Source organism: Haliotis asinina, chromosome 14 (assembly GCF_037392515.1).
Source record: "Haliotis asinina isolate JCU_RB_2024 chromosome 14, JCU_Hal_asi_v2, whole genome shotgun sequence".
In the NCBI taxonomy this organism is placed as follows: Eukaryota; Metazoa; Mollusca; class Gastropoda; order Lepetellida; family Haliotidae; genus Haliotis; species Haliotis asinina.
This window is the reverse complement of record NC_090293.1, coordinates 12,025,296-12,258,678: the sequence shown is the minus strand read 5'-3', so window position 1 is coordinate 12,258,678 and position 233,383 is coordinate 12,025,296. Positions and strand designations below refer to the sequence as shown.

Here is a 233,383-nt window from a genome sequence, read left to right as displayed (position 1 = left end):
TGGATTTCTTAAAGATAGGGATTTTACTGCATGTAATGTTTGCGTCACATTTCAAGACTTTATTAGAAACAACAAATGCGATAATTGTAATTCTGATGTTCTGTTTATAACGTGAAACATATTTCTATACGGATACAACACGGGCTACATATATGCCGCGTTCGGTCGTCAAATATACAGTACAGTATAGATGTAAGAAAAAACACGCAAACGTGATTTTAAATAGATACTTTTTTTATCATGAAGATACATGTTATATCCGATGTGTAGATATATGTGTGCACGTATCACATGCCAAGTGAGTATCACATGTTAACACCACGAGATTTAACTCCGCCTCCTCTTACGAAGTGAATCTTCTTGTTTCAAGCTGCAGTCATCGTTTTCAGGGGTAGATCATATTTTAGAGCTAGGGGGTGATGATATAGACAATCACGTACAATGTAAATAACCAGACACCCCCAACCCACCCCACCCGTAAAATTTATGCACAAAATTGTAACAGTAAATATACATTCCAATTTCTTTGTCACACTAACCGGCAAGGTTTCCAGATTATTTATGGATTTTTTTATTGTTTATTTTCGTTTTTTATTTCATTTTTTATTACTCTTTTTCTGTTTTTAGTTTCTAAAGTCGGTATAGCCGGTTCTATTTCAAATACGGACAGTTACGTGCAATATGAACGAATCCAGTATTGAGTATATTAAATGAGGATGACGCAATGGTCAACTTTGAGATTAGGCATAATCCCGTTATTAGTAATGCCTCTATTTGCCGTACCCTTTAAAACACCGAGCGTTGATTCAATCTCGTCATAACAATTGACTTAATGTGTGCTAATCTATTTATTTTTCAAAGGTGCGATAAAGTGTCAATATTCTTATGACTGGGCAGTCCACAATTCGCGGCATGATGTCGGTATATTACTGTAGTAAAGGCCTACCAAGTCGACCGCATCATTTGTTGTTGGGAGTCAGGGAATTTCGAAAAATAATTTAAATAATGGGGCGATCGAAGTAGCGATATTTCATATTCATATTTGAATCAAATATCTGCTGAGGCCGTTGTGTCGGCAACCTAACGGAAATCGGAGATCTAGCTATAACTAAGACGGGGCCAGACCATCCAGCTATTGACATGAACAACTCATTCTTAGACTGTTGCGGAGGGAAAGGGAGAGCTGCAGGGGTGCGCACCACTCCTTTTGTTTAGAAAGTTTGTTTAATGACCATGACCACTGAAAATGAAATGTGCACCCCCCACCACCTCCGATCTTTCTCAGAAAGCTGTATCCGCCCCTGAAATCGATCTGCGATATACGATATGACATGCTTCTACAAAGCCAGTGGGTCTGGCCATCTGTCCCTTTACACGCATGCCATTAGACAACCTGTGCACATTTAGTGATACAGATCAGGGATATTCCACAACATATAGCCTCCCTGTACAGATACACGTTGTGTTGAATTTCTCTTCCGTTGTAAATAGTGTCTGAAGACCCGCCATGATTAATAAACTTTGATACGATTGGCTTGACATCTCTCTGTTTGCAAAACTTTTGGCCGCAAAACGTGATTACTCTTATGACAATGTTTACATTTGGGGTTACACTTTCTCCCACCTGGCCCTTGGAAGCCAAGGTGGCTGAATGGGTTGGATGGCCTACTTTGTGTGGTGGCGTTAGGTGCCTGCCAATGAGAGCGTGGGTTCAAATCCCGGACGAGACCCACCCCTCAAAAGTGCTAGAATCTCAGGGATTGCTAAAGAGAACTTTGCCAATGGGCCATTTTCAAGATTATTAGCCATTTTCTGAATTTAGAATGGATCACTGCCCTTGTATCAATAGTAAACTTCAAAATTTTAATGTCCCACATTTCATTCTATTGTGCAAAATGGCCCATGGCTCCTGCCCTTCCCAATCCCTGAATCTGTAGTTTTGCTGAGAAGGTATCCCAAAGCGAGCTGAATTCGACGTTCTGGTGATTTCGACGATTGCATTGCCAGCGCTATATCGAGGAAGTACGTGCGCGATCGGTGCGCACAAACAGTTTCATCGGTAGGGCGGATGCCCAGTTCTTGTCGTGAGACGTACGTTTTATTGACAATTGAAATCAAGAAATTAAGTTATGTAAAGAGCAAATAAACAACAATATTATTTACCCTCGATCGTTAATACCACTTAAGATGCAAAATCAATTGCCTGTATAACAGAAAAATAGCGAGCAAAAATGCTACAAGATCAGTCGTCTGCTGGTGACAGGTTACGTATGAAACAGGAAGCCATGTGATCAAAACACTCTCTCGGAGTGCGGAGGGAAAAGTATGGCACACCGTCGAAAACACACCAAAAAATACCCGGATGTGACAAGCGCCTGCAGTTTCGCCGATACGATGTTATAAACGCTATATTTGTTGGAAACACATGATACTTTATTGTGAAATAAATGAATTTACCTTTAAATGAATTCACTCATGGTTAGCAAAATCAAAACTTCAAATGATATTAAAGATAAAAATTACGTTTTTGTCTTATACAGTCGAAAACTCCTAACACTGGGATATATACCCCGATATAACGTGCTGCGTGTAACCACTTTCTAAATGACACCTTCTACTCTGCGTATTTTCTCTCATCAAGAAATTATCGAAGTTGCTCATATTCCTAATTAATCGTTTGATTTGTAAGACAGATTCCTTGTACTTGTGGACATGTCTTACTAATGTACCATATGTTTCCAAGATAGCTGCTAATTAACTGTTCCTGTGACACCGCAGTCGTCCGCTTGAGTGAATTTACATCGTTGACAAGCTGGCTGGAGGCGATGATGGACCAATCCTGAGACGGTCAAGGCGACCCCTGTGCTCATTTACCCTTACAGCTAATCGTTTTATTGTTAGATAAACAAACCAGTAAGTATGTTTTTATACGTGATTACGTTTGAATTCTCTATTTAGGAACCTGTGAAGATCCGGGTTAGAATTGGTCTTAAGTAACAAATGCTTGCCGTTCGAGGCGACGGGATCGGGTGGTCAGGGCCGACTTGTTTGACACAATATCATCGTATCCAATTGCGGAGACTGATGCTCATACTGTTGATCAGTGGATGGGCTGGTCCAGACTCGATCATTTACAGATCGCCGCCATACAGCTGGAACATTTAGTCCAGCGTTAAACAAACAAACAAACAACTGTTTAGTGATAGATAGGGGTGTGATTATAAGACGTATCTTGTGATGACTAAATGGTATCGGGGACAGTACTAGCTAAGATACATATCCTTATCTTAGCTAGGACAGTACCACATAGGCCCCAAGACTCTAAAATGTTACTGGCCACTATCCACACATAATTTTATGTATGACTTTATGCGCAGCCTCTCACAATAGGTGATCATTTCCCAAGTTCAGTTGTCGAGATAGCTAATTGTTAAACTTACATAGGTTTAAATTAGTGCCCTCATAACTGTGAACGTAGTTTCAATTTTCAATAAACAAATATTTTACGACAGCCAGAGCGGTCAAGGTGCAAAGGGCGCCAGACTGCTTAATATGTAGCCATTTCTAGTCATAAACTGTATCACTCGGCCAAACAGCATCGATAACAAGGTTGCATTTTTCAAAATAACCAAATTTACCCAGGGAAGTCTTTTAAATATAAATAGGTAATTCGAATTTTCGCGCCTTTAATTACTATCGATTTTGAAATGCCCTTTGCGTCGCTCTCCTGCGTTTGAAGATCACTTTAATGCAAACATGGCGTCAGACAGCAGCGAGTTATTGGTAAGTCAGTCAGTTTTGGAATATTATTTTTCAACGCAGATGAAATGCATTCTCGCAGATAGATCCTGCATTTGCACTGAATCTGAAAATTGTAGAAGCTGTTGTCACATTTTATTCCCAGTGTTAAACGCTTTTTGCGGCACAGATCAGGTGGTAGATGAACTCTGTACTCCGTTGAAATGTCAGTCAGGAGAGCTATCAAACCAATGGGGAAGTCGTGCGATATATATGAAACATGTGCTACAGTGTCATGTTTCAGTTATGCTACAGGTGGAATAACACGGTTTTATTCAACATTTATTTAAAAACAGTTCTCATCGATCACATCAATGACAATGGATATCATAGTTAATATCTTGCAATTTTTGGAAATAAACTGAACAACAGTTGACCCATTTGATAAGAGGGTGGATACGTGGGAGAAGACATCTTCTGTCACTAGTGTAGACCGGAGGACAGTGCGTAATGAAATTGGATAACCTAGACATAAGTAATGATCAGTTTGCACTGGACACCAATTGGGTATTTCTATGTAATGTTTTGCATAAAGGTGAGTAGTATATACAATGACAGTTCTAAAACACTTTCAAGAAAAGTCTCTACAAAGCCTTATTTACTAAATAAGGCTTTGGTTGGGCCCTTAGCTCTTGCTACTATTACCCCTACTACTTAACGTGTGTTGGAGGTAACACTGTGCCGTACGGTACGATCAATAATTCTTCTCTTACAAATCCCCTACCCGGCCCATCCCTCAAGTAGTATAAGTTAGGTTCGTCGGCTTTCATATCCACTTTATCTATGTTGTAAGTTTTGACTGACCATATAGGATCGGTGGCCCGCTTACGGCTATCACCCTCGTGTTCCCCCGGCTGGTATAGATACCTCACTAGGGCCCTATCTGGTATCTGTTTCTCCTTCCCACGCAATGGAGCGGCCGACTCTGCAACTATTGATTTTAGTTTGATAGCGTCTGCCGGTTTCTTACCGGTGAGACGGGTGACTTCATGGTTGATTGCCGACACCACCTTGGGTAACCTCGTGACCCATTCAGTCGATCGTTTTCCAGGGGTGGCCATCTCCCTAGCATACTGATGACCGAACAAGCGCTCAGCCAAAGTCCTATTAAATCTCTTAACTATGGCTTGGCTGCGATGGGCTCCGGCCGTGCCACGCCTGACCTTTGTATCGTGTTTGGCTAGCAGTTGTGACACGGCACCCATGAACTCCCGTCCGGGGTCAACTTGCAGCTCTGTTGGCCACGTCAGCGGACTGCGTTTGTATATGCGTTCGAATCCTCTGGCTACCTGGGCCGAATCTTTCGTGGTCAAGGGTTCGGCTTCCTTGTAACGACTGGCTACGTCCACTACGGTTAAGGCATACTTGTACCTCTTGTCGTGGGGTAGGAACAGTAGGTCTGCCTGGTGAACGCTATTAGGTATGTTAATACCGAACCTCCTTCTAGGCACGTAGCGTGGTGCCGGCAAATAGATCTGCCACAGGGCTTGTTTTTCAAGCCATGCTTTGGCTTCCTCCGGGGGTACTCGCGCTATTTTAGCTAGCTTATCTACTGCGCTAGCTCCTTTCCAGTACCCACGCGGGCTGTAGTAAATAGCCTCAAATTTTTTCATGTCCATACGCGTATGTGTTTATCCCATCAATAGCTATCCAACGTTTCGTGTCCATAGGCGACAGGGACGTCTTGTTTATAGTCAGTCCGTATATCTTATGTCCATCACTTCTAAGTGTGTTCATTTTATGCCTAAAGGTACGAGTCTTGAACAGGGCTTCCTTGAATCTGGCGTGTTTGATGTGTTGTTTCACCACATACTTCTTAACCCCCTTAGCCTTCTGGATCTCACTATTGTCGGCTTTCAGTATGGAGTACATCTTAGGTCTCAAACCTATGTACTCGGCTATGGGCGTGCCAGCACACTCGTCCTTCATCTTACCTAGGACCTTTTTATTTACCGTACTGTGTATGGCATGGGTCTTAGGGTAGTCGCTGGTGTCGTATAAATCGAGGTGTTTTTTCATGTCCTCGTACACGTCCTCGGTTCGAATCTCCATCAGCAGGGAATCCGTGTCAGTGTACAGCACTTCACACCTGTCGCCGTACTGTTTCTTGAGCTCGTTGTAGTAAAAGTCGTACATCAGGTGTTTGGATAAATCGAGGATGCTCATCCCCACGTAAACAGGCCGGTTGAATTTTATGTGGCTTTTCTTCATGTGTAGTGCAACCAGGTTGTCTGTGAATATCTTACTACGGTTGAATGCCGGACTGGCTATCAATCTCCTGAGCTTGTCTTCCTCACTCGATCGAACCAGCTTCACTGTCACGCGTTTCCTCAGGTTCTCCATAGTCTTACCAAACACCGAGTTGTTCATGAGCTTGTAGAGATTTTTCTCAAAATCACTGGTGGCTTTTTTTCGTAGGTCTGTGTTCATTCTGATGTAGGGCTCCATCCATGGGCTCTGGTCGAACATGAGCACCCAGTGTATTTTGGTCAGCCTCATACCCAACGACAGGTACAGCTGTAGGTTGCGATAGTGAACGATGTACTTGGTCTTATTCATTAAGTTAGGCACGAGTTTTTCAACGTCTGTCACACGCCCACCTAACAAGTTATGTTGGTACTCAGACATCCAGTCTGGGTTAACCCTCATACGTTCGGGGGCCAGGGGGTAGCTGTTGTGCGATGTGTGTAATTCCTTGGTATACTCTAAGTCAACCTCGAGGATATAACCTTTGTTCGAATCTGGTGCAACCCCCATAACATCAACGTGGGGTACCCATTCGAATCCCCCTGTAGGTAGATACTGGCTCATGGCCCAGCCGTACAGATTGTTTGCGTCGAGGTAGAGAATGTGATTGGTTGGCTTGTTAGGATCGTAACCTTTCACGTATTGATTATTTGCTTTCGCATATCGTTTGGATGCCATGGAAATCCCACCTCGCAAGCCTTTCTCAATGAATAGGTGCATGTCGTAATCTGTGAGCAATTCCAAATTAACTCCGGTCTTTTTAAGCAAGGCATCCCACGACAGACCTGGGCTGGTGTAATACCATGCGGGGTCGAGTTTATACTGCTTGAAACACGTCCGCCTAAACGTCTCAAACACGTCGGCTAACAGCAGTACATCTGTCCTCAAGTACAGGTCGTGATAATCACCCAGGTTCTTACAACCCAGTTTATTCCATACGTTAGTCGCGTGCGAGTAATCATCTCGTGAGACGGACGCCTCATTCAGCTTGCTATAAAAGCAGTCAATAGGGGGTAGTCTGGTCTCGGTGAACTTGACCCAACTATCCATGTACTCATAGGGGTACACACCCTTCCTCATAAGCAGGGGTCTAGTCTCGGCGTCTGTGTATCGATCGGTGATAGGGAAGGTATTGTTGGCCTTGACCAGACTGTCGAGTGACGACAGGAGGAACTGAAACGAGTCAATGAACCTAAGTCCGTTTAAGCTGAAGGAGATGTATCTCTCCATGTTGTTGGGGATGCACGTTATATTACCATCGATTTTCGCGATGGCCTGCATGATCAAGTGTGAGTCGTACCCTCTCAAGTGAAAGACAACGGGGATGTTTATTGTCTTAGGGTTGATTTTAAGCTTGAGGTTGCACGCGCTGTGAGCGGCGCCTCTATACTTACCAGTTATGTGGCAGTGATCTCTCACCGAATCACCGTTAAGTGGTGAGTCACACACGTGACAGTTAGTGCTACTAGCGTGAGCTAGCCTGTCGACTCGGGTCATACGCATGGGAGCGATTCTATACAATGTATTCCTAATAATTTTTTCATCCTCCTGCAAACACTTTAGAAACCTTTCAGCCGCGTCAGGGCCCCTATACACTACCGGAGCTTTCGTTTCCCCGTCACAACGGACGACAATGTATCCAAACCCACAGGCTTTATGCTCTTGTGTCTTGTGGGTGAAGCTACCACTGGGGGGTGTGGGGGAATCCCCACCCACAACCAAGGCTTCGAAGTCGGCGTATATGATATAAGGCACAGACATTTGGTTCTTGTGGTTACTGAATTTTAGGATATTATCACCTTCCTTAGGCATGTCGACTCGTATAGCCGTCTGCCCCACACCTTGGCAATCCTCCCGGTGGGATTCTAATAAATCAGCTCGACTGAAACCGTGTAGGCATCGTACACAAAAGTGTTTTTCCCCATCGTGTTTCGACTGGTCGTGCAACAACCGGCTGAGATGTTTTATCCACGTGTGGTGATACTTGTCACCTCGTTGGATCATGAATATATTGATAACTTGGCGATCCTTCACCGGGCTGACCCTGTGTACTATTGTTTTGTTACCTTCGTGCCCAAAGACATTTATAGCCATATTATTCTGTTTTTCTACTTTAGTGATCTGGGATATGGGGGTGGGTTCATCTATACCATCCCAGTTGAGCCCATCATCCTGAGGATAATTAGAAGGCCTGTTCGGATTAGTGTCAGCTGGAAATAAGGCTGACCTGATAGCTAACCTCAGGCAATCGTTTCCTCTATTCTTAACGTTTACTATGGCATGTTTGTTCCTATAGTAGGGAGGCAAGGCTAGGTATAACCCGCCTCTGAACGGCACGTAGTTAGCTATGTCTAGATAGACATTATCGATTTTATCTACAGCCCACCCGGACCCCAAGTGTGTGTAGCGTTCTAGGTATTCTCGTATCTGCTGAAAACTGGTATCGATTGATGCGTCAATGGTCTCTGTATGTGTGGCGACCTCTTGTTGACCTCGGAAGTAAGGCTGAACATACTCAGTGGCCCCTGTGGGGCCCCCAACCTGCTTATCGAGCGACATTTTCACTGTGATCTGAAACTTGATACTTCCTAGGTTATTTAGTTCCTGGTTGACCTTATCAGCTATCAGAGGTTTGATATCTGTAATGTCTATGTTTCTATCAACGTGCATGCGCCAACCTCTCAAATAGTTGCCTACAGCGCGCTCAGTGCGCACGAACTGTAGGTCAATAGCTCTATTCTGTCGTAATAATTCTACAAGCTGTGGTTTTCTCATACGGGAATACCCGCCTAAACCCAAATCGTGTGCCTCGGCTTTCAGTTGTTTTACAGTGGGACGTGCTACGGGGGGATGTGATAACAATTCGACTAACCCGGCTCTCCCCAGGTTTGAATAACCCGTGTATCCAAGCTGTTTTGCTTGAGCTTTTAATTGTTTTACCGTAGGAGGGGCTTCTAAACCTAGTAATCTCAACAATGCTGACTTCCGCATTCTAGAATACCCGATCACACCTCTCTGTTTTGCGACCCGCTTGAGCTCGCGCGCAGTAGTCATAGTGTTTACACCTAACATAACCAATGTCTAATTGGGTCACAGTGAAGGGAGGTAACCCCATTTATTTGGAGTCTATCTTGAGCAGTCGCCTACGTTCTTTTATGTAGCCTTTTTTATTCTCGTAGATGAGTTGATGTCTGACTATGTTCGCTCCGTGAGCTTTACATAGACAGTAGTGTCCTTTAACCCCGATACCACACACAGAACACGTGTAGTTAGGACTTCCCATATGGAAACAACAGAACCCCTGATTCCTGCATTTCCTACCACAGGCCTCGGTCTTCCCCATAAGTATGTATTCGCATCGGTATGGAGCGGGTCTCATGTTTACTTATATGGGTATTTTAATTTAATTGCTTCGCAACCAACGCAGTAGCTGCTATACCCAACACTATGAAGCCCAGTTCACGATTCATTTGTCCCTTGGATGGTGTGTAGTACTGAGCGAGTGTGGGTTTATTGAGCGGTTCCAATCGTTTACCAGTTAGTAGGTAGTATTCTTTCATTGCTTCATCGACATCGTTGAATGTTTGAACGGCATGGTTTTCACGCTGGAGTTGTTCGTTAATAAAATCGATCCTCTGGAGACGTTTTTTAGCGTACTCGGCCTGTGCTTTTTGTAAGTTCTCAGTAGCGAGATTGTGCCGCTTCCTTTCTTCCTGTATTTCAGCCGTGTGATCATCTCGTAGTTTTGAGAAGAGGAAATTACTCCCGGAAAATGCCAGGGCATTCACTAACGCCCCACCGATCATCATAGCTATCGTGGCCATCCTATATTTATTTCATTATATTATCAGGTATTATCCCTTGTTTTACTAGGATGTCTTTTGTGGCCATCGCCATACCAAGGTTCATTATGAGCATACCCATATCCTGCAGGTTGAAATCTAGCTTGATAGTTGGTTGTTTAAGCACCATTTTAGTCAACCGAGCGTACCCTACTGCTAGACTGGCGACCACTGTGGCGTGGTATGCGTCGTTGACGAACGTTTTCCCCTCAGACATTATGTATATATAAAAATATTTTAAATTATAACATGATATGCGGGTCGACAGTGGGGGTTACCACCTCACTGTTGGGGGGTACCCCCACGTTTACCTCACGTCCCTCACGTGTATATAACCACGAGATAGCCAAGGCAGCAGTTACGCCTACAGCCAACAACAGTCGGGGGTTGGTCACTTTATGTTGGTTACACCACCGTTTTTTACCAGCAGCTACTCTCTTAGGATTCTTCTGTCTGGTTACTGTTGGGGTCACTTCCCCCACTGGTTCCCTGGTCTCCTGTGAAGGAGTCACTTCCCTCACTGTTGGGGGTGTGGGGGGTACCACCACTGGGGTTTCCTCCTCCTCCCTGGCATCCATCTATACTATTATTATTATTTTTTCTCTCAAATTGACAATGCTTTGCTGTGATAATCGCCGCCGTCACTGGAGCCAACAACATACCATATTTGTGGTACAGCCCGCAGCTGATAGAGCTCACGGCGTGTTCGATAAAAGGGTCTTTCTCGAGGTCTTCCCACAGGTAAAGTCGGCGCTCTGGTGGAATGGGAAGGAAGTATGACACAATACCGGTGTATATCTGGGTCATAGCCGATCCTATTGTCTTTGTCATTTCTGCTCCGAGCCGGGACTCGTATCTAGCGTACAGCTTATCGATTTCTTCGGCTGACATTTTGTGAATTTTATCAGGAGTGTAGTCTCCAAAGTAATGTTTGGCTTTGCCGCCAACAGCCAACGCCACCAGTTTCTCTCGCTTATCATCAGTGGGGCCTGCCGGCGGCGTGGGGGATACCCCCAACTGTTCGAGCAATTCCTCACACTCCATCTTATAATATAACAAGTAAGATTTAGTTTTAACTATATAATACCCGATGCAGACAAAACACAGAGAAATGAAAGTTAAGTTGCACACGACAAACACTTCAAATATCATAGCTATAGCTTAGCATTTGCTTAGCTTTGCTTAGCTTTGCTTAGCTTTGCTTAGCATACTATATATGCTACTGGTTGGTCGGTCTTGAGCACGAGCTTAGCGTGTTTAGTTTCAGCGAGCTGTTTCTTCACCCGTTCCTGTTCTAATTTGCTCATCACATTGTTCTCTCTCAAACACTCCTCGAACGAATCCCTGTCCTTGCAGTGAAATAAGGCCACCCATCGCGTCTGCTCCCTGAGGTCTTTCAACACCGAGTTGAACTTCTGCGTTAGCACCCAGACGCTGTGATTTGCATGCCGGCCGGAGAAGGCCAGGTACGATAGCATGTCTCTCTTTTTTGTTATCTCGCGATTAGCGCTGCAGTCGTCCAGTATGAACAGCGTCGGTTCCCCTTTAAATTTCTCGTGAAGAGCTTTCAACCAGGCGTGTTCCAGGGTCGATTTTGTGTACGTCCGGGTCCGTCATCACCCAAGGTCGCGCGTACGTTTTATTCATGCTCAGAGTAGGGCACATGATAACGATGTTATCGAACACATCCTTGTAGTAACCCTCCAACATATCCAACACGAAAACGGTCTTCCCACAGCCAGTCTGCCCGCACACTATGGCGCAGTGTGGGTCAGTGGGCAGTTGTGGGTACCCCTGGGGGGTGTGGGGGTCTCCCCCACTAGTAGATGGCTTGCACGAATCTCCCATTGTCTATATTAAGTTGCGCGTCCATAATAACGTACAGATATAATTTCAACTTACCAGCGGGTTGAGCCTTCTTAGTAATCTGGATGGTTATCCCTTCGCTGCCGTTATCTATACGGCGCCCGCTACCGTGCAGTTTATCATCATCCGTGGATCGCATGTCCAACCATAGGGCGTACTTGGTGGTCAGGTATTCACCGATCTGCACGGAGCCGAGGTCCAGGTCCTTTGTTATATAATGTGAGGTCCCCACTGGTAGCTTTTTTATCTCATCCCACTGCTGGTGTGGTCTCATACCATGACTGAACAGCTGGTTGGGCACGCCCTCGATGGTCACTTCCACCTTTTCAATCTCGGGGTTGAAAAACTTCTCGCTGTCCCTCCGGAATGGCTCGTAATCCTCCACGGGGACGACCAGGATACCTTTCATCGATCGCGCCGGCACGTTCAGGTTGATATTCCACACAGTGTCGCTCTTATCTCGCACGACTGATCTATGCCTCAGTACGCGATCGTACAGGATAGCCATCTTCCCAGAGTACTGGCTTCGAACCTGCCTGGCCAGCTCCGGGCTAGTGACCATGTCGAACTCCAGAGAGATGTTGTCTATGGTATAACTGGCCTCATCACCGTTCGGCGTACGCACTACTTTGCTATAGTCGTTAAACGTGAGCTCGTATTCGAGCCTATCACCCAGCGCGGCCTGGTAAAACGGCGCGTGTCCCGTGAGCAACTCTAAGTCGAGCGGCACGCAGAATCGATTCCCGTATGCTCGAGCGATGGCCTTTTCACCGTCCGATAGCTTGTCTAGCTGGTCTGGCGTGAAGGCATACCCTATACGCGACCGGGTTGATTTGCTGATACCCTGGTACACATCATTGACTCGTTCTCCCTCGCTTTTCCAGAGATCCCCGTAGCAGTGAAACACGTCGCTGTCGTCGATACTCAGCACCTCGTTACCGCTGATCTTGACGGTCGTTTTCTTGATGATGGCTCGACCCACGTTCCGCACTAGCTCGCGTTTGTCGTTGTCGGAGGTCAACGTGATATTGAACGCCAGTCGAACAGTGCCTGGTACAATGAGGTCATTCTCACCAAGGTTTGGAAATCTAACCAGCAGAGTTTGATTCTGGTCTATCTTGCTGGGATTGTTGGTGATGGTCACCGACTGTCGGGAAGGTACTATTCCGATTTTACCATCATCGATGGCGCGCTGCGTTTGAAGTCTCACCCGGATGCTGATCTCATGACAAAAAGCCAGAGAGAACCGCTTGCCTTATCAACACTGAAAAAGCGATATGGGCCTGACTTTATCCGCGATAAACTAGGCTTCATAGATTACGGTGGCGCGCGACCTAAGATTCCTCCGGAGTTAGTTCAAAGTCTGGAAGGCATCAGGGACGCCCCATCGGATCAAAACATGACTTATGATATTAAAAAGGTGTTGGCCGACTACGAGAACGAGCCCTTCCCGGGGCTCAAAAGTACCTTTCGGGAACTGCGGGGGTTGGACCTGTTAATGCAAACCATTCGTGGTCATCTCTGGAAAAGCACGGCCAAAATGAGTGAGATAGACGACCACATCGCTTATGAAAGGAAAAAACTCGGTGAAACTGAGGACGAGGCTCGGAAAGCCCCCATCGAGAAACGAATACGTGATTTGGAAGAGGAAAAGAAGGTCTGGCTGGAGACAGCATCCTCCTTCAAAGAAAAGCTTCGATCCCAGGTCAGCCGTATACGGGAAACCATCAATCAAGTCCTCCACCGAGACACCACGTTAGCAGACAGGATTCGGATATTGTTCCGGGAGCAAGGGATCACCATCGCCAGCATTCTGACTGCATTGGGTTTCATCATATCAACCCTGGTGGTGTCACTGACAGGGGGTACCCCTGTTGGGCCTGCAGGCAGCGGCGGAACTCCAAGTGGCGGTGGGGGTGTTAAAGACTGGATAAAAAAACTCGGGGAACGCCTAGCTAAACTGGCTGGTAAAGCCGCCGAAGCCCTTCCCGGCATCCTGGGTAGCATCGTCTCGTGGTTGTTGAGCGCTCTGGCTAAAACTGCCACGTGGTTCAGTCAAAACCTGTGGGCAGCCATCGTCGCCGTGGCTGGTCTGGTGTACGTAGCGGCTAAGAAATTTTTAACCAAATAAGTCCCAAAGCTACCCCACCAACCGCCAGGGCCGTTTTATTATCAATATGCTGCTGATAGGGGGGTACCCCCACATGCATATGGGGGTGTGTGGGGGGCACATGAACTTTAGACTCCGGGGGTGGCGCCACTATACCCGTTTCACGTGGTGGAATGTGGGGGATATAGGGGGGGTTAATATCGGGGTTGATACCCAACTTTTGATCCGCCGTGGCTATGACTATTTTGTTGTTATAACCCACCACTTTTTTTACTCTCAGTTGCATATCACTCGGAGCCATGTACAGCCCCACGCCGAACACGTAATTGACTTTCGATCTGGCGTATTCTAACACGTTTTGGTAACGGTCGATGGCCCGCGGGAGATCAACTGGAGAATTGATAGCATCCTCAACGTTGGAAACGAACTGTGTCTGAGCGTCGTAAGCAGTTCCCTTACCGATGATGTTGGAACGCGTCATCGACTGCGCACCCAACAGCGCCGACACGTACGTTCGAATCGAGTCGTTCAACCTGACTACCCCGGCACGAGTGAATCCTTTCGACGTGTCCAGCATGAACATTTTCCACCCGTCTGAGGTTGACTGCTCCACTTTCTGGACTATGAAAGCAACCCCACTTTTAAAGTTCATACGATCATCCCTCCATTCATTACTCGACAAAGCAAAGTCCTGGCGTAGTATATCTCGTTTCAGTAAATCATCACTGACTTCTTTCACTGGTCGCCCCCCATCATAAGGAATACCCAACCCGTGGTTCGGGCCCGGCAAACGCCAATCCGTCTTCGGGTTTATTTCGAATTCATTGCAAATACGTTCATAGGCCCGTCTTTTGTACCCGTTGTTTATTGCTTTCCACCCACTGTCTTGTGGGAGGGGGACGCTGATCTCTTTAAGGATACGTCTGACCTGGTAGTACACGTGGAATTTGAACACAGACTGACTCAGCGGTCCACGCCGAGTGTCGGTCAATGTCACACCACACCCTGTTGTAGCGCACCACACGGCAAAGTTTAATTGATTCTGCCAGAACTGCATAGGGTTGTTGAACCAAGCGTGGACTGTCAATGTCACCGAAAGCTTATACTGATCGAACACATCTAAAAACTGGACATTGAAATACAACCCAGGAGCAACCACGATCTTCATGGGGGAGAAATCTACATCCAGTTTAGGGTAAAACACACCAGGGGAATACATTTTAAAAACTATTATATAATGAGCATATATACTCTAACATGTACATAACACTTCCAGGAATAACGAGCGGTGAGGCCGTTCAGCTGACGCAAGCGATCGATAACACGTCAGGCCAACTCGAAGTCGCACTCTGCGATATCACCTACCTACCGCAATGGACTAACATCAACGCCAGCAACAATAAGCTGTTCGTCAGTGGGGCTCGCAGTCAGATAACTGACGGCTACTACAGCGTGTGCTCTCTAAACGACGAGGTCTTCAAACCCCTGGGAGCCGAACTCAAGATGAACGACTCAAACGGCACAGTGGTGTTAATCAACAACGGAAGAACCTCCTTGAGGCTCGGCCGACCATTAGCGAGGATGCTCGGTATGTCTCCTGACGAGATAAAACCAACAACAACCGTCACAGGCACGAAGTTACCCGACCTAGTACCGTACCGAGAGCTGTACATTCATCTCGGTCAGGTGAGCACAACGTACAACATTCAAGGAGGTCACCCTTCCACTATACTGAGAGCAGTGCCGGTGAAAACTGAGAAATACAACGACAGTAGAACCGAGTCGTTTTCACCACGGCAGTATAAGAGATTAACCCAGGGCAACATATCTGAGCTGATAATATCGGTGTTAGATATAAATCATAATCCTGTAAATATAGGATACCTCAGCTTAACGCTTCATGTAAAATTACCAGCGCACAAGGGCCCGGAGTGAAAAAATGCGTCAATATCGGGCTCTCCGACCTCGGAGACACGCGCGGTTTCGACGCTCTCGGAGTAGATGGTAAATCATACGCCTTGCAACTGAAAAACAACATTTACAAACGCGTTGAAATCCCCTCCGGTGGAACCCTAAGTGATATAGTAGATACCACAAGAGCAACAGTCAACACTAAGTACGCCCTTGTCAACACCGGTAATAATAATTGGATAATATACCCATCGTTCGGGGGTAAACTGTTCGACTTAGACGATGTTGAAAGCACTACCGTCGCCCGAAACAAACCATATATGCTCGTCTTCACCGAAGATGACAAGTGGGTGTTGTTACCCGATAACGACGACTGGTTTCTCAATATTAGACTCGTCTCTCCCTATGTGTTCACGGATAACAAAGACAACCACCTAAACAAAGTCGTGAACAATGGAACCCTGCTCGTGGCTTACGTCCCAACTCAGAGACGTAGCGTAGTCGTCAGCCCAGTCAACACTATAGCAGCCCACATGCTATCGAGTAAACCGACCATACAAAACGTGAAATTGCAGTTGGTGTCTGAATTCGAAGGTGTGGTCACTATACTAGAGGATCTACCGGCAAACTCAACACTGATCATCAAAGTCTACCTAGGGGAACCATCGGGGAATGATGTCGAGATCGTGAAGGGGATCAAACTCGGGTGGGGTAAACAACATCAGTATCAAGTTTGCAATGTTTACGTGCGGGTGGGTGTCGGCTCCAAGACCAGTCTGCAGGGGGTCAACGTGATCGTGGAAAACAAGATATCACTAATCAATATCTTCCTGCCTAACAACATACACTTCATGGGTATGAAGTTCACCCCTGAATTATTATCAGAAAACCAGTTGGAAATTATATCGTAATAGTATAATAATGACCAGTCATCATCCCAACACTACGCTTAACGACCTAGGAGATACGGAGGGATTCGATCAGCCTGGTGAGGAAGATGAATTATATATCCTGCACTTCAAAGACAACGTGTACAGACGGGTGTCGTTATCAGATTTTAAAGAGCCTAAATGGAGGATCAACTTAACACTCGCCTCACCTTATATCACAATAGACGAAAATGAGTGGATCTCTAAGATTAGTAACAACGGTAGCTGGATCGGGGATTTCATCATTCCGGAGAGGGGATTCATGATATCTATTAATTCCGTAAATAGTTTAAGGTCTGTAGGGGGAAAAAATAAATTAACATTTAGCAATCGTTTGAGTAATATAGTAAATATTGTTGAGATATATTCCCGTTCCACACTCATCATAGAAGTCTTCTTTTATATAAGCACTGAAAACAACTCAAGAGTACACCAAATTGTACCCGGGGTGTCAATACACTGGTATGACGAACACCTAGGTCAACATTGCCGTATTATTATACAACGGGATACCCCGGGTCATATAAACCAATTAATAAGCCTCAGTGGGGTTTTGATTACAACAGGAAAGTCTATTAACCTCTCACCTATTACCCTGACTAGTGGTCTAGACCTTATAGAATTCAAATTCACTTATGGACTATTAACTGAAACCCAATTAAAATATCTTTCATAATATATATTATAGGATGGGTCTTTACCCAGTCGTAGAGGAAGTAGCGAAGACGCTGGAAACCGTAGATGGGTTCCGCTTGAGGCAGTTATGTGATGTGAAACGTCAACTAGAACAAGACCGTGACACGCGGAAAGCACTATGTAAAAAGTATAATAGAGCTTTCAATATTGTGGACGGGGCTGACACTACCCTTATGGCAACCAGCATGGGACTATGGGCGGCAGGCGTTGGGTTGTTAGCTACCATCGTGGCTGCACCTATAGTGCTAGGTATTGAAATAACGGCAGGGGTGGCAGGGTTGGCAGGGTTGGCGCTTAAGTTAGTATCACGCAGACTGCATCGTAAGGCATTGAAACACGACGAGATCAGGGTTCTGGCCGAAGCAAAGCTCAACACAGTGAGTGAGCGTATTTCCACGGCACTCTCTGATAGTAAGATCTCAGAAGAGGAGTTTCGTTCAATCCTCTCTGAACTCACAAAATATAACGGAATGAAACAAGATATTCGGTCCAAGTCACGTAAGTCTGCTATCAGTGAGGACGAGAAAAAAAAGTACATAGAACAGGGGATACAAAAAGCCCAGCAAGCCTTTATTACGAACACCAAAGTGATCGTAGGCGGTTCACATTAAACTGTTTCATCGATATAAACGTGACATAGGCACAGTGTTACCTCCAACACACGTTAAGTAGTAGGGGTAATGTATCTATACCAGCCGGGGGAACACGAGGGTGATAGCCGTAAGCGGGCCACCGATCCTATATGGTCAGTCAAAACTTACAACATAGATAAAGTGGATATGAAAGCCGACGAACCTAACTTATACTACTTGAGGGATGGGCCAGGTAGGGGATTTGTAAGAGAAGAATTATTGATCGTACCGTACGGCACAGTGTTACCTCCAACACACGTTAAGTAGTAGGGGTAATAGTAGCAAGAGCTAAGGGCCCAACCAAAGCCTTATTTAGTAAATAAGGCTTTGTAGAGACTTTTCTTGAAAGTGTTTTAGAACTGTCATTGTATATACTACTAGGTGACTGTAAAAATGAGTTAATTTTGGTGTGGCCTTGAGCCGATGTACTAAGGGACCGTTCATAATTTAGGCTAGGGGTTGTGAATGACCTCCACTAAAATTTATGTACAAAGTACCATCTAAAAGGTCAGTGATACCCTCCGCACCAAAAAAAAAGAAAAAAAAAAAAAGAAAAAAAACCCCCAAATTTTCATAAATTTTAATATTGGCATAAACATAATTGCTGATGACCCCCCACCTTCTACTACTTGTGTGCAAAACTGATCACATCCCTTGACCAAAATAGCAAACTGGGTGATGAAACAAATTCTTCAGAATTATCAATCAGCATAACTTTAAGCACCATACAACACAACATACATGTATATGCGTGCTGTTGTCAGATATGATTGAGTGAATGTTATTTTGTTGAATGTCTCACCCAGCTGTTGATACATGTGCTGTACTTATAATGAATTTGCTTTTAGCAGGAACAGCAGCATCCATTGATTATTTCTGTCTTATTTCCACCAGGATTGACCAAGTTAGTAACTGATATTATTGCTGTCACTGGTTTTAGTTGTGAAAACATGACTAAAAGTAAGAGGCTTATTCTCAGAGCATTGTACAAACAGATGTAGTATTTTGTTTCAGGAGGTCAGTAAGGTGACACCAGGCTACCTTCATGCTCAATTATAGCAGAAGTTTATACACAATACAGCCAATCAATACATCATTGAAATATGAATTCATTCATGATGAGGCATATTGTGTGTCATATCAGTGAATGTAAATTTGCAATGTCGGAAATACATTGTTGCTACAATACTGAAATTATTATCTCAATAGTTTCGGCTGCAAAAGGTTGACAGCAGTCACAAAAGGCATCATTTTGGTGAAGTTGTCTGATTGAGATATGGTCCACTTATCTGAACAGTTTGCATCTTTGTGACAGACATTTCTTCTCTAATTTTGTATTTTTGCATTGAATGTAAAACAAATCATGGTCTTTATCTCAGCCTCCTGTGAGACCAATATCCTGAATGGATTATACAGAAATGTCTAGACATTTTTCATTTTGAATTTCAAAATTAATGGATGTAATTGTACATACTAATGATGTCAGTTTGGTAGAGAAATTATATTTCCCTGTCATCAAGACGAAAGAAGTAGATTTAACAGGTTTTTGTTGCTGCATTGAATGCTTGTGAAGATGAATTTCGGAAATGTTCGATAATTTGTCTGCCAAGGGACTTTAGTGAAGAGCCATGATTAAATTCCATTATTGATAATTTTTACTAAGAACTGAAAGTCTTTGGGCCCTTGCAATAACAACCCAAATGTTGACTATTTATCAATCTTGAGAGTGTCGCCTTGCCATCTTGTCTCTGCCCTACATTATCCAATCTTTGCTTCCTGAAATTTGAAAGCAATTGATTGAGGATTGTCACATGCCAAAGGGAATGAATATGTACTTGCGATATACATGCATGATCAACATCTTATGTGACATGCAAGTGTGTGTCCATTGCACACAAATGTAGAAAAGGTACACAGGACAAAGTCACTGCATTCAAAGAGATGCTCTATGTTACATATTATACCCACAACACATATGACTTTGCTAAGGGTTTTGTTGTTTCTTTCTGAGCAGTTATGTGCATCATTTTATCCACCAGTCCATGTGATCAGTGATTCATTCCAGGCTTTGAATAATTAGCAAAATGTGCACTTCTGTACACTGTTAAGTAACAGGACCGTCACATTTCTTGTAAGGAAAACTAATTTTCACCCCCATGTTTGTGAGTCGAGGTAAAACCCTGGTATGATATTGAGATACAGATTGTACTGCATCTATATTGTCCGGATATGTATCATATTGTGACCTCACTGCATCATTACACCTCTACCCAGGACCGCCATGAGTATTGCACACAGCTGACACTGATGGGCGCTGTGACTGCTTAGTCCCCTAGAAATTAATGTGTACCTCACATAGCATATGAATGTCAACTGTTATTGTGAATATTGTTTATACAGGCCATTGACACAGGTGAATTTATTGATTTTGTAATTGGAATATCACTACACTGCAGTAAGTCAGCAGGGTTTGTACTGAAATGCACAGCTGTTTGCTGTGGTGTACAAAGTAGGCTTTTGTTATACAAGGCCATGGTGTTGGACTACATGTTGTCGGTAAAGTAGGTTTGATCAGTATGAGATGGATCATTATAACCCCTGATCCCCCGTCCTAGAAAAATGTTAATATAACTTCTTCAGTCAAGATTTTAGTTGGTTCTTTAGACAAGCATGAGGTACCACTTGTCTTTTGGCAATTTCAAGAATGTAGAACTCTGATTAAGATAATTTATTCATGTGCTTTACAGTCAAATACCACTCTTTCCCTCTATAGATAGAAAAGAAATAATAGATATTTTGTATATATGGATAGGGCTTTTCTTACTGGATTTTTCATTTGTATTTTGAATGAGAACTTCAAGTGCATGTGGTGACTTGAAATATATGGAAGCCGTGTTGTTGTTGTTGTTGATGATGATGATGATGATGATGATGATGATTGACTGAGTTTACTTAACATTGCTTTTAGCAGTATTCTGGCAATATCACAATGGGGACACCAGAAATGGGCTTTCATGATGATGATGATGATGATGATATTTGCTCATAATCATAATCAGAGACCACATATCATATAGATCATAATTACCAATTATTTAAAACATGGTACACAGCTTCCTATATAAAGTCTGTGTACTGATATGGAAATACCCAACTAAAGACACTATTTATGGGAGACAAATACATGCTACTTGAAAATATTTAACTTGTGTGTGCATGTTTGAAACTATGCAAGGCAGTAATGCAGTGTAGTTCACACCACTGAAGAGATGCTCCATCCAAACAATTCACAACCCTAAATGGGCCTCGGGAGTTTCCTAATCTTAAAATAGCTTTGATTAGACTGGTCACATGACCGGCAGTGTGCTTGCAATGGCTGCTGAATGAGAGCAGACCATAGGAATAACCTTCAAAGGAATTCGTCGTCATTGGCCCCCATAGCAACAGTTGCACACAATTATGACAGGGTTTAACAGATCCATGCTCTATGTAAGTTCACTCACATAATGCAAGATAGGGCTGCTTTTGTAAAGTGTTGAATATATCTGGCGAAGATGCACATGTCCTTGCCGTCCACCAAGCTTGATGAAGCATGGTGATCTTGATACTGCCACCAGAGATGATTGATTGGGTGGAGTACTGACCTTGTCAGCCTTACCTTTCTGTGAACATTGAACCTGTTTTGTATGTTTTGTTTCCACAGACCTTGACTTTAGGAATATATACATATGTTTGATGTTTCATTGCTTTGATGCCACAGCTCAGAATAATGCTAATGCATTATTGTGTTATGTCAATGAACTGACTAAATGCTATGATATTATTTCACAAAGGCACATTGTATGGCAAATTTTATGGCATGATTTTTAGGTTTGCAGCTTTGCACAGGCCTTGTTAGTTTTAAATAATAAAGGAATATGTTGGGCAAGCAGAATTTCTTCTGGTAGTGCTATCAAATACAAAGGTAGAAGTGTCTCTTGCTTTGTTGACAGGTCATCATTGAGACTGTGATGGGGACAGACACCATTTTTCATATCAACAGCTTGCTAAAATTGTGTATGTCAAGCTGAAACATTTTAGGATGAAAGCAACTACATTTACATAACTTGATGTAACTATCTCTAAATTTTAAGACTCTTACTGGTGGCCATGTCTGTGGATATGTAAATTTTTCAGGTTGCGTTGCATTGATCTCAAAGATTGTTAAATATGGAATGAAGTCACCGAAAACTGTTCTGATCATGCTGACACGAATATGCTGACTCTCTGAATATGGATAAAATCTGAATATTACCAGGTCCTTTAATAATCTCTACAAGTCAGTTTCTGTGCATGGACCATTTAATTGTAAAAACTGATGAATGACCGATATGAAACTACAAGATGTTTTGCTGCTGTGGTTATTTTTTTTTATGTGTAATATAATCAGTCTCTCAATTATCTGGTCCAGGCTTGATTATTTACAGGCCACTGCCATGTTTATTGACATTGCGGTGTGTTGGATTGTACAACAAATAGATAAATTGATCTTGTCAAAGAAATATTATTGTCCCTTTATTGAATTTAAAAAGGGATTTTCTTAAACACCCACCTTTGTCTAGGTGAAGATGTAACCTAGCCCCAGTACTGAGTGTGGTGGGTTGCCCAGTAGAGTACTCACTACATGCTCATCCCCGTGTTTGGAGTTAATGTAGTACCACTACTCCATTTACAGCTACACAACTTAAACAATTAGAAGACTTAAGGGTAAAGCACCTCTTCCATCTATACTGCCATTTTTAATTGTAAGCTCCCATAATTCCACAGTTTGATTTTCTTTGACTTTAATGGTTTCAGTGTTTACGATGATGTTTCAGAATAACAGGACATTGGGTCCTGTAAGTTTCAGATGTCTGTCTGACCCATTGAAAATTCACAGGACTCACTGAATAACGTTAAACAAACATTTCAGATTTAACATTTCTTATAACTGGCTTTGAAATTATAAATATAATATGATAACAAACATAAGATTTGTAAACAGCAAACAAGTGTCACATGCTGCAAATAACAACTTCACACAAGACATTGTGAAATATTCAGTCAGACACTGGGGCTGGTGGGTTGGTGATTTCTATCTGACCACTGGCGATTCTACCAGATTTGTCAGAGGGCCAGACGCTATTCGTGAACACTGTGGTTTCATGATAAACTGTTTTAGAAACAACTCATTCACTTCCATTTCATCGAAGTCATATCTCAGACAAATACAGTCACAGTGACATTTTGAGATTGAGTCAGATAAGTATCCACAGGGATATATATCGGTTCAGCAGTTATTGTTCAGGGAGAACAATATTAGATCCATTTACAGAAGAACATATTCAGAGACAGTGTCGACTCAACCTCATCGGTAACAGCTTGACTCATGTTTATTGTGTCTGAAATGATTCCCACAATTGATTTCTTGCTATGCATATCAAGCTGTGATACCACAACCTTCATGTACCAGGGTGCATATCACAGTCTACACGACTCAGAGTGTATACCCTTGTCTAATTGTCCCAGGGTGTGTACCACAGTCTACTTGTCCAATAATGGGTACCACAGTCTACATGTCCAAGAGTGCATACCCTCGTCTATGTGTCCCATAATGCATGCCACAGTCTACATGTCCCAGACTGCATACCATGGTCCCAGAGTGTATACCCTCGTCTACATGTCCCATAATGCCTACCTTGGTCTATATGTCTTATAGTGCATACCATAGTCTACAAAACCCAGAGTGCATACCACAGTCTACACTCTCAGAGTGTATACCCTTGTCTGATTGTCCCAGGGTGCCACAGTCAACATGTCCCATAGTGCATACCATAGTCTACAAGTCCCTGAGTGCATACCAGTGTACATGTCCTAAAGTAGATACCAGTCTAGGTATCCATAGTGCATATTATAGTCTACATGTCCCATAGTGCATACCACAGTCCATATGTCCCATAGTGCATACATACCATAGTGTATATGTTCAGTGATGCATACTAGTCAGCATGTCCCATAATGCATACAAGTATCATGTCCCAAAGTGCATTCCACAGTCTACACATTCCATAGTGCATACCACAGTGTATATGTCCTGTGATGCATACCAAAGTCTACATGTCCTGTAGTGCCTGCCAGTATTATGTCCCAAAGTGCATACCACAGTCTACATGTCCCAAAGAACACACCACAGCTGAGATACCCTGTAGTTATTCAGAGCGTTATGGATTAATCTGCACCATGGAAAGTCTTGGCAAATCCGTAACAGTGCTGGTAACACCAACAGTTCTCAATCTTGTTTTCGAAAACATATATATTGAATAGTGGATAGGTCATTTAGAAGGCAGATGGGCAGATATTCTTTGAGGGTCACGAGACCCTCCCACTGAAGCTATGTAAGTGAATTCTAGTGTACACTTCATGCATCCTCTCTATGGGGATGTAACACCTCAGTGACAGAACCAAGGTGCTGGGTTGATTGCTATTGTGGAGACAGTCTCTGAAGTGTCCATAACATATACTGAACAAAAATAGTTAGGGATATATGTTAATTTGAAATTTTGAATAATGATGTATTTATTCATTGGCTCACTGATAAAATATCAGTCATAAAATACCAATATCCCTAACTTTGTTTTGTAAAGTCTGGAAATTAACCAGTCTCAGTCTCTAAACCACATTATTTTCCCTACTGCCCAACCCTCCCAGCAGTGCTAAAGCCTTGAATGAAGCAAGTCTAGATTTCCTCAGGTTCAGGTTTCCACAACTCACTGGTGCTCCATTTCAATTTAAGTGGGTTTACTATCAAAATGATATATATTCAGGGACAAATTGTTTGTCTTCATAGAGACCTGTGTTTTTTCAAAAGACGTTAAAGCTGAAATGATCATAAAGTTTGCTTGTGATGACACAACAAAACAATTGTTTGCGAAGTTTCTATGTGTCAGTACACAGCAAACAGTCTTGCAGTTTCCAGGGGTCAAATACCATTTGATCATGTTTTTCAGCCAATCAGATTACAGAGCACAGTGACTTTTGTTTTGCAAGTAATGTTTAACTACCTCTTCAACATGTCAGAACTGCTGTGCTTTTATCTGTTTTTGGCTCAGAAAAAAACATTCACTGCATCCAAAGGGAAGCACAATGTTATACACTCAACACACAACACATCTGTGACTGGTTGAAGTGTCAGGTTGTTTCTTACAGAGCAGTTACGTGTATCATTTCACCCATCAGTCCACATGATCTGATTGATTGCAGGTGCTAAAGAAATTATTAAAACAGTTCTCTAAACTGTTACTTTAGAACCCTCGTACTGCGAGCATGGATCCTCAAATCTAATAATTAAGGTTCCCTAGCAGTCAAGGTAAAACCCTTGGTGAAGTTTAAACATACCGTATATCTTGTGCCTGGGAGAGAGTACATGTTATTTAAGTTGTAGTGTGTGAATGTTCTTACAGCCTGCATTAGGCAGTGCATTCAGGTGTACAATTTTTAATCAGCATTTATGCCCAGAAGGATGGTCAGGCCACCTAGACATTCACAACTGCTCATACGATTGCCTGTCTGGAAGAATTTGTTTTCAAGATTGATGCTTAATAACTGACATATACATTCAAAGCTCAATTTTTTTTTCTGCTTGAGTTGTGGTGGAAAAGCTAAGTGGTTAAAGCATTCGCTTGTCACACCTAGGACACGGGATCTTTTCTCACTGAGTACAAACCCATAATGGTCCAAGGTAGAATAGGCCTTCAGCAACCCATGTTTACCACAAAAGGCAACTATGCTTGTCGTAAGAGGCGATTAACAGGATCGGGTGATCAGGATCGCTGACTTAGTTGACACATGTCGTCAGTTCGCAATTGTGCAGATTGATGCTCATGGTGTTGATCACTGGATTGTCTATTTTAGACTTGATTATTTACAGACCACCACCATGCGGCATACAACTAAGCTCACTCCCATACGAGTACAATGTGTGTTGCTCATTTCTGGTGTGTCTCACTGTGATTTTCCTCAAAGTGGGGTAAAACTAAATTCGCTCACACACTTACTTTCCCACTAGAATGATGTAAGCAAAAAGTATTTTTCTACCATTTGCAACTTACATGCTATGAGTCTTGGTATTGTATTTTCTTCAAGATTATTTGACCGTGAAGGGCAGAGGTAGAATAGGCCCTCAGCCGCCCATGCTTGCCATAAAAGGAAACTATGCTTGTCATAGGAGGCGACTAACGGGATCGGATGTTCAGGCTCGCTGACATTGTTGACCCATGTCATCGGTTCCCAGTTGCGCAGATCGGCATTCATGCTGTTGACCACTGGACTGCCCGATTCAGAATTGTTGGTTATTTACAGACCACCGTCATATAGCTGGAATATTGCTGAGTGTGGTGTAAAACTCACTCACTCACTGTTAGTTTGGTCTAAGGCTTATGAAACTCTTTCAGTTCAAGGCTTTGCTCCCAGTTTACAAGTTAATCCAACTTTATCCTTCACTCCCATTTGGTGTAGTTCAGAAAATATTTGATTCCAAAATAATGCCAGTATTACTATATGGTTCTGAAATATGGGCTTTCACGTATAGAGGGGACATTGAGAAGGTTCAGTTTATTGTTTAAAAGGTGTTTGAATATTTCTAAATTTATTCCTTTTTGTGTGGTAAGTTTTTTAACTGTGCCCACTTGATAATTGATTCACATGTGAAAAGGAAGAATATTAACTAGGGAAATACAAGTCCTCTTGAATCTAATGTAGGAATCACAACAGACAGACAGCATTGTAATACGTATCATATCGCCACACTGATGTATAATTACCCTTTAACTAACTTGCCTCAAGGTGTGACATTTGGTATACCTGGTTTGTCTGTCTTCGCTGTTGGATGACTCATGTGTCTTTGATGAAACCAGATGTGACATGCTGCCCTCAGTTTGATTGAAGTCTTTTCATTCTTCACCCTTTCATCTAACCATCATGAGTGAACCAGATTTAATTTTCAGTCTGATAACAGATGCTGACCAGCTGCTTGCATGATACATATCTGAAGTTGTCCGATGTTGGACGGTTTTAGGCCAAGATATTGTACAGACTCAAGATAATCTTTTAGGCCATTGAGTAATTACGCAGTATTGGATTTTTAAATTGTTTTTGCCTATTAAGTATTGTATGTAAGCAGTTCAAAATTAAATCATTGACAGTTATTTATATTTTATATTCAAAGCGAAAATGCTGCTTTCCTGGAGCTGTTTGTAGCTAGAGCTTTGTGTAAGGCTGAGACATTGCAATCTATGCCATTATAGTCCCATTTGGATCAAAAGCGGACTGATAAATTGCAGTGTAGCTCAAAAACTAATAAGCATAACATACTCAATGAAACGCTGATCATAATCAGAACATCATACCAACTCTATGATACTAACTCAGTGAGGGTTTTGTAGACTTTTTGTCCTACTAGTAGAAAAAGTTGTTTAATAAACTACAATGTATCATTAAAATATTGACACAATTCACTGATCATATTCTGAGGGTTTTATGTTTATTAGTTTTCAAGCTAGACTGCAATTCATTGCTCTGCTTTTGAGCCAGACAGACTATAGATATTGACTCATGTACTAAATATCACTGTCAGTACATTACTTCAATCAAATATGCCAGGCCTGCCAGTTCCCAAAGCCAAGTCCCCCTTTAAGGATATGTTTATTTAGTACAAAGCAACTATGACGAGAGCAGTACAGCCATTTTGTGAAGACCTTTAGGTACAGGTCAGCTACATTCCAGTAGCCAGTCAAGTGAGCCACACTCCCACAGCTTGTACTGCAACATTCTCTGTAGTCAGCAGTACTAGTCACACCCAGTCATCTGCCTCTCTCCAACGGTCATGTTGTTTCTGGTATGTTCACCTTTTGCTTTTCCTCTTTGTATACGTGTTTTATGGAAGGGAATTTTTTACCTTGTCCATGCATTGTGTTATTTGTGGGTAGCCATCACAGATCTGTTGTTTTGTAGGCTTGTATCGTTTGATGCTTCTCAATCAATGTCGAACAAAAAATTGTTTTCTATTTTTATGATTTTTAATGTAAAACCTCAATTCTTACCACCGCATTTAGATGTCACGAATATATTTCAGTACAGCAATACCTGGAGTATTTTATTTAGAACTGGATGGAAAAATGTTATCTTGAGGCAAGCACAGCATGCTAAATACATTTAGAACATATGTATGTGTCTTAAGATAGGAAGCAGTTGCACAAACTCCTGTCGAAAGCAAGAAGTCACTCCCATTTGATTCGAGTCAGCACCATTCATGCCCCATTTCACACAGTTCTGCTCCATTCAGAGTTTTAAGTGGAGCCTCAAAGCCTCCAGATTTCAGGACTCTGACATCCTGTCTCTGATAATGAGTGAGTTTTGTCTTGTGCTGATTTTTATCAGTATTCCAGCAATATCATGGCACAGGCACCAGAAGTAAGCTTCACGCATTTCACCCATGTTGGGAATCTAACACATTTGCTGTGTGGCAAGCTAAAGTTGTAACCAGTAGGCTACGCCCTATGTCCCTAATACAAGGCTATCACAGTGGATCAGATGGTCAGATTGGACACATGTAGTCTCTTGTGTGACTCATTGACTCCAGCATGGGTTCCCTACTAAATGTTGATCACTGGATTATCTGATCAAGACTGGATTATTTAAAGGTCTGTGTCTTCTCACTTGTATACTATCCCGATTACTGCTACAATAAACAAAGAAATATAATTGTTGAGACTCCCATTAATCCAAGTCTATCAGCTGCAGAAGTTAGTCGTTTCCATGATCCTCTGGTCCAGTCAGTGCACAGCTGAATGTGTTTACACTTCTTGTATACAAGTTGACTAACAATGGATGGATGGTCTTCTACAGGTGTTGGGCAGGTATCTGCACACATAAATTTATCACTCACTGTGACACTGAGTTCGGGTGGAAAATGGACCAGGCTGGATAATAGCAAGTATATGTACTGACTGGACAATAACAAATTTATGTCATGCTTGAGAATATAAACAAATACAGTTGACATTGTGAGTGGAAGACTATCCTGGCCACAATGTTTATATTTGTACTCACCCTGGGACAAAGCATTTACCTGATAAGGACAGACCAATCAATTGTCTTAAAGATTTTTGTCCTCTGAAAACCTGAAGGCAGGTGGGGAAAAGAAAGAAAAATAAAATGTCAAATCAAAGTAATATTCTTATATTCTTTCTAAATACTCAAAGTATTTTATTTTTGACAATTTATGAGGTGAATATGGGTAAAAAAAACACCCAACAAGTATTTTCTTGTGAGTTTACATTTTTAGCGTGGGGAAAATTAATTTTTATTTTTTTTCCTACTCTTGCAAAAAAAATGCAGGTGGATCCGTAAAACAAGAAATAAAATTGGTCTGGCCTTAGTAACCGTTTATAATATACTGATTAAGCTGAAACTATAAACTGGCAAGGAATTACATTTGCCAACTAGGCAGTCCTGGCCCATTCCCACAGTAAGCTGTGATCATGAGGTTGTTCTGTGAAAATGCCTAAAATGATATTACACTTTCAACAATGCTGTTGGTGCATTCTCCACTTCATATCCTGTTTTGCATCTTTAACTCTGTACTCATCATTCAAACTTGAAGAGTAGATTCTTGGCTTTGTGTCCGTTGTCAAGAATTTCATGCCATGCATACATGATAGTACATTGTATCTTTAAATGATTGGATCTTTGAGGAAGAGGATCTTACAAATAAATCAGTAGAATAACGCAGCTGAAATCCTTCTCCATGTAGTAAGTCAACAGTTGATGAATACAACAGTATTCATGGTGGATCAGACATTTTGGAAACGTTGACTGACGTTAACCTGGACAGTGCACAATAGTTCAGTGTTTGAGTTAATCCAGAAACATGCATTTTTCATGCCAAAAAGTAATAAAACCACACACACACAAAAATTGTGCAGGTGTTTTGGATGCATAGATTCTGATCTACATAATTTCAAAAAGTACCTTAAAACCACAACATATAGACAAACAATAAATTTTAACATGATTCAGGATTGTACTGAAAATTTCGCACTCAAAAAATTTGTACTACATATTCATAATTATATTTCTGCTTGCACTCGTACAAAACCTACCGCAATCACTGATAGTTGTAACACACCCTTAAAGAAAGCTGATACTATCCCTGGCTTGCGGTGAACTTAAAACTAAGTAAATCAGTTTGGGCTGTGATAGATTCTATTCCAGATCAGTTGATCACAAGCTAGTTAACATCCATTTTCTGCCAAGCATACACCATTGAAGGGTTGACTTGGGTGTGGAATTCATTTGATGTTTATACAGACAAACATAAGCACATGTAAATGAGAACACTCAATTCTGTGGCTAAACTAGGTAGCGTGTATTTACAGCTCCAACACAAGCTTGGGAGGGGGGTTTGGGGGCTGGAGAACGGTGTAGGTGTACAGATCTGTTGAGAAGCTTAATTAGTAGGAATGTGCTACATTTTGAGATTTGTGTCCTTGGTTGTTTTTTTTAAAATCTGATCAAGGTTTCTATATTTAGTGTCAGCATGAGAGGGATGGTTAGACAATTTCCTCCTCCAAAAGAAAGAATGTTTGAGAATGTTAGTTTGTTGTGATTAGCTGATGAGGGGAAATATGTGTTGTTTGTAGTGCATCATTGTGAAGTCTGATTGGATGTTTGTTCCTGTTGGTTTGCAGTGTCTGAGGTCGATCAGTTGGTAGGGGACTGTATACAGTATCGTATCACATGCAGCCTGTTTCAGTTCATATGTTTTTCATATATTTGAGTCATCATTGAAGAATTTGGCTACAGGCTGCAGTGCTTGAAATATTGTTTCATTTCTCTCGGTCACTTTACCCTCAGGAAAAGGTTGTGAATTGCCTGAACATTTAAGCTACTTCCTAGAGCTTAGTATATTTTACTGTTATTTTGTCTGAATCTGAGCTAACTGGCCCTAAACAGACTTTAATAGACATAGTTCGGCTTCAGTGAAGTAGAGAAGTTTGAGACTGCCTGTGTGTAAATTTTTCATACCAAGTTTGCTTCAAGGCAGAGGAAGTGGATTTAAATAGCAAACATCATTGCATACAGCAAGCGGCGAAGCTGTTGTGTTCATATCTGGGTTGAACCTGTAGCTGCAGGTGTTGGAACCAGTCAAGGGACAGCGAAAGTGATTCTCTGTTGATTCAGGAAACAGTGACTGTTAAACTACAGACAGTGATTATTGTGTGTAATTACCAATCAGTATGTTTGACTGGATGGATTATCTTTGCCAGGGCGTTCCGGTGCTGATTGGTATTGGGGTTGTTGCCGTCACCGCCATTCTTGCAAAGATATTCCTGTTTGGAGACAAGAAAAAGAAGTCACCTGTAACTCTACAGGATCCCTCTTTGAAATACCCCTTAAAACTTGTGGACAAGGAGGTAAGTGTGAATAGACGTCTTCATACATAAGCAAGAACTGTTCTGTTATATGGCAGGGCTCGATTTAGTGCTTTGTTACTTGCACTAATGCAACCCAATATTACAAAGTGCAGCCTAGTTATTAGACTATTTAGCACCAGGTACAAGTAAAGTTTTGAGTGGGTAAACTTGTGAATAAAACATCTAAATAATTCAATAGCTTATTTCTTTCATTACATATTGCAATAAAATCTGTGTAACTAGAATTTGGCTGGTGTAACTATGTTTATATCTTAGGTTGCACCTGGTGCAAGTAGGTGAACATCTCTTATATCGCCCCAGTATGTATTATCTGTTGGACTGTTTTGTCATTATTCAGCCAATGAAAATTTTCACTGTTGTATACAGTGCTTTGCATATACTTTATATATGTTTTCTGAATTATATGTATATTCTAGAATCGCTGGAGTAGCATGTTGTCGTTTGGACAGTGTGTGGCATTGTTGTTATCTGTAATGCACCTTTGGTCTGCCATTAGAGCTTGTAGACATGTGAAGATCCGCTTTAGAATTGATCTTCAGTAACACCATTCTTGTCTTAGAGGCAGCTAATATGATCAGGTGGACAGATTCGCTGGCTTGGTTGATAGTGCCTTTGTCTCCCAATTGCATAGATCAGTTCTCATATGGTTGGTCAATGTAATTGATTATTTATAGACTGCCACAATCTTGCTGACTCTGGCATAAAAATAAACTCACCCACTGTGGACATGATAAAAAAACAATTTTACAACCAAAGACACGAAAGAAGTTTTTGGAATGGAAAAATATTTCTATGCTGACTTTCTGTAACCATTTACTTAATCAGTGTCTTTCACCAACTTGTGAACACTTGTGACAACCAGAGAAACAATAATTCTGTACCAGACAATTTATTTTAGACACATCGTAAATAGAGGAAGTAACATTTGGAGGGAGGAATTGTTTACTCCCAAAATCTAGTAGTCTGAAATGTCCCTCGGACTATAAGGATGTGATCATTTGCTACAACTCCAGTCGGACAGGCAGAGTTACAAAAGTGGCTCACTTTTGCACTTCAGATTTGCAAAAATCACATCCACCCTTCAAGCTTTGTGTCTATTATTCATTGTAAATATCAATAAAATGTGTTTGTGTCCTGAATCATTTAAGTATCAATGCATATTTATCAGCTAAATACATGAATTTAGAAAGAAGATTTTGATAATGGGCCATTTTCAGAATTTTTTGCCTTTTTCTGAATTTAAATTGGGCCACTGCCTTTGCAACAATTGTAAACTTCCCAAAATTTTAATGGGCCATTTTCTATTCCAATATGCAAAATGGCACATGGTCCCTACCTTTACTAATCCCTGAAAATAGACAACTAGTTGTCCTGTCTGCAGTAAAGTGAACATGATGGATAAATCAATTGATGTATTGTTGGTTATTCCATTCTTATATTGTTACATGGTTGTTTAACTCGCCCAGTATGAATTCAGACTGCAGTAGCATGTATTGAATTTATCTGTCCTATATACACTACTCTGCTTATGGATATGCATGTACGTGTATCTGTCTTTCTACAATAGATAAACCCGATTGTCATTGTGTCAGTTACATCTAAATAGAATGGCATTGTCTTATTATCTGTATAAAAAATTGAGTAATATGTTGTTGCATTTTTGGTTTGTCCAGACCTTTATGGCTTTGATCAAGGCAGTCAAATGCCATTACACATAAAGTTGGACATTCTAGTGGTTGAAGACCTGGGTTTGATTATGAAGTCCGTTTCTGGTGTTCCTGGTGTGATGTTGTTGGAATATTGCTGAAAGTGGCGTAAAATCATCTTCACTCAATCACTTTGTTATACATTGTCAGGGAATTTTAACAAAATTTTGTTTTTTGGTTTCCCAGCTGACACATGTCTGCAAACATTTGTTGTTGTTTTTCTTGAGTGTCGGCATTCTTTCATTCACATTCCAATATTGTTTGTATTTATTCCACAGATCATCAGCCATGACACCAGAAGGTTCCGTTTTGCCCTGCCTTCACCTGAACACATCCTGGGACTGCCAATAGGTACGAAAACACCGTCCACTCATTGGCCAGTTAGTACTGCAGATTGTATTACCAGGCCTTCTATATACATTTATCACCCACTTGCGTCTGTTGTATCAAAATGGACAAGTTTCAAGATTTAATTCACTGGAGTTTCAGACTAAAGAATGAAACATGAAATCTGTATCCATTATTGTCCATATCTATATGTTCATTTACATGAATTAATGTATTATGTATATTATTTTACAGTATATAATACTTTTGTGTTTTTATGCATTTATAATTTACATGGTTTTGATGCAATGCCAATATAGGCGAGTTTGATGTTAAAGGATTAATGTCTTAATGACAGGGTCTGATTCTGGTCTGTCACTGTTCACAGCTGTGTCGGTAAATGAGTTAGAGTTTCTGAATTATCAAATACACAAAATTAAGAAAAGGAACAAAGCATGCTTATGTCATGTATAATTTTTCATCTAAATGATGAATTATTAATTATGAATTAAATTTAGAAAATATTGTTCATGCAGCTTTGAAGTTTTAATAAGTTTGAGTTGTTTTCTAGTCATGGTTTTGATGAGATAGCTAAAATGACAACATTTCCATTCTCATTTGTGGGGCCGTTGAGTAGCCTAGTGGTTAAAGGGTTGGCTCGCCACTCTGCAAATCTGGAATTTCCCACATGGGTGCAATGTGTGAAGCCTGTTCCTGGTGTGCCCCACCAGGATTTTGCCAAAATACTGCTGAAAGCAGCATAAAATCCCTCCTACCCACTCACTCACTTACTGTTTGTTTTCCGTGTCACAGGCCAGCACATCTACTTGACAGCCAGGATCGACGGACAGCTGGTCATCCGTCCGTACACCCCTGTTTCCAGTGATGACGACAAGGGATACATGGACCTTGTCATCAAGGTAGGACAGATTCATACACTAACCTTCGTCAGTACTGTACAAACATTGTGTACTTTATGTTCCTCCATCAACTGTAGGCTTTGTGGTGCAGTATGGGCATAACTCATTTACATCAGCCGTATATATTTGCAAATGATTGAGAACTGTTGAGTTAACCCTGGATGCTTTCACAGTGCACAGTAACACATTGCACCGATGATTCCAGTTGGAATTGGCCTTAGCAACCCTTACTTGTCGTAAGAGACGACCAGCATAATCAGATGGTCAGACTTTGCTGACGCTGTTGCCACGTGTTATCACACCCCAACTGCGTAGATCGATGCTCATGCTGTTAATCACTGGATTGCCTGGTAATTCTAATCTGAATATGTATCAAGTGACTTTTTTGTCAAGGAAACCAGCTAAACTAGGGCTCGGGGGCAGTTGTTATTGTAAATGTAGCATCAATAACTGCTTCTTTGAATCACCATTGTATGGCTTTGCTGACAATTGGAGCTACTTGAATTGCTAAGGGGTATTGCAGTAGTAATAAATATACTTCATAGTTACATTAATTTGTGTATAAGAAGGGTGCAATTGGGTAACCCAGTGATTATATCCCCAGGTTCGATTCCCCCCATTGGTACAATGCGTGTATCCCACTTCTGGTGTCACTTTGCATGATATTGCTGGAAACAGCATAAAACCCAACTCACTCACAAAATCTGATGGAAATGAAAAGGGTATAGACATTTTCTTCCCTGTTGTTGGACACAAGGACAGTAACTCTGGCCTGAAATGCCTGGAATTCTTGCTAACCAGCTACACGAGAGGCTTTGAATTTTGAATGGAATTGCTCTTATTTATCCATAACTGTAACTTATGAAATTTTCAGTCTTTATACCTACTGTCAACAATACTACCAGCATTTTATTAAGTACAGTCTTGCTATATGGTATGCTAAAGCTGGTTGTCATTACACTGAAGTAACATACAGTCAAGTCATGTTTATCCAACATAATCTGTTCCACACCAACTTATCGGATTATCAAGTTCTTAGGACACATCACGTCCATGGTTCATAGTCACTTATGTGGCATTACTGGTAGACAAGAAACTGTGAGAGACACAGACAGGTCTTGCTGTGTTTTGACTGTGGTTAGTGTAGAAGTCACCTCTATAAAAGGCATCATCAACAGGCCATCAATGTTAGAAGTTGTTTGTAAAAAAGCACTTGCAACAAGATAGTTGTTTTGCCAATATGACTGCCCAGCAGCAAGGAAGCTCAGTTTGAAATTGCGGTAAATCCCAGGTGTCTCCTACAGGTGTATTTCAAGAATGTCCACCCCAAGTTCCCAGAGGGAGGCAAGATGTCTCAGTACCTGGAGAAAATGGAAATTGGAGATTTCATTGATGTTCGGGGACCCAATGGTTTGCTAGTCTACGATGGCAGAGGTAGGTAGAATGAAGAGAGATTACATACATCATTTGTTTGCGTGTTTACTTTGCTTATAATGAAATTTTGTTTTCACAAATTTTGGAATTCATCAGCTACTTTTCCCAAAACAGGATGCTAAACACACCCCGAGCTATGATCATTTAGCATCAGTCATCATCATTACAAAACAGACAGTACTAAATATTGAAACACATGGCCATTTTCCTGATACATCCAGTGACTCTGAAAGCTCTCAACACAGCTGATTGTTGATTAACTGCTTCTGATTTGGTGTAGAACCCCAACTATAACCTGTGTCAGTGGTAAATGAAGGGAGATAACCCTGCTTAATGAAGTTAACCATTCATGAGAAAGAAAAGTGATGGGAATAATTGTTGTAGCAGCATGCCAGTTGTATCAACAGGGATGGCAGAATCCACAGAAATCTGCGGAATTAAATGCAGATAAATCGATCCTGGACCCATTTGGGGACTGCTGCCCCTAGACCCCTAGACCCCTAGCTGAATATCAGCTGAAATCATTTTCACCTGTTGCAATCCCTGATGAAGTTCTTGTGGTATGTTTAGGCTGCTACAAGATCCGTCCAGACAAGAAGTCCGAGCCTGAGACCAAGTTGGCCAAGAAGGTTGGGATGATCGCTGGGGGAACTGGTGAGTGACTAAAGTGCATTTCTGGCCTAAGTCATGATGTTGAAAGTTGTCAGGTCCCCAGTCTTATAAGTATAAGTAAACTAGTGTGTCCTAGATTAAGCCATCCTGAATATGCAGTCTAGAACTGCTATTCATCACCTTATGCTTGCTGGGCGATGAGGTAGCCTGGTGGTTAAGGTGTCCACTCGTACCAAAGATGCAGGTTTGAGTCCCCACATGGATGTGAAGCCCATTCATGGTGTTCCCTGTCATATTGCCGGAATATTGGTAAAAGTGGCATCAAACCATACTTACATGAAAATGGAAGGCACTTGGGCAAGCTATCAGCTTTACTCATTTGATTGATATATGTCATTGTATCCTAAACGATGTCATAATGTTATTTCTGGACTGCTGTCATATGACTGGAATATTTCTGACTGCTGTTATAAACAAAAAATATGCTAAACACACAAAAAAAGAAGAGCGGAACTGTATTCCCCCCATCTTGCCATTATATAGAAATAACGACCATTCGTATTGCCACTGACTTGTAATCTGTAATACAGTTGTTAAAACCGGTTACATGGTACTCAATTCATGTTTTCCAAAGTGACTTTCATTTCATATATCCTAGGTATAGGATAATACGGTAATGTTTTTGAAAACCCTATTCTGGGGAATGTTGGACTGTGTCAATTGTCCCTGAATCTGCCGTTATTCATCCTCATGACCCCTTTCTGCAGAATGCTTTTTGGGTCTTCAAAATTTGCATATGCACCGTAGACCAGTGAATGCCTGTAGTATTACTGACCACGTTATCCTGTGTTATGCTGGACTAAGTAGAGTGTATGAATCTGCTCTGACTCTGTGTCTCCCCGCGCAGGTATTACCCCGATGTTACAGCTGGTACGCCAGGCCCTGAAGGACCCCGAGGACACCACGGAGATGTGGCTGCTGTTTGCCAACCAGGTCAGATTCTCTGCCTTGTTATGTTGTAGAAACTAATGAAGAATGATTTGGTTCGGTCTCAGATGGGACGGCTTGTTTCTAAAATATCGCTCTGTTTGGATCTTTGGATAGTTGCAATAATTACCCAGACCTTGATTAGATTTTCGATATTAGACCTAAGATTTCATGAGTTTCGATTTGATTCTTCATACAAGTAAATACATCAGGTTTCATTTAAATTTCAGAGTCAGTTTTTTAGCATGAAATCCATCGTCAACTTGGCGATGACATCAACCAATTATGTTTCACCTTATTTGAGCACTCGAAACTGCTTGAGTTGGAGTCAAAATAACGTTCTGACTGAATGCAAATACTTTAAAGAAGTATTCAAATATTGAATCGAAATATTGTTATCAAAAATCGAAACTAAAGTGTCAGATTCGATTTTCAGTGAGTCAAACTGAATCTTTACAGCCCTAGTTATGGCATCAGTGTGTTGTAACTCCCACATAAGGATAGACTTGTAATAATTTTAGAGCTTGGATAGCTTTGTGGAGAATGATCTAGATCAGATGAATGCATGTTTTTCTTCAGATACTTCATAAGAAGCAGTTATTTTGTTACATCCCTTTGTTACCAGGATCCTGTAATTGTCAACATAACACTAGATTTTACCTAGATTTTATTCTTGGACTGTATTCATGAGTTTCACAGGATCTGACAAAATGGAAATTCTGTTTCGAGGAGATTCAAAGTTTTCCTGCTTGATAATTGGTAATTTTTCTGACGTGTACCTGAAACTCCCGTTTCCACAGACTGAAGAAGATATACTGCTGCGTCCTGAGCTGGAGGAGATCCAGAACAAGTATCCTAGGAGATTCCATCTGTGGTACACACTTGACAGGCCTAAGGAAGGTGAGAGATAACTTGGCTCTAGCACTGGTGATTGGAATAGTGAGTGAGTTTACTTTTATGCCGCACTTAGCAATTAGGTGACTAATGGGATCGGGTGGTCAGACTCACTGACTTGGTTGACACGTGTCATCGGTTCCCAGTTGCACAGATCAGTGCTTATGCTGTTAATCACTGGATTGTCTGGTCCAGACTCGATTATTTACAGACCGCCACCATATAAGTGGAATATTGTTGTGTGCGGCATAAAACTAAACTAAACTCACTCACTCACTCACTTCTTAAGCTTATTCTTAACACTTTTGCTAAGATCAAAATTAAGAATTCTTAGGGCTATGACTGTTTCGAGAAAAGAGCCCTGGTTACTGTGGTTAAGACGTAAACACAGTATTCACTCCTCCAAAATGAAATCTTAAAAATATTGTGTCATTTGCTTTCTTGTAATTATATCATCAGACTCTTATATTTTCATAAAATCTGTAGGCCCAGAAAAAGAAATATTCTGAACCGCTAACTTGTTTAAGGGCGGTGTGACCTGTTAAGGTCCAGGGTAGAATAGGCATTCAAACCCATGCTTACCATAAAAGGAGACTATGCTTGTAGTGAGAAGGGTCTAACAGAATCGGGTGGTCAGACTCGCTGACTTTGTTGACATATGTCATTGGTTCCCAGATCGATACTTATGCTGCTGATCACTGGATTGTCAGGTCGAGACTCGATTATTTACAGACTGTCGACGTATAGCTGGAATATTGCTGAGTGTGGTGTAAAACTAAACTCACTAACTCACAAATAGAAACATTCTAAACTTCACTAACTTGTTTTTGGGCAGTGTGGTGGCCTTGTGATTAAGGCATTCGCTCATCACACAAAAGATGCAGGTTTTTAATTTCCTACATGGGTACAGTGTGTGAAGGACATTTGCTAAATGGACACAACCAATACTCACTCACTCTTCCATGTTTCAGGATGGAGCTACAGCAAGGGCTTTGTGAGTGATGAGATGATCAAGAAGCACCTGCCCCCACCCAGTGAGGAAACCCTTGTTCTCATGTGTGGCCCCCCACCCATGATCAACTTTGCCTGCCTTCCTAACCTGGACAAGCTCAGCTATGCTCCCAACATGAGATTCGCCTACTGAGCAGCAGTAACCACCCAAGTCTTTCATATGCCCAGTCTGACGTCCATGGGGAAGGAGAGGTCATGGTGGAATTAGATACATCGCCAGTGTTGACTGCCGATTCAAACTTATCAATTTTGCAGATTAAATAGTTTGATTTATTTTTTTAGAATTCAGCCACTAGCAGTTTAAACAAAAGATACACATGCTTTTTATATTATTTTTTCTTGAAAAATACTCATGCTGCAGTATTAGTGTTGCAACATCTGGTGCAGATGAGTTTGTCTCAGATTGATGTATGTTAGGCTTTCCACTGTCTTCAAGATCGGAGGTGGACACAGGAGTCATATCTTCATGGAGAAAATCGATATTTTGTCTTCCCATCATGATCAGAGGTAGACACAGGACTCTATCAAACTGGTGGCTGTGTCAACCCCTGAGGATGATGCACACGTCTTCTGGCTCACATCCTGATGGACATCCTGAAAGAGATCCAGATAAACATTCTGATAGACATCCAGGAGATCCTGATGTACATGCTGAAAGATGTACCAATGGACACCCTGAAACTGATCTGGATGGAAATCCTGATAGACATCCATGAGATCCTGAAGAACATACTGATATACATCCTGAAGGAGATCCAGATGTAAATCACGATAGGCATCCAGAAAGACATCCTGAAGGAGATCCAGATGTAAATCACGATAGGCATCCAGAAAGACATCCTGAAAGGGATGCAGATGGAAATCCTCATAGACATCAAGGAGACCCTGAAGGACATCTGATGGACAACTAGAAGATCCTGATGTGCATCCTGAAGGAGATCCAAGTGAAAATCCTCATATACATCCTGAAGGACATACAAATGGACATCCCGAAGGAGATCTGGATAGACATCCAGGAGATCCTGAAGGACATACTGACGGACATCCCGAAGGGGATCCAGATGAAAATCCTTTTGCTGACCTCTCTCCTTGATCTGTCTTCCCTATATGTGACTGTACAGATCTGTAATCTAGAATAATCAATTTGTGTATAGTAGGCAACTCTCTTATATTTGAAATATTTGAAATTTGTAGAATCTAATGGATTTTCTGTTAACTACAGATCATTTGTTTATATAATGGCAATGACTCAGCACTATTTTCAATATCTGTCAGATGTTTCTTTTAGTTTCAAAGTGAGTTGGTGACTACAGAGAACAGACATGCTGTGTGTCCAACACTGAAACCTTGGAAGCATTTCTGTGAACACTTGTAGAAAGTGTTATGTCCTTTACATTTTGATGTGTGCTTGTCACCTTGATGAATGTTTCTTTGAACCGTTCCAAACATCATCTGTCATCAAGTCAACCACAGTCAGTGGCAGGGATGTAGCATACTCACCACAAATACGTGACCTTTGCTTGAGTCTGTTCCAGCATCAGAGTTATCTCTCTAGAGAGCATGAAAGTGGCAAGGTAACGGTGTTCCTGTAGAAGTGGTTTGCAGCAGTAGTGCTGAGATTGTTACCACGGATTTGTGAGAATCTTGGCTCTACAACTGTCACTGAGATATGAGGCCTTGTGATGTAGTAGGGGCTGGTGGGGTAGCCTAGTCTGTTGTCACACGAAAGATCCAGGTACCCACATGGGTATAATATGTGAAGCCCATTTCTGGTGTTGACCATGCAGTGATATAATTGGAAAAGTGCTTAAAGCGGCGTCCAGCCATACTCACTGTAATGTCATGCCTGAAAATTTGATGTTCGGGAAACTTTGGGGATTTTTTATATTTTGAAAAAAAGCATAATTTTGTCTCAGGTTTTACACACAAAAGATAACTGTTTGATTGATATATCTTAACCATGTTCTGTTAAATAGACAAAATTGCCTCCCCCTTTATACAGGAAAAAATGATAGCTTAACCAAAAATGTTTTTGAAACATTCCCGTCCCCTTTTGTCTCTCTTCCCTTCTCCAGTCAAAAGGTCAGCCCACAGACAGATGATGTTTGGACGTAGACGTGGCAGTGCTGCGTGTGCGTGTGTGATCATAACTGCCATTAGTTTTCTTGTATATGCGGAGGGTATTTGTGTTTATATTCTATCAATGAGTAAAGTGATATTCCCGAAAGTGCTATAAACATGTTATCATGCATTGTGATGATTTTGCATGAATGTGTAATACCTGGGACTCAGGATATACTGAAACAGCCTAATGGAAAGACGATTGGCATCTGGTTTAATTCAGTTGTTACAGAATGCTAACTGAATTATGTTATTAATTCACTGTTTAGCTGTTTTTGAGGGAATGGTATCAATTTCAATTTTTAAGAGTTTGGCATTATAATATATATATTATTTCTCTATTAGAATTTTCTATTAGCTAATATAATCTTTTGCATATTTCATAACCAGCTACTCTTTGATATATTCTGCATAATAAAACTTAGATTTCATTTTAAAAAACAAATTAGCATAAACATGTATAACATTTTATCCGCCTTTCATTTTGATTGTAGAAACAAGGATGCTCTGTGTCCTTGTACACAAGGGAATAATTCAGATACATTCATTTATGGAATACATTTGAATAATTTCCTGTTAATTGATACAGAATAAATGAAACGTTACTTGTCTGAAGTGTCATCGATCAGAGCAGATGTTGTCAAAGGGTATCTGTGCACATGTCTATATAAAGCCTGCATTGGCACAATTCAGAGCTTAAAGGAGAAGACTGCAGAATAAATATTACGTCTACATGTAACAGTAATATTTATGGTGAAGCCATGCAATAATGCATGAAATATGTAACACTTCAAAGATGGCTGAAATTGCTCGAGAGCTGTGTTGGTGAGCCTGAAATCTTGTGGAAAAGAAATAAATTCTGTTATCTTTTCAGTTTTGATTGTTATTTTTATGGAAGGCTTAGGTGGTCCAAGCCTCTAAAAGACGATAAAATATGGTGCTCATTGTTTGCACACACATAATTCATGTCATCAATCAAAAAGTGATGTTTAAATGTAAATGTATGGTATATAACAACTGCATTAGTCTGGACTGTAGCAGGTGACAAGAAGCCACGAAGGTCCACATTCATCACTATGGTAGCATTATCAGTTAGAGCATATACAGTGCAACCTGCCAACACCGGCATAAATTTTTGGTCCCACCATATTACAAAGATAATTTGATCATTAAAACATTGTCTTATCCATATTCTGGCACAAGTTTCTGGTCCAAACAAGCAATTTTAATGATAATTAACACTGTCTAAACTGGCATGGGGATGAGCAGACCAGTCAAGGACCCATAATCCAATAATCGATGCTCTTGGCACGCTAGATAATAAGGAAGTACTGATTGTGTGGAGAGTCATAGACTCTGAGCTGGTATGGGACAATGCCCCTTCCATGGCCATGGCGCTGAAACTGCAATGTAACTGGCAGCCATGTTCCAACAGGCTTGTTTTATAGTGCTAGCCCATTGAAACACTATTAAACACCAATATATGTACACACTTGAAGCTAACAAGTTGGGGTAGTCTAATGGTAAAAGCGTTCGCTTGTCAAGCTGACAACCCAGGCGTGAATCCCATTTCTAGTTCCTTTGTTGTGATATTGCTGTGGCATAAAACTAAACCTGGTTACTCAAGCCGCCAAATCCTTGTTTTTTTCGTCCCTTAAATGCCAAATATCAATGAGGGTAAAAAGTGAGTGAGTGAGTTTAGTTTTACGCCACTTTTAGCATTATTCCAGCAATATCATGGCGGGGGGCACCAGAAAATGGGCTTCACACATTGTACCCATGTGGGGAATCGAACCCGGGTCCTCAGTGTGACGAGCGAACGCTTTAACCACTAGGCTACCCCACTGCCCCCAGGGTAAAAAGAAGAAACCAACATAGGGTGTGAGGTGAGTGGTGGTCAAACTCTCTACCTGCTTCTATGGCAGACACACTATCCTCAACACCACAAGGATGGATAGTATAGAGAACTATACTCATTCATTCAACAATAACAAGACATGTTCTACACAAATATCACTGCTCATTTAATATCACTCCATATGTACACATTTGAATAAATATATTTACATTTTTTGCCATACACAGTCATGCATATATGTATATTTATATGACCCTTTACAAAGATATATGATATGAAGGAATCCAGTCTTCCTTGAGCTTCACCTCTGTGATACAACTTAGATCTGATGAGTTGAGACAAGTCATACCATTTTGATACTATGCTGGAATGAAAATATTTAGAATTCTCTTCCTAACAAGGGCTATGGAGTGCTTAGTAAAAGACAGGGGTCACCATGTTTGTTCGAGAGCAAATTATTTCATTATTTTACAGATTATTTAAAAACTTGCATTTTGGAATTTTCTGATCCCTTATTTCACCACCCCTTGAAGAATTCTAAACATTTAAGCTTGATAAGTGACCAGGACAATAGTAAGCAAATGCAAACCTATGCTTTGGCAAACTATGGAGCAAATATATTTGGGATGGCCTTTTCTCAATAAAGTACCAATTCCACTACTCAGGTTGAACCCCATATGGTATTTTCAGAGTAAGGCAATCACCTAATCACTGCATACAAACTCTTCAATCTTGACATATTCAGCAAATGGGACTTCCATAAAAATTAAAGTCTATGTCAAATAATTAGATAATAATTAGACCCTCCAGACAGCAGTTGAAGCATATAAGATATCCTTACTTATTAATTACGAGGGCATAAGTATCTGGATTCATATTTTTCATACTATGCGCTAGGACAAAATATCACTTTGTCATGGCAATGTGACATGATGAGAAATACTGTGACATTACCTTCTACATGCAGTGGGTAGCAAGTCTATGTTTGAAAGTAGATTTTATTTATTTTTCTCAATTTGATGACTTCAATAATAAACAGAATATCACATTCATGCCCATATCATACTTGTGTCTAAATATTGGTATATCCCTCTCTCTCGCTCGGGAAATACCAACACTTAGGTACTCGTGTAGTAAACATAGTATGAAATGGGCATTCATTTAATATCCTCTATATACCAAACAGAAATTTTTGAATGAAAGCGCTAGATAATTGTCTGGAGAGTGCATAACATAATATTTGTAAGAAGATGATTACGTGAGAATTAAAATTTAAATAAAATATATATTTTTCAGAATGATAGCCCTTATATTGTTTTCATTCTTCATATTCCAAGTTAAAATGAGATGGCAACCCGTTGATGATGATCAGTTTTCATACTTAAAAGAAGTAAATATACAAGGCACATCAAATAAAAAATTAAAAAAAAAAAAAAAAAAACCAAGACGCACTTGAGACAAAAACCAAATCCCACTCTCTGAAAGAGTGCACACAAATCAGCATCTTTCATGTTTCATGTAGCCTGCATCGTATCTTGCTTTTGATTCTACAAAGTTTGTGTTTCATAGCTGAGGTACTGAGAATGAATGTAATTGTTTTCACCACACTGGTGTGCTTAGGCTGGTAGTTTTAAGGTGAGGTAAGATGAGCTGACAGTCTTTTAATTTATCACGACCCAACATATATGGTGTATTTACAATTTGTAAAGGTAGTTTATCACATATGTCGCTTACTATATAAGGCCCAGTCTTAACCTGTGAGATCTCCTGACACCCTGTCTCTTCCACCTCTTTACACAACATCTGATTCACTATGTTCACACAGACAATTTCACTATCTTCAACTGGCCTGGAATCCTTGCCAAATGGGCACTGGAGGAGGTTAACTGACCTCATTTAGTCACCGGATGAGGTCAGTTGACCTTTATGTGGGCTCTGGATGAGGTCAAATGACCTCCATTCAGTCACTGGTTGAGGTCAGGTGACCTCCATGTGGGGACTAGAAGAATTCATTTGACTTCCATGTGGGCACTGGAGGTCACTTGACCTCCATTTAGTCACTAAGGTCAGATGATGTCCATGTCCTTAATGGACGTCATATGACCTCCCTGTACTAACTGGCGGAGGTCAATTGACTTCTGTGTGGGCACTGGATGATCTCCATTTAGTCACTTGAAGGACTTCCATTTAGTCACTGGAGATGACCTCCTTGTGAGTGCTGGAGATCAGACATTTGACCTCCATTTAATCACTCAAGGAGGTCGGTTGACCTCTATTTAGTCACTGGAGGAGATCAGTTTACCCCCAGTGTGTCTCTCCTGTCATTGTAGTCACTGGAAAGTTCAGCTGAGAATTTGTTCATCTCTGTTGATTTCCATTCTAACAATTAGCCAATGGCCACAGGATGTGGTCAGCTGACCTTTCATCTCTCATGAGGTCAGCTGACTTGTCTCCTCTGTCATTGTAGTCACCAAAAAGTTCATCCTTCTGTTAGTCTCCATTCTAACAACTAGCCGATGGCCACAGGATGTGGTCAGCTGACCTTTCATCTCTCATGAGGTCAGCTGAGGTGTCTCCTCTGATATTCTCGTTAGTCAGCGACCCGTCAAAGATCACACAATGAGGTCAGCTGACCTTTCATCTGTCTCTCATCTGTCATTTACAGATGACACTGGATGGGGTCAGACGACCCTCTGTTATTTTTTCCATTGATTCCCTCAACAATAGGGCACTGTATTGGTCAATGGGCACGATGACCTGACTTGATTAAATCAGTTGACCTTCCGTCTGTCTCTCCTCTCGCACCTTGGACACTGACCTCGTTTGTCAAAACAGTGTCTGAAACAAGAACTTCACTCAGTATCTATCTGTCAAACTGTCTCACGAAAACATCATCTCCTGTATTTTAATGAAATTCAAATAAGTACTGCTGTATCAGCAATGTCACCTCTAAACATGACACTTACGTGTAGTAGTCGGCCGTAAGTGAGTCATCATTAGTGACATTAACTGACTTGCACGCTAATTAACTGTTATAGAATGATTTTTATAATTTTAGTTTCATTTGAATTGCTGTCAATACTCACCTACTAACTGGGAGATCATACACATAACCATTAAATTTTCAGATGATTTATAAGAAAACTGGAACTATTTAAACAACATATATTAGACATACCAACCAGGAATAACATGGCAGTGTATTAGACTGTGCCTAATCAGGTGTCATTTGATAACTAATAAACCGAAAGATGAAAGAAAATTATGTACACATAGCTGTGAATGATTTCCAAGTTTGCATAATATTAAAATAGAATGACTTCTACTCAGTTTATGAAAATTATTCTTCCAACAGTTTATTAACAAGTATGGAAATGTAACTAATGACTAGTCACCTATGACCAACTACTGTATGTATGACCCGAAACTCACTGTTGTACATTTCTATCCCTGTGTGACCTTCACCCTCATATGACATGACATTCACCTGTGCCATACATGGCATTCACATGACATTCACCTGTACCATAAATGACATTCACCTGTACCATAAATGACATTCACCTGTGCTATACATGACATTCACCTGTGCCATACATCTGTGTACAATAAGACGTTAACCTGTTTAATATATGAAATTTGGCAGTTAATGTAATTTACTTCTGACTTTGTAATTACCAAAGTTTGACAAAAAATTTTACTGTGAGTTACGTGACTCCTATTTCATAATACACATACCTGTGTATGACATTGGAGCACTGTGAGCACACCACAGCGATGTTATCAAAGGGAAACAGAACCTCCTTTTCCTCACACATCTCACAGAAGAAGCCTCGTGCCTGGCACAGCTGGGGACATAACAACAACGCATTTGAACACTTCATATATGTTAAACTTTACATAAATACACTTATAAGTCATTAAAGTGAAATAATATTGTGAATTCCTTACAAATATTACTTTTCCTAAGCATTCTTACAATTCTTGAAAGTACACACATATCCAAGGAATGTGCTGAAATCACATACTATAAACTGTCTTATTTCCGTGCCTTTAAATTTTTGCGAGTAATGGTCACTAAACCTTTTCGCGCCTTCTTTTTTTCGCGAGGTGCTAGTTGACATATATCGGAAATTATCTCAGACGTTAGCAAAGTAACTGATAACAAGGTCATTTTACTTCAGTTGATAAGACTTTAACTATCCCCATGTGGCTCTCTACTGCCAGGTTTAAATTGTGGTATCCGCCAATTGCAAGACAAACATCAGTGAAACAATAGACTCAGTATTATGAAGCCTGTACATGCATGGTAGATTGTCAAATGTCTCGACAAGCTGTTCTGAGGGGGTGACGAAAGCTAATTTGTTGTAAAAACTATCAATAAGAGGTTGTGAAAACTATCAATAAAAGGATCAGTGAGTGGCACGTGATTGAGCCATGTTAATCCAGATTAGCCCAGCGGTGACAGCAATGACACCTGTACTCTTTTGATGTTGTTGACTTATCTGAATAAAATGAATGATACATCCATAGGATTGCATGTTTTTATTCTCGCGTCATGAAGTCTGATGCGAAGTTTGCAAAAATTACACAGTCGCAGCAAATATGGCGCTTTACGGTAACCGTTAATTTGATTCCACAACAAAACTGTCTTGGTTTGTGGCATACAAATACCAGCTCAGTGGTGAAGTGGTGTGTCACAAATGATTTCAATGGCTGTATACACTACATAACCTATCTTGAAATGTTGGGCAGTGTAATGGATATGTCAGTATGTGGTCATCAAGAAAAGACACATGAGTTGCATTTCTATAAATCCTGCTCTTATTGTTCTGCATACATTGTTGAGTGTGTTTTAGGGCCTTTCATCTCGACAACATGAATAATCAAAATAACAATTAATGTCTACAGTTTAGACAGACGGCAAATGCCAAGTGTATTTGCGCTAGTTTAGACAGCAGCGTGTCTGTCTTATTGTCTGTGTGTCCACAGATCTTACCTCACAGTCTGTCTTGATATGCTGTGCCCATGCCGAGTGGATCTGTGCCAGTTCCGACAGCAGTGTGTCTGTCTGTATGTCCATCAGATCCTTCATGCTGTAGATGTCGGAACTCTCCACAAAGTGCTGCCGAGTCTGCAGCAGCAGCAACAGCTTGTTCTTCATGGCACTTGGACACAGCAGGATGTACTTTTTCATCACCAGCATCTCCTCTCGCAGCTTCTGCAAAGCCACAACACAGAATCTTGATGAGAATCACAAGGCACTGTAGCTCACCTAACAACAATTCCAGCCATGGTTGCAGTTTTTCGAGACACCATTCCAGACATCATCATCATCCACTTTCAACAATGTAGACTTTTACGTTGATGAAAGGGAAAGTGTAGGAAAATGTCTTGTATAAACTATGCTTCCAACAAAGATAAACATGTAAATTTTTTAACTTAGTATGCGGTCATTATAGAATTACTTGGCATAAAACCTGATCAAAGGGCACGTTTGGAGTGGGGCGCTTAATTTGATGCATATGGTATTTAGATATTGCACAGAAAGAGTGAGCGAGAGAGGATTTATAAGGACGTCCATTATACAACACAACATCTAAATATGATATAAAGACCAAAGTCGTGTTAGAAATATATGGGGGTGACAAAACTTGATAAGAATGTCAAATCTGCGATTCAAACATCCAGTCGTTGTGTCCTGGCACATCAAAGGAATGTAATTCTCTACTGGAAACATTGTACCTTAGGTTCATGAGGGATCAAACTTAATGATTTTACTGGGCCAGAGAACACATGAATTATCCCTGACATCCATTCTAACCTTGATTTCACTGAGCTCCTCCACAAAGTTGAACAGCATGGGGTTGATGTCCTGGATTCGGATCACAGCCTTGCTTGTCATCAACTTCAGGTACTGTTTGGATGCCCGACTCACCTGCAGTACCCACATGTTTTCAGGTGAGAGCGCACTAACATACCCACACATCACACCTTGAGTGACCACACACATATTGTCAACAGTATATGCACAAATGATGTACTTTCAAGTTTGCAGTCAGCAGCCATTGAGGCTATCAGGGGGCGTAGCTACCATCATATAAAAGCCTGTCTTACACATGATTGTTGTTTAAAAGGATGGGAAAGCCCTCAGTACAATCAAAATCAAAAGTTTTGTAACCTGTCAGGCTTACATGAAAAACATTCCGATGCCCCTTGCTATTCTGTGAGCAAACATGGAGCACCCCTTGGAGCATACCCTTGATTTTTTAGTAGGCTATATATTTATCTAGGGCCCTTTCACAAAGCTCTCACTGTATAGGAGTTAAGAATGCTACAAGGAAAGTTGTGAGATCTTAGGCTTATGAGAGCTCTGTGAAACTGGCCCTGGTATAAGCAGATAAATTCTCTTTATCCGCTATTACTGAAGGGTAGCAGTTCTGACTGTCTGAGAAGAACAGGAGAACACCTAGCTTTGAATTCTCACCTGGCAAAACAACATTTGCAGAAACTTCCATTGATGAAGATGAAGATGGAAAACTGTGTAAATGTAAATGTGGTTGAACTGACCTTGCGAGGCATGAAGTCCCAGTTGTGTAGCACCCTGCCTGGTACAGGCATCTGGTCGTTCCAGTGACAGAACTCGCAATAGTAATTGCCGCTGTAGTCACACAACCGAGGCTCATTTCCCCCCGACCCTGAAAGATCAACATTGATTGATTTTAAACAGCTTTTAGCAATATCCCTTCCTTATCACAGCAGGGGACACCACCAATGGGCTTCACACATTGTACCCATGTGGGGAATCAAGTCACTACCCTGTTCACATGACTACAGTGTTCTTGAGTGAACAAATTTGATGTAGGAATGTTTCTTGAGTGCAAGAGATGTAATTTGTGATTATTCTTTATGATTAAAAAAAACAAAATAAATCTTGCACTGCACTTCTTCACATATGGAGGGTGATATCCCAAACTAAAAATTAAAAAAAAACAATCGCATTAAGTTAATGGCTGAGCAAAACTTTCCTTGGGTTTAAAATATGTAAACTGCTGCTCTTTCACACTCCTTCAAAACAAAATGGGATCAAACTTGCACTGCGCCTCTCCTTAAGACAAAGAAACTATTTTCCAAATGTGAAAACACTTTGATCAAATCTTTTCAAGTCATTGCTTGAACAAACTTCAAATCTTTAAATTACTATTATTCTTGAAAGCATAATAGTATCATAATTTAAATACACACTGGACTTCTCCTTTAGACAAAGAAGAAACAAATTTTTGAAACAATCCAACAAAAATGTCCACTGACAGACAGACAACTTGGTATTATGACATAGCCCCATCTTTTTAGGTGATGATAGAAAGAGTTGACTATACCCAGGAGAGTAAAATATATCAAATATTCCCCCTATCACTCCAACTAAAAACCAGTGAATCCTCAAAAGGAATGATAACTTGAGTAAATACTCAGTTTCTCTGAGCCTTGTATGGAGGCTTGCTGCACACACTTGTACAAGTTCTTGGAGTGAGGGAGTTTAGGTTTACACCATACTCGGCAATTATTAAATCTACAGGGTGCCAGTCTGTAAATAATCTAGTCTGAACCACACAATCCAGTGATCAACAACATGCGCATCAATCTATGCAGTTGGGATACGATGACATATGCCACCCAGGTCAGTAAGTCTGACCATGTGATCCTGTTAGTTTCATCTTAAGTCAAGCATGGGCTACTGATGATCAATTCTAACCCTAATATCTTACTGAAAGACAGTGGAGACTTGCACTCAGCACATCTGTAGTTCTGTGATGCCAGACCCTTCTGAGGACAAATGGACAGACAGTAGGAGGGGTTCTCCAGCACCTGCAACACCATACTCTGTCTTCAAAATTCATAGAAAAACTGGAAGGACCCTGAAATCCAATTCTTGTTTCTTTATTATCTTTGATAGGAAGAAAACTCAAACTTGTTCAAACAGAGCCATAATTAACACAAGGAAAGATAACTTTAACCAATGCATGTGAATCATTTTTTTTTTAACTTTTCATGAGCTATGTCACCAGTATATATATTACTAATCAGGTCATTGCCTTTGCACTAAGCAATCTTTGCTCTTTGGTGACCTTAAGTTCCATACCTTAACACAAACTTACGGTAATCTTGTTTTGTACAATGGCATCCAGATCAATAATTAACCAATCAATTCCTGTGCAGTTTCCATGAAATACATATACATCAACCCACAATAACCAAGAACAATAAACACTGTCAAGAGCAACAACATGCTATCGGCCAGGAAACATATCCTTACCACCTTATCTCCTACTCACTGGAGTGAGTGAGTGAGTTTAGTTTTACGCCACACCCAGCAATATTCCACCTATATGACGACGGTCTGTAAATAATCAAGACCAGACGATCCAGTGACTAACACCATGAGCATCATCTGCGCAATTGGGAACCGATGACATGTGTATGACACAGTTTTGGAACAAAGCTTCCCACTTTTCCCTGAGGTCCAAGGTAGAATAGGCCTTCAGTGACCCATGCTTGCCATAAAAGGTGACTATACTTGTTGCAAGATGTGGCTAACACAATCGGATGGTCAGACTCACTGACTTGGTTGACACATGTTATCAGTTCCCATTTGCGCAGATCGATGCTAATGTTGTTGATCACTGGATTGTCTAAACTCGAATATTTACAGACCACTCCCATATAGCTGGAATATTGATGAGACTGGCATAAAACTAAACTCACTCACTCACTCTCCCCCAAGATGCCTATTCAGTAGACCAAGGGGTCTTTCTAAAAGACAGAATCCCTTAGGGTGAGTGAGTGAGTTTACTTTTATGCCATACGCAGCAATATTCCAGCTATATGGCGACTATCTGAAAATAGTTAAGTGTGGACCAGAAAATCCAGTTGATCCAGCGATCAACAGCATGTACATTGTTCTACACAAATTCGATATGATGACGTGCAAACCAAGCTAGAGAGCCTGACCACCTGATCCTGTTAGTCCCTCTTAAACAAGCATGGGTTAATGAAGATCAATTCTATCACAGATCTTCATGGGTAGAATCCCCATAGGAAAGCAGACCTACAGACCCTGTAGTCTAACAGGGACTTACCCGTTGCTTGGCACATGTTCGGGTGATGAGGATGAGGCACTTGGCATGGCAACTGTAACCACAGTCTGGAAATAAAGGCACATGACTTATCTCAAACATCAAACTTTCTTTTATGGATTCCCATTCATCCTTCTTCACTCAGAGATATTTACTTCTCTAAAGTACAGATGTATTTGTTAATGTGAAACTCTAGGTTTATATTACCAGCAGCATTGCTAAAGCTGCATTTTAGTTGAAAGATCCATCATATCATAAAACCAAATCTTACACTCCTTTTCAGTTCTGTAATCTGTAAAATGGATGTACTCTCCATACAGCTGTTACTACCATAACAACTTAACTTAAAAATTATTAAATCCCCTATGGGAACTGTTGACATTTCTTTGGGACATGAGACTGAACACATATATAAACCCCCATATGCAACCATATCATATCACAGTAACTTTTAGTGATATGTACATCCCACAGCAGCTGATGCTAAATCATCCCTAAACAGCAGCCATTTTTGCCACTATATCAATGAATTTCAACAATATCAACACAGTAGGTCACTACCAACCAACCAGCCAATTGGCACTCAAATCCTGCTATCTTCTTTCAATCTATTCAGAAAATTTGTCCAAGAACCCTGAATTATCCTTGATTATCACCTGACGCGCACAAACTACCAGATCAAACCTTACCTGTACACTTGTACCATGCTTGTATCATGCCCCATATGACAGCATTACACTTTTCACAGTAATGTTTGGAGCTCCGACTCGTCTTCTCTCGGAACTTGTGTCCTACCACAACCTTCACATCTGATGACACGGGCTCTGAACTCTCCTAAGGAACAAATCAAGGTGAGAGTGAGTGAGTGAGTGAGTGAGTGAGTGAGTGAGTGAGTCAGTGAGTGAGTCAGTGAGTCAGTGAGTGAGTGAGTGAGTGAGTGAGTCAGTGAGTCAGTGAGTCAGTGAGTCAGTGAGTCAGTCAGCATGGTTAATTACTGCTTGAAGAATATTTCAGATATAACACATTATAGCAGGTTGAAGAAGAATGGAAATATGAAGAAAGACAGACCTTATACATGTATTACTCCTGAGCATCTCACAAATATTATGTGGTGCTAAGATACTAAGAAATACACAAAAAAACAAACGAAGATTCAAACCCAAGATTGGTTTGTGGGACACAACTTTGCACAGGAAACTGCACAGCCTTATACAACTAAGTACAATTTAGTACAACAATTGTACCTCTAACAGAGCCACACCATTTATATGTGAGGTTAATCATTCTGAGTATGTGTTTGCAGTGTTGCCACGTCATCTGTCACAATTTCTAGTTCTGTGACTACACATCTGTTGTGAGAGTGACTCACAACATACCGACACAAGATAATGCAGCACAGCAGAGCACGAGGACAATGTCAAACTCATGACCAACACATTAGCACCCTCTATCTCATGATCAGCACATGATTACACCAAGCATAACACTTCGACTTCAATGACTTTTTGAATAATAATGGCAGAGCTGGTCTACCCCTTGTAAAAGTCTTTTTTCAGACTAATGCATAACGACCCCAATCTCACGCCACACACACAACCACAGCCACTTCCTTCAACTAGCACTAAGAGTCCTACTTTCAGCTCCTGCTTCTTCATCCTCAGCTGCACCAGCTTCCTGACAAGGTTCTTCTGTTTGTCAGAGTTGTGAGGCGCCAACTTGATCAGCTCTACACAGTTCTCTATAGCTAGGTCCAGCTCCTCACTGCTACTCAAACCAAAGTGACCCTGAAACCAAGAGACAAAGTGTTTTATCTGTACACATCAGAGAGGAAACAGTTCTGGCACTAGATGGTTAGCTGTGTCATTACTATCTCATCTTACTGGGCACCCTATTAGTGCCAGGAGAACAGACATATTTGAAAAAAAGTCACACACACCACATGCTACTCATGCTGAGTTAGGAGGGACTAAAGCCCCCAAACTCCCATAGATCAAATATAGTGTACTGGTGACAAGAACTACAGGCTTGATATTATAGAATAATGTTTACTGTTCAGTTTGTTACTTCATCTGTAAAGACCATGGCTACATTTGGTCGACGACTAACAGGATTGGGTGGTCAGTCTCACAGACTTGACTGACACGTATTATCATATCCCCATTGCGTAGATTGATGCTCATGTTGTTGACCATGGGATTGAGTTTCCAGACTTTCTGGACTATTGTTGAGTGCTGTGTTTAATAACAAATAACAAGCAAGCAATTCCACAAAATATTTGAGTGACCTTTTCTGAAATACACACCTTTCATTATATTCATGAACAACAAAAATACTTCATCATCCTGAACAATTTAAAAAGTTTTTCAACTTCAATGATATATATACTCCTTAAAATAACTAGTGCAACCTGAACTTTCAACCTGGACTGCAAGTATAAGCGTTAACAAACTTTTCAAACATCCACCTTATGCACCCATCACTGTCCCTAAAGCAAATTTCAGAATTGTATGTCAAACATCAGTTTGCCTTCAAGAGCAATTACAGAACCAACAACTATGGTCATAAGGAAGTGCACTCTCAAAACATTCATTATCATTATAGCAACACTGACTGATGCTGATACAGCTCAAAATTATTTTGATCATAAATCAAAACGGAAGTTCCCCTACTTTTTTTCAGAGTATAGACAGACAGCTTGTGATAGGATAAAATCCCAAATACAGAGTTACAGATATAGAAATTTCAGGAAACAACCAGTCACATGTGTAGAAAGGAAACACTTCATGTTCGACTTGAGAGTGGAAGTGAGTTAACAGCCAGAGCCTCTCCAGTCTTTTGTGTTCGGCTATAACAGTGTGCTGTCTTTCAAATGTGTCAATGGGCACTATTATGAAGGTTCATATCTTTTATAACTGAAATGTGACAAGGAAGGGAGGAAACAATGAAAATTGTAAACCAAAAGTTACTGTGTTTTGTAATCTGACAGCTTGAAAAACATGATCAAATGGTATTAGATTCCACTAAACTGCAAGACTATTCACTGCGTATTGACACGTAAACAATCGTTTTGTTGTGTCATCAACAGTGGTGACGTCATTCCAATCATATTGTGACGTTAAGTTAGAATGACGTCACAAATGAGCAACTCCAGATGCTACCATGGGAACCAACTGAAACGGCCCGCTGATGACACTTTACTGCTGTACCCCTTACTGGATGTAAACGAGTGCAGACAGTAAAACCCCTTTGGTTTACTTTTTTGTTTACAGTGTCGATAAATGTCTTCTAAATGTTACCTAAAGTTTTGCTTATTAAGCCTGTTCATTTCTACTTCATTTTACATGTTAGTTTAGCTAAATGGTGTGAATGTATGTTTATCACATAACAAGTAATTATGAACAAATATATTTAAGTGATTCCAAGGCATCTGATTGGTTAAGCAAATTGAAGTATTTGTATTTAGCATATCAGCAGAACACATCTGGACGGATTCAACTTCTTACAGCCTTACTGGATTGTTAGTTTGTTGTTTAATGCAGCACTCAGCAATAATCCAGCCACACAGGTCTTAAAAATAATTAAGTCTGGATCGGAATAGCCAGTGATCAACAGCATGAGCATCGATCTACACAATTGTGGAATCATAATATTGTCAACCGAGTCATCTAGCCTGATCACCCATTCCGGTTACAACAAGTATAGGTTGCTGGAGATCAGTTTCTAACTGGGACCTTCAAAGTTCACCTTACTTGAGGAACCACACCACGACAATGACCACGCCCACCTCATCGTGACCTCCTTCAACAAACACTAGTGAACTACTTTTAATTCAGGTTTTTCAAGCTAGAAACAGCTGGCTGATTTATTAGACATAATTCTGTCATTGAGTCATACAATTATACTAAATAAAACCATGACTGTGCCAGATGTCCTACTGAACGTGAACATCATGCACAGATCAACAAGCTATTGCCAGAATCCTGCACGGTGGATGCCCTAAAGGTCACTGTATACTGATGACTGTTCTCTAGGTGACAGGGTATACTAATGAACATGGCAAACACTCAATGGGTGGCATCCAGCAACACATTACATACGTAACAAACAAAATTTGTCCTGAACAAATTCACAAAAGGTGAATTCCTTCACACATAAAACAAAAAACATCAGTAATGTGGGAACATTGCCCTTTTAACATCACCAGAGTCAGTATGCTGTATTACGAGGGGTAGGTGGGGTAGCCAAGTGGTTAAAGCACTCACTGATTATGCAAAACTCACAGTTTTGAATCCCAACATGGGTACATTTTGTGAAGCCAGTTCATCATGTAACAGGCATGATATTTATGGAATATTGCAACAAACAGTCCAAAAACATACTCACTTGCATATGCTTGGAAATTTATCAACACTGATACTTTCACAGTACATTTCTAAAAGAGCATGACAGTGCATAAGAAGTTATCTATGGCAAAATGCTGACAGTAAAGATATCCTCCTACCTTACCTCTCCAGCAAGTGATGCAGTGAATAGAGTCTGTAGTACACTATGCATATAATGGATGATTAGAGTAGTTCTTTCATGGTTGCCCTGCCAGTGTCTAATTTCCTCATTAGTTGATGCTAATCTCCTTTGTGTACTGTTAATTAGCCAACAGCATGTGTGACGAGAAAGCCTCAAGTCACATGACACCAAGCCAAGTCATCTTGCTGCCTAATGTCATGTGAAATAACACATGACACAGTGTGGCAACAGATTGTTAGGATCATCAATAACTAGTCTCACTATTGGCTGTCTGTCCCTCCATTAACTATCCATGTTGACTAAGTCTGTCGAACAATCCATGAACCACACTATCCTTCCTACTGTCTCCCCTCCCTGCCCTTAAATGAAGCAACATTTCCCCATTTTGTCGTATAACATTTCCCCAGGTCTTGAGTCACCCAGCTCACTGGGGCTCCTTTTCAATTAAAATGTGTGTTTTTTGGGTTTCTTTTTCTTTGTAAAAATATATATACATATTCAGAGACTAAGTATTAGTCTATGTGACTCAATCCCACTTGTCATACTGATTGGGAATCAGCAATAAGTATATCTAAAAAGCAGTGATGCCAAGCCCAAATTGTTGCAAAATAGTACTTTCAAGGATCAAAATTGTTAGCTCGACCATAAAATTAGTAGTCAAATAAATACTTAAAATCAGGATATATTCTGAGAAAAACAATGACAGTATTGACACTAATCTAAAGTGAAGCTTTAATAGACAATGTGTGGTCTAATTTCAAAGCGACAGACAGACAGACAGACAGACAGACAGACAGACAGACAGTCAGACAGACAGACAGACAGACAGACAGACAGACAGACAGACAGACAGATTCCTTACCGGACAGCTCACCTTACAGTTAGTATGTATGTTGTAGTTACATGATAAATTCATAGACACTCATTTGTAATTTATGTTACTTTCTTTTAACCTAGGTATGTGGTACAGCACAAGAGCTACCTTAAACAATATCTTCTGAGATACAGCATACAGAATTTTTGTCTGTGAAAGGAGAAGCATAACTGTCTTTAACAATTTAGAAGTTCCAAGTTACATCTTGCCGATAAGGGCTCATTTCAGGCTAAAGACATGGCTTACGAAAGAGCCGGTACCATTGGTGTCTATCATTTCATGCTAAAGGGAAGGGCTTGTACTATTGCTCGCTGTCTTTTCTGGCTAGAGGGAGGAGCTTATACTATTACCCTTTCCTTTCAGGCTAAAGGGACAGGATTGTACTATTACTCCTTGAAAGCTCCAGATCATTGAAATTAAAATATGTCACATCATGATCAATTTATACTCACAGTTTATATCTTTGTTGAGAGACAGGTGCTTGTATTCTAGCTTGTTAGATGAATACAATTTTAGTGACCCTGGCCTGTTGAGTTATTGATCACCTTACTACAAGTGTGTCACTACATTAGTCACAAAAATACAGTTTAACACTGAATACATGGTCCAGCCATGTGTATCTATTATTATTCATTCAATGAAAAAGTGGACACATTGACAGGAGAAGAAATCTGAAGGGTGGTGGTGAGGGTGTCAGATTATCAAACATCTGCCTGGAAAGATCATGTGAAAACTAACTTCTAATAAGAAAAATGTTTATACTTGTACTTGTACTTTGGACAAGCACTCGTCCCAATCTGTTTTGTTTGTTAAAGTCACACTCAGTAATATTCCAGCTGTATGGCGGTAGTCTGAAATAAATAAGGCTGGATAAGATATCCATTGATCAACATCATGAGCATCAACCCACGCAATCATGATTCGATGACAGGTGCTGACCATGTCAGCAAATCTGATCACGTGACTCTTTCGCCTCATATGTCAGGCATGGGTTGTGAAAGACCAATTCTAACCCAGATCTTCCCAGGCACACTGTCTGCTACCACGATAAGAGCAGGTGTAAACAGGGAAAAATGAAGGACTTCTACCAGGATTGATACCCGTGAAGATCCCAGGGTAGAATAGGCCTTCTGCAACTCATGCTTGCCATAAAAGGCGAATATGCTTGTCGTAAGGGGCTCGCTGACTGGGTTGACATATGTCATCGGCTGCCAATTGCACAGATGGATGTACATGTTGTTGATCACTGGATCGTCTAGTCCAGACTAGATTATTTACAGACCACTGCCATATAGCTGGAATATTGCCAAGTGTGGCATAAAACTAAACTCACTCACTCTATCAGAATTGAGAAGAAAAGATCAGATTGGAACAGGAACACCATGACCTTGGATAGTAGATAGGGACACATAGAATCTTCCACAAAAGCTACAGGTTACAGGGAGGACCAGCTTTGGCCAGATACTTTTTTCAGCAAAACACTTATCTTCAGAACAGAGTGTCCGAAGTGCACATTCCACTGCAGTATTACATAACAGACCAACAGCTGAGACGATAAAACTCTCAAGTCCCACAGAGGTGGCCTGAAACACGTACTTTCACTTCACTTTGGAAGTAAAATCAATACCTGATCGAAGTGACAACAATCATCAGAATCATTTAATAAGCAGGCTACATCAATGACGGTAGATCTCCCTGGCAGCATCACATTACTCAGGTCCTAAGCAGCTACAGTTTCCAGCTCCTAGTACACCCATTATCAAGATTCTCCCACTGACATGTCACTTTGGGTCCCAGTTTCAAGTGGATTTGAATTCAAGATCGTCTGATGTACCACTTCCTTAACTACTGAGATAGCTCCCAGTGTCAAGTAGATCTGACTTCAAGATCACCCTGATGTTGTACCACTACCTAAGCAGCTACAGTGCCTACCCATCTCAAGTAGATTTGACTTCAAGACCATCCTGCTGATTTACAACTTCCTCAGCAGTTGGAATGTATCCCTATCTCAAACAGATCTGCCTTCAAGATCATCCTGCTGATTAACACTGTCCAAAGACTGATCTTGTTATTTGAAGTCTGTGCTGCAACAGTACAGTTCAAGCAAAGCCCTGAGATCTGAGAAGAAAGCCAGGGAAGACCATCTGATAGACATGTGTTGTGAAAGGAGCAACAAATTCCAGCAGATATAATGGTGAGACATTTCAGAAGTTGGGAAGTACAATAGTGACAAATTCTAAGGCAAACATTTCCTTTTATATTTTTGAATACAGATTTTTCCATTGCCAAGCAGCTGCATCACTGTGGTACTATCACACAATCAGTCTCAAACTGAGTTCCTCCAATAATAAAAACACATCCATTCAGCGAACCAAAACCTGATATTATTTCCAAAATAACTGTACAGTGACGGCCTTATTGAAACAAAGCACCAGAAAATTATCAATAATTAAATGACATCAGACGCTTGTATGCAACAGGGTGCCATTATTACTCAAAGTGCTTAAAGCCCATCACTTCATGGCACTCACCACAATGCTGAAGGTAAGGTTTTCTTTGTCTATCACATTTGCTATCATTACAATTAAATCAACTGAAAACTGTTTACAGAGACATTGCTTATCACCTCTTACGACCAGTTGAGTGGTCAAAGAATAATTCTATCCCATATCTTCACCGATATCAGATTTTATTAACAAAATCTGGGGACTGCTCATTTCATAAACCTAGTCTATTTGTTACCTAAACAAGTAGTTAGAATTCTGGTCAGTGTTTTTTCTTTAGTTGAAACTGAGCTCATCCACAGGTAAAAACCAAACATCAACTGGGAATGAGTCTGTAAAAAGAACTAGGTAACTTGAAATGCAATGTGAGATGAGAGACAACTAACAGCACCCCTTAGATACCTGAGATAAAATCTGGAAAATTCTGAACTTTAAACAGATGATTCTGGAAAGCAATTTCCAGATTTTCCGTCTAATTCTAATAAGTCAAAAGACAGTACATCACTTCCCTCACTGAATCAACAGGTACATTGTATAATAGTTGAAACATTGTTACACCATGTATAACAGTTATATGACATGAATGCCACAGGAAATCATCACAAGGGCTGCAATATTATGGTCTGAATAATTGAATATTGAATCTAACACCTTAGTTTCTGTTTTCGATGTCAGTTATCACATTTCGATCCAATATTTGAACAACTATTTAGACTATTTCTACTCAACCAGAACATTATTTGACTCCAACTCAAGCAGTATGGAGAGCTGGAATAAGGCGAAACATCACTGGTTGACACCTGGATTATTATCCAGTGAGAACTGTTGTCAGAAGACACTGTCAAGTTGACAATGGATTTCATGCTAAAAAAGCTGACTCTAAGAGTTTATGAAATCCAATGTTTTTAATTTAAGAAAAATCAGATTGAAAATGATCAAATCAAGGGTAACAAGAGTCATCAGAAGATGACATATTCCCCCGGCCCCCACATATTTGGAAGGACAAATCACATGACAGCTATGTAATCTCTTTGTTTTGCAGAAAAGTATTGATTGTTTTTTGAGTTCTGCTCCAGAAATGAAGCCCATCCCTCCATTTTGAGACTTAGTCTGAAACGTTTCCATGGAAACCGAGAAAGTAATAAATCACAAAAACCGGTAAATACCAAAAGGCACCACTTTGGGGTCTGCCAAACATATCTACCAAATTTTACTGACAGTTATTAAGAAGTTTTTGAGTTCTGCCCGGAAGAGAAACACACCTCTCACTTTTGAGATTAAGTCCAAAACGTTTCCAATGGAAACCGAGAAAATATGAAATCCCAAAAACCTGTACAGAGCAAAAGGCACCACTCTAGGTTCTGATTGATATATCTACCAAGTTTTGTGGAAAAATATTAAACGGTTTTTGAGTTCTGCTCCAGAAATGAAGCCCATCCCTCCATTTTGAGACTTAGTCTGAAACGTTTCCATGGAAACCGAGAAAGTAATAAATCACAAAAACCGGTAAATACCAAAAGGCACCACTTTGGGGTCTGCCAAACATATCTACCAAATTTTACTGACAGTTATTAAGAAGTTTTTGAGTTCTGCCCGGAAGAGAAACACACCTCTCACTTTTGAGATTAAGTCCAAAACGTTTCCAATGGAAACCGAGAAAATATGAAATCCCAAAAACCTGTACAGAGCAAAAGGCACCACTCTAGGTTCTGATTGATATATCTACCAAGTTTTGCGGAAAAATATTAAACGGTTTTTGAGTTCTGCTCCAGAAATGAAGCCCATCCCTCCATTTTGAGACTTAGTCTGAAACGTTTCCATGGAAACCGAGAAAGTAATAAATCACAAAAACCGGTAAATACCAAAAGGCACCACTTTGGGGTCTGCCAAACATATCTATCAAATTTTACTGACAGTTATTAAGAAGTTTTTGAGTTCTGCCCGGAAGAGAAACACACCTCTCACTTTTGAGATTAAGTCCAAAACGTTTCCAATGGAAACCGAGAAAATATGAAATCCCAACAACCTGTACAGAGCAAAAGGCACCACTCTAGGTTCTGATTGATATATCTACCAAGTTTTGCGGAAAAATATTAAACGGTTTTTGAGTTCTGCTCCGGAAACGAAGCCCACCTCATCATTAGACTAACACCAAAATTTTCCTTGGAAAAACAAAGAAAATGAAAATGCCGAAAATCTGTAAATAGCGAAAGGCACAACCGTAGGTTGAGATTGTTATATCTATCAAGTTTGGTCTAAAAATATTGAACGGTTTCTGAGTTATGCTCCGGAAACAAAGTGATTACAAACGGACAGATAGGCAGACGGACAGACAGACAAGGCGTCAGCTATATCCCTCCGCATTACATGCCGGAGTGATAAAAAATGGAATCGAATAGTGGTCTGGGTCAATTGTTGCAGCTAGTAATTACCTCAGGTTGAGAGAAGTGGTCCTCAGCAAGGCCAAGGTCAGCGTATGTGACGTCATCAGTGTCGGACGTCCCTGACATCATCCCCCCTCCAATGTCTGTCCACGTGTCACTACCTCCCGAACCTGTCACAAACACATGACATTCAATAACACTGAACAGAGTCATGCTGAAAACAATCAAGAAAATATTACACAAACAATGTACGGTAGATGCTCCATGGGACAGAAGAATCTGTGTTCACTCCATGTGCATTCTTCCTTATCATTAGTCAATTTGTACCCAGTAATCAAAGTTCAGAACAACAGAATTCAGCAAAGCAGACGACGTTTCTGAGTACTCTTTTCTTTTCTGAGTACTTCTAAATTTCAATGAGAGATTAGTGTATGTTTGTTATTTTCAAAGATGTTGGTCATGTTGGCAGTGTTAATGCTTGCTGTTGTGCAAAATCTTGACTGAACAGTGTATTGTGACATTAGACATTTACTTCAGACTTCCCTCTTGAAAGTAACATATCATTATATAACCATTATGTGGTTAGGGGTAGGGCTGCACATTTTTACCGGTATACCGGTATATCGCAATGTGCTTTTCAAACGATACTCATTGCAATATTATTTCTGAGAACCGGTATACTGGGTAAAGAACATATATTTTTCTTTTGTGTGATTATCTTTATGTTTTGAATTACAATTTCATTCACAACAAATATTTCCTTCGTTATTCAATGACAAAAACGCATAGTGTAATACTATGAACTGTATAAAAGAAGAAAATAGAATCCCTGACTATGTAAGTCAGTCTTCAGAGTAGACTGCTGTTGTCAGAATTATAAGATATATGTTAAGGAACTTGCAATGTGAAAAATAGGATTATTTACTTTTGTTGGATATTTATATAGCGCACATCGATCATTGGATGTCCATCTCAGCGTCACATCGTATTATCAATCTCACTCCCTGAGGAGTATAAAACTCCTGCCACAAGGCGCACCGAGTTTATTATGGCCCTCTCATCCTAATGATGTACCCAACTCACAGTTGGGTGGACTGGGACACATAGTCACACGTCCGTTTATCCGGTTAACGTCCGGTTAACTGGATCAAATAAGCAAAACATAAAAATTAAATGAAAGCAAAAAACCTTCATGTACGTATATCGATAAATCAACAGTCAATAGTAATAAGAGCAAATCATCATAACATATATAACACATGGAAGGCGCAGGTTACCAATTGTCAGGTTGTCTCATACGTAATCATGTAGTGCGTGGAGCTTCAGATGGAAAGTTAGATGAAAAACGCAAATCGATTACAAAAGGTCTCTTTTTTGCCAACTGCATATGCTGTCTGCAGAAATCAAAGTTCACATGACTTAGATCATGTGGCAGGCTATTTTTTACTTGCATCGCAACAGATAGTAGGGGTCGATTTATAAGTGTTATATACAGTACAATTACAGTGTAGTTTACCTTAATCCTACTTAACAGGTGTTTCTATTACTGATGAGATCTTCCCACCGCTGCCAAATCCTAATGAACAACCAGAGTGACACGCTTCCCTAGTGTTTTGATGGCTAATTAATCAGTTCACATCAAATGCCTTCCGATAGATTAAGAGTGAAATCACCTAATCGTGCGGTAAACGGTAGTGACGTGACACATATACATGCACGCACATATCTAGTTACAGGTCTGCCAATAGTCATTGTTTTGGTGTTCTCTTTGTCAACCAGGCAAGGATAAGCTTCAAGTGACTGACTACAATTATAGACAGAAAATGGCTGTGTTTGGGAGAGCTGTTAAACACACTGAAAACTATATTTCAGGCTACCAGCTGAGAAAGAGAAAGTGCAGACCTTGAGACAGCATAAGTTAAATTTTCTTCTACATTTTGTGTTTAATTTCATTATCTAGTATCTTAGTAATCAATGTCAATGCACTGTATATTATATTTTAAAAATCACATTCACCCAAAGAGAAAACTTGAAAATATGTATTATACTGAGATTCTCTATTATCGGCACATGAAAACATCATGAAGGCAGAATCTGCATGCCCAGCATTGACTGTCTACATATGCGATATGCAACTTAATTAAAAAAAACCTTGCTCTTGATTTATTTTGTTGGAATGTCATGTCTAATCATAGAAATATTAAAGTATTCATTTTTTTTTCAGCAAGTTCTCAAGCATTTTGACCCCTACTGCCATTAAATTTAGCCATATTAACTTACTTCATCAAGAATAATCTTAAAACTACTAAAAGTTTATTGGCATATCTTCTGTCCAAAAATTTTAACAGGAAGTGATGTTTTATGCAACTGCACACTGCACACAACAGCGAATATTGTATGGTATGTTTTAAGGTGTCAATAAAATTGTTGTTATGGTGTTACCTTGTATCCAAATGAACAGAAGTTTCAGATGTTTAGTTTGAAAACGTGATGATATTACTAATTTGAATGAAATTCCTAAATAATTTTTAATATTATTATTAACACTATATAGATTCTTTACTTGCCTTAGTAAACATTTGACAGTCAGTTCCTTGTACCACATGCCAATGTTTAAGAAATAGCAGTACCATTTTAATAGAGTGTTGTTAGAGAATTGATTACACTTCTTGATCACACAACAAAATCGGGATTGATGTGATCATACTGAATGACCTGCGGTTATGTGCCACATTATGTGGAGGGGCTGTGCACCCCAGCAACATCCGCCTATGTACATGTCATAGAAATAAAACATTTACTATTTTGGGACCTTGTGCATCCACCTTTGTTTAAACAGTACATACCGGACTTGTTGCTGTCTGATGATTGTGTTCCTTGTCTACGAAAATAGTTTGGTGTTGAATCAGAAAAATGATCATCATCCATATGTATGTCTTTATTGAAAGGATTAAACCGCTCACGAGGAAAGGAGCTTTCTTTTTGAGGAGAGCTATTGGAACTAGATTCAGATGATTTTCTGTCCTGATTTTCATGAGGATGTCTTTTCACAGAATCACCTTCAGATGACCTTGTAATTGACCTTGACCCCAATCCTCCATTGACGGTAACAAAATCAGGTAAACTTTCACTGAAAGCGGCACTACGTCTTCGATAAACTGTGGAGCTTGGAATATCCAGTGATCGTATGTTATCATCATGATCATTTCTGCTGTCTTCTGGGGTCAAGATCACATTTCTTATTGGGCTATCTGCGTCAATATGGTTTATTTGTTCCTCTTCTTCAGAATCTGATTCAAATCCAGAAAATTTTGTTATTCTACCTCCACTTATTTTCACTGTGGCCGTGGACGATTCAGATGCATGTATAATTGCCCTCCTTTCACTGTCCTTTGATTCAGATGCCATTGTGACACTAGTACATGAGAATCAACTCATCATTTAATTCATGGTTGTTTCACAGCAGATTTTTTACTTCCACTGCACTTAACAGATGAGCAATGGACATATCCTGAAAACAAAAAGAAAAGAGGAATATTACTTGAGATGTTTATAAACCATGAGTTTACATAGTTATCATGTCACAAAAACAAAGTAAATTAATTTTTGACAAAACAAGTTAAAGTGAACATCAAAATTCACAATGATTAGAACGTTTGTGCTTTTGGAATTGCAATGCAGACTTAGAGCTTTTACCTCCCCAATAAATAAAACAAAAGTCAGTTATTAGTAAAATCATCTTATCACATATATCACGTATTTATGAATTCACCTATTCACCCATTCTCTTCCTACGTAGGAAGATATGACAGGAGTAACATCTGTGGGAAGAGAATGCTATTCACCACCCCTTTTGATTTTCTATGTACTTGTAGTTAACAAATAGTTATTGTAGCACACCAAATAGTTATTAGATACATGTTAGATAGTACCCTTTTTGAGTTTTTTTTAAGTAGAATATGTTCAAGACATCAGGTTTTTTTACTGCTTATGGGTGTAATTCAAACAAAGCATCAATTTCTCGCCTTTTTCTTCGCCAAGTGAGTGGTTTTACCTCACTTCTAGGAATATTTCAGCAATATCATGACTGTGGACACCAGGGATGGACCTCACACATTGTACCCATGTTGGGATTCAAATCTGCGTCTTCAGCAAGATAAGGGAACACTTCAAACACTTAGCTCACTTTCCCCAAGTACAGGAAGAAGCAGAGTTTTATCTTGATCCTCAAACCTAACATTTCCTCAAAGGAAGTCTTACGGTACTACGAAATAAGGAAACAGTGAAGAGTACAATCAGATATAATTACCATTAAGATCAAAGGACGTGCACACATGTTTTGCATTTTGTCAAAGATTTGTCATTGATTATATTTTGAGAGCAATAAATGGTTTCTCTGTCCATTCTATATGTATGTATGTATCATGTACAACACTGCCATTTGCAATAGTTAGAGATAGTCACTGATCATTCAGAAAAACCCTGACCAACCCCAAAACTGACTCACACATGCAAGTGCGTGATATTGTGGGAAACAGGCCACTTTCCTAGAGTACAATCACATGTTTGTGTCCCTTTGTCTCAACACTCAATACTCCATATTCAACAGCCATTTTCACTGCAAAGTCTGCACTCGTGGAGACTTTTCTACTACCTATATATATTGTTAGGTAGTGGTAGTACTGGTACATTCCCCGAGATATCTTATTTGAACCAAAGGGTGAACAGACTTACAACATTTAGTCCTATGACAACCTTATTCTACTCGCCTAGTTTGAAGCTAGTCCTACATGAACAAAGCAAAAGTGTCTACTGCTTGACAAGTATTAGATGAGCCACAACCTGACAAATGACCCCAATTTGTATAGACGGCAATGACCTCCATTTCCATTTCCTCATGCGAATGGTGTCGTGATGTTGTTTTACTGAACTAAATTGCTCTATGAGACACGTGTTAACACTAGTGGTACTGATTGCACACAACGGTCAGCATGTATTGCATGTGCTTAATCGCCAATCTGCCAGTAGCAACGAAGTATTTTCATCCAAATTACTTGCCCCATCTGCTTATCACAAGCGTGTTCACTGCACTGGCTCATCTAATACTTGTCAACCACTACTACTGCTATGCTTCTGTCAGTCTCTGTCATATGTGAGCATGATTTCTGTTTTAGAATTTTAGTGCTCAAATGATCCCAAAAATGCATACCAACCACTAACCCTTAACTCTTGAACTACAAAATAAAGCATAAACACAACAACAAACTGAAACAAAACACTGTAGAATTTCACACTGGGTGAACACAGGTGTGAGGTCCCTTCGAAAATCTCTTGCAACTTGGATCTTATCATCAACTGCAGGGTCAGTGGAATACAATTCTGAAACTTATGTCCTGCAGCAGTAGATGACTGACGATGTCTAAAATTCTGTTTCCTACGTGAAGAATAAAAAAGTTATGAATATAGACTCAACAATGTCTATGAACAGATATCATTAAGGTCACCTCTAATTTCTAAAAATTACAACACTGAGAATAGTGGGATAGTCTGAAGGTCCATGATCAATTCCCCATGCACATGGGTAGGATTGTGCAAAGCCCACTTATGGGTCCCCCGCTATGATATTGCTGGAATAGTACAATGTAAAACCCAACCCCCTCACAGCATAAATAATGTATATTTGGAATGGAAATAACTAACCCATTAATTACATGAGGTTTGTTTATTCACAGTGCAGCAAGTTGTGAAAACTTTCTTTTATCATTTCTGGTGTTATTATATGACAAGGGTATTGAAACTACCACAAACAACAGCAATCATGGTCACATCAAATAACATGTGTACATACAGACGACTGATATCAGTGACCCATTGTCAGAGAAATGCTATCACGATAACTACTGCAAAGTGACAACTCTGTGAATGACAACACGAATAAAATGCGTCAATGGAATTGCGTAATGAGCGATATTAACTGCAAAGCTTGGCGGATCAACTTTGACAAAGTCCGTAAGTAATAAAGAAACTGGCCATACAATCAGGTCGTTATATTCTTTAGGCAACAAAGCAACTGACTGGAGAGCAAATGGGAGGAGAGAACAACCCACTGACTCGTAATGTAAATCACTGACAAAAGCAAATGTTGTACAAACAGAAATTTTGCTCTGATGTCCGTCTGTTGTCCTTTCATCGAATACTCCTTTGGCTGTTTACCTAAAAAAAGCTTTCCAGTAATAGCTACCTGATATGTTGTCCTGAATATTACTGTTACGCCTGATTCAGCTTAGCCTAACCTTCTTCTGGACCAAAACAAACTCGTGACGAAAATACAATGACCTGAACCGGAAGTACTTGTTTCATCACATTCCGTTCATAAACACTAAACCGGTTTCAGAACGCAGACCAGATTGGCGTGGGACCCCGCAAAGGAGGAAACAAACGTGTTCATAGTCAAGGCAATACACCACGCCATACCACAAATTTTCGTCTCAGACGAAGATAAACAAGGATGTTACTTTAAAACTAATTCACATTAAAATGTACACATGAATATTACACGTGAGTTGGCAGCCGAATTAAGGGATAGGAAGATTTAGGAGAACCAGCTGTGACTTGCCTTCTCTAATCCCATTCTTAATGACACATACATCTACGTTTCACACCCACCCGTTAAAGTCACACATACCACATTCAGCAAGGAGCACATGTCTTGTGACAAGGTCATCACACCCTTTAATCAGAATAAGAGACCTAATATTGATCGCAGTATGGTCTCTGTCAGTACATGTATATACAATCAGATATCACGTGGTGTCATCCTACTAGATTTATTACAAATCCGAATATTTAAGTAAAAGGCAGCTCCAGTTTTGGGATTTTAAACAACACCTGTCCATGCCTGCATCATGATTCAATGTAAATGAGTGAGTGAGTTGAGTTTTACGCCGCAAAATCCCAGCTATATGGCGGCGGTCTGTAAATAATCGAGTCTGGAACAAACAATCCAGTGATCAACAACATGAGCATCAATCTGCGTAACTGGGAAACGAATCAGCGAGTGACCACCCAATCCCGTTACGACAAGCATTGTCGCCTTTGATGACAAGCATGGATTGCGGAAGACCTATGCTACCCAGGAATCTTCACGGGTTGATATATTTGAGGCTATTACATGACAGTGTTCCTTTCACCAGTCATATCAAAACACTTTTATCACATACTACATCTATAAATACGGAGACAGTTTTAAAAACACACGATAACAAGAAACACTCTTACTGACGCCATTTCTTGATAGACAGCCACTCGAGCAGACGACGCAATTATGGGACATAACTCTGAAATAAACTATGCTCCGTCTATTGAACGTTCGAGCGTTTGCGTGTAATAATGCAGTGTCAGGTTGGTATCCCTGAAATACAGCTGATATGTTTTTATCGGCCCTGGTGGTCAATATGGACATATACCGACGATCATTATAATATCTGCAAAATGGTCCATCATTGATAAGTAATAATAGGTTTATGATAATTGCACGTCTTCGCTGCGGCTATCACGTGTCATTTTTAAAATGATGGGAGTCGTACATATAAAAGATGTGTATGAATATGTGTGTATAAGAGAATCTCACCCAAGTGTCTACTGATATGAAATATATCAACACGAGTTGATAAAGTAACAAATACCCGAGGCTTTACCTTTATCAACGAGTGTTGATGTAATGAGTGTTGATGTAATTGATATCAGTAGACACGAAATCATTCTTCATTAGTTCTCAATGAAAAATGTACATCTCTGAACACAGCACTGACATTAGATTTGCAGTGCAACGGTGTCATAGCACTGTGACTTCATCAAGTTCATGACGTCATAGTATTGTCAGGGCATTGTGCAAAATCTACTGTCAAAGCGATACCTCCTAGGAGATATCGTCTGATCTCACAACAAGCGATATTTCCAGTGGAAACACAGTTTTGGATGATAAATATTCATTCATTCATCCATTACTAGATGTGTGTGTGTGTGTGTGTGTTTGAGTGTGTTTGAGGGAGAGAGAGTTCCTCCATCTTTTAACAAATGACCCTACTGTATAAGCAGAGGATTCGTATCATACTTATCATAACGTTTAGCTATAGATTATAGCTAAAATGGACAGAATTAACATTGAAACGCCCGCACGTTATCAGAAATGAGCGGCCACTGTAACTTGCTAATTAAATGACCGCAAAATGCTTGACGCCGGGCCATCAAGTCTGTTGTTAGGTGACGTCATAAGTAGCTCCTGTTGAAGATCTATCACCTACGGCTCGTTTGAACTTGGGATCGTTATTGACGATATATCTCGACATTCGTCACACGTACCTGTGCCATTATGCACTTTCTTGTCTGTGCCAAACATAACAATTGTACCATAAATTACAACATACAGCAATGAAAATATCGACTTGAAATCTAACGTTGTTGAGCACTGAAAACAATGACGGCTGGTAGTATAGGCAAAGGTCAAGGTCGAATGACGTCACTCTCAATAGTAATGTGATCTGTGTTGTTCTATGACGTGTCTATATCTGTAAAAAGTATGTCAGGAACCTCAGTCGTTTGTTGTTAGCAGTAAATGCTTCCATACAGATGCCGTTGTTTCTATTCTTATTTTGTTAAACATTCTATTCATTTTGGGAATAATAACGGTAACGCTATTTTTCGGTCTTGGCCGCTGGGTCTTTTCCAACTGCCCTCCTTTGTAGGGCAGTTAATGGAGGACCTCGGGCTTCTGCTAATGAACATGTCCTGAAAAATAGCGTTATCTTTATATGTATACGACTTTTCAAACAATCAGTTCTTATATCTTATGTCACCTAGACATGTCTCAGCGGAGACAGTTTGATAATAGGTTTCCGTTTCTGGTGATCAATGGATTCAATGGAAAGCATACCTTTTCAACCTGGAAAGCATCCCTCATTATTTAATGAGTCCCTAGGGCAGATAATCTTCATTCAAAATCGGACGTATGACTCCACGATATTGGTTTAAAAGTGATCAAATGTGTCATATTTTATGTTAGGACTATCGGCCGTCTGAATATCGTGTGAGAGAATTTAGCTTTACGCAGCACTTAGCAATATTCCAGCAGTATGTAAACAATTGCGTCTGGACCAGGCAATCCAGTGAATAACAGCATGAGCATCGATCTACGCAGTTGGGATACGATGACGAAGAATGACCGTTTTGCACGGTTTTTTTATTTTTGATGTTCGTCTTCAAGATGCAATCAATGTACTATTTTAATCATAATAGTTCCAAATCATTAGGAGTGTGGCTCTTTTTTATTTCAGCTTTTCACAGTAAAAGTAAACTTAGTATCAGTATTATTCGTTACACTCCTACACTGGCTCAGTGGCTGAGTGTAGGAGTGTATCGAATAATACTGAGGGATTAAGTTTACATAAAAACTGCAGCTTTTCCATAAGTATTCGAGTAGCTCCCTCCCTTGCACCATTATTGTGCCCATATAGTTGTTGTCTCCCTTGGCTAGAGTAACATGGCAAATACACGACACGGGGTTCGGCTATAAAATTAATGGCGTTAAAAGAAGGTAAACGGGCATCCGCGGGAAACAATATGTCCGATATTGTGGATGCAGCGCGTCGAGGGGAAAGATGGAAGTGATAGTAGAAGGGGAGCAAGACATGGGAAGAAGATATGTTAATGCTCCGATACCTTTTCCCGAAAATACGTATGCCACGAACGCAGTCGCAAATTTCTGCATATTTGACCCCTTGAAATAAACTTGAAATTCCTTCGCAAGGAATCTGAATCTACAAATGTCCCTCACTCAATTCCCATAATTCATCGCAGTTCGCAGGTTATATCATTCGTTAGACGTTCTTTGACGTCATCACTGTGAATTGTACGTGCTAAGACGTCATTCAAGATTCTTCATAGTATCATGTGACGTCATTTTATGACGTCATCATAAGAGGTCGCGCACGCACAGAACGACGCTGGTGCGTTTTGTGTGCGCTTTTTATGACCTATCAGAAGCAATGGTTCTCATTCAAAAAATATGTCTGCTCCAACAAGTCATCTTTGCCAAGGCGATCTATCCTGCTCTGTAGGAACATGCGCACAATGCAGCATCTCAACTCTCAAATACGGGTTCAAGAAAGATTCTGCGGAATACACGGATAAAAATAATTCTGGTAGGAATGCACAATTCCCAGTTTACCAAACGTCCATTATGTTTACAGGGGGTGGGGGTGGGTAGGTGGTATCAAAGTGAAGACACGTTTAAATATTACGGTAAGCCCACGTCACTATATAAACATTACGTCGTCTTTCTATTTTTCATTCTTTCCAAATTTTCATTATAATGACGTTTATTCCTTATTTGGAACAAACTCTTCCTGAAATTGCATGCAAGTCTACATGAATCCTTTTTAGACCCGTGAAGGTCAAGGGGTAGAATATGCCTTCAGCAACCCATGCTTGCCATGAAAGGTGACTATGCTTGTCGTAAGAGGTGACCAACGGGATCAGGTGGTCAGGCTCGCTGACTTGGTTAAACTCACTCACTCACCCTTTTACTCATAACGTCGAGTGAAAACAAATCGCTGAGGACCCAGCTGCACGTTTCAGTTATTGGTTTGATGGTCAAAGCCGCACTCAGCATTATTCCAGCTATATATTGGAACGGACTAAATCATACAAATTTCAGTAAAACGTCGATATCAGAGTATATAATTTGAAGGGAATGAAAGCACTTGAGCATAAACAGTAGTCACAGTGGTCGCCAGCCTGACGAAGAGCCCGGAATAGTCTAACACGCGAGTGTTCGGAAAAGCCCGACGTCATTGTCCTCCAGGGCCGACAAGAGCGCCGAATCTGCCAATTAGATCATGTCAAATATTTGCCCGAAACATATTTCACTTGGCGGAATTAACTCGTCTTCACGCGTGGATATGCTGCATACTGAGAGATTCGCTGTGTGTAATAATTATTGTTATATATGATGAAACACGATAGGAATTACCTGTTCAGTAATACCCGACACCGCTCTATCTGCCTCGTCATCATAATGGAGTGTACTTTCTTGCCACCCCACATTAATTAGTGTATCGGGACAAAGCGAGATAACCCATATCCCTTTCCAGTAGGATAATGGAACTTGACCAAATAATTAAAAACGAAACAAACAGGAGCGAGTGAAGACATCTGATTTCATCGGCAGTATTCCAACCACATTGTCACTGAAACAATTTATACATTCATGACACACAAAACGGAAATTATATAAAAACCTATTGACGAACTATATTATACGAGCAACCAGAAAATGACAGACAGCAGGTGAAAAACTAGAATGGAAATCTGAAGCTATAGACACTACAACATACAACGGGTTACAGGTCGTCAACAACTGACGGCAGATCACAATTCTACAAAACAATATGTCATGACGTACGTCGACAGTACTTTAACATACGATTGTAATCGTTTTGCATGGCGTCAGTATAGTATACCCCTTCATTATCAAACGTACCCTTCGTAACCGTATACGTACGTACAACCGTACGTACGCCTCGGTCGTAGAAGGTGTTTCTCTGAACGAAGAAACTTGCCTGGTGGTGGAATTTTATCCCCTCGGAAGAAATAACACCAGAAGAATTGTCATTGAAAATCTGTGAACTGCCCTGGTTGCTTGAAAAACTAAACACGAACTTGGCCTTAATGAACTTGGTATTGCTCAACGTCCCTGAGATGGAAACACGAGAACTAATACCTACCTGTGACAATGAGATCTCTCTCGCATCGCAAGTGCCAGCGAATTCTAACCAGGGATAATCTACAATCTTTTCTTGGTGACAACGTAGGGGCATGCGGGACTCATCCTGTTACCTTGTATGCTATAAGAAAGAGACCATATAACATGCATGTGACATATCCTTGCAACAACGTTTTACAAACGACAGGATAGGTGCTATGTACATCGAGAAAGTTACATATTGGGTTATTGAAGTTATTTCTTAAATAAAGTTATAAAAATGAAAGTTTTCTTAAGTTCTCATAGCTTCTTGATGTTAATTCCTATAGCTTATTCATTTTATACATATTTGGTTTAATAAATGAATAATACATCTCTGTCTAATTCTAATTTGGGACATACACATGTAAGTATATAACAATGAAGTTCATGGCCAATGTCATGTAGGTAACACATGGTATACAACACACATATTTGTCACATTGGTGTTTTAGTACGGCTGTGGAAATTTCCCGGTGAAGTTATGCAAGAGTTAGCTCCCCGGAAGTGATCGGCGCTCTGACAAACTCGAAGTGGAGTGTGTTCCCTCCGTAAATATATTTCAGTAAACCCAGTATCTATCGAAAAGATGAGTAGAGAACGGTTTCACCCACTAGCCAGATGTGAGTATGAAGTCCCAAAAAGGAAATACGAATCATTTTAATGCCTGTATTGTCTCTAGACCCTATCTTCAACTAAAAGTATCCTAATTTCGTGATGCAGAATGTCAGTTACAGAAAGGGTCTAGCCTCGAGGTATATAGCCTGTTATGCTCTAAGGGGTATATGGTAGCTGACATGAAGACCGAGAGGAGTTTCTGTAAAGTACTTTGTTAATCGGTCAGGAGGACGTTTGAAAGATATCTGGTTCATAAGCTGAATAATTCTGGTTAATTACCTAATAATCACGGGGAGGTTATATGGTATATAATTTGCACAAGCTCTGTGACCAATGTTTAGTAATTTGAAGACTAAAATACTTCCCAAGTATGTTTGATTTCATCACAGCAAGTGCCTGGACTGAAATACATTTGAGTATAACATCCAGAGTCCATAGCAATAATAAATGTATGTATTTTGACTTTGACCTCTATTAACTGTTTGAACTGTGGAAACTCGACAGTGTTGTTAGAACATCGAAAAGTTTAACTTATATAAATATCATTCGCTGGTTTCACAGTAATTTCAGACTCGCTGTGCGCATGCGCAGAACGTGTAAAAATATATACTGGTCAATTCCGCTTTGGACGTACGTTAACTGATAGTGTAAACACACGCTACAGAAAACGAAAAATGAAACCAAACGCATAGTTTTATGTCTCTTACAACTTATTTTTATACCTGTATGTACAAGAGACCAGGAGTAGAGAAATAAATAGCTTGATTTATGTCAATAAGTTCTTGTATAAACACATCTCGCTACCACCGTTCTTCCCACACATCCCCTTCACACACATTTCTGATTCAGCTGCAACCAAAATAGGACATCAATACCTGAAAAGCATATGTAAATTGATATATTTAGTCAGCTATGAACAGTTGTCACTCGTAAATAATTATTATTTAATCACTTTGTTTTGAGTGTATTTACACTATCGGTATGCATAAGTCCAAAGCGGAATTGACCAGTAGATATTTTCATGCACTCTGCGCATGCGCACAGCGAGTCTGAAATTAATGTGAAACCAACGAATATGTCAAATGTTGATATGATGAACACAAAACTGTGGTTTGAGAGTATGGTGTTATATTGTATGAGGAATATTCACTCAGACAGACATGCATGCATGCATGCGTGCATACATACATCCAACTCAACTGTTCAAAGGCACTTTGTTTTACTTGATCATTGATTGCCAATCTCATCATCGAATCATATTTTCAATCTCAACTCCCTGAGATCATACAGCTCTTGCTTGTCTTGCTGCACCAAGATAATTTGGTTTTAGTATTCTTACGAGGTAGCTCTACCCATTCTCATCTGGGTGGACTGGGACACATAGACACAGTATGTTGTTCCAGTTTACTGCACGTTGCAGTACCCACAACTAGGTGTTTGTACATATTCATGTGCCCACCATCTGATCACTTACCAGCGGGTTTGTGATTTTTATGATTTTTTAGTGATTTTTATTTGTAGGATATGTGTCAAAATTTTGCATAAATTCAACACCCTCTTTAATGAAAATAGTGATACGTGTCAGTTGACTACTTATCCTGGTGAGATGAAGAGCAATAGCAGTGATTTTGTACACTACTGACCATGTTTCAACACTATATCACTTGGGCTACCAGAAACCTCAGGTTGAAACTGCAGGTCACCCCAATAAAGTCTGTTGATTTACCATACCTATGATTGTGGATCTGAATAGGTCTGGTATAACCGGAATATTGTTGAAAGCAGCATAAATTCCAACTCTGATGGTGCCTATGGTAGACCACAACTACTGCTTGACAAGTATTAGATGAGCCACGACCTGACAAATGACCCCAATTTGCATATAAGGGAATGCCCTCCAGAACATTCCATTTGAAACAAATTGCTCTATGAGACACATGTTAAACAGTAACAGTATTCATTCCACAGTCAGCATGTATTGCCCATGCTTAATTGCCAGTCTACCTGTAGCAACCAAATGTATTCGTCCAGATTACTTGCCCCACCTGCTTGTCACAAACGAATTAACTGTGCTGGCTCTTCTAATTCTTGTCAAGCAGTAGAAGGGAATATAGGAGTGGGCACTATCGTTGAAGTCCTGGAGGTGTCAGTGATTCCTTGATGGTTCCCTGCTCCTGCTGATGTTAAAATATTAGTTATCTTCAGATTAAAAACTAGAGGAGAAGCATTAAGAATAACCCTTACTATTCTAATTATAAATAAGAAGCAGCAATACAGATACTGAATACAGACTAAAGAACTTGTATATATGTAACCCGAAACACATGTACATTTTCTACATATGAAAGCTTGTGACTGGAAACACATGTACATTTCCTACATATGAAAGCTTGTAACCTGAAATGTGTACATTTTCTACATATGAAAGCTTGTAACCCGAAACACATACATTTTCTACATATGAAAGCTTGTGACTGGAAACACATGTACATTTCCTACACATGAAAGCTTGTAACCTGAAATGTGTACATTTTCTACATGTGAAAGTTTGTAACCCGAAACACATGTACATTTTCTACATATGAAAGCTTGTAACCCGAAACACGTGTACATTTTCTACATATGAAAGTTTGTAACCCGAAACACGTGTACATTTTCTACATATGAAAGTTTGTAACCCGAAACATGTACATTTTCTACATATGAAAGTTTGTAACCGGAAACACATGTACATTTTCTACATATGAAAGCTTGTAACCCAAAACATGTGTACATTTTCTACATATGAAAGCTTGTAACCCAAAACACATGTACATTTTCTACATATTAAAGCTTGTAACCCGAAACACGTGTACATTTTCTACACATGAAAGCTTGTAACCCGAAACACGTGTACATTTTCTACATATGAAAGCTTGTAACCCGAAACGTGTACATTTTCTACATATGAAAGCTTGAAACCAGAAACACGTGTACATTTTCTACATATGAAAGCTTGAAACCCGAAACGTGTACATTTTCTACATATTAAAGCTTGTAACCTGAAACATGTGTACATTTTCTACATATGAAAGCTTGTAACCCGAAACACGTGTACATTTTCTACACATGAAAGCTTGTAACCCGAAACACGTGTACATTTTCTACATATGAAAGTTTGTAACCCGAAACACGTGTACATTTTCTACATATGAAAGTTTGTAACCCGAAACATGTACATTTTCTACATATGAAAGTTTGTAACCGGAAACACATGTACATTTTCTACATATGAAAGCTTGTAACCCAAAACATGTGTACATTTTCTACATATGAAAGCTTGTAACCCAAAACACATGTACATTTTCTACATATTAAAGCTTGTAACCCGAAACACGTGTACATTTTCTACATATGAAAGTTTGTAACCCAAAACATGTGTACATTTTCTACATATGAAAGTTTGTAACCCGAAACACGTGTACATTTTCTACATATGAAAGTTTGTAACCCGAAACACGTGTACAGTTTCTACACATGAAAGCTTCTGCCTTTGTACACTATAAATGAACGACAATTCCTATCTGTAACCTTCATTTCAATGGAGAAGTATATCCATAAAACAGTCCCCATTCTTCGTCTACCAAACTTCTGGAATGCCGTCAAAGAAGGAATACAAGTCCGGTTTTCAAAACAAAGCTCCCTTCAAAGCCCTTATTGTTTCAAGTAGTTTATCCAAAATAGTCTCATTCTTCATCTACCCAACATCTAGAATGCCTGTCTAAAAGGAATACAAATGCTGTTCACAATTCTCCCTTCAGGGCCTTTATTGTTTCTGTTAACAGCCAACCCACCAGTGGATCGACACTTGAGTCGCGATGATATCACAAATCAAGGGCGGTATCTGCTCAACACCTTCATCCATGATCGTATGAAGCAGGATGGAATACAGCATGCTCCTGCGCTGGAGGAACTGCAAGAACCAGGCACTCCTTGTGGTAAGCTGAAATGTCCACACAATATAGACTCTGAACACTGGGAGACATCGTTGGGAAGGTGACCAACTCAGGTGCCCAGATATGGATTGAGAATGTGGTTAGCTCTACGACATGAATTTCACATGAACATTTAGTCATAGCCCTTTTGTCCATGATTCTTTGTGCGTCATCATATCCCAATTGCTTTGGTCGATGCTCATGCTGTTGATCATTGGATTGTCTAATTCAGATTTGATTATTGACCACCATCATTTATTTGGAATATTGCAGAGTGCAGCATAAAACAACAACCAACCATTCTTAAAACGTGTATAACAGACATTGAGAGGGCAGAAATTATGTATTTATAAAAAAAATTATATGTTTCACAGCTCAGTCTGTCTGTCATTACATCATAGGTTTACATGGGGACTTCTTGTCATGTCACATACAGAAACAGAATAGTGACAGTTACTGGCAAATAAGGATAAGCTGGACTGATGTGTATGAGAATTAACTGGTGCATGGCAATGAGCAAGCTCATTTGGTTCGTGAAAGGTAGAGAAGATGTAGGTCAGTGCTTGTTGTCTTGTTACAGAATAGCGAGAGCAACACATTTGATATGTCGTGGTACTTCAGACTCAGAGTGGTTCAGTGTTCACAAATAGTGTTACAGCGTAACAGTACAATAGGTTCTGTAAGTTTCAAATTTTTTTCTGACCCACTGAAAATTTACAGAACCCAAAGAATAAAAATTAACCGCACTTTTCAGATATAACATTTCTTATACTTGGCATTGAAATTATTAACAAATGTAAAATATATTTACAGCAAACAAGTGTGACATGTCACATATGACAACTTCAGTGAAAGTATTGTGCCGGATTTATGTGAGGGTCAGTGAGTGAGTGAGTGAGTGAGTGAGTGAGTTCAGTTTTACGCCACACTCGGCAATATTCCAGCTATATGGCGGTAGTCTGTAAATAATCGAGTCTGGACCAGACAAACCAGTCACCAACAACATGAGCATCGATCTGCACGGTTGGGAAACAATGACATGTCAACCAAGTCAGCGAGGCTGACCACCTGATCCCATTAGTCGCCTCTTACGACAAGCATAATCGCCTTTTATGGCAAGCATGGGCTGCTGAAGGCCTATTCTACCCCAGGACCTTCACGGGTCGTGTGAGGGTCAGACACTATTTATGAACACTTGTGGATAATCTACATGTATTCATGAATTTATGGCTGGAATTAATCTTCAGCTTCCTCTGCTGGTCATACTAGGTGACCAGATGGATTCGTGGTCATATTCTGGCTTGGGTGATGACATGTCATAATGTCGCAATGACATGGATTAGTGTTCACAATATCAATCACTGGATTGACTGGCCTACCCTCAATTATTTACAGGCCACTGTCATTGTAAGTGAGTTTGGCTTTACGCTGTTTTTAGCAATGTTCCAGCAATATCACGGCAGAGAACACCAGAAATGGGCTTCACTCATTGTACCCACACCAGACAGAAATAGGGTCTGACCCTCTGACAAATCTGGCAGATTTGTCAGTGGTCAGACAGAAATCAATAAACCCGCCAGCCCCAGTGTCTGACTGAATATTTCACAGTGTCTTTGTGTGAAGTTGTTATTTGTGGCGTGTGACACTTGTTTGCTTTTTATAAATTTTATGTTTATTATCATATAATGTTAATAATTTCTATGCCAGTTACAAGAAATGTTAAATCTGAAATGTTTGTTTAACTTAATTCTGTGGTCCTGTGAATTTTCAGTGGGTCAGACAGACATCTGAAAGTTACAAGATCCAATGTCCTGTTATTTTGAAACACCATCGTGAACACTGCCTCACTGTCTCAAAGTTTGAATGTTGCTGAATGTCGGTAAAACACAACACAACATTTAAAAAGCCCTTTTATACTACAGTTTCCAATAAATGACAGCTCTTCCATCAGGAACCACCGGGTGTTTGTAACCATGGTAACTCTCTCATTATGATCATACCATGAGTTTCTAAGTCTGAGGTGAATTTCCTGGGAATGTGATTGTCATTGATATACTGTATAAACCTGCTGAAATGAAATGCTAATATTTCCTCAGGCCCCCCAATGCAGCACACAACAGAGATTGCACGAGCCTTGCGATGTATTGGAGACCAGTTGGACGGAGACGTTAGGCTACAGAAGTAAGATTTACACCATGTCTGAATCTTGTGTGGATTTACAGATGTTGGTTACTGTAAAGTGCATCTATAAGTGACATGCCTTTAGCAAACTGACAGATACTATGAACTGCTGTTTTTCTTGGCCAATTAATGATTATATGCATTTAAAAATGCATGACATGAACAGTCATGATAATAGTGGTGCCTTTTTGCACCTAACTTTCCATCGATAGATATAAGATAAAAGTCTTCTTGGAGATTACAAAGAGGGGTGAATTGTGAAGAATGCAGCGCTCCAGATAAGGGTCGTATCAGCGTATGTATGGATAAAAAATATGCACGGTAGGAATAAAATCAGAAAATGTAGCAGATACGCACCACAGTAATAGTGTACGGTCTTAGAATGATTTACCTGCGTATTTATCTGAAAATTATTGCTTTATTGTTTATTGACCTGTTTACAAAAGAGTAGCAATGTTGTGGTGCATATATGAAACGAAACATGAGATTACTTACATGCCATTAAATTTCACTCAGTACTCCCAGTACTCTTATATTGAAAAAATAAGGGGTAGGTACTCCTTATGTTGAAAAATTATCTGGAGCCCTGTGAATGGGTATGTTTTTTTGAGGTGGTTTTCTTTTGTGAATGAAGGTGATCAAGGAACAAAGAGGAGTCATTTTAGAAAGCTTAGGTCATTTTAACCACATTTCAATCACTGTTTGGTCATTGTTTTGCTAAAAAAAAGGTATGGCTTGACTGAACTGAATGTTAAGGCAGTCTAGGTGTCCGGTTTCCAACCAGGTTTTTAGGATTGCGAGTGTCACCCCTTGTGTATTTTATGTATGAATGTAGCTGTAGACTTTTCTGTACAATTTATTTCTTCATCGATCTCATTCAGATTTGAAATATAAGTTAATCATAACATATGAAAACAATATACAATTGCTAAAGTCTAGATTTTTAAAAATTATAGTCCAAACAGTGATTCAGACCCGTCTGATTTTACCGATGATAGGCTGAACAATTTTATAGATCCCACGCCTCCTGTTGCTTTTCAGTCTGATCAACCAAGTCCAGCCAGACGATCAGCGGAGCACGTTCCTCAATGTAGCCCAGTCCATATTCAGCGATGGAGTGTTCAACTGGGGCAGAGTGGTGGCGCTCTTCTACTTCGCTTACAAGATGTCGCTCAAGGTGGGATATATGTCATGTTCCACACTCAGTCTCTTGTTTTCCCTGATGTTGAGTTTAGCCTTTATGCAGTATATGTTATATTTGGGATCTGTACAAATTTTTCCTTATCCCCAGTCATGCTTAATTGCATAAAGGTAGTGGAACACCTGAAATCCCTTTAAGTTCTCTTCTAAAAGAAGCAGACGTAAAAATACACTTACTCACAAGTAGCCTCCCTTTACCCGCGCACAAGGTCAGCTCAGATGACTTATAAATCTAAATTCCTCGGGATTTGATTCATCACTACATTGAAATACATAGCTGCCCCAGTGGATCGGTGGGTCGAAGTTCAAGCCGATGTTAGAACAAGTTCTACACTCTCCGTTACCACTACGACAGTGACAAAGTCTACTCGGTCCACTCACGTCACCTCAGGTTATGACCAGACGAAGACGCCTACAACTACGTCTGTGACAGCAGTTTCTGAGTCACGGTTTCATGTGCTTATATGTTACAGCCGGCATTTAACAACCATCTCTGTGTAGACACATCTCTCCAAGGATGGGGTGCCCATCTTAACAACGAGGTTGCAGCAGGAATCTGGAAGAAGGAAGAGTGAACTCTTCACATCAACCAGTTGGAGATGAAAATAGTGATGCATGTTATCCATCACTAGTCGAAAACACTGAGAGACAAGCTACTGATGATCCACACAGAAAACTCAACAGTGTCTTTCTACATAAACAAGCAAGGGTCAGTGAGATTGCCATCTCTACTACACCTGACGTTTCAACTTTTTGACATGGTCGATAGTCTGAATCTCCAACTAAAAGCGTCTCACATTCCAGGAGTCTGCAACATCTTGGCAGACGCCTTATCTCATCCTCTTCGTCCATCACTAACAGAGTGGATGCTGCATCGAGAGGTGTTTCAACTAATCAGCCAGGCATTCGGATCGCCGTAAACAGACTTACTTGCAACAAGGTTCAACAAACAGACAACAACCCTTGTGTCACTGGTACCAGATCCCTTTAGTCTGGGCAACAGACACTCTCAGCATAATGTGGGAAGGTCTGAACGCGTTTGCGTTTCCCCCTCCAGTGCTGCTACCAAAAAGTCATTGAGTCATCAAACAGATGAGGGGTCTTCAACTGATCTTGGTCATGCCTATCTGCCCAACAAGATGTTGGTTTCCAAAACTAGATTGGAATAGACTGGAAGAATCTTCTCATCCATCCTCGCACAAAACAAGCGCATGACAAACCATCTGTGTTCCAACTTCACGTATGGACTGTATCAAGACCTGTTTAAAGAACAAAGGATACACAGCGAGAGCAGTGGAAGCAGTTGCTTTTGCCTTACAGAAATCCACTCGGACCCTGTATGATGACAAGTAGAACCGATTTAAGGCATACATCAGGAAGAAAGGATTTACGGCGATGAAGGCGACACATCCTCAGATAGCAGATTATCTATGCCATCTACGTCATTCCAGAGGTCTGAAAAGCTCCACATTATCTACATTCTTGGCAGCTCTCAGTTCAGTCGAGACCATGGAAACAGGGACCAAGCTCAGCTACTCGCCTTACTAAGCTTCTTCAAGTTGGACAACACAGATATATAGCTCCAGCGTGGGATCTAAATGTTGTATTCCATCATCTCACAAGTGATGCGTATGAGTCGCTCAACTGGACCTCAATTGAACTGCTGACTCAGAAGACACTGATTTTATTTGCCTTGGCTACAGCTGCATGAATGTCAGAAATTCATGCTCTAGACTTCAATCGAATGAGGTTTCATGCAAATCATCAGCAGACAGCTCATCTGGATCTGTGATGGGATTTTATTGCGAAAAATCAACTGCCTATTCAAGCAGACAGACAGTTCCGCATACTGGCCATCTCTTCAATCCTTGGAACTCATTAAATGCAAGACTTATCATTATGTCCAGTCAGAGCATTGAAGATCTACATTGCACGTACCAAGTCTAGAAGGCAACGTTTCAAGCGCCTGTTCATCCCGATATCTACTGATACACCTACGGAAGTATTCCGCAACACTATCTCAGTGTGGATCACAGCTGTTATACTGAGAGCCTAGAAAGCAGCAGGTTTGGAACCTCCGCAAGCCTCCAACCCACATGAAGTCAGAGGCTTGGCCTCTACACTAGCGCTACATGGGAATTGCTCGCTATCAACTATAATGGAGGGCTGCTTTTGGAAATCAAACATGGTGTTTGCCAACCAAACGTCCAATTATTGGACATAATTTTGACAGCCAGCAGAATCCAGAATTCTGTAAGCAAATCAGCATGAGTCAGGATAAGGAAAAATATGTAATTTTCTGAATAAAATTGATAGTTTATACTTACCCTGACTCATGATGGAAGCCCTCCCAGCCGCCCCTCACAGGCATGCTGAATTCCTATAATTCTCATTTCGGGCGATGAGAAAATGACCAGTCCTCTTACATGCGAGCGAAGCGAGCAAAGGTTGGCAACATACTTTCATCACTTCTGTTCGAAAGATATTTTTCATGTCAAAGAAAATATCGCCACCATCAAAAGTATACACCCATTTCATCACTTGGTTGTGCTCTCACATTTCTAACCCCATGTTGAACAATTACTCATGTGAAATATTTTTTATTCGACATTTTAAGCGCAACTCAGACCGTTCTTCGCCTCCATACCCCCTTCCAGCTTCCGGTTCAGTGGAGTGAAGGAACAGGAGGGTATTATTCTACATGGAATACTTACAGTTACCTCCCCTGCTTCATTCGCAGATTACAACAGAAGTGTTTTTATGTAGAATAAATGTTACAATAAATCTCCTAATAGTGACGACAGATAAGACAAATAAATTCCAACAGGTTCATGATAAGATTAAGCAATATGGTATGTCTTTCTAATTTCTGCTTATTCTTGTTTCTTCGCTCCGTTCAACAGAAGCTGGCAGGGGTAATGGAGGCGAGGAACGATTTGAATACTACGAGTGTCGCTTAAAATGTTGAATAAAACATATTTCACGTGATTAATTAATAAACATGAGGTAAGAAATGTGAGAGCAGAGCCAAGTGAGGAAATGGGAGTGTACCTTTGATGGTGGCAATATTTTATTTTGGCGTGGAAAAAATTTTTCGATCCAAAGCAAGGAAAGTAGGAAAGTATGGTGCCGATAAAGTGTACAGGTCAGACAGCCAGCTAATCGTCAATGTCTTTTCAAAGTTTGAGCTCAGTGAATAGTGATTGATTAGTGAATGTTTACATTTACTTCAAGTCATGTAATGTTTTGAAGTTCGTTTTATTAGACCATGAATTTACGACACACCCAAAGATTAAATGGCACACAAACATTAGCATGACAGTACCTGTGAGGCACAATGAAAAAAACTTTTGATTCCTGAATAATGTCGTAATAAGTCAACAGAAAGATCACCTAGGTTTTCCTTTTACATCATTGCATTGAGAACTAAGTGGTCAAGGGCACACAATGCCTACGACTCCCAAAACTTGGGGCATTTCTTCTCCATCTAGCAATACCTTGATGAAACTAAAGAGAGTGGATTGAAATCTTCGTCAAAGGAACTTACCACGAATGCTTCTTGTTTTCCTCCCACTCATGAAGGTCCCGGGTAGAATAGGCCTTCAGCAAGCCATGCTTGCCATAAGACTCAACTATGCTTGTCGTAAGAGGCGACTAACAGGATCGGGTGGTCAGGCATGATGACTTGGTTGACTTGTGACGCCGGTTCCCATTTGCACAGATCAATGCTCATGCTGTTGATCACTGGATTGTCTGGTCCAGACTTGATTATTTACAGACTACCACCATATAGCTGGAATATTTCTGAGTGCGGCGTAAAACTCACTCACTCACTCACTCTCTCTTGTTTTCCTCTAGGCCTTGGATAAAATACCTCTAGTCCGAGCAATCATCAACTTAGTGATAGACTTCCTGAGAGAAAGAGTAGCACAGTGGATTATTGACCGAGGTGGCTGGGTAGGTACACATAACTGATTGAGAGTTATCATTCATTCCAGATGTAAAATTCAAATTTTAACAAATCGAAACACTTTACATTGCCAGATCATTATTCAGTCATCCATGTCAACAATGAAAATCCATGTGTCCTGTGTGTAACCAATGACTACCAAACGTTTTGTGTGATACATATATATTTATCTTACCTCACACATGAATGTCGCTTTCTGATTGGCTAAGCGCTATTCTATTATTTTCTGTGTACCCCGCAAACATTGAATCACACATCAAGCATGGAAATTACCAATGTTTTGCGATTGAAAATCGATGGAAGGGAAATAACTCTAAATCTGTTTACCTTGTGTTGTCTGCAAAATGGCGATTCGCCTCACATTCAACAGAATTGCTTCAAACTGTTCAAAATTAAATTCAGGTGTTCGGTAAGATAAATACGTTGTTCACTGGTTGCAAGGAGGCCATGAGCTCATGTACCCTCGAGGTTTGTTACCCATGGCCCCTTAGCGACCAGTGAACAACTTATAATATTCCTCCCCGCATTAGGTGAACTATTGCCAGAAATACATTACATGTTGGTAAAAACACAGATGTCTGATAACTGGTGTTGCTCAGATTAATTGAAATAAGCAAAGATTGGTTGCAGTGACTGAGCAACCGACAATCGATCACATTTTAAAGCGATTTTGGAAGTACTGTTTTTGTTTTTGTAATACTTGACAATGAAACACATCTAGGAAACTGTTCGTGTGTTTAATTCTTAAAGAAATCACTTCTCTTACTGGCAAGTCATGATGAAATTTTTTTGGATGATATCTGGTTGGTATTTAATCAGTTATTAATTGTGAGATTTCAACCAATTCCCAATGCTACTGCTAACAAAGGGGACCAGGTTTATCATGAAGAATGACTGTTACATTTGAAACAACATGGCTGCTATGTCCGTGATATGTCCTTTCCTTCATTTGCAGGAAGCCATAGTGGAATACTTTGGTACACCTAGCAAACAAGTCCTGCTTGTCCTTGGCGCCGGCGTGGTTATTAGTGGAGCCATCTACCTCTGGAAAGGCTGGCATTGATAGTTTCAATGTTTTAGGTTTTTATTCAATTGCAGACTTAATTGTGTCCGACCGATTCCGTGTTAATGTTTCCGTGACAGGTAGATGTGGAATGTAGACAGCTGGTTGGAGTTTGTGTGTCTCCATGGTAACAGTAAAGAGAAATTAACATGTGATGTCATATTCATGAGAATTTATACAAATCTTGCATAATTGGATCTTTTTGTACTTTATTTGCAGTATTTATGTCATGTTCTGAGATTGTTATTGTTTTTACTGTTGACAGATGAACAGAGCTAGGGTCACACTATATTGGTGCTATTGAACATGGAGATGACAGTAGGTGAGGGAACACAGCTGGTCTAGTCACTAATAATGATGCCCTTCATGAGTATGACACAAACTTACTGTCTACGGCTGCAATGATTCAGTCCTTAGTTTCAATTTTTCATAACTTTTACCGCTATTTCGATGTGACATTTGAATACCTATATAAATAAATTATTTCCACACAAACAAAACTGAAGCAGTTTCAAGCACAGAAATATGGCGAAATGTGATGGGTTGATGCCAGGCTTATTATCCAGTGAGAATTGTTGTTAGTAGACATCACCAAGTTGACGATGGATTTCATGCTGAAATGCCGACTGTGGGAGTTTAAAAAAATCTGATATTTTCACTGCTATGAAGAATCGAATCAAGGTTTGGGTGAATTGTTGCAGCCCTACTTCAGTCATAGGTTGTAATTCCAGAGGCACCATGACTGAGAATCTTGGTTTGGGCAACATAACCATGCTTTGTAAAACCTATGTTTCAAAGCACAGACAGTGATAGTCAAGTTGAAAAATTTTGGTAATATTTAAAGCAAAAACAAATAAGCTATATATCCAGCCATACTCAATAGATGCCAGTCTCTATGATTATATTGTAGTCGCTACGAATTTTGGCCTCAGGCTACGTTAGTACAATTGGACTAGAAATTCTTCAAAATTCGATAAAAATTCACTACAGTATTGCTGAGTGTGGCAGCAACTCCCTCAATTACATGGAATATCTCAGTCAAGTTGAGTTTGTGTACGTAATCTTTTCTCCAAGAATCAGTTGAATGGTGTATTCCTGTGCATCCCTTGGGAAGCACAACTTATGTATAATCTCGGTCCGTTTTGTATGTTTGTGCATGCTGCATAAAAGCCTTGCCCATCAGGTTTTACTCTCACAACTTGATAGTATGTTGCTCAAAGTCTTTCATGGTTGAAAGCCTGTAGTACTAATTATTTGGATTATGGTAACAGTTGGTTGTTGTGACTACGGCTGTCGAATATGTAGCATCCTAGCTAACTGGACTTGAAGTTTGTAGTGTGATATTCTGTGACAATTGCTTTGTTCTCTCAATATTCTGTTATCTAAGAAATACTATTAGATACAGTTATAATGAACCCAAAGGTGCATTAATTTTAGTTAGTTGTAACAGCTGTTTATTTTACACATTTTGACTAAAATATGGAGTTATATGTTTTTGAACGGACAGTTTGTTTTATCCATCAATTCATCAAAATTGTGTTCATTTCTTCAATTCATTTCATCAGTTTCTATTGATAAAAAATGAAGGCATTTTGTTAATGACAATATGTAAAGATCTTACCTTGGTAATCTTTTTCACCCTTTCACTATCAAATTTGAAATACCAATTGTGCAGGATTTTGTAGACTGTCATGTAAGGTTTGATTCCCCCCATGCTGTGTGGAAGAGTGTTGACATTGTGTTCAGTGGTTTGTGTTGAGATCTGCATCATGGTCACAGCCTCAGGCAACACCACCATCATCAGCATCAACATCAACCTCAGCATCAACATCAACATCAACATCAACATCAACATCAGCATCAACACATCAACAGTCTGCAAGAAGTCTTTTACATCCTGGGTTCAACACTGTCACTCAAACAGATACCTTCTTTCAAATTTGCCAGAACAAAGATACATATGACCAGTTTATGCCAGTATAGAGTGAAATATGTTGCCCAATTTGTTAGAAATTGTCTGACTGCGGAGACAGGTTAGTTTTCTGACGGACAGTGTAAACTTACAGCTAGCCAAAGCAGTGGTCTGGTAAAAAGTTTAGAAAGTATGTTCCAGTTATAATTTGGGGATTGTCTGGTCTCATTAAATCCATTTTGGGCAGGTAACATTTTGAAGTTACAAGCCCTGATGTATGGCTAGGATTTTGGCTTATTTCATACATCGCCTTACCAGTGTTACACCTGAGATTGACCTGTTGACCTCATTGTTGACCTTCCTTGAACTTAGGATTGGCATCTCTACCTTAGTCCAAAACACATCTTCTGCTAATTACATTGTATACAGAGAACAAACTGTACAGACAACAACCATCTTAAACAACTAGATGACTGAACCCATGGTGTATTATGACCTTGACCTTCCAACCTCATCAACATCTTCAGACTTCAGCAGATCTGTTTATTTCTGACAATACTCATGTTTCCTCATGTACCCAGGCTGTTCAGTTTTGCTGGTCATTCATTATGCTACTGGGTTTGAGAAAGTCTGAATTTACCCACAGGAAATAATGAACAAGATTTTTCCAAAGATTTGTCTGTGAGTGTGTTGATCATACTGTGTAACTCCAGGCTTCGGTTTCAGTAAACTTACACTCTCTCAGCAGATCTTTTCCCCTGGTTGTGACCCATGAAGATGTGTGTTTGAATTGATCTTCAGTAACCCAATCTTGTTGTAAGAGGAGACTAAATTTTAAAAAAAATGATAAAAAGTTGCCGTTGTGTTTTTCTGTGGAGCTGTCCCCTGCTGTGATATTGCTTGAGTATTGCTGAAAAAGGTGTCAATCCCTCTTCAGCTGGTTGTAGGGATTGCTCTGTAAAATGGCAGTGAAAATCAAGGGGAGGTAATTGGAGGTTATACCTGCCAGGGAGAGTGTAGTTTATTGATTGCTGGGCATGGAGGTACTGAGGATGGTTGTGGTGGTGTGCTGATTGCTCCTTAATACAGGAGGATGGTTGTGGTGGTGTGCTGATTGCTCCTTAATACAGGAGGATGATTGTGGTGGTGTGCTGATTGCTCCTTAATACAGGAGGATGGTTGTGGTGGTGTGCTGATTGCTCCTTAATACAGAGTAGAAGACTGGATATATGAGGAGAAACTGACAGTCTGACTTCTTGCTCTTGTTAAATAGGATTACATCTTGAAAAGATTGCATCAATCCAACATTTTCCTCTGACATTTGATTATTATGTTTCCCTGCTGTTAGATTTGTGCTTACAAACTTGTGGCAGCTCTTTCCAGGTATGACAGTGTTTCATTTCTACAGAAGCAAGGCTCGGAATCCTGGGCTTGAATCAATATTCATGGATGTATTGAATGAACGTGATGAATGTATTTGAAGGTCAAGACATTGTATGAACATGGATGTTTTTCTTGAGCTTTGAAGTTTTTGATAAACATGGATGACATCGAGGAAAGAGAAAATTTAATGAACATGGACATATCCAAGGAAAGTGGACATTAAATAAAATCACTGTTTGTTGATGGGCAGTGCAGATGAAATTGTAATAGACATAAACGAATGTATTTTCAGTGAACATGGACGTGTTCTTGAAACATCAACATTATTTATGGATACAGCTTTATTAACTGAACATGAACGAAGGAGACAATTTTCAGCTTGGTAACCATGGTAATACATAAATGAGATAAGAGACATGTGTTGTATTGCTGTATACAGGAGCAACTCTGATTGTTTGCTGTTCCTTTTGCTCAGGACTTGTGTTTCTTGTTTTGACAAATAGTGTTTTTGCTGTTATGTTAGCCGATATTTTACTCAGACAACTCATGATTACTGTTTCAGGCCAACCTATATTTTACTCTTACTATTCTTCAGTGTCATGCATAATCTTTATGTAGATGGACTCCATGTGTTTGTGACAAAAGTATTCAGTTCACTTTAGTCGTGTAACGCATTGTGTTTATTTTTCATTTGTTTATACCCCCACTCCAAGGACTGTAATACACCAATAAGTACTTTTAAGTTCATTTCAGTCAGTTGTGAGAAATGTGTCAAATGATTGCTTATTATGTTGACATTTTCTGGAGGCTCAATATATGCAAGTGTTAATTTGTACTTAAGTGGCATAATGTTTAATTGTAGCACTTTTAAGACGTGTAACAGGGTTTCTTTAGCCTCGCTTGCAATCCAGCTGACATCCTGGGTCACATTAGAAAAGTGCCAGATGCTTTCCATGAATTACCAGTAAAGCTATCCGTCACTTGAAACACCAAAAGAAATATCCTTCATTCTGAACATCAGAAGCCATATCATTAATTTCTAACACTAACACATGTAGAAATATCTTTGATTCTAAATGCGAAAGTAAATATCCTCACTTCTAAACACAGTTGGAGACATACTTGTTTCTAAACATCAGAAGAGATATCCTTGATTCTAAAATCTCAGAAACCATATCCTTGATTCTAAACCTCTTTTTTAGGATACTTTTTTATTTTAAATTCTTGTAGAGATATCATGTAATCTAGACATCAGAAGGATATTTCTTGTATTCCCCACTTGCTAGAATCAGCGTCAAACCATATACACTCACTTACCATGTTGTCAGTAGAGACAGCCTTGATCCTTGAGGCAAGTAAGATTATGTCTGCTTTGCTATGTGGCACTGGAATGTGCACCAACAATTGATGGATGCAGTGATATTTAAAGGTAAACCGAGTTGCTGTTTTTCACAGTCCTATTTGTAAGTATTGCTGCTTCAATTTGCTTCATCTTGAAATGTAAACTGTTGATGTTAATAAGTGCAATATACCATTTGTAGTGTGACACATCAGTACCTTCCTCAGCAATGTTTATCAATATTAGTTTTGTTGTTATCCTTGAAAGTTTTTGCTTGTATGATGAAGCTCTTATCAAGATGACTGCCATTGGGTCACGGTATTAGATAATTAGGTGTAGTTCTCCCAAGAGAAAGGCAAAAATGTGATTTCATTCAAGGGACAGAACTCTTGTCCTGTGACAAAACTCTTTACACCAAACAATGACATTTGTTGTATGTAGTGTTGAAGTATTGACAGGAGTTTGTGCAGGATGTTTTTTTTATCAAGTGTGTGTTGTCAAAAGCGTCACTTTTCATATTGTTGGGATAGGTAGTCTCAGGAAGTTTTTGTTAATATATGACCCTTGAACAAGTGAAACACCTGTCTTTCTTTATGTCTGTGTTTTGCAAACCTCCATACGACTTGTACAAATATCTATGTGTGACATTGATGTCAGTTCGAATAGGTCTAAGATACTGCCAGTACCTGATGACGTGGAAACAACATGGTTCTCCAGATAGTTGGAAAGCCTGGGTCAAATTTCAAATTGACTCACTGAAAATGTTTTCTGAAAAAGAACTGGTCCAGACAATGCGTGGACAAGATATTCATGCTTCAGACAGTTGAGAAAAAACTAGCTTTCACAAATCCCAGCATGTCATAATGAACTCATTGCTTGAATGAACATCAGTCAACAAGGCAGCAGGGTCAGGAAGTGAAGGTTGGATTTTATATTTTATTACATTTCTTACTCCAGCTGGAATCCTATAGACATTCCAGGCTGGCACAGGCATTCTTAGCTGGTTGACTCTATAGATGAAGGCCCAGTTTCACACTACTCTCTAGCGTATGACTATGATTGTAAGTCAGTGTTACAGCATTGGAAGTGCAAGTGCTACAAGAAAAGTTATGAGAGCTACAGGCTTATGAGAGCTTTGTGAAAATGGGCCTTGGTAGCCAGGCTTTGTATTTTGACTTATTATGTGTCATCATACCTTGAAAGCTTGGATTTTTGCTCATAACATCAATCGCCAGAATGTGTGAATTTTGTTATTTGGAGACTGCCTTCATATTGTTGACATATTTCTGAGCTGTAAAAACACATAGAACTTATTTTGTAGCATGATGCACTGAACCAAAGTATGTATTGCCATTGAATAGTACCACTGGATTTGTACAGGGAATATTATCAGTACTTTCTCGTGTATCATTACCTAAGAGTTTGGTTGGCAGCAATATGTGTAGTTGTAACACGTGTACGTTGACTGTGGTTCTTTATTTGGACAGGAGGGTCAGGCCCAGCCATTTTAGGTTGTTGTAGTTCATTGCAGAGTTGTGTCCCTTGGACATGCCAGGATAGTGCATACACATCCCATTTCACCCCAGTTATATCAAGGATATCAGCACCATGCCCATGCTTATTGGCCTCACCAAACTTATAAACATCCAAGCCACGCATCACTTCAGGATTTTCTCCCACAATAATCTGACAACCTGTGATAGAATGTAAATACAATACAGAGCTTGGCCGATCCTAGATTTTTGAATGTTACATAGGTTGGTTTTACCAAAGTAGTGTAGGTCTGAGACCTGCATCAAGATAGTCTTTCTTCACAAACACATGACGCTCCTTCAGAAACTCCATATGACACTCCAAGATGTAACTGGAATACCGTCCAAAGCAGGATTGAAAAAAACAAACTTGTTTACTTTTTCACTGTGTCAGTATGAAAATAAAACATGATAGATCAGGAAGGAAAAGGGATATTTTCCTCCGCAAACAGATAGTGAAACAAGGAATGGAGCTTTTTATAACATATCAAATATCTCCTCAAAGCGTCAAAATGGTTTCAACATTCAGCCATGTGACTGCTAAATCATGACTGTCATTGACACTACAGTCATTCAGAAAACATTTTGTAAAGAAAAATAATAAAAACAATTTTATAAGATATGTGTTTGAAAACAAGAAAATATCCTTAAAAGCCATTGTCAAAGAAAACCAAAACTTGTTTTCATGGACACCACACAAAAGGATACTCTTCATAATTTCTTAGAAATCTTGGTTTATAATCATGTACACCTATTTAGTGGTGTTTGTTATTTAATGTTTAAGGAGGGAATGTTGCACCCTATTCTGATCAGCGTAGGTTCACTTCTGACTATGCCTTTGGAAATTTGGAGAAAATGAAAACCAGACTTGTTTCTCTGTATGTTGAGATGGTTTTTTTTGCAACCTCCATACTGTAGTACCCACCTTGCAAGACTGATACTGTTTGGGTCCATGTGCACAAAGGCGAACTGCTGGCACTATTGTAAGCCAGTGTGAGGTGTTGGACTTATGATAGTGGTATATTTCCTTCGTGCAGGTGGTCCTCTTTTCTTGAAGGGGTTTGTAAACTTGTACATAAGTCATGTCCTTCAACACTGTCAGATATTTGGAGTTCAAAGTAAATATCCTATCCAGTGATGGCCCTGGAGTTTGTTGTTGTTTTAATGTAATCTGTCACACATGATCCTCAGATCATGAACCTCATCAGGATGATGGTGGTGTTTGTATCCAGACAAGGTGGGAAGATGTTGCATAGAACTGTTTCACAAACACAGGTCTGGTACCTGCAACATACAGGACAGTTACCTGTAGACACACAGGACAGGTTCCTGCTGATACACAGGACAGGTACCTGCAGACACACAAGGCAAGTACCTGCAGATACATAGGACAGGTACATGCTGATACACAGGACAGGTATCTGCAGACACGGGACAGGTACCCGCAAACACACAGGACAAGTACCTGCAGATCCGCAGGACAGGTACATGCGACACACAGGACATGTACAGTACCTGCAGATACGCAGGACACGTATTTGGAAATACACTAAGCCTGGTCCAGAATTAATTACAGACTTTCGTCACGTAGCAGAAATACGTGGCCGAAACATCAAACGAAGTGTATAGGGATACAGGTTATCAGCCGTTTAGATATAATCTGCATAGGGGATATCTGCCCGACACGACCCGAGTTTGTTGGGCCCTCGGGGTTTTCCCTCCGCGGGTTTACGTTGTTACAAGAACGACTTATGAATCATTGATCAGTGACGGCAAGACAAGACCTAGGTTTAGAATATCAGTGCACGACAAACATACACGGCAATAGCCTGTATTATGACCTAGGTTTAGAATTTATCAGTGCACGACAAACATACACGGCAATAGCCTGTATTATGAATGGGACGGTTATCTTTCTGTTACTTCCTCATAATACTTCCTCATAATACTTCCACGTCAAACCACATATCAGCATTGGATGCAGAACACGTTGTAAGTATGCTCCTTGATTTAGCCAGCCCTAAACATATTCTGGTGCTATTTGGCCGAAGACAGACCATTCGAAGTAGGTAAAAAGAGCGTGAAAAAGATATTCAGTGATATGTACAATGTCTGACCAAATGGAGTATGAAACACAGAAGATAGGAAATTATCTACAACATACCGACACTGACAGGCGTCGTAGTGATGTACAGGACGACAGGTTGGTTAAATGCAGCTTACAAATCTGTTGCCCCATACAGAGAACGTAGTCTGGTGGCGCTTCCCAGCAACATTATTGCTTCATGATTTGCGGGATGACCTAATCCAGAAATCGATGGCCGAAAACCTGGGTTCGATTCCCCAAATGGATACCATGTGTGAAGTCCATTTTTGGTGTCCGCCGCCGTGATATTGCTGGAATATTGCTAAAACATACGTAAAATTAAACTCACTTGCTCATTCAATTTGATCAAAACCAATCGTGAAAAATAAATCAGGCCTTTGACAGGAATCAGGAGTGTAATGGACAACTTTCGTATTCTTGATATTCACAAGTAGGCATTATTGTGAACACCTGGATACAGCAATGCACGTTATCAGTTTCTTTTTCAATAAAGAAAAATATTTAGGCGACCGCAGGACACTCTTGGTTAGGCTTGGATTGTCAGGCTTGCTGACTTGACTGACATGTCATCGTAACCCAGCTGCATTGATCGATGCTCATGCTGTTGATCACCGGACTGTCTGGTCCAAACCAAATTATTTACAGACCGCCGCCACAGAGCTGGAATATTGCTGAAAGCGGTTTTTACCAACAACCAAAGCAAACCAAAGTGTCATTGAAGACTTGGTTCGGAAACGCCTACTCATCCTGTTCTGTGTAACACAAAGCAAACAACTAAGCAACATGGAACCGAAAGGTTAGCAGAGCCTAATATGATTTTCAAACACAATGCCGTTTTAGCAGGAATCAGATCGATTCTTTTTTTTTAAAAAAAAAAAAAAAAAAAAAATAGCTGCGTCAGTGTAGAAATTAAGATACCCAGAGGTTAAGTGTTAAATCACGCAACACAAAGAAGGTTGTGACACAGTTCACAGTTTACTGATGGCCTGATATATTCAAACAATAGAAACTACCATATATGGCGGTTATGTGTCATAATACAGTTGGAAAGGTGGACCTTTCCTTGTTGTTGATGGCAACGTGAATCATTCTTCCGTGTCGATGTTACAATCACGAAAACAATACACTGACATGCAATACTAAATGCGATACAATACTCTTTCACTAATGATATAATATGCAAATCTCTTGTTCGAGTACCACTTTGCGTATCGTCATCGTGTGTTTTGTGAAGTACTATGAACAAGCCAATTGTTTTCCAGTTACATATGACACAAGTCAATATCGCGGATTGCTTGTTCGGGAAATTATGCACTTCTGAAACGTAATACTAGTAATTATTCAATTTCTGGCAACTATAACAAAAAAGTAGTGATCGTCACTTGAAATATCATCATCAGCTATATGAGCGTCATTACATCCTATCAGCGTACGCTCGTCACGCCGAAGACCCGGGTTCGATTCCCCACATGGGCGCGCACAGTGTAAAGCCCATTTGTGGTGTCAGCCGCCGTGATATTGTCGGAAGGTTGCTAAAAGTGAAACTACACTCAGTCAATCAGTACTAATCAAATGATAAAAAAACCCATACCAGCTATAAAGAATACTAGCCCACACCCTCCCCCGCCCCGCAAAACACACAACAACAAAAGAGACATAAATAAAACAAACAAAAGAGAAATAAAAACAACACAGGTATGACACATAAAAAGCGACAGATAATGAACAATTTCCTTTTTGATTGAATTTTGACAGCGTGGTTACAACAGTACAACAGATAGTCGTCACCTGAGCCTATTTGGGGTCATCATTACCTTTAAACTGATAAGCACAATAAACATAAATTCGTAAACAGAGTTGAGTTTGAATGAGCGAATGGAACTTTCTGAGAATAACAAGTTACCAAGCTTTATTAGCTATAACATGTTTTACATATGAAACAATAATGTTTTACAGATACCTCGCCTAAAATGTTCCACCTGAATCGAGCGGATGTGGTCAAACAGACTCGCTACCAACTGGCCTCGTACATCCACAGCCGTATGGAAGAAGATGGGATTCATAATCCCCCGAGCGTGGACCAATTACTGGATTCCCAATACCCACGTACATACGTTGAATTAATGAAAATTATCACTTGATAGATTCATTTTTCAAAATTCAAATTTAACTCCGTCACCGAGACTGATAATAGGAGCCATTTAGTCGTCACTAATCACCTGTGTTGTTTACCTGGAAACTATTCTAATCCCGAACCCCATACGAGAATATTAATGTTCTATTAATGTGCTTTGTCTTCCCAGGTTACGTCGTTAGTCATCCGTTTACGGAGGTAGTTAAAACGGTTCATCGTAGTCTAGATGAAGTCAGAGAGCTTCACAGGTACGTTTTAGTCATTTAGCGAAGAAATTATACACCTATGTCAGACCGTAGCTGAAATAAGATACATAGAAAACGACAATTAGATACGTTATAAAATATATACGATGTCACTGGGATGTTTAGAGGGAGGTGGGAGGAGGATTGCAGTGTCATTTTTTTAAAGAAAATTGTGCGCACGTTTTCTGTTAAAATATGTTTTCCTTTGCTTGGCGATTGGTGTTGAGCTCTTGCTGTAGGTTTCTAGGTTAAAATCCCTCTTTCCATTAAGGTTCGAAAAAGTCCGTGCTTCGCCCAACCAGCGCCTTCATCATAAGGCAGGATGACAAAATAATTCTTTCCTTCAAGCCCGAATTCGGTTGATCGGCACTTCATCTTCTTCCAGGCTCATAGAAAGAATTCCCCATGACGTAGAAGAGGATACTATTTGCCAAGTTATACAAGGCATCTTGAAGGACAATGTCATCAACTGGGGTAGACTTGCATCCATCTTTTATTTTGCCTACAAGATGTCAGTCAAGGTAAGAACACCAGCATCCCAATTACTTGGGGTGGTTAATGCACAGGCCTTCGTGTAATTGCAACTTCGGAGAACCCCACCCACCTGCTTTGCCAATCGCTACGCTACCATCGCATGCAATCGATTCAAACTTTATCTAAACATAATCATGGGTGACTGGCCTATCGATCACCACTGATGACACCTACTAGTTTTTTATTGTTATTTCTACAAGTCGGTTGAAAGCCGATTTTGACCCTCAACTATACAATCTTAACACAAATAGCGGACGATGGCAAGCGTCGACCAATGAGAGGGCTTGCCTTGACAACACCCCCTTTACATTACAATACCTACTCCTAATATCATGAGCTCATATGGAACAATGATCCTTCTGGCTCGCCCCGTCCGGCTCCCTTGTGGGTGCCAACCAGGGTATGGCTGTCCCGGGTCCCGGAGAGGACGCAGGCCATCCAGAGGCAAAGTTTGCTGGTCGTATGTTGGATGGGATGGGATGAGATACAGCGGCTACGACGGTCCCGATAGGTTTTTCCCAAGGGAACGGGTATCGCCCCATGGAGGTAGATTCGGATCCGATGAGTCATCGTCTGTTGACTCACGCATCCTGTAGTGAGTCCCACCCTAGATCCAGGGCAGTCGGGAAGGACATACCGGGTCTAACCTGACTGTCCCTAGGGGGTCCATCCACATTTTTGGAGGTGGGAGATGGGATGGGGGATTATTCCTTCGCCCTTCGCTGAATCCGTCCTCTCCCTGTGCAAACGGATGGCAAATCCTTTGGGAACGTACTCTGTACTGACATCACTACGCTTGTCGCGTATATAAACAAGGAGGTTGGGACACACTCGATCGAACGCTGTCAGAGAACACTTATAGTTCTTAACAAAATGAGAGAGCTAGAGGGTCACTTGATAGCTCAGCACATTCAGGGGACGCTAAATGTACTGGCCGATGCCCCGAACAGAAGGAGCAGGGTGGTTCAGACAGAATGGACACCACACCATTTGCTGACGAAAGGGATATTCTCTGTTTGGGAGACTCCCCATGTGGATCTGTTTGCATCACGGTTTAATCACAGATTCACCCACTTTGTGTCCCCAATTCCGGACCCCTTAACGTGGGCACACGATGCTCTCACGTTAGACTGGACGGGTCTGGTCGCCTATGCCTTTCCTCCAGCCCCAATACTCGATCGGGTGATATGGAAAGCATGAAAAGAGAGCTCAGAACTCACTCTCATAGCTCCGGGATGGCCTGCTCAACCGTGGTTTCCCTTGTTCTGCGAGCTCCTAGTGACCGCACTGAAAGCACTTGGATAGTGGTTTGGACGAAGTCACAACAGGTGGATACCTTACGTCCAATGGCGAAAGACTTAGCCGAGCTCATGAATCACCTACAGCTGAATTCACACCTTAAAGCTGGCACTATTAAGCCTTACTGCTGTACCACAATACGCCAAAGCTGAGGCCCTGACTTCTCAGGGAACCTAGTGCAGAGAAATCTAATGATGTCACTGTTTGCGTCCATGGTGTCGAGACAGTTGAATCTAGAATGGGATGTATTCTTAGTCCTCGAAGCTTTGAAGAAAGCCCCATTCGACCCAATGGAGATTGCAGAATTAATTTCTCACGGCTTGGGCTACAGCATGTCACCGTAGTGAGTTGCAAGTTTACGTTGCTGGGATGACTTGGTAAGCTTACAAATTGCCAGAGTTCAGGTCTTAGACTCAGAGACCACATGAGTGTTTAGCTCCTATTACAATTCCTTCTCTCTCCAATACTCTGCAGAAAGAGGATTTGAACTGCTTACTTTGTCCTGTGCGCGCCCTTAAGTGTTATATCCACAGGATAAAACCCCAAGTACTACACAGAGAAGGTTGCTTATTTCCTACACAAGGAAAGGTAGAGAAATTGCGGCAGCCTCATTCTCAAAGAACATTGTCTATGATATATATATATATATCGCAATTTCACGAGGGCCTATGGGTTAATGAGGAGGGAAACAACGATATTACAATAGAGACAGTATATCGCAACATATTATCCGATAGATACAATCTTTTTCGACCAACTATTGCCAGTCTAAGTAAACTTAGTCTCAGTACTTTCCGGCACTCTCCTCCTTCTAGGTTTTGTTAGACTCAGTAGTGGAGTGTAACGAAGAGTATTGAGACTAGGTTTTCCAACTGAACTACTGCAATTCTACTTTTTAAAGGTCACATGCAACGTAAACACAATTTTGCAGATTCCGATACCTTTCGGTATGCACTTGCCGAAACAAATCATCAAGAATGCCAATTCAGCCTATAAAGTTAAAAAAAACGCGATGAAAAAAATCCTGCGAAATCGGAGTTCAAACGATTCACTTAATTTCCCGCAGTTGAAACCACAGTTGTGCTGCGCTGCGCCCCATAACGCATGCGCAGTGAGTAGGTTCGCGGAGCTTGAAACAGTATGCATGCCCGGAGTATGAGGTCGTGAGCAGTCTAATCTTGGTTGTGTACACAAACAAGTAAATAATCCACTCGTTACATCAAAAAAACCCTTGTTGATTGTGGTAAGCAGCCTCTGTCACAGAGAAAGCTCAATGTCTGGTTTATTGACACATACAGTATGGTTCAAAATTATTGAGAATAGCTAAAGCATTTCATATTATTAAACGAGAACAAATCAGGTAAAATTGAATGTATTGTGAAAGTGAACTGACCTTTTCATGTTGTGTAGGTAACAATTTAATATTTTATCAAGTCTCCTTGAGCTTCACGGCACAGTCTAAGACGGGTAGGCATACTTCCTATCAGAGAGGTTAGCGTCTCGTGAGTTATGCTGTCCCAGTATCGGACCACTTCTCTCTTCATGTCTTCAATTTTTGTCAACCCCTTTTGATTCACACATTCCTTCATCATCCCCCAAATGTTCTCAATGGGATTTAAGTCAGGACTATATGCAGGAAATGGTAATGCAGTCACATTTTTCTCCTGAAACCACTGCTTGGCATGTTTTGCGGTGTGTTTAGGATCATTATCTTGCTGCAAAATCCAGTCATTTCCATAAAACACATGTGCACCTGGAAGGAGAAAATTATCTAATATGTTAGTGTAGCGTTGACTTGTCAGATTTCCTTCAAACACACACAGCGGGGTCGTTCCTAATAAGGATATCCCTCCCCATACATGAAACTTTGGGCTGTATTTAGGTCGTCGATACAACGGTGCTGACGCAGACTTTGTCCATATTTTCACATTATTGGGATATACCCATATTGAGCTTTCATCAGTAAAAATCACATTTTCCCAGTCAAAGTTTTCATGTGCCAAACACCACTCAACACGCCTGTCTTTATGTTCTTGTTTCATGAGAGGAGAAGGAATTCCAGTCTTTTTCTCCCATCCAAGATCAATCAAATTTCTTCTAACTGTAGATTTTGATACAACTGTTGATCCCCTTTCTATCATTTCATACCTGATGTTGGAGATGCTTGCCCTTTGCTTTTTAGACGCTAAAATTCCCAGCCGGACGCGATCTGGGAAGTCCAATTTTCTGGGTCTCCCTGCTCCTTTCTGGTGCCCCAAATCCTTTCCCTCTTTAAAATTCTTCCTAATCCTATACACAGTAGAAAGAGGAGTTCCTGTTCTCTCTGCCAATGTATTTACATCATCAATTCCTTGATTACACAACTCAAAAATCAACCTTCTTTTATCTTCAGCAGACATTGTTGACAGTGCTGAGGAAAATGACGTCTGCGACAAATTCAGGGGAGGTAACTCTAATTGTACTATACCCAGTAGGCCAAGATGAGTTACCTTCCTTATACCATTACTTAGTTTTAAGTATCAGTGAATCAGTTGAGGTGTTAGGATAGCTCAAAGTAAGAAGAAAAATTCTCAATAATTATGAACCAGACTATATATGTCTGCCTGCCTGTCTGCTAAAGACAACATGCGGTACACAGTTTCAATCATTGACCACATGCAATTTCAACTTAACACCTATCAGGTTATACGCCATAAACAAAATAAATTGATTTATGACTCGTGCATCCGAGTCTTGTCTCTGCCACATTATGTAATTAGGGAGATGTGATACTTGTACACATGACATGTTTTTATGTCTGTTGGTTGCGAACAAACTACATCCATTTTTGCGGATGACTGGATCTGACGGAAAATGGTGCAAACTCTTGTCAGTTTCAAGTCCTGCTTTGTACTTGGACGAATGACAGATTCCAGCCACGTTCACCATCTCTATTGAGACTATTTTTAATTGAATCGAACGCAAATTCAGAGAACATGTTTTTACAAAACCCAACGTACATCTCTATATACATTCTTTGTGGATAACAACCCCTTCTATTGTATATGATTTTGCTTGACAGCGGTATATGAATCCATACGGAATCAACGCATCAAGTACAATAAAAGAAGTTGTTATCCATAAAGAATTTACTTTCTTGTGACTGGCCATACTTCTAAAATGCCCTTCAAACAGATAATCTTTCTCTACACAGAATGAGCCCTCAGCGAACCAGCCATTCGGAAGCCGTCGTTACACTTGAGTGCACACCCACCCGCTATGACTGGGTCTGTGACTTCGTTTCGAAGGAAGTGAGCCCAAGTCCAATATATTGCACTTTTGAATCGCGATTGTACGCTTATAATTTCGTTTATTTGTTTTTTCACTAGCAGCAATGCATATTATATATCACGAATAAGTGATAATTGTGTTTTAATTATTTTTGATTTTTTTTTTTTTGCATGTGACCTTTAATTTTTTTCTCTGTCTCTTTGAATTGTTTCAGTTGAAGTCAAGTCCCAAATATATATTATCTGATGTGGCATAAAACAACCCGAAGTAGTTTCAGTCTCTTTTAATAACTGACAAGAAACTCGAAACACAGAACAAGTAAACAGTCAACAGTTAACAGGGTCGGATAACTCTAAATCAAATCTGAACGAACCTGGTACATCTTGTATTTTGAGCTGCGCATGTATCAACGGAAGTCAAGTACTAAACTAATCCTCGTCAGCCATACTATCAATGCAGGGATAGTTTTTCGTTTCTACCATCGATTAATTGATTTGGAGCCTGAACAGTTGGAAGCCATCGATAGTTCGATGCATCGTCACTGTCCTTCCAGTTGCCTTCATAATACTACTGATCAGCATGTTGGGTTTATCTTACCCGTCTTCTGATATCAAATATATCATCACGAGCTGATTAAAGTTACAGTAATGTCACAGCATTGTGACGTCATTAACTGATGATGTAACAACATTATGACAGCTCCATTGTTGCGATATCTACAATGTACATATCGCTTGACCTCACACATGCGACATCTACCTTGAGACCCTGTTTTAGATGATAAATTCATAATACTTTCTTAATTATTTCATTTTTTTTGTTTTGTATCCTGCCTCGGTAAATTCATTATACGAAGGCTGCTTTCGGCTATGTACTCGCGTCCTGTAAACAATCACGTCCCGACCAAACCACAAGGGCTTGTAACGCTAAAAACTGCACTACATGTATATAAAAAGGAAATATGTCCAATTGATTGCTGACTCTCTTAAAGGTCGCGAAGGGGCATGACACAATCCTGTATGCGATGAATAAATGTTAAATAACCATTTTCATTCTCAACACTGTGCAAAAATCTTTATCCGCCCCCTGAACTGTATTGGTTTTCATACAGGAACGATATGACGTAGTCAAAACCCGTTGGATCATCGAGACTGTGGTGGAATCCATGCAAAATGAAGTCACTCAGTGGATTATTGACAACGGGGGCTGGGATCAATCTGCAGCGATGTTCGCTATAAAGCAATTTTATGTACGTATCTAATTTTCAAAATGTATATAGGCCTAGTTATGAACGCATAACGTCTTGACACCTCATTGGAAACTTAATTCTATGTTAAACTTGGAGATTAGACATTGCTGCAAGAAGGCGTCTCCATGGAACTAAAATTGTGTTCCCTTTCTTGTTGAAGTGGCCCTTTGGTGTAAACTAGTGGTTAAAGCGCTCTAGCTCTTGGCCGAAGAACAGGTTTTGTTGATCACATTGGTCAAATGTGTGAAGCCGATTTTTGGTGTCCCGTCGTCGTGCTGCTGGGATTTTGTCGCATAAATCATCTCCGATATCTCCAGGGTAAACGCTCCGATAATGCTCCGCTGTACCCAGGATGCTCAGCCCAATGGCTGACTTTTTATCCATTCGGGTGTCCACGCTGGGAACTTGAGCGAACCAATCACAACTCACTTTCGCTTTTTAATTATTTATAGCCGATTTAACTTGGCAACACAGACCATGCAAAGATTCTCTAAAAGAGGTAGAAGGAGTTTTTTTTCATATACGTTTTTTAAGTTTCTGATCTATCAATTTGTCTGTATGATTTCCTCAAGATCTGAGGGGCACTGCGAACAAACCTTCGCAGCTGCGACCACTATCTAAGTTGACACAGGCAAGCTTGGTTGCTACGGCGGCTCAGCTGATGAGAGTGCGGAGCAAGCAAGGGGAGGTAATAATATCGTCGGCTCATCGGAGAATTATCGGTACGCTTACCCAGGAGATGTGGGAGATGGGCATGATTATACTCACAAAGGCTTAACTGATTTTTATGCATATGAATCTGAATACAACAGTTACTAATAAGATGACAGTTAATAGCAAGCCAGTATAAATGGATTATGCACAAATACATGCATAATGTTTTTATGCTTTCGTATACTTCAGCCAATGGTAAAGGATCACTTGAAGCAGTGCAGCAAACAGATGTTGTTTGTACTCGGAGCCGGTGGTGTTGTGTGTGGAATCGTGTATCTCTGGAACAGAATGCAAGAATAATACGTTATTGCGATATGCATCCAGACACAAGTACGCCATAAGCGTTCCCTACTATCCCAGTGACAAATTACCACATTAGTGTAAAGTTACACTCGTTAAAAACCTTCATTGTCTCAGAGTCGATTCTAAGTATAACCTACTGTGAGAGAACGTCTTGCCTTGCATTAATTGTTTCAGTTATTTCTTGTCCTCTCATTGCCTTTTGCATATTGTTACTTTCATAAAAAAGCCAAACGGTGCGTGTTTTTATTAATTAAGTGTGAATTGCTCAAATACGAGGGGAAGTCAATAAGTTCATAGAAGTGGGTGCTGATATATCCTTGGTGATGTTGTCATTGGTGTCATTATTGAGTTGATTCATCTGTGACTCTGTATACTGATACCCAACCTTCCTCGAGCATTTACTTGAGAGTTAGAGCCTTTAAAAGACGATTACCCTGCACAAATCATGGAAACCTCCAAAACTGAGTTTCGTGCAGTTATCAAGTTTCTCACTAAAGAAGGTGTGAATGCAACCGAAATCCACAAACGCATGATCAATGTATATGGCGAGGAAGCCCCTCAATATTCCACTGTGGCAAAATGGTCAGCTGAGTTTAAGCGAGGTCGCAGCTCCTTGGAAGATGACCCACGGTCAGGAAGACCTTCTGAAGCCTTTACAGAAGATACAATTGCCCGGATCCAACGCTTAATTATGTCCGATCGGAGAATAAAGGTGGACGAGATAGCTTCAGAGTGTGGCATTTCACATGGAAGTGTTTGCACAGTGATCCATGAATACCTGCACATGTCCAAGGTATCCGCAAGATGGGTCCCTCGTAACCTAAATGCACATGATCGTCACCAGAGAGTTGAATCCAGTCGTGAGCTGTTGGACATCTACAACGCTGATCCTGATAACTTTCATGCTCGTCTGGTTACTGGGGATGAAACCTAGATTCATCACTGGGATCCCGAAACCAAACAAGAATCCATGCAGTGGAAGCACAAGCATTCTCCTGCACCCAAGAAGTTCAAAACACAACCTTCTGCTGGCAAGATCATGGCAACCGTTTTCTGGGATTCAAAGGGTGTGATTCTCATAGACTATAAACCACCTAAAACTACGATCACAGGGGCTTACTATGCTGACTTGTTGAAAAGATTGAGAGCGGCCATCAAAGAGAAGAGGCGTGGGAAGTTGACAGCTGGAGTCATGCTTCTCCACGACAATGCACCAGTCCACAAGAGCCGTGTTGCACAAGCTTCTCTTCAACAATGTGGCTTCGAACAACTAAACCATCCCCCATACAGTCCAGATCTGGCCCCCAGCGACTACTATCTGTTTCGCAATTTGAAATCTCACTTGCGTGGAACAAGATTTGCCAATGATGATGACCTCAAGGCAACAACAGAGGCGTGGCTGAGGGACCAATCTGAAGACTTCTACTTCAAGGGCATAGACAAATGGGCAAAATGCATCGAGGTTCAGGGAGACTATATTGAAAAATAAAACCAATATCACAACCATTGTGTTCTGTTTTATATCGAGTTCTATGAACATATTGACTTCCCCTCGTATGTTTTCTTCACCCACATAAAAATATTCCTTTTGCTTTTATTTATTTGACGTCCTTTCCACCTTTGTTACGTGCGACACAATTTCGGAATAACTAACACCTGGGACTCGTGCCGAGTGCTCAGCGAACATAATGGCTGTTCTGATCCCGAAACAATAATTCAGCGTGTCGGAAAATACCTTGCCGGAAGTTAGGAGTTTTTTTAAAGTTCTTTTATGCAACGTTTTCTTGAGACTTCTGTAGGAATGGCTTTATGAAAACATTTTTGTAATTTTTGTAAACCCTTTTTACCGTTTTCGTTACAATACTAAAATGTTTGGAAATCGTTACAGCGGCGTTGCCGTGTTAAATGGATAAACAGATCTGCTCAGATTCACAACATGCAGAACTGCTGTTAAATATCTCATTACGGTATTAGTAAGTTCAGTTTCAACTTGTTTCAGTGGCATTTTAGAAGTTGGGGTGTTCAAACAGGACAAATTGTTATGGATAACAACTTCTTTATTGTGCGATTGTGACGTTTCGATACAGATTCTTGTACCGTATTCAAGCAGGACAATTTGTCCTATAAGTTTAGTTTTACGCCGCTCTTAGCCATATTCCAGCAATATAAGGACTGCAGACACCATAAGTGGACTTCAGATAGAGTACCCATTTGGTGAATCGAACCCGTACCTACGGCGTGCCGAGTGAACGCTTTAACCACTAAACCACCCTTCGCCCCGACATATGTCGATGTCTGATTTTGAGATTGCTGTTATCAGAACCATAACATCTATGTTTAGGGACTTATAATGTAGAAAATAGGATTGACATACACAACTTGAGTCACACACTGTCAAACACTGAAGGTCTCAATATATCGCAAGACGGGTACCTGAATCGCAATATATTGCAGTACAATTTATTTGCCAATACACAGACCTAGTCTCGTATCATCTTACTCACACTCCCATGATTTCAGTTTATTACTCGGTTGCTTCTTTATAGAATGGCAGCAATGTAACCAACACATGTACCCTGTCGTGAACTGCCTTTACGTGGTGCATGGCCTACAGGAATGTGCAATGTGGAACCATACGGAAATTGATAAATGTGATGTTATTTCAATAGTGGTTGGAGAATTGAACATAAAATACATACACTAAACAGAGATGATTTCAAATTTGTCCGTCAAATTTGACGAAGATCCACCCTAAACTCACTTCATGAAAAATGTTTTATGCTACACTGAAATAACGTGTAAATCTATGGGAATGATGTCAGGTGTCCGAATGCTTTTACACAACTCTGTATTTATACGTGTACAATAAAGATGCAAATAATATATAGGTAAATAATATATATGAATGAGTGAGACATGGGCGTGTCTGGTGACGGCACGAAGGTGAGTTAGACTTCGAATAATTATTGAAAATATGTAGATTTAGAGGTGAAAGTTGCTAGAGGCCGATTTCCATCAGCCCAAAATTTCTACATTAAAACATTTAATCGTTTATTTAACTTTTGACGTTTTCGGTCTCCCGGTTTTTTGTGAACAAAGTATTAAAAATGGAAAAGGAAAACTATATTGGATTAGATCTCTTACCCTAACCGTAACCGTAACCGTAACCCTAACCCTAACCCTAAACCTAAACCCTTGAAATAATTCTAATAAACAGAATACGTTGACCGAACCGGCACGAAACTGACTGACGTATCCAGTGTAACGCATTCTTACCGTCTCGAAAAATAATTACGAATAAACTCCATTTCCTTGTAATGGTAAATGGTATATTGTAAACCAAAGGTCACTGTGTTCTGTAATCTGATTGGTTGAAAAACATGATCAAATGGTATTAGATTCCAGGAAACTGCAAGACCGTAAAGTCAATAACACCCAGAAATTGGCCAACAATTGGCCTAATTATAATTCATTGTAAACCAAAAGTCACTGTGGTCTGTAATCTGACTGGTTGACAAGCATGATCAAATAGTATTTGATTCCCGGAAACTGCAAGACTGTTCGCTGCGTTGACACGTAGAAACATTGCAAACAATTGTTTTGTTGTGTCATCAACAGTGGCGACGTCATTCAAATCATATTATGACGTAAAGTTAGAATGGCGTCACAAATGAGCAACTAGAGATGATGCCTGGGAAAAATACTCAAATGGCAAGCTGATGACACTTCACTCTGTACTGGTACTCGATGTAAACGAGTGCAGACAGTAAAACCCCATTATTTACCCTTTTGTTTACAAATAGTCACGTTTGAAACCGAAATATAAAATATATTTAGATTATCTAAATTGACAAAAACTGCGGATAGTAAAATATGGCAGATGTGACCAATGTAAGTCATTCTTACTAAATTTAAAAAATACAAAATATATAAATACACAAAATATAACACCTCAGCATCACTTAATACAAAGAAATATGAGCATATTCGTTAAAAAAAATATTCAAAATGTTGCTTGAAAAAAAATGCGTATCCGCTGGGAACTACTACTCGAAACTCGCAACGTCGTTGGGTTTCTGTAATGACATGGCTGGTAGAGATGAAACATCAGTGAGCGGAGCTTATACGCACTCGCTGAGCTTGACGACCGTGTTGCTATGCCGGCGTCATAGGGCATTGTTTCAAGAACGTGCTTTTGAACAAAATCACCTGCAGTTGCGTAAAATAGTACTGTGACGTGTTTTTAAAGGTGACATGCAAAGTAAAACACAACTTTGCAGATTATGATACCTTTCTTTATGCACTTACTGAAACAAATCATCAAATCATCATTTCAACCTATAAAGTTAAAACGCGCGATGAAAAAAAGCCCGCGAAATCGGAGTTCAAACGATTCGCTTAATTTCCCCCAGCACTGGGGAAAAAGTGGTTTCAACAGCTGTGTTGCGCTCATAACGTATGCGCAGTGAGTAGGTTCGCGGAGCTTGAAACAGTATGCATGCCCGGAGTATGAGGTCGTGAGCAATAGTCTAATCTTGGTTGTGTACACAAACAAGTAAATAATCCACTCGTTACATAAAACAACAACAAAAAACTTGTCGATTGTGGTAGGCAGCCTCTGTGACAGAGAAAGCTCAATGTCTGGTTTATTGACACCTATATGGCTGCCTGCCTGTCTGCTAAAGACAACGTGCGGTACACAGTTTCAGTCATTGACCACATGCAATTTCAACTTAACACCTATCAGGTTATACGCCATAAACAAAATAAATTGATTTATGACTCGTGCATCCGAGTCTTGTCTCTGCCACATTATGTATTTAGACAGGTGTGATACTTGTACACATGACATGTTTTATGTCAGTGGGTTGCAAACAAACAACATCCATTTTGGATCTGATGAAAACTGTTGCAAGTTTGGTGCAGTGTCAAGTCCTGCTTTGTACTTGGACGAATGACAGATTCCAGCCATGCAGTATGTAATTAGACAGGTGTGATACTTGTACACATGACATGTTTTTATGTCTGTGGGTTGCAAACAAACTACATCCATTTTTTTGGATGACTGGATCTGATGGAAAATGGTGCAAACTCTTGTCAGTTTCAAGTCCTGCTTTGTACTTGGACGAATGACAATTTCCAGCCACGCACTAGTTCACCATCTCTACTGAGACTATTTTTGATTGAATCGAACGCAAATTCAGAGAACATGTATTTACAAAACCCAACATCTCTATAAAACATTCTTCATGGATAAGAAGTACTTTCAGTGTATATGATTTTGTTTGACAGCGGTATATGAATCCATACTGTCGCGACGCACCAAGTACAATAAAGAATTTTACTTTCACTTTCTTGTGACTCGCCATATTTCAAAAATGACCTTCAAACAGATCATTTTTATGTACACACAATCAGCCCTCAGCGTATCAGCAAATGAACCAGCCAATCGGAAGCCGTCGTTACACTTGAGTGCACACCCACCCGCTATGACTGGGTTCGGTCTCCCGAGGACTTCCTTTCGAGGGAAGTAAGCCCAAGCACAAAATATTGCACTTTTGAATCGCGATTGTACGCTTATAATTTTGTTTATTTGTTTTTTACAAGCAGCAATGTATATTATATGTCATGAATAAGTGATAATTGTGTTTTAGTTTTGTTTGATTTTTTGCTTGCATGTGACATTTAAAGTTTGTGGTGCTGTATTCTAAAGGTAGGCCCCGTTACCTGTCGAGCTAACAATCCGAAGGTCGCAGGTTTACGCTAGACAGGTTCTCACAAACTGGTAGCCTGTCTCAGTGACATGTGACCTACGGCTGAGAACGTCCTCACGAGAGACTGTGGTGCTGAATTCTAAAGGCGCTCCGAATTTTCACGTCATATTCAGTTTTCCTTTTCGTGTTACTATTCTTTATACTTTCAATACATTCCGTCGTTGCGATTTACATATTTCCTTCCTCCTCCCTCTCCCCTCAATCGTCTTTTCTCCGGCCATGATGAAAGGATGATCTAACATGACGTCACCTCTATGACGCCATTCTTGATGTGACGTCATTTTATTTGTTAACCCCCTTGATGCCGTGTTTTTTTTCTGTCGCACATTTTCGTAAGGTTTGAAAAGTGAACGTTGTGCGAGAATTGCGCTCGCGTGGTTCCAAAAAAAATACACAGAAATGTAGACTATTTAATATCCTGTCCGTTGGTATAAATATAACTGTGACTACCTCAGGGGTTTGAGAAACAGACACTGCTAAATGTTGTCCAAACCTTTTGTGTGCGTTAAAAAACAGTAAATTTCTCCGTTTTTCATCCTGCACTAATAAAATCACTCTGCTATGATTTTTTTAAATTTGTCATCTTTACGGAAAGTGGGAGGGAAGAAAATACAGCTTGATATCTGAGTGACATAACTGTATGTGAAATGGATTAATGTGCTAATGCATAACGTCATACTCACAAAATCAAAAATGACCCGCAATAAATGTCAAAAATCGATTTTCTTCTATGACGTCAAACGTCGACAGAGAGGTCACGCAAATTTTTTGTGCATTTTGTGACGTCAGAAAAAGACAACACCGGTTTGCTGATAAGTGTATATCTCACCTAATTTTCATTTCCTGTGTAAAAGGTCTCGGCGTCTATGTCAGAATTCAACACTCCTCAGACAAAACATAAAATGAATGGTTTTACCATTGAAATAGTGTCCTGAATATATCAACAATTAGACGGTTTTACTACGTATATTATTGTAAGCAACACGCACACCTGTCTGGCATCACCTTAGTGTAAATGAAAGTCTCACAACACCTGAATATTCACTTAATATTCATTTAGGATATAAACTTTTCTTTTTATGATTATGTAATTATTTCTCTTCATAAATATACAATGAAATGTACAAAGAGTATGGAACAAAGAGTATTGTCTAGTATGGAACTATGAGAATATGGACGTAAGGTTTGTCCAAATTAAGACATAACCTGGTTAATATATTTTAGAATTTTAATGGACTTAAAAGTGAGGGTTGAAGAGGAAGGACATATATGGCCCTGTGGCACCCAGGGGGTTAAACAGCTACACGGCAACGGTCGCAATGTTTACATTCCCACAATGCATTTAAGTTGCAGAATGAATGAATTCACGTGTTTGTTATGAATGGAAAAGTAGTTCAGTCACAACGTGACGTAACTGAGATGTCATCGGTTATACAATCAAATCGTTAGAATCTCAGGTCAAGTCGTTACGGCACAGGTCATCCGTATTAGTATGCACCCACCCATATGTTGACCACGTGGGTAATAAATAGAGGATGCTAAACGACCTTCCGTGTAATACCATTTTTATTAAAACGAGTTTCGGTTTCAAAAGAGCGAAAGGGAGTTTAATATTAAATCTTTCACGAGTTTAATAAAAATGGCATTTCACGGAAGCGAATTTAGCATTCTGTTTATTACTCTCCAATATAAAGATAGAAACTGCGGCGAAACAGTGTGATGTCTCTCAGGTTTCTGCGAGTTAAGCAAATTAAGGTCTAACACCATTGTAACAGGACAATTACAATTGTGACGTCCTAATTGTAAACCTTTAGGACGTCATACGACTATCGGTACTACACAAGTGCAATATTGCCGTAAAAATAGAACACTGTAGTATCTTCTACGGGCGATCGAGTAATAAATTACGAGGGCAAAATATCGGGGTTCATATTTGTTTATAAGATGCTCTAGGGCAAAATATCACGTGATGTCATGAACAATGCCATGACGTCATGTTTCTTCTATGACGTTGCGTTCTACATACGACGACAGAGGGAAGTCAACTTATGCTTGAAGGTAAATGTGGGTTTGACGACCTCAGTAATAAATATAATATTATATTCATGCCCATATCACACTATCATGTCATAATACCATATCCTACTATCATACACGTGCCTATAAGTATCGGAATATCACTAGCACGCTCTCGCTCGGGAAATATACCAACATTTATTCACTTGTATTAGAGAACATATATAAACACTGACACTCATATACCCCTGGTTAATCAGTAACATTTTACTTTGATGTACCTGGACATAATTTTTTTCTACTGAACTATGCTTTGTTTTTTCCCCAATTCACATGTATATTTCATGTTCGTTACATAATCATTGCTTCAAGATTTTCATCGCTAATGTTATTCATGAATTTCCCAGAACGGGTCTTATTTTGCTGAGTATATATTTGAGGGGCGGATAACTCTGTGAATTACTAACACTTCCGGTTTACTTCCCCTGGAACTAAAGATGAAACTTGTGCAGCAGTTCCGAGTAATGTAAGGTACTGTTAAGTTGTTCACATTATGTGTCATACATATCACGGTTAGCACCCCCTCAACACCTACATGGTACACTTTCTACCAGAAAAGACAGGTTGACAGAACAGTCGACTCCAATGTTCCAAAGTTCAATCAATTGAAAAAAGTAAAACAATCCCAGGGCCCAAACTCGGTATCCATAAGCGAGTCTCAACAAGATAAACATCTAACTTTGGTTTATGTTTTCAGTGGATCAATCACAACAAATCTAGAAATCTGAAAGCTAGGACTGCATGTAGGCTGAAATGTTTATACAAAATATGACTCTCTCTCTCTCTGTCTGTCTCTGTCTCTCTCTCTGTGTATATATTATGATTTGACAAGAAGGCATGAAGTAGGTTTTAAAATGACTTTTAAGCAGGTTAATTTTAAGTTTAGTGCTTGGGTAAGTTTTCTATAAAAACATCTATTCTTAAGCATAGATTGATGAAAAATACAGGCATGTCACTTTGTGATATGATATGAAATACGTTCATTTATTTTCAGTTGATGTTTGCTGACTTCAGACAGGATCTGCATCAGTAGCAGCACCAGAAGCCGGAGGCAATATGGAGAAGTGTTCAGTATGCAAGAAGACATTTTACTCACCTGAAGCATTTAAGCATCATCTGAAAACACACACAGCAACTAACAGTCTGCAATGTGTTGAATGCAAGAAAACCTTCTCTCAATACAAACACTTTGAAGTTCATCAGAGAATACATTTCCTAGAAAATCAGCTGAAGACCAAGTCACATTCGCTAATAAGTGACAGGAACTTTGAGTGTTCAATATGCTTCAAAGGGTTTTCTTTGCTGAAGCAGCTCGAGGCACACAAGCGTATACATGTGCTGGAGAACAGATTCTTCAAATGCACAGTGTGTGGGATCATTTTCACTCAGCCACACATTCTAAATTCTCACATGGAAGTACACAGAACTGCCAGTGTGTTTATTTGTAAGGCCTGCAACAGGACTTTCACCAAAGCTGATGAGCTGCTGACCCACATGAAGTCACATCCCGTTGTGATGGTCAGTCCTCCCCCGAAATGTGGCATTTGTGGGAAGTACACGACAAACATTAAGAAGCATAAGCATCTTTTACACCCTAAACCTGAGGAGACGTTCATCTGTGGAGTCTGCGGTATGAAATTCAATGAGTGCGAGCAGCTGGAAGTGCATATGAAAATCCACACAGAGAATAGCCTGAAGAAGTGTCATGTTTGTAGTGAAGGCTTCAAGGGGGCTACGGCTTATCGGAAACATTTACTGACACATATGGAGGAAAAGTTATTTGTTTGTAAGGTTTGTGGACGTACCATGAGAAAGTTGCCAATTTTCATATGTCATGTGCGAATCCATACTGGAAGGAGGCCTCATCTTTGTAAAGTTTGTGGAGAAAGATTCCGTTTTTCCAGCAATTTGTTCCACCACATGCAAACTCACATTGGAGCAAGGCCTCATTCATGTGCAATATGCAGCAAAAGGTTTATCCATATGAGACATTTGAAAAAACACATGTCAGCAGTCCATGTTAAAAAGACAACTGAATCAAAACAGACTGAGCGGTCATGGTGGCCGAGGGAAAGAAAAACATTCCATTTTTCAAAAAGCATGAAATGTAATTTGAAAAAGAATACATTCTGTGAGAAAAAGATCAGAAATTCAAAAATGCTTTCAGCATATTCCACCCAGTGTAAGATGTGTGAGAAGAGATTTCCAACCACCAACCATCTCAATTTCCATATGAGAAATTTGCATCCAGAAGTGAAATTTAATTTTGAGGATTCATCCTTCACTTGTATGCTATGCCAGAGGACTTTCCAAACGAACAAGACGTTTACCTATCATATGGTGAAGATACATGAGATCAGCCAAGTTAGTAAAAGTCTGAAAGGGAAATTATTTCAGTGTGACATCTGTGAAAAAAAGTGTAGCAGCAAGGCGTCATTGACCAGACATGCATCAAAACACAAAAGTGACTTCTCCTATTCCTGTGGTGTGTGTGGAAGCTCATTTCTTAGTTGTAAAACGCTGACTCAGCACATGGAACACAAACATTTCAATACTGTTGATAGACCAGAGGGTGCTGTCTGACCTGCTTAAAATGTGTGCTAGTATTTTTCTTTCCGATAAGTGTCGTAAGACCAATGAAAAACTTGTTTCTCAAAATCAGAATTCTTATCAGAAAAAAAAGAACCATATTTCATTACAACATTTTGTTCATCATCTGTTGTCTGTCCACCATTAACTTCTGCATGTTTGACATTTTTGTCGTATTTTGTTTTTTGCTCCATCTACAGATTTTACATGTAATGTATCCATGTTTATGATGTTTTTGGGTTTTTTTTATAATCTCCTCTAAAACAAAGTGGCCTTTGCAGCTGAAACTTTGTGTTCATAATTCAAGGAACAGAGTCTTGCAAACTTGTTCCTGTCCTAATTCTGATCCAGTTTTAGGTGTTGTGCCAATAATCTAATTATCTATGAAAAAGGGTCAGTGTTTTTCAGTGAAAGATGATATTGAGTTCAAATATTGATGGAAGCTCCTTCTACAAAGATTTTTCAAAGACTGAGACTTTGTGAAAAGTGTAAGATTCATGTTTGTGAGATCTACAGGGCACATGGTATTGTAACAGCTATGAGAAGATCTAAATTTCTCCAGGTATTACAGTTTGTATCCATCATCAAACCTACATAAATCTTGATTTTCTTCCACCGACTTCTCCTTAATTTACAACAGGCTTTTGTTCTAAAATAATTTACAAGTGTTGCAAGAAATGTCAAGCTGCTGTGCTTGCATACTTTTGGCAAGGAAAGATAACTCTTCCATGACAATCTAATGTATCCTGTTATTCATAGCATGTTAACAGTGGACTTTTTAGGCAAAACCACATTTGCGTGTTATACATAAGTAGTTGTTTGTACAGCTCGTTTTAACTGACCCATGATGAAACATCCTTGCTTCTCAAGTAAAATAGGTGTCCATACTTACATGAGGCACACCCAGAACTTTTACTACATAGCTGTGATAATAATATAGCCACAATGACCATGGTGCAGAAAACAGGTGCTTCATCTAGTAAATAGGGCTCCTATTGTTCACCCAGACCTAGATTCGATTTGATTCTTCATGCAAGTAAAATAATCAGATTCTTTTAAATCTGAGTCAGCTTTTTTAGCATGAAATCAATCATTAGTCTGGCAATGTCTATTAGCCACAATCCTCATTGGATAATAAGTCTGGAATCAATCACTCACATTTTGTCATATTTCAGTGAAACTGATGGAGTTCGAGTAAAAATTACATTCTGGCTGTGATGAAATAGTTTAAAGAGGTATTCAGATACCTGATTGAAATAGTGAAAATGGTCACTGACATTCAAAAACTAAGGTGTCAGATCTGATTTTCGATGAATCAAACCGAAGTGTTGCAGCCCTATAAGTAACACTTATGATTGGGTGTTAGTGTTTGAGATCGAGTGGGTATGGTCTAGTAAAAATTATAGCTATATTCCAGCAATATCTTGTGGTGGAGTATCAGAAACAGATTTTTATGCGTTTTACCCATGTGGTGAACACTTTATCCACTTGATTACCCTCGCCCAAATTGATAGGAGAGATTGACATACCAGTATTACTTCCAATACAAAGTTTTAATGGCGAATACATAATTGTTAGTTACCCTTGTATGTGAATACAGATATGATACACTGGAACATTAATGATGATGATGATTTTTGATACAAATATATAAAAATAGAAACTAGAATCCAGTGTTTTTATTTCCAACAAACTGCCTTGCATACTCGAAGACTTACTCCTGTATATCTTAACATTAGGATTTTATTTTTCGAGTGGGGAAAATTTATATATTTTTTTTCTTATTCTTGAAAAGGAAACACTGGCAGATCCGTACAAGAAGAAATAAAATTGGTCTGGCCCAATTAAATGTTAAAATACACCAGATATGAAAGCAATGAAGAGGTGGGAGTAAACTGTGAAGAGTTGTGTCCCTTACATCTGCCTGGAACCTATTGCTGTATGTGTTTCATCACGGATATTGATTAAACCCTCACCCGATATACAGTGATAAGGTTTCTACGTTTGTGTGCCACACTTGTTTCATGAAAGTCTCGCCGCTTAGAGAATTACTCTCTCATTTAACTGACAAACCATTGACTGAAATACTTTTCAAAGTTATGTTAAACTGGGTCGTAAGATACATTAGTTTTCATTATTGCGTTAACAACTGTTGATTTTCTTCTTTCAATGAAGCTTTAATCCATTGACGAATTGAACACGCAATTGTAATAATGAGAACAATAATAGTCTCCTTATATGGCGCCGATATTCTGGAACATGGCCTGCCCATGGCACTACGTACATAACTATCCTTGGTCGTGCGACACTGTTGTACTTTCCCATACTTTTTCAACTCCCTGGGGACCATACAACCTTGCTATTACCAGTCAATATGCCTGTCAGGCTTACTTATTTTAGGCTTGCCTGAATGTGATGGTTCTTGGTTCTAAGTTTGTCAGCAACAAATCTGAAAAACCGACACATGTCAATAGAATTGAAAAAGTGTTGCTACAGCTTATGGCCAACCCCCTCACTAATTGTATGTCCTGTCATCTACACCAGAGTGTGGCCTTGATTCTAAAGGGAATCCTTCTCAAGCTGTGATCTCGGTGCTGGCCATTTTTCTCTGCCTTGATTAGTATTTATCACCAAGTACCAAAATGTTGCCTTATTTTTGTTTTGAATCATGCATCAGATTGACATGATGTGACCTTGACCATCAATATGGAGGTCAAGGACATCAGGTCAGTATATTAAGAATTGATCCAGGAAATAGAAAGGTCCTTGAGTTATCAGATGGTATTGTGTGTTTAACTGTAAGATTGGATCATTTTTTATGTGACCAAAATATTTCTTGTCAAGCATTTTGGTGAAAATGTGACATCTGTGTGTGATGGAAATCAATTTCTGCATCACACAAAACCATGTATATATGACATTATCAGCACCTAAATAAGTTCCTGTACATGACATCAGTTATTATAACAGGGTAGATTTCAACATTTCATGTCTTTCAAAGCGACGTTTTGGTACAGATGCTGTAGAGTTGAATAATCAATCGATTATCGATAAATTATCAGAGCAAAGATGCCTGAAAAAAATGACTACATTTCACATCACTGGTGAGTGGAGATATATTTATGCATGGACTACTAACACAACAGGGCCCTGAACATAAACATTCAAACAGCCCATGAATAAAGACCTGTCTTTATATATTGAGGGAGTACATTTTTAAAAATTCTTTCACAAAGGTTCATGTACAATAGTATCAATAACCCAATTTTTATATCGATAATGATTTAAAGTCTTTCATATTGACTATATTTCCGATTATGGATCATATTAGTCAGCGCTAGATGCAAGCAATTACAACACTTGGTTCTTGACCATATTACAAAGATTATAAAATGATAAAGCACTTGAGATGCATAAGAGCGTTGTGGGCACATGGGGCATGGTTATCTATCACCCAGCATTTCACTGTATATTGTTATGTCCATTCCGAGTTTGAACCCTGGGTCACAGTGAACTGAGTTTGACAGTTTCAAACAGCTGAATTTTTAACTCAGCTGCATTTTTTTAAATAAGTCCAAACAACTAAAGAAATCTGTCCACCAAACTCAGATTATCTACTAAGTTTGAGCTTGATACAGATTTCCGTTCATTCTGGAAAATGCATGTTCCTGTGTTTTCTCAAATTTGAGCAAAAACTTGAACTTAAGTCAAAACTCAGACTTAAGTTTGTTTTAAGAAATCAGGGCCAGGTCTGTCAATGCCTGGGTTTCACAATGTTGTAATTGTCTAAAACATGCCATGACAAAACTGGAATACTGAGTCCTGTGTAAAACACAAACCCATTGTCTCCATCGCTATGTTGTTGTCAACTTGGTTTACAATAAATTATGTTATTGTGTGGGAGCAATTTTGTTTTTATACTTCATGTTTTCAAAGTCAAATATTTTCTATATTTAATTATGTACTGATGGCAAAACTAAATGTGATCTGAGCAAGTAAAATTGGACAGCTGATATGTAAACCTAGTTTTAAAAATCTAGCCTAAACTTGACCAGTCGATACCTACATGAGTCACAAGGATTCAGGAATGATTGAAAGTGTTATGATGCTTCTATAGATGTAGACATATTTTGCAGTAATGTCCAATATAATGTTTAGCTGAACAATGTTAATCAATTCCGGAATAAGAAGCTGCTAAAAGATAATTTTTGCTGACACATTTTGTATATACTGCATGTTTTACTGAAAAAAAACAAAATATTTCTTGCACTTTGATATTTGGTGATCTCTAAAACCTGATAGCACATTTGACAGAATGCATGTATGTAAACTGTATGCTTCATTATTGACTCTTTATCTTCTAGAATGCCAGTCAAACAATTAGAATCAGGCATTTAGTGCCAGTAACATGGAATTCAAAGTTGAAAGATTTTCTCAACATGCAAATAAAGATATTCATACAACATCTCTGCTTTTTCTTCTTCCAAGCATTAATAGAAAACTTAAACACTATGGATGAAAATCCCTGTTTTTATTATGAATGTTTTGATGTAGATTTTCATATAATTCTTGAAGTGGAGTAACAAGAAGATGCTGATAAGGGAATAAATATGTTACAGTTAGATTGTGAAATCAGTCATTTCGTGAAATGACTAAAACTTTCAGTCTATCATGACTGAAGAATGCTGATTGTTGTTACACAAAATGATGTAAAATGGCTGACCCTCTTAGGAATTTCAGGAGCGATGGGGTAGCCTAGTCGTTAAAGCGATCAGATTGTGATCCTGTAGATGTTTTACTGTTCTTTGTTGACAGATTTTATATTTTATATTATATTTCCTATTGTTAACATATCAGTTGTTTTAGTCATGTTATGGCTGAAATCTTGACAATGTGACTATCAATTTGAACTCAGTCATTAGTTCTGCATCAAAGGCTGCTTTGAACCCATTCTAATCTAGAATCCCATTCAGTGAGTGAGTGAGGTTTTACACTGCTTTAGCAATAGTCAAGCCATATCATGGTGGGGGACATCAGAAATGGGCTTCACACATTGTACTCATGTGGAGAAGCGAACACAGATTTTCTGTGTGACAGGCAAACACTTTAATCACCAGGCCACTCCACCCTCAGTGGATTTCAGTGTGTAGGCTACTCCACCATCACTGGATTCCAGTGTGTAGGCCACTCCACCGTCAGTGGATTCCAGTATGTAGGCTACACCACCGTCAGTGAATTCCAGTGTGTAGGCTACTCCACTGTCAATGAATTCCAGTGTGTAAGCTATTCCACCGTCAGTGAATTCCAGTGTGTAGGCTACTCCACAGTCCGTGAATTCCAGCGTGTAGGCTACTCCACTGTTAGTGAATTCCAGTGTGTAGGCTACTCCTCTGTCAGTGAATTCCAGTGTGAAGGCTATTCCACTGTCAGTGAATTCCAGCGTGTAGGCTACTCCACAGTCAGTGAATTCCAGTGTGTAGGCTACTCCTCTGTCAGTGAATTCCAGTGTGTAGGCTACTTCACCGTCAGTGAATTCCAGTGTGTAGGCTACTCCACCGTCAGTGAATTCCACTGTCATTGAATTCCAGTGTGTAGGCTACTCCTCTGTCAGTGAATTCCAGTGTGTAGGCTACTCCACCGTCAGTGAATTCCAGTGTGTAGGCTACTCCACAGTCAGTGAATTCCACTGTCATTGAATTCCAGTGTGTAGGCTACTCCACCGTCAGTGAATTCCAGTGTGTAGGCTACTCCACTGTCAGTGAATTCCAGCGTGTAGGCTATTCCACCGTCAGTGAATTCCAGTGTGTAGGCTATTCCGCCGTTTGTGAATTCCAGTGTGTAGGCTACTCCACCGTCAGTGAATTTCAGTGTGTAGGCCAGTCCACCGTCAGTGAATTCCAGCGTGTAGGCTGCTTCACTTTCATTGAATTCCAGTGTGTAGGCTACTCCACCGTCAGTGAATACCACTGTCAGTGAATTCCAGTGTGTAGGCTACTCGTCATTGAATTCCAGTGTGTAGGCAACTCCAACATCAGTGAATTCCACTGTCATTGAATTCCAGTGTGTAGGCTACTCCACCGTCAGTGAATTCCAGTGTGCAGGCTACTCCACAGTCAGTGAATTCCAGTGTGTAGGCTAATTCACCGTTAGTGAATTCCAGTGTGTAGGCTACTCCACAGTCCGTGATTTCCAGCGTATAGATTACTCCACTGTCATTGAATTCCAGTGTGTAGGCTACTCCACCATCAGTGAATTCCAGTGTGCAGGCTACTCCACCGTCAGTGAATTCCAGTGTGCAGGCTACTCCACAGCCAGTGAATTCCAGTGTGTAGGCTAATTCACCGTTAGTGAATTCCAGTGTGTAGGCTACTCAGCGTCATTGAATTCCAGTGTGTAGGCTACTCCACAGTCCGTGATTTCCAGCGTATAGATTACTCCATTGTCATTGAATTCCAGTGTGTAGGCTACTCCACAGTCAGTGAATTCCAGTGTGCAGGCTACTCCACCGTCAGTGAATTCCAGTGTGTAGGCTACTCCACCGTCAGTGAATTCCAGTGTGCAGGCTACTCCACTGTCATTGAATTCCAGTGTGTTTGGTAGGGCACTGCCATGTATGCTGTTATGAGGCGTGGATAAATTCAAGGAATACAGTTAGGTTTATCCCATGTACAATACATCCTGGTTATATTATGCCAAACTGTATATATCGCCATTTGCCAATAGTGTTTGGGGTGAAAAAGGTCATTTTATAATGCCAATTACAGTGGCTGTCTGTGGTATGCATACCTAACTGGTTTACTGACCTGATTAAAATTAATTGATTAAACTCATTAATTCTTTAATATAGTCATGTTCCCAGAATGGTTAACACATGTGACAGGAGTCAATGCTTGTGCTGTATCTGTAATTTAGGGCAAAACTGTGTTTCTCAAAGCAGGAACAGATGTTTTAACATACAATCTGGTCATCTTGCTTAAGTGAGTTTGGTTCTATGCCACACACAGCAATATTCCAGTGGTCTGTAAATAATCCAGTCTGGACCAGACAGTCCAGCGATCAACAGCATGGACATCAATCTACACAGTTTGGATAGGTACAAACCAAGTCAGTGAGTTTGACCACCCATCTCCTCTCGGTTAGTTGCCTATTAGGACAAGCATGGGTTACTGAAGATCAGTTCTAAACGGGACATTCATTGGTATCAGCTTGCTTCTGTGGGAGTGGATGTATTTTATTTAAACAGAATGAATGGACCTGGTGTCCACTGTATTGGGGGTAAACAAATTATCACAAAATTCGTAAAAGTGGAGTCAGACAATTGGCTTGCACCTTTTCCAGGGAACAGTCATCATGAGTGCTGTAATTCCTTAGGAGTGTTCCATCCCTCGAGCATGCCAGAAACCAATTATTTTCAGTTCAACGTGTGAATACCTTGGGCAAAATATCACTTTGTCATGGTAAAGTGTCGTGAACTTTGTCATGAACAATGCCATGATGTCACGGTTCTTCTGTGACGTTGCGTTCTACATGCGGCGACGGCGGCGATGAAAGTAGATTTGGGTGTATTTTACTCAATTTAACGACTTCGGTAATAAATCGAATATCATATTCGTGCCCATGACGTATTATGTTTACGACACTCGTGCCTACATATTGCTCTCGCTCGGGAAATACCAACATTTAGGCACTCGTGTCGTAAACATAGTGTGACATATGACATACTTAATTACTCTGGTATACGCAGAGTAACCAATGCACCCTTTACGTGACTGAAATATCTCGGATTCGGTGAGACTGTAAGCGCCACTGTGCCAACATTAAACACAATGTGCAACCCATGTGGGACTCTTCTCACGAAGCAACCTTCACTGAAGTTAAACTTAACTCCCATTCTTTAACATTACACTAAGGTTACTTTGGTGGCTTACGACCACCTTACAGTGTTTTGTAGGCCCGGACCCTGTACCAACGACGCCTCATTAAGTCCGCAAACCGGACCACTCGATTCTTCGTCATACAAGTAGGTTTGTCGAAGCCCTATCCTACCCCTGTAATGGACCAGGTTACTTTCACCCTAATCGTTCAAATATGTCTTTTTGTTTTTGTAAGAAAATCGTAAGAAACAATATCTCTTGACTGATCTAAGATATGTGGAGTTAAATGTTTGTCTGGGCTTGTAGATGTATCTATCAGTTGACCTTGTGCTGTTACACAAAACAAGAGACGACTAACTGGATCGGGTGATCAGCCTCGCTAACTTTGTTGGCACATGTCATTGCATCCCGGTTGCGTAGATCGATGCTAATGCTGTTGATCACAGGATTGTCTGTTCCAGACGTGTCAACAACTTCATGAGTGGCGTGTATATCTTATATATACCATACTGGAGTTACGTGTAACTTGGAAATGACTTTCTCAACAAACAACACGGAAGTCATTGGGTACGTACATCGTACGACGTCAGCTGAAGTATGACATCTTGCGGCTTTCGAGAGGCAAGGCCAGTGAGTGTCTGAATCAGTTCGAGACTTTCGTCGGACCACATGCAGCATGTTATCATCGAACGCCTCGGAGCCAACTCACGTGCTATGGCACATTATAAGCACGTGATGCCACTTGTACACTTATGAGGCAGTTGGGTAGTCTAGTGGTGAAAGCGTCTGCTCGTCAAGGGTTCCACTCCGCACGTGGTTACAGTGTGTGAAGCACATATGATGTTCCCCACCGTGATATTGCTGGAATATTGCTAAAAGCGGCGTAACACCATACTCATTCGCTACAAATTGTATGGAAAAATCTGAATGTCTTTGACATGTAAACGACCCACGCACCAATAAGACTAAACTGTCTATATCAAGACACAGCGTCTCTTGACGAGCTATGACGTCAGTTCTTGCATGTCAACTTTAATGTCCAAAAGGTCGGTCCTCGATAGTCTAGAGAGAGGCTCGGGGGTAAGACCTACCGGAATCTTTGAAAACATGCGAGTTCGCTTTTGGTTAGAGTCATAAGGACACGTGACCCCGAATATGACTGGTAGGTATCCGGCATTCTATAGCTGCAGGGTAGTGTTGCTGACACATAACCTGCACATGTCGTACATGACATCGTGCACACCCAGCTATATTTTCGGTAACGCCTGAATCAAAATTAAGTGTCCCGATAATGTTTTTTTTTCAAAAAAATACCATCGACTGCTATCCCTGCAACCACGCACCACATCCCTTTAAATAAAATACGATAATGAAAAACCATTCATGAAACACAGTATTTGTCCTAATGTGTTGAAGCGAAACTCGACTTTGAATACATAAATCGTGTGACACGTAACTATATACTTTATCATGTAAAGTGCTATTCACATAACACATAATACATCTGAATTTCACATCATACGGCAAAATAGAAACATGATATTCTGTATCATTACTGTAAACATGTACATACTGAAATTGTACATAATATATATTTTCACAATGATCAGAAGCAAACATCAGCATAGAAGTGTCAAAATAACTCGTCACACGTCCAACTGTTCCCACAGGGGAACCCGCAAAACTTCACTCACAACTCTTTGACGTCAGCATCAACAACGATCGGCACCAACTTCATTTTGTCGGCGGTGTCGTTGAGATGATCGATCACTTTGTCAAGGTAGATGATATCCTTTATATGTTCATTATGCTTTGAAATCATCTTTTTAATTTCAACGTTGCCACGGTTCAGATTCTTGCACCTCTCCTGCATCCGAGAACAATCCTTGTTGAGGGCTTGGCAGCTTTGAATTAGATCAGCCGTTTCTTTCTTCATCTTGGCAAGTTTTTCTAGACATTTTTCAGCTTTAGCGAACTCCTCCCCTGCGACGTTCTGATAATAGTTCAAGACAAAGGTTTCTGCCATTGTCCCTTTTCGATCATTGTTATAACGTGCGGCCATGGTTATGCAAGACAATATACATTCGTTATTCCGGATGTGATGTAAGAATGACGTCATTGTATGGTGACGTCACGAACAGTGCCCTCATGTGATAGACCGATCCAGTCAGTCAAAACAGGCGTATGTGTCAATTAGGGACAATCAGCAGACCGGACGCGCCTTGTGGAACTGACAGATCTTTTTTTCCCGGGGTCAAAAGATGGCTTAGAAGTGATGCCATTCACAGTGGCTATATCTATTACATATGGTTGCGATTTGATGTGTACCTAAAACGAAATCATTACGGCCAAGACAAAAGTTTTGTGGCGGATTATCTTGTGCAATCGGCCTCACGATTAGTTAAATATCGGCAGCATCGTTCACGAAACTACGTCTGCTCGAAGGTGAGTAGTTGCACGAATTACAACACGTGCGAAAGTGCGCAAAATCAACAGCAATAGATGACAACCAATATCAGTTTAAGACTTTGCAAGTGTTATGAACAGGGGCAATTTTTTATTGTAACTTCAACATGTTTTAGTCAGTACTGGGCATTTGGTAGGCCGTAAAGCTGTAATGAGACATGCAAGAAAGCCATTACACAATATGCACAGACCAGTGCCAAAGTATTCGTCACTTGACGTCATTTCCATAGACTTGAATGTTATTTAAGTGAGGCATAAATAATTTTCATGTGTGAGTTTAGGATGGATCTTTGTCAAATCTGACAGGCAAATCTGAATTCATCTCTGCTCTACGCTCACAATTTCATTTCAATTAAACAGGAATTATGTGGGTGTGGGTAAGATGATTCCTGATAAATGTGTAACATTTGACTTGAATCTTACGAAAATCAAACACACACACACACAAAATATTTTTTGCTACATGAAGTTAACATGTAAACTAAACTGACATCGATCTCATTTCGGTTGGGACGACGGAAATAGCCAAACTTATCACTTTTATGTACAGTGAGGTGGGTATTGTTGCCTTCACTCTTAGATAGTCTGTATCTGTTTCTGTTATTACGGCTAAACTACCGATATCGCTGCAATTGTTTCGCGAGTGGGCTGCGTTTGTTTACATTTGAGATGCAATTCCTTCAAATTTGCTGTACTTCCTTCAATTACTTAGGGGGACCTGTGTATGTGCCATACAGTTTACAGTGTTATAACGTTTTAAAAGCACAACCCGAAGGCCTACTGTGCAGTACAGTATCTGTGAATAGTGCAAAATATTCGAGGAGTAATATTTTTGTATTCAAACGGAAGTCTAATCAGTGTCAGCACTTGCCTGTTACGCAATATGCGGATATCAAAATTCATTCAAATGAGTGTCTATAAAACCATGCCTTGAATACTAATATTTTAGATTGAATACTTTGCTATTAAGCGATGAAACCCAGAATTTAAGTACCATACCCCATGTAGATGGGAGACGAAAATCATAGTGACTTTCTGGAAGTGAACTAAAGGTGTATTTCTGAACTATGAGAGCATTATTCGTTTTGAATGTTTGCTACAGCTGATTTTGTTTACATGAAGGGGAGGTACATTTGTACAGTTTTAGGAGTAATAACATGACTGTCATTCTAATTAATTACCTGGAACTGATAGGTATGTTTTAAGACTCTTACGTCCTTTAGTATACGTAGAAAGGTAAGAAAATAAATAACAATCTAATCAATTATAAACTTATCAATATCTTCCCACAGAGGTTATTTGCTATATCTTCCCACGGAGGTTATTTGCTATATCTTCCCACGGAGGTTATTTGCTATATCTTCCCACAGAGGTTATTTGCTATATCTTCCCACAGAGGTTATTTGCTATATCTTCCCACAGAGGTTATTTGCTATATCTTCCCACAGAGGTTATTTGCTATATCTTCCCACGGAGGTTATTTGCCATTTCTTCCCCAAGTTATTTGTTATATCTTCCTACAGAGGTTACTTGTCATATCTTTCTACGAAGATATAACTAGTAACACCTGTAGGAAGAAAATGGGTACTTTCAGGCGTTTTTCTAAAGCTTTGTTACTACTTTTACCAAATTTTGAAACAACTTTAATATATATTTGATGACACTAGTAAATATCCCAGAAAAGGAAGGTGTTCGACTGGCTTTAGATCCGGGGATCTGGAGGGATAGGGGAGGGTATTGATGTTGTTACTGACCAGGTAGTCCACGGTGGTACGGTGGCACGTGCTGTGTGGGGCTTGGCGTTGTCATGTTGGAAGAGCTGCCGTTGACGGTCAACAAGCTAAAGGATGTGCGGGCGGAGAATCTGGTCGATGTATCGATTGACCGTTAGATCGCCTTGGACAAGCACAGGTTCCGATCTGCAGGTGTATGAGATCGTTCCCCACGCCATAACACTCCCACCATCGAATCTGTCCACCAGTCTGATGAGCAAAACGTTCATGACGTCGTCTGTAGACACTGTCTCTATCATCACGTCGCCTGAGGAGATAGCGGGATTCATCGCTAAACCACATGCGCCTCCAGTTTATCAGGTTCCATGGCAGCACCGTGTTACACCATCTCACTCGTCGACGTCGATGTAGTCGTGTCAAGGAGGCGGCAACTTTTGGACGTTTCACACGTATTCCTGCTTCTCGAAGACGGTTCCTGGTTGTCTGATCAGACACTCTTCGGGCTCCAAACTGTTCTTGAGCTGTGTCACAGGCGGCACCATGGCGGTCATGGCGGTTATCCGGATGTACCGATCTTGGGCAGGTGTGGTGACTCTATGTCTTCCTGATCTTGGACGGTCATTTTTCGAATTTGTTTGACGAAATAGACCCCACAATCGAGTTATTGTGCTGGGATGGATGTTGAAGATCCTTGCCACCTCACTCTTCATTTACTGCCCAGCTCCTGATGAAATGATAATGACCCGAAAAACAGCCTTACCGTAATTATAGCTAAAATGGATAGAATTCCTAATAAATAAGAATAAAAACAACAGTATCGGGTTTGAAGCATTTACTGTTGACAATAAAAGGACGGAGGTTACAGGCATAGTTTTTACAAGTAAGGAAACGTCATAGAACCAAAAAGGTGACGTCACTATTGAGAGAAACAATATTCGACCTTGGCCTTTGTCCATACTACCAGTCGCCATTTTTAGGGCTCAACAACTTTAGAGTAGAAGTCGATGTTTTCATTGCCGCATGGTGTATTTTATGGTACAATTATTGTTATGGTGGGCACCGTCAAGAACGTGCATGATGGCACAGGTACATGCGTTCTCTTCCCACAGAGGTCACTCCTGCCAACTATCTTCCTACGAACTGTTGTTCTAATACGGAAATATTTGCCGTCCCTAGCATCAACACGAATTGTCTCTATTTCTGTCCAATAAGAACACGCTGTAGTATACATACACTTAGATCCAACTTAACTAATGCAAGCTAATATTGGGCCACATTTATCCCTCCTCTGCCGGGGCACTTGTGTTGATGAGACACACAAGATATTCAATAACTAGTTTGTTGTCAACGAGAGGCGATGGGGACGTTATTAATCCGCCACTACACGACTGAGTCCTGTCTAGAAGAAATCTTTGCGCATCGCGCAGGGGAAGAGGCTCTATAGTTTACCTGAAGCATACGGAAGTTACGAATGCGGATGATCACTTTAGAAACAATGTCGTTGAATGGTCAACTAAATCTGAACACTAGCACCATGAAAGGGCCGTATTTGAACAGAGGTTCGCAGGAAGATATAACAAGTAACTCTTGTGAGAAGAGAATGAGGTACATGTGACGAATGTGAGTCAGAAATATCGTCAATAACGAAGCCCACTTCAAACGAGCCGTAGGTCATTCAACGGTTCGTGACCGGGAAGGCTAAAATCGTGACGCTTCTCTGTTCAGTGAGCGTAGCCTTCGCGGTACTTACAATACAATGTTACGGCTGAATGAACACAACGCGCCCCACTCGGAGGCTCTGACAAATTACAAAGAAAACAGGATTAATGTGGACGCTCTTCAATTTGGGCACATATGAAAATGGCAAGTAAAGAGATTATATGTACTTATTTGTCTTAAGTAAAATATCGATTTTATGTACACAGATGAGACGTCAATAAGCATTTAATTGATTCATATGAAATATAAATAAAGTTATTTACACGTCGTCATTATCAGTGGTATCACATTCAGTGTCTTTGAGTTTAAAACAGTGTAAGAAGTTCGGACACGTGGTCTGTGTAAGCGACGTCCCCGCTGTTGTTGTGTACAATATTGTTCATCAGGGTTTGGAGTCGGGAATCAATGTTCATGTAACGCCTTTTCCTGAGTAGGCTCGCTCCTTCTCTTTCTTCTTGACTCAATGAAGTGAATGATTTCTCTAGTTCCAAACTTTAGAGCGCAGTCTTCAATTTGGAAACATTTTCAGTCGATATCTTTTCAATCACATCTGTGTTCTGACAGTGGCCAGTGGCATTATTTCAAAAGAATGGAAACAGTAATTTCATTACTAATGAGCTACACGGCTAAACATATTGCATTTGGCCAACACATATTGAAATACATCGCAATACGAAAATTCTGACAATACCCAACGCTACGTTTTACATCCATAAAAGGAATAATTCATCCATGTGTAATATGTTTTTTATGTGATAGTAAGATAGAAGTCGTGTTTGAAAAGGAAACATAATATTTTGAGTTTAAAAGTTGGACACTTCATCCGTAAAACTAGTGAAATAGCTAATCTAAACTCATTATACAATAAACTAGTGCTCAAAAGAAACTATTAAGTGCAAAATATAAACATTCTCTAGCGCGGTGTCAGTCGACATACAATCTGCTAGCGACAAAGAGAACACATCGTTGATAACTGCGGCCTATCCAACGTGTTCCTAAACCCGTCTGTATGCTCAACGCCCTGGCTTGTCTCAGTGGTCGAAAACTCCTACAGAGCGCAGTTCTGTCAAAATTGGAAGTCTCATGTTGATTCAAGTTCTAAGGGGGATTACTATAAATATTTCAAAACACAGCCAATCCTAGAAAAATATCTTCTTCTTCCAAAAACTATATACTACCCTGTTTTGAAGTTCAGAACATCTAACTATAAGTTACCAGTTGAGACTGGCCGATGGTTGGGTATTCCACGTGAAGACCGACAATGTCCACTTTGTGTATCTAACGCTGTCGGAGATGAGTTTCACTATTTGTTCAGACGTGAAGCTGCAACAACAGTCTCTAAATACGAAATACCTAGTATTCCCAAATTTGTCAATCCTTAAAAGGCTCTTGTCTACTACCGGCATAAGTGACCTTAAAGGCCATTTTAAATTACTGAATAATATATTTAACGCATTTAAAAATTGAAATATTATCGCTATCTTATATTATACTATGTAAAGCTGCTGTCTTGTATATTATGTAAATGTTTGTACGTTTATCTCATGTACCGCCGTTGGCGGTTTCTGGAGAATAAAGAGTTCTAAGATTATTCTAACACGTGGACACTACCATGGGGTGCGTTTGACTCTTCAAGACTGATATCTGACACGAGCCAGGCGAGTTTAACGTTTGCAGATGCCTGATTGTGTGAGTGTGATGTGAGTGTATTACAACCAGTCACACTCACTATCGATTCAAGCTTTGATTAGAATAAGTCTAGAAATGCACACCTCATACTGTCTAGAAGTTAGAAATAAGTAGTCTTAAAGCCCTGCTCACAGATTTACCCGCAGCCGTTGCCATTTTAGTCAAGGTGACCCGTTGTTAATACTCAGATATACAATGCTTAAAACAAAATTACTGACAGTAATTCATTCAGAGAAAACTGACCAGTATCCCTATATATATGTACATGCGAGCGAAGCGAGCAAAGATTGGCAATGTATTTTATCTCGCTTCGGTTCGAAAAATATTTGCCCGTGATTAGATTTACCAGTAAGAGACTGTCCACTCTAATAAAGAGTGGTCGTTTTTTCTTAATAAACTTACATCAGTGCTACCCACCAGCCCTGTCGTGTCAACAAAAACTGAGCAATGTTTGCGATACTGGTGATGGTTGCATAAGTTCCGAGTCGTACGGGGCGGTAGTCCACAAATGAAGCGCTTGTTCACCTGTCACGTGTTTCCTTCCATTAAGAATGCAAAAGCTGCCATGAATGAGAATGTTATTAAATCGATGGTAGTGAACATTAATATCACAAAGTCAATCACATGTCTGTCAGGCACAGAGATTAACGTTATATCCATAATCAGTCAACTCAGAAATACTTGAGTACCGTATGTGTCACAAATTCAAACCATATACAAGAAACAAATACAACACCCAATGAGAAACAACCAAAAAACATGTTTGAATAAATGGCAAAAGCCAATCGAACTTCCATCCGAACAGGCCTTGTCTTGCAATATTGACTGATGCGTTTGATTCATTAGGGAATATAGACTGTCCGTGCCACAACACTATATCATCCAGATCATCATGGAAGTTTTCATAGTGTCTTAAAATAACATAACTGCTTAAGACATCTTGAATCAAACCTGTATTGAGGGCTAAAATAGCAACATTTTGGTTGTTAATATATCCATCACGGTGTCTTTGTGTAATGAGGTGTATTTCAAAGTTATTCTGAAATCGACTGGCAACGTATTCTTGTGAGACAATGACGAGGAATTTCCAGCTCTGCATAATCAGCCTTGAAACAGCCTCGGTAACAATTTCATGTCCGAGAACATCATTATCACGAAAACACACTCTCAAGCCCCGCGAAATAAGCGCTTTGGCAATTTCAGACGCCATAGCCTTCTGTTCATCAGCGTATGATATGTAGAGGTCGTATTTAACAGTGGTGTTGTCTGATTGGGCAATTCCTGCTAGAGTGCCTCTGCCTTGGATAGGTTGAATGTTGACGCGTCTTCTCCCAAGTATCATGTTGATGCATGGATTTGTCACCCGTTTCAGTATCACTCTGGTGAAAAACCAAGCCAACATTATACAAGAGATTAACCCTCCGTAGAAAATCTGCTTTTCTCTGTAAAGGAAATTACACGATATATTCTCAACTAACATCACAAGTAGATCACAGGCTGCTGTTTGCACATTTCCCCAACAAGACGGCTCTATCAACGGAAGAATGTCCTTTGAGCTATTGTAATACAAGTCTAAGAGATGTGGTTTCTCGGGAATAAGTTCTATAGTGTCAGGGTATTCCACTTCAATAATTTGGTTTCTTCCCAGTGACTTGTCGTACATCTCTCGATAGAAGACGAATTTGTGGATTCCATATGTGTTAGGACAAGCGCATTGCCAGCTCGTGCCACCAACGCCCTCGACCATCAGCAATTTGTTTTTGAAGGCAGGAATGTTTGAGTAATGACCACCGTCATGCCATAGGTACCAGTACAGGAAGACGAATATGGAACATGACTGATCAAATCCCTCACATATCTTTACGAAGGACTGTCCGTTGATTTCATGATCAAAGTCAATTTGATTTGGCCCTTCTATGTAACTGTATGACGCGCTTGTTGACACGATGCCTCCGATGGGAACAGACACCCTTCTTCTCTTAGGTTTGATTTTTTGTACGATGAACTCTGCAGTCCACGTGTATGGCAAGGGTGGGGTGTTCAAATGGGGCGAATCTTTATAAGGACATGGACATGTACTATGTTTTTTTCGGACATTCGGGCATTCACGCGATGTTTTCCCCATCGAAAACCTTTCATCATGTTCCCTTGTGTAATGATTTGGTTTCCCAGCATTTGTTTCTCTCATAATTTTGCTAACATATGAGGCCAGTAATGTGGCCAGTTTTGCAACATGACAGGAATATTTTCCAAAATCTTCAGTATTGATTACGTTAATTTCAAGCTCTGACTTAACGTGATAAACATTCAAGTCATCAGTAATTGACAACCATTGTTTACTGCTATTCTTATCAATTTTTTCAAAAACCGTTGTGATATGGCGACGATGACGTGGGGATGAGTCGATTCTCTGACCATTATGCTTCCAGATCACCTGCTTCTCGTGAAATTTTACAATTCCATCGAAAACCAGCAAGTCCTCACATATCAATCTTACATCTTCACCCTCGTATCGCATGTGTCGTTCGAGCTTCAAGGGCTCTGGGCCGGGGATCTCACGTTCACGCATCACAAATTCAGGTCTGGTTTCATCTATTGTGACGACGCTATCCTCTAATCGCTTGATGTAGGTATACTTAAAAGTGTCCCATGCCCATAGCGCTGACTTGTCTAAAACAACGGCAACAAATAAGTAGCTTGATACGACAACAAATACGCAACAAAAGAAAACTCTCCATCGGCCATATTTCAGTAGGGTCATTCGCACACTGCTTTTCAGTACAGTGAAGACAAGTTTAAGAAAGAAGAGTCCAGTATGGAGCAAATTCTTCCAGTTTATGAAACACAGGTGTGGGTTGTTTGGATCGGTAAAGAAGAGTACCAGAGGGTATAGGTTCAGAAATAAACCATGCAACAATATTAACAGCAAATGTGTTGTCTCGAGGGTAGCTTTCTTCGTGCACCAACAAGACAGCTGACCTCGAAGTTCCATTCTGCGTCAGTTGGATAGTAAAGTTGACTCCTGTTGATATAAATATACAATTACGTGGATGTTACCCGAACCACTATATAATTGGTGTCTTTTAGTGGCATTTAGAAGTTGTATATATGACCAAGATCATTTATGGATAAATCTTCATTTCAGTTCTTTGACACACAACGTTTCGGGGTCATTTCAGACCTTTCATCAGTGGAACTGACAGTTGCTGCTATGACGTCGACCCAATGATGTCATAACTGTGCCATGACTGTGCAAAACATGTGACATCACAATCACAAGAAAAGGTGTAGCATAAGTGTAGTTAAAAAACAAAACAAAAAAAGTTGAAAGTTCATACACAGTGATGTAGAATTTATACCAGATTTGAAACTTGAAGGTTAATACAAGAGGCAGTAAAACTCAGAGGACTCAAACAGGCATGAAACGTGACAAAGGTCTGTATCTGCCAAACGCGTGGGACCTAGGAATTACCTCATGATGGACGTTTGATACATGTGAAGACACTTTTCTTTTCATTCTCAGAAGTAATTAACAATCATTGTATAATTAGCAATCACTATGTATTAACTTTCAAGTATCAAATATTCAAACATGGTATAAATCCGTCATCACTGTGTATTAACTTTCAACTGTAGCATAAATTCATCATCATTATGTAAGTTACAGGTCAAGGTTTTTTTGACGGTCCGATTGAGTCAGAAACGGACCGATCAGTTGCAAATTTTATCATTGTACAAAATCTGCCACATAAGTATAAATAGTAAACATGTTTATCATTTACTGATACCCAACAGCTTTCTGATATTTGAACATTTTCCGGACACCACCAAAAAAGTTGTTTAAGAAACTATCATTACTGAAAACGCAAGAAGTGTTATCTGTCGCGGCGGGGTGAAATCGCAGAAACGGAACAGCCACGTCGTGCACGAGATACACATGCATTATTAAAAATGAAGTTGAATGCTGACGTGAAACAGTTGATGGTTAAAGTGTACGATTTTTCCCGTGCTGAAGCCGAAAGGGGCAAACCAGTTCACACCATTATTCAATTCCGTAAGCGAGATACACATGCCTTATTAAAAATGAAGTTGAATGCTGACGTGAAACAGTTGATGGTTAAAGTGTACGATTTTTTCCCGTGCTGAAGCCGAAAGGGGCAAACCATTTCAGGCCAGTATTCAATTCCGTAAGCGGGCATCAAAAGCTTTAGGAATATCAGCAAGGGTGCTGACAAATGTTCTGGAACACAAACATTGTGGGGGTGATGCGAAGGAGCAAGGGCTCGTGTCAAAATCACACAAATTAAAACATTTGGACAACTTTCAAAAGAACCTTGTAAGGTAGTCTATCAACAAGCTCTATTCGGGGGAGAATAGGTCAGTGCTCTGTGAACGCCCTGATATCGTTCGCTTGAGAAATTATTTTCTCAGGGTAATAAAGAAGAAGCGCGAGGAAGGGTTCGAGCCAAGGTACTTGGACAAGACTTGGGTCAATGCCTCGCACGCTGCCAGCAGTCAGTGCGTACCCGATGGGGGTGATAAGGGGTCACGTAGAAGGCTGCCTCTAGGGAAAGGAGAAAGACTAATCATTCTCCATGCTGGTTGCTCCAGCAAAGGCTTTCTCCCAGGCTGCGACATGGTATGGGGTATTGCCAAAGGAGATTGTAGTGTTTTCATTCATCTAACTAACGCTGGACACAACACCTTGAAACCGTCGTCGTTTTATTTTACAGCCACCTCACGTAGCTACCGGAATACAGACGCTAGTGCGCCACACGCATGAACTGCACGGGCTTTTACAGCATACGGCGATGCTGTGGCCAGGCCACGGGGTCAGGTTGCTAAACAAAACATGGTTGACAACAGACAGATATAAAACAAACGGTGTATTCTACTGAGATGTTGCCAGATCAAACACAACTTTTAGATTACGTGACGTAGAGGTTTCCCTTAACGACATCACAACTGAAATTTGGCGAAACTCTGTCAACAAGGTAGCTAACGCCATTGAACAAGGTTACTGGTCTCGGGGTGGTTTACAACAGGCAACTGTGGCACCACTTGTCATCCCTGTAAGTCGTGACTACGACACTACGACAGACGAGGAACCAACAGGTCTCCCGGAATAGATTTTGAGATGTCCCCCGCCACGACTGACTGCACCGTTTCTGCCGTTTCACCCCGCCGCGACAGATAACACCTTTTTCAATGATAGTTTCTTTAACAACTTCGGAGGTTGAGTCCGGAAAACGTTCAAATATCAGAAAGCTTTTGGGTATTAGTAAATGATAAACATATATACTATTTATATTTATGGGGCAATTTTGTACAATGATTAAATTTACAATGGGCGATATTTTTGAATTTATCTTCCCTTCACTAATCCCCCAGGTGCGCTGATCCGGACGGTCCAACCTTAAACTGACAGCGCATGTCGTATGCGCTATGTGGCCGTACGTGTTACCACTACACTTAGACAGTTAACCAGTATAGCCTTCACCTTCATCGGTAACGTTCACGCCGGTGCATGGACAGAATTAGCGCAGAAGATGTGAAACGCTGTGCCGTACCTCCATAGGTCGCATTGGTGGAAATCTTTGTCGCACTTTCGCGCACTCGTTGCGACTATTGCTTCTTTGTGTTTGTATGTGAATGGCTTCTTTGTGTTTACTCATACATGTGCGCCCTAGTTTCATTATCAAAATATTGCAAAACTATCGATCGATCGCATGAGCGACGCCATTTTAAATCACGTCACGCAGAGGGACCCCCCCCCCCCCTAAAATAGTAACACGCGTATTCCACACCTCGGTGCTTGTTTATAACAAATGTTCATACATTTTTAGATAATTAATAGGATTGTGTGGAGACTTTCGTTCCCAGTCAAGACTGACTGCCCTTTCAACAACTGTTTTGAAAGGAATTGCTCTGAAGTTTTCAACACAGGGGCTGGTAACGCTGAAAACTGCCATCAAGGTATATATTGTCCCGAATGGGGTATTACTACTATCCTTTTATATAGTAGTAATACCCCATTCGGGACAATATATACCTTGATGGCAGTTTTCAGCGTTACAAGCCCCTGTGGTTTTCAATGCTTTATACAATATTTATTATATTGGATCACCGCTGCCACCTTGAGAGTGCATTGTTGTTTCTGCACTAATCCTAAAAGTATGACTACAAAACATAGTTTATTAATATGACATACTGAATGTAGGAACTAAATTAATGAGTTGACGAATTAATTATCTCTAAATTCCATTTATGCATAAAAATAAATAAATAAAAAAAACTTTAACATTCCTCAGTTCACATTTCTACTGCCTTGAATATCACTTTTAATATTTCCATGTTGTGTTAGGTTTCAAGCACCCAGCTTCAATCCTTGCTGCACATCTCTTCTTTTCCATATTAGCAAACAAGCAGCAAAACAGTGTTTGTTATGTTTCAATCATAACCAAATACCAAAACAAGGGGATACATCTAAGAAGCAATTGTGAAGCGGGGAAGGATCATTCAAATGACAGCACAAAGGCAAATATCATATTTAAACTCTTGTTTGATTGATGAAAAGGGGTTTTATTTTTTAAGTCACTTATTTACTTCAATGAAGTCTCAGTTCAGAAAGTCAAATATATACAAATGCTAACATAAGGTGGATATATCTAGAAATTTATTGTTAAAAGGTTAGGGTAATTCAAATTACTTCACAATGCCAAATATGATATTTAACTCTTGTTCACACAGCACTGGACAGAAGGTTTTAATTATTTGGTCAGTTGAAGAAATTCCATTTGCAAACATGCCAGTGCCTCTTCCTTTTAACAGCAAAAGTAGCAGGATTTCCAAATTATCAATGAAGTATTGGTTCGGAAAAGTATGCTTTTCAAGGTGCAACTTTTATTGAGTTATATTGAAAACTTTAACAATGATAAGTATATGAAATCTTACATGGAGTTTATTCTGAATCAAAGGTTATAATTTCATTTGCTTTTGAAGTTACATTGCATATTGCCTGCATGAAGTTATGGCACAGTCATTAATATCCCCCGCAATGGCAAAAGAGTCTTTATGAAAATGTGTACGAGTTATGTTTATTTAACATATTTTGGCGTGTATATAGCAAAGTGGAAGGAAAGTACTGAAAGTATTTTAAGTTCTGCTCCAGAAAGGAGCAATACCACCAACTTCAGTTGCCATGGACACACACACGCACACGCACACGCACACGCACACGCACTCACACGCACACACTCACACACACTCAAAATTATCACAAACATATTTTGTATCCAGCACTACTCATAGGCATCAGTTAACAAGATACACGTATGTACAAAAACTGTCGAGGAAACAGTGAACGGGTTTAGAGTTCTGCTCCGGAAAAGAACACGGCCACATTTTTCAGTCGAAGACAAACTTGTTGCCATGAAAAAACCAAACCATTTTATTCAGAAATCCAAGGCTATCAAAACCAGTACACCTCCAGATCTATCCATGTTCCAGTTTTGGTGAAGGAATAGAGGATTATTTTAAAGACAAAATGTACATGGCACGGACGGAATCCATTTTAATACCCTTGCAAATCACGTTGCGAGGGATAAAAATGTTTCAATGCAAATATATGACTACTTTTGATAACAATCTTTGACAGTAACCTTTTATGCAGAATGAATGCCCATACCCTTTTTTCCGTATCCCTAACTTGACCCTTTTAGGCTTAGGGGATTTTGCACTAGTATAGATGACCTGGTGTTTTCTCCCTGATGTTTTTTCCCATGCGTCTGTCCGTCATCATTTCGTTTCTGGAGCATAGCTCTTAAACCGGTTATTACTTTTCAGCATAAATTTGAATAAATATGGATCAGAGTCTAAAGTGGTGCCTTTTGCTATTTGCAGATTTTTTGCATTTTTATTTTTATGGAAATGATTGGACTAAGTGAAAAAGAGCAGGGTCAGTCAGTCTAAATTGTAAACGAAAGTCTCCACTCCACACGGTCGTATGCGATCGATCGACTGAGATGTTTGATGGCTTCCAAATATTTATTTTTCAATATTTTGATAACGAAACTATAGGGCGCACATGAATGCATAAGTACAAAGACGCCATTCATATACTTTTTCGTGCGCAATAGTCGTAACGAGTGCGCGAAAGTGCGACAAAGGATTTCCACCAATGCGACCTATGGAGGTGCGGCATATGATTCAAGTAGTGAACGCTGTGTATCTTAGCTACACGGTCTCGTGACTCGTGTTCTGTCGTAGGCAATGCCGTGACAATATATCGACTTTTCATGGCGTTTCTATGCTATCTTCTATCGTGTCAATTCGTACTGCATTGGAGAATTAAACAACGGGTGCGTTTCTAAACTAAAACTCAAAGCAAAACATGCGTCAGTTAATAGCTTTTCGTCTTAAACGATATTTTTTTCAGTTAAGGTGAACACGGCATCGCGTAAGCTGGGTTCTGTCTTTACATGTAACAAGTTGTCGCAGCGCACAGTGACTCAGGAACCAGACCGGAAGCGAGAAGTTGGACCGTCGCTTACATCATTTTAAAAGGAGAGTTATCGCCCTTCGCAACAAAAAGATCGCCCATTGATCGGTCCGCTTCTGACTCAAATGGACTGTATTAATTCTTCAAAGTTATTACACTTTTATTGTGTAATAACATCCGTTGATGTCGTACTATGACGTCAAAGTGTTTCCCAGTTATTTATGACGTCACAATGCTAATACCTCTGTCACAATAGTATTAGTCCTTGCCTTACTCGCGGAAAGCTGAGTGTCATCACACTCGTTACTTTGCTCGATATTATTTTGCTAATGTTGGGTAAGTAATAAATAAAATACGAAACTATATGTCCCATGTAACTTTCGCTACCAAACCATTCACTTGTTTCATAAATATGGTATTACACGGGACATAGTTTAGTATTCTCTATTTATTACCCGTTGAAGATACTGCAGTGTAATATTTTACGGCAATATTGCACTAGTGTAATACCGCTTGACGTATGACGTCAAAATGGTTCAAAGTTGTGACGTCACAATCCTAAAGCCGATGTCGCAATTTTACTAACCCCTGCTTGACACGCGGAAAGGTGAGAGTGATCACACAGTAGGGAATTTCGCGGCAGTTTATGCTGGCGAGTAATAAACAGAATATTAAACTCGCTTCCGTGAAACATCATTTTTATTTAACTCGTTGAAGAATCATTATCAAATTCGCTTTCGCTCGTTTGATACCAAATCATCAACTCGTTTAAGATAAATGGTATTACACGGAAGGTCGTTTAGTATCCTCTGTTTATGCTATACCCTTTCCTGTGATTGTGATATCACATGCCTTGCACAGTACGTCATGGCACAGTTATGACATCATATGGTCGACGTCATAGCAGCAACTGTCAGTTCCCCTGATAAAAGGGTCTGAAATGACTCCCAAAAGTTGTGTGTAAAAGAATTAAAAAGACGATTTATCCATAAAAGATCTTGGTCACTATATAATTGACACAAATAATGTACAGTTAAACTTTAAAGATGCGGAAAAAGAAGAAGCATTTCACACAAAAAAAACGGTGCATGTAGTCCGTCTATCATTAATAGTGACAGAGGGATTCCTTAGGGACTGTTCATACATTATGTGCTCGTGGTGATGATGGTGGAGACTGATGATTTTAATGGAGAAGCATGTGCAGTGTGAATGACCTCCCCGCTAATATTTATGCACAAGTAAACCCCCTTGCAAATATTTGCATGTACAAAATTGCTGCACATACACTAAGCTATGGATTATGAACCGTCCTTTATCATTGTTTCACCCCTAAATGCTAATCGCCAAGTAATGTATTGACGATAATAATTTCGAACGCTATTCTTTGCATTGACACACGTTTACTTGAACTGAACTGAAGTCCACGGGTTTCACCACAAACTCAGTATTTAATAATTATGTGCAAGACAGATGTGTTGGCCATGACGAATCCAATTGGGTGGCAAAACGAGCATAATTTTCCTTTATCTATAAGCAGAAAACATCAGTTCGGGGATTGTAGGACGACATTAGATGTAGCACGCGTAACAGAGTATACAGAGTACATCGGTACGAGAGACCCGTGAAGGTTCGGGGTAAAGTAGGCCTTCAGCAACCCATGCCTGTCGTAAGAGGCGACTGACGGGATCTCGTGTTCAGGCTCGTTGACTTGGTTGACACATGTCATCGGTTTCCATTTGCGCAGATCGATGCTCACGCTGTTGATCACTGGATTTTCAGGTCCAGACTCGGTTATTTACATACCACTGCCATATATGGCTGGATTATTGCTGAGTGCGCCGTAAACCTAAACTCACTCGGTGCGAGAATGACTTGATATTGTAACAGCTACTGTTATGCAATCGATGTCTTTAAATAGACACTGGGTATTCCCACAGTCGTGGGTTACTTAAAATACTTCCACGTCACAAACCAGGCTACTGCGTTTGTGTATAGGAAAAAGCAATGTTTCTTATAGTGTACTCATCTGGGTTAATTAAGTGACATTAAAACTTGTTCTCGTCGCTATACGGCTGAAATGATATTTAGTTGACGATGATTTATATCTCACTCCTGCCTACATTACATATTATGTATTATTATTCCACAAAAAGGGGGACACAAACTGAACACAAACTTTGAAAGTTCTAACAAATTGATTGCACTGGCTTTCTTTCAAACTTCGAAACAGAGAACTAAACCGTTCCATTATCTTCGTATTATCGGATGTAGCATATTTTCACAAAGAAAACCCACCTCAAACTGTTCTTGTTCTGAAGTGAAGTGACTATTCGGACTACGAGCATTGATCACCCACCAATACTACGGAAGCGCTGAAGGGACATGAGTATGAGAATTTTTTTAATATATATTTCGTGCGCACGAGATACTAAAATATCGTGCGCACGTTTTCGTATATCGTGCGCACGCTATATTATATCGTGCGCACGCTATATTATACCGTGCGCACGAAATATATATTAAAAAAATTCTCATACTCATGTCCCTTCAGCGCTTCCGTACAATACAGCTGACTGTATGACAATAACACGAACTATTTTTAGCGTTGGCCGAGCATTACAAATATTCTGAAGGACCAAATCCTCTCCTCGAATCTACACATGATAAAAAAACATAGGTAACTTCATAGGCGGATCCAGAATTATCAAAGTGCATGATTTGATGGGTGGGAGACTTTTTGAAGATCATTTTAAAAGTTATCGGAGATTTAAATGATTTTTTTTACGTTGCACACCATGATTTGGGCCAAATAAACAAATAAATGAGAAGAAACGTGTTCCTATTACTCATCAAAATATTAACAGTTACATAGGCTATCGGAAAGCATAATTATGATTATAGTTTTCTGTTGTCGTTTCGGCTATTCTCGTCATCCGAAACTTTCCGAGACTTTCCGAATGTAAAGGTACGGGCGTAAACTGGTTCTTTGGATGGTACCCGCTTCACAACACACTCTGCACAGCGATGACTTAGCATATGGAACTCTGGGTAGGAGAATGTTAGTTCATTTGTAATAGACAGAGTCTGGTCGTTCCATAATCGGGACAGCATGGCTTCACTCACAGAGGAACTTGCAAAACTAGCTAATCCAACGCCGGTATTCAGAGATCCTGAGGACGATATAGATTATGGTAACCATATGTTGTGAATAAACACGAAGTCTTGAGAGTACGAGATGTCAACTGTCCCATCAGATTATATTTAAACGACCACAGGAGACAAACATGCTAGTGGCGTTCAGTTTTCGATCATCCTTGTTTTTTTTTTTTACGATCGAGATCGGGACAGTTCATTTGGGTTCCAGTCATTTCCCCATTTAGTCAGTTCCCCACCTACCACTTCCTAACCCGGACATTATCCCACCCAAATATATACTACTACTACTACTACTACTACTACTACTACTACTACTACTACTACTACTACTACTACTACTACTACTACATTTTTATTAACCATCCAAACACAGTACCCTTATGATGCGCTGTTTACAGTTTAGCGTACTTTTGACAGGTGTTTTTTGACAAAGGTGGTGACATCACCAGGCAAGAATATTCTTGGGTGGGGAAATGGCAGATGGGACCTGGTGGGGAATAGTCCTACACCCAGTTCATTGATCCATGACAGGATGATTAATATGATTTACTATAAACTGACCTAAGATTATAAACATGATAAAGGTATGATAAGGGTATACCTTTTGTGGCAAGTGGCTACTGTGATACAGAGAGTTTCAAATTTTACGATTAAACAATTGGCACTTTCATGATGCAGGCACGTACTGACTAAGGTAGGCAGAGCAACGAAGTATGCTAATCCTTAGACAATGGGTGACTATGGGGCTAATTTTGGCTTATTTGATCAGTGGATGATATTATGTCTGTCTGGTGTTGGTCATAATATATCATTTGCACATCTATATATTTCTTTTCTTCATTGATACAGGTACCACACCTTGTAAATTGTACGTGAATATTTGATACAACCCCCATAGTTGATAAAACAACAGAATAGTTCAGCAACCATAACATGCCGGCACAACAAAGAACAAACCATGCTTGTCTGGGGATATATTGGTAGCTGTCAATGTGAAGCAGCAACATGTACTATTACACCTGTGACATCACACTCCGCCCTTTTTGCGGTTATGTCAGTGAAAAAATCAGACTAATCTGACAATTCCAAGCTTGATCATATTCTGGCACTTGTCCAGAAAGTTTCCTCGATACCGAGAACCTAAAAGTATCAGATGCTGCGCAAGAGAGCAAGGCTTATTGCGCAGGGAGGGATGATGGTGTCTGGGAACCGTTGACATCCCAATCTAACCCATGCACACAAGGTCAAGCAAAACATTTTCTGCTCGTGTCTATTCATTTTTTTTCAAATGAATTCAATTTACAGAAAAATGTTAAATGGTGTGTTGAGTTATTAGTGTTTACCCCAATTCTATATATATTAGGTGGCTAGAAATTAATTGTGTTAAGTAGAAATAAGGGTTATGCTATTATTGTTATCCAGTTCATGATTATGAGCCCATGTATAAAGTGAAATGAGCTATGAGCATCAGAATATTTACATTATTAATCCATATGTTCTCTTTCCAGATACTTCTGCAAACATTGTCAAAACAGATTATGATGAAGACTTTGATAATGATGGTGATGATAATGACAACCAATTCAGCCAGCTACGCAGACACACAGCTGCCATACTAGCTGATTCTGATAACAGATATGCAGGGGCAAAAGTGACACGGAAAGCTCTGAAGAAAATATCACATGTTGTTGACACAGGTATCTCACACATTTAAGGCATCAAGTAGGTGATGACTTATCATCCAAACCTGTGGTCCACTGGTGATATTACTTATGTGAGATCCAACAATATCTCCTAGGCAGTACCATGTTCAGAGATGTACATTTTTCATTGTGATTTTTGATAGTGAAAAGATTCTCACCCGCATCCAGTATATCAACAGATAAAAGTTAAAATATCCTCCACATGTCTTGGATATTTGTAACCTTAGGCTAAATAAAAAAAGTGAAATGTTTCTCGGACATTGGCACATTAGTTATATTTGTTACGCATAACAACTTTTTACTTACCTTACCATAGGTCTATAGCATATTACCTCAAACTTCGCTTAATAGGAGATCCAACTGAGTTGAATTGCATTCAGTCTTGAATGGCTACCTCACAGACTGTCAGAATATGGAAGTATCTGGATCTGCCCACTGCACATGTGTGCAGACTCCCTGAAAAACTTCACTTTTACTTCAAGCGTCATTAGATCTAGACATGTTGGGTTGCTAAAAAAAATTTTCAGGTCTAACAAAGTTTCAACTTTTTTCGCCTATTCACTTATTCCTTTCAGGGATTTTGAGTGTGATATGTATACTTTTCAATCTTTATGTTGATTTTAACGTATAATTTACGTTTTGATACACTTGTCGGCTACCTCGTGTGAGGCATGTGATCGTGTCTCCATTTTTTTCATGCGACTCCGTATGTTGTTATGCGGATTGGTTTTTTGTGTACTGGTGGACTTTTGCTTCAGATTTTTATGTCCACTATGGTTAGGATTTGTGTTACTTTGTGTTGCTTTAAGTTAATTTTGGCTGTGCCTTCTTCAAAGTGACAGCGATTTCACTTGTCTATTGCAACGTGTGTAGCACGATGTGTGGAACAGTCCATTTTCATGATATGGGTGTTTTGTCTTCCACCTGTTTTATTGTTTGGTTATTTCGATTTTTTACAGCTGTTGTGCATGACACAACACTTTTGTGGAGATTTGAAAAACAATGGAGACTACAGCGCAGTTGGAGGCAATTGGCCAACATCACGCAGCGCTTCAGGGAGCGACGCCGATGCCAAGTTCAGCGCCGACGCCGACGCCTATGCTGCTTCCGACGCCGACGCCTACCGCACAGCCGGCAGGATGGGTGGACTTGGCGAGGCCGGACACCCTTATGCACCCAGAGGTGCAGCGGATACTGAGACCTTTGCTGATACCAGCCCCAGCGATGATGCCAGGAGTGCCTCACGAGTATTTGACACCTCTGACTGGAACACCTCAGCTCATTCCGGACATTGCCGAGACGTTGCAGAAGAAGGAGCACGTTTGGTAGATCGATGTCAGGATCGGATGCACTTGCATTCGGAGCGCCAGCAGGCAACAGGACTGGGACTAGTGACAGGAGGAGAACTGGACGTTCGGGTGTCAGGAGATAACGTTTGAGGAGCCTGTCGCTCATCATCTAGATGGCCGGTTCACAGAGGCAGATCTCTCCACCGCTGATGCAGGGATAGACGATCCAGATCTCGATCTGTGTCCCCACGGGCCAGACAGTTGACTCACAGAATGCGGACAACGGAGCGCAAGTCCACTGTTTCATGGATGGTGAATGAGGAATAGAGTTTTTCTGCGGATCATACCTGCCATTATCAGCAATGTATGACTGGATTGCGGATTGGCTTCCGGATTGTCCCTCCCCGGCGTCGGGAGTAGAAAGCGACAGAGCCATTAGAGTTGAACCAGAGCTGATGATACCACCTCACCCTATGGTGGCGGATGCCATTTCTTCTCTGAACGAGGACTTTGCCAAACTATCCCTGAACACTACGATCAGGGTGCTAAAGGTTAAGAAGCAGGAATACAACGTGCATAGTTTGGACTTTGCGGATTCAGGGGCAGTGTTAGATGAAGTCATCAAGAGGCTGTCCTCTTCCACTTTGTACAAGGTTCAAGAGTCTAGACTACAGGCAATTGATACTGAGTTGCGGCGCATCGTGAAACCAGTGTCTGCGTTGGCGTCAGCTATGTCAGCAGTGGCGGTGGACTTAATGGAGCATAATGAATCAAGGCTGGAGCACTTGTCATCGCTTTTCATCTGGCAAGGCAAGGTGTTGCAAAACCTCTTGGGACATGTTAGGACAGCTCTGACAATGATGACGGTCGTGCACAGAATGGGGTGCTAGATGCGTGCTCTTGGCAGGAGGAATTTAAGCGGTAGTTGATCAGGACGCCCTTCTCTTCACAAGCTGTCTTCGGGAATGCCATCCCTGACGTATACAAGGAGCATGCCGATCTGAGGAATACAGAGGTATCTTTGTCGGCGTTTGAAGCACTCTTATCTGCAAATTGGGGACACAAGATAGAGGCAAGAGATGCTACATTCCTAGGAGAGCATCTGTCAGGTCGGCATTTACCAGAGGTCGTGGCCAGAGGTTCGCATCAACTGAGCATTGCAAGCCAGCAGATACAAGCAGGGACGCCCCCGCCACCCCTGGCAGAGAGAAGGGGAAGCGCCCCTACTCAAGACGTTGAGGATGTCACCTGTCACGACTCGGACCTCCCGCCTCCAGCCGAGCCAGTGTTCCCTACACCAGTAGGCGGGAGACTAGATATCTTCTGGAAGAATTGGCCCATCCTCAAAGATCCCTATGTGACTGGAATTCTGAAAAGATGCTACAGACTACTGATTATTCAACCTCCACTGTTAACGTCGCATCCGGAGACATAGGCGTACTCAGAGTCAGAACGCCAACTTTGGAGGGCAACATCACAGTGCTGCTGGGAAAATGTGCCATTGAGGAGGTACCGGACCCACTCCTCTCATCAGGGTTCTACTCTCCGGTTTTCCTGATTCCCAAGAAGGATTCCAACAAGCTACGGATGATCCAAAGCATGGCACTGTTTAACGAGTGGTACCTGATGGAGCCTCCTCGTTTCAAGATGGTGTCCTTAGAACAGTTATGCCTCAAGTTGACGCCGGCTACATGGCTGTGCAGTCTCGACATTCAAGATGCCTATCTACACATCCCGATCTACCCGGCTCACAGAAAATTCCTGAGGTTTGTATTCGAGGGCTGGCATTATAAGTCATTGTGCATCGCTACTGCGGCACTCCAACCTACTGATAGTGTCAGACAATGCAACAGTGGTGTTCTTGATCTTGAGACAAGGGACAACCACATCCAAGTCCTTACTGGATCACCTACGTTTCACCTAGCCAGCATTTTAGATGCAAACAACATCGAAGCAAGAGCTCGTCACATTCAAGGGTGCTGAAATGTTTTAGCTGATGCACTCTCATGACCAGGGAAACCATCTCCAACCAAGTGGATGCTCCACCCGGAGATATTTTGAATGTTATGCCAGGATCACAACCTGTTCGCCACAAAGTTCAACACTCAACTTCCGTTTTACGTGTCTCCAATACCAGACTCAGCAGCTTGGGCGACAGATGCTTTGTCGATGACTTGGGAAGGACTAGATGCGTATGCCTTCCCAGCACCAGTGCTAGTACCAGTGGTAGTGGTGAAGCTCAGGCTCACAGTGAGGATCCATCGTCTTTTGGTCGTGCCTTGGTTGCCAGCGAGAACGTGGTTCCCAGAGTTATGCCACTTCGCAGGAAGAAGTCCGCTCCAGCTGCCAGAGTGGAATCAGTTGCTGCGCCATCCCCGCAGTCGGATGTTGCACCCGGACCCAGCACAATTGCATCTATGCACCTGTACCATCTACAGAGGACTTTGAGGGCCAAAGGTTACTCGTCGCAAGTGGCAAAGATTATTGTCAGGGCACACAGAGCTTCCACCCGATCACTCTACGATGACAAGTGGGCTACTTTCGAGAAATTCTGTGCCCAGAAGTCGCAGTTCCCGCTATCAGCATCGCCCCAGTTCCTGGCAGAATTTGTGCGTTTTTTGCGCTGCTTGAGGAAACTCAGAGGCAGTACTATTGGAACCTATTTGTCAGCTTTGAATACGGTTTTGGCTGTCAGAAGTGAGAGGCAGGTCTCTAAGATTCCCGAATTCATTGCTATGCTGAAGGCGTTTAAACTGGAAGACCAGAGGGTGAAGTTCCGGTCACCAGCATGGGACCTGAATGTTGAGCTTCAGCACTTGAGGGATTGTCCTTACGAACCACTGGACCGGACTTTGTTTGACCATCTAACCGGAAAACTGTGTTTTTACTGGCATTAGCAACAGAGGCGAGAGTGAGCGAGATACACGCACTTGACATGACCAAGATCCGCTTCGAGCAGACCAGACATGGTGCTTCACACCTAGGCCTCCTTTGGGATTTCCTGGCAAAGAACCAGCTGCCAGGGCAACTAGACTGATTATTTACCATCCCACCACCTTCAACCATCATCTGACCAGAGGATAGAGAGGAGCAGTCATTGTGTCCGGTTCCACAACAACGAAAGGGAATTCACTAGGAATTCCTCACCCGTCGGTTAACAACCCCCATGAGATTCAATGATTGCCTTACATAGGAATTGTTCTGTTCCGGACATTATGGCTGGGTGTTTCTGAATATCTTCAGCAGTCTTTCCCAGTCACTATTTGCAGTAGAGGATGTGGAGGGGCTGCATTCTTTTGGACCATTAGTATTTGCACAGCGACTTACTCGTCCTGCCGCCCTTTACGGAATGATGTTACTTACCATGGTCTATAGGGGTCTTGTACTTATGTATTAAGATACCCTACCCCTCCAGTGGTTAGTACGTGACTTGTGGGATTTGTTTTATACGCTGACGGTCCTCTGGAATCCTTCACCACCGTCAAGGCTGTTGTATCCATATGTTATAGACCTATGGTAAGGTAAGTAAAAAATTTGTTAAAATCTAAATATTTTAGATATTTAAATACTTAGCTTACCATAGGGCGGTAAGTCCCTCCCAATGCTGGACGTTCCTCCCTACTACGGACTCTTTGGACCGAGAAGTTAAAGTGAAATTTTTCGTGGAGTCTGCACGCATGCGCAGTGGGGAGATCCATATACTTCCGTATCCTGACAGTCGTAGATTGCGAGGTAGCCATTCAAGATTGAATGCAATTCAACTCCGTCGGATCTCCTATTAAGCGAAACTTGAGGTAATATGCTATAGACCTATGGTATGGTAAGTATTTAAATATCTAAAATATTTAGATTTTAACAATATTTTTATTGCCGTTTTGGAAAAAATAATTTTGAGCTGGTCATGTCCCGATCATTCATTCGTCCACTATAAGAATGAGTGTCTGTAAGAACGAGTGTTACTGAATCTATATATATACATATTAAAACATGCCAAACTTCCCAAACTGTATTTCTGAGAGAAAAAATTAGAAATGTGTTCATCCCTCATCACTTTTTCTCAGTAACAAACTTTCAAAAACGTTCTTCCGCCCTCATCACTTTTGGGGAAAATGAGCTCGAGAAACATTTAATTTTTTTATGCAGCCTTATGAACTCCTATTGCTGTAATTGATATCAGTAACACTTTTGAGATTCTCTATTTGTCTGGTTGAAAATGGGGTGGCCTAGTGGTTAAAGCGTTCGCTCGTCAAGACGGAGACCTGGGTTTGATTCCCCACATGGGTATGATGTGTGAAGCCCATTTTCTGGTGCCCCCCACCATGATATTGCTGGAATATTGCTAAAAGTGGCGTAAAACTAAACTCACTCACTCACTCACTCACTCACTCACTCACTCACTCACTCACTCACTCACTCACTCACTCACTCACTCACTCACTCACTCACTGGTTGAAAATACCTTGAAAACACATTCTTTGTATGTAGACACATCTGCAGAGGAATCGCATACATATAATTATATGCTTATTCTAGGACCAGCAGTAAGTCTGACATGTATGAAGACAGGTTCAGCAGTGTATTGTTTTGAGAACGGGTTTCTTGTCTCTGATGTGTTTTCTTGAACAAACTGGAATTATCTTTATATTTCACAGATGATGAAATTGATCAATCAGCAATTGATGCCCTGGAAAAATCCTTGAAGAGAGGAGATGAAAGTATGGATGATGATGATGATGATGATGATGATGATGATGATGATGATGATGATGATGATGATGCAGTCGATGATGATGACTTACAAATATTCAAGTCTAAACTGAGTACCGACAAAATGGAATTTAGGTGAGAAATTGTACTTGTTATCTTCTAGTCTGTCTCCAGCCCCTAAACCACATTATTTCCCACTGCTTAGGCCTTCCGACATTGTTAAAGTACTAGATGAAGTAATTCTAGATTTCCTCAGTTTGTCTCTGGAGCTTCATTTCAATTGAAATGATTTTGACTTTACATTGAGCAAGTATTATGACTTAGGTCCACTTCAACAAAATAATCTTAGTGCTGTAGTGCTCCGATACATTTTCACTAATATATAGAGCAAGTGTCTGGTACAATAGTACATTACATCTGTCAGTTTAATATAAATGTTTTGTAACAAACATAATTATGTTAATGTTAGGAAATACATTGTATGTGTACTTATTTAGATGAAATCATTTCAACTTCTTTCAAGTTTTGAGGATGACAGAGACTACAGCAAATATGCCGATGATGATGATGATGATGATGGAGACATCCTCAAAGATCCCTTTAAAGATAAAAAGAAAAAGAATGATAATGAAGACTATGAGAAAGAAGAAAATGAGGAGGAGGAGGGTAATCTATTTGCAACTTACAAGATATATTTATTACCTAAGAGTGTGAAAATATCAGGGTTCATATTTCTCATACAATGCCCTATCGCAAAATATCACTTTGTCATGGTGACGTGACATCATGTCTCTTTTATGATGTTGTGTTCTAAATGTGGCCATGGCGGGTAGCCAGCCTATGTTTGAAGCCGATTTGAGTTTATTTTCCTCAATTTGATGTCTTCGGTAATAAACAGAATATTATATATACTGAGTACACATGAAAACGCACCACTTGAAAAAAGTCAATATTTCATGAACTTCATTCTAATTTTTATACAACAACAACACTACAGTGATGTCACCCGACATGCCAGGTGCAAGAAATGCGATAATTTCATGTTAACTGTAACGCAAGGCAATTTTTTGCAAAAACGCAACATGAGAAAAATGAATTTCACTCTGAATTTGTGCACACATTGCCTTTATAAGCATGTGTATCCGAATAAAATTTCACTTCTTCACTTACACTTGTGAAACGCCGACATGATGCCGCGACTTACAGCCCATGAACGGGAACGCGCCATAGGCATGCTTCAAAATGGTGCCAGCACCAGGGAAATTGCCAGACGACTACACTGCGCACACACAACGATCGCAAGACTCCATCAATGGTTTCTGCAAATGGGGAGCAATCGGGACCGTCCTCGACTGGGTCAACAACGTGTGTGACAACAGGACGTCAGGACCGTCACATGGTATAGGATCATGTCCAAGACAGAACACTACCAGCGACAAGAGCGGCTGCTCAAGTCCAAAGGATGATGTGGATTCATTCACCCTAACACCGTACTGAACTGTCTGCGAGCTGCAGGCCTGCGTGCACAACGTCCTTTTTTCGGCGCCATATTTGACAGATCATCACCGAAACCAGCTTCTACAGTGGGCAAACAGGCACCAGAATTGGCGACTACGGCAATGGCACGGTGTTATCTTTTCTGACGAGTCACAATTTCACTTAAGATGGCCGTATACGTGTTTGGCGGAAATGTGGTGAACGTTATAACGTCGATTGTGTCGTTCAGACGGACCGTTGGGGTGTGGTAGCGTTATGGTGTGGGGTGAACCCCTGCAGAGGAAGGGTGAACGCTGTCTACTACCAGGACCAGGTGCTACAGAACCATGTCGTGCCATTCTTCAACCAGCACCACGATGTCCACACGTTCCAACAGGACAACGGTAGGGCACACACTGCAACGGTGTCCATGCAGTACCTTGCACAGCAGAACATCCCCGTGCTTCAGTGGCCAGCTCTGTCACCCAACCTCTCCCCTACTGAGCACTTATGGGATGCAAGTGAAACTGGACGACGTCTTTCACGTCGACGCCAGATGGACAACATCCGAGAACTTGAGGTTGCCCTTGTTCAGGAGTGGAATGCTATCCCTCAGAACACTATCCAGAGACTGATCAACTCCATGCGATGACGATGCACCATATGTGTCAATGCAAATGCGGTCACACCCATTATTGACTTTCCTGTTTGACCCCTACACCAGTTAAGCCTCTCTCGCGCATTAACATTATCGTGAATGAAATTTAATGATGTTTACATGTCTTCTTAAATCATTCATTATCTCAAATGCACCATAAGTATATACTTCACATATCAATACATGGAGCTATTCCAGATTTCGTGAGTGGTGCGTTTTCATACGGACTGAGTATATTTTTCGTTATCCTGACTCATGCTTAATTGCTTATCTCTTCCTCCTTGCAAAGGTAGTGGAATACTTGGAATCACTTGAAGTTTCCTTCTAAAGGATGTGGACGTATAATCCTCACCCACTGGAAGCCCCTATTTTCCCGCCAAAGAGGTCACATGACCCACCATGCTTGTCACTCTCTCCTCAGCGCCTGACAAGGTCGGCTGCAGGCATCTTGGGGTCCCAATACGACGATAAGTCCTTTAACTAAATTATATCGTATGCGGTATTTGGCTTATGTATATACATCATATTATAATAAAACTGTAACTAAATTGGTATTTATTAGCACTGATTTTGTCAACTGGAACTTAGTCACAGTTGATGAAATTGTGTTTTCAATGCAGATTATGGCTGTCAGTGGTTGATCTGCATTTAGTTTGTCTGGCATGTAAGCCCGTTTGTTCTTCCACTGCTGGGTGTAAATTTTGTAGCAATTTGTCTGATTCAGATTTTGCTTTGTTTATTTATTCTGTATGTAGACTTGCAAGGGACATCTAACGTCGGATTTCATTTGCTGATATAGCCTCTGGTAGCCGTATGTTGTTAACTGCTGAAATACATCATTCTAGCGACCAGTCTGGCATTCCTTCGGGGCTTTGTCATGACTCCAGTGAGTCATCTCTCAGACCGCAGAAGAGATCTTCAACAGATTCGTGACCGTTTCGGTCTAAGAAGTCCAAGTCATCATTGTCTAAGACGAAGTCGTCTTCTACGAAGTCGTTGCTTAGTCAAACCCATGAAGGTCCCGGGGTAGAATAGGCCTTCAGCAACCCATGCTTGCCATTAAAGGTGACTATGCTTATCGTAAGAGGCGACTAACGGGATTGGGTGGTCAGACTAACTGACTTGGTTGACACATGTCATCGGTTCCCAATTGCGCAGATCGATGCTCATGTTGTTGATCACTGGATTGTCTGGTCTAGACTTGATTATTTACAGACTGTCACCATATAGCTTTAATATTGTTAAGTGCGACCTAAAACTAAACTCACTCACTCACTCGTTGCTTAGTCAACAGCAGTGTATTTTTTTCGGATGCTTGGATGGTACATATAGTGACTGATCCAATTTGATCCTATGTCTGTGTTTTTAACCTCAATATTTAATCATGTTATGTGAACATATGATGCCTACAGGCACGCAGCAAGCCATTTCAGTCCGAAACATTGCAAAGCTTTATATTTAGACAGATTTGAGTGTTGGTTCAGCTGTGATGGCAAATATCACACGTAAATTTGGGTAGCTATGGCAGCTACCCTGGTTTATTATTTATGATAATAAAAACACACAGTTGATTTATTTGAATTCGTAAACTAAAAACGATGACTTTGCCTTCGGTAGAGAAATCTGAAAATCTTCTTAAGTAAAAACCCCCTACTTATTACACCTATTTACCAAAGTACACAGCAAATGCCTGTATGTATTTCTTATATAAGGAAGTTCCGTTGGCATCCTAAAAACAGTTTTGGCCCGTAAGTGTTTTCAGGCTGCATGCGACACAGAAATTATATCTTCCTTGCTGTAACTCGTTTGATGGTGTAAACCTACACGTGTTATTTGTCATCAGTCTCTGGATGGCCAGTTAATGAATTTATAACAGGTATAATTAGTAGTAACACCACTCAGGTTACTCATCAAAGGTTCCCATTTGGCATTTCTCCTGTCTGGAGTAAATACTCAACATTGTAAATTAAGCCCTGTAATGGCAAATGTATTGTATGTTATGTAATATGTGCATGTAAGTGATGCAAGAGGGTTTATCAGCTGAGCTACAAAAACAAACATTGATCAAAGGATTAACCGATAACACACTGATTGATTAATTACTTTTATCTTCTACAGCGGATTTGTCAAAAGACAGTGTGTGTAGATGTGCTAATCTGTACTGACTACATCCTGTCGTAAAGTGCGAGTGTAAAAACAACATCCTCCCTTCAAAGAATTAACCACCATTGCGTTGATTGATTGATTGCTCATTATTGGTTAACTAAATTACTTAGAATGGCGGACATCATACAATTAGTTGCCAGGTGTGCTATCTTGGGTGACCAATGAGAGGTTTATCAGGTTTTCACCAATATGAAAGACATGAAACGATGTGTTACTTTTTCGCAAATTAGACTGTTGTAAGACACACGACACAGAGCAGGATTATTTACCAGCTGCAGATGAATGGAATATCGTTCTTTTATGTGGATATTGATGTATACATTTCTGAACATGTAGCCTGACATTGTTGCTATGAAATTAGTCTGTTTTACATTCATTATTTGCATTTTGTTTGAATTTATTTGTTGTAGCATTCAGCAGAATCTATATGACAGAAAACACACACTAGATCGAGTATGTGTGTGAAATAGGATCCACATTGGCAATCTATACAATGTATAAATGTTGCTGTCATGTTAGAAATTTACTATAAGTATAAGCAGAGTTCTGTGTGTTCTTTTATTAATTTTCAAAATCATACAACTATGACAATAAACTAATTAGGGTTATGAGACAAAATACAGAGACGTACATTGGCTTCGTTATTTTCCCGTCCTAATAGTTTTTTTACCATTTCTACCACTGGCAGATGATTAACCTTCAAAGTGTTTCATTTGTTTTCATAATACATTTGTAATGAAGTAAAAATGACTTCACCTCAGCTGATCCGTCTATAATTAAACTCTCAATTGCGCATACAGACTGTGCAGCAGAGGCGCTGAGTTTCACTCAACCGTTTATCACGTGACTTGTAGAGATCAAGACACTCTGTAGAGTACAATGGTCCATGGACACGTCTTGAACAGACTAGTGATTATGACCCTGTACTTTTAATGAAGATACTTGTACATGAAGAAGGTTTGCAACTGGTCTTGATTATAATCTTGACATTCAGTTGCATTAGATACTAGCAGGATGCTAGTTAATCTAGATATCATCACGTTTCAGTCATTGAAGCCTTCTTCAGAAATTACAGATGAATATTGGAAGAACAGGACTGAATTACAAGTTCCCGTAAGGGACGAGAATATTGGACATAATTTTGACAGCCAGCAGAATCCAGCGTGGCCTCACCCACAACCGTTTCCGTCACATTCTGTAAGCAATTAAATTTGAGTCAAGATGAGGAAAAATGTGTAATTTTCTGAATAAAATTGATATTTTATCCTTATCCTGACTCATGACGTAAGCCCTCCCAGCCGCCCCTTTCACGCAAGCTGAATTCTTAGTAATTCTCGTGTCGGGTGTATTGATTTGGAGGGAATGACAAGCATGGCAGGTCATGTGACCTTTGTGGCGGGGAAAGGGAGCCTTCTGGTGGGTGAGTGTATTTTACATCCGCTTATTCTAGAAGGAAACTTCAAGGGATTCTAGGTGTTCCACTACCTTTGCAGAGAGGAAGAGATAAATAAATTAAGCATGAGTCGGGAAAAGTATAAAATATCAATTTTATTCAGAAAATTATATTATACTGATATTATACTGTGCTTAAAGCACTCACGCCAAAATATCGGTATGGGTCTCTCTCTCTCTCTCTAAATAGTGCATAGCATGGGCACCCTCATATATATCCTTTTGATGAAATCACCTTAATTGTATGTGACTTTTACACAGTACATTTTTCTTTCATCGTTAGATCTAGTACTTAGATGTAATCTTACCTTTGGTCTGACAAACAAAATATATATGTTGAGGAAATATTAATGCATTGTTTTGTGATGTCACAGATGGAGGAATTGAGAGTTTTTCCCAATCGAACCAGAGTGAAGAGATACAGAAAGGGACAGCTGCCCAGTCTCAGCTAGGTATGAACTCACAGCTAATAACAGCTGGAATAACATGAGATTTTCCTATTTTATCACCATGGAATAATTATGAGTTTGAACTGTTGAGCAAGTGTGTGATGTAGAGTTTGGCAGTCTATTAATTATTCTGGTCATCTGAAGTCATTCTTTGGCGTTAAGAACAGATTGCCAGTATTCAGCTTTTGAACTTCATGCCAGCTTAAGCTTACTAAAATGTGAAAACAGAAGGATAGTAGTTCTCATAGACTAGTACTGTTTGAGGGCTATTAATCTCAACTAATTCTCAATGCTTCAGTTTCCCTGAATATATTTGATTGAGTTACAATAGGATTGTGCATGACGTTGCTTATAACATAACAATTCCACTCTTGGAAGCGAGGTGGATGTCAGTATAAAACTACTTACAATATTATTGTTGCTTGACCACAACATTTCTTCTGAGGAAGCAATCCACATGTTACAAATTGTGTCATACAAAATCCCTTTGGTCATCAATCATTTTCTACAACTAGAAAGTAGTTTTGATTTTTTTAACTCAATGGAAACAAACTTTAGTAGCATTTTCTATCTTGGAAGCAAGGTAGGCGTCGAACAACTCAATATAATAGTGCAGGATACCACAACACTCGGTTTGCGCTTTGGGGGGTCCAATGGAAATCTGTGAATGGTGACACCATCACCCGACAACTGGGAGCATTTGACGGCAACACAACAATTCGGCATGTCTTTGTTTACGCCAGGAAATCAGCAAATTGACGAGTTTGTTACACATTTCATATACAACTAACTGAAAATCCTTCCTCACATTACGTCACTGCATTAGTGCTGTAGTGCTCTGGTGACAGAGTTACGTGACCTGTCTGTGATTTTGTTGGCGGGTGAGAGAGAAGCAGTCAGCTTATTGGCAACTTTTAATTGTTCAGTATTAATTAACCACGCCTTTTTCAAAAAGGAATTATGAATACGTTATAGTTTAAAGAGATATAAAATGTGAGTTTATTCGTTCTTTAATGTTGTTTTCTTCTAACACAGGGCAATAACACGTGATTGTTTCAGGACTGTGGGACAGCCTTCTGGAGGAAAGGATAAAAGTTCAAAAAGTGGCATCTGTTATCAACCAACTACCTCAGCCTGCCACCTGGGATCTGTTTATGCAACAAGGGAGAGATAACTATAGGCAGGCAGTCACTGATGGTAGGTCTAAGTGAGTCCTGAATGTACATGACTATTGCAGCATTTCAGTCATTGTTGTCAGGTGTCGGTGTGAGGTTTGGTAAACATAGCAGTATGTGTGTACAGTTGTGAGCAACGACAGGGTTATGGGGGCAGGGCATTGAAAAAGTGAGATACTCAGTGGCTGTATAACTTGCAAATGGCTGTAGAGGCATGTGTTGTCTTACTTGTTTGATGTTGTCTTACTGTGTTCTCAGATGTTGTCTGACACTGATCAGATTTGTCTGCATGTCGTCAGATATTTTCTGACTGTTTTGAGTGAGTGAGTGAGTTGAGTTTTACGCAGCACTCAGCAATATTCCAGCTATATGGCGGCCTAATCCAGTGATCAGCAGCATGAGCATCAATCTGCGCATTTGGAGACAGATGACCTGTGTCAACCAAGTCAGCGAGCCTGACCACCCGAACCCGTTAGTCTTTTATGGCGACTGTTTTAAGTCATGAGATAGACAGTTCACTGTATGTTGCTGGATATTGTCAGATGCGTTGTCAGAATCTGTTGTCAAATGTCAGACATGATGATCAGATTTGACTGCTTGTTGTCAGATGTTTTTTTACTTTTGTTACATGTATGTTTATTGTTGAATGTTGTCTGTGTGTTGTCAGATGTATCAGTGCCTTGTCAGATGTTGTCTTGTTGTCAGATCATGTCTGCATGTTGTCACATGTTGTCTGATGTTGTCAGGTGTTGGCTGTGTGTTGTCAGATGTCTGTTTTGTCAGATATTGAATGTTGTCAGTAGTCAGATGTTTTCCATGTGTTGTCTTATGTTGTCTTTGTGTTGTCTGATGTTGTCAGAGGTTATCTGTGGGTTGCCTGATGTTGTGTGTGTTGTCTGTTGTTGTCAGATGTGTGGTTGTGTGCTGTCTGATGTTAGATGTTGTGTATGTTATCAGTAGATGTGTGACTGTTGTCTGAGTGTCAGTGTTCTATGTTCTAGCCCAGTCTGTGCTGATGTCAGATATTGTGTGTGTGTGTGTGGTATCAGTTGATGTGTGACTGTTGTCTGAGTGTCAGTGTTCTATGTTCTAACCCAGTCTGTGCTGATGTCGGATATTGGGTGTGTGTTATCAGTTGATGTGTGACTGTTGTCTGAGTGTCAGTGTTCTATGTTATAGCCCAGTCTGTGCTGATGTCAGATATTGTGTGTTTGTTATCAGTTGATGTGTGACTGTTGTCTGACTGGCAGTGTTCTATGTTCTAGCCCAGTCTGTGCTGATGTCAGATTTTGTCTGTGTGTTGTCAGGTGTTATCAGTTGATGTGTGAATGTTGTCTGACCGGCAGTGTTCTATGTTCTAGCCCAGTCTGTGCTGATGTCAGATATTGTGTGTGTGTTATCAGTTGATGTGAGACTGTTGTCTGACCGGCAGTGTTCTATGTTCTAGCCCAGTCTGTGCTGATGTCAGATATTGTGTGTGTGTTATCAGTTGATGTGTGAATGTTGTCTGACTGGCAGTGTTCTATGTTCTAGCCCAGTCTGTGCTGATGACAGAATTTGTCTGTGTGTTGTCAGGTGTTATCAGTTGATGTGTGAATGTTGTCTGACCGGCAGTGTTCTGTGTTCTAGCCGAGTCTGTGCTGATGTCAGATTTTGTCTGTGTGTTGTCAGGTGTTATCAGTTGATGTGTGAATGTTGTCTGACCGGCAGTGTTCTATGTTCTAACCCAGTCTGTGCTGATGTCAGATATTGTGTGTGTGTTATCAGTTGATGTGTGAATGTTGTCTGACTGGCAGTGTTCTATGTTCTAGCCCAGTCTGTGCTGATGTCAGATTTTGTCTGTGTGTTGTCAGGTGTTATCAGTTGATGTGTGAATGTTGTCTGACCGGCAGTGTTCTGTGTTCTAGCCGAGTCTGTGCTGATGTCAGATTTTGTCTGTGTGTTGTCAGGTGTTATCAGTTGATGTGTGACTGTTGTCTGACCGGCAGTGTTCTATGTTCTAGCCCAGTCTGTGCTAAAGAAGCTGCTGGACATCCTGCTCCAAGTCCAGACACTGCTGCTGCACCAGAACCAGGAGACGAGGCATGTTGTGGATGGAACCGACCCCAAGCTGGACAAGTATGGAGGCTACATTATGTATACTTGGTCCCATCGGACTTTTGAAAATTGTATGTGGACACCCTAAGTGGCCTTAGATTTGTGTAAGCCAGTCACTTGCACAGGCTTTATGCTTAGCAAAACTTGTCATTCTGATACTACAGGCAATAATACTTTAAAAAATACCTTACAAAGACAGTGGGTGTTAATCTCCATTGCGAAGCAAAACCTTCAGGAGTTTCTTGCTCAAGCAGAGTTATTTCCCTTGGAAGGTCAGATGTCCAATCGTGTGTCTTCAGCGACTGTTATATGTGTTTCTGTAGTTTCTTATAAATATTGATTGGGCCTTGGAAATTCCCTGAAAAGGTCTTATTTTTGATAACAGATAATCTGTACAAATCCTATGCTATCTTTCTATACTGCAATTAGTGTCAAGAAACAGAGTGAGTGAGTGAGTGAGTTTAGTCTTACGCAGCTTTTAGAAATATTTCGTACATACTGTGGTGGCAGACACCCGAAATGGGCTTCAGACATTGTTCCCATGTTAGGACTCAAATCAGGACTGCTTGAATCACTGTGCTGCCCTATCACCCCAATATGTATCACAACAAACAGCTTGAAACAAGAGACATGCATGAACATTTAGGTCTCTTTACCATGCGATTGGTGCAGAATGTTCAGTATCTTTATCCTTGCTACTTCTTGTGTCTAGTGGAACTAAACCTAACTCTGATGACGATGATGAAGAAATCACCAGCGAATCTGAAACAGAGTCAGCACCAGTGGTTGAGAAACCTAAGAGACAGCAGACGGACATACAGGGGCTCAAGAGGAAATTCAAGATGTCAGATTACCCTGATTTTCTGGCAAAGAGACATACAGGATTTGCAACGTACAGGTAGACACATTCCCACTGTACAGTAATCTTATGAGTTTATGTGTTATTTTGATGTTAGATGATGCTCACACTGTCGACTATTAGTTCCCCTGATTTCTGACCCAGCTGTGATAGGTTTTTCCAGTGTTATGAATCTGCCTGCTCCAGATTGTATGTCGTGTCTTCATGATTCCAGGAATGAGACGATACACAAGTGGAATGACAAGACCAGGCTTGCATCTGGGAAGATCAAGGGGAAGTCCTTCAGTGCCCTGGAGCAGTCAGCTCTCAAGCAGATCGAACAGGTGGGGAGACAATGCATGATAGTTGCTTCTGACTTTGTAGCACAGAACCAATCTGGATTACTGATCCACAGTACCGATCCACAGTAGCAGTCCCCACAGTACTGATCCACAGTACGGATCCACTGTACCGATTCCCAAAGTACAGATCCATAGTACCAATCCCCACAGTAACGACCCTCAGTACCGATCCACAGTGCTGATCCCCACAGAACCGATTCACAGTATTGATAACAGTACTGATCCATAGTACCAATCCCCACTGTACCAATCCACAGTACCGATTCACAGCACTGATCACTGTATCGGTCCACAGAACTGATCTGCTCAGTACAAATCCACAGTACTGACCCCTACAGTACCAATGGGCAGAGACCATGACACTTCCCCAAGGCCATACAGTTTGTGCGTGCAATAACCTCACCTCAGTATAGAGTATTAAAAGAAATCAAATATTTTTAAAGTTTTATGCCCGTGGTACTTACTTGTGAATGCAAGATAAAACCCTCAAATACACACCTCTCTTCTTCAAGCTGGCAGCAGTAAATGCGAGTGAAAGTGGGTTTAGACAGATGCAAATCTTGAAACTTCTGTATATGGCGGTTTATGGAAAGACAGATTAGTAGCCTGATAGAGCTACCCTTGTTATGGTTGATCTTGGGTTAATCATATGTTCAGAAATGATTAAGGTGAGTATTTATCCCCCCGGCATGTAATGCGGGGGATACAGCCTCATCTGTCTGTCCCCCATCCATCTGTCTGTCCATAATCATTTTGTTTCCGGAGCATAACTCAGAAACTGTTCAATATCTTTAAACCAAACTTGATAGATATAGTAATCTCAGTCTATGGTTGTGCCTTTTGCTATTTACAGATTTTTGGCATTTATATTTTTTTTTGTTTTTCCATGGAACATTTTGGTGTTAGTCTTATGGTGGAGTGGGCTTCGTTTCCGTAGCAGGACTCAAAAACCGTTCAATATTTGTCTGCAAAACTTGGTAGATATATCAGTCAGAACCTTAAGTGGTGCCTATTGCTTTTTACAGGTTTTTGTGATTTATTATTTTCTCGGTTTCCATGGAAATGTTTCAGACCTAGTCTCAAAAGGAAGAGGTGTGTTTCGTTTCCGGAGAACTCAAAAACCATTCAATATTTTTATGCAAAACTTGGTAGATATATCAGTCAGAACCTGAAATGGTGCCTTTTGCTATGTACAGGATCTTGTGATGTATTATTGTCTCAGTTTCCATGGAAACGTTTCGGACCTAGTCTCAAAAGTGAGAGGTGTGTTTCGTTTCCGGAGCAGAACTCAAAAACTTCTTAATATCTGTCGGTAAAACTTGGCAGATATGTGTTGCAGAACCCAAAGTGGTGCCTTTTGCTCTCTACAGGTTTTTGTGATTTATTGTTTTCTTGATTTCCATGGAAACATTTCGGTCTCAAAAGGAAGGGTGGGCTTCGTTCCAAGAGCTCAACTCAAAAACCATTTCATATCTTTCAACAGATCTTGGCATATATATGAGACAGATCTTGAAATTGTGACTTTGCTGGTTACAGATATATGGCATTTATAAGTTCCATGAATTCCATGGAAACAATTCAAACATTGTCTAAAAAGCAATGAATAACTCAGATTATTTGTCCTTTCAAACATGTGGGTTCTGGGGGGATATGTCATCTTCTGATGACTCTTGTTCTGAATATGTTTAGATAATGCGAGACAAGGACCGCCTCATCAGGCGGACACAGCTGAAGAGAAGTGGACAGAGGATCCTTGGCGTGGAGGAGAAGGTAGCAGAAGAGAACCAGAGACACGCTGAGGACAGTCAGGAGGTGGGTGGAAGAAGGGTTGAGAAGAATGTTGAAAGGGTGGAGAGGGGAGATGGAGAGGAGGGAGGGTAGAGGTGAATGGAGGGGAGAGGCGATGGAATGTTGAAGTTAGGATGTGGAGAGGAGATAAGTGGAGGGAGGGGAGAGGTCAGTGGAGGGTGTGGAGGGTAGGTGAGACTGATGGGGGGTGGGTGGGAGAGGGGAGGGAATGTTGCAGATGGGGTGTGGAGAAAAGGGGGAGATGAGTGGAGGGAGGGGAGGGAGTGGTGGATTAGAGAAGGGGTTAGAAGAGGACTGATGTTTTGGGAATATCATCCCAGGGTAGTCTGGACGTGGTTTTGGGGGAAACACAGACACAGTAGGTCACTTGGTGGAGAAGAATCTGCAATGGGCTTTGACAGTTGGTGAGTTGTAATTATCTGGGTTTAAAAATCCACCACTATAATATGGTCTGCGTTACAGTTACACTCTAGTGGATGATGGACTTTGTGTTCATAGGCAGCACCGCCAGCAGCAGCAACAGCTTCTCCTGGTGATGACTATGACGGCGAGGTGTTTGATGACAGCGACTTCTACCACCAGCTGCTACGGGAGCTGATTGAGAGGAAGACAAGTGAACTCAATGACCCAGTAGCAATCAGCAGGTGAGATTAAGTGAAAACATTTGTGGTGAACTTGTGTTGGTAATTTGTTAAAATCTCATAACTGATGACTGGTTTAGGACAACCGAACAATCTTTGAATAGAATTGGTTAGCTTGTTATAAAACTTTCCTGGTTATTTTGTTAATTCTCCCCAAAATTAAAAAAAACAACATATAGTTCCTTAGAGTTTTTTCCTGCAAATTGCACAAAATGTAATGCAGATTTCACTTTTTTGAAGGTTGACTAATATGTTGGGAACATCAATTACTTGGAGTCTTTAAGATAAATTTGATCATGACTTGGGACGCCTGTTCAGTCTTTGATTACTTTAACTGGACAACCACTGTGCTGAACAGCCACCAACAAAACAATGTTCCCAGCATGATCGTATGGTATATTTCCTGGGACAGGTGTTACTCAGACTAGTTGCTAGGCCAATTACGTAATATTATTTTCAACCAATCAAACTGCAACACACACCTCATAATTTCACATGGCTGCATTTTGTGGCTTTGATGCAATTAATACTTTAATATTTGTTGTCTGAAAAAATTAGAATGAAAACAATAACAAATTCCCTGTGACAGGCAGTGGCTAGAAATTGAGAAGTTACGTACGAAGGTGAAGAAGAAGAAGGTTGACACACGAGCCAGCAAAGGGAGGAAGATCAGGTGGGTACTGCTCCACCTCTGTCGGGTTTCACAGTTGCTGTCACTATTTATAAATGCACAGGGGACAAGTGACATGTCACTTTTTATCTCTGCAAGAACTGCCAAAAGTACTCTGTCCGTCTCAGAACACAGGAACGTTCTGTGAAGCTTTGAGCATGTCCCTCAGTGATGTGGAACTAGCGTTCTATAAATACCCTTATTATTGTTATTATCATTATTATTATTAGAATGCCTCGGTCATCTAGTGGATAGAGCATTTTGCCAGAAAGTGTGTGAGCTTAGTTTTACGTCGCACTTAGCAATATTGCTGCTATATGGTGGTTTTCTGTAAATAACTGAGCCTGGGCCAGACAATCCAGTGATCAACAGCGAGTCGGATCGCCTGTTCCTATTAGTCGCCTCTCACAACGAGCATGGTTTACTGAAAATCAGTTCTTACCCAGGATCATCATGGTGTTTACAGCAAAGAGGTGTAGGTTGAGGGTTGGGTCGCCATGTTATATCAAATAATGTAAGAGTTGTTACCCTGCCTGGCCAGCTTGGAGTCATATACTCTGTCGACGTATCCATGTTTAATCTGGAGGATGGTAACTGTGTGGACTAGCACTAACACCAGTGTTAATTCAGACTAGTTCACGCTGATGCTCATCAAAAAGCACCTGCTGTGTAAGTGCACTACAAGTTCGACCTGTGAAGGTCCCGAGGTAGAATAGGCCTTCAGCAACCCATGCTTGCCATAAAAGGCAACTAACGAGATCGGGATGTCAGGCTCTCTGTCCTGGTTGACGTGTGTCATTGGTTCCCAATTGCGTAGATTGATGCTCATGCTGATGGCCACTGGACTGTCTACTTCAGACTTGATTATTTACAAACCGCCGTCATATAGCTGGAATATTGCTGAGTGCGGTGTAAAACTAAACTTACTCACTTACTCCAAGTTCTGTGCAAAGCATGTCCTCTGACCTAGTAAATGTTTTATGGATGTGTCCATTTGAAATGTGATGGCTGAAGTACATTAACAGGACTGGTGACAGGGTAGCCAAGTGGCTAAATCATTCGCTTGTTATGCCAGAGACCCGGGATCAAACCCCTACATGTGTACTATGTGTAAAGTTAATTTCTGGTGTCTCTTGCTTTGATATTGTTGGATTATTGCTAATTTAATTACTTGTTTATCAGGACACACATGCAATACATTTAACCAAAATGATGAACAGTTGTGGTATGAGAGGCTTTGGATTTGTGCTTGTAGTTTACTCAAGTGACTTAACTGTGGACTTGACTCAAATGATCAATGCCCATTTGATGAGAGACTGTAGCTCTCGTGCATTTAGTTTGCTCAAATGATTTTTTCTCATTGGATGAAAGAATTCAGCTGTGCACCAAACGTAACTGATCAGTGCCCATTAAATGAGAGAGATTAGCTTTGCTCTAATGCTTGTACTGTTAACTGAGGCAGAGGAGGTACATTGATGAATGAATCTGTTATGTTTTATATACGTTTTAACTCATGTGTGGGTGGGACATTTTCCATGACAGCCAGTTATTGTACCCACAATGTTAATAAAATTGAAATTATTTTTTTATGCAATTATTCTCTTAGTCAATATGATTAAGAATGCACTTTTCTTGGCTTTTGAAGGTATGACGTCCATGCAAAACTAGTCAACTTCATGGCACCAATCGACCATTCCATCTGGTCCGATGATGCAAGGTAGGTGTTAACTGCGTATCATTTTTATTATACTAAAGTAACTGTAATGATCTGCATGATACTTTCCTGTTGTCATTCATCTTCACTAGCGAGATGAAACGTATCGTGTTCAGTTCTGTGTGGTGTTTTTTCTTGTCACCAGGTACTAGATGTTTGTAGATAGTCCTGACAGTGTAATTGATTATTACCATTTAAAACTGAATGAAATTATAAGCTAAACAGTGTGTGTGCCACATGCAACCTGCTGTGTGTTTGGGATTAGAACTAGTCACTGTGCTGGTCACGAGATATTACTGTTGGATCTACTGGCAAACAAGGACTAGTTGAACCGGTGTAGAGAAGGTGTTTATGAGAAGTAGGCTGTGCATGGCAGTGAACAGACCCATTTGGTTTGAGAAAGGGAAGGCAGATTTAGGCTGGTGCATATGCAATGCTTGATGATGAAAAAGCTGTAGACACCTTGCTCATAAGTCTCTCACATGGTGGGTGTAACAATTACAATTGATTGCGGACAACCTGGGGCAACTTCTCTCATAAAGGCAATCGCGAATGGGTGGCACTTACACATGCTAACATGGGTCAGTTGTCAGGCCAGTGCTCATCTAACCCTTGTTTGCCAGTAGTAGTCTTGGTGACTTGTTTGAAGGCTGCTTGCCATTCACTGGATTGTCTGGTCTAACTTTCCTTATTTACACACTGCCTTGATACAGCTGGATTATTGCGAATATAGTTGTTGTACAAGAAATGCATATGCACAGATGCACATACTGACTCAAATGCACACACAAGCTCCAAGCCAAGCACACACAGTCATCTCCCCTTATACATCAGCTGTCAGCTGGTATTCTCATCCCAGAATTTTGTTTCTTGCATTGGTTGTTTGTTCTTTTTCAGGAATGACTTGTTCAAGTCACTGTTTGGAAAAACGGTCAGAATCTGAACAGACAACATCAGATCAGGAGGGAGATGAAGCCTACCAAATTATCAGAGGAACTTGCTCCGTCTTGAATGCCCTAAAATATGCTATCCAAAAACAGGTTTTGTGTTTGTAACATGCACATTCTGAAATTATACAAAGAAATCTATGGCATACATTACTGTGGTGGCCATCTTGCTTTATCTTCATAACTAGGGAGTGAATGGATATATGAGATATATTCGTGGTGATGTCGTTATGGTTTAAGTGTCAGTCATTTAAAATGTGTAGTTAAAAACTGAATGAGATTTTACAACAGTATTTTACTAACATGCAGTGATACATACCATACACACCCATACATCCAACAATGGACGCAGGCGACTAACGGGATCGGGTGGTCAAGCTCGCTGACTTGGTTGACACATGTCATCGGTTCCCAATTGCACAGATCGATGCTCATGTTGTTGATCACTGGATTGTCTGGTCCAGACTCGATTATTGACAGACCGCCGCCATATAGCTGGAATATTGCTGAGTGCAGCGTAAAACTAAACTCACTCACTCACTCCAACAATGGACGCTTGTAATTATTTATGTTGGTAGGGGTAGTGGTTATTCTCATCATGACAAAGACCAGAGTTTGATTTCCCACGTGGGTATCATGTGTTAAGCCCATTTCTGGTGTTCCCCATTGTGATGTTGCTGGAATTGCTGAGAACCATGTCAAACTCACTCATAATTATTTATCACTATGAATTCATAATCTTCGGAGACGTGTATTTTTGTAAGTCTCATGTCAGCCTCTCTGCAGGTATCTATGAGAGAACTGGATCATTTGAATTCAGCATGATGTCACATCAATTATTATGATGTCTGTACATGCGAGCCAAACAGTTTTTTGAAACAATGGCTGGCTTTGGAGTATGCAGTCATGCGGAGACTGTGGGTTAGAATAGATTCTTCTTCCTGGTTTATGGTGACATTTATGAGAACCTATACCGAAACATCTCCATTGTTAAAATACAGAAGGTGATTGTCCATATCATTGTGTCATCTCCATAACCTGCAAAAGTTCTAGAATGCTCCCCAAACAAATCCGTGGCTTGGTTGAAAATGCCATTATCACCCAACACCCGATGGATTATTCACAATGTCAGTCACTGGATTGTCTGATCCAGTCATGATTATTTAGACTGACATCTGTTAGCTTGAAAAAGCTGAGTGTGATGTTCACAAGCAATGACAGGAGTGAAACACCTCTCACAGGCTAAAGACCTCTGTATGTCCATCTGCCACATCTTGAAGTATAAGGTATCCAAGCAGTGATGAAAAAACCTGTTACTGTATCATGTAAATATATATATGATATTAAATATGGGAAATTTTGTTGATCTGATGTGTTGTGTGCGCTCTCTCCTACTTGTTATGCTCATGGTTGGAGGGATGGATGTGTGGAGTACAGACTACTTTGAAAACATTTGGGTTCTGAAAGTACTGATCCCATTTCAATCTACGATTCTCCTTTATCAAATACAAAACATTTCGATTCTGTTCAGATAAATACTTTGCACCCCAGTGACTCATTTTCTCCAGTTCTGATTTGGGGCTGTAGGGTAGCCTAATGGTTGCAGTTGGTCACGCCGAAGACCCAGCTTTGATTCCCTACATGGGTACTGTGTGTGAAGCACATTTCAGGTGTCCCTTGCCGTGTCTGTGTTTCATTTAATGTGCAACACTGCACAGTTTGGATCTACAATAAGGCAGCTGGACCATTGTTGTGGCAATTGCTTTATTCCTCTGGGTCACAGCAGACACTGCGTACATCATTCATGAAAAATCACAAAGACACATTGTTCTCATAAATTTAGCTTTTATTAACTTCGTCACACTATGAATTGTTGCAACAGTCGTCCAATGATTTACAAAAGACAAAATGCTCTTGTAGCATGTGCAACATCATCTTAAAAAAAAAAAAAATGACCTGTACATATTTACAATGACCAGAGCAGGCCAGCTTTCATTCATATCCAATGTTTTACAAAGATCTATGGACTCTGGGCTATCATATTTCTTACACAAACCTCAAATACCCACCTGTAAAGTTTTCAACAATATACCTAGAAAACTAGTAGCAGTACCCTACATAGAACTTAGAAGTTATCTCAGACTTAGTGTTGGACACAGGATGTACTCAAGGTTTTCAGCTGTTGTAACTGAATGAAAAAAAAATTCTGAAGGTGGTGACTGGGACTCATTTGAAGATGGTGAGTGAGCAAGTCAGTGAGTGAGCAAGTATGGTTTTACTCTGCTTTTAGCAATACTCCAGTAATCCAGACCTTTAGTGCAACGAGCATACGCCTTCATCATTAGGCTAGTCCACTGACCCATTTCAAGACAATAATCTTAGATATAAATGGTCAAAAGTAAGGAAATTATGATACAGGTCTAAAAATAAGTTATGCTGGTGAATCATACCCTGGTTCAACAATGTGGAAAGAATGTACTTAAACTGAACTCTATTTCGATCAGAAAATACTTCTCGAAACTGTAACTCTGAGATAGGTTTCTGAAATCAACTATGGTTCTTATGAGATAGATATCTCCAATAAAACAGCTTTTGAAATTCTCCTCACAAGACAAAAAGGGCAATATTTGCATCATGTGTTCAACATGAACATGTACCAGCCCAAACATGATGGAATTCCAAAATAGCCAGTATTAGTATTATGCAAAACTTGTTTAAGTCAATCAGTACAGATGTTCTTTGCATTTTCTCACAAATTACCTGGTTACCAAATCACCCAACAATCCGTAAACATCTTGTAAACAATTAGAATGATCAAAGAGAAAGCAGGCTGATGACTGCTCTTTGTGTAATGATGACTGACAGCACTAACCATACAAACTAGAGACAGTTTCAGAAGTTTAGGCCATCCACCACTATGCAGTGTATTATATCTCCATTCAAATGTTATAAATAGTCGTTCTGGACTCACGCCTACTTGGCTCCAAATATAGTCCTCTGGTCATAATACATTGGTGTATTACATTTGTGACTGCTACAAACCACAATATCACTAGAAGTCTTTCTGTCGTGAATGGTTTCAAATACTGAACACTTGGGATTGACATCCCTGACATATACTCAATGTATTTGTAACCAACCCTCTTCTTTCAAATTACATGTTGAGTGTTCACACATTTGCAACAGCATCTTGTTGCAATCAGGTTTGGAAGAAGCAATTACGTTGTTCAGTTTAAGCTCGTGAGAAGAGAAATTTCACTAATACCACAGATAGACCTAGTGACGTCACTTCCAATACTTCCAATACCAATCGTCACTACCTACTTATTCTGAATACATATCCTGGTAGAAGGGAGATGAAATACGAGGGATAAGCAAGGATGAAAAGACACATCTAGGCTGAGGAAACTCATAAGGCAACTGAATTATAATTCTTTAAAGGATGGAGACTAATTTGGACATGTTCATTTTCAAGGCCTCATCTCGAGCAAAATTTTGGTTTTGAGGATATACTGGCACAGTGTCAGTATGTACCTCTTGCTTAGGGTGTACCAATATACCTACCTAAAGTTCCAATACATATTGAAAACCTCTCCTGATGGACGTCTTTATGTTCAATCTGTCTGTATTATGCAGTCAGATAAGGCTGTTTGTTTCTGACGCGAGTAGCCTTGAAGCTAGTTGGAGTAACCTTTAGGTGGGTTTTTATTTAATTCTGTCATCTTTTGAAATTAGAACAGAATTAAATGAAATGATAGGTGCATAGGCATTTGGCATTTCATCTGGATGCTTTGATACAAAGTCATGTAAGCCAGACCACTGACAAACTTTCCACTGAAGCTAACAAAGACAAATCATTGAGCCCTGTAACTTTTCTAAGTACACGTTTGTGAACCTCATAACCACCCCACTCACACAACAGATGCAGCCACAGATAATCTAACAACAGGACCAATGTGCCTCAATAAAGTAAACAGTCTTTGAAAAAAGACTTTATAGAGTGCAGGGCTCCAGATAATTTTTCAACATCAGTAGAATGTACTCCTTATTTTTCAATATTGGAGTACATAAACCCTTAAAGTACATTTGGAGCACTGAATGGAATTTTGATGGAGTATCAGTAATCTTGTATTTCGTTTCACATGTGCTCCTCAACATTGTTACGCTTGTGTAAACAGGTCAATAAACAGTAACAGAATGCTTTTTCAAATTAACATGTCTGTAAATGATTCTGCGACTGTACACCATTGCTGTGGTGCGTACCTGCTACGTTGTCTAAATTATTTCATACTGTATGGGGCATATTTTTTATCCGTACATACGCTGATATGTCCCTTATCTGGAGGCCTGGAGTGGAAAGCTTAAGCTGGGTTGATATAGCCAAGACCCATGATCCAAATACTGTGATGCTTGAATTATCATACGTTTAGTACAAAAGCTAACTAACTGTACATTTGGACAATACTCTTTCCTTTCACAACAGCACTTGCATGTGCATTGTATACATGGATTTCATACAAGTTCTCAACATGTCTGCAGGTACTTTGTAAAAGCAATATATTAAATCTTACACAGTATGTCAATAAAACTGTACATGTAAACTCTTGATGCTGGTTGAGTGAATTGCCTCCCTTTGTGAAAATATGGCACTTCAGCTTTGACATTACAAATGCATGTAAAGATACAACATGTAGACACTTTATTGCTGTTCACAGAATATCAATTAACTTTCATATTGGAGCTATACAGCTCCTCAGATAACACCTTGCTTTTCCTTCAGCTCCAGCTATATTCATAAAGTATTATCACCTATGCACTAATTGGTATGTGTTACTGAACTTTTCAAATGTATATTGACAAAAAAATATTAACTCAGATTTATTGTAATCAAATCAGTCCACAAAAGCATCTGTTAAATAATAAAATAAATAAACATGCAAACATCCATGAAGAGAGTAGATGTAAATGCAAGATTTTAAATGCCTTTACTGTGTCAGTTAACATAATTCTAAAATATTTCAGCTCCATATTGTAATTTAATCCCTAATGAATCATATCTTTAACTGAATTTATAGAAATGAACAGTGACCTGCTTGAAGGAGCAATCATCATATTTTCTCTCATTCTCTTTACTTTCACATTCTATATATTAACTGCATGTTCTAACTAACACTTAAAAAAGCACACAAGAATATTAAATAAAAACCATTACGAGACAAAATGGTTTTGATAAATTAGCTAAGTGAAGAAACAATTCTTCCATCAGATGTATTGCTGTAACCAAGTCATTTTCATAGACAGATGCCTACAAATACGAATCATCCCGCTTAATCTTCACAAAATACAACATTTCTTAAAGGGAGACAACTAGCCAGGGTTCAGTTCACAACCATGGCCAGATTGTTCAGTCCTGATATCTCCAGTGTTATGATGAACAGTGGAACCTATTCTTTTCCATTTGGAGTGCAGTATCTAAATGACGTTATACTGGTCTCCACAAAAGTCTGGTTTAGACAGATTCCATTGTAGATCAAACAATGACTATTCCTAATACCAAAAATATTCGATGTCCCAGTTTCACACATGGCACCAATTTAAGACCTAGGCTGAGTGTGGGCACTGTTAATCAGAAGCCTCCTTCAACATACTTCATACACATGATCGGAAAAAATATAAGCTCATGTACATCACAAAATCTTTCAAAAAAACAAAATCATTACTCATAAAACCTTGGGAAAAATATACATTCATGTACATTATAAAATCTTTCACAGAAACAAAATTGTAACTGGTAAAAATTCCACTTCAACTTAAATTTTCCTTTATTGATTGTATCAAACAAAATAATCACGTCAACTTGATCGTTTCCAAAAAATATGTGTTTCACCCCACAAAAAGAACCTACACTTTACATTACTATCAATATAAAAATATGTTTCTTTATCAAATGCATGGAGAAGTTTTATCTTCCAAACATGTAAGAAAAATTAACGAATTAGTTCACTGAATAAAGGCTCAATGTGGATGTGCTGGATGAACACTGGTTAAAGTTACTGTTGTGAAATAGTTCTGTGATGTGGTCGAGATTTCAGAATTCACACAAAAGTGGACATTACCCTGTCACAAGTTATCTCCATGTAAAAAAGATGATGACAAAATATAATCCATCTGATAGTTGATGGATACATTGTCTCTTGGCAACAACAGAACTGAAGCACACATGGCTATAGCAATGTCCACCATCACTAGCTTCTAATCTATTATTGCATTTTTCAACAAATTGAGATCTGACAAATTTTCATGGAGGATGTGTTTTGTGCTTTGATCTTCAAAGGTGTGTTAATTCTAAGTACAACACCAGTAATGTCCATTTTAAAGGGTTATTTTAGCAAACAACAAATATTGCAAAACATGTATAGTGACAACTACAGACAGACTAAATCCAATCACAAGAAAGGCATGGCAGTGAACATGGACTTCTGTGGTGAAACTGAGTTCAAACTACCAACTTGTTGATTAACATGGAGCAAGTGTCTCTCACAGTTTCAAATGTAAAACAACAAAATTCAATTCACAGGATTTTTTTGTTTCTGTTCTAAAAGACCTTGAAGAGCCAGGCGTTTGTAAAAATAGTCAATATGGGCAGCATCGAATCTGAAGTGAAAATCAAATGTTCAAGTATCATTTACACTGCCTAAACACCATATAAGCCACTGTTCAGGATGAAACGGGATCACTCATTTACTGAATATCAATCAAAGAAAAGCTATATGTGTTTACGTTGAAATAAACTGACATTTCCATATGACCTTTGCATCCATTAGAACCAGACCATTCATTCTGCAACAAAGGTCTGCGATATAAGGGAAAGTAATTCTGTCTGCAGATTCCTTCCATGAAAGCAGAACTTGATGATGAACGTATGTTTCAAATGAACACATGTTGATAACATGTAATGAACAAGAACGATGAGGGTTCACAAACATGGAATGTGTCGACTGTCCATAGCACTTGAGCGGCAGTGTAATGCCCATGTTCTGCCAAGAACATCACCCGAAAGACTTCCCTCTGAGAATATCACAATATGTCTCTCAGTCGCACATGATACTTGTGTTACGTGCTTATCCGCTTGCTCTCAATTCGCATGCGAGTTGACTTGCGTGTTGTGAACTTAGCGTCTCTGCACCTCTGACATGTGAAGTCCTCAGGTATGTTCGTTTTACGGATTTTAGCACAAGAGAGGTGAATCCATGTTAAACACTCATTACACTCAATCATAGGCCTCCCAGCATAAGGCTTCAGACAGAAGCATGTGATGAGTTCATGAGAATCGTCTTCTGTAACAGAAACAGAAACATTTTCAGATGTTGCAAACTTAGAAACATACCTGAGTCAATCAAATCATATTGCAAAATAGAGTGATCTTGCTAATGGTATCAGTTTCAATAGATATAGCTTTAAGGTTAGTTGCTGAAATTGGAGATAGTTATCATTTGTATGTTCTCATGTTATATTTTTATCTGTAGCAAAGGATTAAATACATGGATATTATTCATACCTGGTTCTGAGTCTTCTCTTGAACCATAATGCTCAGATTCAGAAAGAGACATAGTAGAATTTGCCGACTCGGTGGACTCTGCTTCATAGCTCTCTGCTGTACTGCCTCCACTATCAAGTGGACTGACATTGTCAGTTGATCGCATTTCCTGCAACAGGAAATGTATGTCTCAGAGTTTTGTAGGTAGTAATTTTAAAAATATTTTGACCTACTGATGCATGATTCAAATGAACAGTAAATTCAATGAACTTTCAAGAGATGTATTTCATACACATTCAAATACAAATCCAAATTTCAATAAAATTGATATTTTTATGTACAAAATAGCTGACCTGATCAGTACATGTGCACTTAATTGATGACACTCCCACCACCTCATCATCAGACGCAAACTGACATACACACAAACAGGGACAGACACAGACAGCCATAAATTATGAATGGGGCATTGCATGCTCTTGAATACCAACTTTTATATATTTCAGCTGGGTCAGACAATGAAAGGTCAAATAATGGTTTCCATAGCAACCACAACCTCCACCACACCTCAAATCTTTCCTGCACCTTCTCAAACCACCCTATGTAAATACAAACATTGTCTGCAACACAGGTGATATATGTACACAACAAAACATCATACTACCATTGTTATAAATGTAGTAATGTCTACCATTCAGAGTGAAAAATAATATCCATTCAAAACAGGGAAGCCATTTCTTGTACATTCAGGACAAGCTGCTGCAGATCTCAATTTACTACAGCCAGATTTGCATATGAATGTCTTCAAAGAACTGCCACTCAAAGCACTCATTTCACTCAGTCTCTTTACATATCATGACATGTCAATATGGCCTTGCAATACTGCATGCATATATTAACAAAACTGGTCATGCAATTAGTTTCTTCGCAAAAGATACACTGACATTTATAGATTGATAGCTAAACAACTTCACTCTTTGCTGCAGACTGCAAACTGACCCAGAGGTCAAGCAGATAAGACTACAGCCAATCAGAAATAGCCAGCGTATCACATGACTATAAGCCCCTGCTTGGCTCAGTGCCAACTGCCCCCACCAGGCAGTTGAGATTTCAGTCCTGGATTATGCCTCTGAACAATCTTGAGCTCTGTAAATGCATATTCACCCATTTCTCTGAAAACTCTGACTCAGCCATATCAGGTAAGCTCCTCTCAAACCCCTCTCCTTCAGGTTTGGGCAATAACGCAAAACACTGCCAGTAATGACATTTTCACAATCCAAGTGGAAATGAGGATGTGTGTCAAAAGCTATTTATAGCAGCCTACTTCATCTGACCTTCACCTTGCCAGCAAAGGGCGGGCATATTCCGCAGTCAGCTTGCTCTCTGGCCTCTTAGCTGGTAACATTCACCGAGATTTCACCGGTAATGAGATAATTTTTCACCATATTGGCAATGACAGTTCATAACTTTGCCTACAGCATATTGCCATGCATGTTGAGTGTAAATAAGTGACTTTAAGAGGTCAGCAGACATTTTATCAAGGTGAAATCTTCACTGAGATTACAACAAGAGTATTTCCCTCAAAGGTTGCTCCTAAAATGGACACCCTATCTTTCAGCGATCACTCTGAATAAAATAACAAAACTTTGACTGATATTGTGTTGTTATTTATGACCAAGTGGATTCTTTTGGGGTTTTGGAAATATGTTTGGGTTGACACAAATTTTAGCATTTTAAACTGCTAAATAGCTATTAGCTTGCATCACCTCAATCAGGAGTATATTTTTAAAGTCACATGTTTTTATGACCCTTTCCATTCTTTTCCATAAATGCCTTTCCATTCATTCATTACATATCCTGAATTTCTGATACTGTAGCCTACTTTTCTGGTGGATTATTTAAAGTCAATGTGATGGATACCATTTCCGAAACAGCTTCTCTAAAGCAAAAATTAAACATGGTTATATCAGCCATGTAAAAAAAAGATTATTTGAGATCAATTATGACAATCTTAACCATAAATCATTAGGTGTTTTACCCAAGCTCAGCAAGCAGTTCAAGGCATTACAACAGAAAATACTCAGTACCTTAACTGACAAATTATGATTAGCTAAAGCATAGGAAATATATGCATTATTGTAGAATGACAGTGCTGCTTAATAAACATGCAACACAAGAAAGTGTTGAGCAGCAATAACACTCTAATTTCATTCTGACATATCTACAACAGTTATGCTGATAATTTTCACAGTATAAATAGGACCACGAGAACAGCTGTTATTTGGTAACTGCAAACCAAAGTTGACCATGTTTGCAGGAAACCTTGTATATCTGACACAGCCTTAAAAGGATGAATTACCTGAGACAGGTATCACAGAAAGAATAAACCTCTGTATACCCATATACATGTACTAATACTGCACTCATTTTACATGTCCTGATGCATCTTCACTTGCCCTGCACTAACACATGGCTTGTCCTGTCTAACCATGTTCAGCAAAAAAACCCCTACACATTCTTCAGTTTATCTGGGATGTTATTTTTCTGGATAATACTATAATTTCTGACTAGGAACTGGTCTGTGTAAGAAAGTAATGAGTGACCTTTCTTTATCAGTGTAGAATAAGAGTTATGGCAGACACTTTTCATTACATGTTTGAGAACGGACTGACATTCCGTTCCCGAAGAAAGGACTCTCTTCAAGAAATAAACTTATCTGACTTGAAAAATGTTTAAAGATGATGGTACTGTCTTAATTTCAACTTGCCCAAACATTCTATACTTTTATTGGACTCAACTATTAATTATTAATGTATTATTCGTAATAACAATTAACATGTAACAACAAAAATTGCATGAATAACAATATATCATGACCATCCACTAAAACATTGCAACCAATAACCAATATTTCATATCCACTGCATGTTCATGCAGCCCAGGCTCTATAGCTCTAAAGAGGACATATTGCGCATTGCCCATTGTAAACCTGAGCTTATCAGCAACAGCTGTGTCGCTTACAATAGATTTCACACAAAATGGGTTTCCATGGAAACCGGATTTCACATCAAAATTAATTTTGCAGGCAGCCTCTATTTATTACTATGTGGTGTTTGAACTATAGTACAAAATTTCAATGTCCCAATTGGGGAAGTAAAACCAAAACCATAATTTCAGTCTTCGCAAGATTATAAAATATAAAACTTCAAACCCACCCTACAAGTCAGCTAGATTGTACTTATGTTTTTAACATTGTACAACAAAATTGAAGTGAACATAATCATAATTCTTTTCCCACAGTGAAACTTTGGGGCACAGTCTTGACACAATATCTAATGCATTAAAGGGGTTGTTTTCCTTTTTTCGATGTAATGCAAATATAAACATAGTTTTATGTGCCCTGCACTGGTAAGAACCTCCTGACCATCTTCAGCTGCATGTATGCTTCTTAACAGACAGAAAGAAAGAAAGTAAAATGTAATGCCAGGTCACATTTTGAACATGCTTTAGAGATATATCTAACAGAAAAACCCACTGCATGATGGGTATACAATTGTCTTATGGCATTAATTTCAAAAGGGTTTGTTTGCTCAGTCACTTGAACTAAATGAGTTAGTAGGAGTTTATTCTGCAACAAATTTAATTTGGATGCCCAGGCCTATGACATGAGTATAGCATATCCCTGTTTTCATGTGAAATACTTCAATCTACATCATAATCATGTCTGGTCACTACAGTGATGGAGCAGGTTTAACATTAGTTCATTTGTTGGAACAATGATCGGTTTTTATTCTCAATGTTTAAAAGATATTTTCCTTTTGGTAATGGTAAGGAAGAAACATTCATTGGTATGATTAGCCTCAGATATACTGCTGGTAATCGACCATTTCTCATACTGGGATGTGGAGTCAAGATAATACATATACTTTCATATTTTGCACATTAATGAAGCTTCTCAATGATTCTCAGTTGAGATCTAAGTGTTTCATATTAACATGCCTCAGATTTCCAGGCCATTTCTGTAGGAAAGACAATAATAAAGAAACGAATTAGAAACAGCAGTCAATGTCTTATCTTAGTGCCTAGATTATCATCAGATACAACACATAAAATACCATAATCTTTTGAGAAGAGGAGGACGAAAAAGAAAAACAAGTTCCACTCCTCTATCAGGACCGCCAGCCATTGAGACTATCATACCCTGAACCTCTGGAGATAATTATCGGGGTTTAGTTTAAAAAGCATGCTAAAATTAGGTCTGAAGCAATACCAGTTTTAGTTCAAGTCTCTGAAAAGGTGAATGCAATCTTAGGTTTATTTGCAACCCAACCCTTGACGCGTATCCGTTCTCAAACACTGAATGGAAACTTCATACTTTCTTACTCTGACATAGTAACGTGATTAAGCTCCCGTATGCAAACTCTCTAAATAAGTGTAAACTGGTGACAACCAGACACATGGTATACAACATTACTCTGGCAGTACAACATAAACATGTCTATCTGTCAGAACATTATGAACATAAATGAATATACATTGAACCTGGGATTCAACTAGACATGCTCAGAGGATGGTACTTGCAGTGTTCATCAATAGCGCCTGACCTTCTGACACCTCTGGCAGATTTGCAGACGGCCAGGTGGAAGTCTACAACTCACTGGCCTCTGTGTCCGACTGTATATTTCACAATGACTTTGACACAAGATGTCACATGTGACATGTCAAACTTGTTTGTTTATAAATTTTACGTTTGATAATAATTTCAATGCCAATTATAAGAAATAATTAAATCTGAAAATGTGTCAATTTTTTTTCTATGGGCCCTGTGAATTTTCTGCGAGTCAGACAGACATCTGAACCTTACAGCACCCCATGTCCTGTAACTTTGAAACACCTATCATGAACACTGTACTTGCCACAAAGTTGACATCAAATGTCATTAATAATACCAAAGTTGGAGAAAGGTATCCCAGTTCATGCTTTTAGTCTTATCAAATGACACAGCTGTACAATTGTTACATTGATTTCACTGATAGCATGAACAATAAAGAGGTAGAGACTTTAATGTTGAACGATACTGTACTGAGTGCAGGGTTTAAAAGTGGTTGAAACATATCTGAAACGTTGGGAGTGGGAACTTAAACAAAATAATCAACAAAAGTAGCAGCAGCTATATCTAGTAAACACTAAACAAAACAGTAACCAGGCACTAATACAACAAAAGTGGTTGAAACATATCTGAAACGTTGGGAGTGGGAACTTAAACCAATTAATCAACAAAAGTAGCAGCAGCTATATCTAGTAAATACTAAACAAAACAGTAAACAGGCACTAATACAACCCAGTATTTCAGTGTGTTAAAATATATTAACATGTTGATAACAACCTGCCAATCAACTGCCCTCGGTGTTAAAACATACAAAATTAGGTTTTTCATGTGCATATATTTTTTAGTTCTTCATTCATGCTATTGTTGAAAAATATCAAATCATTTAAGACAAAGCAAAAAGGATATATTGGACTGACAATTATCTAATAGGAAATGTGTTCCTCGTGGTAACCCTCTCTTTCATATACAACTCTCAGCAAGTGCTCTTCGATGGTTTTTGACAAAATTTCTCCTGTTCATCAAAAGACAGTATTGATTAATGAAATGGTAGTCTGTGCATACCATTGGTCAAATAGTCAGAGCTTGCATTGCTGGAAGTATTATGTACATATAAATCACAAGAAGCTGAGTGTAACAGATTACAAGGAACTTACTGGTTTCACTTGCAGTTTGTTTAGAAATTTTAGACAAAACATTGCTTTGTGAAATAATTAACAATTCCTCTGTGATTATAAAATACTTTAGATCCCCAAATCCAGTACATCCTAAAGTGACATGCAACAGAATTGTCACTATGAGGCCTTATCAAACATAATGACATCATTCTCCTTATTTAGACATAAGCCGCCATAACACAAATGTTGATTAACTCAAACATTTATACCATATATTCTAAAAAATAATAATTTCAAAATGAAATGCACATGAAGAAGTCCTCCATACACATATGCCTCTTTTCACATCAATATATTCAGATTATATGAATTCAATATTTACTTTTGAACATACCTCTCATATCAGCATGTAGGCATTTTGCTGCAGACTTTCAAAGTTAAAAACACTTCAAACATTCTACAAGCTTTAAGGATACCCAAAATTCTGTGTGTAATTAATGTTTGCTCACAGCATGTGACATTTTCTATACTTCAAGCAACGACATACCTCACAGCTTGTCCATATGTCATAAATGAGAATGTTTTGAAATCTGAGCCATACTTAGTTGCGTACATTTGGACAATATTTTTATAAATGAAACAATTATTCCCATGTAATGACAGCATTCACAAATGGAGTTATTACATAAAATGTAAGCTGGAGACATTTAGAATTTGTATACAAGTAGAAACATGCTGAGTCACACATGTGACATTGTATAGTGAGTAGAATGCGAATCGCTTCATTAGCTGGTGACAAATATGTCTAATGTCAAGAGTGGACACCTCTAAGACCATACTGGCCACGAAACAAACTGAATTAGAAACTGGATCAAAATATACTACTCATAAAAATTTTTGGATTCACCTCGAGTACTGACTATGTTATGTATATATTTTTACATCGAAGATGCATTTCTCCATTAATTCGGGTGAGTCACATGTAAACAGTATGCAGGTGAATTGCACGAGGATCATGCATCGAATTGCTGAGACGTATCATGCATGTGAATAGCTGTGTTTAGGTGTAAAGTTTTGTTGAGAGTTCACTAATTTTTATCATTTATTGAACTTAAGATGATAACTTTTTCAACGTAATGAATTTGACTTACAATACATCAGTTCATGTACAAGCAGTACCTTTAACTGGTGTGCAATATTTTGAAAAATTTAACAGATGACTGAAGTCAGTGGCTACATTTATACAAGCGAGTCTAAACTTTTGATGGGTAGTACAGATAAAAAAAAGAAAGAAAATGACTTTTAACTGAATATATTAATGTATTTTTTTCTTGATTCAGGCAAGACACCCACACAACTATACTTAACATAGCAGAATTGTATGAAGGGTTAAGTTTTGGAGATAAAACAACAGCGGAGAATGGAACAATGACATCAAGCACAATCACAAACAGTTGGTTGCTGGGTCCTTTCAGTAAAGGATTTTAAAGTAAATGGTGTCACAGCTAACAGTATTAATGTGAGATAACTAGTGCCGGGGCAACTGATAAAATAGTTGATCACCAGCGATTATCGATGGGATTGGGAGACTAACTGATAATCATGAAAAATGAAACATTAAATCATACTTTTGAATTTATCACTTAATGCATAATGTTTGTTAAATAAAGATAGCTACTGATGTAGTTTCCTGTCTGCAATGTAAACATACTTGTATGTACTTCATCAGAAGTATCAGTGTTAATCAGTGTTTGTTCACTTTGAAAAATGTCATGATTATGTCCTGTTATTACCCATATATAATTTTTGTGGTAGGTAAACATTGTTATTGATTACTGACAACTGATTATCAGTACATGTATTGTGATCGGTAACCAGCACTAGTGATAACATTTCAAATCATGGAAAACACCAGTGAAATTTAAGAATACTCAGCTATACTTACATCTTGTCGATGCGATTCATACTGGGTGTATGTTAAAACCATCGCACAGAAATCCATGAAATCTTCTTTAGTTCTTTTCTTTTTATGAGGCGATGTGCTCATCTGAAAAAACAAACAACGTGGAATTAAGGAACATTTTTCAGAAACTGAAATATCAAATTTTTCCCTCAAAAAGTTCAAGTTGAATCAAAAGGACCCGGTAAATCTTTAACATCATATTTAATAGGGTTATGACTAGGACCAAGGTTTGAAATTCAACATGGACGTGACAGAGGTGTGATCATAATGCTAATGCAAAAAGTTAAAAATGTATTTGGTCAAGAAATTCATCATTCAAATACTACGATTAGCAACCCCAAAGGTGTGACCATAATTTTTAAATTTCCGATGACCCACTGACTTCCCTGTTTCTCAAAATGAACTATGTCAATGAAACTGGGGGAAAAATCTATGAAAATGGAACAAAAATGGATTGCTAACTTTCAGCTTTGGTTTGTCTGGGTCTATTCGGAAAGGACAGTTACTTTAGAACTGTGAAACGTATTGAGGAATACATTAAAAAAAATAACTAAGGTTAACTCATAAAGAAAACATGGCAGCTGGAACATGACATTCATCCTGTACAACTTCCTGAGTTAAAAGTGACTATAAACAAAGACAGCATGATGACAAACATCAGGACTATCTGTTTCAAGATGAATACAAACACAAACATTGAAATCTAACCTAACTACTGGTAAATAGAAAACTTTGTACAGTAACTTCAAGCAGGACACATTGGACGCAAGTTAGATGGGATAAGCTAAAGTGAAGCGAAAATGTTATCTCATTTTAAACGCAACAGTAGCGAGGCATCTCAGTGATGTCCTGGACTGGAGAGGAAAGGTATCATTTGGCAATTTCAAGACTAATACGGTTCTTTGATCATGTTGACAGCACATTATATGGTATCATTACTGAATCTGAAATCATTATCAAAACAAAACGGATACTGTATGCCACTCTCGGTGACAGTTAGCAGTGTTGTAAGAAATGAACGGATCAGTATCCTAGTATCCATCGACATTGTCAGACAAGCACCTCCTCCCCATCTACCCCTCCATTTGTTTACACTACGTCACCTCATTATATATTCACACAGTTGTCCGCCATCTTGTTTGGGGACAGGCAAGTGTTGAGAGAGAGCAACAATTTGACATGGTGTTCACGCAATTACCACCAACATCAGACAGATGTTTCTTAGTAGATCTCCCGTCAAGAACTCGAAAGTACTGATTCGCATACAACACTCAACCAATCCTAAAACTGTTCTTTCATGAACAGTGAAAACTACAGTGTGAGTTCTGCCGGGACTTTTCGGAAAGCGGGATAAATGGGGCACTTGTGTGAAGTTTTTATCTACGACAACGTACTTCAACTAAAACTGCTCATCACAACATTGACAAACAACTGACCGTACACACCCTTCTTTAAATATTGTGCTTTTCGTGTTGACGAAGAACGACTGGCTTGATTTCGCTATCAGAACAATGAATTATGGGTTTGTCCCGTTGACATACACTCAGTAAGCATTTACTGAAAGTTAAATGTTACCTACAGCCATATTATTCCAGTTGGAATCAGTACCTTCTCATGAAATAAAATACGTGACGTGAGATTATAATGGTCAGTGACGAACTTCAATGCCAACTGATGCAACTTCCAAAAATGTCAAAGTCGTACAATATCAACACATTACCTTCTCGATATTCACTTAACGAACTCAACAATGGAATATAATAAGTTAAAAAAATGAGCCTTGACATACGATCTCCGTTATGACCCATCACACCGCGATAATTAGTTACACCATCGAATAATGCAAATATGCATCATTGTCCGTGAAACCAAACCTCAACCAAAACAACACAACATTCAACTTCAGTAAATATTCGACATACTTTTTCAGATTAACATGAAACGCTGAAAGATCTGATTTGCGCTGGTCCATTTTGACGCAGTCACCACTGAAGGTTTCGACCAAGTTGAGGGAGTAAGATATCCGCCATCTTGCTATTCAACAAAGTACAGCTAGTTTGAAACCGATTTACAGTTAAAGGAAGCTACACCTACCTCAGAATTTGACTGTAATGGTCTCCGTTTGTTCCGTGGAGCTGAAAAATACAAAATTCACACACATTTAATCTTTAGTAACATTTTGTGCAGATAGTTCATTGTGAGCTTGACGGGAACATGACCCAACCACTGACAAGCAAGGGACGAAGACAGACACTATGTCCTAGACCGATTTCTCGAACTATAAACGAAATCTGTCATAAACACCTGAAGAAATAACAGTAAAACAGATGTATCTGACATATTATCGCCAAAGGACCCTGAAATTAACTCCAGTGTAGCCGTGTGCTGAAACGATTCCCCACACGACGAGATGATTTTGCTTTCGGCTGGCCAGTTTCCACTGTTCCTCAATCTGTCTGTGGTTTTCTCGGCCAGTTCCGTCCAAATACAAATAATCCCCCTGAAATATGAAGTAACTACCTTTAAAAACTTCTTCTGTCATATTGGAAGGGAAATCCAGCGCAACAGATTCTTGTAAACAGCGACGAATTACACTTAAATTGCAGTCACCGACTACACAGCTAGGCATCCAGTCAACTCAACGCTATGATTCTGTTTCGTTCAGGTCACGACATCCCAAATCTGCATAGTCAAGTGACCCCGACCTTTCACATTTGCATATCAGCAAGGTCATTACGTCATTTGTCAACCGATCCCACCTTCATCATCTTTCATGCGCTGCAGGCAAACCGAACTTTTCAGTAGATCACAGGTAACACTGTCTGATCCATCATCACTTGTAGAAGTTGCATGAAACAGTATTTTTACGCACATGCTTCTAAAAACCATGAAAATTGGTGGTCGAATGATTGCTTCTTTCACGAGCTTTGTGGAATCCATCTTGGATACGTCATTGATCGTTTAGAAGCATGTTGGGATATGTGGGCGGGGCTAGTGACGCGGCATGATTGATGGGGTCTGTGTTGTCATGGTTTATGTATCATACCCTCCAATTCTTTTTCCTTGATGATGTCGGAATACGAACCAAGCCACGAAATAACTTCTACAATCCTTGTTTGAACTGAGAAATGGTAATGCTCAGTTGTGAAACAACGAAACATTTATTGATCTGTGGTCAGTGGACTTACTGTGTTCAGCCTCGCATTCGAAGCTCGCACTCAATGGCGCGCAACACATGTCTACTGCAGTCTACAGGTCTATTTAGAGAGTTCAGTGGTGGGGCTAGCCCCGTGCTGTATTTGGCTAGCTATTCTGTGACCTGTTGATTATCATTATCGCCTGCTTGTCGTGCTGGCGGAACACATCACAATAGGATAACCGTTTTTTTACCGCCAAGATAAGGCAGAAATTTCTTATATTTCTTGGTCCTTTAGTATGCAACTCTAAACAAAATAAGGTTAAATGGTTGCGTGAAGAGAAAGTATGTAAGGTCAGGTATTGTCAATATTCGCCATGTTTCAGGCTTCTTAGATTTCGTTGATGTATGATTAGCAAAGAAAATTGATTAGACACCTGCTAAAGTTAATTTCAAGTGTTAGAAATTTTGTGAGAGATAGTCTAGCAATTTCATGACTCCCAGTTGGTAGAATCGAGTATGGTTTGGGTCACACGCTGTTATAAATATGAAACCCATCTGGGTAACGTAATGCCCTGTTGGAAAGAGTTCCACCCCTAGCCACCTCAATTTATACAGTGAAAGGGAGTCCTTACCTGTAGTAATATTCCAACTCTGAAATATGTCCATGGATTGATTTTTATACCTGTTCTAGTTTTTTGAATGTATGTTTAGGGTGAGACATAGGTAAAAGACTACGAGTTCCTCCCGTCCCTCTATAACAAATAATATATGTAAGCTACTATATTGAAAGGAAGCCTAGCGCAACGATTACAAGAGGACTTACAAAAATAACGAAGATAAAGAAACATAACTGTAGTTTGAAGACAAACTTTTTCATGTCTTTTATTATGGGTCCAATGTGCCTTTGGTTACTCCAGATTAGTGCGGATCCAAACCTGCTGGTCTCAGAAAGAGGCCAAATGGATGGAGAGGTCAGGCTTGGTAACTGTGTGTTTTTGTACCATGATGCCATTGGGGTTAGAACATTGATCATTCTAACTCACTTAATTCACTAAAATTATATATGTTATTTTCATTAATTACAAACATGTGTTATGTCCAAATGTCAAATGAAAGTGGATAAGCAGTCAGTTATATTTGATGGGGTGCTCAGGTAGCCTAGTGATTAATATGTACGCTCGTCCTGCTGAGGACATGGGATTGATTCTCCACATGGCCATGTTTGTGAAGTCCATTTACGTGTCCTCAAGCATGACATTGATGAAATGTTTCTAAAAGCGACATAAAAATAAATTCACTCAAGCTTCTGGACATAGAATAGTTACCTGTGACTGTAAGCATATATTTATCTTCTTTGTCTTTCATTTCCACCAGTCAGACTCATTCTCTAAGGTAGGGCCTGTAAGCCTTGTGAGGCAAGTGTATTTCTGGTACCTGATTTCTGGTGACAAACCTATACTCAAGAATTAGTTCCATTATGGGCAACTGCCAAATGTGACTATTAAGACTGGCCCAAGTGTACAACCATGCATGGCTGTCAGAGCTGTTGACAGTCGTAGTAGTTGGTTGATTTGGGGATGATTAGATCTAAAATCTGTTATTCCAGCAAGGATTACCAGTTCCTTATTGTCAACTGACAACCATTAGACAATTTGAAAAGGCATGGAACATTGTTTGTCACACCAGAAGTACTAAACAGCGTTAGGTCTATCAAAGTGCCATGACGTGAAGGACCTATAATTTTCATTGGCTTCCAAGAAATTTGCACTGCTTAGTAAACATAATCTGATCCATTTAACATGAAAACATTATCACATACCCTGTTTCAGACACACTGTAATTTTTGCAGAAGACTTGAGTCACCTTGTTGATTAAGAACATGAAAAAGTTTGGAAAATACATGTTGGCGCCCTTTTGACAGTACATATACTTTACAAATCTGGGTTAGGGTCTCATTTGTCTGATGGCATGAGAATCGATCTACACAATTTCGATACAGTGAAATGTCAATCAAATCAGCGAATCTGACCACCCGATCTCACTAGTTGCCCCATAAAAAAAGCATGGGTTACTGAAGATCATTTCTAACGGGGACCTTCAGAGGTGTATAGAAATTGTAACATATTCATAATTACATGTTTGGTCCTGGGATTAAGTGCCTCAGGTGTGTTTTTGTTGTTTATTGTTGCTGTCAATGATTATCAAGTTATATGATGATGGTATGTAGTTCTGTAAATAAATTGAGTCTGGACTAGACAGTCCAGTGATTGACATTGAGAGCACAGATCTTCACATTAAGGATATAATGACACAACCGAGTCAGCAAGCCTGACTACCTGATCTCGTTAGTCACCACAGAGAATTATGGTTTCTTTCAAGATGTGCAGAGTTTGGGCTGAAAACAATGCTAAATCTATACTCAAACCTTTTGTTTCAAAAAGGCTGATATTTGCAGAGAGCAGGTATTTAACCCAAGCTGATTTTGTCAAAATGACATTTGGAAAAGTACTATGCAAACATCTTGTAAAATGGCACCTTGGGTTGTGGACAAGCTCATTGTTAAATCTTCCTTTGAAGTTTGTTTGGCTGCTTTTTCAATTGTTGTCATGTATGAAGTTTTACCATACCTGATGGGCAAAAGTTGCATGCATAAGAAAGAAAAGAGACAACCATTTTTAGAAGTCTTGACAGTGTTCAACAAAACCTGCCATGTCATGTGAAATTCCGTCTGCTCACGAGCCTTACACTGGTGACACTGGCTCTCCTATAGTGATACTGTCTGCTATCACTAAGTAGCAGGAGGGCGTTGCTATAAAACCTTGTTATGTGCAGCAATGAGCCTCGCCCATAGTCTGACACTATTACCTGTACAACACATCTTATTAATAGAGGCATCTTCAGAATTTCAGATAGGCTTATATTCATAGATCAGGATTGATTGTCTTTAGAATGATCTGTCAATAATTCATTGAATTGGAAAAACTGAAAATTCACTGCTAGTTAAACAGGAAAATAAATATTGGTTGTTAGTGTAATTTTTTCCCACAAATCCACCTTTGAAAATAATCACCGGTATTTTCCGTGAATAGTCTATTTGTGGGTACCAGGGACACTTACTCGTAATTTTCAGGGGTGCTGGACTACAAAATGGGGATCTCAGGCACTTAAATGTTATTATTAATACAATACTATAATATTGTTACAATTCTATTACTGTTATTGTATTGTGTATCATGATCATCACAGAAATTAAACTGCAAATGATATCAAAACACGGCTAATAGCAGTGATAACTTATTTACGTGATCAATATTTTAAAAAAATAACTATTTGAACTTTTCTGCGTCCATGTGGATGCACTAATCTCTTTTGAGTTGTCCCTTGACAATTGTTATGCATATAAGAAGCATAAGTAATTTGTGTGCATCAGCAAGCACTGGAACTACTAGTATGCTAAGACGTAGTTTTGGGAGATACGTGTTGCAATATTTTCACTCAATATGCTGATATTAAGGCATACAGGTTTTGTTAAATGTTAATGTCATTTAAGAAAAACACATACTTTCCTTCACATATGATGTTTAACTTCCAAATTGAATTTCAAAACAGCAGGAATGTGGATGTTATATTTCTCTGATGTCAGGTGCTGGCTTTGACAAAATGTTTACTTTGTATGAAGAAACTTGGAACTGCATGTACAACTGGTGGCATTCCCTGTCAGACACGTGAGGCCCAACATGTTGCAACCCCAGAAGATCCATGTTAGAATTGATCTCCAGTAACTTCATGCTTTTCATAAGAGGTGATTAACAGGATTGGGTGGTCTGGCTTGCTGACTTGGTTGACATATGCTCATGCTGTTGATCACTGGACAATCCAGTCGGGACTCAATTATTTACAGACCACTGTCATACAGGTGGAATATTGCAGATTGAGGGGTAAAACTAGACTCGCTCATTCGATGCTACAATGCAAATCACAACTCAGACCTTTTGGAATTATAAAAGTCTTCGACCATTTCCCAAATAACTCATACCTATATGGTAATACGTTGCATATGTTTTGCCAGTATGCAGCTATAGAAACTTTGCTGATTCCAGTCAGTTCCATTATAGAAAAGGGGCAGTAGCTTAGCCCTGTGGTTAAGGTGTTCACTCATCACACCTAAGAGCTGGGTTTGAATCCTCACATGGTTACAATGTGGGAATCCCATTTCTGGTGTCTCCAGCCGTGATGTTGCGGGAATATTGTGGAAAGAAGTGTAAAACTCACTCACTCATGCATTATCAAATAAATGTGTTACAAATAGTCTATTTACAACCCTTCTGTACCAGATTTAAAAATCAGAAGTTAAGACACTTGATTCACGTTAATATGTTTAAGTCAGCTGGATATTTTGTTGTCTTTTTGTGTTACTTTCGGATCAGACCCGTGAAGGTCCCGGGGTAGAATAGGCCTTCAGCAACCCATGCTTGCCTTAAAAGGTGACTATGCTTGTCGTAAGAGGCGACTAACGGGATCGGGTGGTCAGACTAGCTGACTTGGTTGACACATGCCATCGGTTCCCCATTGCGCAGATCGATGCTCATGTTGTTGATCACTGGATTGTCTGGTCCAGACTCGATTATTTACAGACCGTCGCCATATAGCTGGAATATTGCTAAGTGCGTCGTAAAAGTAAACTCACTCACTCACTCACTTTCGGATTAGTGAGAACGTAAAAATGAAGTTATGGCTATTTTCTCCATTGTCACTTACGTCTGCTGATAACATCTTCGGTCTTTGTAAAGGGCAACCAGTCAGTTGTCACTGATGATTGATCAGAGAACATATGTTGCATACATTGTATGATTTTATATGCAAGAAGTTGATGAGTTCTAAAACATTTAACTTTATAGATAACACTTCCTGGTTGATTGTTCATCAGGATACATACTATTATCTTACCCCGCACATTGATGTCACTGTCTGAATGGCTGAGCACTCTCCTATTATTTTCAATGCACTGTGCAGCAAGATGCAAGATTCGAATCGTTTGATTCACGCAGGGTGGCTGAAGTGTACAATCCAATACGCATGCTTCAAACAGTTCATAATTAACATTTAGGTGTTTGGTACGATAAATATGTTGTTCACTGGGCATGAGGGGACCATGGGTTGAGGTACCCTCAAGGTCTGTTTTGGTCCCGGCGCCCGAAGAACATAAACAAATACCTCAACCCATGGTCCCATCGTGACCAGTGAACAACTTACAATATAGCAGTGTTATCATCTAGGTGTGAAACAGTGTACCGTGGCAGTAGTAGAACTGCAGTATTTTGCCTTGTGTCCCATAATGCATCCAAAATTTCAGTCAGTTTTTGGACTGCCGTTTTATTAACATTTTAAACCCATTTCCGGTGTACCAGCATTGATATTGCTGGAATATTACTAAAAGCAATGGAATCATTTTCTCAAAATCTGTGCATTTCTTTGTTAGATGGCTGCTATTTTCCCGGAAGTAAGTTCTCATCTACTAGACCGATGTGGACAGAACTGAAGGGCTTGTACCAAATACGACCCTACCATGGTAAGAGCTTGTTGTTTCACCCAAATTTTATCTAAAGGAAGTGAACGGAACCAAAGTAAGGGAGGGGTATAGATGTGATAATTTGTAATAAGCACCAAGCTAACATTAATAACAACAGGCTGCTACATAGTGACTGATACTGTAATGACGCAAGTTGAAGAGGGGCTCAAAATATTTTTCAAGTACACTTGTCACAAGAAAGTCACTTGTCCTGACTAATTTTCCACTTGTCATGATTTTTATGACAGTCATGATGATGTAATTGTGAAAGAAGAAATCAGTGTGTTCCCTGATGTTGATGTTTAGTGGACTATTTATTGAGAAGTGATAAATAGCCATGAAAGATAACTCTACTTCATGTTAGTTGTGAAAATTATTAGCTACATTTTGAGCTGATTATGACATAAAGTCTTTTGAGCAGATATGAAATATAATCTATGTTTAATTGCAGTTTGAAGCCATAAACAAAAATTATCTAGTAGCCCACAGACAAATAAGATGCCAAGTTGATTGCCCGAAATATAAACTGCCTTGTCTCGGGCATCAAGCGATGGGATTTTTTAACAGCTGGCATCACATTTTGCTGACCAAACTTATTTAGAAAAAAATGTGGCCAGCTGCAACATAAATTCATGTATTTCTAAATATGAGGGCACAGTCACTTAATAACTGTCTTTCTTAGTATTTGGTCCCTAACCTGACTTCTTTTGCTCTAGCATAGCTGTCCATGGATACAAAATTGTGGATATGTTAGAAAACGTTCATCTAGCTTTCTAAGATAAATAAGCCGACTGTAAAGTTGTTGTAATTTCTTACTTTACAAAAAGGAGAGATAGAAATTTTGAGGGATATTAAATTGTTGGTGCCTGGCATTTTTCTGTTTCTACAGTCTGTCTGCTTGGTGTATCTATCCATGGACATCTAGTGTCTCTCAGGTAGGCGCACACACAGACACACACACAGTCATCCGTAGCTATGATTTGTCCTCATGAACTCAGTGTAGCTGGGTACACCATCATTTATGTGTTTATAATCCTGAGGCATATAAACTTTGAGTTCAGGGTTGAGTGTTTCCGATAGTTTGCAAAGGCGCTAGTTTCCTTCACTGAACATGGGCTGAAAGTTACTTTTCTTTCACTGATCATTTGTCAGTAGTTGGAAACATTGTGTTCTGTAAGTCTGTAAGAGTTATCTCCCATGGTGTGAGCCTAGTTAGTGTTGCAGTAGTGTTGGACCTTTATTTAGTGACTGATCAGTAAATATACTGATATTAGCACCACTGCAGTGCTTTCTGAGGATTACAGATGCAACAATGTCTTTCTGAGCATCCCCCCAAACAAGTGATACGAGAACACACAACTGCCAAATGACACGTCAATACCACATGTGTCTTCCTTTGGCAGCCATGTTAGCCCAGAGTCAGCCAGGCATTGATAAGATCAACCTGTTGCATGCAATTCCCTAGATGGATGACGAAGATATACCGAACATGCCTTTGTGACATCACACGAGGCACTCCTGGATGTGTTCAGTTTTAGCATCATGAATGTGAATGATAGCCATTTCTCAAAACGTGTTTTTTTACGGGAGCTGAGTGTGCATACTGCACGTGCACCATGTTTCAACTGCATTGTCAGCACAAATGCTCTTGGATGCATTTGAGATATCGCGTCCCTGTGATTTGAAAACATGAGATTCGAACCTAAACGTCAGAGTTGTGCATTTCTGAGTCATGTTTTCACCCTAGTTTTGGAAACAGCAAACAGCAGCATCTCTAAAATGGACTAAGTATAGAAAATCCAGTATGTGTTTTTATGCCTCTCAGAAAGATTTCATTTGTTGTTTACCAGCAAGTACACAAACACATGTGCAAGCAGGCACAAACACCCCCATCAATTTCCAAGTCTCATCACTATTTCAGTGACTATTTATTTTGAATTTGATTGCTGCACCCCCTCTCCTCTGAAAACTGAATCAATGTGTAGTTGAGAGAAAATTCTGATTAAAATATTAATATGAATTAATGTATCCTAGTCCAACTCTCTACCAAATAAGGGAAATGGCATGGCCTCGTGGTTAAAGCGTTCACTCATCACACCGAAGATCTGGGTTTTATCCACTACTTGGGTACTATGTGTGAAGCTCATTTCTGGTGTCCCCTGCCTTGACATTTCTGAAAGCAGCGTAAAACTAAACTCACTCCCTTGACCAAAAGATACTATTCATTGTTCCTGTTAAACATGGTGGTAAGTCCAGTTCACTCAGTGTTCTTAAGAACTGTAAGTGGAAGGAAAACATGAAAATGCCTTGTCATGTTTGTTTGCGTGATTAAATACGCCATGTCTATCTAGTTATACTACACATTCATGCTAAATAACAGGTGGTGGGGTAGCTTAGCAATTTGCTTATAATCCTGAAGATCTAGGTTTGTTCCTTACATCGATATAAGCTCATGGCTGCAGCGTTTGCATTGACGCAGAAAACCTGCATATTTGATGCACAAATTTTCTCAAATACGCAGTGAATTTAAAAGCTTGCGTCATTGTTGATGCAGGGCTCCTTGACCCTAAGTTCAATAAATCAGAGCTTGTAATTTGCTGTTGTTTAAAACTACTTTGTTTATTGTTTACTAGTTAACTGCTCACTACTGATTAAATACCTGACCTTCTTTACCTTGTATTTCACCATTATTTGATGTCTTGATGAAAGTTCCATATTGAATTTTGACTCCCCAAAACAAGTCCATGACTCCCTCTCATGACACCATCATGATGACTCTTAAATTTTCATGTCTAGGGCAAACACCTTTGCTGGAATATTGCTAAGGTATTGTTAAGCCCAACTCACTCACTCTCTATATGGGTACAAGTCCATTTCTTGTGTGCCCAGCCATAATATTACTGGAATATTGATGAAAGTGGCATATTACTGATCTCACTCTCCCTTGCTAGTTGTAGATCACATCTGTCAACATGTAATCATATGCAGACACCTTATAAAGTTAAGGGGCCTAATGATTTAAATCCTTTTATTTTAATGTGTTTGTTTTGTTGCTGTTTTCAGATTCATACCTGCATGCATAGAGGAACCAAGCCCACCCAAAATGAGAAGGGAGATAACCTAGGTTGATAACATGAAGAAGAGGGAATGGTTCTGTAGTGGAAAAGAATTGTGACCTACTTCAAGTTAGCACTAAATGTGGTGTGCTGGAAAATGAACTGACCACCATATTGTACAGTCTCCTAGGAGAAACACTGAAACATGGAGCATCTGGAGGTTCACACGGGCGACAAGCCATTCCTGTGTGAGCAGTGCGACCACCGCATCACAACGCCGGATGCAGGGATGAAAGTGCAGGTCATTGTGGACACGGGGGCCAAGGTCGTCAAGTGTGACATGTGCAATAAGCAGTTTACTTGTGCACCAAATCTCACGGGACATATTGTTGTCCACTCCACTCCGAAGCCATACCAGTGCAACCGCTGCAACGCAAACTTTGAATCTCCAGCAGCACTTCGCCTGCACATGGAAACCCATGTGGAGAACAAGGACACCTGCACTGAGGAGAATCGCTTCAAGTGTGATGTTTGCCACAAGCGGTTCTTTTCCATGGCCAATCTCTACCGACACAAGAAGCTCCATGACACATCCAAGCCTTACCCATGTGATATTTGCCAGAAGTCGTATGGCACAGAGGCTTATCTGAAGGCTCATATGTGGGAGCATGTTCCTGAGAAGCCGTTCGAATGTGAAATCTGTCAGAAGAAGTTCCCCTTACTTATTCATCTGAAGCGACATAAGTCTGTGCACTCAGATGTTAAGTCGCACCAGTGTGACGTATGTGGCAAACAGTTTACATCACTGGGAAATCTGAAACGGCACAAACTGACCCATATAGTGTACGAATGCCATGTGTGTAGCAAGCAGTTCACAAAGCTGAATCAGCTGAAGGAACACATCACGGACCACGTGGAACACAAGCCCTTCCAGTGTGACATGTGTGACCGGAAATTTACAACAGAAGTGCTTCTTAAGGCTCATGTATGGATCCACCGCCGCGACAAGGAGCCGTATTTCTGTAAAACCTGCAAAATGCGATTTCCTCTGTCGAAACAGCTAAGGGAACACAAGATCAGTGTGCATGGAGAAATACCAGTTCCTTCAAGGAGTAAAAAGAATCCCTATTTGCACATCACTGAACCAAGCACAAAAACAGAAATAGATGAGAAATTTAATGGTGGTGAAAAGGAAAACTCCCCCGAAGATGAAGATGACCAAGAAATTCACTATGTGTATGAGCCAAATAAGAGGTATCCTTGTGATGAATGTGGTAAGACATTCAAAACTGTGCGTATTCGTAATCAGCACTTGCGGCTGCACAATGGTACCCGACCATATCAGTGTGATACTTGTGGTAGCACCTTCCAAACACAGACTAACCTACGCAGGCACATGAAGCTCCACAGTCGATCAAATCCGTATCAGTGTTCTATGTGTGACAAATCATACAAAACCATTGGTGCTTTAAAGACTCATATGTGGGAGCACAATAATATTAAGCCATTCCAATGTGAGGTCTGTCACAAAAAGTTCTCACAGGAGTTACATGTCAAACGACACATGATTGTCCACTCAGGTGAGAAGAAATTTAAATGTGATATGTGCCCCATGACTTTCAACCAGTCAGGAAACTTGAAGCGTCATAAAGCTACGCATTTTGTGACCTTGAAGTTTCCATGTACTGTATGTGGGAGAATGTTCAGGACAATTTCTGAGATGAAGTTGCATCTTGAGGATCATAACAACACAAAGAAATTCCAATGTCGCTTCTGCCACAGGAAGTATGCCACAGCCTCTATTCTCAAAGGCCATATGTGGGCTCATGCAGAGAAACGTTTCTTTTGTAAATTATGCAACAAAAGATTTGCATCGTCTGTGTTTTTAGGTCGTCATATGACCGTGCATGCTCAGGAACAGAAGGAAACATACCAGTGCCAGATTTGCAAGAAACGCTTTTTGAAACTCGGTAATTACAGGTCTCATGTTAAACTCCATTCCAAGTCTAAAGATGTGAGGTGTCAGCTTTGTGACACTGGCTTCACTGGCCTGCGAATGTTGGACAATCACGTGAAACACAACCATCCTGACATCGCTATGTTTCAGTGTGGTTTTTGTCCGGAGGTATTCCTGCGACTCAGTCATCTGGAGAAACACATCGCATCACGTCATCCGGACATCTTTAAGTGTGATAAATGCGACAGTAGCTTCTGCAAGCAGGATGCTCTTCTGGAACATCAGATCCAACATGGCATTGAGAACCCTTTCCAGTGTGATATCTGTGAGAAAGCATACCCAAAGAGAGTAAAACTGCAGTTGCATAAACGGACCCACACAAAGTCTGTTGCACACACCTGTAGGGCATGTAAGCAGGGTTTTTCTACAAGGAAAGAGAAGCTGGACCACAGGAACAAGATGGAGGATCTCCTGCATAAACCACATGTCTGCAATTTGTGTGGGAAGAGATTTCTTAACAGCCAGCGTCTTGAGAGACACAAATTCATGCACTCAGGTGAGAAACCATACAAATGTACAGTGTGTGAGAAGGGGTTCTCTCAGTGTGCGCATCTGAAGGATCATTTAAGGACACATACTGGGGAAAAGCCCTACATGTGTAACATCTGTGACAAGAACTTTGCTCACCCCCGATCTCTGCGAATCCATGTGGAGATGTGTAAGAAAGGCCAGTTCAGGACTGATGGCCCTTGTGGCTGTGGTGATGGTAGCAAGCCACATTCTCCGCCCAAACCCTACAAGTGTGATGTTTGTAGTAAGAGATTCAGGAGAGAGAGGAACTTCAGGCTGCATATTGAAAATAAGACCTGCACAAAGAATGTGAAATGCCCTTGTGGGTGTAATGGGAATGAGAAGGACCATGTCAAAGGTCAGTCTGAAAGTGAGACTGATCATTCTGATAGTGAGGCAGGTCATTCTGATAGTGAGGCTAATCATTCTGAAACTGAGGCTGTTACAGGAGTGGAAGATACGGCAGGTGACTCTGAGGTGTTTCTAACACACAGTTATAGCAAAGTAAGCCTTCAAGGAACTGCTGGTGGTGGAGAGAACGCAGAAATAACAGTGAAAAAGGAACCAGGTTGTGAGGTTTCGCAAGGAAGTGAAGGTATGGAAAACAACATGGAAAGGATCATTGATACTGAGCCAGAAACTTCCAAACAAACAAAATTATCAAAGAACATTGAATCATCAAATGGTGAAAAAGTGTCAGCAGAGTGTAACAATGTGAAAAGCTCATTGGAGCTTGTTGACATAATTCTTGAGGCTGCAGAAGCATCAACAGAGAAAGAGTGTGAAAAATCAAGGAATGTGGTAGATGAGAAAAGCCTGCTGGTTGTAGGTGAAACCAGAACCTCCCAGATTGAAAGTCATTCAAAGAAATGTGAGAGTGAAACTTGCCAAAAGACTTTCCCTTCGTCACAGTTGTTAAAAAGACCATTTAAGTGTGGAATCTGTTACAGTACTTTTCCTGAGTCACAACATTTGTCGGTTCACATGAAGACGCATGCCAAAGACAAGCCATACCAATGTGCAATATGTTCTGCATCCTTTCCCCATCCTAAACCTTACAGGCGTCACTTGCAGACACACAAGGTGGCTCATGCAAAGTGTCCTTACTGTAGTAAAGCATTTGTAAGCAAACCAAAGCTGTCGAGTCACATACGGGTAGTCCATCCACAGCATTACTTTGACGGTTGTTCAAAGACTTCATTGGATGCTAATGCACCTGAAGTTATCGAGATCAAAAAGGAGCCAGTGGAAGCAACTGGAGAGGAATCTTTGAGCCAGGATGTGCCTCAGTCTCATAGTTTACTTGGTGAAAGTGTTCTCCTCAAGCTGTCTGCTCAAGACAAGGCTGGACAAGGTTCTGATTCTGCTGAATACAGTATTGTATATTTGGGATCGGAAGATGATCACTACAGGTTGGGCAAATCTGCAGCACTAGGTTCTGAAGCACAAGTCATCCAAATGCCATGTGATATAGGATCTGCAGGGACTGGAAATATCAGATGTGATTCTAATCTTAAATTCTTGGAAGAAACTGATGATGGTGTTGTCATGGAGACATCATCTGAAGGTACCCAGTCTACAGTTTCAGGTACAGCAACTGCAGAAAATGTGACTGTCATGACAACAGAGGAAGCATCACAGGTGGTTGCTGTGATACAGGAACATGAGGCATGGAACCAGGCTGCAGTTGCTAGGCAACAAGGTCAAGTAGTAGATGCCCAACCTATACAAGTGTCTTCTGTTAGTGGAGTGAAAGTATGTCAAGGGTCTTTCCTTGATGGCGTCTCTCTAGATAATGTGCAGATCATAACAACTGAGAGCAATATTAATGGAGAGACTGTAGTTGTTAAGATAGAGTACTAGTGTTTATCTTCACGGAACAATAGTGGGTCATAAATTCATGGTTTTGTATGCACAAGTTTCCTTATTCACCTGTGAATACAGACAGCTGAAGTGTGGTGTAGATGCTATCTGTAAGCAGTGCATGACAACACTGGATGGTATAAGGGTAACCAAGGACTGTTCACACTACTGAACACTCAACTTTTGTTTTCAACACAGCAATATTTTCAATGCAGAGTGTGCCACAGCCTTTTTTCTCCATACATCTGTTTAAAGATTGCTGCGGCAGCCTAGTGGTTAAGGTGTTTGCTCGTCATGTTGAAGACCCATTTCGATTCCCCACATGGGCACCATGTGTGAAGACCATTCTGGTGTCCCTTCTCCACTGTCCTTGTTGTGATTTGCTGGAATATTTGCTAAAAGTGACATAACAGAGTTTGCCAATGGAGCAGCCTGATCCTCTTCACTCCCATTTCATTTCAGACAGAGTTTCTGCCAAGGTTAAGAAAATAGACTGGTACTGTTACCTGAAAGTATGATGCAGCTATGTGGCACATTGTCTGCATGTATTTCCTTTTGATGGATGGGCAGTGGGGAAGCCCATTGGTTAAAGTGTTTAATCATCTCGCCTAAGACCTGGTTTGGTTCCCCACGTAGGCAAAATGTCCAAAGTCCATTCTGGTGTCCGTTGCCGTGATATTACTGGAATATTGCTAAAAGAGGTGTAAAACTCACCCACTCACTTGCTACCTTAGTAGGACTGTAGTAGCCATAAGGAAAAGGGAGAAAACTATTTGTAATTGGTGTGGGTAATATGTACATCACTCGTATGTCATGTTACTGAGGTAACGCTGTGATGAGTAAGGGACCATTCATAATGTATGGCAAGGGCGTGGGGGTCTGTTTTGTTCACATGTACTGGATGTGGGGTCAGTAATTTTGTACATGAAATCTTAAAATATTATGCCTAGAAATTATTATGGATGGGTTGGGAGGTATCATTGATTTTGTTCATGACATGTATGGGGTCACTCACATTGTACACGCTACTCCATAAAAATTATTCTAACCCCCTTAGCCATAAATAATGAATGTCCCTTACAGCTTAAAGGAAGTGCATCTCACTCACTCAGTGTAGGAGTAAAAGATCCTCTTTAAAAATGTATTTATTATAATAAAGTTGCCATCCATATTTTCCTGTGATATGAAGCATCTGTTTGAATGAGTTTTGAAGTGTCTGTTCCATTACATTTACTTTCAAGACTGAGACTTAAGGGGGAAAGGTACATGAACATTAAGTACTACTGTACAGGGTCCAGTTTCACAAAGCAGAAATAGAGCTAAGGTGGTCGTAACTCCCTCACTTTAACAGGGACTTACGATAGACGTAGCGCTACGATGGGTTTGTAGAAAGGGCCCTAAACTTCAGATGTTGGCCAGACCTACAGTGGCTGAGAAGGTGGTAACTGGATGGTGAATGTCATAAACAAAAGACCTGGTCTCAATCTACAAAGAATTTATAGCGCTACATAAGCCAGTGGTAAACTCGAGTTGTGAGCGGTAGTGCTTTTACGAACTCTTCCTTAATCAGGACCCAGGTTTATTTCCCTGAGCTGATGCAAGCATTGTGATTCTAAAGATTTGTTTGGAAATCATTTGTATTCTTGTTAAAGTGTGTTCAATTTTCTTTTTGAAAAAGGTTATAGTGATTGAATGTGTTGAGAGAGTTGATGAATACTTGAAAATAAAACTTGACATTGTAAATGTATTATGTTGTTTTGTTGATAAGACAGAACCATAAGCTCTCTAAGGTGTCACGAAACTGGTACTTAACACTTCAAGGTATGGACCTTGGACCTCGGCAAGCCTCGGATATTACTTACTTTATCAACTCATGTTGATATATTTGATATCAGCAGACACTTGGGTGAGATTGGATGAGAGAGAGAGAGAGAGATAAAATGAAATAGAGAGATATAAAGTTGGTATAGTGTTAAAGCGACTAGAGTTTTAATTCCCAACTGATGATCCCCTACTAATCCCCTGGTTCACTCCCATAAGACCATAAGACAGACCTTTTCTTGTACCATTAACTTTAATTAATTGCTTGACAATGAAACAGGCAAAGTAGGACGGCACCATTTTGGTCGTGTGTTTTCAGAATCTGTCGCTGAATAGTAAAGGAAGAATGTCAAAGTGAAAAGTTTTACAGAAAACATTGTGACCCCCAGTTTTGAAAAATGTTTTATAATGTTGTGACATAATTTTATATAATGACGTTATACTAACGTTGTGACAACATTGTGGCAACGCCTTACAAAAATTCTTTTAAGAAAAAAACATGACAAATATTAGTTGAACATTAAAGTGTAACGAATAACACTGTTGCTAAGTTTACTTAGACTACAAAAACTCGTGTTATTCCGGGACAAGCCGAAACATTAATAGCTACTCGTCTCTGTCCGTGACCTGCAATGACACCAGTAGTTTCGAATGAAGCCTAATAGCGACTCTTCCATTCGTGGTAACTACTCGTGTCATTGCAGGTCACGGACAGAGACGAGTAGTTACGAATGCATCTCGTGCTGAAGAAAGGGTCGAGTGGTGACCAATGGTATCGTGGTCACGGCGAATTACCTCCCTTTCTGCTTTCATTGACCAGTATCCACTCTACTGTAGTCCAGGTCTTTTCTGAAAACTGAATTGGAGGCATGAATGGCAAACCAGAATACTTTGACAATTTTATCATTTAAACTGTGGTCAGGTGTCTTTTCAGACACTTGATCGACGCCTTAAGGAGTTATTTCTCAGCCCAGTTAGCCAATCACTAGTGTTTGAAGCGCCATTACAATACTGAAGTGGCAACCACCGATGGCGTCCCAAATGCGGCGTCTCAAAATATCAAGTGTCAGTATCACTGCCAGTCGAGGACTCAAGCGGAATTACAACAGGCGCAACTCGGCTGGCATTAACGACGTCCCGCAGACGGTGTTCGTCCTCGAATGTGAGAACACAGTCTTCAGCCTTTTGCCACACTTCTCGCAACTTTGTAAACCTGACTAAATGTCAAATTAAGGGTTTTACACATTCTATAGTAAACCCTGTCATAGCTGACGAAAGGTGCCCCCCATCTGTATTTCCAGTATGAAATACTGGCATAAATTTGCAATTAATTGTTCTGCAGAGATATCAAGTCGCATGTTGTCAGTGCTCATACACACGTGAAACGTCTATTGGTGAACAAGATTATCTAAGGAATTTGAATTAAAAACTTTTTACATAATTACGTGGAATATGACTACTACAAGAGTTTAATTTCTTCCATCAGAGCTTCAATATCCAACTAGGTAGAGCAATACATTTGGCATATATGTGCTTTTATCTTGTGTCAAATTCATCATATCGATCTTGAAGCCAAAAAGCAGTTTCCGGGCATTTTCGGCATAACTTCAGTTTATCAGGTTGAACTGCTACATCAAACTGTAATATAATGAGGTGGTCCCCCAACACGTGTGATTTATCATTTGATGAAATATTTCTCAGTCGAGTTACCGATCACCATTGTTCGAAGCGTCAGTAAAATATTGCAATACCTACATGACCCGTATGAATTGCAACATATGTCATATTTGGGATTTCACTTTCTTAGTATATGACTAAGTATATGACTAGTATATGACTAGTGTATGACTGCAACATATGACATATGTTGCATTTGACCACTTTCTAAATGGCATCGTGTAATCACCGTATGAATTGGTTCCTTCAGATATGAAACATTTTAACTTTGTGGAGGACTTCTTGTTTATTCTATTTAGATTCTTACATCGTTAACAAGCTAAATCTGACTACGACACAAACACACACACATACACACATGGTATGTTTAGACAAACAGAAGATAATGTGTTGTGCTGTGACAAACAACATATAAGAAATAACAACATGTCAGTTTAGTTTTACGCCTCACTCAGCAATATTCCAGCTATATGGCGGTGGTCTGTAGATAATCGAATCTGGACCAGACAATCCAGTATTCAACTGTACCGCGCTATTGAGATATGGTGATATGTGTCCAAGGTCAGGGAGTCTGACCACCTGATCCCGTTAGTCGCCTCTTACGACGAGCATGGATTACTGAAGATCAGTTCTATCCGGGATCTTCACGGGTCAACAACAGCACGTAATTTAATAACAACTGGTACATAACTGGCCACATGGGGACAAATAATTACAAAAAAACACTGGTCCATTATTCTTGACTTTGATCGTAGCCAGTGTGTTAAAAATGGGCTTAAGTAGTTCGTAGTGCTACGGAACGTTAAAAGAATAGCTAATCTGATGATTAAGCCAATAAGCAAGGGGCATATAGTAACAAGAAGCTGGTAGGGTGATCTGATGGGTTGATTAATTATTCATAGGCCAATTATATACGGTGGGGCATGCAAAAGCAACTTCAAACTATTAGATTCGGTACATCACCAAGGCCTAAGACTTTGTCTTGGATCATTTAGAACTTCTCCTGTTGACAGCATTTGTGTCGAGGCAGATGAACCATCTCTTACACAACACCGTATTAAATTATCTTCACAATACATTACAAAACTATACTCTAACAAATCTAATCCTGCATATAACTGTGTCTTCTTCCTCTATATACACCGCCTCTTGGTGTAAGAATTAAACCATTTTTATCTGCTACCGGCATTGAGCTGGGAAATATAGATCCTTCCCGCCTTCTTTCTTCTCCTCCTTGGCAATTGGTTAGGCCACAAGTTGACCTAATATAAACTACGTTTAAAAAATCAGAAACTAATGAATTACAATATAAGCAGGTATATAATCAATTTAAAAGTAAATACTGCAATTACAAGTCCTTATTTACAGATGGATCCAAGGACGGTGGCACAGTGGCTTGTGCCACCATCATTGGGTCCAGAACAATATCTTCTAGATTATCGGAAAACAACTCTATTCTTACAGCTGAAGCAAATGCAAACATTAACAGCTCTAAAATATATGACATCCTAAGCATACACTGTACATAATCTACTCTCTTTTTCTTGTCTTCAGGCTATTAAAAACCTATCTTGTAAACATCCACTTTTAATAGAAATTATTGAATTGTATAATGATCTTGCTAGTGGCCAATGCGACATCGTCTTTTGTTGGTTACCCAGCCACGTAGGCATTGCTGGTAACACTTTGGCTGACCTTGCTGCTAAGGCAACACTCAACATATCTGTGACACCACTTCTTATACCATACTCAGATTATAAAGCTACCATTAGATCTTACATACGTGATCTGATGCAGAAGAAGTGGGACACTGAAGTAGGTATCAATAAATTACATGCGATAAAACCTTATATTGCTTATATCTATTTGGGATGTCAGTCCAGATTTGAAGAGGTTATTATACGACGATGTTGCATTGGCCACACAAGGAAGTGTTTGTTACGAGAGTGCAGAGACAGGAACAGCCAGATGTCTTGATCTGGTGGTCTGCAGCTGTCATTGTCCAGTTTGTGAGTGAGTTAAAACTTATCGTCACATTAGCAGTATTTCAGCCATATCATGACGAAAACTATTAATACTATACATAATAGTGAATGGTAAATGGTAAAAATCAATACAGTTTACAAAACCGGGCTATAGATCGCCAAAATCTAAAGGTAGATCACCATACCAGGGTCTGATGGGACTTACAGTACCATTGTTCGATATGTGGATTGAAACTAGTTTGATTTACATCATCCTTTCAGCCGGTGGCGATTGTAGGAAGGTTTAGCCGAATTTTTAAAGAAGATATATACTACGTTTAAAATCGGGTAAGCAAAACTTAAACTCTGAAAGTTTTGGAAAGGACTTACGTACGCACATGCTTCAAATGATCCTTCATATTTCGTGTTTCACAAAAGGCTGCTTGACAGTGATTTTTCCAGCACAAATGATGCAAAACGGAGGGTCCACACCGTTGAACGGGTATTCATGTTTATATCTTATGTGGCCAATACGACGTACTCGTATGAAGACCTCTTCAAATCTGGACTGACAGCCCAAATAGGTATAACCAATATAAGGTTTTATGGCATGTAATCTTTTTATACCTACTCGAGAGTACGATTTCTTCTGCATCAGATCACGGATACAAGATCTAATGATAGCTTTATAATCAGTATGTGGAATAAGAAGTGGCGTCACAGATTTGTTGAGTGCTACCATGGCAGCAAGATCTGCCAACGTGGCAGGGTAACCAATAAAAGACAATGTCGTAGTAGCCAACAGCAAGATCATTGTGTAATTTCTGTTAAAAGTGGATGTTGACAAGATAGGTTTTCATAGCCTGAGGACAAGAAGGAGAGTCAGAAAAAAGTATAGATTGTTTATACTTAGGATGTCTTTGATGTCTTTGAGCTGTTAGTATTCGGTTTGTTTCTGTTGTAACAATAGAGCTATTGTAGAGATAGAGAAGATATTGTTCTGGATCCAACGACAGTGGTACAAGCCACTGCGCCACCATCCTTCCATCCATCTATAAAATAAGGATTTGTATGTATTATATCAACTTTTAATTTGATGATACTATTGTTTATATTGCAACTGGTTAGTTTCAGATTTTTAACACATAGCCACAATTAGATCAACTTGTGGTCTCAATAACTGCCAAAGAGGAGAAGAAAGAAATCAGGAAGGGGCTATAATTTCCAGCTCAATGCCGGCAGAAGCAATATATGACTTAATTCTGAGCCCAAGAGGTGGAACAAGAGATGGCTCATACAAATCCCCATAAAGAAGGTGAAAGACACAGTTAAATGCAGTACTAGATTTGTTAGATGTTACGGTTAAGAATTTACCGTAACAAAAGATGTAAGAAATCCCCATGTGAACCTGCAAAACAGAACAAAGACAAGTCATAAACGTTCAAATTATGCAATATTATGTAACGACAGCAAGGTATACAAAGTCACAAGTCAATTTCACAATGCTGATTACAAATTCAATACAACTGAGACTAAATCTAAGACAAGGGGTCACAAAATATATTTAGTAGCAAACTCACCAAATCTTTGTGTGAGCGAGAATCAACTATGCAGAATGTAAACACAGCGATCTGTCTGACAGCGGATAATGTAGATAAGGCGTTGACGGATGCAGACGATGTAACTCCAGTGATGTGAATGAGTGTCGCCTCAACACGGCAACCATCCTTTTTATACATACTAAGTCATTTCCCGAAAGTTCTGGCACTTACGGCAATATTCAACACTGTAGTATGCCCTCGAACAAGTCTCCTGGAAGTAAACGCATAGAAAACTAGGAGCAGATCCTAAAAGTGTTGACCATCTATTAAACGAAATGTAACACATCATATTTAATATTCAAAACAGTAAACGTTGTGACCCAATAATAATTAGTACTGAATTAATAACAAAATATACAGAAAATACACACTCGTGACATAGGATATAGATTTTTTATGTACTGTAATGATAACTTAATACGACGTTGGTCTAGAGATGGCCCATCAGACTCTACATAAAGACTGTCAACAGCAGAAGTTCTAAAAGAACCAAGACAAAGTCTTAGGCCTTGATGGTGGACAGAATCATCTAGTTTAAGGTTGCTTTGACAGGCCAAACCATATACCATGAAACCATAATCAAGTTTAGATCGCACCCGTGATCTATATAAGTGAAGGGTGATAGCTTGATCCCCTCCCCATTTTGAATTAGAAACAACCTGTAACAAAAGGCAGTTTTCTTTAAGGGATATAACATGCGGCAAAAAGGTCAAATGTGAATCGAATATAAGTTCCAAGAACTTAGCCTCCTTGACAACTTTCATGGGGGAGCCATTTAGAAATGTAGCTCTGGATCTTTATGCGGTTTGTATTTAAGGCAGAAATGCATACAATAGTGTGCATATTTTTCCCACGACAAGAATTATTAACTTCATACACAATTAAACGATCCATCGATGGAAGTCGCGGTGGCTGAGGGGGTTAGGCGGCTGACTTTGTGTGCTGGCGATTAGGTCCCTGACTCTGAGGGTGCGGGTCGAATCCCGGAATGGTTCACAACCAAAAAAGTACTAGAATTTGTACTTCACTGAGAAAGTGAAATCCCAAACATATATGTTGCATCGATGGAATCGGTCAAAACCTAGCATAAACTGTTAATCTTGATGCTCCCACTGTCGTGTGGGACACCCTGATCCTGATTGTAATGATCAGACAGGGTAGATCCCATGCGGACTTGAAATTGTCTGTCATTTAAAAAGTTGGCTGCAAATTGAGGCAAACTGCCTCGTAATCCGAAGCCGTGGAAATCGTTTAAAATGCCATATTTCCGCGTAGTGTCATATGCCATTTCAACTTAAAAAAAAAAATAAACACAGCATGTTGTTTATTCATTAGAGCGTTCTCAACAAATCATTCCAAACCATTGATTGATCGACAGTACTTCTGTTTTTACGGAAACCACGCTGTATATCTGTTACGAGGTTATATGTTTCCAAATACCAAACAAGTCGATTATTTATCATGCGTTCCATGGTATTGCAAACACAGCTAGTTAGAGAAATAGGTCGATAATTTGACGGATCTGTATGATCACATCCAGGTTTAGGTATTGGTACTACTATAGCATCACGCCATGAGGGAGGAAATTCCCCTGATGTCCAAATATCATCAAAAATATTCAACAGAGTTTGTAGACATGATTGTGGTAAGTGCTTCAGGAGTATGTTATCAGCCCCTGCAGCAGTGTCGTGAGCTTGTTCAAGAGCAGTTTTGAGTTCATGAATAGAAAATGTTTCATTATAATCTTCCCATTATCTGAAGTGAAATTAATAGGTTTCTTTTCTTGTTGATTTTGGTATTGTTGAAATCTAGGCACATAATTAGAAGAGGAAGAATGTTTTGGAAGGGTTTCACAAAGTTTATTCGCAATATCTGATTTATCAGTAAGCAATTGATCTCCGTGTTTCAGATGATGGACACTAAATTTAGCACCTTTACCTTCGATTTTCTGTACCATATTCCACTCTTATTGGCGTTCGAGAATTTATTTTGGATACATATTTTTTCCAAGATTGGCGTGTATTCAGTTTAAATGTTTGTCGTACTTTAGCAGTTAGAATCTTGAAATTGTTTAAATCATGTACGATAGGGTGGCGTTGAAAATACTGTTCGGTTTTTTCCTTGCCTCCCTAGCTTGTTTGCATTCATCGTTGAACCATGGTTTTCGAATATGTGGAATTGCAGAGGACTTCGGAATACACTCATCAGCAATGCTATTTATCTGAAAAGCACTTGATAGCATCAGGAACATCAATAATATGTTCAGGTTTAAGTTTGTCAGCACATTGTATGGCATATAAAGGCCAGCTAGCCTTTTCACAATTCCATCTGGATAATGGAGGGGTATCAGATGGGGTCACACGTCTAAGTATAGTAGGAAAATGGTCACTTCCACAAAGGTCATCGTGGCCAGGCCATTCAAATTCATTTAGTAAGCTGGAGTCAGTTACTGACAAGATAAGGGCTGAATATGTTCCTGTTCAAGGATGTAAATATGTATTTGCACCATCATTGTATATACATTAATTATTTTTTAAAATAAAGTCTTCAATAATTTTACCTTTAGTGTTTGTGGTCGCACTCCCCCAGACTGGGTTGTGGCCATTCAGATCGCCCATGAGTACACATGGTTTGGGAAGATCATCATAGACAGACTGAAGCCAGAATAAGAGTTGATGATGGCGGAATGTACAATGAACACAGAGTAGGTGCAGCGTTTAACGTAAGTCGCACTGCAACTGCCTGAAGGCTTGTTTTTAGTGTCAGATGGCTGTGGATAACGCCATTTCTGACAAGAATGGGTGACCCTCCAGTGGCCCTATTATCAGCAGGAGAATAATAATGATATGCGCTGAACTGACGAACATTTAAAGAATCTGTCTGCTTCAGATGCGTTTCTTGTAAGCAGATTGCTGACGATTGAAAGTCTTGGTCAAATAGATGTAGCTCATGCAAATTGTTTTTAAGGCCTCTGCAGTTTCACTGTATAATGTTCGAAGAAACTATTTCTTTTGGGGGTTTATTGGGGATCTATCCCTTGACTTTCGAGAGGGTGACAGACTATGTGCCCTGTGCTGGATGGTTTCAGACACATCCATGGCTTCAAGAGATCCAAACCTATTGTATATCTGAATCTTGCCTTCTGCCCCTTTAGAGGCTCTGCTACTGTGATATTTCTTCATCAGCAAAACTAATATTTCTGGTAAATTTAATTTTAATTATCTCCATTTGTTGTTTCCATAATGGTCAGTCTTTAGAAAATAATGAATGAGTGCCAGAGCAGTTTGTGCATTTTTAAAAGTTACTATCACAATCTTCAGTCACATGAGTTTTTTCACCGCAGTGAGCGCATGTTATGGAATTTGTGAAGCTATTGACACCGTGTCCATACTTTTGACACTTAAAACACCTCAGAGGGTTTGGAATATAAACGTCAACGTTGATATTGCAATATCCTGTTTTAATTGATGTTGGAGCAATTGGAGATGAAAAGTGGAAACAGGTATTTGTCGGTCTACTTTCAGAACTTTTCCGGGTCCTAAATCGTTTCACAAAAGTTACTCTTTGGTCCTTCATTTGTGAGACAATGTCCTCTTCATTCATGTCGGCAAACAGTTGGTCCCGGTCTCGCACGATGCCTTTACTTGAGTTCAAAGTTCTATGCGGAGTAACTGATACCGGTATTCCAACGAACAGCTCAGTTGACGTCAGATTTGTTGCCTGCTGTTTTCTACTACATTCTATGAGCAGAGAGCCTGTATGTAACCGTTTTATGTTACAAACTTCACCTGCAATACCATGCACACCTTTTGATACTGCAAAAGGATTGAGGTTTAGAGGTGATGTGTCAAGTGTCTCGATCACTAGAAATCGTGGCCAATATTCATCTGAGTTTGAAGGTCGTCGATCATCATCATCACTGTCCAGTTGACGCTTGTTTCGTTTTAGGGGGGTTTTGTATTCCATAGTAAGTGTATAAGTTTATCATCCGAGCTCGACACCCACCACGGAGAATCACAAGGACAATGCTAAAAACAAGCGGATCTCCAGCTTGCAGCACCAAGGATACCCGTATGATATACCCAGTAGAAAAATTAAAACATTAATGACTCCACCAGACAGGCCCATGAGCCCCCGCCTTCCCACATACAACTCTTGGCAAAAACAGACATTAACTTATGCATTGAAATTCGGAGTCCAAAAATTCGCAAATACTTTAAAACATATGATATGATTATTTTCAAAATTTGGTACAACAGTACAATATTTTGCACAGGGCTTGGCGTCACCAGCCGATTGATTGAATCGGACCCATTCAACTACTCATCTAGGTGAAGTCAGGGCCAAAGTGGCGTGTTGAGCAATAGGAACAGTGTTCCTGACTCCTATGCCCTCAACCTCCAGAATCCCTTCCTCCACCGACACAGGGGCACAACCCACAGATCAGGTTGCCCAATTTGATCGCCTCTTACGAACAGCAATGGGGTGCTGACATATTCTGTCCCGGGTCCACACGGCAGAAGAGCACTTAGCGTTACGAAGCACCCACCACGAGGAGGTGGCTCTTCACGGGTGCCAAAAGCACTAAGTGATCGATAGTACTTCTGTTGTCACTGAAACCACAATGGATATCTGTGATATAGTTATTTGTTTCCAAACACCAAACAATTCGATTATTTATGATGCCTGCCTAGAGATCGATCGATAACTTGAAGGATCGGTATGGTCACGTCTACATGAAGTGGCAATTTTTTCAGATGTCCAAATGTACTCTTCAAAAAAGAAGGGGAACCCGAACTTTGAAGTCTGGTAGAAAGAAAAGGCATTGAGGAACGTTACAATGACATTGCTTTTGTGTATGCAGCATCATGTTAAGTTATGACCACACGTAAATACAATGCATGGTAAGCACGTGCACAACGTGGGAGCCGCCTACACGTGCATGGGGTGTCATTATGAATCTTTACTTTTTTCAGGCAGGTCGATAAATCACTGTAGACCATGTTTTCCCATAATTTTCTTGCATCTGTGCATGGTCAGGGTTTTCAGGGTCAAATCTCACACAACTGACTGAAAATGGTAAACCTTAAATTTTCATGTCATACTCCAGTCACCTAAAAAGGGGGATAACTGGACGAATCATTGAAAGTACAGTTCCCCTACAGTTTTTAAATAGTATATCATCAAAAATGTTTAAGAGGGTCTCTAAACAGGACATTGTTCAGAAAAAGATGAATGTTTCCTAGCGCAGGTGGTACATTTTTAATGCTGTTATTGCAGTCCAGATTTTCTCTCTGCAATGAGCACATGTTACAGAGTTTGTGAAGGTAATGCCACTATGCAAATAATTTTGGGTTTGCAGTTGGTATCTGTTGCAGATGGAATAGAGGTATCAACACTGCAATATCCTATTCTAATGGACTTTGGAATGTGTGGAGAAGAAAAAGTGAAGAGACAGGTGTTAGTAGGTTTGGTTTCAGAGTTTATACGTGTTGTAAATCTTTGAACAAAAGTCACTACTTGCTCTTTCAGTTCTGATACGATGTCGAGTTCAGTCATATCAACAAACAATCGATCTCGATACCTTTGCTCGTGTTCAGGTTGTGTGTGGAGAAATTGAAACAGGAACTCAGCAAACAACTCGATTGACATCAGGTTGGTTGATTGCTGTTTCCTGCTACATTCTGAAATTAAGGGGCCTGATCGCAAATGTTTGATATTTCTCACCGCACCTTCAATGCCATGTATACCTTTTGATACTGCAAAAGGGTTTAATTTCATAGGTGACTTGTCAAGAGTCTCAATCACGAGAAATCGTGGCCAATATTCGATTGAGTTGGACGGTCGTGGTTCATCATCAACATCGTCATGCTGGCGTTTGTTTCTTTTAATGGGACTTGTGTAGGCTATAGTTGGGACAATGCTAAAAGCAAGTGGGCCTCCGACTTGCAGCTCCAAGGATACTCAGATGATACATTCCAACAGAAGAAGTATAAATAATTAATCCACAAGATTGGCCAATGAGCCATCGTCTTCTGGAGATAGGACTCTAGGCAAAGTTCATCACATCATATTTCAAAAGCAGAACGTTAAACAGTTAAGCCAAGAGCAAACTTAAAACAATTCCAAATCAAGTGTGTATAATGACATATTATGCATTAAAAACGCAATTTGACATTCAAACTTTCTTTAATAACACAAATGTCAACATATCTAGACGTAACTGGTAGATATCTTTTAAATAAACATCTGTGGATAACCGGAAAATGTCTAATCAAAAACAACATCAGTGATGGAACAACGACATCAAACAAAGGAGGGGTCACTTGCAGTCGTCTGTGTCCACCTTGCACTGCAAGACAGTCCCGGGGGCATTGGGAGACACAGATTTCTCACAGATTTTTCTCAGCTGTCCAATAGTCTCCCAGTGATGATGATGAAGGGCCACTGTCAATTCAGCACTTGTCTTTGGTCATGGCACCACCCCTTCCAAAACGACCATGTTCAAAAACACTGTTTGGCGCAAGTCTTCCTTCTCGACGTGGATAAATCCATTGACGCCCATCTGCAAAGGGTACCTTAAACCCGAGTTAAGGCATCTTCGCACCGTTTGGGCGCAGACATGACGCATCACTTCCGGTGGCCCGAAAACGTTGTCTGAGTTGACCAACGGTGGATGGATGCACATTACAGTGCCTGACAATCATCACATCTGAAGAAACGCCGGTAACCATAGCGAGAACCTGATTCGTCTTGTGTCAAGCGTGGCATTTTCTCAACGTGATTCAGCTTCACAATTCCTTGTACTTTTATGTGGCCCCGGTGCAGGTAATGCACGCTCAGAGAGAGAGAGAGAGAGCATTTTCGCCATTGTGTAAGACTTCGCTATTGTGCATTTATCGACATATTTCATTTAGATATACTGTTCTGCAGGGTATATAGGGTACCTACAGACACAGTGCATACAAACACCTCACATCACACAGTTCATTCCTGATTTTATGTTTTTCTCTGCATTCTGTGGGAAGACGAGGATGGCAGCATTCACAAACACTGAAGTATACCTGTACCCTGTATACCATGTGTTTGCCGTTATGGACTGGTTCAAATCTTATTGTTATCAACTTGGTTACAGGTTCCCTTCCTCTGTGTGGCAAAACAAATATCTCAACCCAGGCCCTGCTATATAGGTCCCAGAGCAGAGGATTACTGCCTGTTCACTATGAGGGCTACAGAAGCTTCATGGCTGTGAGTGAGCTGCCGAGTCTTTGCCATGTGCGTTCGTTAGTGTGTTAAGAGTCATCAGGGCAGCTCAATATATCACAGCAAATATCGCATGCTTGACCTCATTTCATCACATGCATAATATTTTGTCACATGCCTTTTCATATCACACACACACACACACACACACACACACACACACACACACACACACACACACACACACACACACACATATATATATATATATACACATTGTGCTATGATATGTTAGTTCTACTGAAATGCGAGCTATTAAAAAAAATAATCAACTGAATCTGAACATTTACTCATTACTATGTTTATTGGGCTTATATATAAGTAGGTGTATGTATGCACACGTATACATATATACATATGTGTATATGTATATTTATATGGATATATGCATACATATATACACACATACACATGCACACATACATTCACACATAGACACACATTTTCACCCACACACATACACCCACACACACATACATACATTGTGCTATGATATGTTAGTTCTACTGAAATGTGAGCTATTCAAAATAATGAATCAGCTGAATCAGAACATTTACTCTTTACTGTGTTTATTGGGTTTATATATATATGTTTGTGTATGTATATATACACACATATACATATATGCACATGTGTGTATATATATCTATATCCATATATATATACACACACACACACACACACACATATATATATATACACACATAGGTCACCATTCTAGCGGCCATGGGGACTTACAGTACTTCTGCTACTTGCACGGTCACTAGCTGGATTTACACCATCCCTTCAGCTGCTGGTGACTGTATGCAAGATTAGCCACAAATTAAAACGACAGAAATACTACGGCTAAAAAGATGGAAGACTAAATTTGACTTCAAATGTTACTTACGTACCCTCTGAGGAGGACAATAATTTTACGGTACTTCAACCCCCCTCGAGGATACAGTCACTAACAATCTCAGTTACTAATTCATCTTCCAATCATAAAATACTTATTTATTTACATGTCAGTCAATAAATTCAATTCTTTTAAAAATGCAATAATTAAATGAGAACTTACGTTACTAAAAAGTCCTTCATAGTTCTTGATTTAAAATAATTGTCCCTTGTGATGGACATGCTTGACCGTGATTATTTCATGACAATGGATGCAAAACGGAGGACCTCATCTTTCAAAAGATATTCATGCGTATACCTGGTATGGCCAAGATCTAATGGTAGCTTTATAATCAGTATAGGGAATATGAAGTGGGGTCACAAATTTGTTTAGCGCTGCCTTAGCAGCAAGGTCAACCAAAGTGTTACCAGAGATACCAACATGGCTGGGTAACCAACAGAAGACGATGTCGTATTGGCCAGTCGCAAGATAGTTATAAAGTTCAATAATTTCTATTAAAAGTAGATGTTTACATGCTAGGTTTTTAATGGCCTGAAGGCAAGAAAGCGAGTTAGAAAAGATTATGTATTGTTTATGTTTAGGATGTCTTTGAATATATTTTAGAGCTGTTAATATGGCGTTAGCTTCAGCTGTAAAAATAGAACTCTTATCTGGTAATCTAGAGGATATTGTTCTGGATCCAATGACAGTGGCACAAGCCACTGCGCCACCGTCCTTGGACCCATCTGTAAATAAGGAGTTATAATTTGCTATATTTATGTTTCAATTGATGATATTCTTGTTTGTATTGTAATTCATTAGTTTCTGATTTTTTAAATATAGTTCATGTAAGGTCCACTTGTGGCCTAACCAACTGCCAAGGAGGAGAAGAAAGACGACGGGAAGGAGCTATGTTTTCCAGCTCAATGCCGGCCGAAGAAAGAAAGGCTTTAATTCTGTGTCCGAGAGAGGATTGAAAACACAGTTATATGCAGGGTTAGATTTGTTAGAGTATAGCTTTGTTATATATTGTAAAGATGATTTTATACGGCGTTGTGTAAGAGATGGTTCATCGGCTTCAACATACAGACTGCCAACAGGCCCAAGACAAAGCCTTAGACCTTGATGATGAACAGAATCTAATAATTTCAAGTTGCTGTTGCAGGCTCCACCATATACGATGGAGCCATAATCAAGTTTAGAACGTACGAGTGAATGATATAGATGGAGGAGGGTAGCTTGATCACCTCCCCATTTAGAATTGGATACCACTTTCAACATGTCAAGTGCTTTCAGGCATTTAGTTTTCAGAGATTTAATATGAGGCAAAAACGTTAGGTGTGAGTCAAAAATTAATCCCAAGAACTTGACCTCCTTGACAACTTTAATGGGAGTGCCATTTAGAGATAGTTCAGGGTCTTTATGTGGTTTGTATTTACGACAAAAATGCATCCAATTCGTTTTGGACTTAGAAAATTTAAAGCCGTTTTCAAGACACCATTTATTTGTTTTGTTTAAACACAATTGCAACAGCCGCTCTATGGTATTCATATTTATACCACGACAAGAAATATTAAAATCATCCACAAATAACAAACCATCAATTGAATCATTTATAACTTTCGATAAACCGTTTATCTTTATATTAAAAAGTGTGACAGACAAAATACTGCCTTGTAGGACACCCTGATCCTGATTGTAATGATCAGACAGGGTAGAACCCACACGGACCTGGAATTGTCTGTTATTTAAAAATTTGGCTATAAATTCAGGCATACGACCTCGCAAGTCATGTAAATCTCTCAGAATGCCATATTTCCAGGTTGTGTCAGATGCCTTCTCAAGATCAAAAAAGATAGATAGCATGTTGTTTATTAATCAGCCCATTTTTCACAAATGATTCCAAACGCACTAAGTGATCGACAGTATCTGTTATAAGGTTGTTTGTTTCCAAGTACCAAACAAGTCAATTACTTATCATGCGTTCCATGGTCTTGCAAACACAGCTTGTTAATGAAATCGGACGATAACTGGATGGATCCGTGTGATCACGTCCAGGTTTAGGTATTGGTACTCCTATAGCATCACGCCACGAAGACGGAAATTTCCCGGAAGTCCAAATATCATCAAAAATTGATAAAAGCGAATCTAAACAGGATTCTGGTAAGTGCTTCAAGAGTTGATAATGTATGTTATCAGCTCCTGTAGCGGTGTCATGAGCTTGATCAAGGGCAGTATGGAATAGAAAACGTTTCATTATAATCTTCCCCATTATCAGAATTAAATTAATAGTTTTCTTTTCTTGTTGTTTTTGATATTGCTGAAATTTAGGTATATAATTAGAAGAGGAAGAATGTTTAGCGAGAGTTTCGCCCAGTTTATTCGCAACATCTGATTTATCAGTAAGTAATTGATCTTCATGTTTGAGATGATGGTCAGTAGATTTAGTACCTTTACCTTTAATTTTCTGGACCATGTTCCATATCTTGGACATGGGTGTCCGAGAATTTATTTTGGATACATAATTTTGCCAAGATTGGCACTTGTTCTGTTTAAAAGTACGCCGTACTTTAGCGTTTAAAATTTTAAATTTATTTAAATTATGCACCATAGGATGGCGACGGAAATAATTTTTCTGCTTTTTTCCTAGCCTTCCTAGCTTGTTTGCATTCATCGCTGAACCATGGTTTTCTAATATGTGGAACTGCAGAGGAATTTGGTATACACTCATCAGCTATGGAATTCAGTTCATCAGAAAAACATTTAATAGCATCAGGAACATCAATAAAACGTTCAGGTTTAAGTTTTGAGTTTCATATAAAGCCCAGTTAGCCTTTTTAAAATTCCGCCTTGATGATGGAGGAACATCAGATGGAGTTACAGATTTTAGTATAATGAAAATGGTCACTTCCACGGAGGTCATCGTGGACTGACCATTCGAATTCATTTAGTAGTTCTGAATTTGTGAGTGACAAGTCAAGAGCAGAATAGGTCCCTGTACCAGGGTGTAAATATGTGCTGGAACCATCATTATAAATACATACATCATTGTCAGAACAAAAGTCCTCCAACAACTTACCTTTAGTGTTTGTAGTTACACTACCCCAGAGTGGGTTGTGCCCATTTAAATCTCCCATTATAATACAGGGCTTCGGGAGTTGATCATATAGAGCTTGAAGATCGGTTTTGGCAAACTTCGAAGACGGCGAAATAAAGAGAACACAGCGTAAACGCTACATGTAAAGCAATTCTCACTGAAACAGCCTGCATGTTAGTATTAAGTGAAACAGGGCTTTGAATAATGTTTTGTCTGACTAATGGATCCACCAGTGGCCCTATCACCCAGAGGTGAAACACAATGATATGCATTAAATTGACGACTGTCAAATGTATTTCTTTGTTTTAAATTTGTCTCTTGGAGATGTATCGCTGAAGGTGTAAAATCTTGGACTAATAGCCGTAATTCATGTAAATTAGTCCTCAATCCTCTGCAGTTCCACTGTACAATATTATTGGACTAAACTATCTTTTGGGGGGATTTATTGGGGATCTACCCCGCACTCTTTTGGAGGGCGACAAGCTATGTGCCCTAGAATGGACGTTTACAGAAACGTCCATGTCTTCAAGAGACCCGTATTTATTGAACAATTGAGTTTTGTTCTGTGACCCTTTAGGAGCTCTGCCACTTTGTTGTTTTGAAGCATCAGGCTTTGGCTTCGGTTTACTTTTCACCGTTTGTTAACTATCAGCTGTCGATTGAGTCTTTGAATGTGACTGAAATGATGATGATTTGTGATCAGAAGAAGACTTTGAGGTATTAGGAAGTGATTCCTCAGTCTGTGATGATATAGCAGGGTACAAAAGCTGTGGAGAATCACAATTTACCCAAGTCAAGGTAGTTTGGCAGCCTGTGGTTGATTTCGTTTTAGAGCTAGTCCCCGATGTTGTTTTTGCTACTGTAGCATACCTTTCTGGAAGTTCAGATCTCTTTACCAGTTTTTTGGCCCCGGAAAAGGAGATAGTTTGTGTAAATTATATTTTATTGATCTCCATTTGCTCTTTCCAGATTGGACACTGTTTAGAAAATGAAGAATGGTCGCCTGAGCAATTGGTGCATTTTTTATAATCACTGTCACAATCTTCTGTTGTGTGTGTCTTCTCACCATAGTGAGCACAATGTGCAAGTATTTACACCGTGTCCATATTTCTGACATTTAAAACACCTTAGCGGGATGTAGGTATCAACTGGAATGTTGCAGTAGCCTACCTTCACTGATTTAGGAGCATTAGGACATGAAAAAGTAAACAGATACGTGTTCGTTTTGATGGTTTCATTGTTTCTCCGAGTTGAAAAGCGCTTGACGTAGAGTACACCTTGATCCTTCATTTCAGATCCTATATCAAGTTCCGACATGTGATCAAACAATCGGTCTCGATCTCTAACGACACCTTTGCTTGAGTTCAAGGTTTTGTGTGCCGAGACTGTGACCGGAATGCCCACGAAAGGTTTGATGTTCAGCCAATTAGTTGCTTGTTGCTTTTTCCCGCACTCGACTAGCAGGCCAACTGAACGTAAGCGTCTTACAGGGTCAGTATCAAGTGAACGTTTTGGTTCTTTTATTGGGTTTTCATAAGCCATGGTTAGTTTAATTTGGTTCATCATCCGAGCTCCCCACCCACCACGGAGTATCACAAGGACAATGCTAAAGTAAGCGGGCCTTCAACCTACAGCACCAAGGATACTCGGATGATATACTCCAGCAGAAGAATTAAAACATTAATAATTCTACCAGATTGGCCCATGAGCCACCGCCTTCTGGGCATACGACTCTAGGGAAAAACATGAATTAGTGAAATGTGAGATTTACAGAAGATAAAAAAAATCGGCCAAGACCTAATAATATACATATAACAATTCTCAAAATTTTGTGCAACATTACATACAGTTATGCTCAGGGCTTGGCGTGACCGATTGGTTGAACCGGGCCCATTCAACCTCCCGCCTAGGTGAAGCCAGGGCCGAAGTGGTGTGTTGAGCAATAGGAACACTGGTCCTGCTCCCACCGCCCTCAACCACCAGGATCCCCTCCTCCACCGACACAGGGCCGCAACCCACGGCAAACGGGTTGGTGGACCAAATATCCCCCCGGGTCCACTACGGGGGTGTTGAAACAGGCTTGCAAAGGACAAGGTATGATAAGGGTGGTCTTTGGCCCACTAACAGAATTGGCTGAAAACATGTTATTTGTTTAGAGACATTCAAGTTAGCTTTGCATAAAATGCTATATTCTATATCTTCTGAGGTGTAATTTTACTGCAGAGGGGCCCAAAATGGGTTTTATCAGTTCCCATGAAAAATAACAAGAAGTCTCAAATATCAGTCTGCCATAATGGCTTATTTACAACTGTTTTATTTACATACAAATTACAGCAGTTTTACGACAAGTAGTCATGCTGAAAAACATGTCAATGTCAATCATTATGTTTTAACCTCAAGGGGCCCAATTAGGGTTGCAAAACATTGTTAGTTCAATTACTTGCCAATTGTGTCACCAAAACTCAGTCATTATTCACAGCATTCTTTGCAAATGTAATACATTGGTCCATTGTACAACATGTAGGCATGATAACAATCATGTTGCACTAAGAATCACAGGGGCCCGTTTTGCGTTAAGCTTCATTTTGGGCACAGCTTCATTCTAACTAGTAAGTGTTGCAAGTCAGCATTTACAACCAGTTTTAGCAAATAGACAGTTAACGTCTCAGTCATCATATGTTATTGCAATAGCAAACCGTGTTGCACTAAAAATCACAGGTCTTGACCTCAATGGGGCCCATTTCGGGTGAAATTTCATTGTCAGCGCAGGTTCATGTTAACACCATGCACATGTTAAAGTCAGTATTCAAACGACTTCACAGAGTAATTATTCACAACTTGTCCACTTTAAAGATATAAGACATCCACTATTACTCTTCATTCACACAGTCATCAATCTCAGAATCTGATTCAATCTCAAGAAGTGCAGTATTCAAAAGTGTATAAGCCTTTCTTTAAAATATTGGGAACAAAGGCAACTAGACCGACTTGAAAAGGTGAATGGTCAGTGTCTTAAGAAAAGATTTGCATGATGTTAATTAAAACTTGTGTCACCGGTGTTGTAATATAGATTACCAAACTTAAGAAATTACAATATTTGGATTTGGTGTGAAACAGTTTAGCTAAACATTGTAGACTTGATAAACAAACTTTGAAAAAAAGAAAGAAAAGTTACATGAACTTGAACCTGCATGTCTGATAACTAAAAGAAACAACAGTCCACTTTAGCAACCATTAGGCTACATATTCTTTCGCCTCTAAGTGTGAATTTAAGCTTATATATTACACTTTACAACTATGTATGACTTGTCAGCTTGTGTTAATCATCTGCTAGACTTTGATACACTATTCTTATTCTAGCTAAAAAAATCCTTTTCATACAGTTAAGTGTAGTCATTTTGGTTAAATGAAATCTAATATGTCATTGGAAGCATCAAGGTATATAAGTTCTTGGAAAATGCATATGTTTATACATGGCAATCCCGTGTTATTTTGACAGTGACAGGTGACTCAAAGGTGCTTGATACACAGATGATAGAAAAACTATGATCAAATTCTTACATAATAACAAAGATTCTCACCTTTACAGTACTGCTTGATCATATTTTGAAAATCTTCAGACATCTTCTTACTTTTCTAGCAGAGACCAACAACCAAACACCAATGTTTACCTCTCATAAATCAGCCTTGTGAGTTCGTTATGATATTGAAAATTTTAATAATGATGTTTGATATGTGTATTTTAGAGCAGAAAACCATTCAAAATATAATGCATCATGGCACAGATGTGTAAATGTGATTATTTGTTTTTAAAGATGTTAGTTTACGTCAATGTGTATTTTTTTAGATGTTGTATGGGGAGATTTCATAAACCGCAAAAAATGTACTTTTTTAAGATTTTGATGTGAGCAAAAGCGTGACCCAACACAATTTTTAGGTGTGCATTCTAATTTACTCTCTTCATATGTGGTGAAAAAATTGGGATGGGTCACGCTTTTGCTCACACTTTTCTATCACTTTGAAAATCAGAAAATGTAGGTTTCTAGAAGGTAATGTAAAATATGTTAACTTTGAGGTCTTCAAAGAGGAAAATTAACAACACTAAAAACATAAAAATGCAATTGGATGTAACTTCAACAATTAATTTACCTCCTTTTATGCTAAAATTATCGTGTTGTAAAATTTTGATAATCATGACATGTTGTGGGCGAATAAGGGCCTCTATCATACCTTGTCCTTTTCTCTTAAACGATGGCTTTGTCAGCTTCATAAAACTGTAGGAGAACTTTTCCATTTGTCCATCTGCGATTGTTTCCGTAATAAACTACGTACGCCTCTGAACAGCTTGCAAGCTTATGTTTTAGGATCAATAGTTAATTGGCCAAATTGTCTTTGCTAGACAAAAACTGTAACTCCCTTGAATGATATTTCGATATATTTCATTTTGATGGGAGTTGCCTTAGTGCGATATCGATAGAGAATCGGGATATTCCATTGTAAAATGTCCAGTTCTTCAAAAACAAATTAGATCTAAATACTTACTTACTTATAATGTTCACCTTTTATACTTGGTGAAAGGGGTAATATGCCTTTGATTTGGTGTGGGGATGTTCACCCAAATCCGTGACCTTTCTTATTCAGTCAGACAAACTTAAGCATAGTACATTTAAAAGCACGGACTCTAAAAGAAAAGGCTGGTATTATCGGAATAGAATTGAAAAACTGTGATGTATTACAGGAACCTGGTTACATTCTGGTGTTTTAGATGATATTTGAATACCAGGTTTTCACAAACCACTCAGAGAAGATAGATTCACAAGGGGAAGGGGGACTGCTATTTATGTTAGTAAACACCTTCTCTGTAAAGGTATCATCACTTTATCGGCAGTGTGCTCTCTGGGTGAATATTTCAAGTAAAAACAAGCATCGTCTTGTTGGCACTTTCTGTTGTGCTGTTAAGAGCAAATGGGTATTGGGATTTAAATCACGTATTGATAAGTAATCTCTCTCTCTTCTCTCCTCTCTCTTCTCTCTCTCTCTCTCTCTCTCTCTCTCTCAATGCTAGGGTGATTTTAATATCATGACTATCTCAGCTGTCATAAACAACGTAGAGAGTGTTTACAGGCAACTGTACGACCTCAGACAAATTATATCTGAACCTACTAGAATCACGGAATATTCTAGAAACATTAACTGACTTAACCTTTGTCACAAATAACAATGATGTATGTACTTATGGTGTGACAGACCCTATATGTAGTGACCACTGCCCAGTCTTCTTCAGCTGCAAACCACCTACCACGTGCACGTGTTTTAAGAGAACGATATACAATTATTCATTATTTTAATTAAAGTGAAATGATGGATATTACTGACGTCGATTCTTTAGTGAACAGGTTTCCCGTTTTTTTTATTAAAACGTGTGACAAATTTATTCCAAATAAAACAGTACCAATTGGAAATAGAGATAAACCATAGATGACAGGTGAAATACGAATACTAATTCGTAAACGTAATTGTAAACAAAATTGCCAATTCTTCAACTAACTCAGAAGTTTAAGAAATAATGTGGTGTCAGCTATAAGGAAATAAATAAAAAGACATTTTCTACATTTGACAATGGTATCATTGATAGTCAGTTGTGATAGTAAGACATGGTTTCATAAATCTTATATAAGAAAAAAGGAAAACTCTATATCTATTCCACACATATCAAATGATAATGTACTTTACGATGATTCAGCATCAATAGCAAATATTTAAAATAACTTCTTGGTCAGTCAGTGGACTCTTCCAGATCCAGACCTCTCCCAGTTCTGATAACAGAAAGTAGATTAGATTGTATTGAGTTATCACAGCTATGTCCAAGACGTACTACATTAGTTTAAGAATAGGAAAGCTACTTGTCCAGACGGACTTGGGAACACCTTTCTCAAAGTGCTACAAATTATCATTCTCAGATTTTTAACAAATCGCTCCACACAGCTGTATTCCCTAAAATATGAGTCCATAGTATGGTGATCTACCTTCAGTTGTTGGTGATCTCTGGCTTATTTTTTATATTATGTATTGTCCAAATTGTGCCGTTAGTTTTAACTTCATATGCTAGTCTGAAATTCGAATGGCGATACTCTAGTAAATTTACCGTACTTTGACGACGGGTTTTATAATATATACACTTTCTTTATAATCATGTTTGTTCTCGCCACGATATGGCTAAAAAATTTGCCGATGTGACGTTACTCACTCACTCCCTAAAATATGCAAAATATTATCAGTAATTTACAGACCTGTCGGCCGTACCAGATGTGTAGCTTAAGTTTTCGAAAAGTGTGATCATAAACATTTGTCTAATTATTTCAAAATAACAATATATCATTACTACAATACATTCGTACAATTTTATTGCAAGTAAGGAAGTAATAGCAGTGTTCAGAGACATAAGTAAATCATTTGGTAAAGTATGGCATACAGGACTTTCAGCAAATTGCAGTCTTTTGGAATTAGTGGTAAATTCATGGAATGGCTAAGTGAGTATCTCAATGACAGGGTTCAGAAGGTACTTATAAACGGATATAACTCTAAATATATTCCTGTGTTGGCAGGTGTTCCTCAGGGTTCAGTTTTAGGGCCTCTCTTATTCTTAACAAGTATTAATGACCTTGTGAGTGAGTGAGTGAGTTAATACTTAACGTCACATCGGCAATATTTCAGCCATATCGTGACGAGAACATTTTTGATACTGAAATGAAATATGAAAAACCTGTCGTCAAAGGACAGTAAAACAACTAGAATATCACATTTACACATTATTCAGTTGAAACTAGTGTGGAGATTTAAAACAAATACCACTATCTGGACAATACAACATAAAATACGAGCTGTAGATCGCCAACATCTGAAGGTAGACCACCATACTAAGGACCATGGGGACTTACAGTACCTTTGCTACCTGCATGGACCCCAGATGGATTTACACCATCCCCTCAGCCATTGGCGATTATACTGAAGGTTAGCCATTATTAAAAACAACAAATATACTACGATTAAAAGTTTGTTCGTACTAAATTTACAAAGAATGTTTTGGACTTACGTACCCTCTCAGGAGGACAATAATTTTACAATACTTCAACCCCCCTCGAGGGCACAGTCACTAACAATCTCAGTTATTAATCTAGACTACCAATAATAAAATATTTATCTATTTAAAATTCTGATAATAAATGTAATTCTTTTAAGGTCACATGCAACCAAAAAATCAAACATAATTAAAACACATTTATCACTTATTCATGACATATAATATACATTGCTGCTTTTAAAAAACAAATAAACAAAATTATAAGCGTACAATCGCGGTTCAAAGGTGCAATATTTTGTACTTGGGCTTACTTCCCCCGAAACGAAGCCCTCGAGAGACCGAACCCAGTCATAGCGGGTGGCTATGCATCCAAGTGTAACGACGGCTTCCGATTGGCTGATTCATTTGCTGATATGCTGAGGGTTCATTGCGTGTACAGAAAGATGATCTGTTTGATGGACATTTTAGAAGTATAGCCAGGCACAAGAAAGTAAGATTCTTTATGGATAACAACTTCTTTTTGTGTACATGATGCGTCGTTTCAGTATGGATTCATATACTGTTGTCAAACAAAAACAAAATCATATACACGAAAAGAAGTCGTTATCCATGAAGAATGTATATAGAGATGTTGGGTTTGGAAAATACATGTTCTCTGAATTTGCGCTCGATCCAATAAAAAATCATGTCAGTAGAGATGGTAAACTACTGCGTGGCTGGAATCTGTCATTCGTCCAAGTACAAAGCAGGACTTGAAACTGACAAGAGTTTGCACCAGTTTCCGTCAGATCCAGTCATCCGAAAAAAAATGTAGTTTGTTTGCAACCCACAGATATAAAAACGTCATGTGTATCACACGTGCCTAATTACATAATGTGGCAGACACGGGACTCGGGTGCACGCGACATGAATCAACTTATTTGCTTTATGTCGTATAGTCTGATAGGTGTTAAGTTCAAATTGCACGTGGTCAATGATTGAAGCTGTGTATTGCTTTGAGCTTTCTCTGTGACAGAGACTGCTTACCACAATCAACAAGTTGTTTTACGTAACGAGTAGATTAATTACTTGTTTGTGTACACAACCAAGATTAGACTACTGCTCACGACCTCAGACGCTGGGCATGCATACTGTTTCATGCTCCGCGAAACTATTCACTGCGCATGCATTATGGACGCAGCGCAGCACAGTAGTTGAAACCAGTTTTCCCCCCAGCGCTGGGGGGAATTTAGTGAAACGTTTGAACTCCGATTTCGCGGGCTTTTTTTCATCGCGTTTTTTTTTCAACTTTATAGGTTGAATTGGCACTTTTTATGATTTGTTTCGGTAAGTGCATACCGAAAGGTACCAGAATCTGCAAAGTTGTGTTTTACGTTGCATGTGACCTTTTAAGAATGCAATAATTAAATGAGAGCTGGTATTAGTAAAAAGATCCTTCATAGTTCGTGAATTAAAATACTGATCCCTTGTGATGGAATACTCAACACAGTCAACCAGGATTTGCTTGAATGTGATTCTTTCATCACAAGGGATGCAGAACGGAGGATCCTCACCTTTCAAAAGGTATTCATGAGTATATCGTGTATGGCCAATACGACATCGCCGCAAAATGACCTCCTCAAATCTCGACTGACAACCCAAGTGGGTATACCCAATATATGGTTTAATTGCATGTAATTTAATTACACCCACATGCGTGTCCCACTTCTTCTGCATCAGATCACGGACATAAGATCTAATGGTAGCTTTATAATCAGTGTAGGGAATAAGAAGTGGTGTCACAGATTTGTTGAGTGCTGCCTTGGCAGCAAGATCGGCCATTGCGTTACCAGAAATGCCTACGTGGCTGGGTAATCAACAAAAGACGATGTCGTATTGGCCAGTAGCAAGATTGTTATACAATTCAATAATTTCAATTAAAAGTGGATGTCCACAAGAAATATTTTTAATAGCCTGAAGGCAAGAAAGAGAGTCGGAATAGATTATATACTGTTTATGTTTAAGGTGTCTTTGAATATATTTAATAAACAGTTACTATGGTGTTAGCTTCAGCTGTAAAAATAGAACTGTTGTCTGGTAATCTAGAAGATATTGTTCTGGATCCAATGACAGTGGCACAAGCCACTGCACCACCGTCCTTGGACCCATCTGTAAATAAGGCTTTATAATTGCTATATTTATGTTTTAATTCATTGTATTCTTCTTTATATTGTAATTCATTAGTTTCTGATTTTTTAAATGTCGTTAATGTTAGGTCCAGTTGCCAAGGAGGAGTAGAAAGAAGACGGGAAGGAGCTATGTTTTCCAGCTCAATGCCGACCGAAGAAAGAAATTGCCCAAGATGTGGAACGAGAGAAGACTTCTTGTCGTACAAATCCTCATAGTGTGGGCTGAACACACATTTATATGCAGGGTTAGATTTGTTAGAGTATAATTTAGTGATATATTGTAAAGACAATTTTATACGGCGTTATGTAAGAGAAGGTCCATCTGCCTCAACATAGAGACTGTCAACAGGTGAGGTTCTAAAGGACCCAAGACAAAGTCTTAGACCTTGGTGGTGGATAGAATCTAGAAGTTTCAGGCTGCTTTTACATGCTCCACCATATACGATGGAGCCATAATCAAGTTTAGATCGTACTAATGATCTGTATAAGTGAAGGAGGGTAGCTTGATCCCCTCCCCACTTTGAATTTGAAACAACTTTTAGCAAATCTAGTGCCTTCAGGCATTTAGCTTTAAGGGATTTAATATGTGGTAAGAATGTTAAATGAGAGTCGAAAATTAAACCCAAGAACTTGGCCTCCTTTACAACTTTGATAGCAGTGCCATTTAAAGATAATTCTGGGTTCTTATGGGGCTTATATTGTCTACAAAAATGTATACAATTCGTTTTGGATTTAGAAAATTTAAAGCCGTTTTCAAGACACCATTTATTTATTTTGTTTAAACATAGCTGCAGTTGCCGTTCAATTGTATGCATATTTTTACCAGGACAGGAAATATTAAAATCATCCACAAATAATGATCCATCAATGGAATCATTTAAAACCTTGGATAAACTATTGATCTTGATGCTAAACAGTGTGACAGACAAAATACTGCCTTGAGGGACACCTTGATCCTGATTGTAATGATCAGACAGGGTAGAACCCACTCGAACTTGAAATTGCCTGTCTTTTAAAAATATATAAAAAGAGGCAAACGGCCCCTCAAACCAAAATCATGCAAATCTGTCAAAATGCCATGCTTCCTGGTTGTATCATAAACTTTCTCAAGATCAAAGAAAATTGATACAGCACGTTGCTTATTTACTATAGCATTTTTAACGAAGGATTCTAAACGTACCAAATGGTCAATGGTACTACGATCTTTCCTCAAACCACACTGAATATTGGTTATTAGGTTATTGGTTTCAAGATACCAAGTTAATCTATTATTCACCATACGTTCCATGGTTTTACAGACACAGCTAGTGAGAGATATTGGTCTGTAGTTTGACGGATCTGTATGATCCCTGCCAGGCTTTGGTATTGGGATTACAATGACATTACGCCATGATGGAGGAAATTCCCCAGACGTCCATATTTTATCAAATATATCTAAAAGTGTCATCAAGTATGGTTCAGGTAAGTGTTTCAGAAGCTGGTAATGGATATTATCATCACCAGTTGCAGTGTCATGAGCTTGCTCAAGAGCAGTTTGTAGCTCATTTAATGAAAACACTTCATTGTAATCTTCACCGCTATTTGATTCGAAATTAAGTCTTGCCTTTTCCTGTTGTTTCTGATATCTCTGAAACCCAGGAACATAATTTGTCGATGGAATTTTTGGCAAGAGTTTCGCCGATTTTATTTGCAATTTTAGACTTATCTGTAATTAAATTATCACCATCTTTGAGATGGTGTACGGCGAATTTGGAACCTTTGCCTTTAATTCTTTGAACCATGTTCCAGACCTTGGACATTGGCGTGCGTGAATTAAGTTTGGAGACATAATTTCTCCAAGATTGTCGTTTGTTTTGTTTAAACGTACGACGCGCCTTTGCATTCAGTATTTTGAATTTATTTAAGTTATGGACAGTTGGATGGCGGCGAAAATAATATTCTGCCTTTTTCCTCGTTTTTCTGGCCTGTCTACAATTTGCATTGAACCATGGTTTTCGTACATTTGGAGTCGTAGAGGACCTTGGTATACACTCATCAGCTATTTTATCTAAAATGTCAGAAAAAGTTTGAATGGGACCAGTTATATCACTGAAACACTCAGGTCGGAGTTTGGATTCACACATAGTTTGATATAAAGACCAGTTAGCCTTCGAAAAGTTCCATCTCGTAAACGATGGAGAATCAGATGGAGTAATTTCTGAGAGGACAGTTGGGAAGTGGTCACTTCCACAAAGGTCATTATGAACAGACCAATCAAATTCATTAAGGAGGTTAGAATCTGCTAGAGATAAATCTAGAGAAGAATACGTGTCAGTTGCAGGGTGCAGATATGTGCTTGAATCATCATTAAATATGCACAGATCATTATTTGAAATGAAATCTTCAAGTATTTTGCCTTTATCATTAGTGTTAGTACTGTCCCATAATGGGTCCCATAATGGTTGTGACCGTTTAGGTCACCCATAATAACACATGGTTTTGGGAGTTGGTCATAGAGTGATTGAAGATCAGTCTGTTGTAGTTTTGAAGAAGGCGGAATATACAGAGAGCATAGTGTAAATGCTACTCCCAAAGTCAGTCGCACAGCAACAGCTTGTAGATTAGTTTTAAGTGTAACAGGACTGTGAATAACATCCCGTCGTATAAGGATAGTGGAACCTCCAGTGGCCCTATCACATGGGGGAGAAAAATAATGATACGCTTCAAACTGACGTAAACTAAAGTTATCTGTCTGTTTCAGATATGTCTCTTACAGACAGAACGCTGATGGTACTAAATCCTGGATTAACAACTGTATTTCATTAAAATGTGTTCGTAGTCCTCTACAGTTCCACTGCACGATATGCTGAGATGGACCAATCTTTTAGGTGGATTAATAGGGGATCTACCCCGTACCGTTTTCGAAAGCGACAAGCTACGTGCCCTAGAATGGACGTTTTCAGACACGTCCATGTCCTCAAGTGATCCGTATCTGTTAAATAATCTGATCTTATCATCTGACCCCTTTGGGGCCCTGCCACTTTGCTTTTTGAAAGAATCTGGTTTCGGTTTGCTTTTGCTTTTGACAACTGGTTGAACGTTTCTGTTAGACTGAGTCATTTGAGATGCCTGAGAAAATGTATCACAAGCAGAAGATGGTTCTGATTGGGTTTGGGGCGTGTTTAAGCCACGTCAAGTTCGTTTGACAGCTTGCAGATGACGTGGTTACTGTAGGGTTTTATCAGACGGTGTTTTTGCAATGGAAGCACACGTTTCCTTAATCTCAGAACCTAAGACAATCTTTGTTGCATCAGAGAAGCTAATGTTTTGAGTAAATTTGATCTTGTTGATCTCCATATGCCGTTTCCAAACTGGACAATCTTTGGAAAAAGATGAGTGAGCACCCGAGCAGTTGGTACATTTCTTAAAAGTACTCTCGCAATCTTCTGTTGTATGTGTCTTCTCACCACAATGAGCACATACAACGGACAATGTACAAGTACTAACACCATGACCAAATTTCTGGCATTTGAAACACCTCAAAGGATTTGGTATGTAGATGTCAACGGTCATGTTACAATATCCTGCCTTTATTGATCTGGGAGCATTAGGAGAAGAAAATGAAAACAGGCAAGTGTTCGTCTGAACGGTTTCGTGGTTTTTGCGTGTTGTAAAACGCTTGACGTAAATGACTCCTTGGTCTTTCATTTCCGAAACAATATCAAGTTAGACATGTCAGCGAACAATCGATCTCTGTCTCTAACAATCTAACGATCTCTAACAACTCCTTTGCCGGTGATCTGTGAGGAGAGACTGACACCGGAATGCCGACGAACGTGTCAGTAGGCATCAGATTAGTTGCTTGTTACCTTTTACTGCACTCAATGACCAATGACCCTGAACGCAAAAGTCTAATGTTTTTCACATCACCAGCTACGCCTTGTATGCCTTTTGGCACTGCAAAAGGATTCAACTTCAATCGTGTGTTATCTTTAGTCTCCATTACTAAAAACGTGGCCAGTAGTCAATTGATTTTGGCTGTCTGTGCTCATCGTGATCAGGATCAGTTTCGAGAGGACGTTTTGTTTTCTTTAGGGGAGTTTCGTAATCCATGTTTAGTGTTTTAAGATTCATCATCCGAGCTCCCCACTCACCACGGAGTATCATGAAGACGATGCTAAACACAAGTGGGTCTCCAACTTGCAGTACCAAGGATACCCGGATGATATACTCCAGCAGAAAAGCCAAAAGATTAATTCTTCCACCAGATTGGCCCATGAGCCACCGCCTTCTGGGCATAAGACTCTAGGCAAAGTTCATGTGAACAAAATTCAAGTTGAATAATATTCTATAATCCAAGAGCACCAAGACCGAAATACAGACAATTTCAAATCCCATTTTGTGCAATTACATAAAATCCATGCACAGGGCTTGGCGTGACCAGCCGATTGGTTGAACCGGGCCTATTCAACCACCCGCCTAGGTGAAGTCAGGGCCAAAGTGGTGTGTTGAGCAATAGGAACACTGGTCCTGCTCCCACTGCCCTCAACCACCAGGATCTCCTCCTCCACCGACACAGGGCCGCAACCCACGGCAAACGGGTTGGTGGACCAAATATCCCCCGGGTCCACTACGGGGGTGTCGGCGAGCTCTTGGCGTTACCCAGCACCCACCACGAGGAGGTAGCTCGCCACGGGTGCCTAATGACCTTGTGGATAATATTGATTGCAACATACGTCTTTTTGCTGATGACACATCTTTGTACATAATAATAGAAGATCCCGTTTTAACAGCAAACAGTCTAAATGACGTTCAATCCCGATATAACGGAAACAATTCAGTTTAGCAGAAAACGGATTGCTAGTCGTAAAACCCACATATTTATGCAAGGGATTTCTATACATGAAGTGACAGAACATAAACACTTAGGGCTTATATTTCAAAAGGATGCTAACTGGGCTGATCAAGTTAATAGTTGTAGTTGTAGCTACTCCTTATCATGTAGATCACTTCAGATTATATATCAGTCTTTTATATTACAGCTATTTGACAATTATAGTCATGTTTGGGATAACCGCACCGCTGCTCAAAATACCGGTCTTTAAAGATTACTAGTAAGGACAGTCTGTGGGGCAACAAGAGGTACAAGCCATAACAAATTACATGCAGAAACTAATCTCATAACCTTTATTGAAGGAAAACATATAGAAAAATTAACTCTTTTCCACAATATGATAAACGGCAAAGCACCAGACTACCGAAGTAGTTTTGTCCCAGACAACGTTTCGATCAGTAATTCATTCACCAAAATTACAAAATATTCGCGAAAAAAACAACTCAAGATTATTTTTAACAAGTACAGTAGATCTTTGGTATCCTTTACCAAATGAAGTTAAAATGATACAACCCCAAAAGCATTTCCTAAAACAGTAACCCCAAAGTTTGATCAGAATCATGGAAGTCGATTTTGTCAAATTATTCACAGTAGGCTTTGTCTAGGCTGTAGTGATCTGAATTATCATAAATTTGAAAGACATCTCTCAAACGATCGTTCCTGTTCTTGCGGCTCATCGTGAAGCTACCCAACACTATCTACTTGTAAGTTGTAAGTACACTGTGTTAAGAAATGAGGCGGTATATTATAAGCATGGGCACAACTTAAAGACAATCTTATATGGAAGTAGCGAACTATCTGATCTTGATGACCTAGCCATCTTGAAACCAGTCTACCTCTTCGTCACCGCCTCTTGTATAAATGGCACCAAATATGACTGACGAATTGTTAGCTCTAGGAAATATAGTGGTTGCTCTTGAAGCATTAATTATCTACTAACTAATGATTATCTTGGATTAGAATTTCGGTTTGTTTACCTTTGTAAATTGTATTGGAGACGCATTAACATAAGCCTTTAGCTTGTTTGCCAAACCATACATACGGATAAATATGTTTAAATCATGTTTCCATATGTGTGTTTCACGATCTGCATATCTTCTCTGATTTATTGTTAGAGCCTTTTAGTTTTCAAATATGGCTTATTCAGGTAACATTACGTACTAATCATCCTAAAATCGGTAAACGTAAGCTGTGAAACTATCAGCAGAGTGCACTGTCATTGAGATTATCCGTCAAATGGGAGTGTTTTCACCACAGTGCTCAACGTGCGATACTTGTATTATCATGGACCTCCCACCTTGATACAACTGGAAACTGTTAAACGTGGCATAGGTCTCAACTCACTACATCCCAAGGATGGAATAATGGCGACTATGCTTGTAAGAGGCGACTAACGGGATCGGGTGGTCAGGCTCACTGACCTGGTTGTGTTACGAGAGTTTGAGTTGTTATTAATTATTATTGCAGTAGTTGTAATTGGGTCACAATATTTGAGGTTTTAGAATTATTATGGGTAACATTTCCTACAGAGAATTATTAAAGCAGTACTTTAGAGTTACCTCCCTTTGAGGAACATAAACACGAGACCACATCGAGCTTTCCACGTTAGTGGCGATGGTCGTAAGTGCTCGAAAGTTCTTGAAGTTATGACAGTATATATAAATGCTATTTGCCATGTCGGACACGGACACACATTAATGGAGTATACATCATCAATCACTGCCAATGCTTGACCTTCATAGCCGCCGTCAGACCGCTCGCTGTGTTACATTCTGTATAACTGTTTCCCTCTCGCACTAAGACTTTGGTGAGTTTGCTATGTATTTTGTGACCCATTGCCTTAGATTTTGTCTCATTTGTATTGTATTTGAAATCAGTATTGTGAAATTGACTTGTGACTTTGTATAACTTGCTCTCTTTGCTTATTAATACAAAATTTGAATGTTTTAGTCTTGTCTTTGTTCTGTTTTGCTGGTTCACGGGGGATTTCTTACACCTTTTGTCACAAAATTTTTTTAACAGTAACAGGCTGTCAAAAATGATCACATGTCATCGGTTCCCAATTGCACAGATCGACGCTCATGGTTTTGGTCACTGCATTGGCTGGACCAGACTTGATTATTTACAGACCGCCACCATATAGCTGGAGTGAGAGAGTTTAGTTTTAGGCCGCACTCAGCAATAGACATACAGGT

At 39.8% G+C, this 233,383-nt stretch overlaps 9 protein-coding genes across 15 annotated transcripts; 6 read left to right on the top strand and 3 right to left on the bottom strand.

Moving 5' to 3' along the window:
* The first annotated feature begins 3,734 nt into the window (after positions 1-3,734).
* On the top strand, positions 3,735-42,427 carry LOC137261103 (NADH-cytochrome b5 reductase 3-like). 3 transcript variants are annotated; one of them, XM_067798780.1, is made up of 9 exons: positions 3,735-3,783; positions 31,375-31,521; positions 33,527-33,599; positions 34,389-34,495; positions 35,800-35,929; positions 36,500-36,583; positions 37,449-37,534; positions 38,329-38,428; positions 39,394-42,427. In XM_067798780.1, the coding sequence occupies exons 1-9, from the start codon at positions 3,757-3,759 to the stop codon at positions 39,564-39,566; spliced, it is 927 nt and encodes a 308-aa protein (XP_067654881.1). In that variant the 5' UTR covers positions 3,735-3,756; the 3' UTR covers positions 39,567-42,427. The 3 variants fall into 3 exon arrangements, with proteins under 3 accessions (XP_067654881.1, XP_067654880.1, XP_067654882.1); XM_067798779.1 differs by lacking the exon at positions 3,735-3,783 and adding an exon at positions 21,372-21,520; XM_067798781.1 differs by lacking the exon at positions 3,735-3,783 and adding an exon at positions 27,806-27,941.
* A 1,130-nt stretch (positions 42,428-43,557) lies between these two features.
* On the bottom strand, positions 43,558-69,194 carry LOC137261619 (differentially expressed in FDCP 8 homolog A-like). 2 transcript variants are annotated; one of them, XM_067799397.1, is made up of 12 exons: positions 69,074-69,194; positions 65,679-66,343; positions 62,881-63,002; positions 54,181-54,330; positions 53,236-53,380; positions 52,550-52,614; positions 51,179-51,278; positions 49,983-50,110; positions 49,237-49,350; positions 48,412-48,633; positions 47,151-47,260; positions 43,558-46,250 (listed from the first exon to the last, which is right to left on the bottom strand). In XM_067799397.1, exons 2-12 carry the CDS (start codon positions 66,238-66,240, stop codon positions 46,184-46,186), a joined length of 1,785 nt encoding a protein of 594 aa, XP_067655498.1. In that variant the 5' UTR covers positions 66,241-66,343; positions 69,074-69,194; the 3' UTR covers positions 43,558-46,183. The 2 variants fall into 2 exon arrangements, with proteins under 2 accessions (XP_067655498.1, XP_067655499.1); XM_067799398.1 differs by having other exon boundaries at positions 69,046-69,181.
* A 5,941-nt stretch (positions 69,195-75,135) lies between these two features.
* Positions 75,136-90,394, top strand: LOC137261375 (apoptosis regulator BAX-like). Its single transcript, XM_067799115.1, has 6 exons — positions 75,136-75,255; positions 79,075-79,227; positions 81,321-81,405; positions 82,447-82,582; positions 86,464-86,562; positions 87,531-90,394. The coding sequence occupies exons 1-6, from the start codon at positions 75,222-75,224 to the stop codon at positions 87,636-87,638; spliced, it is 615 nt and encodes a 204-aa protein (XP_067655216.1). The 5' UTR covers positions 75,136-75,221; the 3' UTR covers positions 87,639-90,394.
* Positions 90,395-93,187: 2,793 nt separating this feature from the next.
* On the top strand, positions 93,188-105,895 carry LOC137261376 (apoptosis regulator BAX-like). 2 transcript variants are annotated; one of them, XM_067799117.1, is made up of 6 exons: positions 93,188-93,193; positions 97,868-98,017; positions 98,215-98,293; positions 98,676-98,811; positions 104,505-104,642; positions 105,546-105,892. In XM_067799117.1, exons 2-6 carry the CDS (start codon positions 97,882-97,884, stop codon positions 105,654-105,656), a joined length of 600 nt encoding a protein of 199 aa, XP_067655218.1. In that variant the 5' UTR covers positions 93,188-93,193; positions 97,868-97,881; the 3' UTR covers positions 105,657-105,892. The 2 variants fall into 2 exon arrangements, with proteins under 2 accessions (XP_067655218.1, XP_067655217.1); XM_067799116.1 differs by lacking the exon at positions 93,188-93,193 and adding an exon at positions 95,753-95,796 and having other exon boundaries at positions 105,546-105,895.
* An 8,643-nt stretch (positions 105,896-114,538) lies between these two features.
* LOC137261374 (zinc finger protein 26-like) lies at positions 114,539-117,922 on the top strand. Its single transcript, XM_067799114.1, has one exon. It carries the CDS (start codon positions 114,566-114,568, stop codon positions 116,090-116,092), a length of 1,527 nt encoding a protein of 508 aa, XP_067655215.1. The 5' UTR covers positions 114,539-114,565; the 3' UTR covers positions 116,093-117,922.
* Positions 117,923-128,614: 10,692 nt separating this feature from the next.
* Positions 128,615-142,439, bottom strand: LOC137262102 (uncharacterized). Its single transcript, XM_067799877.1, has 3 exons — positions 142,375-142,439; positions 132,371-134,601; positions 128,615-128,780 (listed from the first exon to the last, which is right to left on the bottom strand). Exons 2-3 carry the CDS (start codon positions 134,569-134,571, stop codon positions 128,615-128,617), a joined length of 2,367 nt encoding a protein of 788 aa, XP_067655978.1. The 5' UTR covers positions 134,572-134,601; positions 142,375-142,439.
* A 585-nt stretch (positions 142,440-143,024) lies between these two features.
* LOC137261213 (protein AATF-like) lies at positions 143,025-168,752 on the top strand. Of its 2 annotated transcripts, none has more exons than XM_067798923.1 (14): positions 143,025-143,127; positions 144,744-144,932; positions 150,880-151,069; positions 151,458-151,600; positions 157,061-157,138; positions 158,195-158,332; positions 160,314-160,428; positions 161,120-161,305; positions 161,481-161,589; positions 163,297-163,419; positions 163,915-164,060; positions 164,647-164,730; positions 166,373-166,444; positions 167,339-168,752. In XM_067798923.1, exons 1-14 carry the CDS (start codon positions 143,070-143,072, stop codon positions 167,382-167,384), a joined length of 1,677 nt encoding a protein of 558 aa, XP_067655024.1. In that variant the 5' UTR covers positions 143,025-143,069; the 3' UTR covers positions 167,385-168,752. The 2 variants fall into 2 exon arrangements, with proteins under 2 accessions (XP_067655024.1, XP_067655023.1); XM_067798922.1 differs by having other exon boundaries at positions 143,084-143,270; positions 167,339-168,749.
* Positions 168,753-169,216: 464 nt separating this feature from the next.
* LOC137260922 (PHD finger protein 23B-like) lies at positions 169,217-185,581 on the bottom strand. The gene is made up of 5 exons (XM_067798475.1): positions 185,133-185,581; positions 184,707-184,747; positions 182,595-182,696; positions 174,947-175,094; positions 169,217-174,725 (listed from the first exon to the last, which is right to left on the bottom strand). The coding sequence occupies exons 1-5, from the start codon at positions 185,239-185,241 to the stop codon at positions 174,502-174,504; spliced, it is 624 nt and encodes a 207-aa protein (XP_067654576.1). The 5' UTR covers positions 185,242-185,581; the 3' UTR covers positions 169,217-174,501.
* Positions 185,329-200,503, top strand: LOC137260921 (zinc finger protein 62 homolog). 2 transcript variants are annotated; one of them, XM_067798474.1, is made up of 3 exons: positions 185,329-185,424; positions 191,231-191,320; positions 194,384-200,503. In XM_067798474.1, exon 3 carries the CDS (start codon positions 194,582-194,584, stop codon positions 198,764-198,766), a length of 4,185 nt encoding a protein of 1,394 aa, XP_067654575.1. In that variant the 5' UTR covers positions 185,329-185,424; positions 191,231-191,320; positions 194,384-194,581; the 3' UTR covers positions 198,767-200,503. The 2 variants fall into 2 exon arrangements, with proteins under 2 accessions (XP_067654575.1, XP_067654574.1); XM_067798473.1 differs by lacking the exon at positions 185,329-185,424 and adding an exon at positions 185,608-185,743.
* Positions 200,504-233,383: the final 32,880 nt, after the last annotated feature.

Bases quoted from the DNA above. Each gene is read 5' to 3' on its own strand.
- LOC137261213 (XM_067798922.1), top strand. From the start codon at position 143,189: ATGGCTTCACTCACAGAGGAACTTGCAAAACTAGCTAATCCAACGCCG. The intron at 143,271-144,743 runs GTAACCATATGT...TTCTCTTTCCAG, and splicing joins TGAGGACGATATAGATTATG to ATACTTCTGCAAACATTGTC. The intron at 163,420-163,914 runs GTGGGTGGAAGA...TTGTGTTCATAG, and splicing joins ACGCTGAGGACAGTCAGGAG to GCAGCACCGCCAGCAGCAGC.
- LOC137260922 (XM_067798475.1), bottom strand. From the start codon at position 185,241: ATGCCTAGCTGTGTAGTCGGTGACTGCAATTTAAGTGTAATTCGTCGC. The intron at 184,748-185,132 runs GTAGTTACTTCA...TGTATTTTTCAG, and splicing joins GACAGAAGAAGTTTTTAAAG to CTCCACGGAACAAACGGAGA. The intron at 175,095-182,594 runs GTAAGTATAGCT...TTCCTGTTGCAG, and splicing joins ATGAATCGCATCGACAAGAT to GAAATGCGATCAACTGACAA.
- LOC137261103 (XM_067798779.1), top strand. From the start codon at position 21,491: ATGACAGGGTTTAACAGATCCATGCTCTAT. The intron at 21,521-31,374 runs GTAAGTTCACTC...TATCTTTGCCAG, and splicing joins TTAACAGATCCATGCTCTAT to GGCGTTCCGGTGCTGATTGG. The intron at 34,496-35,799 runs GTAGGACAGATT...TGTCTCCTACAG, and splicing joins ACATGGACCTTGTCATCAAG to GTGTATTTCAAGAATGTCCA.
- LOC137260921 (XM_067798474.1), top strand. From the start codon at position 194,582: ATGGAGCATCTGGAGGTTCACACGGGCGACAAGCCATTCCTGTGTGAG.
- LOC137261374 (XM_067799114.1), top strand. From the start codon at position 114,566: ATGGAGAAGTGTTCAGTATGCAAGAAGACATTTTACTCACCTGAAGCA.
- LOC137262102 (XM_067799877.1), bottom strand. From the start codon at position 134,571: ATGGAACTTCGAGGTCAGCTGTCTTGTTGGTGCACGAAGAAAGCTACC. The intron at 128,781-132,370 runs GTTCGATTGGCT...TGACCGTCCAAG, and splicing joins CAAGGCCTGTTCGGATGGAA to ATCAGGAAGACATAGAGTCA.
- LOC137261619 (XM_067799397.1), bottom strand. From the start codon at position 66,240: ATGGCATCTGAATCAAAGGACAGTGAAAGGAGGGCAATTATACATGCA. The intron at 63,003-65,678 runs GTATGTACTGTT...TGTTTGTGACAG, and splicing joins ATCAGACAGCAACAAGTCCG to GTTCGGGAGGTAGTGACACG. The intron at 47,261-48,411 runs GTAAGATCTGTG...TTATGTCCCCAG, and splicing joins ATATCAAGACAGACTGTGAG to CTGTGCCAGGCACGAGGCTT.
- LOC137261375 (XM_067799115.1), top strand. From the start codon at position 75,222: ATGAGTAGAGAACGGTTTCACCCACTAGCCAGAT. The intron at 75,256-79,074 runs GTGAGTATGAAG...TTCTGTTAACAG, and splicing joins GTTTCACCCACTAGCCAGAT to CCAACCCACCAGTGGATCGA. The intron at 81,406-82,446 runs GTAAGATTTACA...GTTGCTTTTCAG, and splicing joins GGAGACGTTAGGCTACAGAA to TCTGATCAACCAAGTCCAGC.
- LOC137261376 (XM_067799116.1), top strand. From the start codon at position 97,882: ATGTTCCACCTGAATCGAGCGGATGTGGTCAAACAGACTCGCTACCAA. The intron at 98,294-98,675 runs GTACGTTTTAGT...ATCTTCTTCCAG, and splicing joins GAAGTCAGAGAGCTTCACAG to GCTCATAGAAAGAATTCCCC. The intron at 98,812-104,504 runs GTAAGAACACCA...GTTTTCATACAG, and splicing joins CCTACAAGATGTCAGTCAAG to GAACGATATGACGTAGTCAA.